General features: G+C 41.6%; 3 protein-coding genes across 6 annotated transcripts; all 3 read left to right on the top strand.

Moving 5' to 3' along the window:
* Window positions 1-2,383: 2,383 nt before the first annotated feature.
* adamts1 (ADAM metallopeptidase with thrombospondin type 1 motif, 1) lies at window positions 2,384-11,461 on the top strand. Its single transcript, XM_048540303.2, has 9 exons — window positions 2,384-3,203; window positions 3,675-4,100; window positions 4,316-4,448; window positions 4,934-5,101; window positions 5,524-5,810; window positions 6,293-6,479; window positions 7,229-7,407; window positions 7,973-8,148; window positions 8,859-11,461. Exons 1-9 carry the CDS (start codon window positions 2,661-2,663, stop codon window positions 9,595-9,597), a joined length of 2,838 nt encoding a protein of 945 aa, XP_048396260.2. The 5' UTR covers window positions 2,384-2,660; the 3' UTR covers window positions 9,598-11,461.
* Window positions 11,462-22,524: 11,063 nt separating this feature from the next.
* On the top strand, window positions 22,525-58,659 carry cyyr1 (cysteine/tyrosine-rich 1). The gene is made up of 4 exons (XM_048541211.1): window positions 22,525-22,897; window positions 24,432-24,534; window positions 41,190-41,347; window positions 58,170-58,659. Exons 1-4 carry the CDS (start codon window positions 22,834-22,836, stop codon window positions 58,304-58,306), a joined length of 462 nt encoding a protein of 153 aa, XP_048397168.1. The 5' UTR covers window positions 22,525-22,833; the 3' UTR covers window positions 58,307-58,659.
* A 33,660-nt stretch (window positions 58,660-92,319) lies between these two features.
* LOC125457121 (amyloid-beta precursor protein-like) lies at window positions 92,320-256,125 on the top strand. 4 transcript variants are annotated; one of them, XM_048540885.2, is made up of 17 exons: window positions 92,321-92,590; window positions 135,021-135,191; window positions 162,822-162,951; window positions 185,369-185,481; window positions 189,000-189,193; window positions 199,194-199,354; window positions 208,228-208,395; window positions 229,494-229,627; window positions 229,910-229,984; window positions 230,305-230,463; window positions 231,426-231,554; window positions 232,875-232,974; window positions 236,921-237,142; window positions 243,230-243,283; window positions 244,055-244,155; window positions 249,692-249,838; window positions 255,013-256,125. In XM_048540885.2, exons 1-17 carry the CDS (start codon window positions 92,507-92,509, stop codon window positions 255,112-255,114), a joined length of 2,244 nt encoding a protein of 747 aa, XP_048396842.1. In that variant the 5' UTR covers window positions 92,321-92,506; the 3' UTR covers window positions 255,115-256,125. The 4 variants fall into 4 exon arrangements, with proteins under 4 accessions (XP_048396843.1, XP_048396842.1, XP_048396845.1 ...); XM_048540886.2 differs by lacking the exon at window positions 243,230-243,283 and having other exon boundaries at window positions 92,320-92,590; XM_048540888.2 differs by lacking the exon at window positions 208,228-208,395.
* Window positions 256,126-257,779: the final 1,654 nt, after the last annotated feature.

Raw genomic sequence — 257,779 nt, 5'->3', positions numbered from 1 at the left:
CTTTTGCAGAATGAAGCTGCCTTCCCGGCGACTTGCCTCAAACCGAGTCCTAGAGACCGCCAGCTAAATTTATCACTGTTACTTTTACCCGCTTTCTCACACCAACTTGTTCCGCCGTCTCTGAGGTAAGATTGGGAATTCAGAAAAAAACATTCTAAGTAATCTTCAACAAACAAAATGCTACATAGATATACGAAATGCCATCATTCATCGTAAGCATGAAGAAAATGTCCAAGTACTCTGATGAGTGTAAGTTAAGCATCCTGAAAGTTGTGCTTGTTTCAGCCTCCAGCGCACATCTCTGTACTAGGTCAATATAGGCACTAAGTGAGAACTCTGGCTCTCCAATGGTAGATAAAAGCACTTGCCAGATTTAACCTGTTTGCTTACACTGGAATCATCAAGTGCTTTGGGTTTCTGGTGATGTATAACCTTTCAGTCATCTAAAACACCTCAGTTTGGCTAAAGACAAAAAAACACGGGTTGATGAGAGTACATGAGCGTTGGGACCCATGTGTGGTTTAAACGCGCCATCTGCTGGAGTAATAAAAGAAAGCACCGCTAGAAATCTGAAACGAGAACAGAAATTGCTGAAGAAATTCAGCAGGTCTGGCAGCATCTGTGCAGAGAAAGCAAAGCTAACGTTTCGGATCCAGTGACACTTCAGACACGAAACGTTTATTCTGCTTTCTTTCGACAGTTGCCGTTGTTTCATTGTTTCATTTCTAATTCTAGAATAGAAAATAACATTAAAATGTGTCTTTACTCTTTCCATCTAACATCTACATAATATTGAAAACACTTGGAAGGATTTTAGAATTAGTTTTCTTTTCAACTCAGGGATTTCTGATCTTGCTCCCTCAGCTGGTTTATGGTGAGGGACAACTGAACGCACGGTGTAACTTTGTTTTAATTTCAACCTGACGGTTGTAACTGCAGAGCAGCGCCCACAAGATCGCCTTCCAAAGCAGTGAGCTCTGACCAGAGGCATGAGGTTATGCTGGGCGGGCCATCCAAGAGCAGGGAAACAGGCCACGCTGCTGAAAGCACACGCAGCTTGAAATAACCTCTGCCCTAAAATCAAAACGGACTGGCAAAGACAGACGACTAATTTGGAGAATCACATGAAGCGCGCTCACATGTCAGTAAATACGGTACCGAGAGGGCGCTCAAACAAGCACCACTGTTGGATTACATCCGACCCAATCCTGCCTGTATTAATTGATTCTTAACAAATGCCTTGACATTTTTTAATTACAATAGGTTAATCTACTTCTGTTAATTTATAGCAACAGCATTAGGAAAGCGAGAGCTCAATTGAATCAGTCCCCAAAAAAACACAAACAGACACTTAATTATGTTTGTTGGGGAAATCAGAGATACACACTGTACATTCATTCGGGCGGTTCAAAGAGTGAAATGCGCGGGCGAATCTATTCTATTAAGGTGGAGAGGAAAGGATATTCTTTGTGCCAGCCGTGGCAAAGTGGGAAATGCCGTCAGCGTTTAGAAACCTATTTACTAGCAGTGATATAAAAGTAAAATTCCGATAGGCAATATCAACCGAAGAAAATCGTTTTCGTTTATGTCATTGGCGATATTTCGTCATATCGGGATCTTAAAAGTTGTATTTACCACATTCTTCAAACACTTTCTTTATTAACGAAACACTTTAAAATGATTTTCAATTTCCTTGTCTAACTTAGCCGTGGCGTCCACCTTAAAAAGTCCGTCGCTTTGGATCCACCCAAAAATTCAAACATAACTTGTCTTTTGAAAAACAAGTTTTATAAAGAGCTTTCTTTGTGATTCGGTGTGGACGTTGCTTATGAACGGTTAATGCCGGTTTGGAGAGGGGGCGGGGGTTTAGGGAAGACATCAAAGAGTTTGATAGGCGATAAGTTTGAGACAAAGAATATATTCTTTCTGAATGAGACGGAAGCAGTTAAGAAATTCCCGTTGAGTTTACCGGGAATTTTACTCTGGGACTAACTGCATTGGAAAGGAGTTGGCTGTTTGAATGAATGAGGGCGCTGTAGAAAAAAAAGGGAGGGATTTACTGTGAATGTGACATTGTAACTGGGTTTGTTTTTGTGTTTCCAAGAAAGGAGCTACCTGGAAACAAAAAAAAAAGCAGGTGCAAAACAAAGGTGGAAAATAGCTGGTTCAGTGATCGTCTCCCGGCGAAACGGGAGTTCTTTTGCTGACTGCCCTTGTGCACAGAGCAGGCTGGGGGCCAGATTGAATTCATCCAAGATTTCACTTACGCACCGAGCCGGGATAGGCTGTCGTGTCTGATCAAGGGAAAAGGAAGGGGCCGGGGTGGGGGGTAGGTGGGAGGCTGAGGAGGGCTGCTGGGGGCTTATAAAAGGAGCGGAGCAACGCGAGTCCAGCTCAAACCAGAGAGGCATCAGCCAGGTTCAAACAGGAGCAAGTAAACTGAACAATTCTGCAGCAAGTACGATAGAGAGAGACTTTCTCCCTGCAAGAGTGAAACTGTGATTTCGCCCCGACCGTTTTAGAACACGATTTCTGATTCAATTTGAGAAGTTGCATTGCCTTTTATTTCCAGTTTGAACTTCGGGATTTTTAGTTTTAGTTTTGCTTTGCAGTTTGACTCTTTTTTTTTGGACTGCTCACTCTCTCAGTCTGTCCGGAAGATGGTTACGGTACTCGGGCTGGTTTGGCTGTCGTTGTGCGGTGTGTTAGGGTCCGGACAGGTTCTGGCCGGCAGCCCGGAGGAGAGTCTCACTTACCCAGTGCGACTGGACCATGAGGGCCGGGAGCTGGAGCTAGGAGCTGGTGCCAGTCTGGAGTTAGAGCCGGGGCAAAGGATCTTCTACCGGCTCCACGCTTTCGGGCAGCAGTTCGTCTTGGAGCTGGAGCCCGATCACAGTTTCCTGGCCCCGGTTGTCACTTTGCAGCGGCTGGGGGGGCCCGATCCCGGTAAAGCCCGGGTGGAGGAGAAAGAGGAGGCAGAGCCCGACCTCCGCCGCTGCTTCTACGGCGGCACCGTCAACTCTCTGCCCGGCTCGCTAGCGGCGGTCAGCCTCTGCCACGGCATCCAAGGCGCTTTCGTGGTGGAAGGAGCCCAGTATCACATCGAGCCTGTCAATCGGACACAGCTAGGGGGCATGCTGCCTCACTTCATCCGCAGGACAAGCCTGGGCTCCTCGCACCGATCAGACAGCACCAAGTGCGGAGTAAGCACCACACTGCCAGCGCTGGCTTCACTTCACTTCTGCTGCATATAACATCGCCACCACCCCCTCCCCCTCACTCCCTGTTCCCTTCCCTATAAACTCCCCTTCCTCGCATTGCAACTTCTCTTTGCAACCTGACATTATTTTTATACTTTTAAAATCGATACTCTTTAATAAAATCGATACTTTTTTTAAAAATAATCTATACTTTTTAAAATGTTCAATCTATCCTTGAACATAAAGCAAATGTTTGAAAGGCACTCGGTCTGCTCAAACGGTCACTTTTTAATCCTGGATTGCCGAGCCTGCAGATAAAAGCCAGCAGCAACTCCGGAGAGTGCAATTCTGGCTGCGGTGTCATGAACCGGCATCTCCCGCTGTAAGCTTGCGATCTGTGTTAGAGAGAAACTTAAGAATTTATTTGATTTTCAGTTAACGTCTAATTTCATTTTTTTTTAAATGTCTCACTAGGTAAGTGATCAAGACATGCCCCAGACAACTGACAGCACTCAAACCCAACAGTCTGGATCCAAGGCCACTCCACCACAACCCACTGGGCACCAAAGAGCCAAGCGGTTTGTCTCCTCGCCTCGCTATGTGGAGACCTTGCTGGTAGCAGACAATTCTATGGCAGAGTTCCATGGCAGTGGGCTCAAGCACTATCTCCTCACTTTAATGTCAGTGGCAGCCAAATTGTATAAGCATCCAAGCATTAAAAACTCCATCAGCTTGGTGGTGGTGAAGATCCTGGTTGTCTATGAGAAGGAGAAAGGACCTGATGTGTCTTCTAATGCAGCTCTGACCTTGAGGAACTTCTGTACTTGGCAGAGGAAGCACAACCCAGTCAGTGACCGTAATCCAGAACACTACGACACTGCTATACTCTTCACCAGAACGGTAAGCCAAGGCTCCTGTCCAAACATATCTATTAGTATGCATGTCCAATCTGTTTAATGTGCTTGCAAAGGGCCTTTCACAAAGCATCTTATGAAAATCACACGGGCTTTTTCAAAAAATATATATTCATGGTAAAGAAGGATGCCAGCTTTTATATTTGACCTTTATTTCCCCGATGATTTCGCTAAATGCTGCCCTTGTTTATCTTTATTAAGGATCTGTGTGGAGCCCAGACTTGTGATACACTGGGGATGGCTGATGTTGGGACGATTTGTGATCCCAGCCGGAGCTGCTCAGTCATTGAGGATGATGGTCTGCAAGCTGCTTTTACTGCAGCTCACGAATTGGGTAAGTAACCCGACCCCACGGATAAATATTTGTTGTGTTAATTTTATAATTGACTTACTGAAGATGGAGTTCCTGCTGCTGTTTGTGTAAATTTTGAAATCTGGCTTAGTTTAATACATAGATTAGATTATATAATTTCTGGAGGTAGTGAGGAAAGATGCATTTTGAGCATTTTTTAAAATCACATCAGCTGTATTAAATATTATTTGTGTAGCTGTACAAAATGTCTAACTTTAAGAAACCACCTGATGTAAATTTAATTTATTGATTTGGGAGAAATTAGGACATATTCATGAATTAATGATATATTTTACACTGTATCAGGGATGGGGCACAGTACATTACAATGTTGTTTGAGGTATCTCTGAAGTTAATATAAGTAGATGGGACTTGCAATGTATGGAATAGTCATTCAACAGTACTTGAAGTAACTTGAAATATTTTCATAAGCTGAGACTTAAGTGATTTTCTTTTCCTCTTTCCAGGCCACGTGTTTAACATGCCCCATGATGACGCACGGCAATGTCTTAATACCATTCCTCAAAATGGGAATTCCCACATGATGGCGTCGACACTCTCCAACTTGGATAGGAACCAGCCTTGGTCTGCATGCAGTGCATACATGATCACTTCCTTCCTGGACAATGGGCATGGTAAGAACCACACCCCTGCCTAAAAATAAAATTCATGTTTCTGGGAGATTTCTCTTTTTTTTTCGACTATGCAACTTTAGCAACTGAATTGATTAAATACAATACAACTATTCTGAATAATGTATCTATTAAATACATTATAATTAATTGTAATTTCAATGAAAAGACAGTTACTATTTTTATTAATAGACTATAAATTGTAATGTTTTAACTGTTATTACTACAATATTTTTAACAATTTCTTCAATTTATAGCCCAAGTGACTTGATAGTATAAACTATAATATAAAATAATATTTTACAATTTTCAGTTTTCACATTTTACCGTGAATTTCCAGTTTACTTCAAAAATTTGCAAATACCTTGCATATTGCTGAGATATTTGCAATAAAGCTAAAGTTCAGTCTACATCTCTGCTTCCAGGAGAATGTCTGTTGGACAAACCCCAGAAGCCACTACAGCTTCCTGGTGAATTGCCAGGGAACACTTACAATGCAGATCGCCAGTGCCAGTTCACCTTTGGGGAAGAGTCAAGGCTTTGTCCTGATGCAGGCAACACCTGTTCATTGCTGTGGTGCACTGGAATGTCTGGTGGGATGCTTATCTGCCAAACCAAGCACTTCCCATGGGCTGATGGTACCAGCTGCGGAGAAGGAAAATGGTGTATGGAAGGAAAGTGTGTTAACCAGACAAGCATGAAGGAATATAACGTAAGTGTTGCACATACATAGTTTACTTTAGTTACTCCTGAGTTGCATACTTGATCCTGATTGTTTCATTTACTATTCTAGTTAATTAGTAACTATTTTCTGTGACAATTTCTTCTAAAATATCCTGGTAATGAAGGGACAAAGACGTTCAACAGACATCCATGTTTATCCACCTTTTAAGATTTGGGTTTACATTTTGTCCGGACTGTATGAAAGTTCGCCCTCAAGTTCCCCGCTGTCACTTGCATCTGGGCTCTTTAACAACCAGCAGAATTGTGTAATCTTTGATATAAACAGTTTTCAAGTAGCTGATGATTTCTCTGGAACTGCATACCAAATGATCTCCCTTAGGCCAAGGGAAAAGACAAGTTAAGAAGGGAGACAAAAATTGCAGAGACAGGTTGAAGAGAACCATTAGCTAACTAACTTTTTCAAAATTATTTGGTGGTTCTTTCTTTAAAATAGTTATCTTTTTTTTACAGACTCCAGTTCATGGGAGCTGGGGCCCCTGGGGACCCTGGGGTGAGTGTTCAAGGACATGCAGCGGAGGAGTACAGTATTCGTTTAGGCACTGCAACAATCCAGTTCCACAGAATGGTGGGAAGTACTGTGAAGGAAAGAGGGTCCAATACAAATCATGCAACACCATGGACTGCCCCGCTAATAATGGTAAGATTTGTACAATAATCTAACATAGTCAACAATACAACGTTGGCTGAGAGGGAGTCATTCCTTTTCCAAACGTATTGACATTTAGGTTTGGGAGGTCATGTTGCAGCTGCACAAGAAATTGGTTCAGCCACTTTTGGAGTACTGCATGCAATTCTGGTCTCCTTCCAATAGGAATGATATTGTGAAACTAGAAAGGGTTCAGAAAATATTTATGAGAATGTTGCCAGGGTTGGAGAGAGAGAGGCTGAATAGGCTGGGGCTATCTTCCCTAGAGTGTCAGAGGGTGAGGGGTGATCTTATGGTGATTTATAAAATCAGAAGGGGCATGGACAGTGTAAATAGTCAAGCTCTTTTCCCTGGGTTGGGGATAGTCCAAAACTAGAGGGCATAAGTTTAAGGTGAGAGGGGAAAGATATAAATGGGGCAACGTTTTCATGCCGAGGGTGATGCATGTATGGAATGAGCTGCCAGAGGAAGTGGTGAAGGCTGGTACAATTACAATATTTGAAAAGCATCTGGATGGGTATATGAATAGAAAGGGTTAATGGGATAAGGACCAATTGCCAGCAAAAGGGACGAGATTTATTTAGTATACCTGGTTGGCCTGGATGAGTTGGACTGAAGGGTCCGTTTCCATATCTCTATGACCCTGAGAAGTTGAATATTGCTTTTCAGATTCTTAGTTTTGACTATGATTATTATTTTTTCAATGTCTTTGATCTTCAGTTTGATGGTTTCTGTTACAGGTAAAACATTCCGTGAAGAGCAATGTGAGATGCACAATGATGTCTCAAAGTCTGCTGCCTTTGGAGGAATGCCCACAGTCGAATGGATCCCAAAATATGCTGGTGTCTCTCCTAAAGATCGATGCAAACTTATTTGCCGAGCAAAAGGCACAGGCTACTACTTTGTGCTCCAACCCAAGGTATGCTTTCCAATATTTCAACAATTCCCTTCAGCTTCTCCCCAGTTAATTTGATGCAAGTCTGCTGAGATCTTGGTTCAAGCTCTAGTGTGTATAAACAAAGGGATGGCAGAAGTCATGTCTGTATTACAACAGTCAAGCCATCAGTACAAAGTACAGAAAATCTTTAAGTCATAAGTATCACAAACACACCTGCCAAGAGCTTTGTACCTGCCAGCTGCATATTTGATCATTCACTCCAGTTGAGCACTGGACAGATGTCTCCACCCATGGACTGTTAGTTTAGTAGCCATAGCAGAAGTAGAAACAGTTATCCTTTATTTTAAAAGAATTGGTAATTTGATGCATTATCAACAATCTCAAAATGTCATGAAATCTACTTTTCTTAAAAAAACAAGAGGAAAAAAAAGTCATTCCCAACAGAATGTCTCCAGTTTATTCTAATACAAGTTGCAAGGCTAGTGTCTGTTAGTGATCCAATACTCTGCAGTGTTTTGTTTTTTTAACCACTGGGATACTGTTCTCATTCAGGATTAGTAAAAAGTATAAACATTTTTCTTCACAGGTTGCTGATGGCACACCATGTAGCCCAGACTCCACGTCCGTATGCGTTCAAGGACAGTGTGTCAAGGCTGGTTGTGACAGGGTCATTGGTTCCAACAAGAAGTTTGACAAATGTGGCGTATGCAGAGGCAAAGGCTTGACTTGCAAGAAAATTGCAGGCTCATTTGACCGTTCAAAGTAAGTAGGAACTCCTCGCTTTCGCTGCTAACATTGCATAAATGTAAAACATCCAATTAAGTTTGCAGAAGCACTCAGTCCTAATGTTTAGACATTTTTGGCCTGATTTTCATAAACAATTTGAATGCCACTTTTCAAGCATTTACAATCAAAATTGGTATCCTTTGTAATTTCAGAAATTTATTTCACATATGATAATTCTCGGTGTACAGCATTAATTGTTGTACTGGAGATTCAGTAACTCTAGCTGATTAATGCTAAGACATTTTTGTTTTCACCTGCTGAGTTTATGGTTGGACTGCTTTAGGAATAATCAGTATCTCAGCTGGTAGAGCATCCACATAGTCAATGACACTGGTGTATCACTAAACAAGGGAAAGGTGAAACAAATAGTCAAGCATCTTGTTGCTGACCATTATTTGGGGGGTGATTATGAAAGTGTTATATTGGTCAAAACTGAAACTAGATACGCCTTTGTGATGAGCTTGTCAAGTCAAAAATGTTTCGGGATTATTGTCACCTGTGAAAATGGATGCCATACAGTTTGCTTTTCTGAAAAGAAAGGCAGAAAAAGAGAAAATTTGGTGTTTTAGTGACAGACACGAAAAAATTGGGGAATATTGTTGTCTGAAGTTCATGCTTCAGTTGGCATTAAAATTGAAATCCAACAAATTATTTTGATCTTTTTCTCTTTCAATCTGTTTCTGTAGACCTGGATACCAAGAGGTTGTAACCATTCCAGCTGGGGCAACAAATATTGACATAAAACAGCGCAGTCTCCACGGTGCAAGACATGATGGCAACTATCTGGCATTGAAAAAAGTTGATGGCACATACCTCCTCAATGGGGAATACACTTTGTCAACGCTGGAACAGGACATTTCATATCAAGGCACAATCTTGAGATACACTGGCTCCTCAGTGTCCCTAGAAAGAATTCGTAGCTTTGGTGCACTCAAGGAACCCTTGATTGTTGAAGTACTCTCAGTGGGAGATTCTTTGCGGCCAAGAATCAAATTTACATTCTTTGCAAAGAAAGATTTACAGCATCAGCCAACTAAACCCAACTCCAAAAAGGAGTCTTTTAATGCCATCAAGGAAACAGTAACGTCTGAGTGGGTAATTGGTGAATGGGGAGAGTGCTCCAAGACATGTGGTCTAGGGTGGCAACGCAGAGCCGTCAAATGTATGGACATCTATGGGAGACCAGCCACTGATTGTGTGAAAGAACTGAAGCCTGATGACCTCCGACTGTGCGCTGACATCCCTTGCCCAAGGTGGTTGTTAGGAGAATGGTCAGCCTGCTCTAAGACATGCGGGAAAGGCTTCAAGAAAAGGTCTTTGAAGTGTGTCATGCGTGATGGCCGGGTGCTGCCACAGGAGAGCTGCAACATTTCAAAAAAACCAAAACATCTGATTGGCCTTTGTACCATCCAAGCTTGTAGCTAAGGAATCAACATACATGAAAGACAGTTCAAATATGTTTTTATTCATCCTAAATGCACTGAAACTAAAGGGTTTCCCAATCCATTTGTCATGTGAAACATGATAACCATATGACCCAATTTCCTTTTGACAATGAATGTTTGTTTGAATTTGTCTACCTACTTATCAGTTATGACTTTTGGAGAGGTGGACTGGGGCTAATTGGGGAATGCAATGCTAGCATTGTTTATCCCTCAAGTTAGTAGTTGTGTCAGTTGCTACGGATGGATTTTTAAAACCATGAACTCTCACTGTTGACAGTGAAATCAGAGGTCTTCCTCATTCTTTGATAAGCATGTTAGACCCTAATTCATGAGTGCTGATGGTGACCACATTCTGTTACAAGTGAAAGAACACTGGGGACTCCTTTTTTTTTCCTGCAACAATATATTCTCTGAGAGGACACAATCCCTGGAAATTGCAAGAAGTTTATGTTTTAAAGATAGCAGAATATTCTAGAAACTAGTTAGCAGGTGGTTAGAATACTTACACCATTGGGTGTTCCCTCTGTGGAATGATATCTATCATTGCCATTGGTACGAAGAGGAATAAGTATCAGTTAATTGTTGTTCCATAAACTGGAAGCTAATGATTCCAGTTTTGCCCGTTACAGTTGATTATACCCTTCATCCTGTGCCCCACCTCCCTTGCAAATCAGGTGAGCCTAAAGCTCTTGGGGAATGTGGATGGGCAATAAATGCTGGCCAGCCAGTGACACCCACGTCCCACAAGTGAATACCAAAAAAAAGTGTAATACTGTGGTCCACACCTGCCAATCTCTCTGTCTATGAACAAGACTTCCATTTTGTTTTGCAGGATCATCATAAGCCCAAATTCAGTTTCTATTTTGCGTACACTAACTTTTCAAAACATTGCAGACTTCTGCCTTAGTCATTGCATGGAACAAGGGTATTTAGCTGGCATTAAATATAACACTAAAAAAAACCAAGGGGTGGGTACAGAACCTTGGAATAAGAGCTTTTTTTAGAAAAAAATGCAAATCTTGGTTCCCTTGTTATTATGTGTTAGATGTTTGAAACTGGGAACCTGTTAAGGCTCCACATTTGCCCTTACATTCTAGGCTGCAGTGGGGTTTTAGGAAAATCATCTAGCATTACCACAAATGGTTATTATTTAATGATATTTGCAGCAACTGCTTGTTGTGGGAACAGGATTAGGCTCAGTGAGATGCCCCTACTGTCAGATGCGTGCCAAAATGTGTGAACCTGGACGAAGAATAAAGAATGGCCACAAAACAAAGTAATGGAAAACTGTCCCACAAGAAGAGCCAGTACTTTGGAAAGCATGGTAAAATTGGTTTGGGAATTGTGGGTGTGAGAGGGGGATTCCTTGTTTTATTATCCTGGCTACAAGGTACTGTCAAATAATATCCTAAGGTCCTGACATGCAGGTTGTTACTGGTTGTAGTTTTACCTGCTGACCAATACAGTCCCCACCTACCTCAGTGATGAAGGGCAAGATTTATCTTATTTAAGAAAAAAAAAGCTTAAACTATGTTATACACAAGCTGCTATTAATGCAAAGCTACAGATTTGAAATCCGCAGAGTTACATGAAGAATGTAAATATTAAACCAGCACCAAGGCCAACAAGGTGTACTTTATAAGTAAAAGTATTAAATCCCTTCTGTGAAGGACTCAGCATTTTGTACAGATTTCAAATAAACTTATTTATTTTTGTAAAGCTTTGTATAATATAATCTTTAAGTTATCGCTTTTTTTTAAAAAGGAACAAAGAACATCTAACAAGAATAGACTATTTATACACTATGTGTCACTAGGAAAGAATAAAAATGATTGAATTCTCAATCTTTGTGTCTGTCTTGTGTTTGTTATGTATGCTTTTTGGAGGTGCAAAGAAGTACTGTAATCTTCAATGGTAAATATTGGCTTTCTAGTTTTAGTAATTTGATTGCTGGATTAAAAATCTTAGTGCACGATTTGAAAAGGAGTGCAGAGATCTCCCAGTATCTTGTCCCAAATTCTTTACACAACCAAAAACAAATTAACTAACCTGTCATCTCATTGCTATATTTGGAATGTTGTTAACATAAGATAATACTGAACTAAACTTTAGTTGATACAGTGAACCTCAAAGTGATTTGTTACATGAGATACGTTTCCCTATCAAAGACAGCTGTTTCATCACAATGTTCCCTCAGTTTTTTTGAAAATCTGTTCTGGTAACAACTTTGCATCATCTCTATTCTTTTGAAATGTTTCCTTTAAAAAAAACATGGTTCCTGTCTTCTGCTTAGTGTTCCCCTTGTAAGTGCTCTGGCACTGGAACTAGTTGTTAACTGCATGGTCTTACCTCATGATTCCCCTGAATAATCACAGCTATCTCTGTCAAAATACTGCTGAAAGCAGGGTGACTAAACATTGAGGGAAATGAGGTAATCTCAGGGAAATATGCCAATAAATATCCAGTACTGACTGCTTCTGTGCCTGCCTTATGGGATAATGTTTGCTTACAGGATGCCACTTTATGCAATTTGATGGATTCAACACTGGAGACATTAACTACAGTTTAAAGGTTTCATTTAGACTTTAGAGGCATTACAGAGCAGAAAAGATGCACAAGAATAGTTTTGGGGATGAGGAAGTTTCAGTTACATTTTGGAAATGTTGGGACTGACTTCCATGGAAAGATGAGAGATTTGATATTCAAAATTACAAGGGGTCAGGACAGAGATAATGGAAACTTTTCCTGTTAGGAAGATCAAGAACAAGACGGCACAGATTTACAGTAATTGACAAAAGAAGCAATTGAATAACTTTTGTTGTGAGTGGTTAGGATCTGGAATGATGGTGCGGTGACATCAGGTTCAACAGTGTTAGTGAAATTTGTGGAAAAAGGCCCTTCAGCCCATCATGATTACACCAGTCATCAATTATTCATCTATTCTAAGTCCATTTTTCAGGATTTAGATCATAGTTTTGAATGATATGATGTTTCAAGTGTTCATTTAAATAGTTCTTAAATGTCTTGAGGTTTTCCACCTCTACTATTTTTTTGACAGAGAGTTCCAGATACCACAACCATCCGGAATCTCCTCGAAATTTCCTGCTCCTTACCTCAAACTGGACTCCCTGGTTATTTACTCCTCTACTAAGGGAAAACATTTCTCCCAATCTATCCTGCCTGTGCCCCTCAGAACTTCGTACACCTCAAACAGATACCCTCTCACACTCGTCTGCTCTCAGGAAAACAACCCCAGCCTGTGTAATCTCTCTTCACAGCTGAGAGGTTTTCAAGAGAGAATTAGATTGTGTTCTCATAAGGAGGAAAGTACAAAGCATTGAGAAGAATATGCAAAGGTGGCACTAAGTGAATGGCTCTTTTGGAGAGCCAACAAGATGTAACAAGCTAACAAGCCTCTCTGAGTTTTAACTCTTCTGTGACACTGATGGTTGGATTGTGTTTGACTGTAACCTTACATAAGAAATAGATCTAACCTTATGTTAAATTGATTTGAACATAACAGATAATCATTTTGTTGACTTTTATCAGTGACTTAGAGTCATAGGTGAAACAGATGCTTCAGTCCAACTAGTCCATGCATAGTCCAACATAATCCCACCTGTCTGCTCCTGGCCCTGAACCATCCAAACATTTCCTATTCATATATCCATCCAAATGTCTTTTAAATATTGTAATTGTACCCGCATCCACAACTTTTTCAAGAAGTTCATTCCACATGTGAACCATAGTTATCTGGCAGAATAACATGACGGATGAGACAGATGACCTATTTAGGGTGCAATCTTCAGTTCTTCATCCAATTATTTTAGATATCATAGATCCCTACTCCATTCCTTTTGATACATAGAACATAGAACATAGAACAGTACAGCACAGAACAGGCCCTTCAGCCCACAATGTTGTGCCGACCATTGATCCTCATGTATGCACCCTCAAATTTCTGTGACCATATACATGTCCAGCAGTCTCTTAAATGACCCCAATGACCTTGCTTCCACAACTGCTGCTGGCAACGCATTCCATGCTCTCACAACTCTCTGCGTAAAGAACCTGCCTCTGACATCCCCTCTATACTTTCCACCAACCAGCTTAAAACTATGACCCCTTGTGCTAGCCATTTCTGCCCTGGGAAATAGTCTCTGGCTATCAACTCTATCTATGCCTCTCATTATCTTGTATGCCTCAATTAGGTCCCCTCTCCTCCTCCTTTTCTCCAATGAAAAGAGACCGAGCTCAGTCAACCTCTCTTCATAAGATAAGCCCTCCAGTCCAGGCAGCATCCTGGTAAACCTCCTCTGAACCCTCTCCAAAGCATCCACATCTTTCCTATAATACGGCGCCCAGAACTGGACGCAGTATTCCAAGTGCGGTCTAACCAAAGTTTTATAGAGCTGCAACAAGATCTCACGACTCTTAAACTCAATCCCCCTGTTAATGAAAGCCAAAACACCATATGCTTTCTTAACAACCCTGTCCACTTGGGTGGCCATTTTAAGGGATCTATGTATCTGCACACCAAGATCCCTCTGTTCCTCCACGCTGCCAAGAATCCTATCCTTAATCCTGTACTCAGCTTTCAAATTCGACCTTCCAAAATGCATCACCTCGCATTTATCCAGGTTGAACTCCGTCTGCCACCTCTCAGCCCATCTCTGCATCCTGTCAATGTCCCGCTGCAGCCTACAACAGCCCTCTACACTGTCAACGACACCTCCGACCTTTGTGTCATCTGCAAACTTGCTGACCCATCCTTCAATTCCCTCGTCCAAGTCATTAATAAAAATTACAAACAGTAGAGGCCCAAGGACAGAGCCCTGTGGAATTCCACTCACCACTGACTTCCAGGCAGAATATTTTCCTTCTACTACCACTCGCTGTCTTCTGTTGGCCAGCCAATTCTGTATCCAAGCAGCTAAGTTCCCCTGTATCCCATTCCTCCTGACCTTCTGCAAAACTAACCCCTCTTAAAGAGAACCAGTATCAAAATGTGGAAAGTTTCACACTAGAAAATAGGGAGCATCAAGTTTTCTCTTATGCTGCACTTCTGAGGACGTATTGGCTTAACCTTTTTGCCAACCGTTTCAGGGAATTTCACACTCCTTGGCCTGGATAACTTATTGATTCCCTGTAGTGCTAGAAGAAGCCCAGATATTACAGTAACAATTCAATTCAAGTACAAGGCCCGTTCCAATCCTGGTCTTCAAGGGTGAGGAGGAATGCTGTAAATCACAACTTTTTTAAATAGACAAGAGATTTTGAATTTTACATCGTGCATAAACGCATATGCAAACTTTAATTCCTTCAGGATGAATGCTTTGCAAAACTGAACAAATGACATCTTCACAAACATACACAAAATGTCTCAGCTGCTGTTATCTGAGTCCCATACTGTGCATCTGCCAGTCATTATGTGCCTTTGTAAACTAACTGATACTACAAAATTTAAACTAAATATATAAAATAAATAAATTAACATGTCGTACTGCCCCAGAGGGGAGAAAGCAGACATGATGGATAGAGTGGTACAATCAGCTGGTCATAGATGTCAGCTCTTATGTGTAACAGTCTGAAATAAATCAGATAATGAAATGGCTGTCACTTTCAATAACAACAACTTGCATTTATATTGTTCTTTTTATATTGTAAAATATCTTGAGGGACTTAATAAGTGGACCGTCAAACAAAGTTATGCCACTGTGTCACACAGACTTGGACTCAAGTCTGCCATTAATTAAAGTTAAGCTTGACCAAGACAAAATTAACTTGGTACTACTACTCAGTATAAAAAGAATTTTTTTAATAAAGATAGTCGGAACTGCAGACGCTGGAAAATCTGAGATAACAAGGTGTAGAGCTGGATTAACACAGCAGGCCGAGCAAGATCAGAGGAAAAGGAAAGCTGACGTTTTGGGCCTAGACCATTCTTAACAAAAATTTTTTTAGAAGTCTATGTTTATTGCAGCCGCAACTGCAGGGTGTATGCTCACCTTCCACGCAGTCACAGTAACTGGGATGGTACTGCCTGCAACACAGCAGCAAATAAAACAGAACAGGAATTTAACAGAATACTAATGTGTTTAAGTTTAAGTTGCCACACTCCTGCACCTATATATTATATATATATGTATATATATATAAGACAAAGTCCATCTTTGTTCAATCCACGGCTCATGGGTTCCCAAGGTCGAGGGAAAGGCAGGAAGCACATTCTCCATCGCTGCAGAAAGCCAATATCGTCGACGCTGAATTTTGGACCATCGGAATCCCGGGGCGGAAGACGGTACATAAGTCGCCTTAAGGAATCCGGGGCCGTTGGAATTCTCAGTGGGGCTCACCATGCCACCAAAGACGCCAAAGCAGACAACCACTCCACAGGACCCACCAGGACACGGCCGCAATATCCACAAGAAATGGACCGCTTTGGTATTGCAGCCCCCTCCCAAACAATCCTTCCTACACTGAAGCCTGCACTATGAGACCGTGTTCTTCATTGTCCTAGCTGCTCGGAACTCTTCACAGTTCCTCTATCGATTTTCTCTGGAGGGAAAACACCAGGAAGTGAAACTTTGCCAAAGTGCAAACATCGTGACAATCGAGCAATAGCCGGAAAACAGCGGAATCACCATCCCTTGAGCTGTCGTGTTCCTCCATCTCACGCAGCCCCAACATACTAATCTGTGACTGCATCAAAGAATAGGAGCAATGAAATGAGTGTTTTGCAAATGTTTCAAATGAATTCCAATGTTGGGATCACAATACATTCATTGCGTCACTCCAAAACACTTGCCCGTCCCATTCCCTATTGTGCTGCCTCGCAATCCGTCACCCCCCCAGAGCAAGGTGATGAGCGGGAGAGAGACAATAGGGGGTCGAGAGTGGAGAAAATAGCATGGCAGTAAATCCAGCTGGTGAAACTCAACAGATCTAACAGCAGCTGCAGAGAGAGAAACAGTTAACATTTTGAGTCAGATCACGAGAATGGTAGCAAATGTGTTAGTGGGAGGGGTGCGAAATCAAGTAGGATGGTGGACGAGGAGAGCAGGGAGTAGGAGAGGTAGATGCCAACTAAAGTAGTTGAGCAGGATGCCAAGCAAAGGTGGGAGGCAGGATCAAGGCATGCAATCTACAAGCATCAGTGGCACATGGGCACACTGGATGCCAGCTTCCAGTTCTTTGTATACATAAGGTGCGGCGCCAACTTCCTCTGCCAATGCATTGGCACTCAATACTCCATTGTTAAAGTCCTGACATGTTACACTCCATAGATTTTTCGACATGAACCATAATGTATGCAATTCAGCAAAATGTTCTGGGACCTGTGTTCAAATCCCACCAGGTTAGATGGTAGAATTTGAATTCAATTTTAAAAAGTTTGGAATTAAATATCTACTGATGACTATGAAACCATTGTCAATTGTCAGAAAAATAATTTTTCTGACTCACTAATTAAGGGAAGGAAATCTGCCATCCTCATCTGGGCTGGCCTATGTGAATCCAGATGCACAGCAATGTTGGTTACTCTAAATTGCCCTCTGAAATGGCTGAGAAAGCCACTCAGTTGTATCAATCATTACAAAGTCATAAAGAAATGAAACTGGACGGACTACCTGGAATCTAGGCACTGGAAATGACCACAATATTTGTCCTTTCAATCCTATAAAATCTTCCTCACTGGGGTGAGGAATCTGGGGACAAGTGCCAAATTTAAGAGAGCTTTCTCACAGTCTAGTGAAGCCACAGCCTGACACAGTCACATTCATACGTTACTGGAATCATAACTTACTGACAATGTCCCAAACACTATAATCACCATCCCTGGACATGTCCTGAGCCAATGGCAGGACAGAGGTGGCAGCACAGTGGTATACAGTCAGGTGGGAGTCACCCTGTGAGTCCTCAACCTTGATTCCAGACCCCATGAAGTCTCATTTCACACTTTCCTCATTATGCTCTTTTTCCCAATTTTTCACCATCTCTCAACTTATCTTGCTATCATCTGCAAATTTAGATATCATGCCTTTATTCCCTGCTTCTAAGTCATTGATATAAATTGCAATAAGTTGCAGCTCCAGCAGAAGCCTTGTAGGATTCTACACATCACATACTGCCGATCAGGCAAAGATCCATTTATACATAGTCTCTATTTTCTCCCAGCTAGCAAGTCTTCCAACTGCATTAATATATTACCCCCACACCATGAACATTTATTTTCCACCTTATCAATTGAAAATCCACGTACAGGGTCCCTTTTATTCATAGTGTGTGTTGTTCCTTCAAAGAACTCCAAAAAACTTGGTTCAACTGATTTCCCTTTCACAAAACTACGCAGACTAGTCCCAAATCCTTTGTATTTTTCAAAGTGTACAGCCATAATTTCTTTTAACGATTTAACACTACTTCCATGGTAAATGTTTCCTGCATCCCACCTTTCTTCAATAAAAGAGTTATATTTGCTACTTTCCAGACCAATTTTATTTTTCTAAATCATGGTCATCTTAGAAAATGAACACCAATGCACCTATTATCTCATCAGCAACATTTTTTAAGATCCTTGGAAAATATATATTTGGACTTGGAGTCTTATCATCCTGCATTTCCATCAGTTGCTTCATATCATTTCCCTCGTGATTGTAATTCACCAAGTTCTTTTCTCTCTTCTGCACCCTGGTTTGCTGCTATTACTGGAATGTTTTATGTTCTCTGCAGTGATGACAGAAGCAAAACATTTTTCATCTCTTTGGCCATTTCCTTATTATCTACTATTGACTTCTCATTCACACTTTCCAGGGGCCCATCACTCATTTCACTTTTCTTCTTTTTAAATACCTGTAGAAACTCTTGCACTCCTTTTCACCCTTCAGCAAGATTCTTCCATAGTTCTTTCTCCTGGTTAATATTTTAGTTATTCTCTGCCATTCTTTATATTCTGAACAACCAGCTGACATACCATTCATCTTTGTGCAATTATGTGTCTTTCACACATGATACTTTCCGTTACTTTAGTTAGCAACTGTTGGTTCCCGTTTTAGCATTTTTCTTTATAGTAAGAATAAACTTATTCTGAGTATTAGTAAAAGCCCCATTACGTGTTTTCCACTGTGAATATACTTATCCACTCCCTTGCCAAGCATCAAATTCATATTAGCTAGCTCAGCATTCCTACCAAAATTGTTCTTATTTAGGTCTAAAACACAAATCATAAATACAATTGTTTGCCTTTCAAACTGGGTGTAAAGTTCAGTCATCCTGTGGATGTTGCTACCCAGTCCAGTCTTAACTCTGAGATCATTAATTAATTCTATCACAATCCACAACTCCATGTCTAACAATCAGTTTTTTGGTTTGCAAAGTACACACTATGAAACTAGCACAAAAGCATTCTACCAACTTTCCATCCAAGATAATACTCCTAATGTGATCTTTTTTTCTAGTTCATTAGTAAATTAAATTCACCCGCGAGTATGGCATCCCTTTTTCACAATCTACTTTGTCCCATGTTGTGATTACTGTTAGGCCCCTGTAAATCACACCCACTAGTGACTTCTTGCCCTTCTATTTCTCAACTACACCCAAAATTATTCTACGTCCTGATCTCTTGTATTGAGGTAATCTCTAACTATTACCCAAATGATTTACAGCATTACCCCTCCACCTTTACCTAGCTGTTCTGAGAAGCATTACTGGAGCCAAAGCATTAACTCTGCTTTCTCTCCCCAGATGCTGCCAGATGTGCTGAATTTTCCATCAATTTCTATTTTTGTTTCTCATTTGCAGCCTCTGCGGGTTTTTTTTCAACCACTGGTCTAGGTCATCGGTGATCATCTGCCTCAATGCCATTTTTCTGCAACAACAAAGTCGTCGACCCTCAGGCTCCTACTCTGGGTAAATATTAGAACATAGAACATAGAACATAGAACAGTACAGCACAGAACAGGCCCTTCAGCCCACAATGTTGTGCCGACCATTGATCCTCATGTATGCACCCTCAAATTTCTGTGACCATATGCATGTCCAGCAGTCTCTTAAATGACCCCAATGACCTTGCTTCCACAACTGCTGCTGGCAACGCATTCCATGCTCTCACAACTCTCTGCGTAAAGAACCTGCCTCTGACATCCCCTCTATACTTTCCACCAACCAGCTTAAAACTATGACCCCTCGTGCTAGCCATTTCTGCCCTGGGAAATAGTCTCTGGCTATCGACTCTATCTATGCCTCTCATTATCTTGTATACCTCAATTAGGTCCCCTCTCCTCCTCCTTTTCTCCAATGAAAAGAGACCGAGCTCAGTCAACCTCTCTTCATAAGATAAGCCCTCCAGTCCAGGCAGCATCCTGGTAAACCTCCTCTGAACCCTCTCCAAAGCATCCACATCTTTCCTATAATAGGGCGCCCAGAACTGGACGCAGTATTCCAAGTGCGGTCTAACCAAAGTTTTATAGAGCTGCAACAAGATCTCACGACTCTTAAACTCAATCCCCCTGATAATGAAAGCCAAAACACCATATGCTTTCTTAACAACCCTGTCCACTTGGGTGGCCATTTTAAGGGATCTATGTATCTGCACACCAAGATCCCTCTGTTCCTCCACGCTGCCAAGAATCCTATCCTTAATCCTGTACTCAGCTTTCAAATTCGACCTTCCAAAATGCATCACCTCGCATTTATCCAGGTTGAACTCCATCTGCCACCTCTCAGCCCATCTCTGCATCCTGTCAATGTCCCGCTGCAGCCTACAACAGCCCTCTACACTGTCAACGACACCTCCGACCTTTGTGTCGTCTGCAAACTTGCTGACCCATCCTTCAATTCCCTCGTCCAAGTCATTAATAAAAATTACAAACAGTAGAGGCCCAAGGACAGAGCCCTGTGGAACCCCACTCACCACTGACTTCCAGGCAGAATATTTTCCTTCTACTACCACTCGCTGTCTTCTGTTGGCCAGCCAATTCTGTATCCAAGCAGCTAAGTTCCCCTGTATCCCATTCCTCCTGACCTTCTGAATGAGCCTTCCATGGGGAACCTTATCAAATGCCTTACTGAAGTCCATATACACCACATCCACAGCTTGACCCTCATCAACCTTACTAGTCACATCCTCAAAAAACTCGATAAGGTTTGTAAGGCATGACCTACCCCTCACAAAGCCGTGTTGACTGTATATTCTTCTGCCACTGCCTCACCACTGCTTTCACTGGACCAACCAACGTCAGAGTTGTATTTCTCTCTGCCGGGATCCTCTCATTAATGTTTCCGTGATGCCCTTCCACTACCACTTTGCTGCTGTCAATGCCAGACCCAACCAACAATAAAGTTCCTGATCCTCAGGGACTATCTTTTGTTGTTGGGCCTACCTTGCCAACATCACCTCTGCCGATGTGGCAGCTGCCGATTCCGGATATAACAGTGTGGAGCTGGAAGAATGAATGTTGACATTTTAGGTCAGGACCCTTCTTCAGAAATGGGAGGGGAGAAGGGAGTTCTGAAATAAATAGACAGGGGCAGTGGGGATGGGGAAGGTATATGGGATGGTGATAGATGAATATAGGTAGGGATTGGTCAGTGAGGTGGGAGGAGTGGACTGGTGGGAGAGAAGACGGACAGGTTATGTCAGGTCAAGGAGGCGGAGATGAGAGGAAGAGTTGGTCATAGGATGAGGCCAGGAGTGGGGAGATTTTGAAACTGGTAAAGCCCATTTTGAGACGATTGGGTTGTAAGCTTCCAAGGCAGGATATGAGGTGCTGCTCCTCCAGTTTCCAGGTGACGTGACTGGAAGAGGCCCAGGATGGACATGTTATCCAGGGAGTGGGAGAGGGAGAGGGAGTTGAAATGGCTTGCGATCGGAAGGTGTTGTCGTTTGTCGCGAACAGAGTGCAGGTGCTCCACAAAGCTGCCTCTGAGCCTCTGGTTGGTGTCAGCAATGTGGAGGAGGCCAGAACCTGTGTTTGCTCTGGAAAAGTATGTCGATACTTACTCTTCTCTTGTACTAGGCCCACTCACGATCCATGTGCTGGGCTCTCATCACCACCAACACCATCCAAGTTCAGGACAAGGTAAGTAAGTCAATAAAAAGGAAGAAATAAAAAGAAAAGTGGTTGGAGTGGACGAGCTGTGGCACAGGAGCCCTTCGAGCTCATCCAGAACTCTGCTGTTTTGTTTTAAAGCTGTATACCTATCAACTTGCTGACCAAGATTGATTCAAGGTCCACAAATGCAGTTTTAAAGTTGTAATCGCTAAGTTCAAAACTCTCTGTGACCTTGCCCCGGTTTGTCTTTGCAACATCCTTCAGTCCTACAGCCCTCCTAGAATTCTGCATCCCTCCAAACCCCAAATCCTTTGCAATCTTAATTTCTTTCCTTGCAGCATTGCTGTCATTTGCTGTAAAATCTCGACTTCCTTCTTAAACCTCCACATCCCTCCACCTTGCTCTCCTCCGTTCGCTCACCCTTTCATACTTGCCTTTTTTTTGAATAGGTTGTTCATCTTTGTTCCATTCCACTCTAATGAAGCATAGCGAGATGATTTAAACGTTCTACAAAATTGCATGTTATTTCTGTAATATAGTTGAACTCAATACTTTTACAGGCGCTGTACATAAATTGTTGAACATTACGTAACGAATCTGGATTAAGATTTGGGCGGGAGAACGATTTAAATAACTTGCTGCGCAGCACACATTATAACTTTTGTTTTATTCTCCACCAGTGATTTGGCTTAAATAAGGGTTTATTGAGCGGCGCCGACACCACCCAGCTTCCTCATGCCACCCACAGGGCTGTAACCTGAGATTGCAGCACAAGCCAGCAGTCAGAAAAGGGCACTGAAACCGCAAAGCTGACAAAGAGCGAAAGGCTTTGGGAATTTAGTTTGCAGAAATTTGAGCTTAATATCAGGAATAAGAAAAATAAATAAGACTAATACTTAAAAATAACGCCAGCAGGCTACCAAGACCGAAAGGTCGGTCATGGAAGTTGGCTACGGAAGGTGACTGTCCAAGCGTTAGGTGAAAAGGAAAATCTTTCGGTTCGTCTTCCCTTTCTCTGTTTAACGTGGTGGATCCTAGATCCGATCGCTGGTCAGAACATCTGCTAGAAACGTGCGCCAAGGAGGCAATAGTTGGCTAACCAGCCCAGATAGCTTCTCATTTGAGAAACTGGGATGTTAAAGGAGAGAACAGTTACGAATTTATCGTGAATGGATATCTTGAGGACTTACGGAAACAGTTACTTTCTTGCGTGTCTACTCAATGTATTGTCAGGTGGGGAAAAAAACACTTTTAAAAAACACTGTTGAGAAATCTTGCTTGCCCGAACCCGAAAAAAGTGTCATTCTTTTGAGGAAAGATCAGTGACGAAATATTCAGAAAGAGAAATTTCAAGGTGAACTCTTTGGCACAAACATTGAATGGTGAATGAATATACCATATGCTTATGCTAAGTAACGCTTTAAATTCTGATCGGAAAATAGAAGTAGTGGAGTTAAATTTAAATTCCTTCCAAACAGTCGAAAAACAGATGAGGAAAAATTTTCCGAGATGTCGCAAACAATGTGCCAAAGGAGGTAGTGTGTAAACAGCAAATCTGTATAAATGGAACCCTATGTTATAATGAAACTATTTTCACTGGAACAAGTAACGGTATGATTTGGAGGTTTGTTTTTGATTTTAGAGGGCATTGATCTGATTATAGCGAAATACTTATTCCTCTAGTTCAGGATCCACTGGTGACAAGTAATCATAGAGTCATGGAGTTATACAGCGCGGAATCAGACCCTTCGGTCCGAAAATGAATCGAGTCCCATTTCGCCCAAGATGACTTTTAAATGATATAATGGTATCCGCCTCCACTACTTCCTCTGGCAGCTCATTCCATGCTCACACCACCTTCTGCTGAAAAAGTTGCCCCTTCCGTCCCTTTCAAATTTTTCCCCTCTCACCTTAAACGTATGCCCCCTGGGTTTGGACTCTCCCACCCAGGAGAAGGGCTATTCTCACTATCCATGCCCCTCATGATTTTGTAAACCTCTATAAGGTTAGCCCTCAGCTTCTGACACTCCAGGGAAAATAGCCCCAGCCTTTTCAGCCTCACCCTATAGCTTAAGCCCTTCATCCCTGGCAACATACTCATAAATCTTTTCTGAACCCTTTTAAGTTTCACAACAGCCTTCCTATAGCATGGAGACCAGAATAGAACACAATATTCCCAAAGTGGCCTAACCAATGTCCTGTGGAGCTGCAACATGACCTCCCAACTCCTATAGTCTATGCACTGACCAATAAAGGCAGGCATACCAAACACCTTCTTCACTACCCTGTCTACCTGGAACTCCACTTCCAAAGAACTATGAAGCTGCACTCCAAGGTTTCTTAGTTCAGCAATGCTCCCCAGGAATTTATCATTAAGTGTACAAGTCCTGCCCTGATTTGCCTTTGCAAAATGCGGCACCTCAAATTTATCTAAATTAAACTCTATATGCCACCCCTCAGCACATTGACCTACCTGATCAAGGTCCCATTGTATTCTGAAAACCTTCTTCACTGTCCCCTACACCATTAATTTTGTTGTTGTCTGTAAACTTACTAATCATAACTCTTACATTCACAAGAGGAGAGGAGTGGGATTAGAATAAATATATTTTAGTGCAATGTATGGAACGGTTAATTATGCCTTAAGAGAAATTAGATGGTTAAATGAACTTCTTTGTTATTTTATTATGTTTCAAACAGTGAGAAACATTCATTTCACTGCCTTCACATGTTATACATATTGAAAATGTGTTATTGAATGATTCAGAGTGTTTCAGTGCACACTGTGAAGACTGCATATCTTCCTACTGCTGCAGAGGTTCACCTCCGTACTGTTGCTCATACTACGCCTACATCGGAAGCATCTTATCGTAAGTTGTCTAAGCTAGTTATTTTGAAAAGCAAATGCAAGCTCAAAAGGATACCATAGCAATTATTACAGTTTTATGGAAATGTCTTGCTTAAAACTTGTTGAAATAAATGACACAAATGTATTAAAGACGGTATGGGGAAGAGGATCAGAATATTTCAAAAGCTTAAGACTTTATGTGTACAATATTGCCAGTCCAGATTGTTTTCACTAGGAATTAGAAAATTGAGGGGGGCGGGTACTGAGTAAAGTCCATAAATTCCTGAGAGCATCAGATGATTTGAACATGAGTAGGTTACCTTTTAAACAGTTACTGGCCTTTCAATTCTACTTTGTGCTTAAGAGTAGCTGAAGTTAATTAATTAAGGAAACCACCTAAACTGTTTTTCTGTACCTGGCCTTGACTAACCTTATTTCAGAAGCATAAAAATAGGGCACCTCACTGTGACTTGAATTGCTGGATGCAATTTTGAACAGAGTGCTGGGAATTTATTGAATAAAGGAGTTAGATGAAGAGGAGAGAGAGGCGCTGTTACTTTGTTTTCTCAGTAATCTTTTCACACTGCAGGAACTGGTTCTTACATTACTACAGGGGAACATGATAGCAGTTTGGTGTGTATCTAGTAAGTGATTAATGTTCATTTTGTTCCTAAAATTTAAAATAGTACCGGAAATGGTGGTAAGGTTCAAGAAATAAATAACTGAATCAAATAACTAAGTCATCAAAATGCATTAAGGTTGATGGGATAGGTGTGTTGTGTTTAGATTGCAGAATGTAGAAGCTCTGAGGTACCAGTGTGATCTGGGGCAAACAAATCTGCAGTATGTGTTTGCAGCTCATGCAACATTGGCTCCGAGTTGATGAACTAGAAGATTATTAGCAGAAACTGCGAAACACAGTTTATTCCAGGAGGCTGTCACACCTATTAGGCCAGGATCTCCTGATGTGGTCATTGGTGAGAAAAAGGAGGGTGTGACCATTTATGACGCAGTTAAGGAGACACGGAGGGTGGAAGTACAGGAGCCTTATCACAATTATCCAACGTTTTTGATGATATTTCAATTTGTTCGGACGAGTTTGATATCTGCAGGGCACATAAGGAAACCAATCAATTTGGGGAGCAAAAAGGAATATCATGGTAGTAGGGAACAGTATAATGAGGGATGTTGACACTATTCTGTGTAGCAAACAGTGAATCTACAGATGAATACGTTGTATATCTGGTGCCAGGGATGACCTTAGCTCAGGAGTGGAGAGGAACTTGTAGCATGAGGAAACGAGTACAATCATCATGACCTGTGCAGCTACCAGTGACATAGGCAGGCCAAGAAAAGATGTTCTGCACAATTAGTAGAGGAGCTAGACACTAAATTAAAAAGCAGAACGTCAAAGGTAATAATTTCTGGACTGCTGAACAAATTCTCACCTGAGTCATGTGTAAATAGGGCAAATAAGATGAATGTGTAGCTCAAGGTATAGTGTGGCAGAAGTGGGTTCCAGTTCATACAACACTGCTAGAAGTACTTGGGAAAGTTTGGTCTGTTCAGACAGTCTACACGTAAACCACTGGCAATGATGCAGCAGTGAGCCATATCCTATCAAAGTAGGGAAGATTTTAAACTAAACAGTGGAGCAAAGGATTCAATTTCAGATGTCATAAATCAATGATTAGGAACAAGGGAGAAAAACATTTTTATGAGAAATGGTAAACATTCCATGACAGAAAGGGATAGTACAAATCTAAGAGTAAGTCAATAGATGAGGCTAGATATTATAGAAACAATAAAGGAACAAATCTAAAGGCACTGTATCTGAATACATCTAGCATCTAAAAGAAAGCAGATGAACAGGTAACTGATTTTTTTGAAAATATCAGTTTGTATCTATTAACTGACAGGACACAAGCTCTGGCTGGGTCAGCATTTAGTGCCCAATCGCTAGTTATCCATGAGAAGGTATAGTGAGTGGTCTTCCTGAATCACTGCTGTCCATGTGATCTAGGTAGGCCCACAATACTTTTAGGGAGATGATTCAGGATTTTGAGCTGGTGAAACTGAAGACACTTGGGCACATTTCCAAGTCAAAGACTCTGCTGGTTGGAGGCAGACCTGGCAGTCAGGAAGATGGTTGAGGTTGTTAAAGGTCAGTCATCTCAGCTCCAGGAGTTCTCCTCAAGAGTTCCTCTTCTCCAACAAGAGAACACCTTAAGTTGCTTCATTAGTGATGTTCCCTCCATCGAAAGGACAAAAGTGAGTGTTTGCCATTGATTGCACAATGCTCAGCACCATTTGCATCTCCTCAGATGGTGATGCAGTCCATGTCTAAACATCAATATCCAGGCCTGGGCTGTAACGTGGTGAGTAACATTCGCACCACACAAATGGCAAGCAGTGACCATCTCCAAAAAGAGAGAGTGACAGACGACAGACAGAGAGACAGATAGACAATCTGACTGCTGCCCACTGACATTCAGAGGAGTTACCATCAATTTGACAGGTCAGTTTTCAAGACTGTAACGTTTTTGACTATATCCTGGTTACCTCTTTTAAAAGAAGTTCTTAGACTGCAAGTAATACTTGCAAGTGCCCTTCAGCTGATCAAAGTAGGTGCCAGACCTTCTTAAAAAGCAATTACTTTACAGATGAGTTAGTTTCAAAACCATGTTAGCAGGCAGGATAGAAACAGATGAAGAGAACGTCAAGTAGTGAAATGGGCAAATGCCATTGTCAATTAAATTCAGTGCAGAAAACAGTGAAGTGATGCATTTAAAAATGGTCACATAAACAAATGGTACAAAGACCCTGCTTTCCTGATGACATTAAAGCTCAGAACTGCAGATGTTGGAGATCTAAAATAAATACAGAAACTGCTTGTGAAACTCAGCAGGTCCATCAGCAACTATGGAGAGAGAAACAGAGCTAACATTTCAAGGCCAATATGACTCTTCTTTGGAACTGAAGCTAATGGAAATATTAGTTATATTTCAATGTCTACAGAAGCTGCCTGCTGAATTTCTCCAGCACTGTTTTAATCTTTACTTTCCTTCACTATTTTCTCTCTCTTTCCTGTGTCACAACAAAATAATGGACTGGTAATCTTTCTATTTATGAGATAAAAAGACTTCAGTTATCTGCCAAACATGGAGGCTTTCATTCTTAAAATCTACATGATACTCCCTTCCAGCCTCGGGTGGGGTGGAAGCAGCCTGTTCCACTTGCGAACGTAATGCATGTAGCAGTTGTCCTTATTGCGAAGGTGTCAGTGGAGAGTTCCGCGACTGCAGCACTGCCAGTGTTGTAGGAACCTGCTGCGTGGATAGGCTTTCAGCAAAAGGAGCCAAGGACACTAATTATTGTATTACCCCTTGAGGCTTGCCACCCTCATCCTCATCAGTAACTGAATTTGTTCTTGGCTGACATTCTCAATGGCTGAAGGAGACAACTGGCTGATACACAGCTACCTTCCCTTCAAACACCAGCACCAGTATAAAGTTAGGAGTTCATCCTGTGTACATTAGTGCTCAGCTCCTGTGTGCATCCCAAGTGCCACAATATTGGCTCCCCATGTGTTTGGTCACTGTCTCAATGGACGAAATCCTATTCTTTTTCATTCATGGGATATGGGCTTCACTGGCTGAGCCAGCATTTATTGTCCATCACTAGCTGCCCTTGAGAAGGCAGTGGTGAGATGCCTTCTTGAACTGATGCAGTCCATTTAGTGTTAATGTCCAGTTAATGGGCTGCTCACAACAAAAGTGGAGCTTGAGACTAAGTTCCCTATTTATTCCAGTTCCCTCTCCCCATCCTCCTCTCTGATGAAGGGTCTAGGCCCGAAATGCCAGCTTTTGTGCTCCTGAGATGCTGCTTGGCCTGCTGTGTTCATCCAGCTCCACACTTTGTTATCTTGGAGCTTGAGACTGCTTTCTATGGGTCAAGATTAGGATCCAGATAGAGCTCTGATGTCAGTTTCCCAACCACAGACAGAAAATTTTGACCTATGACAGCAGATTGTGCAACAATACTCAGACAGCTGTAAGTAAGTATATTTGAACGTAAGCATATTTGTGAAACTACTTTGCTGTGTAACAATTTCTGTCTCTGAGTGGCTATGTTTTGTTGATTGTGCATCTGAGTGATGAAGAGGTTCAGTGTTTTTATTCATTGAACATGCGTGCTTTGAATGACAGTATTGCTTATGTTTAAATATTTCTACATGTTTATGTTTGATACGTTGAGTAACTGTTTAATTGTATTTGTATGAATGTGTGCTTGAGTAGATTGTATTTTTGAGTTTGAGTGACTGTGAACTTTAGTTGTTGTGTCTTAATAGCTGTGTGATTGAATGGTTATGTCTCTCACTATATGTTTGAATAGCCGTTTATTTGAGTTGTACATTTAACTGATTTGATTGTGTATGAAATGCTGTGTTTCAATGGCTAAATATTTGACTGGTCATGTTTGGCTATATGTTTGAATGACTGCATGTGTTGCTGTATTTCTGAGTGAGCATGTGTTCAGATGTGTGTTAACATGATTGTTTACTTCAGTAGTTGCATATTTCAGGAATGTTCGTGATAGCTTTTCTCATTGTGTGTCTGATTTAGTATATATCAGATCATTTAGTGTATACATGGTTGCATAGTACCCCAAGTAGCTGGATCTGCTCAGTTTTGGAAATGGATGATTATTTCTACTTTAAAGCTTCACTGTTTCCAGTAGTATGTGGACATTAAATATACATGGATTTCAGTAAGGCGTTTGATAAGGTTCCCTATGGCAGAAAGTGAAGTCGCATGGGGTCTAGGGTGTGCTAGCTAGATGGATAAAAAACTGGCTGGGCAACAGGAGACAGAGGGTAGTAGTAGAAGGGAGTTTCTCAAATTGGAGACCTGTGACCAGTGGTGTTCCACAGGGATCTGTGCTGGGACCACTGTTGTTTGTGATATATGTAAATGATCTGGAGGAAGGTGTAGGTGGTCTGATCAGCAAGTTTGCAGATGACATTAAGATTGGTGGAGTAGCAGATAGTGAAGGGGACTGTCAGAGATTACAGCAGAATATAGATAGACTGGAGAGTTGGGCAGATAAATGGCAGATGGAGTTCAATCCAGGCAAATGCGAGGTGATGCATTTTGGAAGATCAAATTCAAGGGCGAACTATACAGAAAATGGAAAAGTCCTAGAGAAAATTGATGAACAGAGAGATCTGGGTGTTCAGGTACATAGTTCCCTGAAGGTGACAACACAGGTCAATAGGGTGGTCAAGAAGGCATATGGCATGCTTTCCTTCATTGGGCGGGGTATTGAGTACAAGAGTTGGCAGATCTTGTTGCAGTTGTATAGGACTTTGGTTCGGCCACATTTGGAGTACTGTGTACTGTTCTGGTTGCCACATTACAAAAAGGATGTGGATGCTTTGGAGAGGGTGCAGAGGAGGTTCACCAGGATGTTGCCTGGTATGGAGGGTGCTAGCTATGAAGAGAGGTTGAGTAGATTAGGATTATATTCATTAGAAAGACGGAGATTGAGGGGGGACCTAATTGAGGTCTACAAAATCATGAGGGGTATAGACAGGGTGAATAGCAAAAAGCTTTTTCCCAGAGTGGGGGACTCAATTACTCGGAGTCATGAGTTCAAAGTGAGAGGAGGAAAGTTTAGGGGAGATATGCGTGGCAAGTTCTTTACACAGAGGGTCGTGGGTGCCTGGAATGCGTTGCCAGCAGAGGTGGTAGACGCAGACACATTAGCATCTTTTAAGATATATTTGGACAGGTACTTGGATGGGCAGGGAGCAAATGGACATAGACCGTTAGAAAATAGATGACCGGTTAGACAGAGCATCTTGATCGGCGCAGGCTTGGAGGGCCGAAGGGCCTGTTCCTGTGCTGTAATTCTCTTTGTTCTTTGTTCTTTTGTTATACCATGATACATTTCAAAGAGAACAAGCAGTTCTACCTGAAACTCTGAACAATACTGTAACCTGAACTGCCACTACCTAAAACAAATTCATTCAGTGGTTAGGATATGCTTGTGTCTAAAAATTTTGCCAAGCATTTGTTTATAACAATAAGTTATAATAAGAATAACAAATAGTTTAAAGCATATGAAATATCAGTCGCCTGTGTATATAAAGCAATAGGGGTGGTCTGAATGTAGAAAATAGAAGCAAGATGGAAAACAGCCAATATTAATTATTCTAGTCCTGCACAAACCAACTGGGAATGTTCTCTGATTTCTTGGCCATCAGCATTTCAAAACTTCTGTGCTGTGTCTGCATTGTGCCAACAGCATCACCATGGAGGTACTGTTTTATTACTGATAAATAGGTAGGTTTGTTATTTGTTGCTATAGAAATAATACACAAAGCTTTTGACTGGCACCCATTGACAAGTGAGCTAAAATAGAGGACAAGCTGTAACATAGATGAACAGTTTTTGAATATACTGTTTTCGTATTCTGCTAATTAAATGTTAAATTCATGTGTCACTTACATTCCTGATCTGCATTTTGGAAGTGTGCTGATTTTAAGTACTAAAACAGTAGATCCATTTAAACTCTTTAAGTTATAACTTTGGAGTTGCTGTGTACCAAGGTAAAGAGACAGTAGGATTTTTGGTGAGTCTTCCTTTGAAGATTTTCTCAAGGGGCGTGCTGGTTGGAACGTGGATAATGGATATGACATTTCTTTGCCATTGGAATAGAACACCAGCATGTGAATAAAAATGATTGAATCAATCTTAAAGAAAAGATTTATGTAGTGGAAGATTTTTATAACATCTTTAACCAGTGAGCCATAAATTTAATCATAAATTGTTACACCCTGTCTCAATTAACTTATTCTTCCAGTTACTGTTTATAGTGGTCTTTCTTCGAGCATCCCTGAGAATGGCTATTTATTCTAAGACCTTCCTCTAACAAAAGAAAGAGTTAAACTTTTATAATGCCTTGTTATATCTCTCAGAATATGTGCTCTTTATAAGCAATTAACTTGATCATCTCACTTAACCAATCCATGCCTTTCTAAAGATACTAGGCTATTGTCAATACATCTCTTCTTTGCGATTGTCTTGAGACAACCCTGATAAGCTGTTTAAAAGTTAGTTTTTGTCTTCCTTCTGAAAAATATAAGAAATGCTCCAAAAGCAGTATTAGTTGAAGAGGAAACAGGATGAATCTAGGACTAGCCATTAAACAATACTAAGTCAAAGGGAGAAAATTAATTCAAAGGACATATTGCATTGTTTTTTTAATCATTATAGAACAAGATGTGAAATAAAGTAACAGCATGTTTGACATTTAGATACTTGGAGGATCAAAATAAGAGACTCATTTATTTAATGACCTTATACAAACAACGAAAGTCCCAAATTATTAACGTAAATGGATGTAGGAGGCTGGAGACTGTTTATATTTGCAAGATGCCTGGGGACCACCACTCCCAAATTTCTATCCAAATTAGACACAATTCCAATTTAAATATTATTGCTGTTTCTTCATTGTTAGTGGGTTAAGTTTTCAGAGCCCACAAACGATTAAAATCTAAAATGGACAGAAATCAGAGTTAACATTTCAGGTCTGGTGCCTCTTCCTCAGAATTCTGTCAGAACCCAAACTCTCGCAGAACCCAAAACATTAACCTCTGATTTCTCTCCACAGATGCTGCCAGACCTGCTAGGCTTTTCCAGCAATTTCTGTTTATGTTCCTGATTGCCAGCATCCACATTTCTTTTGGTTTATAAAAATTCTACAATTCTCTACTTAAACAGTTTGAGCTGAGGGAACAGTTTAAAGAAGATGTGCGAGGAAATGGTTTTTCTTGCAGAGGCTGGGTAGGTGCCTGGAACGTGCTGCCAGGGGAGATAGTAGAAGCAGTTGCAATAACAATATTGAAGAGGCATTTAGACAGACACATGAACAGGCAGGGAGTAGATGGATACAGATCATGTGCAGGCAGGTGGGATTAGTTTAGAGTGGCATCATGGTAGGCACAGATATGGTGGGCTGAAAGGCCTGTTCCTGTGGTGTACTGTTCTTTGTCTCTGAAAGCAGTATGGATGTATCTATGTCCCACTGACTGCAGTGTTTTAAGAAAGTGATTCAACATATTCTCATTGGCAATTAATACTGGGCAATGTACGCTGGCTTTGCCAGCTATGTCCATATCCTGTCGATGAAAAGAAATAATTGGACATAGTCCTGTTTTCAACTGACTGCTACAGGTGATATTTTCTAGCAGATATTTATGAATAGTCAGCATTTCTTATAGTTTTCAGAAGGAAAGACAAAAACTAACTTCTAAAACAAAACAAAATACAAAATATAAAACCAACCTAACATTATAGCCTTAGCTCTGGGATTGAATGGCCAATTGTAGCAACTTTCAAGCTGAAGATCTGGAAATGAATTTCATGGGTCAATTAACATTATGAAGCATGCTTACTAATTAAAACATCAGCAAACCATAACAGCTTCACGGATACCAAACAGAGACCTCTACTTTTCTGTTGCCTGGTAAGGCCTATCTCATTTAAAGAACATGGCTACAATCCCAGCTGATGTTAATACTAGACAAGTCAGATCTCGGAGTCAAATATGGCTTCCCAGATCCTAACTGTTTTGTAAAGATGGAGGTTTTATTACTGAACACATTCACAAAGGTCTGCCAGTGTATGTTTAGCACAGAATTATTCAACAAGAAATAACAGGAACTACATTATACTAGACAAAATGGTTAGAAATATTTTAATAGAGACATCAGAACTGCACACTGTTTTATCTGCGACAAGATCCTTGCAAACACCCACCCTTAGCAAACAGTCATCACTATCTCTACACTAATTCTTCTCACACAGACCAGTTTCACTGACCCCATTTTCCTCCAGTGAATTTCTGTGTATGCACTAGATGCTATTTAGCTTCAGCTGATAACTCTTCCTGAGACACCTAAAGCAAACTACAAACTAAACTTAGTCTTATTTTAACTTCAGACCAAACACAAGTTCCATAAATTCAGTTTCCAACACTTCCTGTCAAATTTTGTACAAGGGAGTTTAACACCTCTGCATCCACTCTCTATCATACCCACACACACAGTGACAGATTGACTTTCTGGATTGTTCTTTCTGATCATTTCTTGTCTATTAGAATCTATGTTTTCTTCTCTGTGTCAATGGACAACAACATCATTTTTTAGAGATAATGGGAACTGCAGATGCTGGAGATTCCAAGATAATAAAATGTGAGGCTGGATGAACACAGCAGGCCAAGCAGCATCTCAGGAGCACAAAAGCTGACGTTTCGGGGTCTAGGCCCGAAACGTCAGCTTTTGTGCTCCTGAGATGCTGCTTGGCCTGCTGTGTTCATCCAGCCTCACATTTTAACATCATTTTTTACATCTTTTTAATACACTGAGCTACTCACACCCAGGTCTTCAGTTCAAAAACCTGACTAAGGTAAAATAAATAAACAAGCTTCCAAACCCTTCCATCACCAAGTTCCCGAGGACTCTAAAGCCATGTCTCCACTTCTTAAAACAAAATAAAATACAAAATATAAAACCAACCTAACATTATAAATTGTTTCCAACAATACTTTTTTTCATAAGGTGTCAGTATTTCGCAGAATAATGTTAACTCAGGACCCCTTGTACATTTCCACTGGGGCCACAGTTCCCAGTTTGAAACATACAACTCAATCTGTAACCGTAATTTATTGTGGTTGAACTGTTATTGTGCATTATACAGTATAGCCACAAGAAGGATTGTTAAGTACTTTCTGAGCAAGTCAATTCTTCAAATCTTTTAAGATAAAACTTTTCTTATCAGTCCAAACTGTTTTAATTTGTCAAGATATTGATGCAGTCAGGATTTGCACCTATGAGATGACAGTTGATTCAATATATAGTTGATCATTTCACTACAATACCAAGTAAAATACATACATTGAGCTTAACAAATTTGCTCATCTGTTTTTCTCTTATCTTTGCCCACTGTACAGATGGAAAATATTTAAAGTCCTTTCAAGGAATGTAGGATAAAACTCAAAAATGTGAGGAGCAAAGCCTGAAGCTCTGTTTGTCCACATGACTTTCACATGCCCTCTTAAAAAAATCTTACTTTTCTCTAACCTTTAGCTAATGATAGCTGCTTTGATATGTATTCAACTGGAGCACAAGCAGCTGATAGGGTTATAAGGGATGGGATGGGTATGGCATGAGAAGCATGGAATAGAATGGGTTAGAGATGTAAAGGACTCCTGTTGCAGGAAAGATACTAATTTCAATGTGGATATTTTCCAGATCTTTGTTAAATTTAAGTTACTTTATTAGAGGGGGGCTATTTTCAGTGGATTAAGAATGGCCCAGTCCTGAATAAGTTGGAATCAAAGATTAGAGGAAAAATAATAACAGAATAATGATGCCTTTAAAAAGAATACCAGTCAGTCCTCATTTAATGTCGCAGTTGTGTTCCTGAAAATTGTGACTTTAAGTGAAATTACTTTAAGTGAAGCATAGTTTCCAAGGTTTGGAATCAATGTTAAAGCCAGAGCTAGGTTTCTGTGGGCATTCCTAACCGAGAAGAAAATCATACAGGTTAAAATACTGAACTGTATCTGTTTATTCCTAGTTGAGCTATCTCGCAAAATCAATCCCTAAATATGATGAAATGTTGAAATGATGTATTGTACTAGATGCCTACATTAATAAATAAAGTAACAATGATAAATTTAAAAAATCAAAGAAATTCAATATAAATGCAAGTACAGGTACAGTAAACAAACTGCATGTTAAAATTGCACTCTTACTCTCCTGAATGAGTTTAAATTGACCAGGTTCCATCTAGTGGCAGAAACTGGTTGGTTTGGGCAGAACAGCAGGCTGGAGAATTTGCAAACATTTCAATTTTTTCCAGATGCTGCCAGACCTGCTGAGTTTTCCCAGCCTTTTCTGGTTTTGTTTATCTCAGATTCCGTTTATTTCAGATTTCCAGCATTCACAGCTCTTTGTTTTATTTTGTGCAAACTTTTCACCCTGTTTCAGAAATAGTATTTAGAAAAATCCAGTCACAGCAAACCAATCAATTTAATCTGAAAGACAAAAGGTTTTAGAAATAATAATTTGGTACAAAATTAATTCACTTGCACAATTATGACACTCATGTCATTTAGGGAAGGAAAATGCCAACTTTACCTAATGTGCAATCCATGTGAATCCATACCCCACAGAAATGTGTGATTGACGCTTGAGTGCCCTCTGACGTGGCCTAGCAAGTATCAACACTAGAAAGTCACAAAAAAAATCAAAACTGGATGGGCCACTTGACATCACTAAGCATTGGAAGTGATAACAATGAATAAAGCCTTGTGAACCCCATAAAGTCTTCTTGACTACCATAAATTGGGACAGCTGCCAAGTAATACCCTGACATAGTCACATTCACAGATTCATACCTGACACACATGTCCAAGACAATATCAGCATCTGTGGTTATGTCCTGCCTCAACAGCAGAATAGGCAAAACAGAGGTGGCAGCACACAGGTATAAGTTTGGAAGTTTCTCTCAGAATCCTCAACATTGACTCTGAATCTTCGAAGTCTCATGGCATCAGGTCAAACATGGGCAAAGAAGTCTACTGCTGTCTACCATCTACTTTACCTCCATTTACCAATCTGCCCATAGTTCAGCTGATGAATTAGTACTCCTCCATGTTGAGCACTGTATGGATGAAATTTGAGGGTGAAAAAAGCACGGAATTTACCAGGGTAGGATTCAGTGTCCATCACCAAGAATGCTATATAACCATCAAAGGCACCTACTGCTCAAACCCCCGCCCACACTTTGGAAAATCTAATCACAGCGCTGTGCTCCTCCTTCCAGATAACAAGCAGAAGCTGACTTGGGAGAATCCTTCATGAAAAGAAGTACAGTGCTGGTCCGAGGCAACAGAAGACCATCTCCGGGACTCTTGGAATCAGTGGACTGGACCGAGTGTTCAGTGGAAAACCTAGATGGGTGTGCCACCACATTCATGGACTTCATTAGCAAATGTGTGAAGGACTGTTTACCAAAGAAGTCGATCTGAGTATTCCCCAACCATAAACCGTGGATGAACCAGGAAATCCACTCCCAACTGAAGACCAGGTATGTAGCATTGAATTCGGATGACCCAGGCCAATGCAGAAAATTCCGATATGACCTCCGCAAAGCCATCAGGGAGCCCAAGAGACAGTGCCAGACCATGTTAGAGGCACAGGCCTACCAAACGGCTCCCACCATCTATGGCAAGGCCTAAATGACATTACAGGATACAAAACAAAACAGAGTAAGATGGCAGACAATGACACATACCTCCCTGAGGTGCTCAATATTTTCTATGTTTGGTTTGAGCAAATACCACTCGCATGGGTCGCCTGCCCCAACAGCCCCCACACACCCTTTCTTCTCTCACCGCTTCAGATGTCAGATCGGTTTCCCTGGAGGTCAACCCAAGGAAAGTGATGGGCATGGACAGTGTGCCCGACCGAGCACTTAGATCCTGTGTAGACCAACTGGTGGAGGTATTCATCGACATCTTCAACCTCTCCCTCCTACAAGCCAAAATCCCCACCTGCTTCAAGAAGATTGCCATCGTCTCCGTACCCAAGAAAACACATGCAATGTGCCTGAATAACTACAGCGCAATAGCTCTGACTTCCATAATCAGGAAGTGCTTCAGGAGTGTGGTCAAGGCCCACATCAACTCCAGTCTCCCAGCCCGCCTTGTTCCCCTACAGTTTGCCTACCAACATAACAGGTCCACAAAGGATGCCATTTCCCTAGCCCTGTACTCACCTCTGGATCATCTGGACAACAAAGATAACTACATCAGACTCCTGCTCATTGTCTACAGCTCCACCTTCAACACCATTATCCCCGCCAGACTGATCTCAAAACAGCGTGACCTTGGTCTTGGCTCCACCATCTGCAACTGGATCCTCAGCTTTCTGACCCATAGGCCACAATGAGTGATGACAGGTAACTGCACCCCCCTCCACAATAATACTCAACACTGGAGCCATCCCCAACCTCCCCCCCACCTCAAGAATGCATCCTCAGCCCCCTACTGTACTCCCTGTACACCCATGATAGTGTTGCTAAATTCTGAACAAACACCATCGACAAGCTCACTGATGACACTACCGTAGTGGGACGGATATCTAACAATGACGAGTCAAAATACAGAAGGGAGATAGAGGACTTGGTGACGTGGCACAATGAAAACAATCTGTCACTCAGCGTGATCAAGAGCTATCATCGACTTAGAAAGAAAGGAGGAGAACATGTCCCCATCTACATCAAGAGAATTAAGGTTGAGAGAATGAGGATCATCATGTTACTTGGAGTGACAATAGCTGAGGAACTATCCTGGACTTCCCACGTAAATGCAACAGTCAACAACACCTCTTCTTCTTCAGGTGGCTCAGAAAATCTGGCATGGCCATAAGGCCCCTCACCAACTTCTACAGCTACACCATTGAAAGCATACTGTCTGGATGCTTTGCGGCCTGGTATGGCAACTGCTGTGCCCAGGGCCATAAGAAACTACAGAAGGTGGTGTGCACAGCCCAGATCATCACAAAAGCCAACCTTCCATCCATGGACTCTATTTACATGGCTTCCTGCCATGGAACAGCGGCCAACATCATCAAAGAGCCATCACACCCTGGTAATAACTTCCCACAACCTCTTCTGTCAGGCAGAAGGTACAGAAGCCTGAACATACGCACAAGCAGGTTCAGGAAGAGCTTCTTTTGGGCCGCTATCAGACTGCTAAATGACTCTCGCCTCAAATAATGTAACCTGCATGCCTTTTTGATCCGTATGTCCTTTGCTTGTTGTGATCTGCCTGTACCACTCGTAAACAAAGATTTTCATTATGATAATAAAACCAAATTCAAACAAGCATCATCGATGACTAAGCTAGTCAAGTCCTAGAGGACATAGCTGCTAGATTGGGTTTGTGGTAGGCAGTGAAAGGACCAACTTGAGGGAAAAACACGCTTGACCTCATACACACCAATATTCCGGCAGCAATTGCATCTGTCCATAACAGATCAGTGAAGATAACTTCCACATAGCCCTTGCAGAGACAAAGTCCAGTGTTCATATTAAGAATACCTTCTATCATAGTGCCACACAATATCACCGTGCTAAGTGAGATAGTTTTCAACAGATCTAGCAACTGAAGACTTGGCTTGCACGCTGTGTTGAGAGATATCAGAAACAAAATTGTACTCCGACACAATGTGCAATCACATGCCTGGCATATCACCTACTCTACTGCTACCAACAAACCAGGGAAGCACTCTGGTTCAATGTAGATTGCAGAAGAGCATGTTAAGAGCAGCACCAGGTAAGGCTAACACTGCTATTTCAAGATGGTGAAGAAACAACACAGAACTACTTCTGTGCCAAACAGCATAAGCAGCAAGTGATAGAGATAAACTATTCCCAAACCAAATATCTGCAGTCCTGCCACATCTAAACATGAACGGTAGTGACAATTAAACAACTCGCTGGAGAGGATGTTCCACCAACATCCCCATCCTCAATAATGGGGGAACATCACATCAGTACAAAATAAGGTGAAAGCATTCTTCATCTAGGGGTCTGAGTAGTTAATCCATCGCAGCCTCTTCCAGAAGTCCCAGCATCACGGATGCAAGTCTTTAGCTAATTTGATTCACTCCTTGATATCAATAAACAGTTGGAGGTATGGAATATTGAAAAAGCTACAGCTCTGATGACATTCTGGCTATAGTACTGAAGTGTTCCAAAACTTACCTTGACCCGAGCCAAGCTGTTCCAGTATAGTACAACATTGTGCACAATAGTACATCAAGTACTCAACAATGTTGAAATTTTCCCAGGTATGTTCTGGTACACAAAAAGCAGGACAAATCAAAACTGGCCAATTACTGCCCAACCATATGACTCTTCATCATCAGTAAAGCAATGGAAGATGTCATCAACAGTGCTATCAATAACTTGCTCACTGACATTCAGTTTGAGTTCCACCAGGGTCCTGCAGCTTCTGAGCAGTATAGTTTAAAGATGGAGAGAAAATTCCAGTGGTGAAGTTAGAGTGACTGCCCTTGACATCAAGGCTGTACTTGTCCAAGTATGGCATCAAGGAGCCCTTGCAATACTAGAGTCAATGGGAATCTGGGTGAAAACTCTCTAGTAGTTGGTGTCACACCTCAAATAAAGGAAAATAATTGTGGTTGTTGGAGATTAGTCTTTTCAACTCTGAGACATCATTGCAGGAGTTCCTCAGGGGAGAGTCCTTGGCCCAAACATCTTCAGCTGCTTCATCAATGACCTTCCCTCCATTATAAGATCAGAAATGGGGATTTTCGCTGAAGATTGTACTATTCACAACTCCTCAAATGCTGAAGCAGTCCATGTCCAAATGCAGCAAAACAAAATCTAGGTATCCAATGACTACTACACACAGGTGGCAGTCAATAACCATCTCTAAAAAGAGAATCTAAACATCACCCTTTCACATTCAATTGCATTACCATCACTGAATCCACCACAATCAACATCTGGGGGGTTATCATTGACCAGAAACAGAACTGGTTTAGCCATCTAAGAGTTGTGACTACAACAACATTTCAGAGGCTCACAATTCTGTGTTGAGTAACTCACCTCCTGACAATGCAAAGCTATCCACCAGCTACAAGGCACAAGTCAGGAGTGAAATGGAAGACTCCCACTTGCCTGGATAAGCGCAGCTCCACAATGTTGTAGAAGCTTGAAACTAACTAGGAAAAAAGCAATCCACTTGATTGACACCTCATCCACAAACATTCGCTCCCTCCACCACTGCCACTCAGTAGCAGCAGTGTGTACAACCTACAAGATGCAAAAATTTATCAATATAGCACCTTCCAAATCCATAATCACTACCATCATGAAAGAAAAAGAGGATTGATTAAGGAAAAGCAGCATGCATATGCTTGAAGGCAATTTATGTTTTGTACAACTTGTTAAATTTTTGTTGGACTCATGAAGGTGATTTTTCTGAAGTTACCTGCCTGATGTCAAGACCATGACCTCAACCATTGGCATGGTATGGAGGCAAATCCTGAATCCACACTGGTTGAAATAGGGATTAAGCCCCATTGTCCTGGACCTAATCAGATTAACACTGGCAGTCCAGCTAAATGAGCCAATTGGCTGCTTTTCTTTCTCCCTTACCTCAAGGCATTCAAGTTGCAGTGGTGTTGTACCTGTTTGCTGTCACTCAGCTGTAAGATGATGTCTACTCAGGGCTGCAAATTGTGACTGAACAGGCTTATTCTTGATTCATAGATCCATGAGCACAATGCCCCAGGATTTTGATTGCTTCCTTTTCTTTCCTTCTCTGTTGCCACTCTGCCCCAACATTAATGCATTGGACTGAAAGCCTGATATAACCTGTTGGTCAAATTGCCAGTGGGGAAGAGTAGATAGTTAATGAGGGATGTTTGGTAAAATTTGGACAGCAACCTCACTAAACCCAAGGCAGAAACATTCACAAACAGCTCAATGTAACTCGCCCAACAAAAATAGTTTAAATTTAATTTCTGATTGCATCTCCATCTAGCGGTAACTATTTTTTGTTTTACAGAGGCACAGCAATAGCAGGTGTCGTATTTGGAATTGTCTTTCTCATGGGAGTGGTTGCTGGAATAGCTATTTGTATCTGCATGTGTATCAAAAACAGTGGGAGCACACGTGTGGGTGTGATACAGGCATCTCACATCAATACCGTCAGTCAATTCACTGGTAAGAAACAAAGAATCAGCAAAGCTTGCTTTAACAGTCATGTAACAAACTTGGACATATGTCAATTTCACCATTTATCCATCTTGCCTTGTTGAACCTCCATTTGCTTTAATTTTAATCTCGAAGCATTTATTTTTGTGGAACTTAGTAATTACAAGATGAAAGTAAAATAAATTCTGTGAGGAGATAATGTGAACTGCAGATGCTGGAGAATCCAAGATAACAAAGTGTGGAGCTGGATGAACACAGCAGGCCAAGCTGTGCTCCTGAGATGCTGCTTGTCCTGCTGTGTTCATCCAGCTTCACACTTTGGTTTCTTAAATTCTGTCAAATTTGACTTGTAGAATTCTGATAGTCACATGTCTCAACAGTCATAGAAGTTTGAGTGATCATGATTGAAATTTTTTGTTATAATAATGAGGTTTGTAAGGAGGGAGGTCACTGGGCCTGAAACACTAACTCTGATTTCTTCTCACAGATCCTGCCAGACCTGCTGAGTTTCTCCACTAACATTTGTTTTTATAGGACAGCTATAACTTGGAACAATGTCATTAAGGTAAAATTACAGGAGGGTCAAGTGACCTGACTAAAAGAACTACCTCCACAAAATTGACCCACAGCCAGTTGCTTCTATTTTGAAATCCACATTCATAATAACAATAATATACATTTTACACATTTTATCACAGCCTCCCCTGTTAAACACAGGCTGCTGCCATTGTTTACAAATATAAATGCCTTATGCTTCTTTCCAGTAAAACAATATAAACCTTCTTTCTTTTGCTTTTTTGAGGAAAGTTGAAATCATTGAAAGCTGGCAGAAACTGTGCATCAAAGCAGAATTAAATGTCGAAACTCAACAGGTCTAGCGGCATCTGTGGAGTCAAAGCAGAGTCAATGTTTCAGGTCCAGTACCCTGCTTCAGAATTGATAGTAGCTAGGAATAGTTTGCATATTTGCTGAAGACAGGTTGGAGGAGTGAAGCATGATTTTTTAAAAGCCCTATTATTCTCTACATGGACTGTAACACTTTCTCAATTAGTCTGCAACAGACACAGAATTAACCCACGATGGTGGAATGCCTTAGGAATCAAAGGTTTAAAGTCTAATTTTTCTCCCTACCATAAAATTATTGTCCAATGCCACATCTCAGATTACTCATAAATTGATTCCAAATTGTCTTTGAAAGGAAATTTATCAAATCTGTCTTGTAATGTGTAAATCTCCACTTATCTGGCCATTTCTTATGTTAACTTTGCCTTTATCCATTTTTCTACACTGCCTATGTCTCAATATGTGCTAGAACCACAGAAATAAGAACAAGAGTGGGCCATTTTATCTATTGAGCCTCCTCCACCATTCAGTGTTATGATAGCTAATCCTATATCTCAATGCTAAACTCCCATTCTCTCCTCATGCCCCTTGACGCCTTTATAATCTAGAAATTAATCTACTTCACTCTTAATTTTTTTATCTCTTCTTAAGAGAGAGACAAGAGTGGACATTGGACCACTAGAAAATGAGGCTGGAGAAATAGTAATGGAGAACAAAGAAATGGCAGAGGAACTGAATAAGTACTTTGTATCAGTTTTCACAGTGGAAGACACCAGCAGCATACCAGAACTTCACGAGAGTCAGGGGACAGAGGTGGGTATAGTGGCCATCAATAAGAAGAAGGTGCTAGGGAAACTGAAAGGTCTGAAGGTGGATAAATCACCTGGACTGATGGACTACACCCCAGAGCTCTGAAGGAGATAGTTGAGGACATTGTAGAGGTATTGATAGTGATCTTACAGGAATCACTGGAGACAAGCAGGGCCCCAGAGGACTGGAAAATAGCCAATATAACAAAAGGGATTGAAGTAAAAGAGAGGAAACTGTAGGATGGGTAGCCTGACTTCAGTCATTGGCACATTTTTAGAATCTGTTGTGAAGGATGAGATGTAGAGTACTTGAAAGTGCTTGGTAAGATAGGACAGAGTCAGCACAGCTTCATTCATGGGAGGTCATGCCTGACAAATCGATTAAAATTCTTTGAGGAGGTCATGAGCAAGTTAAACAAAGGAACGCCAGTGGACATGATCCAATCGGATTTCCAGAAGGCCTTCGACAATGTACCACACAGGAGGCTACAAAATAAGTTAAGAGCCCATGGTGTTAGGGCACAAACTACAGGCATAGATAGAGGATTGACTGACTGGCAGAAGGCAGATAGCAGGGATAAAGGGATCTTTTTCAGGATGACAGCCTCTGACTAGTGGAGTTCTACAGGGGTGTGTATTTGGACCATAAGTTGACAATCTGGATGAAGGAACCGAGGGCATTGTTGCTCAGTTTGCAAATGACACAAAGATAGGTGGAGGGACAGATGGTGCTGAAGAAGCAGCGAGCTGCAGAAGGACTTAGACAGACTAGGAGAGTGGACAGAGAAATGGCAAGTAGAATACAATGTGGGAAAAGATGAGGTACATTTCGTAGGAGGAATAGAAGTACTTTCTAATAGGAAATCTGAAGCACAAAGGGACTTGGGAATCCTAGTTCAGTATTCTCTTGGTTCACTTGGCAGTTAGGAAGACAAATGCAGCATTTGCATTCATTTCAGGAGGGCTAGAATACAAGAGCAAAGATGTACTGCTGAGACCTCATAAGGCTCTGGTCAGGCCACATTTGGAATGCTGGAAGTAGTTTTGGGCTATGTATCTAAGGAAAGATGTGCTAGCATTGGTGAGCGCTCAGAGGAGGTTTACAAAAATGATCCCAGGTCTGAAGGCCTTGTCATATGAGAGGCATTTGGGATGCTCTTGCTCTGGAGGTAGTGCAGCAAAGGTTTCAAGACTGATTCCAGGGGCTGACAGGATTGTTTTTGCTGGAGTTCAGACGAATGGGGGGGGATCTCATTGAGGCTTATAAAATTCAAAAAGGACTAAACCATACGGGAAGGATATTCCCGATGGTGGGTGTGGCCAGAACCAGGGGTCACAGACTGAAGATTCAGGGTAGACCATTTAGGATGGAGAGAAGGAGACATTTCTTCACCCAAAGAGTGGTGAGCCTGTGGAATCCATTACCACAGGACACCAAAACATTGAATGGATTCAAGAGGTGACTAGACATAGCACTTGGGGTGAATGGGATCAAAGGTTATGGGGAGGACAGGATTTGGCTGTTGAGTTGGATGATTAGTCATCGTCGTGACGAATGGCACAGCAGGCATGAAGGGCCGAATGACCTCCTTTTCCTCCTATCTTCTACGTTTCCATATATCTGTGATTGAGTGCTGTGGCTCTATGCTTGAAGGTTAGATGGATGATAGGGATATGACTGAAACATCCAGGATACTTAGGAGCCTGGATAGAGTGAAAGTGGAGAAGATGTTTCTATTAGTAGAGACTTGGATCAGAGGACATAGCCTCAGAGTGAAGAACTGAGATAAGTAGGAATTTCTTCAGCCAGAGGGTATTTAATCTGTGGAAATTACTGTCACAGAAGGCTGTAGAGGCCAAATCATCGTGCATATTTAAAACAGAAATTGATAGGTTCTTGATTAGTAAGAGGATCAAAGATTTTGGGGAGAAGGCAAGAGAACGGGGTTGAGAAATGTACCAGCCATGATCAAAAAGCAGAGCATACTCTATGGGTTGCATGGCCTAATTCTGCTTTTATATCTTATGGTCTTATTGTCTTTTTGACATTTTTATTCATTTTTTGTACAATAGCCGTATTTGCTGTTCACTTTGACTTCCTCTGTTGTTTACTTTAGCTTTCTATTTTTCTTGCTTTCATTCCTAATTTTGTTTCTCTTTCCTATGTCTTCTCACTTAGGCTCCCTTCCTGCCCACCCACACCCCATTCTATTTAAACCCTAATATCAGCAAATGAGCCTGGAGGATATTAGGCCCAGTCCTACTTGAATAGAATTCATCCAACTTGTACAGGTTCCATTTTCCCCAGAATCAGACGCAACATGCCAGAAATCTAAATCTTCCTTTCTACAACATCTCTCCAGCTATTAATCTTGTCAGTTCTGTTGTTCCAAACCATGCAAATACTTTGGAGATAGCAAGAACTGCAGATGCTGGAGTTAGAGTCAATACAGTGTGGAGCTGGAGGAACACGGTAGGTCAGGTAGCTTCAGAGGAGCAGGAAAGTCAACGTGATGAAGGGTGTAAACTTGAAATGTCAACTTTCTTGCTCCTCTGATCTTGCTAATACTTTGTACTGGAAGTAATCCTGAGATTACCACCTTTCAGGTCATGCCTTTTATTTCCCAGCTCCCCATTTTCTTTTACCTGTGTCATTGGTACTGATGTTGACCACAAGCCTAGCACCAGGGAGGCAACATAACTGGTGTGACATCTGTAGCCACAGAAACAACTAGCAGTTCCTCTTATGATAGAATCTAGTATCATTATTGCTCTTACACTTTTTTCTCCTTCTCACCCTGTGCAGCTGAGCTACACATGGTGACGCAGACTTGGTTGTTGCCACATTCCCCTGAGAAACCATTTTCCCCAGCAGTATCCATATGGAAAATCTGTAAGACTGGTAGGTGGAGCCCGGGACTCCTGCACTACCTTTCTAGTGCTTTTACTCTGTCTGGTGGTCACCCATTCACTTTGTGCCTTTATTAACTGTGCTGTGAGCACCTCACTGTATAGATAATCGACAAAAATCTCCATCTTGCGGATTCACCATAGTTATTCAAACTCCTGCTCCAGATCCAAAATGTAGATTTCCAGCAACTGCAACTGGAGACAATATCTGCGCATGTAACAGTCACCAATGTTCCATCTAAGCTATACCGCGCTGAGGATCTGCACATGCTGATTAGCATGCTGACAATATTCACTTCACTTCCTCCAGAACTTGCTATACACAGATCTTGGAGATCCATGCAGAGGCGGGATGAATTGGAGAGAATTACGTTGTCATTTAGTGTCCCTAAACCCGCACATGATCAAGCTGCCCTGCTATGTCTTACCCTTAGCACTTTAATTCCTTTAAGTTAAAGAACATTAAATACACACTTGGGACATCAACTCACTTCTTATACCTTAAACACTGCCAAATCTAAACTATTAGGACTAATTTTTTACTTTAAAGACTGTGCCATAAAAACACTCACCCATGTCATGCTGACTGCTTTTCTCAGGGTCTGGTGGTCTCCTGCTACTCAACCAATGAACTTTTACTTTTCTTGTGATGTTACTCTTCGACTTTTTCCAAACTCAGCCTGCTTCTAAGTAGAGGTATCTCCCACAGGTCCAGTTCTCTCTGCTTCCTAAAGGCGAATGAAGGCCCTAGGTCTCGCTGTTTCTTTTATGTGTTCACAAATAGAGCTGTCTCCTGTAAGTCTAGTACTGTCTACAACCCAAAGGAAAGATGATGCAGTTGTTTTCAGGTGCTCCTTTCATCCACTCTTTTAGATGATGGTGACTGTTTCTGCATTCGACCTTTCACTCACTTTTTTCTTCTAACTAAAATGTGACAGAAGCAAACCATAGAATTATAGTCCAGTTATTCTAATATGTGTTTGCCAGGAAGTTAATAGAGCCTAAAATTTAGAAAAGGTTGACTGACAACCCTGAAAAACTTCAGTTGTTCAAAGAGAGCATGTGTGGATTTGTAAAGTGAAGACAGGCTTGACAAAGCTCACTGACTTTTTGAAGGTGCTACAATAGACATGGAATGGCTGCGGATGTTATGTATAGGCAGTTCCAGAAGACGTTTGGTAAAGTCCTATAAGAGATTGTTTGTTGAAGTTGAAGCTCTTGGAATTGAAGACAAATTACTGACCTGGTCAGGAAATTGGCTGAGTGGAAATAGGAAGATTGGGAACAAAAACAGAAGTTGCTGGAAAAGCTCAGCAGGTCTGGCAGCATCTGTGAAGAAAAAAATCAGATTTAATGTTTCGGGTCCAATGACCCTTCCATAGAACGGTCACTGGGCTCGAAACAGTAACTGATTATTTTCTTCACAGATGATTACAGACCTGTTGAGTTTTTCTGGCAACTTCTGTTTTTGTTTCTGATTTACAGCATCCACAATTCTTTTGGTTTTTAGGAAGATTGGGAAAGTACTCAATTTGACAGACTGAGATTAATGGGGAGGAACTTAGTTGAGGCAACAGTGGATCTGCACACTGGCCGCAGAACCAGTGGTAACACCACACTGCCTTTTCCAATGCTACTTAAGCAATCAGTCAGTTACCAGGACAGTGTCAGGTGGTCCACTGAATTAAGGCCTCAGTCAGTTTTAAATCCTGCCCATGACAGCTGCCAGCTAATTAGAGGCTGGCAGCTCTTCAATACTGGTTTCATCACAGAGAGCAGTGATTGTTGAGGTAGCACAGAGAAGGCTTCACCAGGGATTGTTACTGAATCCCTGTTAGAGAAGTGGGAGATGGATGGGAGTAGAAGGAATAGGGTCACCAGCAAATGGGATGTGGAAGAGGAGTCGCATGAAAGGGTGTGGAGCTTGAAACGGTCAGCCCCTTGAAGTAAAAACTGCAGTTAACATTCTGACAGCTGCAATGGACTATTTATCAAAAACATTTATTTTCTGGCTTGATTTAAGAATTCAGGCTTCCCCAGCGCCAGAACCATTCATTGAGAGCTTTATGCCTAATGCATGAGGTAACCTAACTCCACTTCATGAGGTCACAGGCTAAGCCAATATGATTTGCGAGGAGATTTTAGGAATTCACAGCGGACCTGTGTGAGTCCTCTACATTCAATACAAATTCGTAGTGGGCTCAGTGTTAAATGCTATTGAGTGGCTTGTCAATAAGTCCAATTGGCATCCTGCCACTAGTGGCTGTTCCCATTCCCCACTAAATGCTGCAATCAGGAATCAGGTACACGCCCTCATACTTGATTCTCCTGCCACCCACTACTGCTGCAATAAGTTCATTTAACTTCCTTTAAGCATCAGTGTTCAACAATTCATTATACTCCTTAGCAATTCAAATGATGGTCCAGAAAGCAATTTATCTTCTGAAATTTTTTGAGGATGTGATCAGTAGAAGGGAGAGGGAGGAATCAGTAGATGTTGTTTATCTGGGCTTTCAAAAGGCTTTTCACTAGGTTCCACACGAGATTAGTGAGGAAAATTAAAGTTCATGGTATCAGAGGTAATTTATTGTCATGGATTGAGAATTGGTTGGCAGAGAGGAAGCAGATAGTTGGAATAAACAGGTCCTTTTCGGAGTGTCAGGCAGTGACAAGTGGGGTACCACAGCATTCAGTGCTGGGACGTCAGCTGTTCCCAGTATACTGTTAACGATTTGGCTGAAGGAATTGCATGCAATATCTCCAAATTTGCAGGTGACACTAAACTGGGTGGCAGTGAGTGCTGTGAGGAGTATGCTAAGATGCTGCAAGGTGACTTGGACATACTGGCTAAGTGGGAAAATACTTGTCAAATACAATATAATGTGGATAAATGTGAGGTCATCCACTTAGGTGCCAAACTTGGGAAGGCAGATTATTATCTGAATGATGCAACAAGACCTGGGTTTCACAGTGGAAAATCGCTGAAGGTTGACACGCAGGTGCAGCTGGCCTTCATAGCAAGATGAATTGAGTATCGGAATATGGGTGCCTTGCTACAGTTATGCAGGGCGTTGGTGAGGCCACACCTTGAGCATTGTGCACAGTTTTGAGCTCCTAGTCTGAGGAAGGATATTCTTGCTATTGATGGAGTCCAACGAATATTCACAAGACTGATTCCTGGGATGGCAAGGCTGACGTATGAAGAAAGATTGGATCGACTGGGCTTATTTTCACAGGAATTTAGAAGAATTAGAGGGTCTGTCATAGAAACATAAATCCTGATGGGATGTGACAGGGTAGATGCAGGAAGAATGCTTCCGATTGTCGGGGAAGTCCAGAACTAGAGGTAAGCCATTCAGGACTGAGATGAGGAAGAATTTCTTCACTCAGAGAGTTGTGAACCTGTGGAACTCTCTCCCACAGGAAGCTGTTGGGGCCAGTTCATTAGATACATTCTAATGAGGAGTTAGACGTGGCCCTTATGGCTGAAGAGCTTAAAGGGTATAGGGAGAGGGCGGGAATGAGATACTAAGATAGCATAATCTGCAGTGATCATACTGATGGGTGGTGCAGGCTTGAAAGGCTGAATGACCTACTCCTGCACCTATTTTCCATGTTTCTATGTTTATCCAAATTGCTGATGAGGCAAAGATAAGTGACATTTTAAACAATGTAAATGATAGCATAAAATTACAGAGACATTAATAAGATGAAATGAATGAGCAGAACTGTAGCAAGAGGTTCCCTTTTGCAAATTTGAGGTCATCTGATTCGGATCTAGAACAGGGTACTTTCAAAATGGTGAAAAGCTTTAAAAGAAGTAGAGATCCAAGGGGACTTGGTGCTTCAAGTATGAATGAGTGCAGCAAATAATCAAAAAGGCTAACAGAATTCTGGTCTGTATATCCACAAGAATAGAATACAAGGGTATTCAATTCAAGTGATAATGGGAACTGCAGATGCTGGAGAATCCAAGATAACAAAGTGTGAAGCTGGATGAACACAGCAGGCCAAGCAGCATCTCAGGAGCACAAAAGCTGACGTTTCGGGCCTAGACCCTTCATCAGAGAGGGGCTGGGGAGAGGGAACTGGAATAAATAGGGAGAGAGGGGGAGGCGGACTGAAGATGGAGAGAAAACAAGATAGGTAGAGAGGAGAGTATAGATGAGGAGGTAGGGAGGGGATAGGTCAGTCCAGGGAAGGTGGACAGATCAAGTAGGCGGGATGAGGTGGTAGGTAGGAAATGGAGGTGCGGCTTGGGGTGGGAGGAAGGGATGGGTGAGAGGAAGAACAGGTTAGGGAAGCAGAGACAGGCTGGACTGGTTTTGGGATGCAGTGGGGGGAGGGGATGAGCTGGGCTGGTTTTGGGATGCGGTGGGGGAAGGGGAGATTTTGAAGCTGGTGAAGTCCACATTGATACCATTGGGCTGCAGAGTTCCCAAGCGGAATATGAGTTGCTGTTCCTGCAGCCTTCGGGTGGCATCATTGTGGCACTGCAGGAGGTCTGTGATGGACATGTCATATAAAGAATGGGAGGGGGAGTTGAAATGGTTCAAGCCTGGGAGGTGCAGTTGTTTGCTGCGAACCGAGCAGAGGTGTTCTGCAAAGCGGTCCCCAAGCCTCCGCTTGGTTTCCCCAATGTAGAGGAAGCCACACCGGGTGCAATGGATACAATATACCACATTGGCAGATGTGCAGGTGAACATCTGCTTGATATGGAAGGTCATCTTGAGGCCTGGGATGGGGGTGAGGGAGGGCATGTGGGGGCGAGTGTAGCAATTCCTGCGGTTGCAGGGGAAGGTGCCGTGTGTGGTGGGGTTGGAGGGGAGTGTGGAGCGGACAAGGGAGTCGCGGAGAGAGTGGTCTCTCCGGAAGGCAGACAAGGGTGGGGATGGAAAAATAGCTTGGGTGGTGGGGTCGGATTGTAGATGGCGGAACTGTCGTAGGATGATACGTTGTATCTGGAGGTTGGTTGGGTGGTATGTGAGAATGAGGGGGATCCTCTGGGGGCGGTTGTGGCGGGGGCAGGGTGTGAGGGATGTGTTGCGGGAAATGCGGGAGACGCAGTCAAGGGCGTTCTTGACCACTGCTGGGGGAAAGTTGCGGTCCTTGAAGAATGTGGACATCTGGGATGTACGGGAGTGGAATGCCTCATCCTGGGAGCAGATGCGGCGGAGGCGGAGGAATTGGGAATAGAGGATGGAATTTTTTCAGGAGGGTGGGTGGGAGGTGTTGGTAAAGTGGATGAACTATTCGAGCTCCTCTGGGGAGCAAGAGGCGGCGCCGATACAGTCATCAATGTAACGGAGGAAGATGTGGGGTTTGGGGCCTGTGTAGGTGCGGAAGAGGGACTGTTCCATGTAACCTGCAAAGAGGCAGGCATAGCTTGGGCCCATGTTGGTACCCATGGCCACCCCCTTTGTCTGTAGGAAGTGGGAGGAATCAAAAGAGAAGTTGTTGAGGGTGAGGACGAGTTCAGCTAGGCGGATGAGGGTGTCGGTGGAAGGGGATTGGTCAGGCCTGCGGGACAGGAAGAAGCAGAGGGCCTTGAGGCCATCTGCATGAGAAATATAGGTGTATATGGACTCGACGTCCATGGTGAAAATGAGGTGTTAGGGGGCCAGGGAATTGGAAGTCCTGGAGGAGGTGGAGGGCATGGGTGGTGTCACGGACGTAGGTAGGGAGTTCCTTGTCCAAAGGGGAGAAAATGGAGTCCAGATAGGTGGAGATGAGCTCGGTGGGGCAGAGACAGGCTGAGACAATGGGTCGACCGGGGCAGGAAGGTTTGTGGATTTTGGGAAGGAGATAGAAATGGGCCGTGCGATGTTGGGGAACAATGAGGTTGGAGGCTGTGGGTGGGAGGTCTCCTGAGGTGATGAGGTCATGGATGGTGTTGGAGATGTTGGTTTGGTGCTCGGGGGTGGGGTCATGATCAAGGGGGCGGTAGGAGGGGGTGTCGGAGAGTTGGCGTTTGGCCTCAGCGATGTAGAGTTCAGTGCGCCATACTACCACTGCGCCACCCTTGTCTGCAGGATTGATGGTGAGGTTGGGGTTGGAGCGGAGGGCTGCCCGTTCTGCGGAGGAGAGTTTGGAGTGGGTGAGAGGGGTGGAGAGGTTGAGGCGGTTGAACTCGTCCTCACCGTCAACAACTTCTCTTTCGATTCCTCCCACTTCCTACAGACTAAGGGGGTGGCCATGGGTACCCATATGGGCCCAAGCTATGCCTGCCTCTTTGTAGGTTACGTGGAACAGTCCTTCTTCTGCACCTACACAGCTTCCCTAACCTGTTCTTCCTCTCAGCCATCCCTTCCTCCCACCTCAAGCCGCACCTCCATTTCCTACCTACCACCTCATCCCACCTCCTTGACCTGTCTGTCTTCCCTGGACTGACCTATCCCCTCCATACCTCCTCACCTATACTCTCCTCTCTACCTGTCTTGTTTTCTCTCCATCTTCAGTCCGCCTCCCCCTCTCTCCCTATTTATTCCAGTTCTCTCTCCCCATCCTCCTCTCTGATGAAGGGTCGAGGCCTGAAATGTCAGCTTTTGTGTTCCTGAGATGCTGCTTGCCCTGCTGTGTTCATCCAGCTCCACACTTTGTTATCTTGGATTCTCCAGCATCTGCAGTTCCCATTATCACTTTCTCTCTATTAACACTTTCAAGACCGGCCATGGTTTTGAGCTCATTTACTTCATCTCCTCTCAACCTTTTATTCGAGAAGGTGTCATGAAGATGTGTTCAATGGAATGTGAATTTGTGATTTCATTGGCTGGTCATTACAGATATATATATGTATGTGTATGGAACGTCTTGTAAAAAAATAACACATAGGCCAAACAAAGGACTCCATCTTAACAATGGCTGCTAATTTGCATTTATATTCCACCCCATGGAATAACAAAATCCATGGAGACAATGGTACCCCGGGAATATGAACAGCTCTTTTCAATCCCATCAAGATAGAAGATGCAAAAAAAATCAATCATCTCAGCTATCATACAATGGTTAAGAGAAGCTGTACCAGAGACAAGCTGATCAATGTCATTTTTGTTGTCTGTTCTTCAGACACTTCGACCAGTTTATGTATTGAAAACACTTTACCCAAGTCCTCCTGTTGGTGAGGCTGACAAAGGGACAGAGAATTTGGTTTGTTGTTCGATGTGATTTTATTAACAAAATATTCCTTGCTAAAACATATGTAAACATTTCCCAAATTCCCACAATAGTTACTTTCTATCTCGTTCTAGCTGTCTGAGAAAGTACACTAACCTGAATCCAATGTAATCCATATGTTTGAGCTAGGCTGTTAAAATCTCCTTCCTTTCCCACGTAGGCTGGCTCTCTTCTACAAAAGTGTGTCTTACAGGTAAGGGCAGATCTTCTCCTGGGTCTTCCTGGGTTACTGCACAGTCTTTTGCCGTGAATCTTGTTGCTGTGGGTCCTCATTGTGCCTTCATCAAGGGGCTGGCTTCCAGCTGTGTGTGTGTTTTTCTCCTTCCTCACACCAGATCTTTCATAATGTCCTGTGGCCTTTGGTCAATGGGATCGTGAGCTAGTTTAAATCATCCAAAATGTCACATCAACACCTTTCACAGTTGCCATGCTGGGAGGTGTAAAGTGCGCATATTGAGGCAGTCAGTACATAAGCCTAAGGCTGGTTGTAACTGATTCCCATTGGAACTTTTGATTCTCGTTTACACAGTTCTCTGTAGCCAGTAGTTGCTGACTGCTATTCAATTCAATTTGGCAAATTTTCTGTCATGCCTGATTTCTCTAGCTGTGGTTCAATTTAGAATGTCCAATTTTGAGCCTGTGGTTACTTGACCACACCTTTGAACTTCTGTTGTATGATCCGAGCTGATGATAACTTTGGACAGCTGAGGTCCAAAATGAAACCTGTGTTTAATTGTTATAATCGGTTAATGGTTAGTCACTGAAACTGATTCATATAAGCTGCAAGATAATAAAATGTGAGGCTGGATGAACACAGCAGGCCAAGCAGCATCTCAGGAGCACAAAAGCTGACGTTTCGGGCCTAGACCCTTCATCAGAGAGGGGGATGGGGGGAGGGAACTGGAATAAATAGGGAGAGAGGGGGAGGCGGACCGAAGATGGAGAGTAAAGAAGATAGGTGGAGAGGGTGTAGGTGGGGAGGTAGGGAGGGGATAGGTCAGTCCAGGGAAGACGGACAGGTCAAGGAGGTGGGATGAGGTTAGTAGGTAGCTGGGGGTGCGGCTTGGGGTGGGAGGAAGGGATGGGTGAGAGGAAGAACCGGTTAGGGAGGCAGAGACAGGTTGGACTGGTTTTGGGATGCAGTGGGTGGGGGGGAAGAGCTGGGCTGGTTGTGTGGTGCAGTGGGGGGAGGGGATGAACTGGGCTGGTTTAGGGATGCAGTGGGGGAAGGGGAGATTTTGAAACTGGTGAAGTCCACATTGATACCATATGGCTGCAGGGTTCCCAGGCGGAATATGAGTTGCTGTTCCTGCAACCTTCGGGTGGCATCATTGTGGCAGTGCAGGAGGCCCATGATGGACATGTCATCAAGAGAATGGGAGGGGGAGTGGAAATGGTTTGCGACTGGGAGGTGCAGTTGTTTGTTGCGAACTGAGCGGAGGTGTTCTGCAAAGCGGTCCCCAAGCCTCCGCTTGGTTTCCCCAATGTAGAGAAAGCCGCACCGGGTACAGTGGATGCAGTATACCACATTGGCAGATGTGCAGGTGAACCTCTGCTTAATGTGGAATGTCATCTTGGGGCCTGGGATGGGGGTGAGGGAGGAGGTGTGGGGACAAGTGTAGCATTTCCTGCGGTTGCAGGGGAAGGTGCCGGGTGTGGTGGGGTTGGAGGGCAGTGTGGAGCGAACAAGGGAGTCACGGAGAGAGTGGTCTCTCCGGAAAGCAGACAGGGGTGGGGATGGAAAAATGTCTTGGGTGGTGGGGTCGGATTGTAAATGGCGGATTGTAAATTCCTCCGACACTTCCGCCATTTACAATCCGACCCCACCACCCAAGACATTTTTCCATCCCCACCCCTGTCTGCTTTCCGGAGAGACCACTCTCTCCGTGACTCCCTTGTTCGCTCCACACTGCCCTCCAACCCCACCACACCCGGCACCTTCCCCTGCAACCGCAGGAAATGCTACACTTGTCCCCACACCTCCTCCCTCACCCCCATCCCAGGCCCCAAGATGACATTCCACATTAAGCAGAGGTTCACCTGCACATCTGCCAATGTGGTATACTGCATCCACTGTACCCGGTGCGGCTTTCTCTACATTGGGGAAACCAAGCGGAGGCTTGGGGACCGCTTTGCAGAACACCTCCGCTCAGTTCGCAACAAACAACTGCACCTCCCAGTCGCAAACCATTTCCACTCCCCCTCCCATTCTCTTGATGACATGTCCATCATGGGCCTCCTGCACTGCCACAATGATGCCACCCGAAGGTTGCAGGAACAGCAACTCATATTCCGCCTGGGAACCCTGCAGCCATATGGTATCAATGTGGACTTCACCAGTTTCAAAATCTCCCCTTCCCCCACTGCATCCCTAAACCAGCCCAGTTCATCCCCTCCCCCCACTGCACCACACAACCAGCCCAGCTCTTCCCCCCCACCCACTGCATCCCAAAACCAGTCCAACCTGTCTCTGCCTCCCTAACCGGTTCTTCCTCTCACCCATCCCTTCCTCCCACCCCAAGCCGCACCCCCAGCTACCTACTAACCTCATCCCACCTCCTTGACCTGTCCGTCTTCCCTGGACTGACCTATCCCCTCCCTACCTCCCCACCTACACCCTCTCCACCTATCTTCTTTACTCTCCATCTTCGGTCCGCCTCCCCCTCTCTCCCTATTTATTCCAGTTCCCTCCCCCCATCCCCCTCTCTGATGAAGGGTCTAGGCCCGAAACGTCAGCTTTTGTGCTCCTGAGATGCTGCTTGGCCTGCTGTGTTCATCCAGCCTCACATTTTATTATCTTGGAATCTCCAGCATCTGCAGTTCCCATTATCTCTGATACATATAAGCTGCAGATTTTTTTTGCAACAGAATGCAAGTTTATGAGACAAAACAGGCAGAATGAGTGACTTGGTCTGTGGCAAAATGTGTGGCAAAATCAGAGGTGAAGTCCAGCAAGGTTCATATTGACATCGAGTTCATCTCATTTCACCTTTAATGCTTTTCACAAGCAACGTGGTTCGGTTTTCACCACGCAACAGAGAAATGGTATTCAATGGAAATTAATTCTTGTTAAGTGCCACAACCTGCCTCATTAATATTTTACTGAACTCACCCCAAACAAGCACGATGTCAAGAAAACTCGATGAGGAAACCTGAATGAACACCTGGCATTTCAGCTTGCTGTTTGCTCTGAAGGACCTTTGTTGTTGCAAACCAGATAACAACATATCATGACAGGCTCATGGGCTCCAGCCACATGCACCCAAATTCCACAGACATTGATATTCATATGTGCCACCTTCTAAGAACCCTCATGACATATCTCTGATTCACTGACAGGATGATTCTGCATTTCAGTGATTTTGTGATTCATATACCAGTACACCCAGATCCCTCTCTTCCATAGCATTCTGTAAACTTTCTTGATTTAAATCGTATACTGCATTTTCATTCTTATTCCCAAAGTGGAAAACCTCATATTTTCCAACATTATACTTGAAGCTTGCTTTCTTACCTATTTTTAGATGATTATCAAATATGGCTACAATGCAGCTTGCTCTCATTACTAGAGATAACAAGGTGTAGAGCTGGATGAACACAGCAGGCCAAGCAGAATCAGAGGAGCAGGAAGGCTGCCATTTCAGGCCTAGACCCAGGGTTCAGCCCTCCTGCTCCTCTGATATTGCTTGGCCTGCTGCGTTCATCGAGTTCTACACCTTGTTAGCTCAGATTCTCCAGCATCTGCAGTTCCAACTATCTCTGCTCTCATTACTAGTTTGTTTTATAGCTAATGTATTTCGAAGCAATGACATTAACTTCAATGTGTTAAAAGGTTGTAAGTACAGTTTGTTAAACTGTACTCCGAGCTATGTGCTGCGTACTCCCAGGTCCTTCTACAGTTTGTCTACTCTCCTCCAGTGTGAATTTTACTGCTATGCCATGCCACCACCACCACCACCATCACCACCCATCCCCCACCTGCTCAACCACTTGCATATTTGAAAGCGAGCTCTCATCTTGCCCATTATCAACCTGCCCCTACATAAAGGAGGCAGATAGGCTTAGTAGCTCATTATCGTAATTTTTTGTTCTGGAGGGGAAAATGGAAGAAGCCAAACGGACTGGCAGTTTTGACTGCAAGTTGCTATTGAAGCAGGAAGGTGGGATACCTTCTTTGGAGTGCCAATCTGAGGCACCCCCAGCTGTGGGATGATACCACCCTTTGGCTTTTCTAACCCTCTTTCATAACTCTATTCCCACAGCTACTAAAATCCCCAGTTTTTCTTTTGACTGTTTCTAATCCCAGAAGTGGTCACTACTGTACTCCTGTCTTATCAGTCTATAGTCCTGCATGGATCTGTCAACAGACACACATAGGACCATAAGACATCAGAGCAGAATTAGGCACTTCAGCCCATAGGGTCTACTCCACCATTCAATTATGGTTGATATGTTTCTTAAACCCTTTCTTTGCTTACTCCCCATAACCCTTCATACCCTTACCAATTAATTAATCCAGATTGTGAATGTACTACATGAATAGTGTGGTCCAAACACATATCCCTGCAGAAATCCACTAGTCACCGGCTGCCATTGTGAAAAAGACCACTTTATCTCTCCTGTCTGCCTTCTGCCAGTCAGCCAATTCTTTACCCATGCCTTACCCCTGACACCATGGACTCTTATCATGTTAATCAAGTTAGAATGAATAAATATGAATAACTAAATAAAGTATTTATGTGGCAGAAACTCTGATGACGGGATGAGCATCTAAGTAACTTTTCTATAATCCATTCATTTGTTTGTGTTGGATAGCTGTGAAACTACCAGCAACAAAAATGTTTTTAAATCAGGAATGTAAGAAAAAGTAGGTCCCAGTTATTCAATTAGAGTGGATAATTTTATAATTTTGCTGGTTATCATTTGAAAATGCTGTGTGTAGGTGTGTGTTAGCGAATGATTTATTACATCAATTTATTTTTGCCGTAGACAATGTTTCAGAGTAGACTTTTCTTTTAAACATTCCAGTCATCGCTTTGTAAATTCTGTTGGCTGCCACCTCAGTTCATTTGTTTTGTTCTCAATTTTTTTTTCAGTCCCTCCTCCTCCGCCTTACAGTTATGACTATGAGATGGATTATCCGGTGGATCTCCCACCCCCTTACACGCCCACACCTCAAGCTTCCCTGCAGTACACCCCACCCCCACCGTATCCAGGATGTTCAAGAAAATAAATTCTCACTCGACATCACTAAACACACCGCTGGAAGCCGACGGAAACCCATTGCTGTAATAATAAATGAGAGCAGGCTGTGTCCAAGACAGCAAAAGCATAATTGTTATTCTGATTTATTCCAACTTTGTGCTTGTCAGTAATTTCCCCCTCAGCTCTTTCGGCAATTTTCTTTCCTGCAGTGTTATCAAATAGAAAAGTTGATTTTTTAAAATAAGTTATTAGTTTTCATGCTGTAGTTACAGACAAAGTAATTTATGAATCCTGTGATCTCTTTATCCAGACTTTGAACTAAAATATCCTAGCTACCAAAAGGGAGAGTGACTGTTGAGGATTGCTATGTGAAACAAGGTGATGTGCCTCATGTCTACAAATGTAAAGATGAACAGACAATTGGCCTGTAATAAAAAAAAAGACATTTATAAAAGACTCTGAGTAAATTTACTTTATTTTGCAGTATTTATTGTCTCTATCAGCAAAGCCATTAAAAATTAAATGCAAGATATTATGTTGCTTCAACAAAGCTTGTGTACAGAAAAATAAACATGATTCTAAAATAACAAGTGGATCTATATACATAGAAACACAGAAAGTAGGGCTTGTTTACAATTATATCAGGATAGTAACAAATTATACGTAGAAAATAACATGCATAGTGTTTAATGATAAATTGTACATAGAGAAATATAATTAGCTCAGTGGGTGTCTTTCATACAACATACATATATGCCTGTTGCACCAAACATGAATAAGGAGGATTATCAACTAGAATGGCTTCTCTACCTACTTCCATTCTGTTACCTCTGGCATGCCCAATAATCTATCCTTGACCTCCTCATACTTTTCATTTAAATACTTAGTCTTGAGAACATAATCACATGTATGCTAATAACACCCAGTCTAGCTCACACCAAATGCTCTCAACTAAAAACACACAATGTAGAACAGTACAACACAGAAACAGTCAGTCCTGACTAACCTAACCTATACTAACCTAATCCCAAGTGTTTGCATATTGCCCATGTCCCTCTATTCCACGTCTCTTCATGTATCTGTCTAAATGCTTGTTAAAAGTCCATTTCTACCACCTACCCAAGCAATGCGTTTAAGGCACCTAACAGCCTATATGTACAAAACTTCACATATCTCCTTTAAACTTTTCACCTCTTACCTTAAAACCTATGGCCCTAGTATTTGACATTTCCACCTTAGGAAAAAGACTCTGATTAAACACCTTATTCATGCCAGTTATAATTTTATATGCAGCAAACCTTTTATTAGCCAGCATCTATGGGACCAGATTAATCATATCGGTTAATCCAATATTCCAGATAATCAGGAGCTACGGGTAACCACTGTAAACCTGACCAAGCGAGACATCAAAATCCCTCCAAAATATCAATGTATCAACATCAATGCACCTCCTAAAATCAATGTAAAAACACACAGTAAGTAATAGATATATAATGCAGGGGGTATACACATCACTGTTATATTTTAATTACAGCACAAATACTCAGACATTGTAGTAGATTATGTTATTGCAGGCAATCGAGGTAAGATTGTTGTATCTTTCTTCACATAAAGAGGCAGAGATGGCAGTTAGGGCAGTGGTGTGCTCCTCCTGCCAGATGTGAGAGATCAGGGAGCAGTCTAGTGTCCCTGACGACTGTGTCTGCAGGATGTGTGACCAGTTGCAGCTCCTCGCAGACAGTGTTGTTTAGTTGGAGTGCCAGTTGGACACACACTGAGCATCCTGTTGGATGTGGGAGAGTTGGGAGAATTTCCATTTTACTGATGATTCTGTCTGCAGTAAGTGTGTTTGGTTGTGATCGGTTAGAAGCAATGAGGAAGTTATAGAAGTTAAGGGGCGTGATGGATGGCAGTTGTAGAAAGGGAGAAAAACCGCAGGTACAGTCGGTAAAAACCGAAAGAACTGAAGATGCAGTCAATAGATGAGTTACCTCCAGGAATGGTAGGAGAGGGAGGCAGGTCGTGCAAGCGTACCCCATGGCTGTCGCATCTCAAACAAGTATGCTGTTTTGGAAAATGTAGTCGGTGATGGACTCTGAGGGAAATGTAGCATGGACAGCCAGGTTTCTGGTGCCGAGACTGGCTCTAATGTAAAGAGGGGTACGCCCAGTTCCAAGCAATAGATTGTGATTGGGGACTGTCTAGTTGGAGGCACAGACAGACATTTCTGCAGCCGACAGCGGGAAATCAGAATGGTGTGTGGCCTCCCTCATGTCAGGCTCAAAGATATCTCAGACAGGTGCAGAATATTCTCAAAGGGGAGAGGATCAGCAGGAGTTGTTGCACTCATTGGAACTAACAACATAGGAAGTGAAAAGGATGAGATTTTGAGGAGAGAATATAGGAAGTCCAGCAGAAATTTAAAAAGGAGGTCCTTAAGAGTAGTACTATCTGAATTACTGCCATACCACCAGCTAGTGAGAGTATGAATTGGAGGAGAGGCACGTGAATGCATTGCTGAGGAGCTGATGCAGGGAAGAAGGATTCACATTTTTGGAACATTGGAATCTCTTGTGGGGTAGAAGTGACCTGTATAAGCAGGACGAATTGCACCTGCATTGGAAGGAGATTAATATGCTGGCGGGGAGATTAGCTAGAGCTGTTCAGGAAGATTTAAACCAGTAATTGTGAAGGGACATGGGACTCAGGGAGATAGTGAGGAAAGAGGTCAGTCTGAGGCTGGTACAGTTGGGAAAAGGAGTAAGTCAGGGTAGGCAGGAATCAAGCAGAGAATGAGGTAGGACTTGGATAAATTAAACAGCATTTATTTCAATTCAAGAGGCCTAAGGGAGATGAACTCAGGGCATAGTTGGGAACATGGGCCTGGGATATCATAGCAATTACGGAGACATGGCTCAAGAATGGACAGGACTGACAGCTTAATGTTCCAGGGTATAGATGCTATAGGAAGGATAGACTAGGAGGGCAAGAGAGGAGGGGGAGTGGTGTTTTTGATTAGGGATAACTTAACTGCTGTACTTACGTAGGATATACTGGCCAATATGTCCAGGGAAGTTATTTGACGGAACTGAGAAAAAAGAAAGGGATGACTACCTTATTGGGATTGTACTACAGAGCCCCTCTCCCTCCAATAATCAGTGGGAAATTGAGAAACAAATTTGTAAGGAGATCTCAGTTATCTGTAAGATTAATAAATTGGTTATGGTAGGAGATTTTAGTTTTCCAAATATAGTGTCATAGAGTTGAGGGCTTGGATTGAGAGGAAATTGTTAAGTATGTGCAAGAAAATTCTCCAATTCAGTATGTGGATATACCAGTAGAGAAGCTGCTAAACTTGACCTGCTTTTGGGAAATAATGCAGGGCAAGTGACAGGTGTCAAAGGGGGAGCAGTTTGGGCCACCGACCATAATTCTGTTAGTTGTGAAATAGTGATGGGAAAAGATAGACCGGATTGTTAAGTTAAAGTTCTAAATTGGAGGAAGGCCAATTTTAACAGTTTTAGGCAAGAACTTTCGAAAGTTTATCAGTGCTGGATGTTTGCAGGTAAAGGGATGGCTGGGAAGTGGGAAACCTTCAAAAATGAGGATAACAAGAGTCCAGAGATAGTTACTTTTAGGGTGAAGGGCAAGGCTGGAAGGCATAGGGAATGCTGGATGGCTAGAGAAATTGAGGCTTTGGTCAAGAAAAGGAAGGAAGCACACATCAGGTATAGACAGCAGAGGTTGAGTGAATCCTTAGAAGAGTATAAAAGCGATAGGAGTATAATTAAAACGGAAATCAGGAGGGCAAAAGGGGATGTGAGATAACTTTAGCAAATAGGTTTAAGGAGAATCCAAAGGGATTGTACAAATATATTAAGCACAAAGGGTAAATTAGGAGAGAATAGGGCCCCTTAAAGATCAGCAAGGTCACCTACGTGTGCAGCTGCAGCACGTGGGAGAGATACTAAATGAGTATTTTGCATTAATGTTTGCTGAGGAGAAGCATATGGAAGATGCAGGACATGGGGAAATAACTAGCAACGTCTTGAAAAATGTCCATATTACCTAGGAGGAGGTGCTGGATTCTTAAAATGCATAAAGGTGGATAAATCCTTAGGACCCGATCAGGTATGGCCCAAAAGTGGGAAGCTAGGGAAATGATCGCTGGACCCTTTGCTGAGATATTTATATCACTGATAGTCACGGGTAAGGTGCCAGAAGATTGGAGGTTGGCTAACGTGGTGCCACTATTTAAGAAAGATGGTAAAGAAAAGCCAGAGAAGTATAGATAACAAAGTATGGGGCTGGATGAACACAGCAGGCCAAGCAGCATCTTAGGAGCACAAAAGCTGACGTTTCGGGCCTAGACCTTTCATCAGAAAAGGGGGGTGGGGAGAGGATTCTGAAATAAATAGGGAGAGAGCGGGAGGCGGACTGAAGATGGATAGAGGAGAAGATAGGTGCAGAGGAGGGTATGGGTGTGGAGGTAGGGAGGGGATAGGTCAGTCCGGAGAGGACGGACAGGTCAAGGGGGCGGGATGGGTTTAGTAGGTAGGAAATGGAGGTGCGGCTTGAGGTGGGAGGAGGGGATAGGTGAGAGGAAGAAAAGGTTAGGGAGGCGGGGACGAGCTGGGCTGGTTTTGGGATGCAGTGGGGGGAGGGGAGATTTTGAAGCTGGTGAAATCCACATTGATACCATTGGGCTGCAGGGTTCCCAAGCAGAATATGAGTTGCTGTTCCTGCAACCTACGGGTGGCATCATTACGTCACTGCAAGAGGCCCAGAATTAACGTCGTCTGAGGAAATGGGAGGGGGAGTTGAAATGGTTCGCAACTGGGTGGTGCAGTTGTTGACTGCAAACCGAGCGCAGGTGTCCTGCAAAGTGGTCCCCAAGCCTCCACTTGGTCTCCCCAGTGTAGAGGTAGCCACACCGTGTGCAGCGGATGCAGTATATCACATTGGCGGGTGTGCAGGTGAACATCTGCTTGATGTGGGAAGTCATCGTGGGACCTGGGATGGGGGTGAGGGAGGAGGTGTGGGGGCAGGTGTAGCACTTCCTACGGTTGCAGAGGAAAGTGCCAGGTGTGGTGCGGCTGGAGGGGAGTGTGGAGCTGACCGAACTTGTCCTTACCCTCAACAATTTCTCTTTCGATTCCTCCCACTTCCTACAGACAAAGGGGGTGGCCATGGGTACCTGCAAGGGCCCAAGCTATGCCTGCCTCTTTGTAGGTTATGTGGAACGGTCACTCTTTTGCACCTACACTGGCCCAAAACCCCACCTCTTCCGCCCTTACATTGATGACTGTATCGACGCCGCCTCATGCTTCCAAGAGGAGCTCGAACAGTTCATCCATTTCACCAACACCTTCCACCCCAACCTCAAGTTCACCTGGACCATCTCCAATACAATCCTTACCTTCCTGGATCTTTCTGTCTCCATCTCAGGCAACTACCTACAAACTGATGTCCATTTCAAGCCAACCGACTCCCACAGTTATACACCTGGAATACACCTCATCCCACCCAACTTCCTACAAAAATTCCATCCCCATTCCCAATTCCTTCGCCTCCACCGCATCTGCTCCCAGGATGAGGCATTTCACTCCCACTCATCCCAGATGTCCTTGTTCTTCAAGGACCGTAACTTTCCCCCTGCAGTGGTCGAGAACGCCCTCAACCATGTCTCCCACATTTCCTGCACCTCATCCCTCACACCCCGCCCTCGCAATAAGTGCCCAAGAGAATCACCGAGTCCTCACATACCATCCCACCAACCTCCAGATACAATGCATCATCCTCTGACACTTCTGCCATCTACAATCCGACCCAACATTTTTCCCACCCCACCCTTGTCTGCCTTCCAGAAAGACCACTCTCTCCGCGACTTCCTTGTCCGCTCCACAAGGGTCTAGGCCCAAAACGTCAGCTTTTGTGCTCCTAAGATGCTGCTTGGTCTGCTGTGTTCATCCAGCCCCACACTTTGTTATCTTGGACTCTCCTGCATGAATAGGAACCATTTAGAGGGATATGGGCCAAATGCTGGCAAATAGGACTAGATTTATTTAGGATATCTGGTCGGCGTGGATAAGTTGGACCAAGTGGCCTGTTTCCATGCTGCACATCTCTGTACAGAGGGCACAGGGTGTGAAAGACACTAGTTTCAGGGAGGTGGCCACACCACAGGATCAGTCAGGTAGATGGGTAACTGCCAGGAGAGGCAGGCAGGTAGTGCAGGAGTCTCCTGTGGCTCTTCCCTCTCTAACAGGTATAGCATTTTTGAATACTGTTTGGGGAGTCGTCTCTCAGTATGACAGCAGCGGATGCGGCACCATCACTGGCTCTACTGTGGAGCAGGGTCAGGCAGGATCCAAGTGAGCAATACTGGTAGGAGATTCACTAGTTAGGGGCACATGTCAGCATTTCTGTGGCTGTATTTAACACTCCAGGATGGTGCTTCACCTCCCTGGTGCCTGAGTCAAAGACATCTCTGAGCAGTTGCACAAAATTCTTAAGTGGGAGAGTGAACAGCCAGAGGTCATTTTGTACATTGGTACCGACGACAAACATAGAAAGAGGGATGAGGTCCTGCAAGTGAGTACAGGGAATCAGGAAAGAGGGGCCTCGTTGGCAGTATTCTCTGAGTAACTACCAGTTCCGTGTGCTAGTGAGGCGAGGAATAGAAAGATAGGAGAGATGAATGCATGGTTCAGGAGTTGGTGAAGGGGGCAGGGTTTCAGGTTCTTGGATCATTAGGACCTCTCCTGGGGCAGGGATGACCTGTTCAAGAGGGACACATTGCACCTAAACTGGAAGCGAACCATTATCCTTGCAGGGAGGATAACTAGTGCTACTCGGGATGGTTTAAACTAGAGTGGCAGGGGGCTGGGCACCACAGCAATAGGTCAGTAAGTGGAGGGATTGAGGGGAAGTTGCATGTTAAGACCTGTAAATCAAAAAGAAAGGACAAGCTGCGACAGTTAAATGAACGATGGTACAAATGGGCTGAAGTGTATTTATTTCAATGCAAGGAGTACTTTAGGTAAGGCAGATGACCTTAGAGCCTGGATCAGTACACGGGACCAAGATGTTGTGACCATAGCAGAGACGTGGTTGACAGATGGACATGACTGGCTGCTCAACATTCCAGAGTTTCATTGTTTTAGACAAGACAGATCGGAAGGTAAAAGAGGTGGAGGAGTTGCATTACTCATCAGGGAGAATTACACCTGCACTCAGAGAGGACATACTGGAGGGCTCATGCGCTGAGGCAATATGAGTAGAGTTCAAATAAATTGGAAGGACAAAGATGGCAAGATAAGGGACACTTGGATAACGGGAGATTATGAATTTGGGCAAAAGGCAAAAAGAAGCAGATATAGGGTTTGAGAAGCGAAAAGGGGACAGGGCCCATGAGGAATATAAAGAAAGTAAGAAAGAATTCAAACAGGGAATTAGTAGAGCAAGAATGAGCCATGAAATGACCTTGGCAAGTAGGGTTAAAGAGAATCCCAAGGCATTCTATACATACATTAACAACAAAACAATAACTAGGGAGAAAGTAGGACCACTCAAGGATAAAAGGAGGAAACTTGTGCTGGAGGCAGAGGATGTGGGTGAGATCCTAAATGAGTACTTTGCGTCAGTATTCACACAGAAGGAGGATATGGAGGATGGTGGGATTTGTGTGGAGCATGCTAATATGCTCAGGCATTTTGAGATCAGGAAAGTAGTGTTGGATCTTTTGAAGAGCATTAAGGTTGATAAGTCCCTGGGACCTGCTAGTATCTACCCCAGGTTATCGCAAGAGGTAAGAGAAGAGATTGTTGGGGCCTTGACCAAGATCTTTATATCCAAATTAGCCACTGAAGACGTGCCAGAGGACTAGCGAATAGCTAATGTTGTTCCTCTATTCATGAAGGGAAATAGGGACAATCTAAGAAGTGAGTCTCACATCAGTGGTTGGGAAGCTAATGGAGAGAATTTTTAGGGATAGGACTTACGCACATTTGGAAAAGAATCGCCTAATTAAGAACAGTCAGCATGGCTTTGTGCAAGATAGGTCATGTCTTACTAACTTGATTGAATTTTTCAAGGAGATGATGAAGATGATCAATGAGGTTAGAACAGTGGATGTTGTCTACATAGATTTTAGGCTTTCACATGATCCCTCATGGTAGGCTCATCCAGAAGATTAAGATGTATGGATCTTGGTGACTTGGCTATGAGGATTCAGAATCGGCTTGCCCATAGAAGGCAGAGAGTAGTGGCGGGAGATTGTTCTTCAGGCTGGAGGTTAATGACGAATGGTATTCCGCAGAGATCCATTCTGGGACCTCTGCTGTTTGGGATATTAATAATGATTTGGATGAAAATGTAGGTGGGTGGGTTAGTAAGTTTGCAGACGATACAAAGATCGTTGGAGTTGTGGATTGTGTATAAGTATGTCAAAGGATACAGTAGAATATGGATCAGTTGCAGATTTGGGCGAAGAAATGGCAGATGGAGTTTAATCCGTGTAGGTGTGAGGTGCTGCAGTTTGGGAGAATAAATGTTAAGGAAAAGTATACAGGTAATGGCAGGATCCTCAACAGCATTGATGAACAGAGGGATCTTGGAATTCGAGTTCATAGCTCCCTGAAAGTTGCCACGTAAGTAGATAGGGTGATAAAGAAAGCCGTATGGCATGCTTGCCTTTATTCAAGATAATAAAATGTGAGGCTGGATGAACACAGCAGGCCCAGCAGTATCTCAGGAGCACAAAAGCTGACGTTTCGGGCCTAGACCCTTCATCAGAGAGGGGGATAGGGTGAGGGTTCTGGAATAAATAGGGAGAGAGGGGGAGGCGGACCGAAGATGGAGAGAAAAGAAGATAGGTGGAGAGGAGAGTATAGGTGGGGAGTTAGGGAGGGGATAGGTCAGTCCAGGGAAGACGGACAGGTCAAGGAGGTGGGAAGAGGTTAGTAGGTAGGAAATGGAGGTGCGGCTTGAGGTGGGAGGAAGGGATGGGTGAGAGGAAGAACAGGTTAGGGAGGCAGAGACAGTTTGGGCTGGTTGTGTAGTGCAGTGGGGGGAGGGGACGAACCTTGAAAGTTGCCACCCAGGTTGACAGGGCTGTTAAGAAGGCATACAGTGTTTTAGCTTTTATTAGTAGAGGGATCGAGTTCCGGAACCAAGGGGTTATGCTGCAGCTGTACAAAACTCTGGTGTGGCCGCACTTGGGAGTATTGTGTACAGTTCTGGTCACCGCATTATAAGAAGGATGTGGAAGCTTTGGAAAGGGTGCAGAGGAGATTTACTAGGATGTTGCCTGGTATGGAGGGAAGATCTTACGAGGAAAGGCCGAGGAACTTGAGGCTGTTTTCATTAGAGAGAAGAAGGTTGACAGGTGACTTAATTGAAACATATAAAATAATCAGAGGGTTAGATAGGGTGGATAGGGAGATCCTTTTTCCCAGGATGGTGACGGCGAGCATGAGGGGGCATAGCTTTAAATTGAGGGGTGAAAGATATAGGACAGATGTCAGAGGTAGTTTCTTTACTCAGAGAGTAGTAAGGGAATGGAACGCTTTGCCTGCAACGGTAGTAGATTCGCCAACTTTAGGTACATTTAAGTCGTCATTGGATAAGCATTTGGACGTACATGGAATAGTGTAGGTTAGATGGGCTTGAGTTCGGTATGACAGGTCGGCACAACATCGAGAGCCAAAGGGCCTGTGCTGTGCTGTAATATTCTATGTTCTATATAGAACACAGAACAGTACAGCACAATACAGGGCATTCGCACCATGATGTTGTGCCAAACTTTTACCTTAATCCCAAGGTCTATCTAATCTCCAACCCTATCTTATATTGTCATCCATATGCCTATCTAATAGCCATTTAAATGCCCCTAATAAGGCGAACTCCACGAACCTCTCCAGCAATGCATTCCACGCCCTGACCACTCTCTGAGTAAAGAACCTACCTCTGACATGTCCCCTGTACCTACCTCCACTCACTTTAAAACTATGCCCCCTCGTAATAGCTACCTCAACCCTAGGAAAAATTCTCTGGCTGTCGACTCTATCTATACCTCCGATCATTTTGTACACTTCTATCACGTCACCTCTCATCCTTCATCGTTCTAAAGAGAAAAGCTCTAGCTCTCTCAAACTTTCCTCATAAGACCTTCCCTCCATTCCAGGCAGCATCCTGGTAAATTTCCTCTGCATCTTTTCCAACACTTCCACATCATTTCCTGTAATGAGGTGACCAGAACTGGACACAATACTCCAGATGTAGCTGAAACAGGCTTTTGTATAGCTGGAGCATAACTTCATGGCTCTTGAACTCAATCTCTCTATTAATGAAAGCTAACACACCATACGCCTTCTTAACAACTCGATCCACCTGGCTGGTAGCTTTCAGGGAACTGTGGACATGAACCCCAAGATCCCTCTGCTCCTCCACACTGTCAAGGATGTTTCCATTAATGCTGTATTCTGCTTAAAAGTTTGTCCTTCCAAAATGGATCACCTCACACTCTTCAGGGTTAAACTCCATCTGCCACTTCTCAGCTCAGCTCTGCATCCTATCAATGTCCCTTTGTAACCCAGGACAGCTCTCTGCACTGTCCACAACGTGACCCACCTTCATATCGTCCGCAAATTTACTAATCCACCCTTCCACTCCTTCATCCAAATCATTTACAAAAATCACAAACAGAAGAGGACCCAGAACAGATCCTTGTGGTACACCACTCATAACTGAGCACCATGTCGAATATTTTCCATCCACTACCACTGTTTGTCTTCTAAGGGTCAGCCAATTCTGAATCCAATCTGCCACATTTCCCCCATCCCATGCCTTCTTACCTTCTGCATGAGCCTGCCATGGGGAACCCTATCAAACGCCTTACTTAAATCCATGTATACCACATCCACTGGTCTACCTTCATACACGTGTTTGGTCACCTCTTCAAAGAATTCAGTAAGGTTTGTGAGGCATGATCTACTCCTCACAAATCCATGCTGATTATCACGAATCAAACTGTGCCTTTCCAAGTGACCATAAATCCTATCTCTCAGAGCCCTTTCCAATAATTTGACCACCACTGACGTAAGACTAACTGGCCTGTAGTTTCCAGGGTTATCCCTATTCCCTTTCTTGAACAAGGGAATGATATTTGCCTCGCTCCAATCTTCCGGCACTATACCCATGGATAGTAAGGGCGAAAAGATCATCACCAAAGGCCCTGTGATCTCTTCCCTCACTTCCCATATAATCCTTGGATAAATCCCATCAGGCCTGGGGGACTTATCTATCTTCAACTTCCTCAAAATTCCTAGTACATCTTCCTTAGTAACATTGACCTCCTCTAGCCTACCAACATGTTAAACACTCCTCCTCTCCAACTAGGTTGCTCTCAGTTGTGAATACCGAAGTATTCATTAAGAACATCTCCTATCATTTTAGCCTCCGTGCACAAATTCTCTTTACAATCCTTGATCGGCCCTACCCTTTCTCTGGCCACTTCAATGCACCACTCTGCTCACTGGCCAAGATCTCTGTTTCTGGCTTCCTACGATGTTCCAGTGAAGCCCAACGCAAACTGGAGAAACAACACCTCATTTCCACTTGGGGACCCTACAGCCCTCCGGGCTCAGAACTGAGTTCAATTATTTTAAGGCCTAAACTGTCCCATGTAACAGCCCCCTACCCCACAAAACAGGCTTTGTTACCACATAGCCTGCCACTACACACCCCCTGTTGTTAGTCACTAACAGTCCCCATTAACAACTACTCACCCTCCCAGCATGATCATTAGCAACACCTTGTATTGTCCAACTGTCTTTCTCTCTCCTTGGGCTCTATCCTATCGTTTACTCCCTACTCCACTCACCTTCCTTTTTTTTGAAAATAAACTGACATTTTCCCAGGCACCATCAGTTTTGAAGAAGGGTCACTGGACCCGAAACATTAACTCTGTTTTCTCTTTCACAGATGCTGCCAGATCTGCTGAGCTTTTCCAGCAACTTTGTTTTTGTTCTTAGTGGAACAAGCAGCCAAGGAAGCTCAACAGTTAAGCTTAAGCATCAGAACTTTCAAAATGGTGGCTGAGGCAGTTTACAAAATGACACCTAAAAGATGAGCACCAATCAAAACTGTCATCAGTGATGAAAAGCTGGTCATGCAATAGAATGTTGCTGCTATAAAGAAACTATATTTAGAAACTGCTGGAACAAAGGTCACACTGAACGGGCGTATTTGAGAATGATACATGCACAACATACGCTAAAATTAGAGATGGCAAAGAGTAGGAAGAAAATCTAATCAATGCAAAAGTGCATAAGAAAAGCCTAGATTAAAAGTTTGAAGAGAAGCTATTAGTAACCATATTGGCCATTGCTGGCAATACCATGCAATACTGGGTCACTCCATTACTGAATGACAAACCGGTAGGAATGGAGGTGGACACCAGAACGATGGTTTCATTGGTATCTGAAAGTGTGTATCAGAAACAGCTGAGTCACTATGCATTGCAACCCACAAAAATTATACTAACAACCTAGACAAACAAAGTAATGCCTTTATATTATTCATACTAATATGAATGTTCAGTGAGACAGTGAGTCTGAAGATTTGTCCTTACATGTTGTCAAAGAAAATCTTCCAGCTTTATTAGGAAGTACATGGTTGGGAAAAAAAAAACAAACTTAACTGGGCTGAGGTAAATCATTTGTCATATTCTGAGACTGATATATCACAAATTCTAAAGAAGCGAACCATTGTTTTCAATGGGGATCTGGGAAGTATTAATAAGATATTCTTGAATTTGAAAAATCAAGGCTGAAAATCAAAGAAAATGTTACAAGGCTAAATCAGCGCCTTATTCAATCAGACCAAAGGTTGAGGCACAATTAGAAGCTAGCCTAGACTCGGCTGAGGGGGGGGGGGGGTGCGGGGGGAGGTTCCACAAACTCATGAATGGGAGTGTCTGGACCACACTTTTTGTACCAGTCATGAGAAAACATGGATCATTACAAACCTGCAATGATTTTAAGGTCACTATTAATTCTGTACAGTGTGCTGCGCAGTATCCTTTGCCTTTAATTGATTTGCTGGTCTAACTGCAGGTCAGCTTTTCAGTAAAATTGACCTTAGGCAAGCCTATCTCTGGATGAATGAAGATCCTGAGTCACAGAAATACTTGTCATTGTAACATTTCAAGGACTACTCAAATACAAGAGGCTTTCTTTTAGAATCACAACTGCAGCTGCAATATTCCACTTCCATGGATCAGATTTTAAGTGGATTGAGACAATATTTTACTCATGGGTGAAACGACAAACAGCATGTTCACAATTTAGGTGCTATTCTGCGGACACTTGAAGATTATGGCCTAAGAGTGAGGAACATGTAACGCATTTTTTTTAAATCTTGCATCAAATATTTAGGCCATGACATTGCTGCTAAAGGACCTTACAAGTCACCTTCAAAAGTAAAACCCATAACTGAGACACCAGCATCTAAAAATATGAATTAATTATGATAATTTTTGGTCTTGCTAAGTTACTTTAACAGGTTTGCTCCAAATCTTGCAACCATTCTCAAGCCTTTGCAAAATTTATTATGCCAAAACAAGAATTAGAAATAGGGAAATCAACGTCAACAAGCTTTTATACGAGCCAAGGAGACTTTATTAAAGTCAGAAGTCCTGGTCAAGTTACCATTGTGCATCACCATATGGAGTGAAAGCAGTTGTTTCTCACATATTACCCAATGGTGAAGGGAAGCAGATTGCTTTTGCATCAAGATTGCTAAACAAAGCAGAATTGAACTGTGCATAAATAGATAAAAAGAACTCTAGGAATCATTTTTTGCATTAGACAATTCAACTAGTACCTATATGGCCAAGACATTACCCTATGATCAGAGTACAAACTGTTGACCACAATATTTGGGCCTCATACACAGATATCTTCACTAGCAGCAAGCTGGTGCTAGTGAGCTTTGTTGCTATACAGCGAAGTATCAGCAATCTAACCTATGTTTGAATACAGGTGGCCTCTTTAGATTGCCTTTTCCAGTTGAGGTGCTTACAAATAGTCAGAGTCATACAGTAGGGAAACGAACCCTTTGGACCAACCAGTCCATGCTGAACATAATCCCAATGTCAAGTAGTCCCATTGTCTGCTCCTGGACTATATCCCTCCAAACCTTTCCTATTCCTATGCATAGTTAAATGTCTTTTCAACATTGTAATTGTGCCCGCATCCGCCACTTCCTCAGGAGGTTCATGCCATATGTGAACCACCCACTGACTGAAAAATTCGCCCCCATGTCTTTTTTACATCTCTCTGCTCTCAGCTTAAAAACACGCCCGTTAGTCTTGAAACCTCTCATCCTCAGGAAAAGACACCTACTTTTAATCCTACCTTTACACTTAATAATTCCTTCAAACATATAGAGAAAAACTATGGTACTGGCAGGACAAGTTATGAAATACACTAGAAATGATCCAATGCAATCAAAGGTAATGGACATGGTACTTTGTGGCAAAATCAGAGGAACAACCCAAGAAAGTGAAGCTGTAGGTTCATACAGGAGCTAGAACTATTTATACAAAAGGATGTCTTCCATAAGGAATGAATGTTATCATTCCAGCACAGGTAAGGAAAGTGTGTTAAATCAATTGCATGAAAGTTACTGTGGCATTGTCAGAATGAAGGAAATAGCCAGAGGCTATTTTCGGTGGCCAGGGCACGACTCCAAAATTGAGGAGTTGGCAGGAACATGTGCAGCTTGTGCAAGAGTTCGCAACCTACCTCCATTAGCACCATTACTCCCACAGGAATGGTCAGAAAGGCCATGGCAAAGAACCTAAATTGACTATGCCTGACCTTTTGAAGGCTATTGTTTTCTATAGCGGTTGATGCACAAACTAAGTGGCCTAAGTCGCCATCATGAAGATGATTTCTTCAGAGAAGAACTACTGAAAGATTGGGGAATATCTGGAACATCTCACTAGTAACAACTGTTCACAATTTATATCACAAGAGTTTATGGACTATCTTAAGCAGAGTGGAATTCAACATATCCAATCAGCTCGTTATCACACAGCCAAAGATTGTTTGGCACAGAGTCTTGTTCAGTCAATGGAACATTTGTTAAGGGTAACAAGGATCACTAATTAAAACACTAGGCCAATTTTTGTTAACATTGCAGAATCGTAGAACCGTACAGCGTTGCAAGCAGGCCATTCAGACCATCGAATCTGCACCGATCCTCAGAAGAGCATCGCATCTAAACCCAATTCCTACCCTATCCCCATAACCCTGCATTTCCCATGGCTAATCCACCTACCCTACACATCCCTGGACACTATGGGCCATTTAACATGGACATCTTTGGACAATGGGAGGAAACCAGAAAAGCTGGAGGAAACCCACACAGACACGGGGAGAATGTGCAAACTCCACACAGACAGTCATCCAAGGCTGGAATCAAACCTGGGTCCCTGGTGCTATGAGGCAACAGTGCTAACAACAGTGTCACCATGCTATCCAAAATATTGGAACACAACCCACTCAGCAGAACCGAAGTTATCCAGTACTGCTCATGGTGAAGCATCAGTTGCACATGCCATTTAATTTACATATCTCGTCCATAACAAAAGACACTATCAACAGGAAACAAAGAAGAAGTTTTCCAACGGGAGAATAAAGACAAATACCAAATTTTTCAAGAAGTACTGGTGAGGAATTATCCCACTGGCAAGACATGGGTACCAACCATCAACGTGGCACAGACTAAACCGGTCGCTATCCCATACAGACGACAGGCAATGTGGTAGGGAAAAGACATGCAGATCAACTTTTGGCAGCCAGAACAAACATGCCAGAGACAACATCAAAGATCCACAAATAACTGTACCAAATAAGAAACCTAAATTTACCTGAGGATAGAACAGTAAGTGGTCCATTTGGGGAAGACAGTACCTCAGTGGAGAATACCACAACATTTTGTGAATTTACAAATATTTAGTTGTCTCGGAAAAAGACAAATGATAAATTATGTTCTTTGTACATCGAAAACATCAGACGTTAAAGCCAACAAGATACATAAACAGACATATGAGGTGCTCCAACAGCCATACAGGAATCAACATCATCAGAAACGTCTTACCTGATGACTCTGGTTGCCAGTGGTATAATTCCTCACCAATGCTTCTTGTATACGTGATCATAAATACTGTGAATGTTTCATTGTAGAAACCTCTCACGTAAAGGGAGAAGTATGTTGTGCACCTGGTACATCTAGTGGACTGTCTCTTTATGATGTGATATCATAGTGATGTCACATGATATCATAGTGACATCATTGCCACTTCAGGCAGGAAACAGCTCAGTCTAACCTTTCTGTTCACAGAGTGAATAACTCTTTAATAAAGTTCTTGCAATTTAACATTCTTGGAATGTAACAACCACATTGAAGGAACGGTGATTTCCGAGTCAAGATGTTGAACAGCTTGGGGGAGAACTTCCAGGTGTTCCCATGCATCTACTGTGCTTGGCCTTCCAAATGGAAGTGGTCATGGGTTTAATGATCTCTAAATTTCTGCAGCGCATCTTGCAGACCGTCATTGGTGGAAGGAGTAAATGTTTGGGAATGTGTTACCATTTAAGTGGGCCGCTTTGTCCTGGTTGATCGCAAGCTTGTGAGTTGTTGAAGCTGTAATCATCTAGGCAAGTGTGGAATATTCCAACACACTCCTGACTTGTGCCTTGTAGATGGTGAACAGGCTCTGGGGAGTCAGAAGATGAGTTTCTCACTGCAGTACTCCTAGCTTCTGACCTGCTATTGTAGCCATTATATTTAAATGATTAATCAAGTACGGTTTCTGGTTAATGGTAACTACCAGGATACTGATATAATAAGATTCAGTGATGACACCACCATTGAATGTCAAGGGCCAGTGACTGGTTGTCTCTTTTTGGAAATAATTATAGCCTGGCATTTGTGTGATGTGAATGTTACTAACCACTTTTCAGCCCATGTCAAGATATTGTCCAGGTCTTTCTAAATTTGGACATGGACTGCTCTAGTATTTGAACAGACATTCATGGATTGTTGCTGTATTGAAACAGCTTGGCCACAGTAGTTGTAAATTTTGAAGCATGAGTCTTCAGTACTATTGCTGGAATGTTGGCTGGACCTATAGACTTTGTAGTATCCAGTACTGTAATGTAGGAAACAGCAGTTAATTTGCAAAGCACAAGCAGCAAGTAAATAACTGATAAGATCATTGGTTTCAGATATTCACTTTTGAATAATCAATGATTTGAACACCAGGTGAACACTGTGATTCTTCTTTGAATATTGAGGGATATTTTACATACATCTGAATGGCCAGATATGTGCATGCAACTGAAGTACCTAGTTAACATCTCATCCAAATTATGGCACCTCTAACTATGCAGAACACCCACAAGGTTTCAAAGAAATGTTAACATAGATGTTGGCTCAAAACTTGCTGTTCCAATTGGAGTGAACACAAGGGAGGGCCATAAAGGTGCTGCAACCTCTGTAAATCCCATTTAAGCTTAAGATGAACTCCATAGGAACCTAAACAGACCTATCATGCAGGAAATTCAGCTAATTGCCCAGCAATTACACCTGTTTTTACATGGATTTATTTAGAGCTACTCTTAGCCAGCAGAGCTGCTCAGGAACACTGCTTTTTAAATGAACAGCTCCTCTTACCCCTTCACTCCACATCTCCATTTCTCACAGCGTCTGTTTCTGACTAAGTAGCTGGGTTAGGAAGTATCAGATCAGAGGGAAGACTGCAGGCAGCACACACCAGAAAGAGTGAACTGGACAGGAGATGTGAAAGCAAGAAGCATATGCTGAGGTCTTCACCGCTGACTGAATAATTCTGGTCTATTTATTCAAGTTTCTGCATTGTGACTGAGCACAAGCTTCTGATGCAAATGGGAGAATGCTGCCACTGAGCAAGGATTGAGAGTTGTAAATGAAAAATAAAAGTTAAAAAAAAAACACATGGGCCTCTCAGAATATGAGTTCCCTGTTTGGAGCTGTTAACTTGGTTCATTAAGGGAGTCCACTGTGTCAAATATAAACAGGAATGTTAGGGGTTCGGTTCAATCTGGGAGCTGGCTCTGAACTAGCTGGGTCAATGTCATGTTCTATGCACATGTAAATAAAAGTTGACCTGGTAATGGGATACCATCCTTCGTTGAGATATTTCACACCTTTAATGAATCAGTGTAATTTGACTGGTCTGTTGTTACCATGTGTATAATGTGGAGAAATATTTAAACAGCACTGGGAAAACTAGATGACGAGATAAGCTTTATGCCACAAACACTAGAAATTAAGGATTTTTGAATAGAGATTTATTTAAAATTTTCTAGTATGAATTGCATATAAAGATGGTAACTCCTTTTTTGGTATATTGTTACAGAAATGCAAGTGGTTTGCACAATTAGTCTGCTATTAAATATGCCATCACTACTCAAAATACCTTTCTAGCAGTTCTTCTGCTATGGGCAACAATGAAACCTATTACTTTTGACAGAGTAATTTTTCATAAATTCAAGACTGCTGCAACCCTCAGAATCAGACAAGGTGTGAGAACATAGCCAGTGCTATTTCTAATGGTTAGATATCTACTTCATAACCATCAATAATGATTTAATATCATAATGAAAAGTGTTATGGACAGAAGAGATTCATATATCCTTCTTTCCAGCAGAATCGTCAGATGATCTACATAACAAAAAACTATATAAGAAATGTCAAGAAGGGGAGTGGGCAATTTGGCCCCTCAAGTCTGCGCTGGAAATAATAAAATTATGCCTGATCTGCACCAGCTCATTATAGCCCTTGATTCGAAACTGAAAAATCTGCCTACTTCCTCATACTTTCAATGATCTAGCTTCCATAACTCTCTGGGTTAGAGAATCCAGACATTCACCACACACTGGAAGAAATTCCTTTGCATTTCAGTTTTAAGTCAGAGTTGTACAGCATGGAATCAGACTCTTCGGTCCAACGTATCCATGCCGACCAGATATCCTAAATAAATCTAGTCCCATTTGCCATTATTTGACCCATATTCCTCTAAACCTTTCTTATTCATACACCCATCCAGATGCCTTTTAAATGTTTTTATAGTACTGGACTCCACCACTTCCATCAATGCATCATTCCATAAATACACCACCCTCTGCGTGGAAACATTGCCCCTTAGGTCCTTTTTAAATCTTTCCCCTCTCACCTTAAACCTGTGCCCTTTAGTTTTGGAATTCCGCACCCCCAAGGAAAACACCTTGGCTATCCACCCTATCCATGCCTCTCATGATTTTATAACCTAGGGCACACCTTAGCCTCTGAAGCTCCAGGAAATATAGGCCCAGCCTAATTACAGCCTCTCCCTGCAGCTCAAAATCCTTCAATCCTGGAAATATCCTTGTAAATCTTTTGTGAACCCTTTCAGATTTCACAACGTCCTTCCAATATCAGGGATTGCATTCAGTATTCCAAAACTTGCCTCATCAATGTCCTGTACAGCTGCGATATGATCTCCCTACTCCTATACTCAATGCATTGATCCATAAAGGCAAACTTACCAAATGCCTTCTTCACTATCCATTCTACCAGCGACTCCACTTTCAAGGAACTATGAACTTGCATTCCAAGGTTCAGCAACACTCTCCCGGACCTTACCATTAAGTGTGTATGTCTTGCCCTGATTTGCCTTTCCAAAATGCAGCCCCTCACACTTATCTAAATTAAATTCCATCTGCCACTCTTCAGCTCATTGGCCCATCTGACCAAGATCCTGTTGTATGCTGAGGTAACCTTCTTTGCTGTCCACCAAACCTTCAATTTTGGTGTCATCTGCAAATTTACTAACCATACTTCCTATGTTCACATCTAGATCATTTACATGGCACTAATCGTTACAGCATGCAGCTGGTCAAGGGTCTCCAATCTGAAAAACAATCCTTCACACAGTTCTGAGGAAGGGTCACTGGACCCAAAACGTTAACTCTGTTTTTTGATTCACAGATGCTGCCAGGCCTGCTGAGGTTTTCCAGCAACTTTGTTTTTGTTTCCCTCCACCACCATCCTCTGTCTTCTACCTTTGAACTAGTTCTGTATCCAAATGGCTAGTTCCCCCTGTAATCCATGTGATCTAACCTTGCTAACTAGTCTATCACGAGGAACCTTGTCAAGTGCCTTACTAAAGTCCATATAGATCATATTCATTGCTCTGCCTTCATCAATACTCTTTGTCACTTCATCAAAAAACTCAATGAAGCTAGTAAGACATGATTTCCCACGGACAAAACTGTGTTGACTATCATTAATCATTCCTTGTTTGTCCAAATACGTGTAAATCCTGTCCCTCAGGATCGCCCCCACCCCCCCAACAACTTGCCCACCACTGATGCCAGGTTCCCTGGCTTTTCCTTACTACCTTCCTTAAATAGTGGCATCCCATTAGCCAACCTACAGTCTTCCAGCACCTTACCTGTGGCTATTGCTGATACAAATATTTCACCAGGGGCCCAGCAATCACTTCCCTCCCTTCCCATAGAGTTCGAGGGTACACCTAATCAGGTCCCAGAGATTTATCTACCCTTGTGTGTATGAAGACATCCAGCATCCCCTCCTCTGTATTGTAGACATAAATGAGGTGTCTCCTTATTCTTAACTATGTCCCCCATGTTGCAATTGACCCACTAGTGGAAATTTTTTTTAACATCCACCCTGTCAAGGCCAATTTGAATCTTATATGGTTCAATAAAATTGCCCCTTATTCTTCTAATCTCTAATTAACAAGGGCCTAACTTGTTTAGCTGTTCTTGATGAGCCAATCTCATCATTCCAGTGAATCTCTATTGAACTGTCTTCAATGCCAGCGTATCTTTTCTTAAAAATGGGGCCAAAACTGTTATAACAAGACTCTCCTACATTTAAACTCCAAATCACTAGCAATAAAGGGCAAAATCCCACTTGTCTTCTTAATTAGTTGCTGCACTTGCAATCTAACTTTTTATGTTTCATGCACAAGAACACCCAGAATTCTCTGTGCTGCACGTTTTCGGAGTTTATCTCTTTATTTAAATAACAGTTCATCCTTTGATTCTTTCCATCAAAACATGACTTCGCTTTCCTATGTTAAACCCCATGTAGTTGTTTTAGGATCTTAGGTTTTCAGCTGTTTATTGAAACGACCATTTTGACAAATACTGCAGAGAATGCATCAACTTTCACTTGGAGGTCAGTTTTTGATCGAGTGCATGTAAAAGTGTCATCTGCATACTTGGCTGATACTTAAGGGATATATGCAAGCAATCACAACTATCTTGGATTCATTTAATTTGTAATTGATGCTTTTTTGACATTCTTCCACCAAATTAAGATAATATATTCGACTGCTCCAATGTCAAGAAGGAGCAGGATAAACAAGACAACACAAATTGGTACTAACAATATATATATAGTGATAGCAGCAACCAATGTTTTGCCCTATTAATACATACCATGCAGCGATCCTTCTTTGTCCAGCCTAGAGATGTCAAGTTCAAAAAGTTCCCAAAAAATTTTGGAAAGTAGTGGAGAGCTTCAAGTACTTTACCGGCTCACGTTCTTCTTAGGTAACCTCTTGAGACCAATAATGACTCTCTTCTACTTGTGGGTCCTAAGGTGACAAGAAAGACCATTCTGGAGCCTCAAAACATGCTACAGGCCACACAGGTAGTAAGTGGGACTAGCTAATACCACAGAACTAAAATCTATCAGGCTTCAAATGGTCATGAACCAATCAGTACTACAGGATGTCCCAACTGGATGGGACGTCTTCAGTGTTCGCAGATCCATGATCACAGTCACATCAGTCCTTCAAAAATGCAACATAGTAGTACCAACTTTTGCTACATTTGGCAAATTTAAGAAATCTGTAATCCTGACCACAGTTCAGCAAATAGGTTTTTGTGCTAAAAGCAGAAAATAGTGGACATATTCAGCAAGTCAACAACATTATTGGAAGATTCTGTAGTCTGCTGAGTATGACAAGAATTTCTAGAATCTGCATATTTTGTGTATATAAGCAAGCTACTGATCTTCACAAAGCCATTAGGGACACCAACAGACAATATGAAATGAGAGTTCCAGACAAACCACCCAAACACATGCCAACTGTGTTCGAATCCCAACATGGCAGATGGTGGAATTTGAGTTCAATAAAATATCTGGAATTAATAATCTAATGATGACCATGAATTCATTGTTGATTGTCAGAAAATTTCATATGGTTCACTAATCTTCTTAAGGGAGAGAAACTGCCATCCTTTCCTGGTCTGGCCAACCTGTGACTCCAGATCCACAGCAATGTGGTTGACTCTGAACTGCCATCTGGGCAATTAGGGATGGACAATACATGCTGCCCACTCAGTGATGCCTTCATCCCATTAATGAATAAAAAGAACTATAACAAGGCTTATACGATGTAACAGGCTACAAAGCAAAGTCAAGTAGAATCGTTGACAGCTGAGCATCCCTCCACAGTGACTTCAATGCATTCTATGTTCATTTTGAACAAAAGGTCAGTGAAATGATGTCACATGCCCATACAGCCTTGAGTGCACCTGTACCCAAGGACACTGCTGCACACATCAGATTGGCCTACTTGAGAGTGAACCCATGGAAAACGACTGGCCTGGATAGAGTTCCCAACCATGCGCTCAGATCCCATGTGGATCACCTGGCAGGAGTGCTGGCAGACATCTTTAACTTAACTTTACTGCAATGTGAGGTTCCCACATACTTCAAAAAGGCCTCTATCATCCCGGTGCGAAAGAAGAATCAGACAACATGCCTCAATGACTACTACCAGTGGCTCTGACACCCATCATTATGAAGTGCTTCGAGAGGTCAGTAATGGCAGACATCAACTCCAAATTCCTAGATTGTCTTGATCCAGTATAATTCGCCTGTCATAATAGGTCCACAGCAGAAGCCATATCCCTAGCCCTACACTCATCCCTGAAACATTTGGCAACAAGAACGCCTATATCAGATTCCTATTAATTGACTTTAGCTCCACCTTCAGCACCATCATTCCAACAAAACACATCTCCAAACTCTGAAACCTAGGACCCTGCTCCCCCTCCAGAGCTGGATCCTCGACTTACTAACCTGCAGACCCCAATCAGTAATCCTCAACACAGCACAACGGCTCAGTGGTTAGCAATGCTGCCTCACAGCACCAGGGAGCCGGGTTCGTTCCACCCTCGGGCGACTGTATGTGTGGAGTTTGCATGTTCTCGACCTGTCTGCATGGGTTTCCTCCGGTGCTCTGTTTTCCTCCCACAGTCCAAAGATGTGCAGGGTAGGTGGATTAACCATGCTAAATTGCCCACAGTGTTCAGGGATGTGTAGATTAGGGGAGATAAAAGGGGGATGGGTCTGGGTGGGGTGCTCCGAGGGTCGGTGTGAACTTGTTGGACCGAAGGACCTGTAGGGATTTTATGACAAGTACCCTGCAAGGGTGCATCTCAGCTTCTTACTATAATCCTCGTAAACTCACAATTCTGTGGCAAAATTCAGCACTAACTCCATTTACAAATTTGCTAATGGCACCACCGTAGTGGGTCAGATCTCAAAAAAATGAGGAGACAGAGTACAGGAAGGAGATGGAGAGCTTAATGGCATGATGAAAAAATAATAATCTCCCCCGCAATGTCAGTAAAATGAATAAGCTGGTCATTGACTTCAGGAAGCAGAGTGGAGGACATTTTCCTGTTTGTGTCAATGGTGCTGAATGAAGCTGGTCAAGAGCTTCAAGCTCCCAGAGTAAATATCACCAACAATCTATCCTGATCCATCCACGTTGATACTACAGTCAAGAAAAAACACCAACAACTCTCAGCATGTCCATGATGACTCTGACCAATTTTTATAGATGCACCATCGAAAGCATCTTATCCGGATGCATTACAGCTTGGTATGGCAACTGCTCTGCCCAAGACTTCAAGACATTAAAGAGGGTCGTGAATGTAGCCCAGTCCATCATGAAACCAGCCTTCCTGCCATTGACTCTGCTACACTGCTTCAGGAAAGTAGTCAACATAATCAAAGACCCCTCCTACCCCGGTTATACTCTCTTACACCCTCTTCCATTTGGCAGAATATACAAAAGTTTGAAAACATGTACCAACAGATTTAAGAACAGCTTCTTCCCCTCTGATATCACAGATATGAATGGATCTCTCATATATTAGATTTGATCTTTCTCTGCATCTTCTCTGGAGCTGTAAGATGATATTCTGCATTCTGTTGTATTACCCTGACATACTAATGAAAGGAATGATATATCTGATTAGCATGCAAAATAATACTTTTCACTGTATCTCAGTCCATATGGCATTAATAAATCAAATCAAATACTGGGAGGTGGATAGGTCTACAGTTCTATAGTGGTTTATTTACTTGTGCCTTTTATTTGGTCTGTCTCAGCTGAAGACTGATGTTATTCAGTTTAATAACTCTTTCCCTACACATAAACATAAAGAACACAATATTTAATGTGGCTAAAGACAGCACTGGATTCAAAATTTAAGAATCCATTCTGCTTTCCAAATTCTAAAAAGGATAAGATATGGAAGTTAGTTCTCCATTTATTTTCTTACACCTCAAAAGATTGGCAGATCTGGTGTGCAAATATCAAAGCTTACAACTTAGCAGTTTCTGATTCCAAGAATAAAAACAATGGAATAGGTTAACTACTGGTTCATATTCAAACTGGAGATCGTTCAGGATGATGGTTGAAGCATATCAAGCAGGTATAGTCTTAATAATACTGGTGACGTGTGCTACGTAAACAATTGTTATCATGTTCATCAGATTACAAGTAAGAAGTTGCATTATTAGCCACAGAAAGTGTAAACAAACGCATCTAATTAACTCGTCAAGGGCACTGAATGTTTTTCAAACTCTTCACACTGTTTTTACTTAGACGTAATTATGTTAATTTCTATTTTTAATTTGCATTTTCAAATACAGTGAATGCCTACATCAGAGTCCTATTAATTGACTTTAGCTCTACCTTCAGCACCATAATTCTGATATTAACAAATCTAAGTATCATCAGTCCATTCATGTCCTTTAGGGAAGGTAACTGCTATCCAGACCCACAAAAATGTGATTAACTCTTAATTGCCCTCTGGGATGGAAAATAAATGCTGGTTTAGCCAATGATGCCCTCATCCTGTGCATGAACAAATAAACAGACTTGTCATTGTTCCAAACATTTTGGTATGCTCACCTAAGTTGAAGGGTGTGAGATTTTGTACGCATTATTACCGATGTCCTGAATTCTCAATAACTTAACAAACTTATTTATTGTCAAACAACACAGAGATAAAGAAAATTGCTAAGATATCATCTTAATAAGTTGTCACTCAGCACTAATGCTGCATACATCTTTGGTAGATCCATAATTACGTTAAGATATATGACAGCAGTTAGGGAAATTAAGTTTCTTTGCCCTTTACTTCCAGTCTCAGGTTATGGTTGTCAGAAGCAGAGCAAGCTCCCTAGCATGCATTTCATCCTTAAATTAGAAGAGTGCCCGAACTTTATGGCTATTAGACAGCAATAACTAGCTTGATGATTTGAATTTAAATTCACTTAAGCTATATAAAGAGAGAGAGAGATAATGGGAACTGCAGATGCTGGAGAATTCCAAGATAATAAAATGTGTGGCTGGATGAACACAGCAGGCCAAGCAGCATCTCAGGAGCACAAAAGCTGACGTTTCGGGCCTAGACCCTTCATCAGAGAGCTCTCTGATGAAGGGTCTAGGCCCGAAACGTCAGCTTTTGTGCTTCTGAGATGCTGCTTGGCCTGCTGTGTTTATCCAGCCTCACATTTTATTATCTAAGCTATATAAAGCCTAGTCAAAAGTATATGTCATCAAGGATTCTTAAAGCCAATACAGAAATTTTGATCCCACCAATTTGAAACCTATTCAAACTACATTTCAAATTTGTTCCTGAAACATGAAATGAGTAAGGCTGCACTGATTGTCTATTTCTAACTGTCCTAGGAGGTGGTGTTGTATCCTCTGCAGTCCACTGCAATAATTGAAATTATGATTGTTTCAAAATTCTTAGGTATGAAACACCAGGATGCCTTATTGTTTCAATCACTTGAGGGTAATAAACATTTGAATTCTACTCCAGTCTAACACAGTATGTGTTTACAGCCTATTTAAGCAATGCTAGGGTTATTCTTAAGTATATCTCAAGGTTTATTCAAAATGTATGCTTCCTTCTATGTCCTACTTAGAGATAGTAAGAACTGCAGATGCTGGAGTCAGAGATAACACAGAGTGGAGCTGGAGGAACACAGCATGTCAGGCAGCATCAGAGGAGCGGGAAAGTTGACACTTTGGTCAGGGCCCGGGTTTGACCTGGCCTGCTATGTTCCTCCAGCTCACACTGTGTTATATCTTCCTTCTATGACCACCTTCTGGTGTTTATGTGTCCACCCTAATTCTGACATAACACTATTAAATTTCCATATCAATCTTCACCAGTGATCTGCTGCAGTTGTGCATTGCTGTAGGCAATCAGTGCAGTGCCATCTATTGGAAAAAGAAGTCAGCAATTTCTAACCAATGCAACAAAATGTGAGGCTGGATGAACACAGCAGGCCAAGCAGCATCTCAGGAGCACAAAAGCTGACGTTTCGGGCCTAGACCCTTCATCAGAGAGGGGGATGGGGTGACGGTTCTGGAATAAATAGGGAGAGAGGGGGAGGCGGACCGAAGATGGAGGTACATGTGGTATACTGCATCCACTGTACCCGGTGTGGCTTCCTCTACATTGGGGAAACCAAGCGGAGGCTTGGAGACCGCTTTGCAGAACACCTCCGCTCAGTTCGCAACAAACTACTGCACCTCCCAGTCGCAAACCATTTCCACTCCCCCTCCCATTCTTTAGATGACATGTCCATCATGGGCCTCCTGCAGTGCCACAATGATGCCACCCGAAGGTTGCAGGAACAGCAACTCATATTCCGCCTGGGAACCCTGCAGCCTAATGGTACCAATGTGGACTTCACCAGTTTCAAAATCTCCCCTTCCCCAACTGCATCCCTAAACCAGCCCAGTTCGTCCCCTCTCCCCACTGCACCACACAACCAACCCAGCTCCTCCACCCCACCCACTGCATCCCAAAACCAGTCCAACCTGTCTCCGCCTCCCTAACCTGTTCTTCCTCTCACCCATCCCTTCCTCCCACCCCAAGCCGCACCCCCATCTACCTACTAACCTCATCCCACCTCCTTGACCTGTCCGTCTTCCCTGGACTGACCTATCCCCTCCCTACCTATACTCTCTCCACCTATCTTCTTTTCTCTCCATCTTCGGTCCGCCTCCCCCTCTCTCCCTATTTATTCCAGAACCGTCACCCCATCCCCCTCTCTGATGAAGGGTCTAGGCCCGAAACGTCAGCTTTTGTGCTCCTGAGATGCTGCTTGGCCTGCTGTGTTCATCCAGCCTCACATTTTGTTGTCTTGGATTCTCCAGCATCTGCAGTTCCCATTATCTCTCAATTTCTAACCAATGATTTGATTGCCAGACTGTGACCCCTGCCCAGACTGTATTGATACAGAACCCATTACCTTGAATGTCCGAAACAGCTTATTGACTGCATCCAAGTCACTGGACTAATACCCTTGACATACTGTGTAGTACACCTGACTACCAACTTCTGAAGTTCCGAAGATGAGTCATACTGGACTCAAAACGTTAATGCCATCTATCTCCCCCACATTGCTGTCAGAACTGCTGAATTTCTCCAGCATTCTGCAGATTATATTCTAAGAGATATTCTGGAGAAGTGCCATGACGTTGTGATGAGGTTGGTGGCTGAAAATTTGTTGTGCCCTTAACCAGCTGCTTTGATATCGCTATAATAATAATAATCTACCCAACAATGTGGACTCAGCTGGTTGGAGTCGCACCCAAGACAAAGGCAGATGTTTGCAGTTGTCAGTAGTCAGCCATCTCAGGTCTAGGACATCTCTGCAGGAGCTCCTCAGGTACGGCCCAAGCTGTCCTATAAAGCACCCAAATGTCCTCTAAAGGAACAATTCACCTCATCTCAGTTGCATGCTTTTTGTTAATTGGCCTACACATTTGTCCTTTTCTGATAATGATCCAATTCCCTCATAAACGCTTCAATTGAACTTGTCTTTACCATATTCAGGCAGTGCAGTCCAAATCCTAACCATTCATGGCACAACAAGGATATTTCTCGTTGCTTCATTTGCCAAATTACTTTAAATCAGTTCCGTATGCTTCTTGATGTGGGAATAGTCCCTCCATAGTTTGTTTGTTCAGATCCCTCATGATGAGTATCTCTACTCAACCTTCCTTTCTCAAGAATTGTCCCAGTATAATTGAAGTTCCTTCTCCACAGAACTACAGAACTATTCCCACAAATCTTTTCCACACCCCCTATCCAAAGACACTCTATCCTTCCTGTAAAGATGTTAAGTGACCCATGCTTATGAGACAAAACAAGAGATGCTTCCACCGTGGAACCAAGAACAGAGTGTGGACAGGGTTGCTGGTGACCATAAAATATCTGGGCAGGGTTGAGATAGGAAAAGGGTAGGTGACTACTGTTGACCATTACAGCTGGGAAAGGGAGCATTCGTGAGCATGGGAGGATGTGGCACAATTGTCCTTTCTGGTGACATATGAACTGGGGGGGAGGGGGAAGCAGTAAAGCAGACAAGATGTTCAATTTTTCTTTTGGAGTCACAACATTAACAAATCTCCGCTGGTTGATTCACAGATATTGATCCCACGAATTTAAATCTCATTCAAACTACATTCTAAATTTGTTCTTGGTAAATGAGAAATAAATAAGGCTGCATTTATTGTCTATTTCCAACTGTCCTAGGAGGTGGTGGTGTATCCTCCACAGTCCACTGCAGTAATTGAAATTATAATGCTTCCATAATTCTCAGGTATGAAATGCCAGGATGTGTAATAATTTCAAATTTCTTGAGGATGTTAAACATCTGAATTCTACTCCAGACTGGCACAGCAGAAATCCTTGCAATCTATTTAAACAATGCTAAGGTTATTCTTAAGCATATCTCAATATTTATTCAAAATGCATGCTTCCTCCTGTGACCACTTTGTGGTGTTTATGTGTCCATCCCAATTCTAAAATTACATTATTCAATTTCCATATAGCCTTCACCAGTGAGCTGCTGCAGTTGTGCATTGCTGGAGGGAACCAAAGTGCAGTACAATCTAGTGGAAAATGATATTACACCTTCTCAATTCATGCAACTGAGACTTCGAGGCTCAGTTCTGTATTGGCTACCATAGAGATTGGATACATTTTGTTCCCTTCAATTCGGTAAAAATAAGGGGCAATTTGTTAAAAATAGAAGATCATTAGTTTTCCACTCTAAACTATTATATGATTCTAACTCAAGTTGAGAATTTATTATGCAGCACATCATCAGATGACTTCTGGTAACTCACGTACAGTATTAATTTACACTGCTGTTTTCCTCAACTGTTGTAACTAAATTATTGATGTGTAATCTGCCTTTTACGAGTCAATGCTGCATATTATTGCTTAGCTCATTTGAATATATCTTATGATTTTATACAGCACATATAAAAACTCAGTGATGAAAGGAACAAAATATGCAATGCAAATTTCCTTCAATCAGTTTCAGTTTAGAGACACTCTTACAGGCATGAGAATCCATGCACACACAGCACGGTAATCTGTAGAAGATACTGTCTTCTCGGTCAGTGGCACTGTCCAGGCATCCTCCTTGCTAGGTAATAATAAAGACATCCTTCTCTGTGATAGCAACTTTTGGCCATCAAGGGCAGAGTAAGGCACTGCATCACAGAGTTACTATCACTACAGGTGATCTCAGATATTCCTCACCCTAGATGGGTGGTGCTGCAAGCGATTTCAGACATTTTTCACCCTAGTTGGGTGAAGAATGAATCCCATTGACTTGTGACAAAATTAGGAAAGCCGCCCTGCAGACTAATCAACAGCATGACCTAGTCATTCTTACAGAATTGTACCTTATTTGAGAACACATGCAAATCTAGCATGGCAATGTGTAGAAGATACAGTAAGTAACATTGTGCATGCAGAAAAATTAAATAGGGTTTATTGTCACGTATCCTCAAGTTACAAAAGAACAGGAATATGAACAGCACGCAATGTTGCCAACACACGGCATCGTCTTAGGTACAAAGCACCTAGGTACAAATCTTAAGTACAAGCATGAAAAAAGGAAGAAAAAAGTTACATTACATTATAGATACACACTGTATAAGTACAGTTAGAAAAATAAAAAATAAAGCTAAAGAGACAGAGAATACAGTCTTTCCATAAGGGTTTTCACATGGTCTGACCAGGTCCCACTAACTCCCAACCAGTAGCCATCCTGGCTCTGGGCTGCTGGAACAGTTCCTGCTCTGCTTCAAGCCAATGGCTGTTCCCATTCCACTACAAGCACGCTGGTCACCGTCCCCACTCCAGACAACTGGCCATCTCTGCTCTGCTCTGCTCTGGGCCACCCATCCCCACTCCACTGGCCCCACCCAATCTGCTCTGGGCCATTGGTAGAAGAGGTTAACGAGAAAAAAAAATACAAGAACAAGGAAAAAGAAAGAAAAAGGAACGGAGGGAGCTGACGAGTTCCGCTGGAGCATCCTACTCCGCCACCATCTTGGATCCTCCTTCCTGAGTAGTGCTAAAGATACATTTCACTGTGTGATCCTATAAATTACCATCACCATCCCTGGGAATGTCCTGTCTCACTGAAATTTAGTATACAATCAGGAAAGAGTTGCTTTAGGAGTTTTCAACATTGACTCCACATCAGACAAAGTTTAATACCATCAGGTCAACCGAGAACAAGGAAACCTCCGCATATTACCACCTTCTGGTTCCCTCTGTTGTTGAATGAGTACTCACCCATGGTGAACACCCCTTAGAAGAAGCAGTGAGTTAACAAGCACACAAAATGTAAAATAGTTAAGGGAGCTTCAATGTCCATTACCAAGAGTGGCTTGGGAGAACCACAACTAGCTGGTTGACTCCTAAAGGACATTGCAGCTAGACTGGATCTGTGGCAGGCACTGACGGAAGCAACAAGACAGGAGAACATGCTTGACCTTAACCTTACCAATCTACTTGTCAAGGATATGTTTGTCCATTACGTATTGGCGGGAGTAACCACCATACTCTACTTTGGAGACAATGGCTTCACATTGAAGAGATATCATGGACAGATGTCAAAAAAACCTAGCAACTCAATCCTGGTTAAGGGATCATTACAGGAGGGCATACCAGGAGCAACGCCAAGCAAATCTAAACAATGAGTTGTTGCCTTGGAACATCTACAGTACAGAATTGCTTGCAACAAATGGTGCAAACAATCCCTTAAGCATAAGATCATATCTAAGCTCTACACTACTATCATATCAGGAATGATGTTGATCAATTAAGCAAGTCCTGGAGGAGGAAGGTCCACAAATGAACGCATCTTCAATGATAGGAGAGCCCAGCACAATAGTGCAAAAGGCAAGGTCGAAGCATTTGCTTCTATCTTCTGCCAGAAGTACTCAGTGAATGGTCCATCTTGACCCCGCGCTGAAATCCCCAGCATCATAGATTGCCAGGCTTCAACCAATTCCATTCACTCCATATGATATGAATATGCAGTTGAAGGCATGAGGTTCAAAAAAGGCTATGGCCCTGATGACATTCTGGTAATAGTATTGAAGACTCACTCTCCAGAACTCGCCAAATGACGGGAACCAAGTTATTCCGGTATAGATAAAATACTGGCATCTACCCAGTATTGCAAAGGTATGCCCTGTCCACAAAATAGGAGACAAATCCAATCTGCCAAATTACCACAGAATCAGTCCACTCTTGGTGTTCAGCTAAATGATAGAAGTCATCATCAGTAGTACTATCAAGCAGCATTTGCAAAGGAATAACCTGCTTATGGATGCTCAATTTCCACAAATCTCCTGACCTCTTTACAGCATTGATTCAAAAATGAACAAAATGCTGAAGTCAGGAGCAATTATGATAGGCAATAAATGCTGGCCCAGCTGGTGAAAGCTACATCCTATGTACGAAAAGGCATGCTTCCTGGTTGGGTGGTACTGCAGGCAATCCCAGTCACTCCTAGCTTTTGTGCTCCTGAGATGCTGCTGGGCCTGCTGTGTTCATCCAGCCTCACATTTTATTATCAGTCACTCCTCTACCTCTTTGATGGATGTCATTGTGAAGGAGGTGGAGAATGGTGACAAATTTCTGTGGGCAGCTGAATTTGAAGAGGATATTCCACAATTTGTCACCGTTGACCAAGTCGAAGACCCTTGTGAGATCAGAGAAGCCCATGTACAGAGGTTGGTGTTGATTCCTGCACTTTTCTTGGGTTGTTGCACATTGAGAATCATGTCAATTATGCCTCTTGACAGGTGGAAGCCACATTCAGATGCAAGAAGGAGCTCTTCAGCCACTTAGAATAGGCACAGTTGAAGGGGATCTTGCGATAACCTTTCCTGTAGCAGCTAGCAGGGAATCCCTCTAATTTCTTGAAGATGGTCATACTTACGGCCTCACTGAGATTTCCTGGCATGCTGTCTTCCTTCTGCTGAATTTTAGTACTACTGCAGGGATTCCATCTGTGCCCAAGGTCTTGATGTTTTCAGAGTGTTGTCCTTGTGGCAAGTTGAAGGTGTGCTGAAATGGCTATGGGTGAGTGCGTTGCGGGGCGGTGTCGAAAATACTTATGTCAAAGGTGCATTTTTTAAAATTATTCATTTGTGGGATGTGGGCAGTGCTAGCTGATTTATTGCCTGTCCCTGGTTGCCCTTACCAAGGTGGTGGTGAGCTGTCTTCTGGAACTGTTGCAGTCCACCTGTTGTGGGTTGACCCATAATGCCATTTGGGAGGGAATTCCAGGACTTTTACCCAGCCACAGTAAAGGAACAGTGATATTTTTCCAAGTAAGGATGGTGAGTGGCTTGGAGGGAAACTTGAACATGGTGATGTTCCAATGTATCTGCTGCCCTTGTCCTCCTAGATGAGGAGTGATCATGGGTTTAGAAGCTGCTGTCTGAGGATCTTGATTGCAGAGGTCCTCAAAGTCTCCAGCAGGCATGGACTGCCTCAGTCTTTGATGACCAACTCTCCATTTTTGGCTCTCAGTGGAGTAGGTCTAGAGGTATTTGGACTATAGATGATTTGACTGAGCTGAAGAACCTGCGCATGTGGTGGTTGTTGATGAGTTGATAAGAGTCCTGCATTCTTTCCACCCACCATATGCTCTTTGTTGCACCTTAGCTTTCAGTTGTTTGTAAGCTTGTCTCCTCTCACGCAAGTTTTGGCGGAGCTGCAAGTTCAGGAACAGCTTGCATTTACAGTTGAGGAGATCCTGGATTTCCTTGTCAAGAAACCCAAGAGACACAGGTGCTTCCTATGGTGGCTTCTAGGTTGAAACAAGTGCAGTGGCTACTCTGTTACTCTAGCACATTCATTTTCTTGTCTTTGAATCCAACAACATTGATTGACACTGCAGGTGATCACAGAGGCTGCTTCTCTTCGTTGGATAACATTGCAGGCAATTCCCTGTCACTCTTCCTCCTCCAAGCTGGATGGCGCTGCAGGCGATTCCCAGTCACTCCTCCAAGCCGGGTGGCGCTGCAGGCGATTCCCGGTCATTCCTCCAAACCCGGGTGGCGCTGTGGCTGGAGTGCATTGGTCACTCCAGCCAGTCCTGAGAACTGGGGAAAAAGACACTGCAGCGCTTGATGGCAGTGTCGTCTGACGGAAAGCCGGATGGGGCTGGGGCGGGAAGGAGACTTCGCTAGGTGGCGGTGCCGAGCTGGCCTGGAATCTGGGGGAATGGACTGAGGCGGGACCGGCTTGGGATGGATGGGAGGGGGCGGTGCAGGTGTCGCGGCACAACATCAAACCTCGCTCGCACTTTGCTGGAGCCGTCAACTGAGTTAGGAGCTAAGGCAAGGTGTGATTTTCGCTAAGCGGGCAGCCAGAGAAAGAGATTTTAACGTCGTGGAATTTAAAGTCCGATCGAGTATCGCAAACGGAAAAGTGAAGCGACTATGATCCCGCACTTACCTTGTCGACGGAGGATGCTGTTGCTGGTGGCGGTGATCGCCCTACCCTCGCTGTGCCCGGCGCTGGAGGTAAAGGCGCCGGTGTATCCGCTTTCAAACCTGCGGGGAGAAGCAACGGTCACTTATATGAGGGGGATAGGCACGGGGTTTATGGCTTCCTGTTGCAGGGTGTGGAGGCGCGGGGCTTACTACCCATCCCCCCCCCCCCGGGTAGGGGAGGTTGTGGGGTTTACTGTCCCCTGTTGTAGGGGGGAGGGCGCGGGCGCGGGGTTTATTATCCCTGTTGGCAGGGGAGGTTGTGGGGTCTACCGTTCAGTGGCGCGGGGGCGGGGGGCGCGGGGTCTGCCGTTCCCTGGCGCAGGGATGGGGCGCGGGGTTTATTATCCCTGTTGGCAGGTGTGGTTGTGGGGTCTGCCGTTCCCCTGGCGCAGGGAGGGCGGTGGCGCGGGGTCCACCGTTCCCTGGCGCAGGGCTGGGGGGGGCGCGCGGGGTCGGCCGTTCCCTGGCGCGGGGGTGGGGGCGCGCGGGGTCCGCCGTTCCCTGGCGCGGGGCTGGGGGGGGGGGCGCGCGGGGTCCGCCGTTCCCTGGCGCGGGGCTGGGGGGCGGGGTTTATTGTCCCTGTTGGCAGGTAAGGTTGTGGGGTCTGCCGTTCCCCGTCGCAGGGATGGAGGGGGTCGCGGGGTCTGCCGTTCCCTGGCGCAGGGATGGGAGGGGCGCGGGGTTTATTGTCCCCGTTGGCAGGTGAGGCTGTGGGATTTGCCGTTCCCTGGTGCAGGGAGGTGGGGTGCGGGGGTTAGTGTCCCTGGGGGCAGGGTTTATTGCCCAGAAGGTAGTTGGTTGAGGATGGAGGTTCGCTGTCCCCGAGCGGGTTGGGGCTGAGATTCGCTCCCCCCCCCCCCGGGGGTTGTGGTCAGTGCAATCCCACACTTCGGGTTTCCCTAGGTTGGCTAATCCTGGATGTTGACTCTCGATCATTCCTTTCTCGTTCCCCTTTTTATTCACAGTCGGGTTCCTGCATTTTCTTTGTTTAGCTTGTTTCGGGTTCCTCTGTGTTTTCAATATTCTTGAATAGGTAATAGGAATAAATCGCTCCCCCCCCCCACACCAACTCTTTTTTTTCCTGTCTTTTGCTTCTCATCTCCGTGCCATTATTTTTATTATCCCCTTTTAAATTAATGTTTTAAATTTCTCACATCGGAAAGCTGTTGGCTGGATGCCCCCAAGAAGATGGCGCCTCTGCAGTGCGCAAACATCCTTTTGCTTGGGTTGTGCTTCAGTATTTTTTTTTAATTACACAAACGTAAAATCATTTTCAAGAAGATTGATTTGTTTTGCTGTTTGCGTTATTGACCGTTTTTGTTGCTGTAAAAATATATAGGTTGTGACATATCTCTGGGCAACATGTATTTAAAAATGGGAAAAGGCACATATGTTTAAAGGAGGAAAATCTGCCAGCAAAATGGAGTGGGTGACTCGAACCATCTAAATTCTGACTTATCACCTATCTAGGAATTTCCACATATAAGCCTCCTATATCCGTATGCCATTATTTATTCTGTCCCATGTCGTTTGTAAAATTATGCGCTTTTAGCTTTATTTGTGCCCTTTCTTTCACTGACCTTAACTTTGTCAGGTTTTATGTCTGCCCGTTCTGTGTCTCAATTTGGCCATCTGCCTGTATTTTTTAAATTTGGGCTCGAATCTCAGGTTCTTATCCTTGATATTTTGTCCCTTTATTTACCTTTATCCAATTGCCTGTTGCATCGTTGTAATCAGAGAAGCTTTAATTTGACAACCCAACTAAGAATTGGATCTATGGCTTTGTAATTGGGTTGATATTCTATAAACCTTCCAGATTTTCACTGATGTTTATTTTTCGATGATTTCTAAGCTTTGTGCTGTTTTAATGTGGGATCTTCCTTCATTTTAAAATTTGGCTCGGATGTAAATTCAATATAAAGTATTTGTCAAGATGTCAAGTTCTTCCACGTTATGGTAAACCTCAACACAGTATCAAAAGAACCATCAGTATTACCTTATGTCCATGATGAGGGTGACCAAAATTGCTAACCTGTTATAATGGCATTTTTGTGCTGTTTTGATTTGGGGGAAATATGTCTTCAATCATGAAAATTTCTGTTAGAGCTGATTTGTTTATCCTAATTTGCACTGAGGTATAAAAATATGGTGATCTGTCAAAAAAAATCAGCATTGCAAAGCAGATTGGCCATTCTGGTTCATACAGAGCTGTCTCCAGAATTTTGTTATGGAATTTATTACCATTACAACTTAGTAAACATTGCAAAGTAGATTGCATTTTGAAGTGCCCTTGGTATGTTCATAAGCTAATCTTGTTTAGGTCTGCGAGCATCTATTTCAGTATTGGTTGGTTCTCATCTTAGTGACTGTCTTAGATAATACATTGTGACTGTTTGACTAATGAAGAAAGCCACGTAAAAAACTTGTTTTCCGTTTTTTCACAATCTTACAAGGGTTTTTTTCTGAGAGAGTATATATGAAAAGAATGCTGCTTCATAGCTGTACTATTCTGGAGATAGTAGGAACTGCAGATGCTAGAGAATCTGAGATAACACAATGTGGAGTTGGATGAACACAGAAGACCAAGCAGCATCAGAGGAGCAGGAAGGCTGACATTTCGGGCCCAGACCCATCAGAAATGAAGAAGGTTCTTAAATGAAGGTTCTTCAGAAACTATTCTGGACGTTCTGTGCACAAATCAAGCTCAGTGTCTCCCAATTGTTTTTCAAAGGCCCCATGTTTTGTCATAAATCTTGGAACTGGAGTGATTCTAATGGGCTTTCTGCATGCAGTGGATCAGGAAAAGTGGAACACGGAAAACAAGCTGTCATCACGCCATCTATTCGTAGGCAGTAACGTTTTGTCAACTTTTTATGAGCATGAAGTTAGTGAGGTGGGTATGGGCACAGGTGGCAAGAACAGCACTTGTTGCCGTAGAGCTGAGTGGCCTGATATGCCAAGGTACAATTAAAAATGACCAAAAAGAAGTTGCTGGAAAAGCTCAGCAGGTCTGACAGCACGTGTGAAGACGTTTTGGGTCTGGTGACCCTTCCTCAGAACTGATGCAACTTCTGCTTTTGTTCCTGATTGACAGCATCCACGGTTCTTTCAGTTTTTAAATTATGATTCCAGAGTTAGGTAAATCTGACTGGGAACGAATGGCAGGTGGGTTTTTTGAGACCATTGATACATAACAAATCCTTGAATTTACAAAAAGGTGAGAACTATTTTCTGTTTCAAACCGCTTGAGTACATTTTCTAGTGTTCTCTTCCTGAGTCTCTTCAACTCCACAGGCCATCAGGTCAAATCCAAAAATGTAATGCATTCATCTGCAAAAGAATCTGTGTGCATTTCTGCTTTGCATGATTTAAAAGCTCGTTGAAGTGTGTTCTTACTTCATTCTTTAAAGATCAGAGAAGTTTACAAGTGGATTCCCTCGGCTATGCTGAATCCACAGCATTTCAGTCCAAATGCCCTTGGCAATTTCTGCAATCAGTATCAGTTATTAGAAGAAAGCAATCAACAGAGACTTATACTTCTGATAACTATCCAACCGTAGCCCTGTTCTGACCAATATTCATTGGCGGGTAGTTTTCAGTAAAGATTGAATCTTGCTTTCAAAGTCTGAGCTTGTATTTTCCTGTTTCCCTCTCTAACCCCCACCAAAGACATGCTCTCTCACTCTTGGCTCCTTTGTCATTTAAATCTATTAAAACATACATACAACGTCATATTTTGTCATAATTAATGTTTCACACTCAATGATGGTTCGTTGACTAAAAGACCTACTTTACAAATTTCATTGTATACCTATAAGCTTGTGGGCTTAAAAGATGCTGCCGACTATAGGTGTAAAGCAATTGACAGATTAGTATTTGCAAAGTTCTGAAAAGACAGAACAATACAGCGCAGAACAGGCCCTTCGGCCCTCGATGTTGCGCCGACCTGTGAACTAATCTAAGCCCCTCCCCCTACACTATCCCATCATTATCCATATGCTTATCCAAGGAAAACCCCTACACCCCCTCCCCATCCAGTTCTCTGTTTTTATCAAATCTAACCATCCCCACCTTTAATATTCAATGGTGTTACCATCATGGAAACCACAGCCACCCCCCCCCCCCCCCCGCCACGAGAGTTCTTTTTATCTTTTCCTTTTGCTTACAACAGTTAGAATGCACTTGAGACCTCTGCACAAAAATAAATTGAAAATTTTACTACTCAATCTTACTTTTTGTGAACAAAAAAAAAACAAGAAGCAGTATGATTGTGGACTGTATTAACGTTTGGTCCGTTGGCATTGAATTCTATCTTCATAATACTGTTACAAAGTACCAATGTTTGCTGATGGAGATCAAGGCAAAAGATGCCAAAGGTTCTGTTGTTCTCAGCTTTTACCATTTATTGACTAAAATGATTTATGTGCTGGTGCCCTTCTTAGCATGCGATAAGGTTAGAATAGCAACAAAATTCGAATAGCAACAAAACCTTGGATTGGCTCACTGTACTGGAGCATAGCAAGGTGGGGAGCATAAAAGATGAGAGAAATTGCAGAATAATAAACTTTTTAATGTTAAATCATTTTGGATTTTGCGTGAGAAATGCGTATATGCTGCATGACACATTTAAAATTACAGCCAGAAGTGCAGACTAAATCCAGATATAAAAAGCAAGATTTTGTTTGCTGCTGTATAGAACTTAAGAATTTTCAGCAGGATCCCAGTCTGATTATGTGCACAGACAGCAAAAGGCTATTAGTCTTTGAAGTTCAGCTTGAGTGATGTACAAAAGTTCGTACCTATAGAGTAATGTTCTTCGAGAAGACTGCTAATAGGTTTCTTTATTATTGGATTAGAGGTTATGGCAAGAATTTAGCACAGAAGGAATAGAGTGCTACTGCCCAGCTGTGGGAATGCTTTAGAGGAAGTCATCTTATCACCCTATTGAGTGTCATGGAACTGGGGAAAATCCCCTAGTGTTTTGTTTTAGGACAGTTGAGAATGATTACTGGTCGCCATTAGATGAGCTTTTCATTTCAGATATTTTTAATTGAACTCAAACTTTGCCATGGTGGGTTTGAAACACATTCGTAGAGCAGTTGACTGAGGCTCTGGATCATGAGCCCATTGCCACTATCATTGTGCCACAACTGTACCTCCTTTATTTAATAGATATCTACTATGAGTAAATAGTGATATGCAACAAATCAAATGCGATTGGCTTTTAAGAATTTTTTTTAACTAACGCACCATTAAAACAATTTTCTTCTGGTATGTTTCATCATTTTCCTTCGTTGTGTCAGCTAGTTTTCCCCCTTCCCTCATTTTGAAGGTTAAGCTGTTGTTATTCTGGGTTAGTTATTGGCTGTGCATTACTAGTCAAGAAGCCTTTTCCAATACTGTTGCAACTGGCTAGAAGTGGTGAATTGAGGGGTTAAATTGCTCCTATTCCTTTCCGTTCCCTTAGCTCTGTATCTGAATTGACAATTTGGTGCACTGGTGTCAGTTTTGTCTTGAACTGTTTGAAAGATTACTTAAGAATTTTGAAGTTGATTTGAGCAGTAACTCTTGATACCACACTTGGAGAGGTGACTACAAAGGAGCTTCAGTTGTGGCACAATGATAATGTCAAATGACTCAATTCCAGGCTTCAGTCAAGTGTTTGTGGATGTGTTTCAATCTCACTGTGGCAAAATTTAAATTCTGAAATTCAAAAAAATTCTGATATTAAAAGCTAGTCTAATGGTGACCAATGACCATTCTCAATTGTCCTGAAAAAAAAAGCTGGTTCGCTAATGCAGTTAAAAGAAAAAAATTCCCTGTCCTTGGCTGGTATTGTCTACGTGTAACTCCTGATCCATAATATGACATAGCAAGCCACTCAGTTGTATCAAAACTGTTGCAAACCCTAAATCAATGAATGAAGCTGGACAGACCAACAGTCATGAACCAAGGCATCAGACATGACAGTGTCAAACCAAGCCCTATCAATTCTGCATAAACCTCCTAAGTAGCATCAGGGAATTTGTCGAATTATCCTACAGACTAGTCCAGCAAAGGCTAACATTGTAAGTTATGAATTGGTGACAATTCCCATGTCCCATCTCATCCCTGACTGTGTCCAGAGCCATTGACAGGACAGAGCAAGCAAAAGTTGTGCCACAGTGGTATTCAGTCAGGCCGTGAGAGTCGTCGACATTCTTTTATTCTTTATTCATTCACAGGATGTGGGCATCGCTGGCTAGGCAGCATTTATTGCCTATCCCCCTATTTGCCCCAAGGGCAGTTAAGAGTCAACCACATTGTTGTGGGTCTGGACTCAAATGTAGGCTAGATCAGGTAAGGATGGCAGTTTCCTTCCCTAAAGGGCATTAGTGAAGCAAACAGGCTTTTCCGACAATCAAAAATGGATTCATGGTCATCATTAGTTTTGTAATTCCAGATGTCTATTGACTTCAAAATCCAGCATCTGCTGTGGCAGGATTTGAACCCAGCTCCCCAGAACATTGTCCGGGTGTCTGGATAGACAGTCCAGTGATAATACCACTCATTGCCTTCCCCATTGACTCAGTCCCAAGATGTCTCGTGGCATAAAGTCAAACGGGGGCAAGGAAACCTGATTACCACCACTGCTTCATGTTGGCTGATGATTCAGTGTTTCCTTCATGTTAAAGGACACTGGGAGGAAGCATTGGGGGTGACAAGGTCGCAGTGTAAAATGAGAGTTAATTCAATGTCTGCCATCACAAATGGCTTGGTATTGAATGAGGTAGCTGAATCTAAAGAATTCAGCTGCTATATTGTGTATAGGCTAGTGGAGAGGGAGCCAAGAAAAGGGAAGAAATTGAACTCTGTCTCACCAACTTGTTTCAGAAGTGTTATTTGGTCAAGATTCTGGAATTTCCTCCCTAATGACATTGTGGGTCTGCTGATAGCACGTGGACTTCAGTGGTTCAAGGAGGTAGCTCACCACCACTTTCTCAATGACAACTAAGAATAGGAAATAAATGCTGGCCCAGCTGGCAATGTCCACATCACATGAGTGAATAAAAATGCTGGGTTGAATCTGCCCAATTTACCATCCTATTTGTCTACTCATAGTCAGCAGAGTGCTCCAAGGGTTGTTGACTACTATTACTTACCGCTCGCAAAGAGAGAGAACCTGCTCACAAGTTTTAGTTCCACCAGATTGCTTGCCTCCTGCCTCCATTACAGACTTAGTCCAAACACTGAGAAAAGAGCCAAACTTGATTTGAGGTGAAAGTGATTTGTCATAGTCATACAGCACAGAAACAGACCCTTCAGTCCAACTCATCCGTGCCAACCAGTCATCCCAATCTGGCCTTGTCCCATTTGTCGGCAATTGGCCCATAGCCCTCTGAATGCTTTCTATTCATTTCCCAACCAGGTGTCTTGATGTTGCAATTGTGCCTGCCTCCACCAGTTCCTCTGGCAGGTCATTCAATATGTGCACCTCCTTTTGTGTAAAAAAGCTAAGCCTCAGACCCTGCATAAGTCTTTCCCCTTTCACCTTAAACCTATGACCTCCTAGTTTTGGACTCCCCCACCGTCCTAGACATCAAGACAGCATTTGACCAAGTATGGCATCAAGGAACCCAAGCAAAACTGAAATCAGTGCAAATTGGGTTACTGTCCACTGGTTGGAGTTGTGTTATGACCAAAGCTGAAGAATTGCACTGTATCTTTCTTCATTCCCACTATTCCACAGACCATAACCTAAATTTTAAATGATTTGTGTAGTTACCAATAAGCCAATTTTATTTGTATAGTTTCATGTTTGTAATAAATTACAAAATGATTGATTTATTGAGGAATGGAGACTTAATTGGCAAAGATGTAAAGCTAGTTAACACCAATTTGAAATATGCAAGTGTAAATCTCAGCTCCTCCTTTCTGATTATCCCAAAACTGCCCATTCAAACCAGGAAAGGAAAGAATACTGATTTATTTTTGGGATAAAGAAAGATTTTGCCAATGATGGTTAGTTCTCAAAGCAAAAAATGTAAGATACCGAAACCTCAGATGTCTGTTAGCCAGACGCCGGTCTGTACATGCCAGAATGCCATCAAGCATAGGCAGTTGCCTGTGTGATCTTTGTAAATTTAGCTTCCTTAGAACACAGTATCAAGGATTCTTGCAGATGCTGTGCAAAAGAACAATCAGGATTCATGTGGGATTTCATGATGATTCTTCCAGAAACTGGAGAGCTAAACTGAGAATCTCCTTTTCTTCAGGTTGGGCACCAACTATCTCAAACAAAATCTGAAGCACTAACTGAAACATTACAATCATTAACCCAAACAGGTAGTCTGTAGTAAAAAGCAGTTGTCATGAAATGTGGGACACCCAAGGAATTTCTTTTGAGAAAACTGTTCCAATGTTGTTTCAATACTTTTTTCTTTAATCAGAAGGTATATACAATTTCTCAACCAAGTGCCAAGCAATAAGTCAGAGTCTCACCACGCCACTTGAAGTTCAGCGACATTGTCGTCACTGAATCCCCGCCATCAATCTGTTTGGGATTGCCAGAAACTGAACTGGATCAACCATATCAATATTATGGCTACAAGATCAGAGGCTAGGTATTCTGCCGGAAGTAACACTCACCTTTTGTTTTCCCCTTTGCTGGTCTACCAGCTACTAGGCACGTGTCAGGAGTATGATGGAATATTCTCCACTTTCTCAAACAACACTTTAAAGCTTGAAACCACCCAGAACAGGGCAATGTTCTTGTATTCATTTGTGGTATGTGGGTGTCACTGCCTGGCCAGCATTTCCTGTCCATCCTTAGTTGCTGTACATGATAGGCAATGCAGGCACCACCTTCAATGTTCACTTCTTTCACCACCAATTTGGTACCATTAACAAGATGCACTACACTATCTCACTGAGGTTCCTTTAACGTTACCTTCCAAATCTGAGACATCTATCATTTAGAAGGGTAAGGGAAGCAGATTTGTGGGAATGTCACCACCAACAAGATTTTCTCTGAACCATAGACCTCACTAGATCTATATTGCCTTACTATTGCTAGGTCAGATTCATAGAACACTCTTCCTAACAGCACTTTGTGTGGACCTATACCCATTTGACTGTAGTAGTTCAGAAAGGCAGCTCACAACCTTCTCCAAAGTGAGGGGATGGCAGTGATGACTATATTTTATGGGTTTTTTAAAAAACATTGTCTAAATGTACTATCGAAGCATTTTAGAAGTTAACTTCATTAATTTTATCTACATCGCATGGTCATGTACCTGTGAAGTTATTTGGTGAGGTGAATAATCTGTCTAACTATTCACGTGATAAAATGATCTGGAGCTTACTTGATTTATTTCAAAATGGTTTCATTACAAATTTAGAAAAGATACGTAACCATGTCTCGCCCTTGACAGAATCCAAACCTTCCTAAAGGAATTTTTCATTTTGCATGTGAATTCAACACTAATAAACAGCTTGGTGAAGTTTCATACTATTGGCTAAAATCAGTAGCTTATTCTCATATGTCTATATTTTCATGAGCAAATTGATCCATAGAGCTTGTGTGGCATTAAAGCAGGGATGATTCTTTCTGTCATTGTGATGGCTGTTTGTTAATCGCAGTGCATATATCTGTGGCCTCATTTAGTCATACTGCCTTTTCTGGCAGTATAATAGGAACCTTTCTACACCTCTGTCACAAGATCTGTATAAATCTGGCTACTGGCTCCTAATCCGCTGCACTTAAGCATGCATTTTGCAGAGGAAAGCTTTTGTATTGTGTTATGATAATAGTCAACTCAACATTTTGAGTTGTTGCTTCTAATCACCGACGGACATATTTTCCAAACATTTTACTTTATTCTGTCAGGATGCACATTACTCTTTGTATGCAAACTAACTAGTGGTGGGCTTCAGCTGTCGCAGGTTTCTTTCACTATCTAAAACTTGAGGTGGGTGACATTATGACAGTGCAAGCCTTCTAAGTTAGGAATATGATCCTTGTTTGAGGCTTATTGTGCAAGGCCTTGCTGTCCTTATTGGTTTGGGATCAGCTTTTACATCCATGCTTAAGGCTTAGTATTGCATAGGTTTGCAGAATGCTTCATTGAAACAAATATAGATTTAGAGTACATCACTTGCCCAATGACTAATGCTGATAATGATCAACGTCCAGTGGCCACCATTAAGCATTGGTGCTTGCAATTAGGAAATGTAGTGATGGTGCAGTCAGAATGACTTCTGATATGTAATTTGCATGGCTTGGGAACTATGCGGAATCTTTTGTAAATGCTAGCCTATCAGACTCTAAATTATACAATTCACTAGTCACTCGGGCTGCTGAAAATGCAACTCCAGTCATGAGTGTCAATTTTAAATATCTTGTGTTCATCTCTACCCAAGTGTCATTTATATAGCGTTGGAAAAGATAGAGGAGATTTGGCAGGATGTTGCCTGGAATGGAGGGATGGTCTTACGAGGAAAGGTTGACAGAGCTAGGGCTTTTCTCTTTCGCGTAACAAAGGATGAGAGGTGACTTGATAGAGGTATACAAAATGATCAGTGGTATAGATAGAGCGGGCAGCCAAAGACTTTTTCCTAGGGTGGAGGTAGCTATTACGAGGGGGCATAGTATTAAAGTGACTAGAGATAGATATAGGGGAGACGTCAGGTAGATTCGTTACTCACATAGCAGTTGGGGCATGGAATGCATTGCTGGAGACAGTAGTAGAGTCGGCAGATATTAGATAGGCATATGGATGATAGTATAAGGTAGGGGTGGAGGTTAAATAGACCTTAGGATTAGGGTAAAAGTTCGGCACAACATCGTGAGCTGAAGGGCCTATACTGTGCTGTACTCTTCTATGTTCTGTCTAATTCTGATATGTGTGTTAAGAAACTGTCTGCATTTGAGAAATTTTGACATCTTTGGGCAATGCCACAAAGTCCAGATGGCATCCATTAACATAAAACCTTAAAGGTATCATCTTTTTCCTGTCATTCATCTTTTTCACCTTCAAAGCAACAGTGTAATCACTACTGTGATAAATGTCAAATTCTTATGTACATCACCAATATATCAGCAAATCAACTGGCAGGATCGGTATTCCAATATTGGTGCCTGGTCTCAAGCCAGTATCAAGGAATTTGAACGCGCTAAGCAGTAAATCAGAACTTTCTCCAACTTCAGGATAGTAGGGACTGCAGATGCTGGAGAATCTGAGATAACAGGTTGTAGAACTAGATGAACACAGCAGGCCAAACAGCATCAGAGGAAAAGGAAAGCTGACGTTTTGGGCCTAGACCCTACTTCAGAAAAAAATTTTTTAAAGGCTACGTTTATTGCAACCACAGCTGCAGGGTGTATGCTCACCTTCCATGCTGTCACAATAACTGGGATGTTAGTGCCTGCAACATGGCCCGAAACGTCAGCTTTCTTGCTCCTCTGCTGTGTTCATCCAACTCTACACCTTGTTTTCTCCAACTTTAGTTGTGTGATGTTATTTGGTACAGTGATCCTTTTGTATTGGTGACATTGACCTTTCAGTATTCTAGCTGTGAAGATGACAACCTAAAATTAAATACAGGCCTCTTTCAGTGTGTGCGTGTGAAGGGATGTTTTGCAGAGGAGAGGATCAATGTGGAAGGCAGCAGGGTTTTGCATCACTGAGCATAAATGGTGGACAGCCAGTTTATCAAAGGGCTGCTTCCAAGCTTCATTGGATAGTCCACATCATCCACATGCCTAACATGACTTCCAAAACAAGGTCTCAACTCTGACCACCTAACACAGGCCAGAAGGGCAGATGAAATACTTCAAGGTTGACCTCCCAAGGCGGTCTAAAGAAAGATAATATCCACACTAATGTATGGCGCACTCTGCCGATACTGCAGAAGAAACACTTTCAAAGAATCCAACTATCTTGTACAATTCTGACAGGCCCAGAAGTATGCTACACACAAACAGTAGAAAATCATCCAAAAACCCAAGCATCCTACCCACTTGCTGCTTAAAACTCCACCTACCACAACTAGTAGGGTATACAGATCCATCGTTGGATTCAACAATTTGACTGGAAGAACGCCACAGTCATTCTTGAGGGACTGTCTAGGAAGGAAAAGAAGAATTGCTGACTTAATCTTGGCTGTGCAGGCCATGGGAAATGAGCAATTCGATGCTATCTGCTTTGAGGTGCTTTGATCATGAAAGGTTACAACTTCAGAAAATTTATATTTTTATTAGTTACAAAAATGTAATGCGCTGTTTCTTGGCATGTTTAACTTATTTTGTATTCTGTCATCCATAGAATATGTTGACTAAAAGTGTAGAGACTGTATTTGTGTTGGATTGAAGTGGAGCAGTTTGAGACTTGGAAATGGTTCATTTAAAGTGGAATTGTTTTGGTAAATCTTATGGAGAAGATAGAACTGTCAGATTGTATGAAAGAGGAAAGTGTCCTTTGGAAATGCGGTAGTCTGGTAATCTGTAAAATGGATACACTAAGCAAAACATAGGATTTTCTGACAACTAGGCTGGTCCTTAATCAGTCTGTAACTGATGATCATGTTTCAAGCATGATGGATTCTCAGTGCTGCACTTTGTACATTTTAAAAATATTTGGATAGGTTCATGAAAAGGAAATGTTTAGAGGGATATGGGCCAAACACAGGCAAATGGGACGAGTGGACCCAAGGGTCTGTTTCAGTGCAGTATGACTCTATGATTTAAAAAAAAATCTGCCCAAGGCTTTTTTTTTCAGCAGTGCCTGAAAGATTATTTCTCTTTTGTGCATTAGTGGTGTTCCATCTTTCTGATTTGACTTCAGAATATTTAGTTTCGGAATAAATTGAGTCTATCTTGGCTTTGTGAACCTTGTATCTGAAATGGATTAAACTAGGTAAATTATTGCTTTGGATAGTACAGGCAACCATACAGAATAACAACTGAAAGAACTGCGAATGCTGTAGATCAGGAACAAAAACAGGTTGCTGGAAAAACTCAGCAGGTCTGGCAGCGTCTGTGAAGAAAATATCAAGCGTTAATGTTTCAGGTCTGGTGACACTTTTGTTTTAATTAAAACAAATCTTTCCTTTGGATCAAAGGAACAAACAATTTTCCCAAGTTGCCAATCATCCTCTTTCAAATGTATCCTTTTTAGTAAAAGTTAGGAGGCACTTCATATGCATAAATTAACATTAGAAATTAAATAACACATGGGAATAGCTATTAATAAAGGCTGCTGAATTTTCCCTCACCATGCCCAAGCTTTACCCCATTAATAGGGTATAGAATATTTACCTGCTTTATCAAATTGACAGGCCAACGAAAACTGCAGTGACATTAGTTGAGGTTGTGGCCCAGGTTTTTTGCGTGTTTTCCATTTTGCAGTTTGTGCAGTGTACGTGGTGTGTTCCTTTGAACTCAGGATGGGGGAAGTATTGGAGTGTTGCAGGTTTGCTTCAGAAATTGTTCTTCTGTTAATTTTTCATCTTATTACAACTGTTTCCATTTTAAGATTGCTGTGTAAATTCAAGTTAGTTTCTGAAAATTTGTTACTTGAATTCTAAACACAAATGCATCAATTCAGAATATCTTTCAGTATTTTTAGCCCCTACTGCATCAGTGTTTCAGACCGAATTTAGGCTCTGAATGTCAGGATCATATTCTCAACTTTGAGCTAATTTTAAATCCTGTTGAATATAAAAGTACAGCAGACTGATCACAGAATATAAATGGAACACTTTTAAATCCTTTACATGTAAATTCACGATAATAAGGGAGTCCATTTGTGATTATAAATTCGTCTAATCCCTAAAATGTTATCCCTGATACGGTACTAGTATTGTAACTTTATGGATTAGGATAGCTGCATCCATAAGAGCAATTAGATTGTTGTAAAGCATTTTGCCAGATAGCACATATTAATGTTCTAGGCTGTGTTGGAAGGTGTCGCATGACCGAGCACGGATAAGTGAATCTGAAATGTGAGTTGAGATATTTGCTGGGCTTGCATACTTCAGAGTTATTGGATTGTCATAAAGCATTTTGTCAACCCTCGTGTTACCCTCATTTAAGTCCTCATTTAAGATTCATTAATTGTGCAGGATAAAAGCTTTTAAGTATGATAGTCAGCAATAGAGAAATCGAAAAGAGAGAGACTTATCCTTCCATACTTAGAAGCTAATGGATAGATAATTTGTTGGACTGATGCAGGTTTTATGAGAGCCGCCATTTGATACATTAGTTAATTAAGGTTGTCTGTTTTCTGTTCTTGAATGGACCTCTAGGGAAAAGCCATTTGGATTAACGTATTTGTTACTTTCTTCCCAATTTAAACTCTTGAATGATATGGTTGAGGTTTAGATTTGCGTTTCATTAGGGTAAGTATGTCCTGTTGCTCTATAGTTAGGTCAGTAATGAATTGTGCTATCTAGTCCTTTGAAGTTTGTTTCAATCATCTGGTATTTCCATTCCAGCCTTTGGGTATCCATAAACAAAGAATAGGTAGATTTGCTTTGGCTCTTGCCATTTTCATGCAGGAGATGTAGTTTGTACGGGACATTGAGGCCTCTTGTGGAATACTGTGTCCAATTCTGGTTGTCCAATTAGTGGAAGGATATTTGAAGGCTGGAGAGGGCTCAGAAGAGATTTACCAGGATGTTGTCAGGTATGGAATGTTTGAGTTGCAAAAAAGGCTAGGATTTTTTCCTTTGGGGGCGTAGGAGATTGAGAGCCTTTTATAAAATAATAAGGGGTATAGACTGGCTTAATAGGAGTTGTCTTTTCCTGAGGATGTGGGATTTTAAGACTAGTGGGCACATTTTTAAGTTGAGAGGGGAGAAAGGAGACTTTTATTAAGGGTGGTTCATGCGTAGAAGGAACTTCCTGATGAAGTAGTGGATGTGAGTACAATTGCATCACAGAATCATAGAATCTCTACAGTGTGGAAACAGGCCCTTCGGCCCAACAATTCCATACCGACCCTTAGAGCATCCCACCCAGACCCATCCCTGTATAACCCACCTAATCTACACCTTGAAGACTACGGGCAATTTAGCATGGCTAATCCACCTAGCCTGCACATCCTTGGATTGTGAGAGGAATCTGGAGCACCCGGAGGAAACCCACGCAGACACAGGGAGAATATGCAGACTCCACACAGACAGTCGCCTGAGGCTGGAATTGAACCTGGATTCCTGTCACTGTGAGGCTGCAGTGCTAACTACTGAGCCACCGATTTGGATAAGCGAGAGAGTTGGAAAGATTTAGAGGGAATATGGGTCAGGAGGGGCAGATGGGACTAGATGGGATTGTATTCGGCATGGACTGGTTGGACCAAAGGGTCTGTTTCTGTGCTCTATGACTCTATACCATTGTAAACTGGAGACTTCCAAATTGCATTCTCTATGAAAAATGAATAAGAAAATTACCACTGTATGCATTTGTGTGTTTTAGTAGCCATTAAAGAAGTGCAATGCACAAATTTGTTACAAAATGTATGGGAAGAATAGGTTAGCTTAAAAAATAATTTGAAATGTACAGCCTAAAACAGAAAAATTCTGCTTTCATCCTTTATAAATACCACATCATACTTTTCATATAGCAGTAAGCTTTGCTACAAAATTGAATCTGCTTTCATGCAGGATTGTTCATGCATCTTGTAAGAATCAGAATAAATAGACTGAATTTTACATTAGCTTCTTGCCAGTCATTATTTATGCTGAAATGTTGGATGTGAATAGAGTATTCTGTCTTAAAATAAATTGTGCTTTCTCTGTTATGTTTGAATCTTCTTCAATCTAGAGACCTTGATGTATACATAAGTATAGCTAGCATATATGTCCTTAATACTGACCCCTAGCAGAAGATTCTGTAATTGGATTGACTTTGCTAATATCTCTAATTATAAATAGGAATTACTGCTCATCTTAAATTATAGGAATTGAATACAGTCTTATCATTCAGTACATCCTCATAATAAACATTTATTACTTGCATCCTTCAAAAGTTCATATTGATCCTTGGATCACTGCAATAGGTGAGCTTGTTCCTATTTTAAACTAGCTGTTAGCTGGCAGTGAGAACAAAATGTATAATTTTCTCACGCAATTTGTCAGTCTTTGGTTAACCTCCACTCTTTTCATAATTGATATTGTCTGTCAGGGTAAGCCTGGAAACCCTTGTAATCATTGCCTCATTCTAATTGAATTTCTCATCTTTTTGAGAAATGCGATCTTTTGTTTGAAGTGGAGTTGAAAAAAAGTCCTTCATTGTGCGTCCTCTTGCATCAAGATCAGAAACCTGTATTTTGGCAAAGCAGGTATGCAAGGATCTCGTTACCTTGTTTGCCCAGATCTAAATCCCCTCTGAGGAATGGTTGGGCTATCTATTGCAAGATCAAAGATATGTACTGTACAGATTTGGCTGAAACAAATCATTAATTGAATCAGTTATAGAGGCTACACGGCAGGAAATATTTTGAAGTGCACTAACTTCAATCCCAGGGAAAGGTCAGGATTCTATTGGTAAATAAGACCACTATTATTTAAAAGTTCTTCTGTCTATGACTATTTCTTAGCGGGGGTAAAAATGAATGTGAACTTAGCTTGTCGAGTGTTATGGTTTTGGGGGTGGGGCAGACATGCAAGAAAGTGGAGTGGAAGTCACTATCAGATTACCCATGATTTTATGAATTATGTTTCAGCTTCACGGTCTGAACAGCCTACTCATGCCCCTGTTTTTAAGATTTTATGCTGCATCAGCCCTCTTAGTCAAGTGCAAATATTGACAAGCTCTATACACCCTACTTCAGCTATTCTTCCACACTTGAATTGTAATCAACCATTACATTTGTTAAATTGCTGATACCAAGAAGTCACTAAATGGCTGGGATGATAATTTGTTTTTAAAATGGCATGTAACTAATGCTGTTTGCAAAAGGTGCTCAAAGATAGCTAAAGTATAACAAGCATTTACCTGCAGTATTTTAGCTATTCAGACATCATGGAATCAGTATGTACAACAAGTCAGATCTGAAAACTTGTTCTTTGTTTTGAATAAGCAGTGAGATATGCGTATATCATCTTTTAGTGTTGTTTAAAAAAAGCCCACAAATAAATTCAGCACTTTTTTTTGTCTTTAAATTATGATTGTGCTTTTGTTGAAATCTGGAGATAATTGAGTTGGTCAATTTGCTTCTTGTTGAGGTTGAGTGATGGGCATGTGAAATAATAAACTTGCTCAGCGCCTTTGAATACTTTTTTAAGCATTTACATTGATTATATTACCTTATAATGTAACTTCTAATCAATTTCAGTCACTTAACTCTCACATCCATGGAGCTCATTTTGTTTGGAGTTAAGATCCTAGTTTTCGTGTAAATAATGCAGTTGCAGTATAAAATTGATTATATTATGATCGCTGTTCCCCAGAGGCTCTATAACCACAAGGTTATTCGTTAACTCTGAGCAGAGCAAATTAATGTTTATTTGCGTTTATAGTGTTGTGACCAGAATATCTCTCTGAAATGCTGCTGATTCACATCCTTAACATTCTTCTAAAGCTGAAAGTAACACTGCAAAACTTTCTTAAATGATGTTACTTTTAGTTGATTAGACCCTTGATGTATTATGATTTAATTTGTTGCTTTTGAGGTCATCCTTCCCAATCTATCAATTGACAATTTTCAGTCATACATTGCCCCACATTTACTAAGATTATTAGCGTCTTTCTCTTCCTCATTTGAAGGATTAGATTCTGTAAGTAAAGCCCCTTACACATTTCACAAGGTTGCCAAACTGCTTAAGCATAAGTTCACTGTACAATACAATACAATATGCAATATATATTAATACTTTAGAATTAACACATGGTAAATATGAATTAACAGACAAATGACAATATATGCTGAATGCCAATTCTGATGAATCCTGTGGATTTGACAGCAATGCACTGAGGCGCTGATAATCAGAGGATGGAAAAATCTTATTAACAACCTGTCTTCCTCTTGAGGTTTTCAGCTCTTTACATCCAAAAGCCAGCCCCTGAGCATTCCATATAAGGCTTTGGATTGCCCACAAACCTGCTCACCTCCATTGGTTCAGTCTCTTCTGGAGCTGTAATCTCAAGTTCCAAGGTTGTATTCCAGCACTAATTCCCAGGCATACTCCCAGCTCATTTGTCACTATGAGCAGGACATCACTCCTTAAAAGGGTACCTTTGCCCAGCCAGCAGCATGCAGCCAATGACCTTTTGCCTCATCAGCTCCTGATGACTTCTTCTGAGTCTCAACTGCACTTGAGTGTGTCCTGGGCATTTCCTGAGCTCTAATTATGACTCTTGGCTGGATTTGATTGCTCCCAGGACTTCTCTGAGCTTTCACTATCCCAAGCCAGCTAATAGCAGTTTTTATTGGCCTTTGGGCTGAATCCTTCTGGTTTTATGCCAGTAGTCTCTTCTATACCATGGGACTCCCCATCATGGATTCCATGGTTTTACTTTTTGCACCATTCTATCACTCAGATGCGCTGTTTGCTTAAAATGCACAGGCCTTCCACCCATAAATGATAAATCTTGAACAGGTCATGTGGAGTCTGTGATAGTGGTGTGCTCCACATGTGCTCTGGACCACTCAAGAGCAAAGATCTTTCTAGAACCTAAAAAATGATAACCTTGTGTTTCAGAACTAGCTGAATTGTTTCTGGCATTTCTTTTGGCAATTCTCCGTTGCCAAAGTGGGGAGAATTAAAAACTGGTGGTTTGCTGTGTGTTAATAAGGCATGCATGACCTCTCTGTGATCTCGACTCAGTTGTGGTTAATCGAGTGAAATTGGTATTTCTGCCAGGTCAACAACAACCTGCCTTTTATCTCTGATGTAATGACTGCACTTAGTGGTGGAAACAACTCTATTTCACATGCAAAAGGTTAGTTTACTGTGATTGTTCAAGTGGCAGCTTTCACTTGGCTTTCTTACTCGGCCTTCCTAGTGCAGTTAATGAGTAGCAGACACAGAAATGTACTTTGATCTATAATTTTACAGTACTTTTTAAGAATTTATTTAAGGGGTTCCTGTGAGTAAAAAAATTGTTTTAATGCCTGCATGATTGAGCTACTGTGTACATAGAAGCAGTACTTCATCACGTGTCTTATGGGGAACATATTTGATTTTATTTTTTAAGTTTTTTTTATTTATTGTCACATGTATTTTGTTACATAGTGTTGCCACTCTCCAATGACATCTTAAAACACAAAAATAAACATAGAACTTAAAGGAGGAAAAATAAAGCAAAAGTGTTCATCATAGATTCAGCTGATCATTATATTTTCCTTACTCTCTTCTTCAGTCCTTTGTTCTTAACATCGCATTTTGCTGTTTCCGTATGGCTGGTACCAACTTTATTCTGAATTTTCGTATGTTCAGATACAAAGCCTTTAGGGTTTGTTCCATTTATCAAATGTTCCTACTCTGATATGACTCCTTGGTGCAATGTGACATTCGTACATTCTGTCCCTCCCTTTTATCCTCTGGTAACATCACCCTCATCTCTAACCTGACCACCTGCCTTTTCCTTTTAAATTTGATTTTCTAATCTTCTTGCAACTGAGCTGTCCCACTTCAACTATTTAGTTTACAGCCTAATCTACAGCCCAGTAATGCGATTTGTCAGGACCCTGGCCCCAGCATGATTCAGGTGGAGCCCGTCCCATCGGAACAGCTCCCTCCTTCCCTTGTAGTCCCATGAATTTAACCAATTCTCCCTCCATAATCTTTAAGCCGTGCATTTATCTTATTGGCCTTCTGCAAGTTAACTGGTGGCTGAGGTGGTAATCCAGAGGTTATTATACCTTCTTTGGTTCTGCTTTAGAAATTAGCCTTTAGCCGCTCATGTACCCTTGGAAGAACCTTTTCCCTTGTGCTGCCTATATTGTTGGTACCTGTATAGGCCGCGACAAACGGATCTTGTTCCTCTGTAGCCCATGCAGCACTGCCTGAAGAATTTATGGGCAATATCTTTATTTAAACTTTCTTCTCTTGGTCTTAGTAATATGCTTCCAGAATTCTGCTTGTTCTGCATTTTCTGTTGTGATTAGAAGATAAATAACAGCAGCCCAGTAGCGCTCAATATCATCTCGATTTGTTTTTTCCCCCTCCTGCCATGCGTCAAGCAGTTTGGCTTGTGCTTTGCTTCGCCACAAAGCTGACACTTGGAATTTGAGAGAATGGCATCCCTTCATTTTGTGTTTTCTGATTTAACTTGTCAGTACATTGTATCACATGGAAAAGAACAGTTTATTCAGTTACAGGGGAGATCAGGTATGATGCCTGTCCTGAACGCCAATAAAATGAGTTGCACGACTTTTCACCTTTGCTAATGATGAGGGTTAGCCTATAGTCAGAAATTGCTCCTGTCTTGAGCAAGAGCTGGAGAAGGTGATGGCCCACTGGTATTATCACTGGACTGTTCAGAGACCCAGATAACATTCTGAGGACCCGGATTCTGCCGTTGCAGATGACGAAATTTGAATTCAATAAAATATCCGGAATTAAGAATCTTTTGATGACCATGAATCCATTGTTGATTGATTGTCAGGAAAACTCCATCTGGTTAACTGAAATCCTTTAGGGAGGGAAACTGCCAACTACCTGATCTGGCCTCCGTGTGATTCCAGACTCTCAGCCATGTGGTTGACTCTGAACTGCCTTGTGGGCAATTATGGATGGGCAATAAATGCTGCCCAGCCAGAGATGCCCTCGTCCAGTTAATGAATAAAGGAAAGGAATTCATTGATTTGCTTGGGACCCTTGCTGTGCAATTCACAATTCGCATTATTACATCACCATGGACTTCACTAAGATGGAGGTTGGTCTCAGGTTGCTGTTTATACAGTATTTATACCATTTTAATTTAATTTAATTTAATTTAATCTTTGTGTTGTGGACACTAAGACATTCCATTCCCCTTCAGATTCTGGTACACACTTTGGGCCTTCACTTGGGTGGCAGAGGCCCGTTTGCCTTCCAATGAAACCAGCTTTGGGTGCTTATAGAGATGACACCTTCACCTAGAAGTAAAAGCAGAGACTAAAATGCATAGATGATTATATTTAACATGTTGCATATATATCAAGTTTTTTATAATTAAGTAAAAAGTAGCCAATCCACTTGCTGAAAAAAAACAGATTTCCAGTTCTTTATTGCAGAGACCCTGTGTTTGATCTGGAAAAAGAGAATGATGATGATGCAGTAGTTCACCATCCTCTGTCTGAGAGTATTAGAAATTAGGTTAGCATAGTGTTTGTAATGGCATTAATTGAGAGAAAATCACTACTTTTGATCTCTTTACCAGAAGAATCCACTTTCATGGCATACACTTATCTAGCAGGTGATGAATAATTTTCTAAATGCAGTAGCTCATCAGATCTTTGCCACAATAATGAAAGATGCTTTGTAGTGAGATTATGCTGCCCACAGTTGTGCAAGTAGGTATTCTATCCATTTTGATTTCACCTCTGAAAAGGGAGGAGGGAAAAATCAAGCTTAAAATACGTTTGACAATTTCAGTGGAAATCAGAATTTACTGAATCATGGTTGGCAGAAATTGTATGGATTTCAGATGAACGTTAAGCTTGTTTAACTTGTTTTGCATGACTGTTCACTGAACTTTAGTTCTGCCATTCAGGAATGGGATATAAATGCTGACACAGCCAGCAATGTGCATATTCCGTGAACAAATTTTAAAGTATCCAGCTCCATCAGTTCACTTTCATGCTGTTGCTACCTCAGTGCAACCACTGCAACCTTTTAAAGAAAGTAGATGTGATTTTTCTAAACTACATGTAATTTAAAGCAGCCAGTTTCTCGAGTCACTAACCTTTTGCAAAGCCAGGTACTTCCTCCTCTATAAGTTTTTAATCTTGAGCTTCAGGTTGACCTGTGCCTTTGCATCAACAAAACCCGGGCAGTTATGTCCTACCATTAGAACATTCCTTACACAAAGCCAACAAGAAGTAAGGGAGTGAGGAATCTACTGGCTCGTACCTGATGGGTGTCTAATTAGGATTCTGTCAGAACAGCAAGTAGCGATGCAGTCAGTGGGATCAGGCATGACTGAATAACATACAGTAAAAACGCAAAGGCAGAGCAAAGAAAACTATCTCACATGGCAGAACTTCATAATCAAAAATGCAGAAACTTGTCATGTGGTGGAACGTTCTCATCCTAGAGTTGGAAATTGTTGCTCTGTCTTCTTATCACAACTTACTCTCAAGTAATTTACTTAGGCCATTACCTCAGTCCCGATTGTGTTTAAAACAAATCCAAAGAATGTATGTTACAAATAATGTCTTCCAGAATTTGATCATCATTTAACTGGACTCAGTATATTGAGTACAGGAGTTGGAAGTTCATGTGGCTGTATCAGACATTGGTTGGGCCACTTTTGGAGCACTGTGTGCTGTTCTGGTCTCCCTGCAATAAGAAAGATATTGTGAAACTTGATAGAGTTCAGAAGAGATTTACAAAGATGTTGCCTGGGTTTGAACTATAGGGAAAGGCTGGATAGGCTGGGCTGTTTTCCCTGGTGTGTCGGAGGCTGATGGATGACCTTAAAAAGGTTGATAAAATCATGAAGGGCATAGATAGGGTGAATAGACAGGGTATTTTCTCCGGGGTGCGGGAGTCCAAAGCCAGATAGTGCAGATTTAAGGTGAGAGGGGAAAGATTTAAAATGGACCAAAGGGAAAACTTCAATATGGAATGAAGTGTTGGGGGCTGGTACAATTACAGTATTTAAAAGGCATCTGGATGAGTTTATGAATAGGAACAGTTTATAAGAATATTGGCCAAATGCTGGCAAATGGGACTAGATTAATTTAGGCTATCTAGTTGGCATGGACATGTTGAACCAAAGGTTCTGTTTCCATGCTGTACAGCTGTATGACTCTAAGTCAACTAATTTATTCAGAAATGAGCCTAAATGGCTGTCATTTCATCCTTGAAACCCTCCTCTTACAACTTACAGGAAGAGGAAGAGTTTGTAATTAAATATAGCATAGATAATGTATTGATCTGTTAAACTAAAACATTAATTTATGAAATGTAGGTATTAGGAACGCGCTAACACTTGCATAGGAAAATTTAAATTGCTTGCGTGAGCTCATTCTGATCAATTACTTTGTAAACAGCTTTACTGTTTCACTGTTCAAAATTACACAAATACTTGTATTATGGCTCTAATACCTGATTATAGAACATACACCTGAGCATCTGTTCGTGTTGGCTGTTAAGTGAAGGAGGCATTTGCACTTTTAAAAGCTGAAATAAGACAAGTCAGCACAAATTATTTAGTCAGTTTTTGGAAGGAGATTCAACAACAGACTAAGAGGCTCATATAATCAGTTCTTGAAAAGTGGAAGAACAGCTTTTTAGGAAAACTAACAGAATTTTTCATCTTTATAAAAAGAGACATTGACCAAATTCTGGTCATAATTAGCTAATATAAATTCTTAAGTGTACAAAGATCTGAAAATGATGGACATGTAAAAACAGTGCAGTCCAACACAGCTTGGGGCACTTTTTACAGCTTGCATAGCCAAATAATCTGCTGGAACAGGCAAATAACTATGGCCAATTCAGACTGAAAAGCACTTTTTATTTGAAACCACTTCATTCAAAGCAACTCGGCTTGTTAACCATTGCATTGTGTACTTCAGAAGCTCTTTTCTCTTTGTTTAGTTCTGATCAGTATATTGAGTATCTCAAAGTAAATTTTACTTGTAAAAGTTGAATGTTTTTTTTTCCTATAGTTCAATGCTCTCTTGAATCGCTCCATCACACAATTTTTGGAATTATCCAGTGATCATGTAAGCGTCCTGTGTATTTCCGTTGCCTTCCAGCAGATTGAGTGCTCATGTCAAGCAAGGCCGCTTGTAAAACATCAAATTGATTTATTTTATGTGAAATGCGCAACAGAGCAACAAGACTTATGAACATCATTGGCCACAAAAGTCAAAAATAATAAATGATGCAGCATTTTATCTTGGCAGGGGCCTTTCTATGCAAGTCAGCGATGACAGTTGTTGCTGATTTTAGGAGAGTGTGTGACTTCACCTGTCTTGCTGCAGCAGACTCAATTTATTGAGTTTTTAAAACTCCCTTTTATATGTGTATGTATGGAAAGAGAGAGCACCTGAAAATTAGCCACACCTCTCCCCACATGTTTTCACTGGTCAGCTGAGACTGTTCCTTTGCTCAATAGTTGAAACCCGTCCAATATTATATGTACAGATCTCTCTTATGCTAATGAACCCTCTCTGTTGTCTGATATTGACAGCCAAAAATGTACAAATTCTGTTAATTAATTCGACATGCTCCAAGCAATCCAGCCAGTGGTCAGATAACTTGTATGTTGCTGATACTTAACTCTGTCATGAGTTGATTGTAATTTTAGAGCAATACCTTAAAACAAACCAATCTATTCTCCTTTTTGAACTAGATGTGAGTCTTAGTATGTGTGTTCATATGTGTGACTCTGAACAAAGATTATTTCTGGTCATGTTTGTAGCATAATAGCTACACTGGCTGAACACCTTTATACATATGGCTATGTATCCAGAGGTATTCTGAATGGTGATGAAGCTACTGTGCCATTATATGGCATCCTGCGTGGACATCAGCAAAAAGATATGAAGATGTTGGACTGACGACTAGGAGGCAGACCCTGCTGGCTGTGACCTCGTGAAAACTGGCTGTATGGAACGGCATTGAAAGAGGCAATTGTAAATGAAAACTCAGCTAGCCAAAGGAACCAGTCTGAGGAAATGGAGTCTGGTGACACATACACCTTGCCAGCCCCGTTTCTTTATCAAATGCAACAAAGACTGTTGGCCAGCATGAGCTCCTGAGCCATACTAGGTGCTGTTCAACAAAATTGGCCATTATGTGAAAACACCTTTTCGAAATAGAAAGCCGACTCAGGAATGTATTTCCACTGAGCCAAGACATTACTACAGAAGTTCCTTAGGGTAATGGACTGGCCCAGTGATCTTCACCTGCCTCATCAATGACTTTACCTACTTCATTGCTCAGAATTTAGGATGATTGCACAATTTTCAGCGCCATTCTTGACTCTTCCAAAATTGAATTGGTCCATGTCCAAATACAGGAATACGGTAACATTCAGGCTCAGACTGTCAATAGTTGAGTAAGATTTGCACAACACAACTACCAGGCAATGACCATCTCCCACATGAGTGATTCCAGGTACCACTGCACACTAGTGAATGGTATCAACATTGTTGAATCTCCCACTACAATGTTACTCATTTATGTCGACATCTTTAGACCCACGTAAACTTAGTAAATACATCGCTTCTACATGACTGATCTAAGATGGTGAGGTGACCTGATTGAGGTCTACAAGGTAATGAGAGGCATGGATAGAGTCGATAGCCAGAGATTTTTCCCCAGGGCAGGATTGACTGCCACGAGGGGTCATAGTTTTAAGGTGTTAGGAGGAAGGTGTAGAGGAGATGTCAGAGGGAGGTTCTTCACCCAGAGATCTGTGAGCGCATGGAATAGTTTACCAGTGGTAGTCGTGGAAGGGGAGTCATTAGTGACATTTAAGCGACTGCTGGACATGCAAAGAATGACGAAAATAAGATTAGGCCCAATCAAGGATAGTAGTGGTAAGTTATGTGTGGAGTCAGATGAGATAGGGGAAGCGCTAATGAATATTTTTCAACAGTATTCACTCTAGAAAACGACAATGTTGTCGAGGAGAATATTGAGATACAGGCTACTAGGCTATGTGGGATTGAGGTTCACAAGGAAGAGGTATTAGAAATCCTTCAGAGTGTGAAGGTAGATAAGTCCCCTGGGCCGGATGGGATTTTTCCTCGGATCCTCTGGGAAGCCAGGGAGGAGATTACCGAGCCTTTGGCATTGATCTTTAACTCGTCATTGTCTACAGGAATAGTGCCAGATGACTGGAGGATAGCAAATGTGGTTCCCCTGTTCAAGAAGGGGAGTAGAGACAACCCTGGTAATTATAGACCAATGAGCCTTACCTCAGTTGTTGTTAAAGTGTTGGAAAAGGTTATAAGGGATAGGATTTATAATCATCTAGAAAAGAATAAATTGATTAGGGATAGTCAGCACGGTTTTGTGAAAGGAAGGTCATGCCTCACAAACCTTATTGAGTTCTTTGAGAAGGTGACCAAACAGGTAGATGAGAGTAAACCGGTTGATGTGATGTATATGGATTTCAGCAAGGTGTTCGATAAGGTTCCCCACAATAGACTATTGTACAAAATGCGGAGGAATGGAAATGTGGGAGATATAGCAGTTTGGATCGGAAATTGGCTTGCTGAAAGAAGACAGAGGGTGGCAGTTGATGGGAAATGTTCGACCTGGAGACCAGTTACTAGTGGTGTACCGCAAGGGTCGGTGTTGGGTCCACTGCTGTTTGTCATTTTTATAAATGACCTGGATGAAGGCGTAGAAGGATGGGTTAGTAAATTTGCAGACGACACTAAGGTCGGTGGAGTTGTGGATAGTGACGAAGGATGCTGTAGATTGCGGAGAGACATAGATAAGCTGCAGAGCTGGGCTGAGAGGTGGCAAATGGAGTTTAATGCAGACAAGTGTGAGGTGATGCACTTTGGTAGGAGTAACCGGAATGCAAAGTACAGGGCTAATGGTAAGATTCTTAGTAGTGTAGATGAGCAGAGAGATCTCGGTGTCCATGTACACAGATCCTTGAAAGTTGCCACCCAGGTTGACAGGGCTGTTAAGAAGGCATACAGTGTTTTAGCTTTTATGAATAGAGGGATCGAGTTCTGGAACCAAGAGGTTATGCTGCAGCTGTACAAAACTCTGGTGCGGCCGCACTTGGAGTATTGTGTACAGCTCTGGTCACCGCATTATAGGAAGGATGTGGAAGCTTTGGAAAGGGTGCAGAGCGGATTTACTAGGATGTTGCCTGGTATGGAGGGAAGGTCTTACGAGGAAAGGCTGAGGGACTTGAGGCTGTTTTCATTAGAGAGAAGAAGGTTGAGAGGTGACTTAATTGAAACATATAAAATAATCAGAGGGTTGGATAGGGTGGATAGGGAGATCCTTTTTCCTAGGATGGTGACGGCGAGCACGAGGAGGCATAGCTTTAAATTGAAGGGTGAAAGATATAGGACAGATGTCAGAGGTAGTTTCTTTACTCGGAGAGTAGTAAGGGAATGGAACACTTTGCCTGCAACGGTAGTAGATTTGCCAACTTTAGGTACATTTAAGTCGTCATTGGATAAGTATATGGACGTACATGGAATAGTGTAGATTAGATGGGCTTGAGATCGGTATGACAGGTCGGCACAACATCGAGGGCCGAAGGGCCTGTACTGTGCTGTAACGTTCTATGTTCTATTAGTGCATTTTTAGTACTGCATGATCATATGTTGCGTTATTATCTTTTAATGCCTGTATGTACCACCAATTGTGATTTTGTTTATTTAAAAATCAATATATCCAAAAATTTGTTTTTATTTGGAGAACTGCCCGTCATCAAAATTCAAACAATAGAATGCAGTCTAAAGCACTGGTAAGTGTATGTATTCATCAGAAATAACAAAATGTAGAGCTGGATGAACACAGCAGGCCAAGCAGCATCAGAGGAGCAGGAAGGCAGACATTTCGGGCCAAGGCCCTTCTTCAGACCCTTAATAAACAGCTTTTAAAATCGATTTCACTGGCAGTTGCTTCATCATGAGATTTGTTCCTTCTCTTTACAATGGAAAGCTTGTCCAGTAATTCTCATGTGCTTGTATTGACAACCTGTTGAAAACAGCTATTCAGTGAGTCTAACTTAATGAAAGCTTCGGCACTGGTAATGTAGTCTGGTGACTTGTGCACTTTGCCAGCTCCACTGTCTTAGTTTTAAAGAAAATTGCACACCTGAAGCAATTCTGGATTGTTCCCAGCTTTACCAGATCAAGCTCCTTCAGGTTTATTACTTGAAACGAGTCTGCAGTGGTGTGGTCGTAGATTTGCTTGCCCAGCTGACTTGTTTTAAGTTCAGATGTTTCATCACCATGCTAGGTGGTATCATCAGTTAAGCCTCTGTTTGGAATTTATACTGTCCAGTCCGTTATGATGGGTTGTCATTTCGAGTTTTGTTCTGTATGGGTTTGTACGTGGAGGATCAATGTTTGTTGATTGCATTATGGTTGAGAATCACCACTCACCATTACGGACCAGACAGTGTAAATTCCAAGCAGTGTAGAACAACATTGCTTCTTCGGAGGCCTCCCTGGTGATGACACGCCTGATCAAAACAAGCCAGCTCGCCGAGCAGGTCAACAACCTCCCCTGCAACCCGAGCTACAAATCTTTGCTAAAACTTTAATCTGCATTGCTGCCTTTGCTAGATTCCAATCAGGTGACTTTCTTCAGGGAAAACATCTTGTGGTGAAAGCATTTAAAATTTCCCATGACACCTTGGTCCTTTGGCTGAATAATTGAAGTGAATTGGATGAAAGAAAAACTAATCATATGGACTTTACTCCTTGGACAATACAATGGTCAGAGCACTTATCCACAAATATTGGGATCTTTTGTGGTTTAGGAATGGTATACAATGGTTCTGTAGCAGAACCCATGAAGTTAAAATTGTTAACAAACAGATTGCTGGAAAAACTATCCAGATATGCTGAGAAATAGAGTTAACATTTTATGTATGGTATGACTTCAGAGCACTGTATTCACTCTTTGTTTCAAACTTCCAGCATCCAAAGTATTTTGCTTATTTTCAAATAAAAAATTTTGACATTCTCCAGGCCTTTTGATTTTGTTTTGTGGCTGGCTGACTGACAAGTAATTGATATGGTTTAAGCACCTGGCTGTTTTTCTTAATTTGCCAATGAGTAACAAGCCATGTTTTCCAATTCTGGGCATGTTTGCAAAAGTCTTGTGACCCTTGATCTTTTGATTTGCTAACCACCAACTGCAGTTTGGTCCTTGACATATTAAATTTTATCTGGTGTGCCTTTTTAGAAGAGGGCAGTTTCATCTACATCAAAGATATGTTTGGGAATATGTTCTTGATACTTGTAAGTAATTCATCCAGATTTGAAGTGTCTATAAGCAAATCTTTCCCAAATAGCCATTTGTAGATGAGGTTATGTTATGATAAGTAGTCATTGCTATGAGTAAAGTTGTCTGCATTCATTTCCTGTGCACAACTTTCCATTTTCTCCATAAAATTATTTTTTGCATATGCAAAGCCTGCATCATCTTTAACCATATTCTATCAGGTGAAGAGCGCCTGCTCCAATCCTGGATCATTTTGGCGCACCTTTGTAGTTATTCCTCTGTATCTGCAGGTGTTCCATTCCAGAAATGAATAATGGTATACAGTGATATGTGTGTACGGCTACAGTACAAAACAGAAACAAGGCACATCTACATATCACTGCAGTACAAAACCAGAAACAAGACTGCCCACCATAACAGACTGGACCATATAAATTCAGAGCGGGATCAGACAACAGTGCTTCAGTGGAAGCTACACAGCACTGATGATGTAACCTAGAAAGGAGATTAAATGTTTGCATGAAAACCAGTCAGCTCGGTAAACCAACCAACAACTCCCACGGCAACCAGGCAACAAATCTTTGTTAAAACATTAAGTATTTGAGCATCAGGGACGGTTCCTTGGAGTCCTGGCCGCAGCCTGTTCCACACACAGTCCAGTTGCCAGTTTTAGAAAAACTGACTAGGGACTTGTACGTGAAACTCAAGATTTAAAATTTTAAATCATTCTTTAAATTCAACTTGTAAAGTATACCATGTACAGCATAAAGATTTTCAAAATGCTGTTTCATTGTGGATGATCAGCCATGATCATAATGAATGGTGGTGCTGCCTCGAAGGGCCAAATGGCCTACTCCTGCACCAATTGTCTATAGTATATTGTCAATTGATATCCTTATACAGAAAACAGTTATAAAAGGATGTATGGCTTTCATCACTTCAAAGCTCGTTGTCTTAGTATGTTCAACGCTGGCGCCTCAGACCATTTCATTCTTATGGAATGATTTTAATGTAAACATTGCAGGACCACTGTGCAAATGACAAGGATCAATCAACTTGTTATGAACTCAAGCGCTGCTAGCAGCGCGCAATCTCTTTCTTTAAAAAAATGTGGACATGATTATAAAATGAGGAAATGGGTACCTGTCAGCAATTACTTACAGCTGCTGTGACATACTTAATTCCAAACTGCTTGAGTGCTCCGCTCATTGACATTGTTTTATATCTGCCATGACAAGTGACCTACTGAAAATACGATGCAAAATAATGACAGCATTGAAGAAACAAATCATCCACTTTGTCTAAAGTTCTGCTTGCTTCATTGGAAACTTTTTTGTTTCAAATTAAAATTGAAATGCTGAGAATAGGTCAAACAGCATTTAAGGACAACGAAATGGTTAATCTTTCAGGATGATTACAGTTGGAGCTTTCAAGTGTTTCTGTTGAACACTTTAAAACAAGTGCAGAGTCAGTGGAAAGGAACTAATCTTTTTGCTGCTTCTGGTTACATTGCTGAATCCAAGTCAATATAGTAACATTTCTGTTTTATAATTATACTCCGGTGTGTGTGGTTCCTTATGCTGAGTTGCAGAATAACCAACATTGCCAGTTTATCCCTAAAGGCAGCTTGTTTGGTAACCTACTTATAACTGATGTTTTACACATTGCACACTGTGGCAATAATAGCTTTTGGCTTCCAGCCTGTTGCAACTCTGGTGACAGTGTTAGGTCAAGTATTAATCTTGACAAAGAAGAGGCAGACAAAGTGCTTTTTGGTGTGAAAAGGTGGTTCATGATCTTGGTGCAGACTCTATTGTAGCACTAAGCCATTTTGCTTCAGAACAATTTGCCAAAATGCACCTAAGACTGTTTAGTATTTTATCTCTGTGTGGGCTACATTGATGACATTCCAGTCTCAACTCTCCTGGGTTTGGGCAGGAGCAATATTAGCTAGGATTCTTATTTCTGATTGTTTTTGCAAAGCACCTGCTCTGCAATAAGTATAGAGTTGAATTTAATGCCCTAAATAGTCAAATGACAATACTTCAGTCAATCATTCATCTGTGCTTGTGGAGCAGCGCTTCACTTAGATTTTCCGATGATTATCTGAGTCTAAAAGACTACAGAAAATGTGGGTTGAAGAATGGAAAGTTGTACACTAGTGGGTAGTGCTGGTGCTTGCCCATAACTTGTTTGTCATCCTCACCAATGATGAAGTAGTGGGAAGAGCAGGATAACTATATGTTACCTTTGAGCCCTCAGCTGAAGTGTAGGTTCTGCGTGCATGCATCTTACACCTCAAACGTTGTTCATCTCCTTTTCAGTCATATGATTTAAATCATAAACTTATAAGGCACTGATTTATTACTTGCTGAAAATTGCAGTCCACATCTTGGCTGTAGTTGTGCTGTCACTCTGAATATTGCTTTCAAGATGCAGTGCCCTATAATCCCATGTAAGTGGTTCTCTCTTGTAGGTCACTAATCTGATTATATCTAAATAAAAGCAAACTACTACAAATGATGGAGATTTGAAATAAAAAAACGTGCTGGAGAAACTTAGCAGATCTGGCAGCGTTTGTGAAGAGAGAACCAGATTACGATTTCGCGTTCCATATTATGGAAAAGTTAACCTGATTTTATCCATACTCTTAAAGTTTTTTTTGTAAAAACCCAACCTTTTTAAATGCAATCTCACATGCTGTCTCTTGAGTTCCACCAATGCCAACCACTGTCTGATTCGTTAACCGTGTGATTGATTTTAGTGTTATGTGACTATGGTGAGATTCTGATTCTATCAGGTAAACCAAATGCAATATTTTGTTTTGTCTGCAACACCATTTCATTGCAGGGAAAACTGAATAGTGATAATGAGATCAAGAGAGGAAACACTGATTTTTTTTTTTCTCCAGTGTCAACCCTGGCTCAATTTGTAGTGCTTTTCTTCTCTGAATCTCAAGGTTCAAGTTCCAGTCGAGGCATTAAGCAATAAAATTTAGGCTGACGCTCCAATACGGCGCTAATGGAGTACTTTGCTGTAGGGTCCATCATTCACATGAGACATTAAAAGGCCCCAAATGCCTGTCAAATTTAACAAAGCAAAGCCATGCTGGCCCCCACACATAATTATAAAAGATGCCATCACACTGTTTCAAAGTGCAACAGAATTATCTTTTATGTCCTGTTGTTTATATCCTAGGGTGGTACAGTAACACAGTGGTTAGACACTGCAGCCTTGCAGCACCAGGGACCCATGTTTAATTCCAACCTTGCATGACTAACTCTGTGGAGTGTGCGCATTCTCCCTAAATCTGTTTGGGTTTCTGCCAGGTGCTCTTGTTCCTCCCTCAGTCCAAAGATTTGCAGGTTAGGTGTATTGTCTATGCTAAATCTGCCCAGCAATATCTAGTGATGTCCAGGTTAGGTAGATTAGTTATGGTAAGTGTGTGGTAATGGGATACGGTGTGAGGTTGGGCCTGGTTAGGAGGCTCTTTCGAGCGTTGGTACAGACTTGAAGGGCTGAAAAGCGCCTATCGACACATGGGATTCTATGATTCAGTATTCAACCCTCAATGAGTATTAGAAAAATACTGTTTGGTCATTATCTAATATGTGGCAGTTGGCTGAAAGTACATTGATTGCCATGTTACAACAGAGGTTATCTTTAAAACTTCAGATCTTTGACAAAAGAGTTTTGAGATGTTTCATTCTGATAAGTGTCATTTAGGTGCAAGTCGCTTATTGCAGCCCAATGATTGTAATAACACTGAAATAGTTTGATTATCTTGGCTCAGACAAGAAATCCTGTTTTAGCATTAATTAAATTTGCAAGGATAAATCCTTGACTAGCAGTTTTACCTGTTTATTGACTTTGGCTTGTCTGGATGATAGGAAAAATTATTGATCTGTTTGTGCAGAAGATTAATATGAAAAGCTTGTGTGGCGGGTAGCATATTTGGAATGGGGTAGTTGGTTAACTACTGTCATTGTGGAAATATTGGATCACTGCATTTTTTTATCCAAGTCCCTGTTGTAATAAATTGTATCGACATATGATTGCTGATTATTTAGAATGAGCCATCATGATGATCAAAACAAGACAGAATGGTACAGAGGTTCTGTGCCCTTTATTCTCATACATAAATTGGCAAATATGATTTCACCGGAGCACTTTACAGTTTAAGTCCAAATTTTGGCCCTAATGCGCAGTACTTTTTAATTCATGTCAGGAGTGTGGGCATTTCTAGCTGGCCAGCATTTATTGCCCGTCCCTAGCTACCCTTGAGAAGGTGGTGGTAAGCTGCTGCCTTGAACCGCTGCAGTTGACCTGCTGTGGGCTGATCCCCAATACCATTAGGATTTTGACCCAGTGATAGTAACGAAACAGCAGTACATTTCTAAGTCTGGTGGTGGGTGGCTTGGAGTGGAACTTGAAGATGGTGTTCCGGTGTGTCTGCTGCCCTTGTCCTTCTAGATGAAAGCTGTGGTGGGTTTTGAAGGTGCTGTCTGAAGATCTTCCATGAATTTCTGCAGTACATCTAGAGAGTACAGGCTGCTGCTACTAAACATCAGTGTTGGAGGGAGTCTGTTTGTGGATGTAGTTCCAATCAAATGGGCTGGTTGTATAATTGTATAAGTATTATATAATTGGACAGTTTGTTGATTCATGTTCTATGTAGTAATATACATGTTATATAGCTCTGCTATCCACACTGATGGCTGGCCTGTGATATTGGTCTGTTTTATGTGGATCAGTTGATTACTATAGCATTTTAAGCTTGAATCATTTCTGACCCTGGCTAGAGGCACTGGGCCGGATTTTTCCAAGGATTGACAATTTAATACAAATTAGCGCTCTGCCTGTCCCTCCTTTATGAATCAATGATGTCTGCATTTCTGAAGAAGATTCTGTTAGGTAAAAGTAACCACAGCCCCTTTTCACAACAACAAGCTTCCCTGCTTTAAATCTAAAGGTTGCTGCCAAGTAGTAATTACATAAGACAAGGGTAGGGTGCCAAGTGGGCAGGTTACTATGTGAGATAAGAAAGTGTGAAGCTGGATGAACACAGCAGGCCAAGCAGCATCTCAGGAGCACAAAAGCTGATGTTTCGGGCCTAGACCCTTCTCCTGAGATGCTGCTTGGCCTGCTGTGTTCATCCAGCTGCACATTTTGTTATCTTGGATTCTCCAGCATCTGCAGTTCCCATTATCTTGGGTTACTATGTGAGTTGGGTGTCTTTTTGTAGATGCGGCAGCAGGTTGGGTGGAGACGGATTGGGTCCAGAGTGCATGCAAAACAGGGGTTGTCTGGGCTGGAGGTGGGCTGCATTATCTAGTCCGGCAAGCAGAGGGACGGGATGTCTCTTCACAGTCTGGGGGATATAAATGGCCTCTGAGATGTATTTGTCAAGATAAAAGATAAATATTTGGTCAGTTGGATAGTTACTTAGAAGTTGACTATGTATTTAACAATCTAACTTTTCCTGAGTAACTTTATTTATTTAATTTGATTGTAACATTCCAAGTTCTCCATTTTGCAGGGTTCCAATCAAAATTGGATTGTCCAGTAAAATCTTCAGTTTCCCAGACTATTCCTTTGAAGTATACACCAGTGGGGATTCTGTAAGATCCCCGTACACCACTTCATCTACACTGAAATGACAAGTGGTGGGGGCGTTGCTGGAAAATCCTACGTTTGTACATAGACTATAACTGATCTGGGCATTTTCAAAAATCTGCAATACTCATAGGAGTATGCCAATAATGGATTAAGGGAGTGACAATGTGTTAAAAGAAGGATGGATATGACTCACATTTATTCATTTGAGATATTCCAGAAATGACTAAATAAAAACAGTCGGAACAGGTCACAGATTGAAAAGTCACTCCTGTGACTGGATGTATTAAAATTTATCTGCCCTGAAGATATTAAAAAAAGAATAATGATGCAATGGCTAGAGAAAATTCTTCAAGCTTGGGCAAGGAAATCTGATTATCCCCTCCTTCCCACCCCCTCCCTATTGCCTTTCCTTCAATGTCGCTGGATCATAATCCTGAAACTCCCCTCAGTAATGGCATTGCGGGTGCCAAACAGACTGTAGCCGTTCATGAAGCCAGCTCAATCCCAGCACCTTGAGGATAGGGATAGACAATACATGCTTGTTCAGCCAGTGATTTTCACGTCCCATGAATGATTTAAAAATTAGACATAGCAACTCAAGATGGAGCATCCATGAGGCACTGACTGCCGTCAACAGTAGAATTGTATTCCACCCACAATCTGTAACCTTCTGGCTTGGCATATCCATATTTTAGCAGCTTTAATCTGCATTATAAATTGATCAGTTTATTTTACACAGCCGTATTTAAACAGTTATTCATGGTTTAGCAGTTCATAACAATTATTTATTTGGAAAGGAAATTTCTAGATTTTAATGGCATCTTTTATGTTCTCAGGGCACTTTGCACCAATGAGTTGCTTTATTGTAAGAAAACACTCAGCTGACCAATCAGCATCTATGGAGAAAGGGGTAGCATTAGCATTTGAGTTTATTGATCATCAGAGCATTACTGTGCCATGCTAAATTCATCATTGTTCCTGAGGCAATTAATTGTATGCCCATGGAAAAATGAGGACTTGGTGGTTTGGTTTTATCAATATAAACCATTGTCACCCAGAACTAAATTTGAGCTAAACAAGCACCAATGTGAAAAGTAGCTTATTTAGCATTGTCACATTTGGATTGTCAGTGATTCTTTCTTACCCAAAGAATTATCTTTAACACCTCAGTGTTTGATTCTTCTTTGTCTGCGTTTAAGACATTTGGCACTTGGCAAAGTAAATTTAAGTGAAGACCATTATGATTTTAGAACACGCTGGCTGGAAGAGTATAGGAAGCAGATTTAGTGCCAACTCTCCAAAGCTTAAAATGGACAAATTTGTAAAGAAAAACATGCAGAACTACAGAGGAAAAGCAAAATGAAAGCGGTTAATTGGGAAGCTTTTCAAAGAGTTGGTACAGCACTGGTGGAGCAAATGACTCTCTTCTGTACTATGATCATTTGTGTTTCAAGTAAAATTATCGCTGGGGCTATAAAAACTTAATTTGTCAATTCATTTGATGTGCTCCTGGTATCAGAATTAAAATCAGCTTTAATAATTAGAATTGTACCATTCATGTTCTCTTAGAAATTTTTCAGGGCCAATTCTGTAGTAGGAGGAGAACTTTCTCCTTTCAGTGTGAGGGACCATCTTCAATTCAGATGGGCATTCTTACTGCTGTCATTCTACCCTCATTTGTAGTGAAAGCCAGGTAACGTTATTAATTTCCTACAATAGTTACCATGCTTTAAATCAGCTTCATTGGCTGCAAAGTACATCAGGCCATCCTTAGATTGCGAAAAGTGCTATAAAAATGTAAAGTGAGATTTTTCCACCTGTCAAGCTTGTTCAGCCGTTCAGTTCAAACTGTATTGTAACTCCATAAACTCACCTGTAATTCTTAATTTGCTGTTAAATGAAGATATTATCAAACTCAATTTTGAATTTTTTAATGGAACCCGAATTCAATGAATTTTCGGAGCCCAATGTTTCAGATTTCTGGGACTTTGAAGAATTGTTTTGACATTGTACATGAAAACTCTTGCTCATTTGTAAACCTCATCGTTTAGGACTACTTTTAAGGCTTTGTAACCTGTCCTTGCACCTGGGGCTATAAGGATTACCACCTTAATGAAGGGGTAACAAGATGTAGAGCTGGATGAACACAGCAGGCCGAGCAGGAAAGCTGACGTTTCAGGTCTGGACCTTTCTTCATAAATGGGGGAGAGGAAGGGGATTCTGAAATAAATAGCGAGGGAGAGGCGAATGGAAGGTGGATAATGGAGCAGATAGGTGGAGAGGAGATGAACAGGTCAGAGAAGTGGGAATGGAGCCAGTAAAGCTGAGTGTGTGTAGGGAGTCAGGGTGGGGTTTGGTCAGTCCAGGGAAGACTGACAGGTCAAGGAGGCGAGGATGAGGCTGGTATACAGGATGTGGGGTGGGGATTGAGCTGGGGTGGGGGGGAAGAGTGGAAATGTGGGAGAAAGAACGGACAGGTTAAGGAGACGAGGATGAGCTGGGCAGGTTTTGGGATGCGATCGGGGGAGGGGAAATTTTGAAGCTTGTGAAGTCCACTTTGATACCCTTAGGCTGCAGCATTCCCAAGTGGAATATCAGATGCTGTTCCTGCAACCTTTGGGTGGCATCGTTGTGGCACTGGAGGAGGCCCAGGATGGATATGTCATCCAAGGAGTGGAAGGGGGAGTTGAAGCAGTTTGTGACTGGGAGGCACGGTCGTTTATTGCGAATTGAGCGTAGGTGTTCCACAAAGCGGTCTCCAAGCCTCCGCTTGGTTTCCCAGACGTAGAGAAGGCCACATTGGGAACAGTGGATACAGTATATCACATTGGTAGATGTGCAGCTGAACAGCTGTTTATGGAAGGTCTTTTTGGGACCTGGGATGGGGTGTGGGGGGAGGTGTAGCACTTCCTGTGTTTGCAGGGAAAAGTGCCAGGGGTGGTGAGGCTGGTGTGCAGTGTGGAGTGGACAAGGGAGTCATGGAGAGAGTGATCCCTCCAGAATGCAGATAACGGTGGGGAGGGAAAAATGTCTTTGGCAGTGGGGCCAGAGGTTAGTGAAGTTGGTCCCTCAAGGCTGGTATGCCTTTCCTTGGATACTGTGCCCTGAATACAGTACTACAGTACTCCAGATGTTTAACCACAGCTTTATACAGCTGTAGCAAACTTCCAACCCTTTTTATTTTCAGCATTTTTAAGGCTAAAAGTAGAAATTCCATGACTCTTTTTAAATCTTGTAGAAACATGATTTTACAGAATCTTCAGCTTTTCCTTCATAAATTCTCTGTTTCTGCACAGTGACTTCCTGCCATTTAGAAACGGCTCTGTTTTTCTTGAGTTCAATGAGGGTGAGCTCCTATTTCTCCATTTTAAACGCTATCAGCCATGATTTTGCCCACTCTTAACTTTTAAATTTAAATTTAACTCTTTTCTACTTCACAGAGAACAATTCCAGTTCCTCTGTCCGAGAAGTCTTCCTGTAAATCTTTTCCACACAGCCCAAAGTCGTCTTATCTTTTCAACTAGTGGCAATCACAGTTTGACCTAACCCTCCAGTTGAGGTCAGAGGAGTGTTTTATGAAGGCTCATCTTTACTTCCTTGCCTTTATGCTCCATACCTATGGTTCCTTGTTTTGTCCAAGTCTTTTAGAAACAGGGTGAAAAACATGCACTTGGCAAAGTAAATTTAAATTAAATCCATGGCACACCATTTTTGGGAGATCCTATTACAATCCCTTGCTATTGTTTCTTGTGTTGAACCTTTTCTGCCACTCAGTTACCTTCTCCGCTGGATATTTCTGTTCTCTGTTGAATTTTCTTAAATTAACCTAGGCTCATAGCTAAAAAAATTCAAAAAATGCTTTGAATCTGGTAAAGTTGGACATTCTGCCCACTTCCATGTTGTATAAAATGATTTCTTTAAAAACCTATAGTAATAATGCAAATGTACTTCAGTTTCTTAGCCTGCAAAGGAATTAATGTGGCTCAGTAAGGTTACCCTGAAGGATTTTTCCCCGTTCTCTGGAGGCATGGGATCTTCAGGTTAAACCACCACCACATCTGTGTTGAGAGAGCAGCCCTATGTTCTGATAAGACTATGGAAAGTACTTACTTTACAATTGTAGTAATTGGACAATGAATATTTAGCCTTCTTCATTTGACTTCAATATTTGAGACTCTCGTGGATTAAAAATGGTTTTAAAAAGGACATTCCTGACCCAAAATGCTGCTGTAACCCTCTCTCACATCCAGACAATCCACATCTGAAGTTACTACATACATTTGAAGTGTTACATGCACTTGCATAATACCTCCATGTGTTGAGAGGAAAGATAGCAATCCAGCTTGGAAAAATAATAATGCGGACACCAGAATTCTGCAAAGACCATGCTATATGAACAACAGCCTTTGAGTTATGAGGGAGACAAAGCAAAATTAGACTGAAAGCTCTTCTCGCTATCATGCTTTCTTTTGAGGTCTTACTCTTTTTCACAACTGCCGAAAACCTGGTGAAAAGATAACTTTGAAAAATCACTGTTCACTAAGAGATTAAGGCTATCTGGAAGCGTACACTCTTCCTGAGGAATCAGGACAAGACACACAATGGTATACAAGTTTCACTCTCACAATTCAAGGACTCTCTGGAGCTTGAAACTGCAATAGCCTTTTACTTTCCTGTGTATGTTCTGCGCACCACACGCTCCCATTTCTCTCTAAATTTGTTATCGGTTTTTGCATGTGGAATTGTTGCAGTTTTCATTTGTTGGTAACAAGTAATCAATTCCTTCTTTCACTCAAGGAAACTAGGCTTCTTCTAATTTATTACAACATTCTTAATCAGATCAAAATGAAGTGATAGCTACAGCTAAAGAAATTTTTTTAAAAATCAAAAGAACTACAGGTGTTGTAAATTGGAACAAAAACAGAAGTCGCAGGGAGCTTAGCAGGAGTTAACATTTCAGATCCAGTGATCCTTCCTCAGAACTGATGGTAGCTGGGAAAACAAGGGAGGGGGATGGATTAGGGAGTAAACAATTGGATAGAACCTGAAGAGAGAGAAGAGCAGTTGGATAGACGAAGAAGTTAATAATGACCTGATAACGAAGAAGAACAAAAAAAAACTGCAGATTCTGTAAGCTAAGAAACAAAACAGAAGTTGCTGGAAAAGCTCAGCAGGTAGGGCAGCATCTGTGAAGGAAAAAACAGTTAACGTTTCAGGTCTGGTGACTCTTCCTCAGAACTGGAAGAATAACACCTCATTTTTCACATGGGGACCCTGCAGCTCTACAGACTCCGTATCATCATAGAATCCCTACAGTGTGGAAACGGGCCCTTTAGCCCAACGCTGACCCTTAGAGAATCCCACCCAGACCCACCTAATCTATACATCCTTGAACACTTTAGCATGACCAGTCCACCTAACCTGCACATCTTTGGACTGTGGGACGAAACGGAGCACCGGAGGAAACACGCAGAGACACGGAGAGAATGTGCAAACTCCCACAGTTGCCCGAGAGTGAAATTAAACCCAGGCCCCTGGCGCTGTGAGGCTGCAGTGCTAACCACTGAGCCACCGTGCCACCCATATAGTGTTCAATAATTTTAGGGCCTAAGCTCTCTTATGCCCTAGCCCCATATCCCACACAGCAGGCCTTGTTAACACATAGCCTGCCATTACACATGATGTATTGTTAGTCTGTAATAGTCCTATTAACAACTATTCACCCTCCTAGCCACATCGAAGCAGGTCTTCCAGCAACTTCAGCAAAAGAAGTTAAATTGTTGTGACTAACAGAGATGATGTTAAAAAGAAGCAGCCAATCAACCTCTTCAATTGGAGAGAAATCAGAACTGAGGAAGGGCCACATGACCCAAAATGTCAACTCTGATTTCTCGTCACAGATGCTGCTGAACTTTTCCAGCAACTTCTGTTTTTTGTTTGATTTACAGCATATGCAGTTCTTTTGGCTTTTGTAATTATTTATGGGATGAGCGCATTGCTGGCAATGGTCAACATCCATTGTTCACCCTGGACTGTCTTTGAGAAGGTGCTGGTGAGTCATCCTCTTGAACCACTGCAATCTAATCTTGGAGTTTCATTGTCCAATTTAACTCAAGAGGTCATTATGTTTCATAAAGCTGTCTGGATTTGAGAGGTTTTTACATGTCAGTGCAAGCTTTGGCTGACTGGTACCGAGGAATGATGAACTAGAATTCAACTTCCAGAACATCCAGAAAATTGCTAAAAGTTTATTTTCACAGGCTCAAAACTGAAAGCAGTAGTTAGGCAAATACAGGCTGCAAAGCTTGTTAACACAAGGTGGTACAGATTTATACTGCAACATTCAATTTGGAGATTGTCTATCTTGGCGATAATTTATTGTTTTACACTGCAAAAGATTTCCTTCATCAGCTGAACATCCTTGTGGATGCAAATTTGGTTTGTTACAACTGCTTGATAAACCTGCAATAATGAAAGTCTAAGATTCTAGCCTTTATGTAATCAGGCGCGGTTAATCCAAAAAATTTCCTTTCATTGGGTGCCCTATTAAATAAAGCCCAATAAACAGAGGAATCTGATTGCCCAGACAGCATAAAATCATGTCAATGTTTCCTCTCCCTAAAACAGATCACAACAGCGCACACACGGTAAGCATTTTGCCGGCTATTGCAAAACTAGTGAATGGACAATGTTATCTTTCAAGGTAAGGAAGAGTTGCTCCAGTCTCATGTTATTTTCCCTCCTTCCCACTCCTAGTAACTCACATTTCACCCAAGCAATAAATGGGCTTGAGGGCAGAACCTTTACACTTGTGCAAGGTCTCAATGCTGTGACCAATTGAAGATGGTTAAAAATCAAAAGAACTGCAGAAGCTGTAAACCAGAGACAACAGTAGAAATTGATGGAAAAACCTAGAGAATTCAGTTAATGTTTCAGGTCCGATGACCCTACCTCAGAACACTTCAGCTAATGAAGGAGTTGCGCTGTGAAGGTGTGTGATTTTAAATAAACCTGTTGGACTATAACCTGGTGTCATGTGACTTCTGGCTGTGGTCACAGGTTTTGATTTCATTGCTTGAGTATCTCATCAGAAACTTGCTCATTATCTATAGGTAACTGTCAGATTTCCTCTTCCTATGTGTGTGATGCGAAGGAAATGTGTTTTAATGTTAATCCACATGCAGCTCTATTTAAAGTAATGCATTTTTGATGCGTTTTCCTCACTTTAAAATCAAACTTCTTCAAAGCAAGATTAATGTTTCGAGAACTTCAACAAACATGATGTGTAATTTTAGGTGTAATTGACTATAACCTTTGTAATAGATATGTTACCTTGCACACAAGTGCTAGATTAAATCTATCTTAATGTTTGCTTTCACTTTTTTTTTCAATTGTATCAGATTCAAACTGCATTCACAAATGCTAAAAGACTTGATCTAAATGTTTTTAAAACAAGGGCACTTGCCGTTTTCCAGAAACTATTTAAATAATTGATTAAAACTAAATTAGGTTGCTCTTGCATCAACACCTCGTGGAATTCTAAAATGGCAATCCAGTTGCTTCTGTTAATCATAAGCAATGTCTTTGCTTTTTAATATTCCAGTATGAAAGCTTCTGGACAAGACCAAGATATTGAATTTGACCATTGTTTTGCTTAAAGAGCAATGTTGTTTCTGTCTTTATACTACTTATCAAAATCCTTTGACACTCTGCACAATGTATTTCATGCTTTGTTAGTAACTAAGATGATTCTGTCTACCAGGTGCCAACTGATGGAGGTACTGGATTGTTGGCAGCAGAACCCCAAATCGCCATGTTCTGCGGCAAACTAAATATGCACATGAATGTTCAGAGTGGCAAATGGGTGTCTGATCCTTCTGGAACAAACAGCTGCTTTGGAACTAAAGAAGAAATCCTGCAGTATTGTCAAGAGGTAAATACTCAGTTGGAAAATGTTTTTTTGTCTTGGTTGTACTGGTTAAAATGTTTGCTATATATGATCTGGTTAATCAGACGCTAATATCTGTTGTTAAGATAGAATGTGCTAGAGAAGTAACAAATTGATTTGGTAGCAATACAATGATTTTGGCAAATGTTTCTTCTGTTTGGACCAAATTCATTTAATACTTCTATACATTATTCCTTACCAATACAGAAACGAAGCAAATTAATTGTTCTGTGCTTTTTTATTGTAATGTATTCTATTTGGAGAGACAGGGCAACAGTTCATTACAGGTACATATCCTTTAAAAGGTGACAGTGGACCATTTCTTGAATGGTATAGTGGGTATGTATTGAAAATAATCTGAAAATTAGGATTTTGACCTCGTAACAGCAGTCTGTTTCCAAGTTGAGATGGTGTATGAATTAGAGGAGATGGTATTCATTTGCATCTGTTGACCCTCCCTTGGAGCTTGAGGTCCGTGTTTGGTGATTTTTCTGCTGTGTTTTTTATTGATAGTACCCTTCACTGTAAATTAGTGGTAGGAGCATGACTTCCTCATCGGGTTGGCCATCTTTTGTCAGTCATGTTCAAGTTGCCAGTCATTTCAGTATTTCCTGCATGTATCTTTAATCAGTTTATAGTTGTGAATGGGGCACAAATTAAAAATTGGCTGCTTTATCCTGGATGATAGTGTTTCCTCCTTGAACTATTGCGTGCAGAAACAGTTCCCAACTGCTTCAATGTATTTGTTTTTGCATTCTTGCAACTCCCTTAAGGTTTGTAGTCATCTGCTTGTTGTACCTGTGGGATGTTTAAATCCCTCCTAATTTGAGCAATTTGAGTTTCCAAAGCTTTACTTGACAAGTACAGTTCATTGGCTGCCTTACTCACTTTGTGCTATGACTTATCACAATTACTGACTAGATAACAGTGTGGAGCTGGATGAACACAGCAGGCCAAGCAGCATCTCAGGAGCACAAAAGCTGACGTTTCGGGCCTAGACCTCTCTGATGAAGGGTCGAGGCCCGAATCGTCAGCTTTTGTGCTCCTGAGATGCTGCTTGGCCTGCTGTGTTCATCCAGCTCCATACTTCATTATCTTGGATTCTCCAGCATCTGAAGTTCCCATTATCACTGATACAATTACTGACTAATCTTTTTATTGCCTAGTTTTATTCATGCTACTTGAATTGTGTTGTTCTGAGACATCCATAATTTTTAATTGTACAATATAATCACTCTTCTTCAATACATGACTTTCTCATAGGGTTGGGCCATCTTTTGTTACCTGTGTTCAAGTTGCCCATTTCAGTATTTTCTGCATGTATCTTTAATCATACTGCATTGTTCCTTGTGCAGTTTGCATTTGTATAGAAGCTGTTCAACCTCTGCTTCATATGTCATTTCCTTTTATTTGACTGTTACGTTGCCAATTTTCCTCATTTATAGTCTTTGGCTTACTGCTGCTGGCTAACTTTGGCCTGCTGTTCATTTTATCCTCTTGGTAAAGATTATCGGTGTAGCTCAGGTGAAATCCATTGTTCTAAGAAAGATAATTCAGGATTTTGTTATTTGAGAGGATTGCATTGTCTTATAGCATTCTGTAGCTATTGGATATTACTGCTGAACATCCAAATTCCACAAATCCTTTCATTTTGATCATTGATGAGCCCAATTTGTCTTAATGTCCTGTTGCTATGGATCAGACCAAACCCCTTCAAAATATATCAAGCAGAAAGCCTAGACCTTAACTTTTATCTTATTTAAACGTAAGTCTAAGGCCCTGTGATCCAAATGTGATTAGATTGGTCAAACTACTAGGCTTCAAGCAAAACATACTTTATTCTTGCACCACAGTTAAAATACGAATAAGAAGAAAAGCATTGGCATAACTTTATTTCTATTGAAATATTTAGCAAAACAATACATATTATTTAGCTACTAAGTATCAACTTTTCCAATGTAGCAGCATCCCATAAACATACCCTTGGACAAGGCAAATTCAGCAAAGCAGGATTTCATTACACTCTATCTTCTCCACTGCTGGAAGAAGGAACACTGAAATTAAAAAAACTGGCAGTAGAGAAAGAACTCAAACTTTTAGCTGCGACAGAGAGCTGTATCTAGCAGCTTCAATCCCCAACTTTAACTGCAAGCAAAACCTAAAACTCTGTGTCTGCAAGAACCCGAATCCGACCACTCATGCGTCTTTGTCTAATTTTTCAAAAACACTCAGAGCTCAATGATGTTTACGCATTACTTCTGAAGCACCAATGGCAATACTTCTTTGCAAGAGAAACAGCACAGAACAAATTCCTCTTAAAGACACAGTGTCACATGTTAGGGTTGAAGTATTTCTCCATCTGTTGTTCCTTGAGTCTGAAAAGCTGAACTGCCCACTCCTGTTCATAGGCATGCTGGTGACATTACGGGAAAAGGCCAAGGGGCAGCCAGATGAGTGGCTGGGTTATTTTAGACAGTTTCTAATATCGAGTTTTGAGAAGATTTGTAGCTCAGGTTGAGGTTCTGGATGTGAGTTTGCTCACTGAGCTGGAAGGTTAGTTTTCACACGTTTCGTCACCATTCTAGGTAACATCATCAGTGAGCCTCCGACGAAGCGCTGGTGTTATGTCCCGCTTTCTATTTATCTGGTTAGGTTTCCTTGGGTTGGTGATGTCATTTCCTGTTCTTTTTCTCAGGGGATGGTAGATTGGCTCTAATTTCCAGTTTCTAATATGCATTCAGTACAAAACCAACAGCGCACAGTTTTTAAAATGTAAATAAACTTTAAATTTCAGTTTAAATTTGCGCATTTGTCTGCAATTTTAGTCTTTGGAGAGGATGTACGTGAACTCAAGCTGTCATGACATTATTTTATCAGCCCTGTGTCAAACATTTTTAATACTGGATAATTACGATGACTAGTTCAGTGAACTATGCTGTGTTCTTTGCAATGGGGTACTCACTTACAATAAAACTAACAACACTGATTTTTTTATATTAGTTAAACTGGCATTCTGCACTACAGTAGCATGACACTAATAGTTTAGTTAGTCACAGCTACAAAGAACAAAGTTTAGACATCTATAAGTAATGAAATCAGCAGCAGCTTGGTATTTATATAGGCTTCTACATAATAAATTATCCAAAGGAACCACATAAGGCAATATTATGGCTGATCATCAAAGGCTTGTTTGGTAAGTTAGGGTTAAAGTGTCACCTTAAGGAAAGAGATGGTGAGATGTGTAGATATCCCAGGATCTAGGCAAATGAAGGCAAGGCCATCAATGATGTAGCAATTAAAATCAGGGTTGCTCAAGAGGCCAGGCAGAGATGTCTGCAAGTTTCTTGGAGGGCTGAACAATTAGAGGAAGTTACAAAGATAGGTAGTGGTGAGGCCATGAAAAGATTTGAAAATAAGAACTAAAATTTTAAAATCAAGACATTGCTTGACTGGGAGCCTCAAGTCAGTGAACGCATTGGTGTTACTTGCATCATGTAACACCAACAGTTTGAGACCTCAAGATTACAAAGAGTAGAATTTGGGAGGCTAGCATGGAACGCATTAGAATAATCAAGCCAGAGATAACAAAGGCATGTTTCAGCAGCAAGCGAGGTGAGCTGGGACAAAGTGAAATGGTACTACAAGGATGAAATTAGATGGCCTTGGTAGTGGTATGGGGGGTATATGTTCAGGACCTCATCTTCAGGTCAAGTATTGACACCAAATTTGATGACTATCAGGTTTCTCCTCTGTTTTTCAAGCTAGTAGAAAAGTTGTGGGGAGAAACTGAAAAGGAAAGCTAGAACATGAAGATACAGAAATTATGTTAAAACTGGAGAGCAGTCCGGCCAGACTGCATTCAGTTCTGGGCAGTGCACTTTGGATATATTGGATATAGCACAGGTGCCCCCCAGGTTTGTCAGAATGCTGCCAGGACTAAAGTTATTAAATTGAGCATACATTACCAAATGAGCCTTCTATTTCTTCACAATCTTTTATACTCAAAGGAATACAAGTGTTCAGCATAAACAATTAAAGGAGTTAATATAAATGGTTTCTCATTTTTGATGATGAGTGAAACTCAGAACCTTAAAGAATCTAGGCTATCTATTTGGTGATAGAAAATTGTTCACAATGTAACGAAAATCTGAAATTCTTCATACAGGTGAAGGTTATGCCTTAATTAAAGTTACTAATCTGCTCGGCTTTTGTTAAAGATACTAAGGAGTATGGAACCAAGGCAGAGTTTAGTGGTGCAGATCAGACATTATCCAGTTGAATTACTGAGTGGCTTTAAATAGCTGAGTTGCCCACTCATGTTCGTAGGCAAGCCAGAAACATGAAGGGAAAGTCCAAATTGCAGCCACATGAGCAGTTGGGTTTTATTAACTGTGCCTTACTTGCACTCAGTTCAAAGTCAACAATACGAAGTTTTCAAAGTGCAAAAAACATAAAATTTAGTTTTATTGGGCAAACCAAACAGAAGAAAAAGCAAAGAATGATCTTAACTCTGAAAGGCTATTCGTACTGTTGAGTTCATGCCAGTTTTTTTTTCACATCCCATTTCCCACCACCCTTTCTTTTTCCTCTGCAAGTTTTTCCCTAGGAAGTCAGACGAGGTCAGAGTATTTATTTTATCTAAGGAAATAATGGTAACCGCCTTCTTTGTGTATTGATATGTGGATTCAATCTTGCACAGAAGAATTAATATCCCAACAATCATCACCAATCCAGTAACATTAAAGTCACAGCACACAAGGAGAACATTAATTTTATAAACACCACAGTCTTTAAATCGTCAGAGCACAACAGGCATAATTTTATATTTCAATAAAACTGACACATTCCACTTACAAAAAAGCCGTCACCCTAAACACACTTTCTACTGACTGCTAAGATCATAGTTAAGTCATTGCATGCTTTTCTGTGAGAATAACTGTTTCTCATGTAATTCGTAGTGTATAATGCACTGAAATGGGGTAACACAAATTAAACTTCTTTAACATCGAACAGTTTGATTTCATTGTTATGTCAGTGTAACAAACATTGATACTGTTTGTTACAATCGCATTCGCTGCATTTTCCATGTGTTCTAGCTCCTGAACTCATGCAGCTTTGATCAAGACACAATGCATTAGTTTGCAAGAAGCTTATTACATCAGTTTTCCTATTTTTCTATTAGGTGAATATTCCTTTGTTAAGAGTTTAAAATTATTTTTTGTCCTTTGCAGACTCTTTCCCACTACACTCTCAGATCCTCAAATCTCCACACCCCTGCAGCTTCTCTCATTTCCCAAGCATTGATGAACAAAAATAGTCGTCAGCTAGAGCAACTTAGTTGGGAAATTGCTCAATGGCTGGAGTTGCTGCAATTTATATATGCAGGAGAGAGCTACCATGACATCACATTTCTTTATATGGTCACCCTACTGCTTCAGGATAAAGAGTCGAGTATGGTGACACTAAAATGGTGGAGACAATCATGATGAACGAGCCCCGAGTGTAAGATAATAAAATGTGAGGCTGGATGAACACAGCAGGCCCAGCAGCATCTCAGGAGCACAAAAGCTGACGTTTCGGGCCTAGACCCTTCATCAGAGAGGGGGATGGGGTGAGGGTTCTGGAATAAATAGGGAGAGAGGGGGAGGCGGACCGAAGATGGAAGACAGAAGAGCCCCAAATGTATATTGCTGGACAGTTAATTCTGAACACTGTTGTGGCTGATGGCTTCTCTGGAGAATGCAGCCAGAGCCAAGTCTAAGGCACAGCTGGCTCAGCTGTGTGGAAGGGTGTGTGCGCGCGCGTGCATGTGTGTCAGTCTGATTTAGGAAAGTAATCATCATACCTTGCAAAGATAAGGGTACAGATGGGTATATCTGCGACTGCAGATTTGATTTCAGGATAGTGAATTATTACCTCAGTACCAGGATTCAGAATGCTCCTGAGTAGCTGTATTGTACTTTTGGGAGAGGTTTGAACAGCTGTATTGATATGAGCACCGGAAGTAGAAAAAAGATTAGGTTCTGCAGGCAATGATCTATGAAGGAAACCAGTAAGTAGTATTTCAGTGGTAGTAATCTCTAGTTTGCCACTGGTGTTTTGTATAGAAATAGAAGCAAAGGATTGAATGGCTGGAAAGACAATGCGGACAGGAATAGTTTGAAACCCCAAAAATTGAGAACAGTTCTGGGCATGGTGGGTTCTGTAAAAAAAGACAGGTCACCTCTCAATGTAGCTAGGATCAGCATTTCTTTTGGGCAGTTTAGGGGTCGGGATGCACTTTTAACTGATATTCCAAGGCAAAATTAAAAAGAAGAAATAGTATTCAGAGTTTTAGGAGATGTAACATGAAAAAAATAATTAAGGTTTCTGTCAGGGCATGGGAATCTGATCGGTTGTGGTAACTGCAAGTACTAAGGCTTGTTCAGAGAGAAATGCCTCTTACAGAAGAGGTGTTCTCGATTTAGCAGTCCTCAATAGTCAGGAAGAAAGATGAGAATCCTTGTTGTTTAGGAGAAATCTCCAGAGGTTGAAGGCTATTCAGGTGTTAAGGAAGATGTCTACAAATCTTTTGAAGACAAGAGTTTAAGGAACAAATGTCCATTGATTTTGATAATGGGAACTGCAGATGCTGGAGAATCCAAGGCAACAAAGTGTGGAGCTGGATGAACACAGCAGGCCAAGCAGCAGCTTAGGAGCACAAAAGCTGACGTTTTGGGCCTAGACCCTTCATCAGAAAAAGGGGATGGGGAGATGGTTCTGAAATAAGTAGGGAGAGAGGGGGAGGCAGATCGAAGATGGATAGTATGGCAAGTATATTTTTCCTCTTATAAAGATACCAAAGCCCCCACATTAATCTGGATGATTTGATCAAAGCCCTATAGAATTGTAGTAAAACATGTTTGATATTCAACACTTCACCAACACCTTCCACCCCAACCTCAAGTTCACCTGGACTATGTCTAACACCTCTCTCACCTTCCTGGACACCTCTCTCTCCATCTCTGGCAACCACCGAGAAATCAATATCAATTTCAAGCCCACCGATTCCCACGTCTACCAAGAATATACCACCTCCCACCCACCTTCCTGCAAAAATGCCATCCCCTATTCCCAATTCCTTCGCCTCTGCCGCATCTGCCCCCAGGATGAGGCATTCCACTCCCATACCTCGCAGAGATGTCCTCGTTTTTCAAGGACCGCAACTACCACCCCGCAGTGAGAATGCCCTCGACTGTGTCTCCCGCATTTCCCGCAACTCATCCCTGACACCCCGTCCCCACAATAACAACTAAAAAAGAATCCCCCTCGTCCTCACCTACCACCCCACCAACCTCCAGATCCAATGCATCACCCTCCCACACTTCCACCATCTGCAATCCTAACCCACCACCAAAGACATTTTTCCCTTCCCACCCTTGTCTGCTTTCCAGAGGGACCACTCTCTCCGTGACTCCCTTGTCCGCCCCACCACACCCAGCACTTTTCCCTGCAACCGCAGGAAAAGCTACACCTGCCCCCACACCACCTCCCTCACCCCCATCCCAGGCCCCAAGAAGACTTTCCACATCAAGCAGATGTTCACCTGCACATCTGCTAATGTGGTATACTGTATCTGCTGTACCCGTTGTGGTCTACTCTACATCGGGGAAACCAAGCGGAGGCTTGGGGACGGCTTTGCAGAGGACTTACGCTCGGTTCGTAATAAACAACTGCACCTCGCAGTTGCGAACAGCTTCAACTCCCCCCTCCCGTTCCTCAGAGGACACGTTCATCCTGGGCCTCCTGCAGTGCCACAACGATGCCACCCACAGGAACAGCAACTCTTATTCTGCTTGGGAGTCCTGAGGCCTAATGGTATCAATGTGGATTTCACAAGCTTCAAAGTCTCCCCTTCCCCTACCACATCCCAAAACCGGCCCAGCTCGTTCCCCCCCCCCCCCCCCCCCCGCCTCCCTAACCTGTTCTTGGTCTCACCTATCCCCTCCTCCCACCTCAAGCCACATTCCCATTTCCTTCCTACTAACCTCATCCTGCCCCCTTGACCTGTCCGTCCTTCCTGGACTGACCTATCTCCTCCCTACCTCCCCACCTACTCTCACCTGTACTGGCTCCATCCTCGCCTCTTTAACTTGTCTGTCTCCTCTCCACCTATCTTCTCCTCTGTCCATCTTTGATCCACCTCCCCCTCTCTCCCTATTTATCTCCGTACCCCACTTCCCTACCCCATTTCTGATGAAGGGCCTAGGCCCAAAACGTCAACTTTCCTGCTTCTAAGACGCTGCTTGGCCAGCTGTGTTGATCCAGCTCTACCCCTTGTTATCTTTGATATTCAATATCTTATAAAGGCCATAATACCGTTTGCCTCCTGAATTATTTGATAAATCTCTATGCTAACTTTGTGACTCAAAAACAAGAATGACCATTTCTCTTTTGTAGTTTTGCAAGCATGGGCTGGTTAAGCATGCTTTGCCGAACATTGAGGTGTGCACTCTATATGCCTGGCATCACACCAGCACTGAAACACACGCCACGCCTCAAGTTTGTGGTCCATAGATGTCTTTTTGGCTTGATGACACCATCTTGTTAATGGGGAGTATCATTTTTGTGTGAGATGATCAATAGGCATATATCTTCCATGCTTGGCCCTGTTCTTCTACTGCAAAAGGAAGGTGTCTCCAAAATATGAACAGTTGCAGCCAGCTGTCTGATGCTGACCATGTAAATTATACGGTATAGGAGTTTCCGTGCCAGTGTGATGAGAGATGTACATCTCAATAACTGGTGGACTATAGCAAAGAATGCGTCATTTGACTGTCTCCAACAGGCTGTGTAGTAACCATACTCAACCACCCAATCTTACAAAACTTAGAAACACATGCTGAACAGCATTAACTAAATAATCCAGTCTGTACTGAGAATTACTCCGAATGTTATTTTAAAATATCGTTTGAGCTTGCCGTATGTTTCATTTGCATGAGTTTCAGCTCATAGGACCCTGTTCTATGTCAGCATGTGATTTGTGTACACATTATACCTTTTCCATTGAGAAACTGTGAATTCCTGTTGTGTACAATGGTAACACCCTGATCTGTCAGAGTCTATCTGTTGGTCTGAAATTAATCAGTGAATGACAATCGACAGTTAGCAAATCTGCATGCTATCAATGGTCTAATGAATGAGCACTTGTTTCTCATACTGTATCAATTGGCATTCTCTTTCAAAGCTTGGTTCTCTACGCCTTAGTTCTGTTGAGGGAAAGATGAAAAGGTTTGACTTTGTGTCTCTCTCTTTAACAATGGAACATTGGAAATACTGCATTTAATTCCTGCATCTAAGTCATTAATATTGAAACTGAATACTGGAGCCCACATTGATCCTTACAGTAATCTAATGGTTACAAGCCTGCCAACCTGCAAATGATCTGTGTGTTCCTACTCAGTTTTCTGACTATTAGCCAGTTCTCAAACTATGCCAGTATATTCCATCCAATTCTACAAACTCTATTTCTGTTTACTTAACTATGTGTTTTATACTGGAGCAGTGGGTAAGAGGTGTGATATTTAACAGTAGAATCGACTTGTTATCAAAATAAATAGTCCCTCAGTACTGCCATTTAATAATGAGTATTGTGGACATGTGCATCCATAATCTTGTCTGCACAGACAACCTGTGACGTTATAATAGTTTCAGTTCTATGTTTGCTTACAGAAGCATTTCACCTCAACTCTACGGTAATGAAAATAGCATGCGTAAAAGATAGGCCATTATGCTTGGTCTTTGGGAGTGATCCAGTTTGAAATATCACTTTGGGTTTCAGATGTATCATCTTGATTTAGCTAGTTGACCATTGCTGATATTAAGTTAATAATTAACTAGTGTGAAAGTTTTTCTAGACCGGCACTTGTGATTAAAGTGTTCTGAACCTGCCAATGTAGTCTTTCATGACCATGTTATGTGTACAGGAAATCTTTTACTAGTTGTGTTGAGAGAAATACAGCAAATAGAAGCAAAGTGCACTGATAGCTTCAAAATGTCCTTTTGGTAGGGCGTGCTATTGCTTTTCATTACTAACCTTACTGGAAATGATGCAACACTTTCCAATGCTAATTCCTTGGTGACCTGACGATCTTCCCCATTTTTAAGAATTCAGCCTTTGCACTTAGCATGGCTCCTTCCAGTACATCAACATCAGGCAAATTGTTGATCACTCAAGTGCAGTGAATTACCGTGATAACCTTGAGAAACCTTTGTGAATCCCCATGGATCTATATGACAATTTGGAACATCATAGGCTTCTGTTGTCATTTGACAAAATTAGTAATGATCTTCACCGTCTAAAGCTGTTTCTGAATTCTTTTATTCATGGAGTATAAATGAGTCTTTTGCTTGAGAAGGTAGCCTTGAGCTGATGACTTGAATTCCCTATAGCCTGTTTACTGTAGGTATACCCAATTTGCTGTTTGGAATGGAGTTTCAGAATTTTGATCTAGTGACTAAAGGAACAGTGCTTTTAGTTCCAAGTCAGCATAGAGTGGAGCTATTAATGTTCTGATGTGTTTGCTGCCCTCATTTGTGGCTGGTGGAGGCTGAGTTTCACAGATGCTATACAAGGAAGCATGATGAGTGGCTGCAGTGCAGCTTGCAGATGTATGTAATTAAGTGGCAGTAGTGAATGCACGAGGTGGTGGGTGCATTGTCAGTGATTTTGGACTGCCTTGTCCTTTTGGTGTTGAACCTCAAATGCTTCTGAGGCTGCATGCATTCCAGCAAGTGGAAAGGACTTAACGAGTTAAGTTATGAAGGGAGATTATACAAATTAAGCCTGTTTTCTCTAGAATTTAGAAGACTTAAGGTTATCTAGTCAAAGTCTTAAAGGCATTAACAGGAAAGGAAGGGGTAGATAGGGCCAGATCATTCAGGAGAGATGTTGAGAAGCATTGCTACACACCAAAGGGTGTGCCGTGGTGGGATTTAAACCTTGAACATTAGCCTGGAGTTCTAGATTGCTGATCTATTGTTAGTTCACCACCACCTCCCCAGTTCTGCAACTCAAGTCTTCGGTACCATTTCTGTTGTCAGGGTCCATAGCTTTCCAACATCCAGTGCTTTCAGTCTTGTCTTGATATTGTATGAAATGAATTGGTTGAGTACTGGTATCTGTGATCCTGGAGACCTCAGTAGGAGGCCAGCTAGGGAAGGGCAATAAATGCTAGCAAGCCAGCGATGCGTACATCCCACTTGTGAATTCTTTTTAAAAATTATGTAAAGATATGCCGGCTGTGATTCTGTCAGGCACCCCTGCAGTCTTCGTTGAACCAGGGCTGATCCTTCAACTTATTATTGAGACTTGGTTGAGGGAAGGGCATGACTGGCAACTAGTCCCAGGATATCGATGCTTCAGGTGGGATAGAGAGGGAGATAAAAGGGGTGGAGAAGTTGCAGTAATGGCCAAAGACAATATCACAGCCGCACGGAAGGAGGGCCACATGGAGGACTCAAACAGTGAGGCAATATGGGTAGAACTCAGAAATAGGAAGGATGCAGTAACAATGCTGGGGCTGTACTACAGGCCTCCCAACAGCAAGTGAGAGATAGAGGTACAAATATGTAAACATAATGGAAAGGTGTAGGAGAAACAGGGTGGTGCTGATGGGAGATTTTAATTTTCCCAACATTGACTGGGATTCACTCAGTGTTAGGGGTCAAGACGGAGCAGAATTTCTAAGGTGTGTCCAGGAGGGTTTTCTAGAGCAGTATGTATGTAGTCCAACTTGGGAAAGGGCCAGACTGGATCTGGTGCTGGGGAATGAACCTGGCCAGGTGGTTGATATTACAGTAGGGGACTACTTTGGAAATAGCGACCACAATTCCATTAGTTTTACAATACTCATGGACAAGGATAGGAGTGGTCCTAAAGGAAGAGTACTAAACTGGGGGAAGGCCAACTATACCAAGATTGGGCAGGATCTGAGGAATGTAGATTGAGAGAAACTGTTTGAAGGTAAATCCACATTTGATATGTGGGAGGCTTTTAAGGAGAGGTTGATTAGCATGCAGGAAAGACATTTTCCTGTGAAAATGAGGAATAGAAAAGGCAAGATTAGGGAGCCATGGATGACAGGTGAAGTTGTGAGACTAGCCAAGAGAAAAAAGGAAGCATACATGAGGTCTAGGTGACTGAAGACAGACGAAGCTTTGCAAGAATATCGGGAATGTAGAGCGAATCTGGAAAAAGGGATTAAGAGGGCTAAGACAGGACATGCGATATTGCTGGCAAACATGGTTAAGGAAAATCCCAAAGCCTTTTATTCATTATATAACGAGCAAGAGGGTAACTAGAGAAAGGATTGGCCCACTTAAGGACAAAGAAGGAAAGTTATGCGCTCAGTCAGAGAAAATGGGTGACATTCTTAACGAGTACTTTGCATTGGTATTCACCAAGGGGAGGGATGTGACGGATGCTGAGGTTAGGGATAGATGTTTGCTTAGTCTAGGTCAAGTTGACGTAAGGAAGGAGGAAGTGTTAGGTATCCTAAAAGACATTAAGGTGGACAAGTCCCCAGGTCCAGATGGGATCTATCCCAGGTTTCTGAGGGAAGCGAGAGAGGAAATAGCCGGGGCCCTAACAGATCTCTTTGCAGTGTCCTTAGACACTGGTGAGGTCCCGGAGGACTGGAGATTTGCTAATGTTGTCCCCTTGTTTAAAAAGGGCAGCAAGGATGATCCAGGTAATTATCAACCGGTGAGCCTCACGTCAGTGGTAGGGAAGCTACTGGAGAAGATACTGAGGGATAGGATCTATTCCCATTTGGAAGAAAATGGGCTTATCAGTGATAGGCAACATGGTTTTGTACAGGGAAGGTCATGTCTTACCAACTTAATAGAATTCTTTGAGGACGTGACAAAGTTGATTGAGGGAACGGCTGTCGCTGTCATATACATGGACTTCAGTAAGGCATTTGATAAGGTTCCCCATGGCAGGCTGATGGAGAAAGTGAAGTCGCATGGGGTCCAGGGTGTGCTAGCTCGATGGATAAAAAACTGGCTGGGCGACAGGAGACAGAGGGTAGCAGTAGAAGGGAGTTTCTCAAATTGGAGACCTGTAACCAGTGGTGTTCCACAAGGATCTGTGCTGGGACCACTGTTGTTTGTGATATATGTAAATGATCTGGAGGAAGGTGTAGGTGGTCTGATCAAGTTTGCTGATGACACTAAGATTGGTGGAGTAGCTGATAGTGAAGGGGACTGTCAGAAATTACAGCAGAATATAGATAGACTGGAGAGTTGGGCAGATAAATGGCAGATGGAGTTCAATCCGGGCTAATGCGAGGTGATGCATTTTGGAAGATCACATTCAAGGGCGAACTATACCATAAATGGAAAAGTCCTCGGGGGGAAAATTGAACAGAGAGATCTGGATGTTCAAGTCCATTGTTCCCTGAAGGTGACAACGCAGGTCAATAAGGTGGTCAAGAAGGCATATGGCATGCTTTCCTTCATTGGGCAGGGTATTGAGTACAAGAGTTGGCAGGTCATGTTGCACTTGTATAGGACTTTGGTTCGGCCACATTTGGAGTACTGTGTACAGTTCTGGTTGCCACATTACCAAAAGGATGTGGATGCTTTGGAGAGGGTGCAGAGGAGGTTCACCAGGATGTTGCCTGGTATGGAAGGTGCTAGCTATGAAGAGAGGTTGAATAGATTAGGATTATTTTCATTAGAAAGACGGAGATTGAGGGGGGACCTGATTGAGGTCTACAAAATCATGAGGGGTATAGACAGGGTGGATAGCAAAAAGCTTTTTCCCCAGAGTGGGGGACTCAATTATTAGGGGTCATGAGTTCAAAGTGAGAGGAGGAAAGTTTAAGGGCGATATGCGTGGAAAGTTCTTTACACAGAGGGTGGTGGGCGCCTGGAACACGTTGCCAGCGGAGGTGGTAGACGCAGACACGTTAGTGTCTTTTAAGATATATTTGGACAGGTACATGGATGGGCAGGGAGCAAATGGACACAGACCGTTAGAAAATAGATGACAGGTTAGACAGAGGATCTCAATTGGCGCAGGCTTGGCGGGCCGAAGGGCCTGTTCCTGTGCTGTAGGTTTCTTTGTTTCTTTGATATTTGGTAGTGAGATTTACAAGCCATGAATTTATAAATTATGATTGAATGCAATTCTGTTGCGACTGATGAGCCATATTGCCTTGTGCATGTCCAGTTTTGAGCTGAGAGATGTGTCCAGAATCGCTACAGTCATAGTGAACAGATGCCTCTGTGAGAAGTAGATTAGGAACGATTTTCTCTCCTCTGTGTTCCCGCTATCTGCTACAGGCTCAATGTGTAAATATGTTGGTCAGGGCTGTCCAGACTTGGTCAGTAGTCATGTTACTAATTGAAGTCCCTCACCTGATGTACATTTTGAGGCCTTGCTATCTTCAGTAGCTCTTTCAAATGCTCAGCGTGAATGTGTACTGATTTATCAGTTTGGGGAGTATGATGGATTGAGAATTCGTGGAATCAGGATTTAATGCTGAAGATTCCAGGGATTTCTTTCCAGACTGCATATTACTTTGCTGCCACCTCTGGTGTGTCCTACCTCACCATGTGCTGATGGACAAGTCTGATTTCAGGTTTGATTTGTTGGTGTGACTGTTAAGTTGCTTCTTGCCTGGTCTGTTACAGCCCTTCCAATTTGGCATGTGTTACTGAGGAGGATTTTGCAGTGTGTGCCTATGCTAATGCCAGATGGTCAAGCTTTGCTGTATCAGTTTTATACACTTGCACAATGGCCCAGTGGTTAGTATTGCTGCTGCATAGCACCAGGGACCCAGGTTCGATTCCGCCTTTGGGTACCTGTGTAGAGTTTGCACGTTCTCCCAGTGTCTGAGTAGCTTTCCTCCCACAGTCCAATGATATGCGGGTTAGTTGGATTAGCCATGAGAAAGACAGGGTTACAGGAATAGGGTAGGAGGGGTGAGTCTGGATGGTTTGCTATTTGGAAGGTTGGTGTGGATTCATTGGGCTGAATGGCCTGCTTCTACACAGTAGGAATTCTGTGAATTGAATGACTGTTTAAGAGGGATGTGGAACACATGTAGGCCAGGCTTTGGTAGGAATGACAGATTGCCTTTTCCCTAAAGAACAGAAGTATGATTCTACCAATCCAATTGCTACCATTGCTCGCTTCTTGCAGATTACTTAAATTAATCTAAATTCTGCTGATTCTTTTTTATATTAAATTTGAGCCTGTCTCTGGAGCATTTGTCCTGTTCACTAATTTACTCATGCAGTGACATTACCACTATGTCACGAATAACATTGACAAGAGAAATGTTTTAGAGGCTTTACCAGCTACCTGTGAAACCATAAAATGTATTTTTATTGCATCAAAGTCCAAAATTAGTTTTATATTAAAAGAGAAAATTAATTTGCTTGTATTAGATTGTGCTGATTTTACTACTGTTTATTTTACTAATTCACATGATTACGTTTTCCTCCACCTGGCAGCCGGCAACTTCCCAGACCTATAGTTCCAAGAGCATAGAGCGCTGTAGTCAATGTATGTAACTGTGCTTCATAGATTCAGAAACTCAGATAACAAGGTGCAGAGCTGGATGAACACAACAGGCCAAGCAGCATCAGGAGCAGGAAAGCTGACGTTTCGGGCCTCCACCCTTCTTCAGGGTCATTTCTGAAGAAGGGTCTAGGCCCGAAACATCGCTTTTCCTGCTCCTTGACCTGCTGTGTTCACCCAGCTCAGCACCTTGTTATCAAAGATTCTCCAGCATCTGCGGTTCCTATTGTCTCTGATTCTGAAACTCGATTGTTTTGCAAAACAAATGCTGTCCTTAGCACTTAGAAGTTTGAAATAAAGAAAAACTATCTGAGCGCTGTAACTGGATTTAAATATTCGGGTCTCCCACCCCTCTCTCCTCTGTCCCCCGCACCAGCCCCCACCAGTGTCTCCCTTAGCCCTGCCTCCCCATACCCACCTCCCTCTACACTTCCCTCACACCCTCCCTCTTGCCCTCCCCACCATTCTGTCTCACCCGACATGCTGTCGTTACCTATCCCTTGCTCCCTGCCCTCCCCTCTCTTCACCCATTCTCTCTGTGCGCGCGCGCCCCCTCGCCCTCTTCCCATTCTGTCTCATGCTGTCTATTCCCCCTCCCTCGTTCTCACCCTCGCACGCCAATCACATGTGCCAGAACACTAAACACTGCATTATTTCTATGCTTTTCTTGGGTGTAACAAGGCGGTGCATAATGATCATCAGTTTCATCATCCTTAGACAGGCATCTGCAATCATGGTAGAGCCTTGCACTGTTATCACAAGCCCACAACTGCAGTATATTTGATACTAGTAATTTAAAAACTTCAGTTAAAACTATCCTGAAGCAAGTGCTGATATGATTATCAAACCAATTTATTTCAGGGGAGCACAATTGCCAACAGTGTGAATTATTTCCTTTTAAGTTGCACTGGCTTTTCACTGAGCCTTTTTAACAAGATTTGTATTTGAATTATTTAAAATTTTATGCTGAGTACTAAGAACTGCTTAGAATTTGACTTAAGCTTCTCAGGCTCGTGTTTTTTTTCAGAATCTTGGCAATTTGAGTAATTGTGCTTTCATCCATCACTGTGCCAGATTCCTATCCCAGCCCCAGAAGCAGAAAGAGAATATTGCATCCTTGTGAAAAACACAGTTGGAGATTTGGAGTAATGTATTCTAAATGCTAATAACTGGCATTTTTAATTGGTGTTTTTCAGATTGCCATAATGGTCGTGTTAAGACTTTACTGAATTTCTGTTGCTTATTCTTGCAGTTTGAGAAGGAAATTAAGTATGTCAGGGTGACGAGCAACAATTTATCACTAAAGGATACTGGATGGATGGAACAGTGTCTCAAGTCTCAATGTTCCGAACTTCTAGGAAGTTCTCTGAATAGGAAGTAGTCATAGACATCTCTGTTTGAGTAATTTTAGGCCCTGCATCTTCATTGAGAGAAGTGCAAACAAACCATCAGTGAATGTCGAGCACCTGCCCTCAACACAGGTGGAATAAGTGTGAGGTGCAGTGTGGAAGATGGTAATATACTTAGAGGCTGGTGGAATGAGTGAGCATGACATAATGAAAAGGAGGTTGGCTTTTCAAGGGAGAATAGAGAGCAGCAATAGATGGTAAATTGTGCAGTTTTGAAGCTGTCAGAACAGATTTTTGTGCACAAATCATTGAAAGTGGCATAACAAGTCAACAAAGTAATAAATAATGTCTGGATTAACACTAGTTGGACTGTCATACCCAATTCTGGGCACCATACATTAAGAAGAATGTGAAGGCTTTGGCAGAAGTACAAAAAATATGTACCAGAATGACTGACTTTAGTTTTGAGGATAAAATGGAGAAGTTTGGGAATGTTCTCATTACAGCAGAGAAGTCAGAGATTTGCTAGAGTCTATTAGGATACAGTAAGAACAAAAAAGAAAAGAGAATCCATTTCCAGTGGGTCGAGGGTTGATAATCCAATGTAAGAGTGCAGAAGAAGTGAACCCAGCACAAGGATAATGAGAACTGCAGATGCTGGAGAATCCAAGATAACAAAGTGTGGGGCTGAATGAACACAGCAGGCCAAGCAGCATCTTGGGAGCGTAAAAGTTGACATTTCAGGCCTAGACCCCCCCCCCTTCAGAAAAGGGGGATGGGGAGAGGATTCTGAAATAAGTAGGGAGAGAGGGGGAGGTGGACTGAAGCTGGTTAGAGAAGATACAGTTCTTTTCTCATTTTTCTGTAAAGGTAGAGAAAAACAAAAAGATACCTATGATAAAAAAAATCACTATGGTTCTGCAAATAATCTCAAAGGACCAACCTTTTGGCAAATAATTCAAGAAGCAGAAACCATGCATTTTCAAGTGAGAATTGGATAAATATCTGAAATGCTATGGGGTGTGAACTGGAAACTGAGATTATTATTGGCAAAGAGTCAACACAACTATTATGAATTGTAGTACGGTTTCAGGACACAAGACAGCCACAATCTGACAAAGCCGTAGAATCATAGAATAGATGGCAAACAGTCAGTCCATCATGCCTGTCTTGGCTCCTTTTAGTCTTATGTTTGCCCCTCACCCTGGCATTTTATCATAGTCCCAAATGATTTTCCTTTACATTTTTATGTAAATTTCTTTTTGTAAAGTTCTTACTAAATATGTCTACCAGCCTATCAGGCAGTACATTCCAAATTCCAACCAAATGTATTTCCTTTTGCTGGGATAATGAAGTGTGGGGCTGGACCTATGCCCTCCCTACCTCCTCACCCATACTCTCCTCTCCACCTATCTTCTCCTCTACCCATCTTCAGTCGGCCTCTCTTTCCCCCCCCCCCCCCTATTTATTTCAGAATCCTCTCCCTATCCCCCTTTTTCTGATGAGGGTCTAGGCCCGAAACGTCAGCATTTGTGCTCCTAAGATGCTGCTTGGCTTGCTGTGTTCATCCAGCCCCACGCTTTGTTATCCCAGCACAAGGAAATGCATTTGTTTGGAATTTGGAATGTCCTGCCTGATAGGCTGGTAGACACATTTAGTAAGAACTTTACAAAATAAATTTACATAAAAATGTAAAAGAAAGTCATTTGGGACTATGATAAAATGCCAGGGTGAGGGGCAAACATAAGACTAAAAGGAGCCAGCATAGGCATGATGGGCTGACTGTTTGCCATCTATTCTATAATTCTACGGCTTTGTCAGATTGTGGCTGTTTTGTGTCCTGAAACCGCCTTGCTGATATGTATGGTCACTGCTTTCCTTCCCGGCTGCCCCTCTGGTCCTTGTCACTTCCTCCGCTGCTCCCGCTCCTTCTGTGCAAGAGAAAAACACCGCTGCCCGCTACCGGTAAGTAATTGTAAAAAACTGCCTTACCTTAGCTGCAGTCTTCCGGGTTCGTCTTACCTCCGCTGCTGCTCGCACTCAAAATTTTAAGTCCTACTTGTTACAATCAAAGTTAAAAATAACTTAATTTTCCTGACCATTTGCATAAAAACAACTGGACCACTGCATTTAATATTGATGTTGCAGTTTATTCACTTCCTAAAATAATTGACAAGATACTGTGAATAAGCTTATTGGGCAAAAATCTCAGAGGCAAAGGGTAAACTACAGCAATTGACTACTCTTAAACAAGATAGATGGTACTGCATGATAGCTTCAGTTAAACATTATGCACCCAGATTTTAAGAAAATACTAGATTTTTTCAGTTCTCTCCCCCTCTACAGGCTCAAGTGTCCTCACCAACAACATATGCTCAAGTGGTCATTCATTAAATATAGGCATTATTAATAGTTAGCATCAGCCAGACGTGGGATATACCACAGCCATATAAATCATATTTACAAATAAACTTATTTGAATTTCTTGCATGAGCAATGTTGTATTTTTTTCCCTACCATTCCAGAAAACTCAACATGGGGTTCAGAGAGATCACCTAACTTACTATAGGTCAAGCAATGCATTGATAAATATAGAATCTTAATTTGGGAAGAGATCTGGAATTGCACATAACATGATGTATGTATTACTCGTCTTGACGGGAAAAAGAAAAAGCAGAGGAATACCTGCTGCACAGATTCAGTGCTCTCTCACTGAACAGAACATCCAACCTGTTGTTCAAGTTCATTGCTCTCTCATTGAACAGAATATAAAATGCAGAAGGTGACCATTTGATGCTTTAAACTGGTGCCAGCACACCACAACAGGAGCTCAAATAGCTTTCTGAAATTGCTGGAAAAGCTCAATAGGTCTGGCAGCATCTGTGGATTCAAATCAGTTAACATTTCAGGTCCAGTGACCCTTCCTCAGAACTGATGGTAGCTGGGAAAGCAGTTGGTTTTTATGCAGAAGATAGAATGGGGGAGAGGGGTAAGGAGTAAACAATAGGTGGAAAGAGAGAGGACAGTTGGAGAGAAAAAGGAGTGGATAGTGATCAAAGATAATGGGAACTGCAGATGCTGGAGAATCCAAGACAACAAAATGTGAGGCTGGATGAACACAGCAGGCCAAGCAGCATCTCAGGAGCACAAAAGCTGACGTTTCGGGCCTAGACCCTTCATCAGAGAGGGGGATGGGGTGACGGTTCTGGAATAAATAGGGAGAGAGGGGGAAGCGGACCGAAGATGGGGAGAAAAGAAGATAGGTGGAGAGGAGAGTATAGGTGGGGAGGGGATAGGTCAGTCCAGGGAAGACTGACAGGTCAAGGAGGTGGGATGAGGTTAGTAGGTAGATGGGGGTGCGGCTTGGGGTGGGAGGAAGGGACGGGTGAGAGGAAGATGGGGGTGCCACAATGATGCCACCCGAAGGTTGCAGGAACAGCAACTCATATTCCGCCTGGGAACCCTGCAGCCTAATGGTATCAATGTGGACTTCACCAGTTTCAAAATCTCCCCTTCCCCAACTGCATCCCTAAACCAGCCCAGTTCGTCCTCTTCCCCCCACTCCACCACATAACCAGCCCAGCTCTTCCCCTCCACCCACTGCATCCCAAAACCAGTCCAACCTGTCTCCGCCTCCCTAACCTGTTCTTCCTCTCACCCATCCCTTCCTCCCACCCCAAGCCGCACCCCCATCTACCTCTAACCTCATCCCACCTCCTTGACCTGTCCGTCTTCCCTGGACTGACCTATCCCCTCCCTACCTCCCCACCTCCCCACCTATACTCTCCTCTCCACCTATCTTCTTTTCTCCCCATCTTCGGTCCGCCTCCCCCTCTCTCCCTATTTACTCCAGAACCCTCACCCCATCCCCCTCTCTGATGAAGGGTCTAGGCCCGAAACATCAGCTTTTGTGCTCCTGAGATGCTGCTTGGCCTGCTGTGTTCATCCAGCCTCACATTTTGTTGTCTTGGATAATGATCAATCCAGGAGAACAAATAGCTACCAATCAGGGCAATTATTGGCTAGCAATTGGTTGTGTGTAATAGCAGACCATGTAATAACTAGGCCTGGTGTGAGAGAGTTGGAGTAATGACAGGGGAGAAGGTGCCTCAAACCATAAAATTGTCGAACTCCGTATTGCATCCTAAAGGTTATAGAGGTCCCAAGAAAAAAATGAGGTGCTATTCTTCCTTGCTTATGCTGAGCTATGCTGCAGCAAGCCCAAGACACAGATGATGCCCAGTGAACATGGTGGTGTATTAAAACAGTAAAACTTTGTTGAAAAGGATATGATGTGGAATATCCAGATGGTTGTCAGTCTGGTTTTCTGGCTTGTGCAGATGGTGTCACAAAACATGGTCACGTGTTTCTGGGACTGCTGCCAATGCAGCTTGCTTGGCAAACACAACTTTGAGGATTCTACTGAACTGTCTTCAAGACGACAGTCAGGATTCAGCCCGGACTGGGGCTGCAGACACCACACTGGACCTATAAAGGTTTTCAGAAGCAGGAACACTCACCTGTGAAGTTCTTTACCTTCAAGAGACAGGCCACGAATTTAAAAAATCTAAAAGATAGCCAAGACAGAAATGGTAGTATTTGGTGTTCAGAAAAAGTCATATTTTTACTCAAGACACAGTAGGAACTGCCGATGCTAGAGACAATGAGATAACAAGGTGTAGAGCTGGATGAACAGCAGGCCGAGCAGGAAAGCTGACTTTTCGGGTCTGCACCCTCCTTCAGAAATAGGGGAGGGGAAGGGGATTCTGAAATAAACAGAAGGGGGGAGGCGGATGGAAGGTGGATAAAGGAGCAGATAGGTGGAGAGGAGATAGGTCAAGGAGATGGGGATGGAGCTAGTAAAACTGAGTGTAGTGGGGAGTTAGGGTAGGGATTGGTCAGTCAAGGGAAGACGGAGGTCAAGGAGGCAGGGGTGAGGCAGGTAGGTAGAAGATGGGGGTGCGGGTTGAGATGGGAGGAATGGATAGCTGGGAGACAGGACGGACAGGTTAGGGAGGCGAAGACAAGTTGGACTGGTTTTGGGATGCGGCCGGGGGAAAAGGAGATTTTGAAGCTAGTGAAATCCATATTGATACCATTGGGCTGCAGGGTTCCCAATTGAAATAGGAGGTGCTATTCCTGCAACCTTTAGGTGGCATCGTTGTGGCATTGGAGGAGGCCCAGGATAGGCATGTCGTCCAAGGATTGGGTGGGGGAGTTGAAGTGGTTTGAGAATGGGAGGTGCAGTCTTTTGCTGCGAATCTAGCGTAGGTATTCCACAAAGCGGTCTCCAAGCCTCCGCTTGGTTTTCCCAATGTAGAGGAGGCTACATCAGGAACAGTGGATGCAGTATACACATTAGCAGATGTGCAGGTGAACATTGGTTTGATGTGGAAGGTTACTTGGGGCCTGGGATGTGGGTGTGGGGGGAGGTGTAGGAACAGGTATAGCACTTTCTGCGGTTCCAGGGAAAAGTGATGGGGGTGGTGGGACTCGTGGGGAGTGTGGAGCGGACAAGAGAGTCATGGAGAGATTGGTCCCTCCGAAAGGCAGGTAAGGGCGGAGAGGGAAAAACATCCTTGGTAGTGGGTTCAGATTGCAAGTGGCAGAAGTGATGGAGGATAATGCATTGGATCCACAGGTTGGTGGGGTGGTACATGAGGACAAGGGGGAATTCTGCTTTTGGTGTTATTGCGGGGAGGGGGTGTGAGGGATGAGTTTCAGGAAACGCGAGAGATGCAGTCGAGGGTGTTTTCAACCACTGTGGATGGGAAGTTGTGGTCCTTTGAAAAAGAAGAACACCAGAGATATCGGGAGTGGAATGCCTCATTTTGGGAGCAGATGTGGCGGAGGCAAAGGAACTAGGAATAAGGGATAGCATTTCACACCCACCTTGCTGCAAAAATGCCATCCCCTATTCCCGATTCCTTTGCCTCTGCCGCATCTGCTCCTGAGATGAGGCATTCCACTCCCGGGCCTGTTCCTGTGTTGTACGGTTCTTTGTCCAATGGAAGCATGATAGGATACGATCTGGAGTGGTTTAAAACCAAAGTGGATAAAGCCTACAGATATTTAATCTGGAGACAACGATTATTTCAAAAAACCTCAGATGTGCCATCCTTCTTTATTTACTATCTGTAAAAATGTTTATCATACGTGGGATTGAATAACTGGAGTTTCAGTATTCAGCAGCTTTGGAACTTGCATTATTTAATGAAGTTAGTTATGACAAGAAATTATTCCCTCAGGCCATTAACTTTAAGCAACTGAAAACTGGGTCTTCAAAGAACTGAATGCACAATGGACCATTTTGTTTTGCCACCTGAAATGCTTATTCATACAGCATTGAAGTTGCATACTGTTCTATCCACAATGCCAAGTGCGCAGAAAAAACAACAATCCAACCCCACCCTTTCTCAAACCATTTAACCAATGCAGTTGAAGCACCCTTTCTGGGGGAAAAAAAACCCAGATGAAACAGAATCAACACTGGATAATGTGGATGGGAGGCAATCATCTGCAGTTTTTTTTGCCTCGAACAATAGTTCTCTATTTGTTTTATGCTTGTTTATACATTATAAGTTCAACCAATGCCACATGGGTATCAGTCTTCGCTCATGGCAATGCAGAAGCAAAATCTGTTCAGTATCCACTTAACAGGCCTTTCAGCCCTCCAAGCCTGTGCCAACACATTTTGTCCTTCCATATGAAAACTGATTTCACTTACTGGATCCATATTCCTCCATTCCCTTCCTATTCATGTATTTGCCCAAGTGCTTCTTGAATGCTGCTATTATGTCTGCTTCCACCACCTCCAGACACTTTTCACCCTTTCTGTGAAAAATTTGCCCCCCACATCTCTATTAAACTCCCCCATCGCACCTTGAACTTGTGTCCCCTCGTAATTGACCTTTCCACCCTGGGGGAAAAAGCCTCCTACTTTCCACTCTGTCCATGCCTTTCATATTCTTTTAAACTTCTATCAGATCGCCTCTCAACCTCCTGCATTCCACTGAAAACAAACCTAGTCTAGCCAACCTTTTTTCATAATTAAAATTCCCCCTACCAGGAAACATCCTGTTAAACCTTTTCTGTGCTCTCTCTTCAAAGCATCCACTTCCTTCTGGTAGTGTGGCAACCAGAACTGTACGCAATATTCCAACTAAAGCTCCATAAAGCTGCAGCATAACTTGTCTGTTCTTATACTCAGTGGCACTTGCAATGAAGATAAGTATGCGTTTAGCCTTTTTTTTTAAACTCTTATCTACCCTCCTTCTGACTTCAGTGATCAGTGGATCTGCACACCCAGGTCCCTCTGAATATCAGTACTCCTAAGGGTTTTGCCATTCAGTGCATAATTTCCATCTGTGCTTGATCTTCCAAAATGCTCCATGTCGCATTTGTCCAGATTAAACTCCATGTGCCATTTTTCTGCCCATGCCTTCAACTGATCTATGTCCTCCTGTATCTTTGATTAATTCTCCTCATTATCCGCAACTCCGCCAATCTTTTTATTATCCTCAAACTTGCCAGTTAGACCGGCTGTGTTTTCCTCCAAATCATTTATGTTGCAAATAGCAGAGGCCCCAGCACTGATTCCCATAAGACACGACTAGCCTCACCCCTCCATCCTGAAAAGCATCCTTCCACCGCTACCCTCTTTCTCCTATGATTAAACCCATTCCATACACATCTTTCCAGCTCACCCCGATACCATGTGCCTTCACCTTTTGTACCGGTCTGCCTTGAGGTACCTTGTCAAAACATGAGAGACTAGTCTCAAATAAGGTCACTTCACTGTATTTTGGACAAGGTGAGAGTGCTTAGCAGCCCCTTATTAAATTGTACTGCACTTCAAAAGGAGTCATTACAAGTCATACATAACTGAAGTACTAGAAGAAGGGTGACTAAAATTCAGTCGCAGTGAGCAGTCACCATTCTATCGATCCTGCAAACTCTTCTACCCAGGATTGGGCATTAGTGCAACAAGAGAGACACGATAGCATAACAGTTGAATTACTGGCCCACTAATCAAGAGACCTGGTCTACTGACTGAGTCATGAGTTGAAATGTTGCTGTTGTAATGGAGGATGTAAATTGAAATAATGTAGTAAAATATGGTACAGAAGCTTTTCACAATAAAGGGTCCACTGTTTCCTTTTTGGGAAGGAAATCTGCTTTCCTTATCCAGTCTGGCCTGCATACGACTCCATACCCATAGCGATGTAATTAGCCCTTGCATGGCTTCTGAAAGGGCCTAGCAAGCCATTCAGTTGGTGGCTCACCATTTTATCAAAAGGCATTCACTGGTGGACAAAAATATCGTTGGTTGTGTTAGCCACGTTCTAATGTATTTTTAAAAATTTAAACCATGCCAACATGGTCTTGTTACTCATCGTTGAATTTTTTTTACATCAATACAGTTTCATTGGTATTTATTTTGTGGGGCTGGTCATGTTGATTCAGTCTTGTTCACTTTTAGTTCATGTTCTACAGTAAAATGGTGGTCATTGTTTAACATCTGGAAAATTGTTACATGTATTGACCTTATCATCTTAAGGACTCCATTGTGCTCCTCTAACAGAGAACAACAGAAAATTGTACTGTGCGACACTGAAGTTCCTCTGTAGGGTGTGTTTAGCTCATGATGATTAACTGCATGGGACCTGGATAGTGACATTTTAAGCATTTGATCTTTTTACTTTCACAGTCACGTTTGACATTGATATTGAAAGTAACAGGATGAAGATGTGATTTCGGTTTTCCTGAGGATTTCAGTACAGAACTCACCCATTTGTTTTGAAAAAAGTAGTTCAGTAATCAGCCAAAACAAACTTTATAACTGGAAAAGTATAATGAAAATATTTTTTCAAATTTTGAATGCATGTTTGATGATTGACTTTCCAAGAAATATTCATACAAAGATAGTAATAGGTTTATGTAAAATTAACAGCAAGGAACGTTTCATTCTGTTCCTTTGATTAAAAATGCTCGTAGTCAGGACTTAATGGAATTTTGAGAACATTTTTGTCCCTCCACCTCTAGTAACTGAGCTGTGATACAACCTGAACTAGCAGAACAAAATCTATCTATCTATAGTTGTAAGTACTCAATTTGACATGTCAATTTCAGCCTGGTTCTGGAATACATTTGCCCATATCTCAAAGCAAACTGAATGAGCTGTCATTCAGAGCCAAAGTAGGAAAGCCAGTGATAGACTTAAATATGCTTTCATATGTTTGTCACCAAACCTTTTTCTGCAAATAATAAATGAATCTTCACTTTGTCTAGATCATGCTTACAGCTCATAACCCTTGATGTCACATTAAGTGTCAAATAAATAAGTCAATGGAAAGGAATCTGTTAAACCGATAGAGATGGTTGCTAGCCATGATATAAAGTTAAGTAAAGTTTTGGATCTTAAATAATGGAATTGAGAGTCTGAGATCCAAGGATTCTTAAGTATATGCACAGACCTGCTGGAAATTGAGGGGAGAATATTGAAATTTAGGTTAAATATTACAAATTTTGATTATTGAAAACTATTGAAGGGTTTGGCCATAGCATAGAAAAATGAAACATGGTATTTTGAAAATAATTGGGAAAGGAAGTAACAACTTCAAAGATAAACTTGTAGTTGGCGTAGAAGATTCGATGTAGTTCGTCAAGTTGGCAGTGGAAGCTGGATGTTGTACAGAGTCCTGTCATGTACACAAGTCTAGAGCATAGAATTAATATTGAATTTGGAGTATTCTGCGCAGCTTTGGTTATGCCATTACGAGGAAATAATAATGGTTTAAATTCAGAGTGTAGATTGCTCAAATGTTATCACAGATGAAATATATTATTAACAAGAACAAGAGGTTAAAGTGGCAGGGGGAGGGGGTGTTGACCAATTTGAAGTCTTGCAGGATCAAATGTTATGATGAGACAAATAGTCCCTTTCACTGACTAGCAAGGTGATAATGATGTTAAAAGTTCAATGCTAAAATCAACATTAAAAATCTCACATAGAGAAATGTATATGTGAAACACTGCCACGAACTTTATCTCTAATACGCATGGTTTTAAAAGGAAGTTCAATAATTGCATTTAAATTGGAACATGAGTGGGCGAATGAGATTAGCGTAAGTTGTAGACGATAAACCAGTGAACACTTGTGTAGTTTCTCTCAATTGGAAATTTTTTGGCTATAACTAACTCTATTTAATGAATACTGTAGTATAATTCTATTTGCACAAGCTATGGCGCTTAAGATAGAGGTTTATTTATACACTAAACATTTTCCATTTTAAGTTCAATTTAAAATTTCTTTCTTAAGTGACCTGAAACCTCATTCTAGTTATGACATTATTGAACTTAAATGCATTTTATTTTCAGCCAATTAGCCTGAATGCATATTTCTTTCCTCTAAGCCCCAGAATATAGAGTATTGTTTAGTTCTGTTGATCCTTGAAAATACATAGCCGACCAAATCAGTTTTACGAGGAAAGGTTATCCCTGATGAATTGTCTTTCAAGGGCAAAGTTGTTTCCTGTCATGCAAAAGCCTGTGTCCGAAAAAATCAGTGACGATGAAAATCGCATATTCAGCAATTCAGAAATACGACAATCAGGACTTGATTCAAGGTTACGGAGCTCGATGCTATTACTTTTGAGATTGTGTTTGTAAATTGATTTTCGTCTCTCCTAGGTTTATCCTGATTTACAGATAACAAATGTTGTTGAGGCCAACCAACCTGTCACAATCCAGAACTGGTGTAAAAAGGGCCGTAAGCAGTGTAAAGGGCACCCCCACATCGTGGTTCCTTATAGATGCTTGGGTATGTGGTGTTGCTTTTTTCTTTATTTAAAGTTATTCTTGTAATTGTTTGTAAACATACATGTCTAAAATGCTCCACATTGTCTATTAGATGTTTTCTGAAAATTAATTTATTTTCAACATTCTTGATACTAAGAGCTCCTCGCATAATACCCACATAGTATGCAGCCATAATGGAAGCAGAAGAGAAAATGGTACACCATTCTTTTGTTAAAATCGAGATAAAGTTCACTAGTTCTGAACTAAAATAATTGTATGAAACCTTGAATATCGTGCTTTGTATAATATTCTAACATTTTTGTCAAACGTTTCCATTGCATTTAATTGTCAGGTTTGAATTTTTCCCTGTTATATTGATGAGGGACTATCTTCTCCGCAGTGAGTGGCATTGCTGCCTCTGAACTAGAGCTCTGGGTTTGACTCCTGCTCTAGAACTTAAAAACCAAGAAATGTGAGTTCATAATGTGGTCACACAGATTGAGTATCAACCGATATATTTTTCAACACACTAATAGCGGGTTATAAGAGCAGTAGAGTCTCCTTGTTAGCAATATTAACGTGGAGTGGTACCATTCAAACTTCAGTTTTTGCAACAGGCTAGTGACCTGTTTCAGGAATAATTAGCCATGGAAGCAGACAAGAATCAGAAGCATGTTCCTTGTCCACCTTCACAGGAAACGTTGATATCTATATTAATGAGAATCCTCCAAATCTGCTATCCTAGCTTACAGTTCTTTCTTGACTCTTCAAAGTGTGCCGGTCTGTTCCCGGTTCAATTCCAGAGTGGTTGTGTTGCATTTTTTGGTTGCATAACAGCTTTCCTTTTTCTCAATCGTTCCACTGAGTGCCTTATTTTAGTTACATAAAGTGATTAGTGCAGTTAATACAATGAAGCTAGTCTACAATTTATAAAGTTGGTCAGTACAACAAATCCTGAACAAGGCCTGTTTTTGACCAATGATTTTTACTACAGGTAAGTTCGAAATTACCTAAGGCTCGTCAGCAGTAAGATTGGAGAAGAAGTTGAGAACTTTCTCCTTTCTCCACTTCTCATCAATGTCCCTGACAAGCAGCCCATTTGCCATAAGAAGCAGATAGCTCTGCTCCTGTCTCTACACCAGCTAGACTTGAAGGAATCTCCATGTGCAGGATCCCCTCCAAATAGGCATGGCTTGAAACTATTGCTTTGTTCCTTCATCACCATTGGTCACTTGAGAATGCTGGAACTCCCAAACCACACTATGAATAACCTTAATCACAATGACTGCTGCGGTTCACCGCTGTGGTTTACCAATCTCCTTAAGAGCATTTGGGGATGGACAATAAGTTTTCAGCCCACGAATGAATTAAAAATGTACAAACTCTAATAAGCATCTTGAGAGTTAAAAAATTTATAGTTATACTAGACTAGCATTATTCCAGAGTGAAACCAACCACTGCAATTTTTCTGAAGAAGGGCCCAGACCCAAAACATCAGCTTTCCTGCTCTTCTGATCCTGCTTGGCCTGCTGTGCTCATCCAGCTCTACCCCTTTGTTATCTCGGACTCCAGCATCGATAGTTCCTATGATCACTGCCATATCTAACAGGTTACTCTCATTACTAATTTGAAGTGTTTCAATATTACATACAGACTGTTGTCAGCCTCCCAAAAACTTGCAGCTGTTGCATAGTTGAAAAATCTAACATTCAATCTTGTGTTTCAAATTTTTTTTAAACAATCTACATCCTAAAAGCAAAATGAGCATTCCTCCAGCTGCTGTGCATTCAATCAGCCAGGGATATAAGGTCTTGAAATCCTTTTACCCAATTAGGCGTGCACAATTTCTAATTAATTTTTCAACATATCAGAACTAAATACAAGTACCTTCCCAATGTGACCTATATCCTACCATGAACTATCTAGTTAGGTTGATAAATGATATACTTGGGATAAGTATTTTGGACAGAGAAATGTGTAAATGGAAAATAGGGGAATGGGATGAACTACCTTCAATTCAATAAACAACAGATGACATTGAGTAAATTTAGAATAGAGTATACACAGTATCTCACACATTTGCACAAAATCTCATAAATTCAGCTCAGAAAACAGCTGCATGCTAACAAGTAAGTACAGTGTTGAGCAATGCATCAACTTGGGCTGACCTCCCCAAAGTGAAACTTATGTGGGCTCTTTAATAAGCCAAATTCAGTAAAATATTTCCCGTTGCTGATGTTGAAAGATCAATCCTATTGAAATAATGATTTCTACAACCTCAGAAGTAGAGACGGCCTGGGGATAGTTTTCTCTCTTTCAACAGAAATTAGCATTATGCCACAAGTTGCACTAGCTGTGAGGTGGGGGTTTACCCAAGTTTACTTATCACTGAATGTGAAATTTGCTACAAACCAGTCCACTCAGTTTGAATCATAACGTTTAAAATATTTTTGCTTTGAATAGCATTCCTTGATTTGCTTTTGGTGATTTGGTACAGCTTAATAGAGCTGAATGTGATCATCTCAAAAAAAAGTGAAGCATTTTAATCAGTATACTTATTGACGAGACGCCAAACTTTAAATAACTGAGAACGATTATGTATATAAAACTATTTTCTAGTTTGCTAATATTAACATTGTGTTTTAATTAAAACACAATTATACTCAAATTTGTTATTAATGTTCCTTTCAATCATCTTGTGTCAAAATAACTGGCGTGAATTTAAGAGGAAACATTTGCAGAACTTTACAATGGTGGTTCATTCAGTTTTAGGATGTGGCCAGTGTTGTGACTGGACTGGCTTCCAACATAACATTATGAACTGTGATGATATCAGCAAAAGATTTCATGAGGGCAGAGTCAGGAGGAGAGGGTGGGACACTGTAGGACTGTTCAGAGCCAACAGTTGCTCAAGAAAGCAGCTTGCAACTACCTCCACCAGGGTAATTGGGGCAGGCAATAAATGCTGGCCCAGCCAGCAATGCCCACATCCCAAGAACAAATTAAACAGAAAGAAATGAAAATTTAATGCAGAAACATGGGAAGTGATTTGTTCTTTGTTTTGTTTTATTTATTCACATTTTTCACAAATCCTTGAGGTGTGCAGGAGCAGAAGAGATTGGAGTATATCTGCAGAAATAAAAGTTTGGCAGGCCAGATGTGAAGATGATTATTAAAGCAAATATAATCTTAGGATTTATAAACAATAGGGAAATCATGATGAACTTTGATAATTCAGGAGTTTGGCCTGAAATGCTAGTCTGTCCAATGCGCTTTGCAGTGAAGTCGCCATAATCGTACCAGACCATAGGGTTGCTTCCTCATTAGAGAGAAACAGCTGGTGGTGGTTTAACCTGAGGTTTGCCATGTCTCATAGCTCAAGGTTGAGAAGGATAGTCCTTGGTGGTAAACTCAGGCAGTGTGGGCATTGAATCCACGCTAATGGTATTAATCTGTGTCGCAAACCAGCCATCCATCCAACTGTGCTTGCCTTAGGGAGCGTTAGAGAGGAAGCTGTAAATATTAACAACAATGCTGTTCACCCCCTGAATGGAGTTACAGCGCTAGAATGGATAAATTTCTGTGGTATTCCTTTAAAGCACAAAGTGATTGGATTTTGAAAGGAATTACCTGACAGTGTGGTGAAAGCAGATTCAATCATGGCTTTAAAAGGGCATTGGAAAATTTGCACGTTCATGGGTAGAAGTTGCCGAGTCACCTAGCTGAAATTGTCTGTTACTGGGTCTTGATGAGTGAAAATTGCCTATTTCTGTTGTATAACCGTTGTCTGACACTTTTTTAAATTTGTCAAAACATCATGAAATTTGATATTTCTTTTGGATAGAATTGTATTTAAACATTGTGCAATTTTCTGCATTAAAAAAATGTACAACTGAGTGGAAACTCCTAATCAAGATTTATAGGTTAATAGAAATGAGAGCAATGTCACTAACTCCTGATGTATGTCCTTTTGTTAATGATAAAAATCATTCTGCATTGCCTTATTTCCAAAACTAAAATTCTTTGGAATGAATATTTGATTTAAGTTTCTGTCAGAGAAGTCACTTGTAGTTGTGGGGATAGCAAGAACTGCAAATGCTGGTGTAAGAGTCAATACAATATGGAGCTGGAGGAACACAGCAGGTCAGGCAGCATTAGAGGGGCAGAAGAGACAATGCTTCAGGTCCGGACCCTTCAGGACTGGGGACGGGGAAGGGAGCTGGGGGAAGGTAAGTGGCACAGTGATAGGTGAATGCAGGTAGGGGTGGTGTGGATTGGCCAATGGAAAGGGGGATGCAGATAGGTAGGAAAGATGATGTTGAAGTTGTCAGGTTAAGAAGTCGGGGAGTACAGGAGGGTTGGACATGAGATGGGGCTGGGTGTGGGGAGATGTTGAAATTGATGAATTCTATGATCAGGCCATTAGGCTGTAGGCTTCCGAGATGGAATATGAGGTGTTGTTCCTCCAGTTTGTGTGTGGCATCATTGTGGCACTGTAGGAGACCCAGGATGGACATGTCATATGGGAGTGAGAGAGGAAGTTAAAATGGTTGGCAACAGGAAGGTGGTGTTGGTTATAGTGTACAGAGTGCAGATGCTCTGCGAATCCGTCGCCACGCTTGGTTTCACCCATTATAGAGGAGGCCACATCAGGAGCAAAGGATACAGTGGACCAAGTGAAAACAGGAAGATCTGCAGATGCTGTAAACCAGGAATAAAAATAGAAGTTGCTGAGAAAGCTCAGCAGGTCGGGCAGCATCTGTGAAGAAAAAGTCAAAGTTATCATTTCGAGTCTGGTGACTCTTCCACAGAACAGACGATCAGGTTGGAGAATGTACAGGTGAACCCCTGTCGAATGTGGAAAGTTTATCTTGGGCCCGAGATGAAGGTGAGAGGGGATGTGTAGGGGCAGGTGTAGCACCTGTAAAAAGGCAGATAGAGGTGGGGAGGGAAATATCTCTTTAGTGGTAGGCTTGGATTGCAGGTGGCGGAAGACAATGCGCTCGAGGTTGGTGGAATTGTATGTGAGGACTGGGGGACTCTGTCCTTCTTTTGGGGTATGTGGGGGTTTGAGGGCAGAAGCATGGGAAATGCAGGAGAAGAAGTTGAGGGCATTTTCAATCAACAGAGTGGGAAAGTTGCAGTCCTTGAAGTAGGAGGATATCTGGAATGCCTGGGAGTGGAATGCTCTATCTTGGGAGCAGATGTGGTGGAGACAAAGGAATTGGGTGTAAGGGATCACATTCTTGCAGGAGCATGGGTGAGAGGAGGTGATTTCACTTAGTTTTGTAGATACAATACATTCCACTTCTACCTTGGCAAGCTAAAGTCTTCGCTAACTTGGTAACAGCGATTTGTAATGTTTACTTATGCAGCTTCAGTCTTAAATGTTGACAAAAGGTGTGACTCTCAATTGTGTCACAGAAAGAAATGCTTGCAGTGGGAATGTCACATGCCCCATGTTATGAAAAGATTGACCTGATTCTGCCTGCTCCACAACTGTCATTTCTCAGCCTGCCTGTACTCTTGACCCCTGACACATAGTTATTATTAGGGCTGCTGGGGTTGTGAAATGCCTTCAAATTAAAGCTGAGTTGCTGGTCATATGAGATTGGGGGAGAAACACAGGCAGAGACAGTTCTTCGTCAAAAATGTCATTCAAATAATTGTTTCACCCAGGTTAGACATTGGGAAGTAGAAGGATATTATTATGCTTCGATGACAAGTTGAAATTAATTCTCGTATAGTGCTTGCTTGCTCCACACCTACTCCCCCTGTCGTCAACTCCCCAAAAAAATTTATCCAGTAGACTTCAGTACTCCCATTGTAGTGCACAAGTGTAAGTGAAACAGGGGTACAAGAAACTCAGTAGTAATACTTTGGGACTGGAAGATTGTCCTCCAGCATCTGTAGGTATTTTGTTTTGCGTGCACTGTAGTCCCAGCCCTTCAAAAGATGTCTCTCCGTTAATTCCACAGAACCATCACAGCACAGGAGGCCATTTGACCATCAAGACTGTGTTGACTGTCTGTGGGGCAGACAAAGTTGTCACCTTACAATCCCCTCCACCATATGCAGTGGAAATTGAAAATTTATGGCTAGTCAGTCTGTCTCCACTTCCTTTAGAAACGTCCAGTGCAAGCTCTCTGAACACGCGTAACTTATGAGCTCTGTTTATAGGAGTGATGTATCGGAAAGACTGACGATTAATTTTCATACTATCTGTTTGCCATTTCCACTACTTGTCATATTCTGTCAACATTCACTTCCTTAGTGTAAACTAATACAAAGCAATGTAAATATTCTAGCCTTGCCCTGCATCTCTAAGTATACACCAATTTCTTTGTCTCTAAGAGGACCGACTTCAACTTTTACTGCCTGATTGCAATTTGTTTTGGTAGAAGATTTTTGATTTCCTTTTAATGTTAACTGCCATTCTGCTTGCAGACAGTCTCTTTGCGTCTCATTTCCTTTCTCAAATATTGCATTTGGTATGATTCTTGATTATTCTATTATTTATTCGTCTGTTGTCATACCATCAGTAAAACTAGCTTTTAATGTCCATCCTTTGCCTTTGAGGAAGTGCTGTGAACAACAATGATGATCCTTATGCCTTGAGAAAAGCCTTGCCTTTTTTGCAAGATGTTACTTGACTGGACAGCTTCATGTGGCTGAATGGCTTCTTCCTATCCCTGTATATTTTCTAATAAATAGAAGAGTCATGCTGGACTCAAAACGTTAACTGTTTTTTTTTCCACAGATACTGCCAGACTTGTTGAGCTACTCGAGCAATTTATTTTTGCTTCTGGTCTTAGAAATTTGTTTTAAGTTAAACTCTGGTTTTAGTTTTTGTAGAGTTGAAAACTAATTGGGATGGTGTCCGGTTCCAGCCTGTTCTACCATTGTCCTGCTGCTGCAGAACACAGAATAAACATGAGGGGAGGCATGTCAAATTTATGTACAAGCAGACTAGTTTTTTGATTTGGCAGTAAGGAGAGAAAAACAGCCCTGAAACGTTTGATGAAGCAAGCACAATAAAAAGGACTTAATCCTGAAAATGGAACAAATAGCCTAGGCATGTGAATAAGCTGCGTTTATACCAGAGGATCAAACTTTGAACAAGATATGTTAGTTGGTCAGTTGAGAAGGAACATGGAAAGCTATATTATCAGGATTGTTGTAATCAACGTGTGTGTGTGTGTGTGTGTGTGTATGTGTTCATAGATGTGGGTCTGGTTGCTGCTAACTGTACATGGAGATGTTTAATTAGGCTGTATTATTGGATTATAAACCAATTCAATGGGTTCAATATAATTGAACACAGACCATAACTTCTGGTGACTATGACTGAATAGAATTAAATTATTTAAGTGCCCAAGCAGTTGTCAGGAGATTTGAACTGTATTTCTGGTTAATTAATGGATTACTCGTCCAATGATGTAACTTTTCCCCTACTGTACCTAAGTGAAATTTGGCCACCACCACAAACAATGGACCAAAACTCACCAGTTATTGTTTGCAAGGTATAGCACAGTGGTTATAAAACCCCTATCTGCCTTTCATGGGGACTGCTCTCTCCATGACTGCCCTGTCCACTCCACCCTCCCATTAGCCTCACCACCCCCAGCACCTTTTCATGCAACCACAAAAAGTGCTACACCTGCCCTGACACCTCCCCCCTCAACTCCATTCAAGGCACCAGCAAACCTTCCACATTAGGGAGAGCCTCACACCCGTCAACGTAGTCTGTTGAATCCAGTGCTCCCAATGTGGCCTCGTCGACATCAGTGAGACCACACAGAGGCTCGGAGACAACTTTATAGAGCACGTGCACTCCATTCGCGACAAACGACAATACCTTCCCAACCACAAACCATTTCAATTCCCCCTCCCACTACCTGTGTGACAAGCCAATCCTTGGCCGCCTGCAGTGTCACAATGACGCCACTGCAAACTGGAGGAGCAGAACCTCATTCCTCCTGGGGAGCCTACAGCCCAATGGCCTAAATGTGGATTTTACCAGTTTGAAAATTTCCCCACCCCAGCCTCTTCCCATGACCAACCCTCCCTCTCATCTTCCCCCCCCCCCCTCACCTTGACCTAACACAACCTGCCCATCTTCTCTGTCTTTCACTGACCAATCCCCACCACTGCCTACCTGCATTCACCTATCATCATCCCACCTACCTTCCCCAGCCCCACCCTTCCTCTCCATTTATTTACTTATTTATTCATTCATTCATTTCTGAGCTTCCTTCCACCCTGCCATTACTGAAGAAGAGTCCTGACCTGAGACGCCACCTTTTTCTGCTCCTCTGATGCTGCCTGGCCTGCTGTATTCATCCAGCTCCAAACTGTGTTGTCTCTGACTCCAGCATCAGCTGTTCTTACTAATTCTCAATTATTGTTTGAGATGTTTTTGCATTCCTGGAATCTGGTGCTGTGGATCAGGTGGCATTCTGACAAATGCCCTACAACTTATTTTTGGATCTGAAGCTGACAATCTAGCCACCTTTCTGCCGTCTTACCGTGTGGAATCTGTGAAATTGCCTAAAAATCTAGCTTTGTCAGGAGAAACTTGATGATCATCACTTGACTAGCTAAACATTGTTTCAAGCCCTTATATTTTCCTTCATTGAAGGTGAGGGTGTCCTCTGTTTATTTAAATGTCTGACCATTTAGAACATAGAAAAGTACACCACAGTACAAGCCCTTCGGCCCATGATGTTGTGCCGTGGATTAATCCTAATCCAAAAATGAAATAACCTACTCTACATTCCCCTCAATTCACTGCTGTCCATGTGCATGTCCAGCAGTCGCTTAAATGTCACTAATGACTCCGCTTCCACGACTACCACTGGCAAACTATTCCATGCGCTCTCAACTCTCTGGGTGAAGAACCTCCCTCTGACATCTCCTCTATACCTTCCTCCTAACACCTTAAATCTATGACCCCTCTTGGCAGCCAATCCTGCCCTGGGGAAAAGTCTCTGGCTATCGACTCTATCCATACCTCGCTCAGGTCACCTCTCTTCCTCCTTCTCTCCAGAGAGAAAAGTCTGAGCTCAGTCAACCTCTGCTCATAAGACAAGCCCTCCAGTCCAGGCAGCATCCTGGTAAACCTCCTTTGCACCCTCTCCAAAGCCTCCACATCTTTCCTATAATAGGGCGACCAGAACTGGACACAATATTCCAATTGTGGTCTCACCAGGGTTTTGTAGAGCTGCAGCATAACCTCGCGGCTCTTAAACTCGATCCCCTGTTAATGAAAGCCAAAACACCATATGCTTTCTTAACAACCTTATCCGTCTGGGTGGCAACTTTGAGGGAGCGATGCACTTGAACACCAAGATCCCGCTGTTCCTCCACACTGTCGAGAATCCTGCCTTTAATCCTATATTCAGCGTTTAAGTTTGACCTTCCAAAATGCATCACTTCGCATTTATCCAGGTTGAACTCCATCTGCCATTTCTCAGCCCAGCTCTGCGTTCTACCAATGTCTCGCTGAAGCCTGCAATAGCCCTCGATACTATCAATGGCACCTCCAACCTTTGTGTCATCAGCAAACATACTAACCCACCCCCTCATCCTCCTCATCCAAGTCATTTATAAAAACTACAAAGAGCAAAGGCCCAAGAACAGAGCCCTGCAGGACACCACTCAGCACTGACCTCCAGGCAGAATACTTACAATCTACAACCATTCTCTGCCTCCTGTCAGCCAACCAATTCTGAATCCAGACAGCCAAATCACCCTGTATCCCATACCTCCCGACTTTATGAATGAACCTGCTGTGGGGATCCTTATCAAATGCCTTGCTGAAGTCCATGTACACCACATCCACTGCTCGACTCTTGTCAACCTGTCTCGTGACTTCCTCAAAGAACTCAATAAGATTTGTAAGGCATGACCTGCCCCCCTCAAAGCCATGCTGACTCCCTTTAATCACACTATGCTTTTCCAAATAGTCATAAATCCTATCCCTCAGAATTCTTTCCAAAACCTTGCTGACCACAGACGTAAGACTGAATGGTCTATAATTTCCAGGGATTTCTCTATTCCCTTTCTTGAAAAGCAGAACAACACTTGCCTCCCTCCAATCTTCCGGTACAACTCCCGTGGAGAGTGAGGAAGCAAAGATCTTCGCCAGCGGCTTAGCAACCTCCTTTCTCGCTTCCTGGAGCAACCTAGGATAAATCTAGTCTGGCCCTGGGGACTTAACAATCTCAATGTTTGCCAAAATTTCCAGCACATCAACTTCCTCAGTCTTGATCTGTTCAAGCCTGTTTTCGTGCTCCTCAAAGTTCTCATTCATAACAAGGTCCCTTTCCTTAGTGAAAACCAAAGCAAAAAACTCATTTAGGGCTTCCCCTATCTGCTCAGACTCCACGCACAAGTTCCCTACGCTATCCCTGATCGGCCCTACCTTCTCCCTGATCATTCTCTTATTCCTCACGTATGAGTAAAATGCCTTCGGGTTCTCCCTAATCCTTCCTCCCAAGCCTTTTTCGTGCCCCCTCCTGGCCCCCCTCAGTCCACTTTTGAGCTCCTTCTGAGCAAGCCTGTAATCCTTTAAAGCTGTGCTAGACCCTTGCTTCCTCCACCTTACGTACGCTGCCTTTTTCTTTTCGACAAGAAGCACCTCTGTACCTGTCATCCAAGGCTCCTTGCTCTTACCCCTTCTTAACTGTCTCAGAGGAACAAATTTATATATCACTCGCAACAACTGCTCCTTAAACAGCCTCCACATGTCTGCTGCGCCCTTTCTGTGGAACAAGTGCTCCCAATCTGTACTTCCCAACTCCTGTCTGATAGCGTCATAGTTTCCTTTACCCCAGTTAAATATCTTCCCCTGGTAACTGTTCCTTTCCCTTTCCATGGCTATGGTAAATGTGAGGCTTCTGTGGTCGCTGTCGCCAAAGTGTTCTGCCACCACGAGATTTGACACCTGTCCTGGCTCATTGCCGAGCACCAAATCCAAAATGGCTTCTCCCCTCGTCGGCCTGTCCACATACTGAGTAAGGAAACCCTCCTGAACACACCTGACAAAAACGGCTCCATCCAAACCATCTGCACTAAGGAGGTTCCAATCAATATTGGGAAAGTTGAAGTCACCCATAACAACAACCCTGCTACGTTTGCACTTTTCAACAATCTGCCAGCCTATGAGTTCTTTGATCTCCCTACTGTTATTTGGAGGTCTGTAGAAAACCCTCAGTGAGGTGACTGCTCCCTTGCTGTTCCTAACTTCTACCCATACTGACTCAGTCGATAAACCTTCCTCGGCAACCTCAGCCCATACCACCTCAGTAGACGAGTCCTCATCAAAGGCTCTTTCAGCCACTGTTTTCTGAATTTTCCCAATTAGTTTAAAATTGAATTTAATTTAAAAAAAACTGTTGCAGTCTGGTTACTTGTTTCCGGCTGGGAATGAATTTCAGTGCAGTGGATACTACTTTTTGACACATTCAACCTCATGTCTTTCATACTCTCAAATTGCGATTCTGTAGCAAGTGGTAACAGACCATTAGTTTTACTAATTGGATGCTGTACCTGTGTACTAACTTTTTGTTTAGATTAACAAAAGCAGAAACTCCAAGTGCATGGTATTATAAAGGATCTTTAAATTTAAAAGTCACTAAATTACAAATTTTATGAAATTGTACAAACATCTTTAACAGATGAAAGTGTAGAAAATGTTGTCCTTTCTACTTTGAAACTCAAATCCGATTACACATCAGAGCCTGCTCATTTATCATCCCTATTATTACTGAGCAACAATGGGTCCTAATCCCTGAGTACCTCCAGTTTAAACCGGTCATCTTTTCGTGATCTCGTGCCTTCATCTTTTGGCTATCACCTTGCCACTTCTTCATTCTAAATCTGACTCCTTTATCGATGCTTTGCTCATTCTCTGACTTTTGCACATTTCCGTCACCCATCCCCACAATAAGCATTAGCTAGCATATCTTTGAACATCCAGATACAGTCATAGAATTGTATAGAACACAAACAGATCCTTCAGTCCAACTCATCCACGCTGACCAGAAGATATTCGACGATAATCTAGTCCCATTGGCCAGCATTGGGCCCATATCCCTTAAAACCCTTGCTATTCAGGTACCCATGCCCCTCATTATTTTCTAAACTTCTGTAAGTTCCCCCCTCATTCTTTGGCACTCTAGGGAAATTAGCCCCAACCTACTCAACCTCTCCCTATAGCTCAAACCTTCCAACCCTGGCAACTATCTTGTAAATCTTTTCTGAACCCTTTCAAGTTTTGTAATATCCTTCCAAGAGAAGGGACATCTAAACTGAATGCAGTATTCCAAAAGTGGCCTAACCAATGTCCTGTACAGCCGCAACATGACCTCCCTACTTGTATACTTGGTGCACTGACCAACAAAGGCAAGAGTATGAATTGCCTTCTGCACTAATCTATCTATCCACAACTTCACTTGTTACCTAGAACTCCTTTCCTAAACGCCTCCACTATTTGTCTCCATGCAATCGATGGCCACTTGATTGAGCTGCCATGGAGTTGCAATGCTTACAGAACCAGCTTTCCCCACCCCCTTATGTGAATTGACTGTCTTTGATTGAACGTTACATCCATTTTACACGATACAAGTATATGTCTGCAACTAAATTCGAACCACTGTACAGAATTTTTGGCTTCATTGCTGTCTCGTTGTTAAAGAAGGCCATTTGAGTGAGAACAACAAGGCTTCCTTTATATCCAGGAGATGATTCAAAGAAAGCAGAAGCTACAGGAAATCCTAATTGAACTGATTGTTCCCATGGGAACAATGTGATATGTAGTACTGCACAGAACCCATGTATCATTTCTGGTATGCCCTTTATTTGTGTTTACTTTGCTTATTTTTGGCGGTGCTTAAGATTATTCTTGTCTTCCAATTTCCTGACATCTCATTCTATTTTTAAGTTTAACCTTCTATCTGTTCCTTTGGCAATGCTATCAGTTATTGAGGTCCATTTACTATTTAAATCTACTCGCCTAGAGATGCACATGTAGGAAATAGCACCAGCTCAAGAAATTTGAGTTCAGGTTTTGCAATTCAAGTGACAGCTGAAGTCACTGTGCTTCGGAAAGCTACAAGTATAGTATGTTTAGAGAAGTGATCATGCTGCCGATTTAGGAGCAGGCAGCCAGTAAGGAAATAAATGCCAAACAGCACAAGATATCTTGTAGGTAGTGCAGCCATCCCTTGATGCTGTCTTATTCCTACTGTTGAGAGTGATATTCATCAGAGAATGCTACCCACTGAGGGAAAAGATCCTGTCCATATCTGCCCTGTCATGTCCTGTAAGAAGTGTGTAAGTTTTAATAAGATCACTTCACCTTGTTTAAAACTGTCAAGAATACAGGCCTGACCTTTTTTAAGATATTTGTGTTGATACAGAGATTTGTCTTTTGAGCCTCCACTGACTTCGTAGGTACATCCTAGGCAATTGGAAAATTGAGTGAATTAATAGAATAATGTCTTGGGGGAAAGGCTTTCGATTTCTGGTGCAGGTGGAACCTGTACAAGTTGACTGGTTATACAATAGCGGGACTGGGATTAATATCCTTGTAGTTATATTTACTGGTGTTCTCGGGTAGGGTCTAAATTGCCATGAGGGGAATGAGGTCCTTCAGATAGGGGAAAAGCAGCTGGTTATGGGAAGTGGCAAAGTTGTAAATTCATATGAAAATCCCAACATCAAAGAGAGACAAAACATGGAATGACATTATGAACGCAGAATTGAAGGCTTTCTAACTAAATGCACATAGCATAGACAAGTTATGTGACTTGATTGCACAAGTAGAAGAAAATGGTTACAATGGTTGCCATTGCAGAGATGTGGCTGCACATGGACAAAGGCTGAGAACTGAATGTTCAAGGATATTTGATACTTGATAAAGATTGACTAAAAGAAGAAGAGGGCGTGGTAAGGCTGATAAGTGATGGTGTCACTACATTAGAGAGAGGACCTTCAATCAAAAAAAGTTAAATGTTAAGTTGAAGTTAAGGAACACCATAGGAAGCCACTAAGAATTGTTTATAGGCCATCAAATGTAAGAACTAGGAGCGGGAATAGGCCATCCGGCCCCTTGAGCCTACCCGCCATTCAATAAGATTATGGCTGATCTTTTTGAGACTCAGTTCCACTTACCCACTGGCAAACCATAACCTCTAATTTCTTGATAACAAGATGTAGATCTGGATGAACACAGCAGGCCAAGCAGCATCTCAGGAGCAGGAAAGCTGACGTTTTGGACCTAGACCCCGAAATGTCAGCTTTCCTGCTCCTTAAGATGCTGCTTGGCCTGCTGTGTTCATCCAGCTTGACACCTTGTTATCTCAGATTCTCCAGCATCTGCAGATCCTATTACCTCTCTTACCCCTAATTCAATTACTGTTCAAAAATGTATCTAGCCTTGCCTTAAACACGTTCAACGAGATAGCTTCAACCGCTTCAATGGGCAGGGAATTCCACAGATTCACAATCCTTTGGGTAAAGAAGCTCCTCTTGACCTCAGTCCTACATCTGTTTCCCTTTATTTTGAGCCTACGCCCCCGAAATCAACCAAGTGAATCTCCTCTCCGCCCCCTCCAGTACTATATATCCTTTCTCAAGTAAGGAGACCAAAACTGCACATGGTACTCAATGTGTGGTCCCACCAGAACCCTATACAGCTGCAGGATATCCTCCCTGTTTTTAAACTCCACCCCTCTAGCAATGACAGACAAAATTCCATTTGCCTTTTTAATTACCTGCTGCACCTGCAATCCTACTTTTAGCGATTTCATGCACAAGGACACCCAAGTCACTCTGCACAGCAGTGTGCTACAATTTTTTTTACCATTGAAAACATAGTCCATTTTGCTGTGGATGGATGGTCATCCACCGAAATGGATGACCTCACTCTTATCAACATTGTACACCATCTGCCAGACCTTTGCCCTCTCAATTATACTATCTGTGTCCCTCTGTAGACTTCCGGTGTCTTTTGCACACTTTGCTCTGCCACTCATCTTAGCGTCATCTGCAAATTTTGACACACCGCAGTTAGTCTCCAACTCTAAATCATCTATGTAAATTGTAAACAGTTGTGGTCCCAACACTGATCCCTGAGGCACACCACTAGCCACTGATAGCCAACGAGAAAAACACCCATTTACCCCTACTCTTTGCTTTCTACTAGTCAACAAATCCGCCATCCATGCCAATACACTACCTATAATACCGTGCAACTTTATCTTATTGTAGCAGCCCTTGGTGTGGCACTTTGTCAAAGCCTTCTGGAAATTCAGATACACCACACCCACGGGTTCCCTATTGTCCACCATGCAAGTAATGTCCTCAAAGAATTTCACCAAATCAGTTAAACATGACCTACCTTCATGATCCCATGCTGGGTTTTCCCAGTGGGAGAATTTATATCTAAATGTCTTGCTATTTCTTCCCTAATGATAGATTCAAGCATTGTCCCTACTACCGAAGTTAAGCTAACTGACCCATAGTTACCTGCGTTTTTTCTACTTCCTTTTTTGTTTAGAAACAGTGACATCACGTTGGCTATTTTCCGATCTGTGGGAACCACCCCAGAGTCCAGTGAATTTTGGTACATAATTACTAGTGCATTTGCTATTTTCCCCATCACCTCTTTTAGTACCCTGGGATGCATTTCATCAGGACAAGGAGACTTGTCTACCTTTAGCCCCATTAGCTTGCCTAGCACTGCCTCCTCATGATAATGATAGTTTCTAGATCCTCACCTGCTATAACCTTCTTGCCATCAGTTTTCGGTGTGTTATTTGTGTCTTTCACTGTGAAGGCCGACACAAAATAACTGTTTAATACCTCAGCTATTTCCTCATTCCCAGCTATTAAATTGGCCTTCTCATCCTCTAAAGGACCAGTGTTAACCTTCTCCACACGTTTGCAATTTACAGAAACTTTTGCTGCCTGTTTTTATATTTTGAGCTAGTTTACTCTCCTAATATATCTTTCTTTTCTTTAACTTTTTTTGTTGTTTTCTGTTGGTCTTTAAAGATTTCCCAGTCTACTTGTTTCCCACTAATCTTTGCATTTTTTTTGTATTTTTTTAACATCTGATACTGTCGTTTATTTTCTTAGACATCCATGAGTGACGACTTTTTTTCCTACGGTTCTTCCTTATCACTGGAATGTACTTCTGCTGAGCACTGTGAAAAATCGTTTTGAAAGTCCTCCACTGTTCCTCAATTGACCCACCATAAAATTTTTGCTCCCATTTTACCTTACCTAACTCCTCCCTCATCCCATCATAGTCTTCTTTGTTTAAACACAGGACATTGGTGCTGGATTTTACCTTCTCATGCTCCATCTGTATTTTAAATTCAACCATACTGTGATCGTTCCTTCCGAGAGGATCCCTAACTGTGAGATCATTAATTATTCCTGTATCATTACACAGGATTAGATCTAGGATAGCTTGCTGTCTTGTAGGCTCCATCACATTTCATTCAAGGAAATTAATACAGACGCATTCTATGAACCCTTCCTCAAGGCTGCCATGACTGACCTGGTTTGACCAATCAATATGTAGATTAAAATCCCCTATGATAATTGCTGTGCCATTTTTACATGCAGTAACATTACCACTACTTTCTTTTTATTTAACCATTAATGTTGGATATGGGAAATCCGATGCAAGTAACAAGTATAACATCATTATAAGTGACTTCAATGTACATTTGAGCTGGATAAATCTAATACACTACAATTTTGTGGAGGACAAGATCCTTACTTGTGTGCGAGATGGTTTTTTTAGCGCATTACATTGAGGAACAAACCAAGGAGCAGACTATTTTACATAATTATGCAATAGGAAACAGTTAATTAATTTTGTTGCAGACATTTTAGGTAAGAATGACTGTAGTATGATGGAATTTTCCATCAAGTTTGCAAATGATGCCGTTTAACCCTAAATTCGTCAGTTGCAAGCATAGACAGGAGAATTTATAACTGGAAAGTGAAAGAGAAACAAATTTTATTCCAGCCTTCATGGAGGAAGATAGTGAAAATATCCAGAAAAAGAGATCCAAGGAATTTGTGGTAATGATGGACAAAAAGAAATTAGTTTAATTTTTCCAATGTTTTATTTGGTGGGAATAAAAATTGACAGAATCCCTGTACTTATAATCCACGTCCCGCAGTGTTGAAAGGAATGGTCACGAAGGTTATGGATAGATTGATCATCTTTCAAATTTAGTAGATTTTGGAATGGTTCCTACAGCTTGAGAATTGAAAAGATAGCCTCATTTGTGGCAGCACGGTGGCTCAGTGGCTAGCACTGCTGCCTCACAGCACCCGGGATCTGGGTTTAATTCCACCCTCGGGTGACTGTCTGTGTAGAGTTTGTACATTCTCCCAGTGCCTGCGTGGGTGTCCTCCGCATGCTCCAGTTTCCTGCAGGCTAGGTGGATTGGCCGTAGAAAGTTGCCCATAGTAATGAGGTATGTGCAGACTAGGTGGGATACAGGGGATGGGTCTGGGTGGGAAGCGCTGAAGGTCGGTGTGGACTTGTTGGGCCGAAGGGCCTGTTTGCACACCGTAGGGATTCTATGGTGATGATGATCTATGATTATTTAAGAAAACGCAGAGAACAAAATTTAAGAACTTGTCATATCAGTGTGATGTCAGTAGTAGGGAACATACAAGGATCTATTATTAAAACAAAATTAATACTTGGTCACTTATAATGCAATGATCTGATTGGGCAGAATCAACATGTATTAACGAAAGGGAAATTTTGAGACACATTGAGTCGTTTTTTTAAGGATGTTACTAGAATAGCAATGAAGAACAAGTGATGTGAAGCATTTGAATTTTCAGAAGGCATTTGATAAGATCCCAGATATGTTAGTAAACAAAGTTCAAACACAGCACATGGAGGTAATCTACTGGCATGGATTGAGGATTAGTTGATGAAAAGCGAACAAAGTAAGAATAACTGGGTCATTTTCAGGTTAGTAGGCTGAATAGTGGTGTAGCACAAGGATCAGTGCTTCAGCCCAACTGTTGATAATCTACACAAGTGGTTTTGATGTTGTTACCAAATGTAATATTTCCAAGTTTGCAGATGACATAAAACCAGGTGGAAATATATGTTGTGAGAAGAATGTAGAGAAAATTTAAAAGCTTGTTCATAGGCATGTCATGTCTTGTCTGACTCTTTACCTGGCTGTATAGGACTTTGGTTAGGCCACATTTGGAATACTACATTCAATCCTGGTCTCCCTGGGAGAGGAAAAATACTGTTAAACTTGAAAGGGTGCAAAAAAGATTTCCAACGGTTTGAGCAATAGGGAGAGGCTGAATAGGCTGGGTCTGTTTTCCCAAGTGTCTGAGGCTATGGGGTGACCTTACAGGTTTATAAAATCTTAAGGGGCATGGATAGGGTGAATAGCAAAGGTCTTTTCCCCATGGTAGGGGAGTCTAAAACGAGAGGGCATAGTTTTAAGATTTTAAAAGGCACCTAAGGAACACCTTTCTCGTGCAGACGCTAGTGTCTATATGGAATGAGATGCCAGTGGAAATGGTGGAGGCTGGTACAATTACAACTTCTAAAAAGCATCTGGACATGCAAATGAATAGCAAGTTTTTAAAAGGATATGAGCCAAATGCTGACAAATGGGACTAGATTAGTTTAGGTTATCTGGTCAGCATGTATGAGTTGGACTAAAGAGTCTGTTTCTGTGCTGTACATCTCAAAGTCTATGTGATTAGATGTCAATGCACAGAACAGGTGACCAGACCAACTCTTGCTATGCACGCCTAGGCAAGTTTAATTGAAATGGTCTCCTGCAAATTTAGAAAAGTGAATTTTTTTTTATGTTACATCTGTCTTTCAACATCTTCCTGATAGCATGAGAGATTTGTAGATACCATAAAACTAAGTGGCACGTCTTCGCATCTTATCACTCTGTCAACTCATGGAAGATGGTCTCTCATTTGGAAGGAGGCAAGGGGGCTACTGTTTCTCAATCACCAAAGATTTCCAAGTAATTACTTTTTGTCTACGACTGTATCCATTGCCCATTTGAAATACAAAACCTTTGTTCAATATCTTTTATTTGGACCCACCGTTTGCCAAAGAAAAATATATTGATGGCAGGGGTTTCTTGCTCCCACAAAAAAAACTTGGTAGATCACTTCTAATGCTGGCTGATTATTGGGACTATTGTTTTATTCTGCTATAATGCAACGTTATAGACCAGACCAACGCCTCACAAAATATTAAGAATTTAGCACAGACACCAACTTTTTCTTATGTTTAAAGGCAAGTATCAGGTGCTATGTTCCAGATGTGATTCACTTGGTCAGACTACCAGCCTTGAAGGAAAACACACTTTATTCTTACATTATAGTTAAAATCCAAAAAGAAGAAAGATGAATTAGAATAACTTAACTCTAGTGGAAAACGTACAGAATAATATATTATCTAATGACCAAACAGCAACTGCACCAATATAGTAACATCCTGTAAACACACGCTTGGTAAAGGCAAAGTCAGTAAAATAAATTATCTCATCTGCAATTCTGCAGTCCAGGAGAAAGGAACATCAATAGAAAACTGTATACGAGAGAGAGAGAATTCAAGCATCCTTCTATAGCAGGGAGTGACTTTTGCAGCTTCCAAACCCTAGCAGTTACTAGAAGTTAAATTCTGGTTCTGTGGGAGCTTGACTCCACCACTTCATGCTGCTTCTGTTGTTCTAACTTTTTTTAAAAAAACCGTAGGCCTCAAACTATTTACATTTTGGGCTTGGGGTAAACCGTCTGTTACCTCTGTCTCAACCTCTCCATTAAAAAAAAATGGACAAATATACCTGCTAAAGCCATAGTATTGTGACAGCATACAATCTTCAAATAATTTTCTATAATTCCCTATTACTTAATTGTCAGAGTAATGATAAGCGGAAATAAAGGTCAAGAAGTATTTTTTCAGTATATTCCCAGCATATTATTAGGATAAGTCAAAGCTACAGTTGAGAATTAATCATGAGCTAAATTGTACTTTGTGGAATCGGAGATTTAAGGCACAGAAGGAAGCAATTCAGTCAATAAAATCTATGCAAATGGAAAAGAGTAATCACACCCAATCTCATCTTTTTGCTTCTCAAGTTGCAATAGTTTACAGGGCTGTGGATCACATGTATAATTTACAAAATTATTTATTGAATGGGATTTGGGTTTCTGCCCTTACCAACTTTCTAAAACCTCTGGGTAAAAAGGAATACTCTTCAACTTCCTTCTAATCTTTCTCCAATTAATTTAAATCTATAGTTTGCACATGTGAATCCTACCAGAATCTTATTTAAATACTGTTATGTCTGTTCTGAAAAATGAAACTTGACAAATCAAGCCGTTTTATCCTGTCTTGAAAGACTTGCATAAACATTGTACATAAATCTGACAGCTGCTTTAAGTCATGCTTAACTGCATTAATGTTATTTTGATTTTTTTTGATGACAAGTGTATGTTATTCCTCCAGCTGACAATTGAATTCCATACCACCCAACAACCAATCGTGACCTAAAAATGCCCCTATATTGCTTTGGTGCAAATTCATGTAGCTTTTTCTGGTTGGACTAAGAGAACAAAGCAGCAAGTCATTAGTTTTAGGGTTTTTTTTTAAAAGTATACTTCCAGCCTTGTTTTTGTGACTTTCTATGGTTTTCAAAGTTTTCACCCAACCTTTTGGTCTATAGTTAGTGGTCATTTGACTACAACGCATGTACAAATTTGAGCAGATTAGTTGTCACAGTTCACAGAGCAGGTTTGCTGGTGCTTCCCTTTTTAAATGGATATTTTCTACTTCCAATGGATATTACTCGTTATGGACAATTACACAGGTACTCAAACCCTGTTTTGCCCATGTAGTCTTTATCACAGTTTTTCTGACGACAGTGTCCTCGTTGGTGTTTCAAGAGGTATCGCTGTCCGGTCTGATTTTTGACATCTTGCCATTCCAGGTTTGTTTTTCTAGCAATGATCACTAATAGTCAACGGACATGGTAACTGATCCCTCTCTTTTTTTTATTCTCCCCCCTACTTAAAATAGTCATAGCTCCTCAATCCACTCTTCTGTTTTCCTTGGGTATCTCTTTTAAAAGGGTGGGATGTACTTAACCCAGCATGAGATTCATTACACTGCAGAAACATAAACTATCAACATTCAATAAAAGAAACAAAGCCATCTCAAATCTGCCTTGGGGTGTTCCTAACAATCCCTGTATTTTAACCCATTGAGATGATGTTAATGATGTCTTGAAATAATCAGCTTCAGCTTAGGGCAGCACACTGGCTCACAGTGCCAGGGACCCAGGTTCGATTCCATCCTCCGGCGACTGTCTGTGTGGAGCATGCACGTTCTCCCCGTGTCTGCGAGGGTTTCCTCTGGGTGTCTGGTTTCCTCCCAGTGTCTGCTTTCCTCCCACAGTCCAAAGATCTGCAGGCTAGGTGGTTAGCCATGCTAAATTGCCCATACTGTTCAGGGATGTGTAGTTTAGGTGCGTTTATAGGGGAATGGATCTGGGTGGGATGCTCTGAGGGTCGGTGTGGACTTGTTGGGCCGAAGGGTCCGTTTCCACACTGAAGGGATTCAGTGATGTATGCCTTACTATTTTTTCTGTGTACACTAAATGTTCAAGTATGAAATGGAATATAAATTTGAAACAAATTTTTCACCAACTTCAGATCTGAGCAATGAAGTGAGATTATTTGGAGTGTTGTTATCTTCCCGAAACAATTGAAAGGACATTTCAGTTCTCGAGAATAAATAGCCAATTATGATCAAATTTATTATTGCCAGAATTTGAATACCAGTTTAATAAGAAGGTTGCGTAGATTTTTCTGAGGTGCCTGACTAGCAACTTCATTGATCAGGTCAATATTTTAATTGCTAGCCTAAGCTTATGTTTGTACCTGCTGTCAGGAACCACATCGTTTATCTGGACTTGGTCAATGTTCCAGCATCAATACCCGCAGTTGAATATTTTGAAAAAAGATGCTGGAGAGAACAAACAGATGTGTGGCTAATCACTCTTTAGAAGATTCTAACTTCTTTGTATTTTGACTAGTTCACTGTTGAACCTACTTTCAAACTTCAAATTGTGACTCTCAATCTTTCAACGCATGATCTTAGTAGGCACAAATTGGACTAATACATATTCTTATGTAATAGAATTAACTTATTCTGTGTAAGCTGTAGCTATATTTCACTTACGCACATTTTGGAGCTTGAAAGCTAGATTTGTGATTACAGTTTGGTACGTTGTTGTTTGATATTGAGCTTCTAAGTTGTATGGCACAATGCTAGGCTAATTTGGAAGACATGTGTTCTGATCTGTTGTTCTGATACTGAAGCTTTTCTCCCAACACAGTTGGTGAATTTGTCAGTGATGCCCTCCTTGTCCCAGATAAATGCAAGTTTCTACATCGGGAGAAGATGGACACCTGTGAGAGCCATCTGTATTGGCACACTGTGGCAAAAGAGGTACAGTATTTTGCTGGAAGTGACTAAGCAAATAGTTCTGTGCAAACTAGTGGTTTGAAGTTCCTTGTCCTTTCGTTAGCTGATCATTCAGGATATAGTTTCTCACCTACAATGCATGTATTTGTGATGGGTATGATATTTTGGCAGAGCAATCAGGTCGACGGTGCCGAAATACTTGGCATTGTTTTTCTATTCTTATTGAGGAAAGAATCTTTCTCCATTCCCTTGGCTTCTGTCATTGCTTGATAAACTGCTTTTAATGCTCAGTTTATTTGTGGGAACTAATAATAAGCAAAGGTAAGGAAAAAGAACTCTTGTATTTCTTGATGATAACTTTAAAATTAGGGTATCATCATTGCTTTGACCTAATTCTTCTTTGTCCCTATAATCTTCTCCAGTTCTACAACTTTCAGAGCTATCTGATCTAATTCTGGCCTCCTGGAAATTTATTTCCTGCACCATCAGCTTCACAAGCATTTTTTTTGAGGTTACAGTCCAACAGGATTTATTCTGAAATCTCACAATCTTTCAGTGTGCAGCTCTTTCGTCAGGTGGGAGAGAGGGAGCAGAGCACACTGATCCAGAATTTATAGGTAGAGAGATCTATAGATGCTGGAAATCACAAAGAAAATGTCAGGTCTGGTAGCATCTGTGGAGAGAAAGCCGAGTTAATGTTTCGGTTCCAGTGACCCCCCCCCCCCACCCCCCTTCAGAAGATAGGCAATTATCCTCTCAAAACAGGACAGTAAAGAAGATTTTACAGATACAGAACAGCATGGTGAGGTCACCTGTAGCATGACATGAACCCAAGGTGGCTCAGTGGTTAGCACTGCTGTCTCCCAGCGCCAGGGACCTAGGTGCGATTCCACCATTGGGCGACTGTCTGTTTAGAGTTTGCACGTTTTTCCCGTGTCTGCATGGCCTCTGGGTGCTCAGTTTCCTCCCACAATCCAAGGATGTGCAGACTAGGTGGATTGGCCATGCTAAATTGCCCGTAGGGTTCAGGGATGTGTCAATTAGGTTATGGGGGAATGGGTCAGTGTGGGATGCTCTGAGGGTCAGTATGGACTGTTTTTCCACACTGTGGGGATCCCATGATTACAGATGAGGCCATCTTCATGGGTATGGAATGTGGCTATCAGTCTCACCTTTTTTTGATAAATTGTTATGACCTTAATTAGTTTTGAATTTGGCGGGTGATTCCGTCATTTAGTTTGCCTCCAGATCCACCTTCTTTTTAATTCTTTCGTAATTCTCTATCTGCCTCACTTAATCAGATTATAGGCCATCCCTTCACTGATTATTCAGCTGTTAACACAGGAAGCACCATCTAACAATCTCTTTCTCACCTGCAGAGATTTACCATTTGACACTCCACTCACGCCAGTTGTATGATCTTTTGATCTCTCTACCTATAAATTCTGGATCAGTGTGCTCTGCTCCCTCTCTCCCACCTGACGAAAGAGCTGCACACTGAAAGATTGTGTGATTTCAGAAAAAATCCTGTTGGACTGTAACCTGCTGCAGTGTGACTTCTGACTTTGTCCACCCCAGTCCAACACTAGCACCTCCACATCATTCTTAAGAACAGCTAGGGATGGGCAATATATACTGACCCAGCCAGCAATGTCCACATCCCAGGAATAAATTTTCAAAGAAATGTATTTCACTAGAATTAGTTTGGATGATCCATCCAGGACTGCCAAGGAAGTCTCCAAGATCTCTCATGTCAGACTTCAACTGATTTGATTCAATTTATGTAATAGTTTAAAACCGATGGAGGCAATGATACAGCAAAGGTGTGTTGAGGCCTGATGGCATTCCAGCAGGAGTATAAAAGACTTCTGCATCAGGCACACTGTTCCAGTACATTTACCCAACTATGTCTTATTTATCCACAAAGCAGGGAAATTCCAATGGTTGACATTTAATCCAGAAGTTACTGAATTCAGATTTCCTCACCTGCCATGATGGGGTTTAAACTTATGACCCAAGAATGTAGACTGGATGTAGATGTTACTCTTCACGGTTTTTACCTGACTCGCCCAAATAAAGTAGATGCGACAAGAATTCTGCCAACTGATTACTTGATACAGATGACCTTATCTTCCCCCTCACCAGTCTGTAGAACTGGATGAGGTCAGAGGAAGTAAGAGTAACAGGCACCAAGTTCTCTTGTTCTTTGCACTTTAACGTCAGTCCTTCGAGCGCTTGAATGGCATCTATCAGAATTTAGCTTTGGACGCACAATGTTGACTTCTGATAGACCCAGCTTCTGCTTTGGTGGTATAGAATAAAAACAGTGTTAGTGGAATTTAGCATGTCTGGCATCAGCCATTGAAAAGAGACCAGCTGCCAGACCCGAGTTTCTCTAAGATTTCATAGTTATCTCACATCTCCACATCCAAAGTATTTTGCTTTTGTTATGTAATACATAACTGCTGTGTATGAACAAGATTGATAGTTATGTTCTCCTCTCTTCTCCACATCCCTCCCCATAAAAGCTGCCTGCAACTATTAATATGTGACCAAGCACTTAGGGCTTTATTTTCTGTTTGATCAGTAGAGCACATTCAGGCCAAATACAAAAATATTTGAGTAAACTATGTTAATATTTCGAAAGTATATCTTGATTAACTTTTGTATTTTGTTTTAATACAAGTTAAGACAGAACAAATGGACCTTACTAAGTTTTTCAGTTCACCTAGTCACTTCACCAGTCTCTCAAAGGTTCCACCAAAACATCAAGTTTAGTTACGTACAATAAAAATAGAAAGTGCTGAGTATTTCTAGCGTTTTCTATTTTTGTTTCAGATTTCAAGCACTCACTGTAATTTGAATTTATTTATAACATTTCCTGGCGGGAGGGAAAGCTAAATGGAAACAAGATAATGAAGAGAAATTGGGATTAAAGTAAAGCAAATTTTAAGTTGAACTGTTATCTCATGTGGTTGTTCAGTAGTCTGGCTTGTCACTTAGAGTTTTCAGTTGCTGGAATAATTCCCCTTAATATTTTATCAGTGCAAGTGATTGGAGCATAATGTTTCTTTCACTCTGCCATCTCCAACATTTTGACTGATTTTGGTAGTCAGTCCGCTTCATTGTGAGCTCTGGTAATCTTTGCGGATTAAATTTTCCTTATTCCACTCTCCACCCACCTTATTAATCTTTTCAAACCTCACTCTCTGTCCCACAAACATGTCTCTCTATTTTCAAGTGATTCACTTAAACTCATATGCATTTAAAAATTTCTTTTCATGGTGTGTGTGTGTGTGTGTGTGTGTATGCAAACATTCTTTACTTGCTCATTTTTGGGAACATCTAGCAAAGGCTTTCTACCAAGGTCCATTCATAAAACATGCATGCGTTCAGGAAAAGGAAATGAAAATCTGATACTTTCTCTAGAGACATCAATTAAAGTCATTCAAAGCTTAACCAGAGAAAATGTCGAATGTAAGGAAAAGAAATCTTAATTGAAATAAGAACTGAGACACTTTTTTTTTAATACACTTCTTCAGACCTGTGGTGATAAGATAATGAACCTGCATGACTTTGGGATGTTGCTGCCTTGCGGTATTGATGAGTTTCGTGGAGTGGAATTTGTTTGCTGCCCCATTCCAGAAGAAAACGATAAGATTGATGACTCTGACATGGATGACGAGGACTCAGATGTGTGGTGGGGAGGCGATGATGATGACTATGCAGATGGCAGGTGAGGATTATTTTATTGTATTTTAATTTCCTAACAACCCTTGTTCATGGACAGCTTATATGAGACAAGTATTAAGGACATCAAATAACAAATGTAGTTGATACACTTTAAATTACATTTCAATCATAGAACAACATTTTACCAGTGTGCATTGAGAATAGGAAAATGTTTGATCTTTTTGTGAAAATATATACAATATAAATGATTTTAGTTTATATTTTGGAAGATCCAGATGTCTAGGATCATTTGGCAATACTATGTTAATGTCAAAAGACACTTCTATCTATTCAAGTATTAGTCTATCCATTTCCAAGGAGGCAATGACCTAGTGGTATTAGTGCTAGATTCTTAATCCAGAGACCCTGGTAGTGATTTGGGGACCTAAATTCAAATCATGTCATGGCAGATGTTGGAATTTGGATTCAGTTTTTTTAAACTTCTGGAATTAATCTAGTGATGACCATGAAACTGGTGTTGATTGTTGATAAAACCTATCTGGTACACTGATATCCTTCAGAGAAGAAAATCTGCCATCCTTACCTGATCTGGCCTACCTTTGATTCCGGATCCACAGCAATGTGATTGACTCTTAACTACTTTCTGGGCTTTGGGGATAGCAATAAATGCTGGCCTAGCCAGCAATGCCCACGTCTGAACAAGTAATAAGACAACCTAAGATTTTCTTAAATAGACATAATTGCTGTTAATGACTATCATGACCTCCGTGAATATTCTTCAGACCTCAATATAGTTATAATTTATGGCATCTGATCCATTTGGGTGATATTTTTATCTGTAAACTGTTGCTGATTTCTAAGGTCCAAATGCTCAGCAGGGATTCAATTGTTTTTAAATCTAATATTTCTTTCTGAAATTCAAGTGTGTTAGAACCAAACATCTGTGAACAAAATCATTGGAAATTGACTGTGCTATGATGAACAAAGTGCTGAAACTTTGTTCCGTAGCACTTACAAATTTAACTGGATTTCACAGTTTTGCCTCTGTTCAATCCAGAGGCATTCTCGGCTGGAGTACCTTGAAAGAATATATTACACCATGTAAGAGACTCAGGCATCAAAGTGTTACAGCTCACTTAATTGAGTCGCTATCCAGGCAAGACTAGAGAGATTAAAACCTGCTCTGACACTTGTGTAACTATAAAATTAAGCAGTCTAGTATACTACTGACCTCCCACTGACCATTACCCAGCCATGTACCACTCTACACCTGACTTGCCTACCTGCCCCCCTACCCTTCACTTCCCTGCCTGTTCCCCTCACCTCTCTGCTGTCTGTTGCCCTCTCCGCTGCCGCCTTGCCCTCTTATTCCACAGTTACCTTAAGTACTTAAACTGTCTTGTATAGTTTGTGAAAATATCTTTACCACCTTTAAACTCCATTTTAACATGGTTATTGCTGTACAAGGAAAGTGTGACTGGCCTCCAACTGAGGTCTTTGACTTTGTGGAAGACACTCTAGTAAAGTAAGCTGCGTGTTTCTCAAACAGCCTGATTCAGAGGTCCAGGTGAGAAATTCAGAACGCTTCAGAAAAGGAGCGGAGTGGCAATCTGATATTGGTTACCACTCCTTAGATCATATTGCTCAAGCTTTCAATCCATTGACATTAGCTCATTGTACACGCCTGGGCTAAGTAGGTGGTGAGTAAGTTGTGGTGATTTCCCCTTCCGCTTAAACATCCTAACTCACCATGTCAGATTTTACATGTAAATGGTTACTTGTGTGAGTTATCTAACCCATCAAGAAGGGATGTGAGTTGGCCAAAAGGCAAACAAAAAGCAAAATGTTCTGAAGGCTTCCTGATTCTTTATTATTTGTCAAATTAAAAATAAAATTACTACTGTACGTAAACTGCTTTGAGTTCTGCTTTAATTGGATGCAACCTGTTTTTGTCTTAACCAGGTGGTGGTGGTGGTGGCCAGAAAAGATTTAAAATTGCCACTGAATACTATTAGCATTAAAAATCAAACTCCTTTTGAAATAAATAAAACATAACTTTAATTTTTACATTAGTGTGAGCATGCTGTTCTTGGCAAGAAGTTATGAAATAATGAGCCATTGTAAGATCATTGCAATGTAATTATATGTGAGGCTAATTGAATTTTCATTGTGCAATTTGTCATTGATTTAATGTCCCTTTCGACCTTGCGTTTCATCTAGTCAGTCCTTTTGTATTTAGGCATTAGTTTTGAAAGAATTTGAGAGTTTAGTTCATTTAGTTCTGGCTCAATTTTCGCACTTCACAGTGAGATGGTGTCTGCTCAAGTTTACCTCCAGAGGATTGAACACACAATCTCAGCCTCTGGTCTGGTGCTGCACTTTTGGAAGTGCCGTCTTCAAATGGAACATTGAATTTTAGGCCCTATATGCCCCCTCAGATAGAAATAAAAGAACCTGTGGTGCTGTTTTGGAGAAAAGCAGGAGGTAACTTGTGTTTGAGTAAATACTTATCCCTTAACCGTCACCTGAAACTGATCACAGGATCATGATCAATTGGAGGTTCTCATGTGGAACCTAGTGTTCTCTTTCCTACATTGTAACAATGGCTGAACTTCAAACATACCTCGTTAGCTGTAAAATGCTATATGAATACAAGTCCTTCCTCCTTGTAGTTTTACATATGCTTGTTTCTGAAGTAAATTACATTCCTCAGTAAACATTCAGCAAAAGCAAAATACTGCAGATGGTGAAATTTTAAATTAGAAGTAGAAAATGCTGGATAAACTTAGAACTCTAGGAACATCTGAGAAGAGTCAAATAGTTGATACTTCAGAAGAAGAATCATATTCAACTCTGTGATTCAACTTGATTTCAAAAAATTCTGAATTGCTTGGGATGCTGAGTTTTAAACCATTTTCATCACTTGTGAATAGGTACATTAATAGATTTTGCACTAATATATTAATAAGCAAATAGGATGAGTTTGCATCAAATCACTGGCATCTTGAACGATTGCAGTTCTGAGTGTTGATTCTTACAGTAAACCTGCATATTTTTGTCAATGTAGAAGCACACAAGCTTCCAATAAATGAAAGATTTTGCATGAAATACTGGAAAATGATCGCACCCATTGGAATTGCACCATTAGGTTAAACTAGGAATAATAAAAAAGTTAGGATTGTGGGGGGAGGCGGCAAAATATTTTGTCTTTTAGGGTTTCTCTTTCTGAAAAGGCACAGTGTTTAGAATGTCTAAGCCTACATCTTAGATTTATAAAAACTGGAATTAATTTCTAATCAATAAATGAATCAAAAGCAGGAAAGTGGACTTGAGGATTATCATATCAGCTGTAATCTCATTGAAATGCTGAGCAGACTTGAAGGATCAAATGCCCTATTTCTATTCCTACATCTTACGTTTACATCTTGCCTGAGTGTAGTACTAATTATGATGGGTAAAGTTGCACGTAGGAAGAACCATTTATGATCTCGGAATGTTCCAAAGCCCATCACTTCAACAGTACTTCTTTGGATTTGTGGTTCTTATTACAATGTAGAAAAGCATTCCAGATCATATGAACTCTCTCACTAAACATTTTTTCTTCATGACTCAAACTCTCTTAGTCTCAAAGTCTGAACACTGTGATTGCTAACCCTTTTTTAAAATTCATTAATGGGATGAGGGGGTCACTGGCTAGGCAGCATTTATTGCCCATCCCTAATTGCCCAGAGGGCAGTTCAGAGTCAGCCACATTGCTATGGGTCTGGAGTTACATTTAGGCCAGCCCAGGAAAGGATGGTAGTTTGTGCCCCTAAAGTTTATCAGTGAACCAGATGGGTTTTTCCAACATTAGATTCTTATTTCCACATATTTTGAATTCAGATTCCACCATCTGCCATGGGTGGATTTGAACCTGAGTCCCTAGAATATTATCTGAGTTTTAGGATTAACAGTCCAGCAATCATACCACTAGGCCATCATCTCCCCTTTGAGCTAATGACCAAATTATATATTTGAGTAAAATATACTGAAGGATAAATATTGTCCTGATGACTGAAGTGAACTGCCCTGCTGATCCTCAAAACAGTACATTGAGATTTTTTTCAGTTACTCATAGGTTGTGGCCATTACTGACAAAACGTTTATTTAATGCCCACTTCTAATTACTAATTATCTTCAGATATTGGTGGTGAGCTTCTGCTTTGAGCCACTGCACTCCGTGGTGCAAGTATACATACCATGCTGTCAGGGAAGGAATGTCAGCATTTTGAAATTATAATACAGAAGATATAGCCATATATTTCCAAATGAAGTTGTATATGATTCGGAGAGAATCCTACATTGCTGCTCCCATGCTCTTGCTGCCCTTGTCTTTGAGTGGTGGAGGTCAAGAAGTTAGACCAGTTCGACCATATTAGGTAAAACTTCCTAATTAAGAGCTTGCCATTGTTCTTTCGTATTTGGAGTTTAATCATTTCAACATTGTCCCTCAATGTGTATAAAAATGTTAATTAGTGCTGCAGCAGAGTAAATAGCAAGCTTGTGACAAATAATAGGATGGTAATGTGTACAGCCCAGGCACCTGGAAACTGACCTTGTAAAAGATTGCTCTTGTATAGCATTATGTTCCAAAGTAAGTTTGCTGTGAGCACTTAAGTACACAAAAAAAATTCATACATAGAGGATAATGCGTACTATTTGTCCTTCATAACTTATACCCAGAAAAAAACAAGTTAATATTTGCAATTATCTAAGATTCGCGATTTCCTTAAACTCAAAGGCTTTTTATCAAAGTACTGCAATTTATAACATTTTTTTCTAACATACTTATGTGCTAATTCAAGACACCAGAAGGCAGCACCATAGTGGTGGCATGACTGAGCTCGAAATCGAGAGCCCCAGGTTAATATTCTGATGGTGCCTACTATGTTCATCAAGTTGGGGGTGGGGAGGTGCCACGGTGTGGTGGAGTGCATGGAGATAATGCTGAGAGAAAAGGAACAAGCAGACAAAGATGTCTGATGATAAGCTGAGAGAAAATTGCTAGAAGGATGCTAACGCCAAGTCTAAATTGTTGAACATGGCTTGGCTGTGCTCAGTACTTCAGGACCTAGTGGTTTGGGAGAAGATAACAAATGACGATGAGGATATTCATGATTTGAAATAGTTGAACTCAATGTTGTAGTCCTGAAGGCTGTAAGGTACCTTAGTGGAAAATAAGATGTCGTTCATCCAGCTCGCATTTAGCCTCGCTGGAGCACTGCAGTAAGAGACCGAAATTTTGGTGTATTGAAGTGGCAGGTAGCTGGAAGCTTAACATCATTTTAATAGTCCGAGAATACATGTTCTCCAAAGTGGTTTCCCAGTCTCAACTACCACCACCAACTCACCCCCACCCCCTGCCGTCCCCAACTGTGTATCCAGTTAATCAGCGAGAGTTGGCATGAAATTTTTCAAGGTGATCAGTTACCTGATCATCAATGATAGACTCCGATAATGTCCCCACCATAGTTGTTATGCAAAGTGCTCTGTAACTCCCTGTATCCGTTCTCACTCTTAAAGAGTGGAGTAATATAAGCAAATTTCCAATTCTAAGGTACAACTCCTGAATCCAAGGAATTCTGAAAGATTACGTTTGGTGTATCAGCAAATGTGCTCTCCTACCTCCTTTAGAATCTGTGAATGGAAACCGTTACATCCTGGGGGTTTATCACTCTTCAGATACCTATTATTGCTGACTTACTTAAGCTAATTTTATTTAGACCTTGTTCTTGATCCTTTGATCATTTCTTTGGGACTTCTGGCAAGCTATTCTTTTTTCCTGTGAATACTGAAGCAAGATAATCATTCAACATATTTGTCATTTCCCCATACTCATGGACTGTATCCCTGATTTCAGCCTTCAGTGGGCCAGCAGCATCTTAACTAATTGCTTTCCCTTTATATAACTATAAAAATGCCTTTTTATTGTATAGAAGATTTTTAAAATTCATTAAACTACATTAAGTCTGTAAGGTAATTCTGTATTTTGAGTGAGATCAAGGCAGCTCAATCTCATGTTTAATTAATGATTTATCATGTAAACAAATTACAGAACTCTACTTCCTACTCAGTGCACCTAGGGATGAACATTTGAACTTTATAGAGGGGAAGAACAGAGGAATGTCATTGAAGTTGAGCATGTTATGTCTTCTTCATATCTTGACATGATTGGATATTTTAAAACTGAGATAAGTCAGAACTTCACCGTTTGACTTGAGACTTAATCACAGGAGAGGAATGAGTAAAGGAACTGCAATCCATATCGATCACCTAATTTAAGTCTGTGTTAAAGATATTAACAAAATTTTCCTTTTGACTTTTGTAATACTTTTCTGAAGTGACAAGTAAGAACATGAGAAATAGAGCAGCAGCGGTTAGTCACTCAAGCCTGCATCACCATTCAGCAATATCATATCTGATCTGCCCCTGATGCCATGCCTCCTCCTCCTCCTTTTGTGCCAGCTCCTCAAAGCTATCAAATCCTCAGTTTCAAAATTCTAGCTACCCCCTCTTTAAATACTTAGTTATCTAGTCTCCACAGAATTTTGGGATGGAAAATTCCAGATATTGACTACCCTTTTGGTAATACTTTGTATCACAGTTTTTTCGTTTAAAACTCCCCCACTAGTGGAAGCGCATATTTTCAACATCTAACTAGTCACCCACTCTGAATCTCGTATGTTTCAACAAGATAATCCCTCATTATTCTGAACTCTAATGAATAAAGGCCTAATTTGTTTAACCATTCTTGAGAAGTCAACCCCTTCATCCCAGGAATCAGCCTTATAAATCTCTTTACAGTTGCTTGCAATTCCAGTATGACTTTAAGTACAGTGATCAAAACTGTATATCATGTTCCAGGTGTAACTCATCAACCATGCATGGTTGTAACAAGACTCCCATATTTTTAAACTCCATCCCTGAGCAATAAAAATCAAAATTCCATTTACTGCCTTATTTACTCGCTGGTCCAGCATGACAAATTTCATTTTCAAAGTGTTCCACGTGCAGGAACACCCAAATCCCTCTGCACTACCTGTTCTTGGAGTCTCCTTTTATTTCAACGATAGTCTGTCTTTTGATTCTTTCTACCAGAGCATATCCTCATATTTTCTTAGATTAAACTCCATCTGCCAAGTTTTAATGCATTACACTCTAACCTCTCCTCTAAATCATAAACATAGATAGCGTACAATTGAGGCAACAATTGAAATCCTGGTGCTACTCTCCTAGTTATTTTCCAACCTGAGAAAGAGCCATTGACCATGACTCTGTCACCTGTGTATTGCTGAACCCTAGTTAATGCATAATCCTCAATACCATCTTGTGTAAGTGGCATCTTGTCAAGTGCCTTCTGGAATGTGAAATATTCACATCTGCCAGTTCCCCTTTGTCAACTCTGCAAAAGAACTCTTCTGTGATTCATCAAACCTCATTTCTCTTCCATAAAACCATGTTGATTCTGTTTAATAGTATTAAGTTTTTCTAATATTCTATAGTTTCTTTCATGGTAATGGAATCCAGCATTTTCGCAATGGCAGATGTGAGGCTGACTGGCCAACAGTTTTCTACTTTGTCTCCATCCCTTTCTGAACAAGTGTCCCATTTGGAGTTTTCTAAAGAAGATCCGTCCCAGAATCCAGTGAGTTACAAAATATTTTAGCCAATGCCTCCACAATGTCTGCAGCCACTACCTTGAGTGCTTGCCATCTGGTCCTGGTGGCATGTCTGCCTTCAGTTCCATTACCTTGTAAAATACCTTGTCCCTTGTGATAGCGACTATTACAAGATCTTTCCTCCTATTAGCAACTTCCTTATTTGTTGTTTTTTGGATTTTTGCAGTGCCTTCCAATGTTGAGATGATACCAAATTTTAGTTTGGATTATCTGCCATTCCCTGTTTTCTGTCGTTAATTCCACATTTGTATCCTCCAAGGGTCCCACTGTTATTTTGACTAGTCTTTCATAGACTCACAAAAGCATCTGTTAATATTTCTTGCCAGTTTGCTTTTGTAATTAGCCTACCCCTCAGTATTAGCTTTCTCATCATCTGCTTCCTAAAAAAGAAAATTCCATTTCTCTGGTTGGCCACTAGTTTTTGCTGCTACTTTGTGTGCCTTAGCTTTTGATTGGATACTCTTTTTGAAGGGCTTTCTTAACTATTTATTGTTCATCCTTCACATTGAGTCCTTTTTGACCTGAATAAATTTTCTGAAGAAGGGTCTAGCCCGAAATGTCAGCTTTCCTGCTCCTCTGATGCTGCTTGGCCTGCGGTGTTCATCCAGCTCTACACTTTGTTATCTTAAATTTTTGCTGAGCGTAAATGAAATGATTAAATGTCTGTCATTGTCAATTTGTCTATTTTCACAACTTGCTTTAGGCAAGTCTTTCTTCATAACCTCTGTAATTTCCCTTTTTATTTAAAGTTGAGGACTCTAGTTTGAGACCTGATTTGCTCTCTTTCAAATTGAATTTAAATTTGAAATTCTACTATGTTGTGATGGTTAACTACACAATTTCTTAACCATTCTGATTCATTACAACTGACTACACCTAAAATAGCCTATTCTAGGGTAGAATCCACAATGTGCTGGTTCAAGAAATAATCTCTGATGCATTCTCTAAATTAGTTTTCCATGTCACCATTGTCCATCTGGTTTGTCCAGTAAATGTGTATATTAAAATCGACCATGACAATAGTAGTGCTTTTGTTACATGCCTGCATTATTTGCCAGTTCGTACTTTGTCCTGTGCTGAGAATTTTTTGGGGTCTGCAGATTAAATCCCTCCTTTGTTCTTTATTTGTACCCAAACTGAGTCCACATGTTATAACACAAATATCATGACTCACTTTTTATTATCAAAGCTACCCCATCTCTTTCTCCTTCTTGCCTGTTCCTCCAGAACATCAAATATCCTTGAATGTTAGGTTCCCAGTCTTGTTATAAATGCTGTGTGCAGTCATATAAAGCGCCTTAAGCTTCGAGTTTTTGCCATTGTTAATTACTGTGGCAAATAACTTACTCTCTCATTTCTGCTGTGCACTCCTTGTATTTTCTCCCCCTTCCTGTTGCACTTTCATTAATGTTTGCCTCTACATTAATCTGCACCCTCAGTTCTCTCTTTTTTTTTCTATTTTTTTCAAATTCCCTTCTGTAGAATTGGCTGGGGCTCCTCCAAAACTCAATTCTGCATCCCCATGCCTCATTTACAGTCACACTTTCCTATCCCTAACCACTTGCTCATTTGATGTAGTTAATCTAGAGGGTGTGACTGCCTCTTGAAACAGTGTCCAGGCACGCCTCCCCCTCCTGATGTCTGCAGCTTGGATTACAGCTCATCAATTCTGAGCAGAATTTTTAAAAGCAGACAAAGCTTTCTGCAGACTTTGTATGGATGACGAGCTCTCTCTGTGCTGCTGTCATACATTGCCTGCCCAGCCATCTCTACTACTTAATTTGGTTGCTGAATGTTTGAAAAGTGAATTTTTTAAAATTAAATTCTTCAACTGTAATAACATCTCCTCCCAATTGCAAACATTTGGCCAATAAATAAAGACATGGAAGAAATATCCACCCATCATCTACCTATTTTCCTGTGACATCATATTTTTGACTCTGATTAGTAGAAACAGGTTGAAGGGGCTCTGAGCAGCGATTTTTATTTAATAAATCTGCTGCCCTTCTCATGGAGGTCAACTCTCATAAAGTTACTACTTCCATTCTTTCTCTTGCTTTTATGAAGCAGTCACCACTCTCCATATTTACATCCTAACTTTTACCTTTGTCTACCTTTTATTGTGCAAAGTGGTATTCTGTTTGACCACAAAAATATAAACTGTTGGAGAAACTCAGCAGGTCTGGCAGTATCTATGGAGAGAACACATTGGCTTTCAGTCACTTTTACAAGGCAGTTTGCTTCTTTAAACTTCCTTTCTTACAGATTGTTGAGGTGTTCTTGAATTCCACGTTCAAAAACTATTCTATATTTTATTCATTTCAGTGATAAAATTGTTGAAGAGCAACCAATAGAGGATGAAAGTGAAATTGATGATGACGATGAACTGGATGGTGAAGAGTCTGATGACCAGTATGAGGATCCCACTGAACATACAACTAGTAGCACTACTACCACTACAGAGGCCATTGAAGAAGTTGTGAGAGGTAATATAAAGAAAAAGTTATAGAAATCTTTATCATAACAAAGTTTTATCTGGGAGTGAATCAGTTAGTATCTGTATTTTTCCCCTTCCAAATGCACAGAATTGTTGTTTAACAGCATTTTTTTCTTACTAAAATAAAAACCAGAAATACTTAACAGGTTTGGGAACATCTGTGGAGAAAGAAACTTCATTAAAACTGCCAAGTCTGTTTGCACTGGAAGCTCTTCAGAATGGTTGGGGGGGTATGTTTTGTTCCAATAAAATGGCCTATTTATTTAAATTTATACTGCACACCATACCAATATGGACTAATAGGGAAAATTTTCTCACCCAAGTTGATGTTTGAGAGTTTGAAAAGACAAAGGGGTTGGAAGTGACTTTTTGACACCGTTTCAGGTGATTGTGAATTTTTAAAGTCCAGTTAACATTAGCTATTTTTCCTCTCCAGGTGCTATGCTATCTATAAATGTGATGCTTGCACTAATCTTATGAGTACTTAAGTAAAAATTAGCCTACACAAGTACTCTATTAGAATACATTCTTCAATTTCAGTTGAAGAATCAAAGTGACATATTTGCTACAGCTTCACAAGTGTGAAGTACAGTATTTAAATATTGTCCATTTGTACCTTATTGGTGATTGAATTTAAGGATAACTGATATATGAACTCCGCTTCCACCTCTGGCTCTGCCTCCGCCGCCGCCGCCGCCTCCTCCCTTCCCCCAGAGGATGGCCGACGAAACATCCTAACAGCTACCATCTACTGCTGCACAATTGTTCCCCACGTTTGCCACACGTTTTGTCGCAGAATGTTTACGTCTGGGGTCCACCTATGATTTTGGTTCTAGCCTCATAACATTGGGCTAGAACATCACCCACGTCGTCTCACCATCAGAGAATATTGGGGGTGATTTAGGGTAAACAGTAGTCACAGCGGGGACCACAATTTTAAATATGGCTAAGAGTGTCCCTTCTGGCTTCATGTTATGTTGTATTTAGGAAAACAACATTGGAAATCAGATTATTAATCCTTTGTTCTATCAGATAGAATTTACCAAAGCAACAATAATAGGAATTCTAGCTTCAAAGTTTGTTTTTGAAGTATAAGCTGAGTTAGATCACAGTGGTAAATAAAATTTGATTTTTAAAATGTACGTGTAGGAGGTGATTTATATATTTTTAAAATCCCCTTATGCCTGCTTCAACGTTTACTAATTTATGATCGGAAATTCCATTGATTATAAAATCGAGTGCACTGATCAATGTAAAAATAGCTCATACCATGTAAGAACAACGTAAGTTCCAGCACAGCTGCCTATTTAAAGGGTTTAGGTTGGTGTTGAATTTGTTGTGCTGTTATCAGCCTCTGCACCCAGGATGGTTGACAAGCTGATGAAGCCTTCTACTCCTGGTTTGATCAGCATTCACTTCTGTCCAGTGCATATTTTAGTATATTCTCTAGTCCTGTTATCTAGGTGTGCATGTATAGAGAGTTTAGACAGAGAAAAGGAGAAATGAAGTGGTTGAACTTATTAGTGATAATAGTTGTAGGGAAAAGTATTATTAGCCATCAGAGAGAAAGAAAGCAAATTAATGTGCACAAAGGTGATCGATAAACAAGAATCAATCACATGAATGATGGTCACCTATATATAATGAATAAGGGGAAAAAAGGGCAGAAGAAATATATAAATAAATTTGGGAAAAATGTAACCAACACAGGTTATTTCATCTCAAATTGGAAAGAAGAGATACATAAAGCCGATAAGGAAATATGTCTCCTTTTTCTTTCTAATGTGTATTAAACCTGTAATGGATATTCCAAGATTCAAGGGGGAAACACACAGCTGGTTAAAGTCATATCTAGGACAAAGAAAGATGGCTTTGGATACCAGTGGTCAATAATCTTGGCCATGGTGCATCACTGCAGACATTCTTCAGGCTAGATGTTTTATAATTATCCTGCTTAGAGATCTTATGACACACATCAACTTGAACAGAGGTCTTCTGGCTCAAATGTAGGGGTACTAATGCATGACTACAGCCCTGCCATTCTTCAGGCAAGCTGCTTCATCGATGACCTTCCAGCAAAAGTGGAAATGTTCACCAATAGAATCATAAAATCCCTACAGTACAGAAAGAGGCTTCTCGGCCCATTGAATCTGCACCAGTACACCAAAGGGCATTCCACCCAAATCTCTCTCCCTACCCTATCCGTAACCCCACATTTACCATGGCTAATCACCTAGTCTATGACACTAAGATTGGTGGAGTAGCAGATAGTGAAGGGGACTGTCAGAGATTACAGCAGAATATAGATAGACTGGAGAGTTGGGCAGATAAATGGCAGATGGAGTTCAATCCAGGCAAATGCGAGGTGATGCATTTTGGAAGATCAAATTCAAGGGCGAACTGTACAGAAAATGGAAACGTCCTAGGGAAAATTGATGAGCAGAGAGATCTGGATGTTCAGGTACATTGTTCCCTGAAGGTGACAACACAGGTCAATAGGGTGGTCAAGAAGGCATATGGCATGCTTTCCTTCATTGGGCGGGGTATTGAGTACAAGAGTTGGCAGGTCATGTTGCAGTTGTATAAGACTTTGGTTCGGCTACATTTAGAGTACTGTGTACAGTTCTGGTCGCCACATTACAAAAAGGATGTGGACGCTTTGGAGAGGGTGCAGAGGAGGTTCACCAGGATGTTGCCTGGTATGGAGGGTGCTAGCTATGAACAGAAGTTGAGTAGATTAGGATTATTTTCATTAGAAAGACGGAGATTGAGGGGGGACCTGATTGAGGTCTACAAAATCATGAGGGGTATAGACAGGGTGGATAGCAAAAAGCTTTTTCCCAGAGTGGGGGACTCAATTACTAGGGGTCATGAGTTCAAAGTGAGAGTAGAAATGTTTAAGGGAGATATGCGTGGAAAGTTCTTTACGCAGAGGGTGGTGGGTGCCTGGAACGCGTTGCCAGCGGAAATGGTAGACACAGACACGTTAGCGTCTTTTAAGATATATTTGGACAGGTACGTGGATGGGCGGGAAGCAAATGGACACAGACCCTTGGAAAATAGATGACAGGTTAGACAGAGGATCTCGATCGGCGCAGGCTTGGAGGGCCTAAGGGTCTGTTCCTGTGCTGTAATTTTCTTTGTTATTTGTACACCTCTCTGGACACTATGGTCAATTGAGCATGGTCAATCCACCTAATCGGCACATCTTCGGTCTATGGGAGGAAACCTACACAGGTATGGACGATCCCAAACTCCAAACAATCAATCACCTGAGGCTGGAGTTGAACCTGAGTGCCTGGTACTGTGAGGCAACAGTGCTAACCACTGAGCCACTGTACCATCCATTGATGATTGCAACTCCCCAGATACATGCCCAAGAGCAGCAAGATTTGGACAGCATTTGTGTTTGAATTGACAAGTGGCAACTATCGTTCACACCGTACATGTGCCAGGGAATGACAGCCTCTGACAGGAAATAGCCCAGCTGTCGGCATTTGACATTTAATGGCAATACTATTACTGAATCTCCCACTGTCAACATTCTGGTGTTTACCACCTGCCAGAAACTGAAATGGATCAGCCATATATCTGTTGTGGCTACAAGAACACGTCAAAGGCTAGTCATCCTCAAACAAATAACTCATTCCCTGACTCCCCAAATATGCCCACCAAAGACATGAGTCAGGAATGTGATGGAATACACCTCAGCTGCCTGGATAAGTGATCTGGGATATAAACCACTAAAAATACTGATGAAATAAGACCATAACAACTCAAAGTACTAGGTCTATTTAAAGAAGGGTGGTATTGAATAGTCTAGAATGAATCATAAACTTGAATTTGAGCCTTGTTTATACCACATTTGGATGAAGTACTTCATACAATACTGGTTGCTGTATTATGACTGGAGTGTAATGATATAGATGAGGTGGAGGTAAAAATTTTCAAGCATGATGCCAGAACTGAGAGATTGTCTGGAAAGATGAGCTGGGTCTTTTTTCTTTTGAATTACCTCGTAACTCAACTTGATGGAAATGTTCAAAATAACTGAAGTTTTGAATAGCATGCAAAGAGCGTGTCCCAGTTGTACAATAGCTCAAAGGTAGAGATCATCAATGTAAAATAGTCACCAAGAATTATAATGGAAATTCATAAGAAATTTATTTAGTGTGGTGAAAACTGAAAGTTTACTGCCGCAGAGAGTGATGGAGGGGAAAAAATAGAGCATTTAAGGAAGAAGGCTGTGGAAGGTTATCATGAAGTGAAATGAGGATGAATGGGAGGAGACTCAAATGGAGCATAAATTTTCCTGAATGGTGTCTTCAGTGTTATATATTCTATGTAATTAAACCCTTATGCTTTTTTTAAAAATATGCGGATTGCTTTTCTATAGAACCGATGACTTCAGTACATCCCTAAGCACTTGAGAAACAATTCTGGAGTGTTGTCTCAATGGCCTCCATGTATGGGGCCAGTGTAAGTATTCAGTGACAGAAAATTGTGGGAAAAATATTAAATTGATTAAAAATGTCCAATTTCCATAAACCTCCATCAAAGTGATTTTATGAATGATTAGAAATTAATGTGAGTTCAGCTGATTCATTTTTGTTGCGTTGAAAGGACTCGTGAAGGAATTGTGGAAGAATCATCTTGATGTGCTGGCAGGCTTGAACCTTTTTGAACAAGTTTTTTTCAAAACATTGCCTACATGCTTTTCCCTATGCCTGCCTAAGCCATCTATTCAGTTACAGGTGGCACTGATGTGACTTTGGACAAAAGGCAAACTTTATCTGATTGGAAGGGAACAGTGTTCTTGCTGTAATATTTCAGCAAAGCTCATCAAATTGGCTTGTTGGCTGAGACAATCAGAGCGTTGAGCTCTGAAACTAGCACCAACGAGAAGCTCCCATTGCTCTGCTAGATTGTAGATAGTAGTAGACTTTAGGGACTTTGTGAAATCAAATAAACATCCTCAAACTAATATAATAAAATGTGAGGCTGGATGAACACAGCAGGCCAAGCAGCATCTCAGGAGCACAAAAGCTGACGTTTCGGGCCTAGACCCTTCATCAGACCTCTTCATCAGACATCATGCTCTCTGATGAAGGGTCTAGGCCTGAAACGTCAGCTTTTGTGCTCCTGAGATGCTGCTTGGCCTGCTGTGTTCATCCAGCCTCACATTTTATTATCTTGGAATTCTCCAGCATCTGCAGTTCCCATTATCTCTGAAACATCCTCAAACTGTTACTTTTAAATAACATAGAACAATAAAGCGCAGAACAACCTTTCGGCCCTCGATGTTGCGTCGACCTGTGAACTAATCTAAGCACATCCCCCTACACTATCCCATCATCACCCATCTGCTTATCCAAGGACTGTTTAAATGCCCCGAAAATAACCTACAACTTCTAATTCATCAACCCATAAAGGATGAGAATTAAATTGTTATTAATTTGAACAAATTGCCAGTAAGTTCCAAGATGTGTTTGCCTGTAACTTCAAAAACTCTGGAGAAACTGTTGGAAATAAGAACTGTCCATGACCAAAAAAAAATGAATATTATTTTTCATGGTTTTGATGATTGGTCCCAAAGGCCTTAGGAGTGAAAGAGCCACTTGGTCTAAAACTAAGCAAACGGGTGAACGGACTTTAGGTTTGATTCTTGGTGAGGATCAAGCTGATCTTAACTGGGAAATACTTGGTGTACTGTATTTGCCCTTCATATTTTTGCTATGGAAAGTGAGATTACAATCAGTCTTATTTTCAAGTTTCTGTAAAATACATACCAGACAAAACTGAGATCTCGCTCTGGTTTGAAACCATCCACTGTTGAAACACTTTTGGCACTAACTATCTGGGCTTATGTTGAGGGGTGGCCTTCTTGCCAAATCAGTGAATGACTAATGAAACACATGCATTCCCATCTCCAGGTGTTTCAAAGTTACAGGATAGCCCACCATGGAACTTGCATTTAGCTTCAATAGATTCCATTATGATTCTCATTCTTTCTGGGTTGACTAATCAGATGGTGTAACTGAATGCACAGACTTGAAGATAAGTTTCTGTAGGATGTTTATTTGTCTTTATGAAGTCCCTAGAATCTGTTATGCTAATGGTTTTTGGCAGGCAAGTGCAGGTTACTTGCTGATACTGCTTTCAGAACTGAATGCTCCATATGCCTTGACAAACAAGCTGTTAGGTTTGCGTGACATGAGAAAGAGTCCAGAGAAGATTCATTGATATAGAGAAGAAAAATTAACTTAAAGGATGTTCACCTTGCAAACATGGTTTTGTATGAAATTATTTATCTACTTTTGTGATGCCTTTGCAGTGTTCGGAAACGTCTGCAAAGTAGGCATATTTTAGTTTGCACAACAATTTGATACAGGCAGGCAGCAAGCTATCTGTATTTTGAGATGTTGGAAAATGTTACCCAGGAGACTAGAAATTAATATTTACAGTTGAAATATCTGTGCAATGCACCCTGAAACACCCTGAAAGTATCTGAATAAGAGTAGCAATCTGGACAAACACTGCCTTGCTTGGGTAGATGGAGCACGGAATTTCATTTGGGTAAAGTAGAATACAGTAATGACTGAATATGGTGCCTCTGGCATTCTAATGTGGCAGAAGAGAAATATTACAATGCATGGTTTGATGCCTATGTAATTATATCGTAGCTGTTTTCTCCCCCCCTGCCCATATACTTGTCACTGCGATCAATGATATCAATTTTTTCTGTTGTCCTTGTGTGATATGTTAGAGTTGTTTACAGAATTTACTATATTCTGTCTGCACCCGGTTTTCACTTCATGATTCCTACACTGATTTGTGTGATCAGGTTGCTTCTCCTACTGTTTCCGTACCAAACATCAGAAACAGCATATGATAGAAAACCAATCAATTTGGATCAAAACTAAGTTCTGCAGACCTGGCACATTTGGCATTGAGTGGTGATGGACAATTAAACGACCAACAGGAGGAAGCTTTACAAATGTTTCTATCCTTAATGATGGGGAGACCAGCATATTAGTACAAACGACACGGCTGAAGCAATTACAACCATCTTTCGCCAGACAAGCTGAGTGGATGATCCATTTTGCCTGCTCCTGAGGTCCCAGTATCTCAAATGCAAATCTTGAACCAATTTGATTAACGCCACGTAATATTAAGAAACAGCTGAAGGCACTAGATAATGCAGTGTTTATGGTTTTGATAATGTTATAGTACTAAAGATTTGTATGCCAGAATTGGCTGTGCTATCGTCAATCTTTTCTAGAACAGCTATAATATTTACACTACACAAAAATGCAGAAAAAGGCCCAAGTATGGCCTGTACAGGAAAAGTTGAACTTATCCAACGGGTCTATAGCACAGTATCAGTCTACACTCCATCATCAACAAATGATGAAAAGAGCCATTGACTGTGCTACGAAGCAACTCTCTTATAAAAGAATAATTGATGCTCAGTTTGTGTTCCAGCAGAGCCATTCAGCTCCTAACTTCCGTTCATCCTTGGTCCATCCATCACAATGTAAGATGATTGTGGTGTTTGGAGGTCAGTCACTTCAGTCTGGGGTATGACTGTGGGAATTCCTCAGAATAATGCCCTAAGTCCAACTATTTTCATCTGCCTCATCAGTAACTTTCCTTCAGGTCAGAAGTGGGGATGTTTGCTGGTGATTGAAGAATCACGAATATTATGCAGATATCAAGGTAATCCATGTCTGCACACAGCACAACCCAGACAATATCAAATGCTTGAGCTGACAAGTAGCAAGTAATAATTGTGCCACATGTCAGGAAATGGCATTCACCGGCTAGAGAAAATCTGACCATTTCCTCATGGTGGTCAATGTCATTAATATCACTGAATCCTTCACAATCAACATCCTGGCACTTACGCTCATGAAAAGAACGAACAGGACCAACCACATAAGTGCTGTGGGTACAAGAGCAGGTCAGAGGTCTAGGAATTCTGTAGCAGGTTTCTCAACTTATAATTCCTCAAAGTCTGCCCATCATCTGCCTGGCACAAATCAGAAATGTGATAGAAGTTCAACTTGCTTGGATACAACAACGCTGAGGATCTCAAGAATGCTCAGGACAGTGCAGCACACTTGACTGACATACAAACAACATACACACTGCTGCCATGCTGGAGAAAGTGATTATCTACAAGATGCACTACACTAAACCACACAAGCTGCTTTGACACAACTTTGCAAACCTCTAGCATCTAGAAAGACTGTAGAAAGCAAATATATGGGAGCACCATCTGCAATTTCCTTTCCAAGCCATATACCGTCTAGACTTCAACCTATACTGTGTTGTAATTTCTTTGCTCTCGCTTGGTCCATATTGTAGAAGACCCTTCCTCATGGGACTCTGGGTAAACCTATCAGCAGTTTTAGACACAGCTCACTACCTGTATCCAAAGAGCAATTTGCAATGGGCCTAAGCTGCTAGCCTCTGGTTCACTAGCTGTTATCAGAAACTGAAATTCCCATAGCTGGAGATCTCGGTTGTGGGGAAGGCCTACCGGGGGTGAATAAACTGTCTGAAGAGCGCCTGAGCTGCCCTCCATGGGATTGCTGGGAGTTCCCAGCTAATCCTCCACAGCGCTCGGCAAGATTAGATTAGTTTCCCTACAGTGTGATGTTAGGCCATATTTTATAAATGATTCAATCAGTTATTGAAAAGCTCACAGCAATTCAATTTCCCACACATGTTTTTGTAACAAGGTATCTAAATCAAAATCACCTGAATTACTAATGTAGTGAGGCATTCAAAGGATAGTTTTTATTAGTTGTAAATTTGTTTTTCTCCCCGACTGAAACCCTTGCATCTCTCATTCAGAGGTTTGCTCTGAGCAAGCAGAAACCGGGCCTTGTCAAGCTATGTTACCTCGATGGTACTTTGACATCAGTGAAGGAAAATGTGCACAGTTCATTTATGGAGGCTGTGGAGGGAACAGAAACAACTTTGCCTCCGAAGAGTACTGTTTGGCCGTCTGTAACAGCGTCAGTAAGTGAACCCTCCAGCTGGTTGCACCCTCTGTGTGTCACTCTGCACTGAAAACCTCACCTAGTTTTTCTGCTGTCTTCCCGTAGGGCAAGTGCTACAGTTTTCCAGCTTAACTCCTGTAGTAATGCTCTTTAACTGTTTTCTCCTTTTTCCCCTTGAATAGCTGTAGCTTTACACTAACTGCTCTGTGTAATCCTAACATGGTTTTTGAACTGTAACTATGCTTGTTGCTTCTTTGGACATCCTTCAGACTTGGACTTTGCCTTGTGATCTTTTGATATTTATTCTAGCTTACTAGAAATGTGTCTTCTCCTCAAAGCAATGCATTATGTGATTTTGAAATATCAGAGTTGAGGTAATGTATGTTCTGTGCACTATCTACAAGATGAACTGCATTAACTTATCAGGCCTTCTTCAACAGCATTTTCCAAGCTAGAGTGTTTATCACTGAAAAGACGAGGGCAACAGATCCATTGGTACATCACCATATACAACTAGAATGCGGTGTCACTCGTAGTGCTGACTTAGAACCACATCACCATTCACTGGATCAAGAATCTGGAACTCCCAGTAGCCCACAGATGTACCTACACCCCGTGGATTTGATTTTATTACTGACATGTACTGCAATGCAGTGAAAAATGTTGTCTTGCATGTTATCCAGGCAAATCATACCTTACATAAGTACATCAGAGTAATAGAACAGAATGCACAATAGTGTTCCGCTTACACAGAGGCTCAGAGAAAAACCTGAAAGTAAATTTAAGACAATATTGTTAGTAACTCTGACAGACTTATAATTGAGATTTAAAAGATCTGAGGAGCTGATCTGGAGACAGCTAGCAAAGAGTCACCAGACTGCAGCAAATTGGGAATAGACAATAACTGCTGACGCAGGCAGCAATGTTTATATCCCAAGAACAAGTTCTTTTCCACAATGTGAATTGTAGTATTTGTAGTTGGAGTATTTGACTCTGATTGATCGAAGAACAAAATTTGGTTGGTGTGGCTAGCTTTGACTAGATGGCCTACCTACTATTTACAGAATGCAGGAAGAGTGCTAAAATTAACAAAATTGTGTTGTGAGCTAGGGTTCCTGTCGAAATGGCAGGGTTAAATTTCTGACAGAGCACAAACTGATACAAATTTCCATTTTAAAAAAATTGGTTCTTACCAGTCTAACATTTGTATTGGATTCACTGTGCATGAAACTAGGTCATTACAACAAGCAGCAAGGAACAAAGAGGATGTGTGCACCCTTCATGGGGGTGTAATCAAAGTATTACAGCCTGCAGCTTTGCAATGTGTTGAAGCCAATAGAGACATTTTCTTTGTGCCAATAATATACTTAAGTTTCTTATCAGCATACCTATTCAGTGCTATTATTATTTAACAAAATATAGTAGGTAATGATGTAGACACTCATGGTCTCCTAACCAGTTGAAATGGTCTGTGCCTAGTATATCAGGCATCCTTCAGATCATGTATGTCTCAGCGAGGTTTACATATTTTTCTGACCTCAAAAGAATATAGGCCCAATTTACTCAAGCTCTTTTCATAGGTCATCCCCCTCATCTCAGGGGCCACTTAATTGAATCTTCATCGTACTACTTCCGGTCAGATATAACCTTTCACTGATGTGGAAACCAAAACTGCATATCGTACCACAGATGTGGTCAGGTTTATCAAGATTTCTTTATTTAACAAAGTTTGGACTACAGAAATAATGGCCAACATGTTATTCGTTTTTCTAATTGCTTGCTGCCTGCTGACTTTTTACATTCTTATACCAGCATCTCCAAGTCTCTCAATATATATCAGTTACTACCTTCTCACCTTTTTAAAATAAAATTCTGCTTTCTGTTCTGAGAACCAAAGTGAGCAGTTCCTTGCATTATAATTCATCTGCCATCCTGTGCCCACATTTTAACCTAGATTTTCCAATGGCAAAACCGACATTTACTCAGCAGACTGGACTTGCATATTGGGGCCATTCAGAATCCCAGATGCAGCAGACTGCATATGAATTGTTTAGGAAATTGAAAATTTAGATGGTCAGTTTCGTAGCGTCTTTTGAAACTCTCCGCCAACCTCTAATATTGGTGACTTCAGAGAGTTCGTCTTTTATTTAGTTAGGTAAGCCAGGAAAACAATTCAGTTAAACAATTAAAAACCTAATCTAACTCCTGAGTTGCTATCAAACTGATTTTGCTCCTTCGTGCGCTGTCGCCCACCGCCCCCCACCTCGCTCTGATGCCCACAATCATCAAGCATACCCCACACACCCCAACCGTAGCCTCCTGATTCCCTTGGTGACATGTTAAACCCTTCCTTCTCATCAGTTAATGTTAAAATTCCGCCCAACGGCAACTACAGCTGTGACACCCATTTCCACCTACTCTGGCACTCTGCACTCAACTTACATGCTTATCCTTTAACAGCAGCTGTCAAAGCATTTGGCTGTGCTGCTGGACAACTAAATATTATGACACAGTACACTGACTACTGCAAAAGGAGGCATCACCTAACTTCCTCTAACTGTCCTGCAGTATGGGTAGCATGTATTTGCTGCAATTCAGAAGAGTTAAGAGGTGACTTGATTGAAGTATTTATATTTCCTGACAGGTCAGGTCTGGAGAGAATATTTTCTATTACAGGAAAATCTAGAACTAAGGTCACTATCTAAAAATCAGGGGTCACCCATTAAAAATTGACATTAGATGATTTTTTTTAAAAATTAGTGTTATGAGTCCTTGGAGCTCTGTCCCTGAAATAGTGATGGAAGCAGACTCCTGAATATTTTTAAGGCAGAAGTGGGTAGATTCTTGTTAAACAAGTGGATGAAAGGTCATCACATAACTTCAAATTCACATTCCCAGCTATGATCAGACAAGCCATAATTGTGTTGAATGGTAGAGCAAGTTTGAGGGTCTGAATGGGCAATTCCTGCTCCTGATTCCTATGTTTGTTTGTTAGCAGAGAGAAGTTGAAGGTGTAGTAGGCTTTACCCAAGTCAAAGTGAAGTCCAGAAAAACAGCAGATCTGTGGCCAAGTGGAAGGCAACTCCGATTAAACGACAAGTGATTTTGCAGTTTATAAGAAACTAAAGGAAGTAGGGTTTTAAGAAGTACGAAAACACAGGAGCTGTCTAGGTGAGATGTGTATGATGGAATAGCAGCTATATGCTAGAATAATAAGAAAGAAACAAGACGTGACAAAATAATCTTGGGAAAAGAAAGAATATTGGGTTGTGGTTATGCTCTGAAATTATTCGACTCACTGCTGAATAGCAGCCTTCTGGACTCCTGTTTATAGGTAAATAGCCACATGAAATCTTCAGTGTGACTGCTCCAAGGCAAAATTTAAGCACACTGTACATAATTGCAAATCTCTCTCATAATCAAAATGAGGAAACTGCAAACTTCTCATGAGGACACTTCAGTGGTTGGCCTGTGTATGCACCTCTAACTCTTTCATAACGTTTTTTCCAATTAGTCGGGAAATTAGGTGGAGTGAATTGACACACAGTACAGTTTGGGAGCCCTGTCAAAATCTGTCAGTATGAGATTAGTTGACTATATTTCTTTTTCAGCACGATTAATTTCTTGAATCCTGAATGGCATTATTTCTAGTTTGTGAAGATGTGGGCTAGAATTTGGTAGATTAGGATATTGCAAGTTTACTGGTTCAGAAATGAAGCTGTCTTACTGTTGTAGTGAAAAGTAGTAGAGGATAAACTGCATTTTTGAGAGTGAGCAGACAGCAGTGAAAACTTTCCAAAATGGGTAGCATTATATTTCTCCCCACTAGCATCCTCATCATTGGAGACATTTTCTTTGGGAAGAAGTTCTATTTGTGAAGTTTTCAGTGGTATAAAATAATTTATTGAGTTTTAAATGTACTGTGTATGTGTCTGGGTGGTTTAATTATAAAATTCTGACTTTAAGTAACTTAATGCTGTCTGCTGCATTCCAAGTGAATAGGGTAATCATTTCATGCAAGGACAGGGTGTAACCAAAAATATCTAATCTACATATGCAGACTTCTTAGCTGACCTTCTCATACACTAATATTGGAAGGCTATTCCCTGTTTCATTTCAGAAAGTGGTAATCGATATTGATACTGAAATAGTAATGTTTTGAAATACAAACGTACCAAATTATTTTCTAACCATGTGCATAGTTTTCCTGCAGCACCCGTTTTTCTTGGGGTCACCACATTTGAAGGTCGACCACATCTGTAATGTTCCATCTATTGTCTTGCAATCCTGTTGCACTTATCTATCTGACCACCGATTTCTTTCCATCTGGTCTTAATCTTCTCCCTGCCAGTTCCATCTCGACCATTAACTTCACCTTATTTTCTCCATCTCACCTGATAAACGAAATTGCATAAGCACAGTCATCCCTAAGTTACTTTCTTTGATACTGTCGCAGTCTTCAGTGACACCCTGAGATACTGGTTCCTGATATTACTTTTTCTCAGGACTCCACACATCCATCTCAACATTGACATCTCATTTTTCTCCAGTTGTCGTCATTCTTTTTGATGCTGTCCTGGTTTTCCGCACAAAATAATGAGACCAGTGTCTGAACTATCTTGTACATTCTTCCTTTCAATTTCAACTATATTTTTCTGCCTCATAGCCCTGCACTGCACTTCTTCCAATCCTCCACCCAGAGCTAATATGTGACTTAGATTCCATTCCAGTACTTCCAGTGTCTGCCACTGCTGACAGGTGCTTGAAATGACTCCAGGTATTCATCCATAATTTCAATACTTCACTCAGATCGTGTTTCCTGGGTATAAGCTGACATTCTATAAATTGGGTCTTTGGTCTACTGCTGTTCATACCCTTGTTTTCCATGTCTTACCATCATCCCTGCTGTCACCATCTGCATACATCATAGGCCGTGGCACTTCTTGTCCTACATGCTCAGTTAGAATACCCATGAAAATCAGAAAGAGGAGTTCGGTGCTAGTCTTTGATGTAAACGTTTTTGCTGGTTGTTTAATATCCAGACTTCCATATATTTCTGAGATAACAAAGTGTGGAGCTGGATGAACACAGCAGGCAAAGCAGCATCTTAAGAACACAAAAGCTGACGTTTCAGGCCTAGACCCTTCATCAGAAAAGTGGGAGGGTGATAGGGATCTGAAATAAAGAGGGAGAGGGGGAGGCGGGTCTAAGACGGATCAAGGAGATGATAGGTGGAGAGGAGACAGACAAGTTAAAGGGACGGGGATGGAGGCAGTAGTGGGGAGGTAGTAAGGGAATAGGTCAGTCCGGGGAGGATGGGCAGGTGAAAGGGGCAGGATGAGGTTAATAGGTAGGAAATGGAGGTGTGGCTTGAGGTGGGAGAAGGGGATAGGTGAGAAGAAGAACAGGTCAGGGAGGTGGGGATGAGCTGGGCTGGTTTTGGGATGCAGTGGGGGGAGGGGAGATTTTGAAGCTGGTGAAATCCACATTGATACCTTTGGGCTGCAGGGTTCCCAAGCGGAATATGAGTTGCTGTTCCTGCAGCCTTCAGGTGGCATCATTGTGGCACTGCAGGAGGCCCAGGATGGACATGTCGCCTGAGGAATGGGAGGGGGAGTTGAAATGGTTGGCGACTGGGAGGCACATTTGTTTATTGCGAACTGAGCTTCATCGTTGTGGCACTGCAGAAGGCCCAGGATGGACATGTCGTCTAAGGCAGATTATACAACATGTCCATCCCGGGCCTCCCTGTTTCCAGCAATCGTCTTTTTCCCTTTTTGTACTGTTATTAATACACTTTGAGCCCTAACATTTTCCATCTCTTTAACAGATTTATTTTTTTCTCCTACTGCGTTCTTTCTTTTTGCCAGGAAGTTTTATTTTCATAACCTTGATCTTTCTTTATGATCTTATTCACCCAGATTTCCTCCAAATCTGCCATTAAGTTCTACCATCTTCCATAGTGTTAAATACGGCAACTTCTGTTTCACTTCTGTCTCTGCAGCTTTTTTCTGATTTCCCCCATCACTTGTGGGATTTTTCACCTCCTGCCATCTGATATTCTGTTTCCTCTTTCCCACTCCCCACTAATTTTTCTTTTTTTGCCATCTCTGCTATCAACACTTGACATGCAATCTCTATGTTTGGTGGTTAGTATCTTAATTAGAAATTTATTGCGGTTCTCTGCTTTCCTTGCATGTTCTTTTCTCACCATGATATGGTCCAGCGGTGTCTCCGTACTTCTGCAGATTGAAGTCATTTCTGCATTTATTTTGAGTTTAACTTGGTATCCCATTGCTTGGTGTTCTTTGAATTGTTGTCCGTCTGTTCCTGAATTGCAGTGGTCTGCAAGTGCTTGCTGTTGTATAACAGCTTTGTTCCATACTTTACCCCTTGTTTTTACCTTAACTTTGATTCTGTTACTGATTCTGTCCAGTGCCGGCCAGTGTACTTCATTTCCTTGCTTGTCACAGGTGGATGAGAGTAAACCGGTTGATGTTGTGTATATGGATTGTACAAAATGCGGAGGAATGGAATTGTGGGAGATATAGCAGTTTGGATCGGAAATTGGCTTGCTGAAAGAAGACAGAGGGTGGTAGTTGATGGGAAATGTTCATCCTGGAGACCAGTTACTAATGGTGTACCACAAGGGTTGGTGTTGGGTTCACTGCTGTTTGTCATTTTTATAAATGACATGGATGAGGGCGTAGAAGGATGGGTTAGTAAATTTGCAGATGACACTAAGGTCGGTGGAGTTGTGGACAGTGATGAAGGATGCTGTAGATTGCGGAGAGACATAGATAAGCTGCAGAGCTGGGCTGAGAGGTGGCAAATGGAGTTTAATGCAGACAAGTGTGAGGTGATGCACTTTGGTAGGAGTAGCCAGACGGCAAAGTACAGGGCTAATGGTAAGATTCTTAGTAGTGTAGATGAGCAGAAAGATCTCAGTGTCCATGTACACAGATCCTTGAAAGTTGTCACGCAGGTTGACAGGGCTGTTAAGAAGGCATACAGTGTTTTAGCTTTTATTAATAGAGGGATCAAGTTCCGGAACCAGGAGGTTATGGTGAAGCTGTACAAAACTCCGGTGCGGCTGCACTTGGAGTATTGTGTACAGTTCTGGTCACCGCATTCTAGGAAGGATGTGGAAGCTTTGGAAAGGGTGCAGAGGAGATTTACTAGGATGTTGTCTGGTATGGAGGGAAGGTCTTACAAGGAAAGGCTGAGGGACTTGAGGCTGTTTTCATTAGAGAGAAGAAGATCGAGAGGTGACTTAATTGAAACATATAAAATAATCAGAGGGTAAGATAGGGTGGATAGGGAGACCCTTTTTCCTAGGATGGTGACGGCAAGCACGAGGGGGCATAGCTTTAAATTGAGGGGTGAAAGATATAGGACAGATGTCAGAGGTAGTTTCTTTACTCAGGGTAGTAAGGGATTGGAACGCTTTGCCTGCAACGATAGTAGATTTGCCAACTTTAGGTACATTTAAGTCGTCATTGGATAAACATATGGACGTCCATGGAATAGTGTAGGTTAGATGGGCTTGAGATCGGTATGACAGGTCGGCACAACATTGAGGGCTGAAGGGCCTGTACTGTGCTGTAATGTTCTATGTATGTTCTATTCCAGCACCAATTCTTCTTTCATCCTATACATGATATCAAGTTCATATTTACCATCAGTGTTTTTTTATTAGTTTTCATTTCTCCGCTTCCTAGATCAAAAATCACACTACACCAGGTTATAGTCCAACAGGTTTATTTGAAGATACAAGCTTTGAGTCTCGCTCCTTCAGTTGCAGAAGGAGCAAGACTCTGAAAGATTGTGTCTTCAAATGAATCAGTCGGACTGTAACCTGGTGTCACACGATTTTTAACCTAATCCACCCCAGTTCAACACCGTCGCCTCCACATCACTTTCCTAGATACCCAAGATTTGCAGGACTTTTCCCACTATCTTCAGGTACTATCATTCAGATTTCATTTTGAGATTGCTCATCTTTGACCTCTACTGCAGATTTGTTTCTGTTACTATCCTTATCCATTTAATTAAAAACTTTGTGCATTCCTTTCAGGATTTGGGCAGGGACCCCCATATATCATACAGGGTGGGCCCTAACTTGCTTGCCATTTCCATTCACATCAACTATCATTTGAAGTTTGGTTTAGAAGCAAACTGCCCTTCCTGCTGCTAAACTTTTCTGCATGAGCTTGGGATTGCTCTTGCTACACACTTGACTTGCTACTTTCAGTTCTGAGGAAGAGTCACCGGACCTGAAATGTTGACTCTGATTTCTCTCCACAGATGCTGCCAGACCTGCTGAGCTTTTCCTGCAATTTCTGTTTGTTTTTCCCTGATTTACAGCATCCGCACTTTCAGTTTTGACTTGCTACACTGTCTGGTTACTGTTTAAAATTTCATGTGAGAGTCCCAAATAGATTAATCTAATTGTAGTTACTTCTTTTTGCTCAGCATGGTGAAAAAAATTTGACTTAGAAAGATAATGCACTGTACTTTAGCCTAATTTTCTTTATTGTTGTATTAACAACTGGAGGCTAAATTCAGATGCTAATTTTGGATCTCTTCAATTATTCTACACCATTTAGTTTAATTATTTGGAAATAGTAAAAGAGCACGGAGCTCATCTAGGACGTTTTTGTTATTTTTTTTTCTATTCAAAAGTGATATGACTTTTCTTGATTTTTGCCTAATCAAAATTATGGTGTTTTTCTGACATAACATGGAAAGATATTCTTTTCCAAACTTAGAAATGACGTAGGGATGGCCAATAAATGCTGGTCTTGCTACTTTTCACGTGAGGAAATTAATCCTTTTGTCATATTCTGCTCATTGTTTATTTACTTTCTAATTTTGTCCTTTAATGACACCGATTCCGAATATTCTGCATTCCCAGTTTGAAGACTTGACTTGGTGTTCTATAAACTCACATTACAACCCTCTCTAAGTTGTTATCTCAACATGCAGAATGATGGCATGGTACATTTCTTCTTCCATTGATTGTAACAGCTTTTGAATTTAAAAAACATATGTTTTCCAAATCATTGTAAGCTCATCTATTTATGTTCAGATGGTAAAGAACTAGCCAGACAGAATTTCTTGAGTTGGGTGGCACGGTGGCTCAGTGGTTAGCACTGCAGCCTCACAAAGCCAGGGACCCAGGTTCGATTCCAGCCTTGGGTAACTGTCTGTGCGGAGTTTGCACATTCTCCCTGTGTCTGCTTGGGTTTCCTCCGGGTGCTCCGGTTTCCTCCCACAGTCCAAAGATGTGCAGGCTGAGTGGATCGGCCATGCTCAGTTGCCCGTAGTGTTCGGGGGTGTGTGGGTTATAGGGGGTTGGGTCTGAGTGGGATGCTCCAAGGGGAGGTGTGGACTTGTTGGGCCGAAGGGCCTGTTTCCACACTGGAGGGAATCTCATCTAATCTAAACAAACACACTCAGCTCATGAATGAATAGAAAAAAAATCTGTGCAACATTTGATACTTTGTAATCTTTTTTCCAATGGCATGTCCTATTGTCCAGAGTTGTGGGACTGGCCTAGTTTGGTTCCATTCTTACCTATTCCTATTTCAGCTAGATTATGCCCACACCAACATCTGAAGAGCATCCCATCCAGACTTGCACATTCTCCCTGTGTCTGCTTGGGTCTCTCGCGCTCTGTCTCTCTCGCGCTCTGTCTCTCTCTCTCGCGCTCTGTCTCTCTCTCTCGCGCTCTGTCTCTCTCTCTCGCGCTCTGTCTCTCTCTCTCGCGCTCTGTCTCTCTCTCTCGCGCTCTGTCTCTCTCTCTCGCGCTCTGTCTCTCTCTCTCGCGCTCTGTCTCTCTCTCTCGCGCTCTGTCTCTCTCTCTCGCGCTCTGTCTCTCTCTCTCGCGCTCTGTCTCTCTCTCTCGCGCTCTCTGTCTCTCGCGCTCTCTGTCTCTCGCGCTCTCTGTCTCTCGCGCTCTCTGTCTCTCGCGCTCTCTGTCTCTCGCGCTCTCTGTCTCTCGCGCTCTCTGTCTCTCGCGCTCTCTGTCTCTCGCGCTCTCTGTCTCTCGCGCTCTCTGTCTCTCGCGCTCTCTGTCTCTCGCGCTCTCTGTCTCTCGCGCTCTCTGTCTCTCGCGCTCTCTGTCTCTCGCGCTCTCTGTCTCTCGCGCTCTCTGTCTCTCGCGCTCTCTGTCTCTCGCGCTCTCTGTCTCTCGCGCTCTCTGTCTCTCGCGCTCTCTGTCTCTCGCGCTCTCTGTCTCTCGCGCTCTCTGTCTCTCGCGCTCTCTGTCTCTCGCGCTCTCTGTCTCTCGCGCTCTCTGTCTCTCGCGCTCTCTGTCTCTCGCGCTCTCTGTCTCTCGCGCTCTCTGTCTCTCGCGCTCTCTGTCTCTCGCGCTCTCTGTCTCTCGCGCTCTCTGTCTCTCGCGCTCTCTGTCTCTCGCGCTCTCTGTCTCTCGCGCTCTCTGTCTCTCGCGCTCTCTGTCTCTCGCGCTCTCTGTCTCTCGCGCTCTCTGTCTCTCGCGCTCTCTGTCTCTCGCGCTCTCTGTCTCTCGCGCTCTCTGTCTCTCGCGCTCTCTGTCTCTCGCGCTCTCTGTCTCTCGCGCTCTCTGTCTCTCGCGCTCTCTGTCTCTCGCGCTCTCTGTCTCTCGCGCTCTCTGTCTCTCGCGCTCTCTGTCTCTCGCGCTCTCTGTCTCTCGCGCTCTCTGTCTCTCGCGCTCTCTGTCTCTCGCGCTCTCTGTCTCTCGCGCTCTCTGTCTCTCGCGCTCTCTGTCTCTCGCGCTCTCTGTCTCTCGCGCTCTCTGTCTCTCGCGCTCTCTGTCTCTCGCGCTCTCTGTCTCTCGCGCTCTCTGTCTCTCGCGCTCTCTGTCTCTCGCGCTCTCTGTCTCTCGCGCTCTCTGTCTCTCGCGCTCTCTGTCTCTCGCGCTCTCTGTCTCTCGCGCTCTCTGTCTCTCGCGCTCTCTGTCTCTCGCGCTCTCTGTCTCTCGCGCTCTCTGTCTCTCGCGCTCTCTGTCTCTCGCGCTCTCTGTCTCTCGCGCTCTCTGTCTCTCGCGCTCTCTGTCTCTCGCGCTCTCTGTCTCTCGCGCTCTCTGTCTCTCGCGCTCTCTGTCTCTCGCGCTCTCTGTCTCTCGCGCTCTCTGTCTCTCGCGCTCTCTGTCTCTCGCGCTCTCTGTCTCTCGCGCTCTCTGTCTCTCGCGCTCTCTGTCTCTCGCGCTCTCTGTCTCTCGCGCTCTCTGTCTCTCGCGCTCTCTGTCTCTCGCGCTCTCTGTCTCTCGCGCTCTCTGTCTCTCGCGCTCTCTGTCTCTCGCGCTCTCTGTCTCTCGCGCTCTCTGTCTCTCGCGCTCTCTGTCTCTCGCGCTCTCTGTCTCTCGCGCTCTCTGTCTCTCGCGCTCTCTGTCTCTCGCGCTCTCTGTCTCTCGCGCTCTCTGTCTCTCGCGCTCTCTGTCTCTCGCGCTCTCTGTCTCTCGCGCTCTCTGTCTCTCGCGCTCTCTGTCTCTCGCGCTCTCTGTCTCTCGCGCTCTCTGTCTCTCGCGCTCTCTGTCTCTCGCGCTCTCTGTCTCTCGCGCTCTCTGTCTCTCGCGCTCTCTGTCTCTCGCGCTCTCTGTCTCTCGCGCTCTCTGTCTCTCGCGCTCTCTGTCTCTCGCGCTCTCTGTCTCTCGCGCTCTCTGTCTCTCGCGCTCTCTGTCTCTCGCGCTCTCTGTCTCTCGCGCTCTCTGTCTCTCGCGCTCTCTGTCTCTCGCGCTCTCTGTCTCTCGCGCTCTCTGTCTCGCGCGCTCTCTGTCTCGCGCGCTCTCTGTCTCGCGCGCTCTCTGTCTCGCGCGCTCTCTGTCTCGCGCGCTCTCTGTCTCGCGCGCTCTCTGTCTCGCGCGCTCTCTGTCTCGCGCGCTCTCTGTCTCGCGCGCTCTCTGTCTCGCGCGCTCTCTGTCTCGCGCGCTCTCTGTCTCGCGCGCTCTCTGTCTCGCGCGCTCTCTGTCTCGCGCGCTCTCTGTCTCGCGCGCTCTCTGTCTCGCGCGCTCTCTGTCTCGCGCGCTCTCTGTCTCGCGCGCTCTCTGTCTCGCGCGCTCTCTGTCTCGCGCGCTCTCTGTCTCGCGCGCTCTCTGTCTCGCGCGCTCTCTGTCTCGCGCGCTCTCTGTCTCGCGCGCTCTCTGTCTCGCGCGCTCTCTGTCTCTCGCGCTCTCTGTCTCTCGCGCTCTCTGTCTCTCGCGCTCTCTGTCTCTCGCGCTCTCTGTCTCGCGCGCTCTCTGTCTCGCGCGCTCTCTGTCTCGCGCGCTCTCTCGCTCACACACACACATCCCCATGCACCCACACCCATTCAGTTCCTGTAACCCTGCATTTACCATGGCTAAACCACCTCTGATGATGTCCCTGGATACTATGGACAAATTAGTATGGCCAGTCCACCTAACCTGCACATCCTTGGAGGAAACCAGATATTGGGAGAATGTGCAGACTGCACACAAACAGTCCCCTGAGGGTGTAATCGACCCTGGATTCCTGGCGCTGTAAGGTAACAGTGCTATCCACTGAGCTCCCATTCTGACAGTTACCAGCAGTTTCCGACAGTTAATGCATTTTGCACAACTGTTGAAGGGAAGCAAGGCATGCCCTCTTTTCACAGTAGTCAGCAGGCATACTCTGAAATGTAAAAGTCTTGACAGCCATTTTCACAGCTGCTGTCAAACTGTAAGTGCATAAGGGAAGTGTAATACTAGGTTGCGAGAAATTTGGTGGGTAGCAGGGAAACAGGGTACCAGGAAGATAAGTTGTGAAGATGCCAGGTTAGCCTTCTGTTAAATTGGGAAGGATGCTAACAGTGGAGATGTTAGAGTCCCAGGGTACGATGTCAGAAATAAAAGGCTACTTTTTAGGGAAATTAGGGACCGACAAAAATGCTGGTGCAGTCCACACACTCCATTTTTCTTTAAATTGCATTCAGGCTGTTCTATATTTGAATCCTTAAAATGGAAAATTGGCATTTCTTTATGAAGCAGAGCAACGTAAAATACCTGTGCCAGCTATCAAAAACAAAGAGCAGCACTGTGGCTCAGTGGTTAGCACAGCTGCCTCACAGTGCCAGGGACCCAGGTTTCATCCCATCCTTGGCCAACTGTGTGGAGTTAGCACAATCTCCCCCTGCCTGCAACGGTTTTTACTGGGTGCTGTGGTTTCTCCTGTCAATCCAAAGATGTGTAGGCTAGGTGAAATGGCCATGTGAAATGCAGGGTTACAGGGATAGGGTAGGGGAGTTGGTCTAGGAGAGTGCTTGATGGGCTGAATGGCCTGTTTCCATATTATAGGCACACCATTGTTCTATTCTATGGCCAGCAACAACTTCTGCATAGTGAGTACTACAATTGTGTCAATGATCTATCTTAAAAAATAACTCAGAACCAGCTCCTGAGTAGAGATATTGCTCTAATATTTACAATCTCAGTTCTCTGTGAGGTCTTCATGAGTCACATTTAATTTAAAACATTAGCTTAGTTTCTCTGTCCACAGCTGCTGCCATACCTGTTGCGTTTTCCCCACAGTCTGTTCTTCTTTCTGACATTGTTTGCCACGTAGTTCTATTTAGCATTACCATAGGCCTCTGCAAGTGCAGTCTTTTTTTAGCAGAAAATTGCAGGGCAAAAGTCTCCTTTCCCCAAATCAGTAACAGTTGACAACATTAATGTTCCTCTGCAATGCAGACATCAAATTCTATAACAAAAGCTATTCAGCCCATTAAATCTGCATCCGTGTTTCTTCACATGCAGGGAAAGTTCAGATTCTAAATTTGCATTGTCTTTGAGTGTCTATATAATACACCTTTTGCATAGCAAATAAAGAATATATAATAGACATCACCTCTGCAAAGTGGTGAGAATTGTATTAAAATCTGGGAGTGTAGAATTGATTCCAAATGAGAAAAATCTGACAACTTGAAAATGAAAACTTCAGATGAATCACAAAGTTATTACAAATGTATTTCAGTTGGTAAAGCTTAGGCCCATTTTCCTTGGCAGCTTAAATGAAACTAAAGCTCTCCAAATAAATTACTCCATTCTATTGTCTGCACTCTAGACAATGTAAGTGCCTTGGGCCGTTCAGAACAGAAATCCCAATACTGTGAAAGTGATTAAATTTATGTAAAGCCTTTTATTTTGGCTACCCACTACTAATCTTTTAGTATTTGGCTTCTCTGCTCGCGCAGTTTAGGAACATATGACTTGGAAGTCGACCATTTGGCTTTTCAAAGCTGCAGTGCTTTTCAGTGAAGTCATGGCTGATCTGTTTGTTATCAGAGTTCAACTTTCCAGTCTACCCCTCATAAACCCTCATCTCCCTTGTCTAGCAACAATCTATCTAGCTCAACCTTGCATAAATTCAATGACATAACATCCACTAGTGAAGAGAATCCATACACTAATGATCCTTGGAAATAATTTCTCATTTCTGACCTAAAAGGGAGACCTCTTATTCTGTTCCCTAGCTCAGAGAAAATATCTTTTTCTATGCATCCTATTTAGTGCACTCTGTACATTATGTTTCAATAGATTAACAAGACACGATTTGTTTTTCACAACACCATGTTGATTCTGCCTGATAATGTTCTGACTTTCTAAGTATAGCAAAACCACCTCTACAGTGCATTCCACAAATTTCCCTATGACTGATCTTGGGCTAACTACTTTTTGTCTCCCTTCTTTTTTGGACTAAGGTATTACATTGGAAAGTAGCTAAATCTGCTGGAACCCCTCCAAAGCCTAATACTGGAAGACTATGACCAATGTATCTACTATCTTGCCACCACTACCTTGATGATGCTAGGATGCAGACCACTTTGTCTTGTGGATTTATTAGCCTTTAGGTCAAATAATTTTCCCAGCATGTTTTTTTTCCCTGCTGATGGCTATTTTTAAGTTATCTCCTGTTCCTGCTTCAGGTATCTTTGGGAAGTTTTTTTGAGTCTTCTACAGCAAAGATACACAAAATACTTGTTAAACACACCCACTATTGCCTTGTTTTCATTACCTTTAGAAGACCAGCACAAGCTTCAGCTACCCTTTTCCTAATTAAGTTCTTGTAGAAAGATTTGACTGTGCTTTTTCTCTTACTTGCTAGCTTTTACTCATACTCTATATTCTCCTTTTTTAGTTCTTCATTACTGATTCTTAAAGTCCAACCAATCCACTGATGTTCCACTCTTTGCAGAATTGATAACATTTCTTTCAATTTAAATCTCTCCCTAATTTCCTTATTCAGCCACAGATAATGCATTCATCTATCTTTCCCACTGGGATAAATCTTGGTTAAGTGTTGCTAAAAATATTCTTAAGTCTGCCACTATATCTTCTACTGTTCTACCTTTTAACCTAGCTTCCCAGTTCAGTTTAGTTTGCTGTCTTTATACCCTTATGATTACCTTTTATTCAGGCTAAAAACATAGATACACACTTCTCCCTATCAAGCATTATGTTTGCTATCATTTTAGAAATTTTAGAAATGAGGCTATTGATTAATCCTAACTCATTGCTTATTGCCAAGTCTGGAATAGCTTGCTTCATTATGAGCTCCAGAATATTCTGTTCTAGTAAATTGTCCTGAATACATCCAAACATTCAATCTACAAGTAGATTAAAATGTCCCAAGGCTATTACAGTACCTTCTTTCAATGTCCCATTTATTTCTTCGAGTGTACTCTGTCCTATGGTGTAACTCCTTTTAGGGGACCTATAAACCATTTCTTCAAGTGCCTCTTTCCTATTTCTTATTTTTACCCAAACCGATTCGACTACATCCTTTTTTATGCCATCTCTCACTAATATATTAATGACATTCTTATTTAAAAGAGCTACTCCACCACCTGTTCCAAGCTCCCTATCTTTTCAAAATGTCAAATACTTTTCAATATTTAGTACCCATCCTTGGTTTTGCTCAAACCATATATCTATAATGAATATCGTCTTTATTTCTACTGTGCTAACAATTTATCCATTTTGTCATGACTATTGCACACATTTAGGGGCAGAGCCTTTTAACTCTGACTTTTCACCAGTTTTGTAATATCTGCCTTTATCTACTGTTGCACTCAAGTTAGAAGTCTCTGTACCTCCCATCCCTCTGGTTATTGTTATCCAAATTACTACTCTGCCCTATTACCTCATTGTTTCTCTTTTGGTTCACTATATCTCTCATGATTCATTTCTCCTCCTTTTCCTCTTCCATGTTCTCTTCCTCTGTCTCTCTTTTCCTGGTTTACCCCTCCCCACCCAAATTAATTTGTAGGCCAGCCTACCAGCTTAGGTGTATGACTTATAAAACCATTCGCCCCAACACTGTTCATGTGAAGCCTGTGCTATCATAAAACTTTGTCTCTCCCCTATATTGCTGCTAGTTTTCCCCTGCCCACCCCAAATCAAAACCTCGCTCTCCCACCAACCCTTGATTCACATAACCATCTGTCTAAACAAGTTTAACCTACACCAATTTGTGGCTCAAGTGTTAACCCAGAGATTACCACCTTTGTAGTTTTGCTTTGTAATATAGCCCCTGACTACTAATAATCCTTAAACGCAGCTGCTTTTCTTGAACTTTTTGTTGATATTCACATGAATCCCACTGCAAGAAACTCTCTGGCACAGAGCTCATTTCCTGACATCAAGAACAGCGGATGCCGAAATCAGAAATAAAAATGGGAATTACTGGAGAAACTCAGCATCTGTGGAGCAATAGCCGAGTTAATCTTTCAGCGACCCTTCAGACTTATTGACTTATTCCAGCAATTGCTGATTTCTCAAGTCTGGCACTCAATAGACTGCACAGCCTTCTGAATTCACTCCCAGCTACAGAAATTGAGTTTGTCCTGATTTGTTAACATTGTATGTTCCAAATGAACAACTAGGTAGTGTTTGTACCTCCTCCATTTTTATGGACCTGGAATTGACAAGGCACAGCAGATTTGAAAGTTTTCCCTCCTTGCCATCATCTACCCACCCTGATCTGCAAACAAAAAAGTTCACTTCGTGTTTCGTTTGGTGAATAGTCAATTTCCTTATCTTACAATTTGTAACAACTGAAACAATATCTGAGCTTAGCTCCATATATCCCATTCATTTGTAATTGTTTCAGTAAGTTATCTTTTCTGAGGAGAATTGGCTGTGCTTTTCAGGGTTGAATTGGATTGGCCTTGAGACTGTAATGAAATGGGGTCAATGAACAGGAATATATGCAACTAATAAAGCCATTTTGTTTCAATACTTTATACTTCATTTCCCAAAATAAGTTTTCGTTAACATTCAGATACCTTGCTTAATAAGTTATATGCCTCACCTCTGATTAAAAAAAAATAGCAACTGAGTGAAAGTTGAGGCATGCCACATAGGGATAGGGTAGTTCACAAGGAATAGGAGTCAACAATCTGAGCATATTCCATGTTATTCTAATCCTGATTGTGTGCCTCGGTCTTATTAATCCACCTTATTTTCCATACCTTGATATTCTTGAAACACTTTGAATGTGCTTACCTGATCTTCTGTCGATATGATAATGCAGAGGTCATGATAGTCAAAAAAACACAAAGGTGAAAGCGCTAATTCCATCATGTCAAGATTTGACATGAACATAGAAAAATCTGGTTATTCATGAGGTGTACCTGTAGCTGGGTTCAGTGGTTCAAGAAGATAGGCAGCACGTCATCCATCTTGAGGCCAATTAAGAATGGATTTCAATTGCTGGCCTTACCTGAGACTTCTATGTCCCACGCAAAATATTTTTAAAATGCTGTTTTTGTAACAACATTATAGCGACAAATAGATTTTTTTTGGGTATTCTACAAAAGCAAACTCTCCACAAAATAGTGACCGTTTGGACTATACTTCTATGTGTAAACCAAAATTAGCTTAAGTGTGACCAATAGATCTCCCCTGTCAGACCTGGTTTTCAACTATTAAGGGAGAGCAGCAGACCAACATTGTGCAAAGCAGTTCGAGAGATGATGGAAATTGGAGCTTGCGTGCTGCTGAAGTGTCTTTTCTGGGACATTCAAAATGAATGACTTTGTGTGATAATACTTGTAAGTGCCGAGCATGCCGTCATTTGCTTAGCCATTCACTTGAAACTAAGTGACGTGACGCAGTTTTGTTTGTGGGCTGCACTGAATGCATATTGCACAAAGTCTGTTTCTTTAAGGTGAAATTTGACTTCCTGTTCCTATTCTGGAAAGGAAAGAGACCTTCCAGACTGATGTTTGGAACAATTGATGTGTTTAATCTCCCAGTTCTGACTTCGGACATACGCGCAAGTTTATGACTGGCATCTCACCTGAAATGAGTTCCCGATTACAAATTCAAACATTTTTCAGCTTCAAAAACTTCAACATACATTGTTCATAATAGGCTTATTAATCTACACTTTGGGAATGTGATATCATTCTAAAATTTTGCCTTGTTTGGTGCTACCATTTTAAAAATTGCCAACATCTGGTTTTTCAATGTTTCAGCATTTTATTTGATGCCATCTGCTGCTTATTTAGATCCATTACTTTTCCTACCTTTTACAGGCTGCTCAGAAAACTGGATATTATGGTCATATCCTTTGAATGTTATTTGTCTATAAATTATTCTTAAAAAATCTTTACTTATCGAATTGCTCACATTTTTAATGGTCCTTTCCAAGTAACAGAATTGGCACTCCCTTTTCTGTAATCTTAAAATGCTGCTAAGTATTTATCCTCATTCTTGTAGGGTTTCTAAGCTGCCAATTTTTGTTTAAACAGCCAGCACTATTACCTCTTTCCTTGCTGCTAAAGTAAATACCTGGTTTCTACTGAGTACATTCCAGGAGTTGCTTAGGGACTAAGTACATGAGAAGCATAGATATTTTTCATTTCCCACCCATACTCCACTGAGCCATCCATTGCAGTTAATGGTTGCTTTGCTGTGTGATCAGCTCTTTCAGCTAAAATTGGTATTTTTAATAATCTTGTCCATGTTGAAAGCCATTTAGGATTTCATAACTTGTTAGCCAGGCTTAGTTGCAATTTTCTGTTGAAAAACAATGCTCCAGTGGTTTTGATTTAAAATTCTTGTGTGCCCAGTACTCCTTCATAGTAATAAAGGATAAAATATGGTGTTGAGTTCCAAACCTACTATCCATAGTGGATTACAACTGCGACAGGTCCAGAGAATGCAAAGACTTCTGTCAGAGTTTACATAACATTTATTTGATGATTTGGAATCTTGAATTAACTATGCTGCACTTGCAGCAAAGGTAACAACATTCACTTGACTGTTTCCTCTACCATCTGTCCAGGGTACTTAGTGTTTACGTATAATTTCCTTTGGGTCTTTTAAACAATCTGCCCCTCTCACTGATAATATTTAAGCTTGACTGTGTTGCTTCTGGTCAAGTGAACAACTTGAGTTTTGAACTGTTTTCTACAACTTGCCCCAGTCTTCAAATTTATTTTTCCATCAGCAACAAGCAGCAAGAAACAAAAAAATATTTTTATGCCTTTTATAGCCACTGCCTGAAGCACTGCAGCTTTAGAAGACATTTGTTCGGCCACACTTGGAGTACTGTGTTTAATTCTGGCTGCCACCTTACAGGAAGGAAGTGGAGGCTTAGGAGAAGTTGCAGAAGAGGTTTACTAGAATGTTGCCTGAATTAGAGGGTATGAACTAAAAGAAGAGGCTAGAAAAACTCTGGTTGTTTTCTGTGGAGTGGCGGAGGATGAAGGGAGACTTGATAGAAGTCTATAAAACTATGGGATCCGTATATAGGGTTGGTGGTCTGAATCTTTTTCCCCAAGCGTTGGCTAAAATTAGGAGCATGCATTTAAGGTGAGAGCTGGAAAGTTCAAAGGAGGTTTGAGAGGGAAGTTTTGTTACATGGGATGATTTGAGTGTGGAACGCACGGCCAGCGGTAGTTGTCAAGACAGATCCAATAGGGGTGTTTAAGAGACTTTAGATAAGGACGTGAATATGCAAGGAATGGAGGGATATGGACCAAGGGCAGGCAGAAGTGATTAGTTTAATTTGTTATCATGTTTGGCATAACATCGTGGGCCAAAGGGCCTGTTCCTGTGCTGTACAGTTCTATGATCTATGTTCACTTTTCTGGTACTAAACTGTAGCAGAGAGCTCTAAATTCCATGACGATAGGCAGAAAATATTTCTACCAAGATGAAATCTTCCTGTTTAGTTCAAGATAGACATTGAGTTAATTATAGCATGTAGTAAATTATTATTCTGTTATGGTTTTACCAGTTTTACATATTTAGATGTGCTGAAAGAGATGTGAGGAAAGACTGCTTTGGTCATTGACTTCTTATCAAGGAGGAATCTGATTTTCATAATGTCCAATTGACAAACGAGCAATACCTTTTTTTAAAAAAGAAAACAGACACGAGTATCTATAATGAATTATATTCTGAGGACAAGTATCTGTATATGAAGAATTTTACAAGAAACTGAATGTGTGGATTTAGGAGGGGAACTTGGTTTTCCAAATGTTGGGGCATCCATTGCAGATAGGTAGGGTGTGGCAGTCTTGCACATTGGTTTCAAGAAGTTTTCAGAAGGTTTTTGACAAAGTTTCACATGAAAGACTTCTGATTTGGAAAAGCCACAAGAATCCACAATAAATTGAGCAAATAAAAACTATAGTTCGGAAATCATGAACAATAAGCATGTAATGGAGTTTAAATAGGCACACAATTCAGAAGGGACCAGAAATTAGTGGCAGACACTACTTGCAGAGCATATGGTAAATTAATTTTAAGAAGTGAATAAAGTGCTAAGATGTTTATCAGCATAATTGCTGGAAGTCTTTTAATACTAAGACTTGAACCAGGAGTAGTATGTTTGATTTTTGGCTACTACATTTACAAAGAGAACATCTCAATCAAGCATCTACCATCGCCAAATTGATGAAACAGAGGAGTCTGAAAATGCATTAGAAAAGGAGCTTGGAAACCAGAGGCATGGCAAAAAGCATTAACCAAGCATTTTCATGCAACTTGTCTTGGATGATGAGGTGTACAATAACTTCCTAAATTTGTACCAAAACTAAAGGCTTCAAGGAGTTGGGCCTTTCTAAAATTGTCTTGGAATGTTACTTTTTGGTTAAGAACTCTTCTGTTGTTTTCACTTTTAGTCCCTACCACAGCTGCCAGCACACCAGATGCTGTTGACAAGTACCTTGAAACACCTGGCGATGAGAATGAGCATGCTTATTTCCAGAAGGCAAAGGAGAGGTTGGAAGCCAAGCACAGAGAGCGTATGTCAAAGGTTAGTTTATTTTGTCTTGTCCTGTTCTGTTTCAATTTTTTTCATCTGTAGTTTGGATTAATAACAGTTTTACTGGCCCTGTACCATATCATTTCATCTGTCTCATCAGTGTTGCTGCTGATCTTACTACCAATGTACTGTTCAACCTGAAGTAAATCAATCACAATGCTAGTCCAATTTGCTTATGTGGTTGTAATTGAAGCCACTTCTCTGAAAATAGAAAGAAAATTCCCAGAAATATAAATTATGTACTGGGGTTTTAATTTACTAATCTGTGTTTAGATAATGCGAGAATGGGAAGAAGCTGAGCGTCAAGCAAAAAATCTGCCGAAAGCTGACAAAAAGGCAGTCATTCAGGTAAAGTGATGTTTTCGGGAGCTTAAGTATTGATCCTTTGTTTTTATTCTGAGCACAGCATTGTTTTTAGCATCATTGCTGTTTTGGAAAGGGAAGGAAATGCATGACCAGTTTTAGTACTTCACATTATTAAAATTTATTCTACATCTCTTTCTTCCAGCTTTTTACATTTGCATAGCAGTGTTATTCTTCCGTACACTTGAACTTGTCTGAGCTGTTAACATAAATCACTAAATGCAGTTTACAGATATCCTCGCTTTAATTAAAAATTGGAAGTTAATACCAACTATTTTAATGGTGAAAAATTTTTGATCCTTAAGCGTTTCCAAGAGATGGTGGAATCACTAGAGCAGGAAGCAGCAAGTGAAAGACAGCAGCTGGTAGAGACCCACATGGCAAGGGTGGAGGCCATGCTAAATGATAGACGCCGTATTGCATTGGAAAATTACCTTGCTGCGCTCCAGGCCGATCCACCCCGGGTAAGCGCAAGGCTTGATCAAATATTAAAAAACTGCCCATTTAGAATTGGCACATTGCTTAGTGAAAACAATACCGAGCATTGTTAATTCACATTAAAGTTTGGCTCTTAATTTGTGTTTCATTTTGGAGTTTTTAATATCAAAAAAGTGTAACTTTATGCTACAAAAACGTTTTCTTGTTGACATGAGCTATCTTATTTTCTGTTAGATGGTTTGCTGTGTTTAAGATACTGTTGCTATTGAGTTGCATGTTCACAGATCTGTGGGCTACTCCCTATAGTTTGCTGTTCTCTTGGCCTGATTCCAGTTGTCCTGTGAGAAGTTGCCAAACAGAGTCTAGGCGTTATGCCCAAAGGAAGGAGGAGGTCCAGTTACCTTGGGCCTTGTTCATTGGTTTCCTATTTGGCAATGCATCGTGTAATTTCTTGATGCTGCAGATAAGGTCTCCTACTGATTCATCCAGTTAAAGATACTAAGGTACTCACAGAATAGGGTAGGAATCAGTCCTTTTTAGTTTTTGCAAAAGGTAACTTTATTCCTGCTTTGTTTTTTCGTTGTTTCAGAAATTCAATGCCTGAGTGTTCTCTCAGCTGCCAATGGCTCATTGGACCTGTATGTCTGTCCCTTGGGCAAAGGATAGAATTTGCATGCTCAACAATGTGAAATGTGCATTCCTGAAGCTTTGACCTGCTTCAGAACAAGGGATGGCAAGAGTGAAATAGATCTTCAGCACCAGCTATGTGCCTGGTAAACTAATTGTAGGGCGCTGAAGTTTAAGAAGCATTCTAAAATCTACTTCATGGTCTAAATTAATAGAAAGTAAAATATGTGGATTAAGCAGAATTATGATTTTATTGATAAGCTCCAAATATGCAAGGAATTGTACAAATCAGTGGGATTTTTAGCTTCAATTCATACTCAAACAGCAATGGTACCAAAATAATTTGGTTGTTTCTTTCTAGCCCCGACATGTCCTCAATGCACTCAAGAAGTATATTCGTGCTGAACAGAAGGACAGACAGCACACACTGAAACATTTTGAGCATGTCCGCATGGTTGACCCCAAGAAGGCGGCTCAGATCAAATCACAAGTAAGACCGTGATCAAAATGAACACAGCTCACGTTGCACCCCCATTTCACATTCTGTTTTTGATCGAATTCAAGTTCAAACTGGAATGGAGACATTTGTGCCCAAGTTAATTTCTCAATTTTTAGAGCCAAAAGCAGTTACTGCCACGGAATATGACATTCCAATCAGACTCTAATTACAAAGATTTATTCAGTTAACATTTTAAATCTTTATTCAAATATAGTTTGCTCTTTGAATCCCTTCATCTCATCCCTCTAGCTGTTCAATCTGCTGAAAACCTTGTGCTATGAAAAAGAGCATATACTGTGTCCGGCAATCTACTCTACCTCTTTCAGTTCTCTTGTTCATGGATCAGGGATGGTGACATCTGCGCTGGAACAGCAACTTGAGGCATATCCACACCTGACTGTATGCAAGTTCAGTAAAAAACTTAATAATTCATCGTAACATGAACACAAAGTTGCAACGAACTTTGGATTTTCTGTCTGTACTTTGAGACAGCTTGGCAAAACACACTTCCATATGTTAACAGCAAGCCTTGAAAATGTGTCATTTCTTGTTTTTTCAAGATTTTGCCTCTTTGTATCAGCAATAATTATTAAACCTATTAGAATAAGTCCTGGCAACTTCTGAATGTTTCAGAAGCACAGACAGTGAAAGGCCCCAATGCGAATATTAACGTAGGAAAGAGTAAAACCATGGAAGGATTTGAAAACAAGGATCAGCATTTTTAAAAATAGAGATGTTGCTTGACAGGAGGCCAGTATAGATCAACAGGCACAGGAACTTGGTGCAAGTAATAATAGACTGGGTAGCTTTAGGGCTGCAGGTAATTGCGGAGATGAAATTGTAAAAACATTTGAAAACAAGCATTTTTAAAATCAAGACTGCTTAACCAGAAGCCTGGATAAATCAGAAAGAGATGACTGAATGGGACTGGTAGCAAGTTAGGACGCAAGCAGCAGAGTTTTACATGGCATAAGAATAAAACAAAGAATTTCAGTTGCTGGAAATATGTAACAGAAACAAAATTGACTGGGAGAAACTCAGCAGAACTGGAAGTATCTATAGAGAGAAAGCAGAGGTAACACTTCGAACCCAGTGACCTTTCAGAATAAGTTTTAAATTACCGTGGAAGGACTCTCTGTGTCAGCACAGTGGGTATACAGCTAGTTTGTAAACATTTTGCAAACATAAGGAAATTACAAATGCTTTTGTCAGTTTCCCAGTAGCAGCAGCCCATACTAATGAGAGCAAGTATCTCCAAGCATCCACAATGTATAGATTTACTTAAAATTTACGCCTTTTGCCTTTTTTCAGGTAATGACTCATCTACGTGTGATTGATGAGCGTATGAACCAGAGCCTGTCTCTGCTTTACAAGGTTCCTTCAGTTGCAGAAGAGATCCAGGACGAAGTTGGTATGTCCCTATAAATATATTCATTTTTGTATTTATTGTTCTTTTTAACCATGCCGCAAGTAAAGCCAAAGGGACATTGGAGTAGGCCATTTGGACCTCAACTCTGGTAGGTAAAGCTCCATTTTTATATTTAATTGACCCTGAAACCTTGCTGTATAGAGAGAAAAGTCAATCTAAAATGCTTACTGTAGTGATTGGAATGAGGTCAGCCACATGAACCTCATAAAATGAGTTCCCTGATTGGACAAGAATAACAGCCCCAATCTGGCTGACAGATATAAACAGGAGTGTCAGAAGTTCTGTTTATTCTGAGAGATGGATGTGGATCAGTGTCAAGGACTTACCAGTGTAAATAAGGGGTGATTTAGCAACAAGGTACCAGCCTCTCTGGAGTTATTTCAGTGGTGATGAGAGCAAATCATGTTCCTGCTTAAGTTTGCTTGCAGTAATTGTTTTAAAGTTGGGGTAAGCGTTTCTAGCATCATGCCATTATTAAGAATCTTGACCTGTTCCATCTTGCTGTTGAAGATTGCGCTCAGTATGCAGAAAAAATGTTATATTTTTCCAGACAAATGACGTTGGGGCAGACGAAAAGTAACGAGTAAAAGATAGCTTGTGGACCCGCAGTTTGTTTTTTTCAGCTATTCCAAGCTTACCTTTCCCTGAGGCACCAGGTACCAAAACCATTCCAGAGTTGATAGATTTAGTTAAGGAGTACTATGACCCACATCACCTCTAATTCTGAAACACAATTGTTTTTTTTTCCCCCTCAGCAACTCAAAAGCCAAGGGAATCTGAATCAGGGTTTTTGGCTAGGTTAAGGTAACTGGCGGAGGAATGTGAATTTGGTTTAATCCTTAATGCAATGCAGAGAGACCGATTTGTACTTGGGATTAATGATGTAACCATACAAAAGCTCCTACTAGCTGAACGCAACTGGACTTCAAACAGGCACTATGACTGACTTTATATGCTCCACTTGCTGCATTTTCCAATGATGAGTTAAGAGATGTTCTGTCAGGGGTGGATACTCCCAACAGTCCAGCTGAGCTTGGGGAATACCACTTGTGAAGGAAATTGCACAGCCTCAGCCAGGACTTATCCCAAACCGAGAAACTCTCAATCAACCCACAGCAAAACCCCAAAACAAAGCCAAGACTCGGCCAAATGCTTAGAATTTTCTTCAGGATCTAGGCCAGTAAGTCATTGTACTTGCTGGCATGAGGACAGTGAAAGAGAGACACTAGACTTAAATTGGCCATCCCTAGATGCCCTTCAGACGTTCTGAAGTACCTCTTGGATTGCAGCAGTCCACATTCTGTAGGTTGACCCACATAGCCTCAGGGAGAAAATTCCATGATTTTGACCCAGTTGCATTGAAGCAATGGTGATATATATTTCCAAATCAGGATGATGAGTGACATGGAGGGGAGCGTGCAGGTAGTGGTGTTCCTATATATCTCTTGCCCTTGCCCTTCGAGATGGAAGTGGCGGTGGCTTTGGTGAATTTCTGCAGTGTATCTTGTGGATAGTACACACCACTGCTACTGAGCATCGGTGGTGGAGAAACCACAAATGCTTGGGGATGCGGTGCCAGTCAAGTGGACTATTTCTTCTACATGATGTCAAGCTTCGTGAGAGTTGTTGAGCTGCACTTAACGAGGCAATTGGGGACCATTCTGTCACAGTCCTGACTTGTGCCTTGTAGATGACAACTAGGGCAGGCAAGAAATGCTGACTGGCCGGCCAGCCAGCGATGACTGCAACCCTCAAGTGAATCGAGAAAAAGTGTGGCAGGACTGCGGAGCTTGGATCCAATCCATTGGTTGTAGGATCACCTTTGACTGTTGTCACTTGCTGCTTATTCAATTTGGCATGCAGGTAGTCTTGTTTTGTACATTCACCAGGTTGGCATCTTATTTGTAGGTATTCCTGGTGGTGCTTCTGATGCCCAGTTACACTCTTCATTGAGCCTTCATTTATTCTCAGAAGGTGAAGTTGCTGAGTGCTTTGCATTCTGTGTTGAAATTGCAAAGCTTACTTTCTGGCTTAGAATTTTGAAAGATCTGCTCATAATTGTGTTTGTGACTTTGAATTTTTTTATGCATTCATGCATGTAGGCATCATTGGTTAGACCATTATTTATTGCCCATCCTTAATTGCCCAGATGGCATTAGTGGGTCTGGAGTCACATGTAGGCCAGACCTGGTAAGGATGGCATATTTCCTTCCCTAGAGGATATTAGTGAATCAGATGGGTTTTCCTAGACAGTTAGCAAGGGTTTCATGGTAATCAGTAGACTATTATTTCCAGGTTATAATTGAATCCAAGTTCCACCATCTGCTATGGCAGAATTCAAACCTGGATGCCCAGAACAACACCTGGGTCTTTGGATTAATAGTCTAACAATGAGGCCATCTCCTATCCCTGAAACTGACTAACCGAAATAACATTGTGTCTAGATACCTACGGCAGAAATGTTAGAACAAAAATCTGCTTTTAATTTGGAGTACTGCAGTCTGAAGAAGAAGCTCAATAGTAATTTCTATTGAGTTAGATTTCCCTTTCGATACTGCAGTGTATTATTTCTGTTCTTCAGGTGTCTCATTTCAGAAAAAAAATGCATTCCATTTACAATTGAAAGAACAAACTTTAAGATTACTTTTATTAACTTAACATGTTAAATAGAGTCCTGCTAGAATGCTTTCTTAAAGGAAAAAAAAATCAGCTTTCGAATGGCGGAGAAATTTAATCACGTTTTGCAAGTCATTTAGAGATCTGTCAAACCTAAATTCCGATCACTTCAACATTTCTCTACCTGGCAAAAATCTGTTTTTAAGTCAAATGTTTTAAGGATGTTAGAGTTTTTTGTAAAAAACACTAGTTCAGCCTCAACTGGAGGAAAGTGCTTACTTCTGAGTGTTGAATGCGAAGAAAGATGTAAAGGTTTTCGAGAGGATGAAACATTTTTACAAGAATTGCTATCAACAAGGGATTTGATTTATGTGGATAGCTTGCAAAAGCTGTGACGTTCTCCTTGACAGAAAATCTGATAGAATTGGTAAAAATCATGATTGATTTGGAAAGCATAGATAGGGAAAACCTTCACATGGGTGTAAGGAATGAGAACAAGACAGTGCAGACTGAAGGTAATCAGCAAACAAATCAATAGTTACCTGAGGAAACTCCTTTTCTCCCAGCAAACAGTTATCCATGCATAGTTTTCAGACCCTATAGGTAAAAGGTAGGAAAGTGGAGCTCAGCAAATTGCTCCTTCGGTGAGTCAACACAGCAAACCAATGATATTCTTCCGTCCTTTGATCTGAAGAATGGGTTTCCACACAGGAAGTAAATGCCTGTCTCTCTCTTTTCCTTTGTGCTACCCTCATCCCCCAAAAAATCTTTGTACATTTCTGTTCATTCTGTGGAGCATTCATTAAGTGTCTTGTGCAAAAATATAATGGAAGTCTTTTGTACTTCTAAGTAAAATTACTTTCTCTGTTTACAATATTGTAGACAAACTGTATTATAATAATTTAACGACTGAGGATTGAGATAAAAATTTGAGAATCTGGGTTGCATTGAGTGATCTTCCTATTAACAGAAAGGATGTAATGCTGCCACCCTGCTGTTGCCCCCTCACATTCAAACTGATAATGTTTGGAATAAAAACCAAAAAAACTGCGGATGCTGTAAATCAGGAACAAAAACAAAAGCAGAGTTAACGTTTCAAGTCCAGTTCTGAGGAAGGGTCACCAGACCCGAAAATGCCGCCAGTCCTGCTGAGCTTTTCCAGCAACTTTGTTTTTGAAGTGATAATGTTTAGACACTTGATATTTAGAATTTTTTTGAATGGAACTTGAGTTGTACGTGACAGTTCTAATATTACACTTCATTACCTGTGCACCATTCCAAAACATTTGACTCAACCATTGTGTTAACACAGATGAACTGCTGCAGAAGGAGCAAAGCTACATTGATGACTTGGTAGCAAACTCTGTCAGTGACACGCGAGTTAGTTATGGAAACGATGCACTGGTCCCATCTCTCTCTGAGACGAAAACAACAATAGAACTTCTACCAGATGACGGAGAGTTTAATCTTGATGATTTCCAACCTCTGCATCCATTTGAGGTTGACTCCATCCCTGCTAACACAGAGAATGAAGGTAACAGTGGAATGGGGAAGATTTGAAAAGTGGAGAACATATGGGCAGAATAAGTAGAATACATAGCATCTCAGCTAACATATGGAATTATTTAATATTGAGCCCTGCTGAGGGTAAGGATAGCTTGTAATTGAAATGTTTTCCATTTAAAAATTACATTTGCCATCAATGGAAATGAAAATTTGGTACCTTAATTAAACAAATGAATAATGGAGAGGACAGTCATTTATTTTTTGTCAATCACTCTGCTCATCTCCTACAAACTGGGCAGAAGCAAAGTAAAATTTTGTGCTAACGGGAAATTACTAATCCCTTTCAGAAAAACATAATGTATAATACACATCTTCTAATCATAAAAAAACTCATCATTCAAAGGATTATCTGAGCATGACAGATGTGTTTTCAAAAAGTTGATTCATTTTATTTAAAAGAAACATTTTCTCAATAACCTGCAGCAAGCACCGTCTTTTCTATTAACAGCCCCAAATCTATTTTTCACACATTTTCTTGTCCTCCTTCACACTTTCACATCCACATGAATGTGCGCTGTTCCAGTGTTAGAACTGCTTTGATCAACACCTGATGGACAGCATTTTTCAAACCTATAACCCTTTCCACCCAGAAGGGCCAGGGACAGAAGATGTACAAGAGCGTCATAACCTGTGTGTGCCTCAAGCCGCAGACCGTCCTGATATCGAACTATATCATTGTTCGTTCACTGTTGCTGGATGGAAATGTTGGAACTCCTTTCCAAGCAGCATTATGAGTGTTCTTAACCCATATAACTGCCCTTGAATCATTGCACCCTAGGGATGGGCAAAAGATGCTGTCTTAGCTAGATCCTACAAAATGAATTCAATCGTGTTGGCACAGTTTCAAAATTTGCAGGTGGTGCAAAACATAGAAGTATTGTGAACTGTGAAGAGGATAGTGATACATTTCAAGGGAATGTAGAAGGCTAGTTGAATGGACAATGTTATGATGCCAGTTGATGTTATTAATGAATAGGTCACATCCCAGACTGAAATTTGGTTTAATAAATTACGTTTTGATTTGTTTAGTTTTATCAACATGGTCTGTTGCTGAAACATAAACATAAAATGCTGCAGATTTTGCTATAACCATAAAACAAAAGCTATTAACACACAAAAGATAACATAGAACAAGCAATACCGTCTGCTTATAACTTGAAATGTTTCTAAATACAATAAAACTACTGTCCCATTAGCCTGAAAACACTCCTTCGTAAATTAGAAAGAAACATTAGTTTTACTATAGGACTGATTCATTTGCATGAAACTCATACCAGAGTCCCTGAATCTAACAACTTAATAGGTTTAAGTCACTTGAGACTTCAACTTTTAGACTGGAACAGAGGATAGCTTCTCCCTGGAGCTATCATGCACCTGAACTTCAACGTACTCAGCTTTCAGTAACTGCAACAGGGCTTTAACCCAAAACTTCTGGTCTAGAGCTAATACTAACTGTTTATTCTAGGCAGTCTAGTTCACTGTATTCTTCTCAGTAGCACTGAGAACAATTATTTATTTTGAGGATTTCACGGGACTGCCCAAAGTACAAAGTGAAATTGAAACCAAAAGTCTTGCTCTCCAAGCTGTGAATGTTTCCCTTAAGTTTAAAACGAGTTCCAGAAGCCCTTAGCAACCTAGAGGCCGCTTTATGTATCTGCTGACTCGCAAACCAATCTACGATAAACTTGAAAATCCATTTGTGGTGCCTAATTCTAAAGCCATGCCACAAAAACTATAAACAATCACAATGGAAACAGAAATAAGCACAAATTAATTGTTAACTTCAGACACAAAAGAGTCATAGAATGCCAAAAACACACATATATCCCCATATGCATAAAAGTCCCACAATCTCGACCTCTTCCAAAGAAGAATGAAAATCTACTGGTGCTGCTTCATCCACAGTGTTGTGTTCAGTTCTGGGCACCATTACTTATGAACACTGGCGAGGATACAGAGGAGTTCTAAAATGTTTCCACACTTGAAAAATGTCAGTTACATGGATAGATTGAGAGGAAAGATGTGTTTAAAATCATGAGAGGTTTTTCTCGAAAGGAGTATGTTCTTCCAGTAGTGAAAAAGTTAAGAAACAGAGGACATCATTTTAAGGTAAGTGGCTAAAAGAAGCACCTTCTTTATGCAGTGAGTGATGAGGATCTGAAATTCATTGTCTGAGTGCATGGTGGGGAAGATTTGCCCATGGCTTTAAAAGAGGATTCAATAATTTATCTGAGGGGAAATTAATTTTGTAGAAATAACAGCAGAGTGACACCATCTGAGTTCTTGCAGAGAGCAAGTAGAGAACATGATGCACTGAATGGCCTCCTATGTTATAACTATTCTTGATTCTGTGTTGCAATCCCAATCTTTCCAATTTATTAGGAAGAGAGTGCTCAACATATGTCAAAAGATTCTGCAAGATGAAAATCTACCCTACCTAAGTCCACATGGTGCAGATTCTCCCATAGTCCTGTAGGTAGGACATTCCAGGATTTGTCATCAACAGCATTAAAGTAATAGCAATTATATTTCCAAATCAGAAGTGTGAAAGAGACTTGGTGGTGAATTTACAGACTGTGGTGATTCAAAGTGTCTGCTGTCCTAGTCTTTTTAAGCAACGGTGGTCATAAATTTAGAAAGTACTTTGAAGGAACCATAGCAAGTTGTTGCAGTGCATCCTGGTAGACACTGCATCCATGTGGTCGTGCATCAGTGACAGGTGGGGTGCCACGTTAGTGTTGCACCCAACTCAGCAAGTGGAAACATTTACCATAATGTCAGACTTCCAACTTGCACATAGTGAAATGGCTTTCAGGAGTTAGTCATTACGGAAGGCCCAGGCTTCAATGTGCTTTTGTGTCCACCGTATTTCTTTGGCTAGGACAAGCCTGTACAAAGCCAAGTCAATTCAAAGAGGCCTCAGCGAATGCTAAAACCCTATCTCCCACAGAAATATTTCATGATTTAGAGAGAGAGAAATGGAAGGAATTGTAGTAAATGCTCTCATTGGAGTGAAATTCAGTTTTTTTTTAAATTGGATATAATGCTTTTCCTTCCCTCACTGATTATGTGGTTCTCTTTTATCTGTTAGCTAAACTGAAATGGTGTTCTGGTTTGCAAGATATAATTGGTTAAAATAAATTGAATAGATCTAATCTACCTGTGTCACTCACAGCAACAACCAAAGTGAAAGGAAGAGACACAGTTAGGGGGAGAAGGAACTTGCAGCAAAAAAAACTTAAAACTTGAATCTCTTCACTGTTATTAGTGTGATGAGTAAAATGAAGTTCTGATAATTTTATAATTGTCTGCCAAATAGTTCATTTTTTGTAATTTCCAGCATGTTCAGTTATCTACACTGTCCCTAAGTGAAATTGAGAAAATTTTACAAGGGGCAGGGGAAAGAAATTGAAAGCCAAATGGGAAACCAGTACAATGACTGGGACCCTAGCCCCTCACATCTGAACCCTGGAAACAAGCACAATCAAGACAGATAGGGTGGAAGTCCCCCTGTCTATTCATTAGTGAATTGATTTTACCACCAGATTCCTAGAAATCTGGGTCCATAGACTGCCTCCAGTCTGCCTCTGATTAATGCATTCATTCAGACAACATATGACTGATGACAAAGTGGAAACGATGCCTCACTCATGCAGTAAAACCCCATAACATTAGGGATGGAGTACATTATGGCAACAGATTAATAGGAGTTTTCCTGACTGGGGTAGTGCCTAATGTTGAAATAAGACCATAAGAAAGACTAACAGAAGTAGGCCTGCTTTGCCACTCAGTAGGATCATGGCTGCTCCTCACATCCACTTTCCTATCCTTTCCCCATAACCCTTGATACCTCAACTGATCAAGGATCTGCCTATCTCAGCCTTAAATATATGCTAGGACTCTTCCCCCCCACCCCCGACTGCTCTTTGTGGCAAGGGGTTCCAAAGGCACTCCACCTTCTGAAAGAAGAAATTCCTCCCCATCTCAGCCTTAAGTTGATGCCCCTTAATTCTGAGTTTATGCCCTCTGGTCCTAGATTCTCCCATGAGGGCAAACATTCAACATTTATATTGTCAAACCCCTTAAGATCCTGACATGTTTCAATGGCATCACCTCTCATTCTTCTAAATATCAATGAGTAGAGTCTTTAACCTTAACTTATAAGACAGTCTGTCCATACCAGTGACCAACCTAGTGAAACTTCTCTGAACTGCCCTGAATGAAATAATATTTTTTCCTTAAAAAAGGGGACCAAAACTGCTCTCAATACTCCAGAATACTAGCACCATGCACAGATATAGTGATTGATACGGATTGAGCTTTATTCCATGGCAATTTCCTTTATCTTAACATCAATAGTGATAAATTAGTTAAAATGAAGTTTTGTTCTCACTTCCATTGTGTAAAGTGGGAACGTAGGTGAGCCTTTGCCAAAGTCATTTGGCAGAGTTTTTAAGCAACAGTCAGTGAAAGCCAGGTTTCATTGTGTGAAGTACAAAGTGGATCGAAGGCTATGTTGCAACCTAAATCAGAGGAGATAGCTTTGCCTGAATTTGCATCCAAACAGATTTCTTCTTAAACTTTTTTTTAAACAAGAATCTTGTCTCACCTTGCTCATAGTAGATTCAAATGCTGTGCCCTTTCATCCTTCCGCCAGCTCATCTGAATGTTTTGCACTTGTCCTGATGAGCCAACTTCCCACTCTCACTTGAACAGATTGTTCAACAATAATTCAGTCCTGCGGTATGAAAGGATTGGCAGCTGGCCTTGTTAATGGAAAATGATTGTGTGATGCCGTGCCAACACCCTACAAACACTTGGGAGGCCTACCAAATGTTGATACTGTTAGCTGGATTCATAACAGATTTCTATTTTATAACAAACATGACTCAACTCAGAATGAGCTTTAAAAATGAATTTGCCTGGCTCTGTTTTAGTGAAATTTTAAGTTGTGAAAGCAGGTAAAAGATAATTTTCATGGAGTCTGGATTTCTTATCAGATTTGAGACATTCAGACAGCATAGCATTTTTCGTGTAATAAAAAGTGAAAAGTGTATGTTCGTTAATGTACTAATTACAGGATGTGGGTGGTTTGTACATGCTTCCAAACTCTACACTGTGTTTCTTCTCAGATGTCTTTCTGAGACCATATATGAAAATTAGATAGTTTACTTCAACCTTTCTTGATTACTTAGACTTTACTGAGATCAAAATTCTGCAAAGAGCAACTTTGAAAATTAATTTTTAAAGTTTGGCAACAGTTAAGGATTTTTTTAATATAGCATAGCCAGTGTGTTATAAAGCAAGCAAAGTAATTTATTCTTGATTAGGTGTGCATTCAAATTCAACCTAGATTTTTGTGCCCTACCTTCTGTTCTATTTATTTTTATTTTGCTACCCCCACCCTCTGACCCTCAATCTATTCCATTTTTCCTTTCATAAATAGACTCAGTTTTTATGTCTGTGCCAGTGTTGAATTTAGTGCTTTATTCCACACTTCTCCCCAAACTCTAAAAATTTGTTATCTTCAACTAAATGTCTACTTGCCTTTCAAAAGTCCCTCTGCAATCAGATTTCAATGCATTTCCACTGCAGCAGCTTTAATTTACAGTCTATCAAATGAAACTTCACTGGCTTATTTTTTAGTCCCTTGCTTTTATGCACTAATCTAAAAATCCCATTTCTGGGCATGTTTGCTGGTTCACTGTTTTAAACAAAAGAGCAAATACCAACTGACTTTTTTTAACATGGGTGCAAATTTCTAGTTTCAAGTGTGCGATTATGGTATTGGCCATTGGATTTTGCAGAAGTAGGGCATGGGGAAAGAGTGGTTTTATTAGACAATAATACAGAAAGTTAAGGTTCCAGTTTGGTGGTGTCATTAAGGCTAGCTATTTATTTGCAATGCTGGCAATTAGCAATTATCCTGTGTGGCTGATGCAGGGGCCTACACAAGCTGCTTATGCTCCCTTTAGTTGCTTTTAATTTTGTTTCCCTCACCACTTGCTGATTTTTACTTACTCTTTTGTTTCTACTTCTCAATGTATGTGCCCAGTTGAACCAGTTGATGCGCGGCCAGCACCAGACCGAGGACTAACCACTCGACCAGGTATTCGTTTGCTTGGCTTTTGCTGAATGCTGATTTTAATATGGTTCAAAATAATACCTTTTTTGTTTTAGTTTTACTCTTGTATTGCATCTCCTGTTTAATTTGCTCAAATATAATGCCCAATGAGGGAGATCAAAAGGAACAGAGTTAACTCTTGGACAGAACATTTCAGATTTTGCAGAGGATCATATGAGGCATGTTTTGTGGAAATTGACCATTTCTTCTCTTATCCTGTCTTACTCCCTTTCTCCTTCCCCCTCCTCATTGCTTATCCTTTATTTCCTTTCCCTTTTTCTCTGTGTTCCTTCCTCACCCCACCCTACATTTTTACAAGAGCTTGCTGCATAGAAAAGCATTTTTTTGTTGATACTTTATGGGGATTGAAGAGTATGAGAGCAGAGAGACAGCAGAGCATTCATTTATTCTCGTCTGAAGGCACAGTGTTACGAAACTCCAGCTGCAACAATACCCCTGCCCCAAGGTCTCAACAAGTGCAATTCTTGTTTGAATCCAGAGTGAGCTTTTCCTTTCTCATTCTTAGCATTTATATCTCCTCCTCCCCCTTGTTAGGATCCCTGATTACAATCTAAATCGACAAATATTTTCCTCATCCTTGCCCTGGAATGCAAACTCAACTATAGCGTTCCTACAATTCCGTTAGCTGAGACTAATTAACTTGGTTCAGAGGGTGGTCTTGAACATTGTATTTGGGAGGGTGCACATTCTCATCATCAAGTTAAGAAAGTTCTCAATGGTTTTGTACATACGCAGGCTCTGGACTCACTGGCATTAAGACAGAGGAGATAGCTGAAGTAAAGATGGAGACGGAATTCCGGCAAGATTCTGGGTATGAGGTCCATCATCAAAAGCTGGTGAGTACTTTTGTATATTATAGACAGTGAAAAACTATTTGGAAGGTATTTCCAACCTTGTGGGTGCAGATTTGGAAAATGGGGCTCTTACCAGTTATGCCGTTTTAATTGATGAGTGCTAAATCAAAGTTAAGTCAGTTAATGATAATAAAATGTGAGGCTGGATGAACACAGCAGACCCAGCAGCAGCTCAGGAGCACAAAAGCTGATGTTTCGGGCCTAGACCCTTCATCAGAGAGGGGGATGGGGTGAGGGTTCTGGAATAAATAGGGAGAGAGGGGGAGGCGGACCGAAGATGGAGAGAAAAGAAGTTAGGTGGAGAGGAGAGTATAGGTGAGGAGGTAGGGAGGGGATAGGTCAGTCCAGGGAAGACGGACAGGTCAAGGAGGTGGAATGAGGTTAGTAGGTAGGAGATGGAGGTGCGGCTTGGGGTGGGAGGAAGGGATGGGTGAGAGGAAGAACAGGTTAGGGAGGCAGAGACAGGCTGGACTGGTTTTGGGATGCAGTGTGGGGAGGGGACGAACTGGGCTGGTTTTGGGATGCGGTGGGGGAAGGGGAGATTTTAAAGCTGGTGAAGTCCACATTGATACCATTGGGCTGCAGAGTTCCCAGGCGGAATATGAGTTGCTGTTCCTGCAACCTTCGGGTGGCATCATTGTGGCACTGCAGGAGGCCCACGATGGACATGTCATCTAAAGAATGTGAGGGGGAGTTGAAATGGTTCGCGACTGGGAGTGCAGTTGTTTATTGCGAACCGAGCGGAGGTGTTCTGCAAAGCGGGTCCCCAAGCCTCCGCTTGGTTTCCCCAATGTAGAGGAAGCCACACCGGGTACAATGGATACAGTATACCACATTGGCAGATGTGCAGGTGAACCTCTGCTTAATATGGAAAGTCATCTTGGGGCCTTGGATAGGGATGAGGGAGGAGGTGTGGGGGCAAGTGTAGCATTTCCTGCAGTTGCAGGGGAAGGTGTCGGGTGTGGTGGGGTTGGAGGGCAGTGTGGAGCGAACAAGGGAGTCACGGAGAGAGTGGTCTCTCCGGAAAGCAGACAAGGTTGGGGATGGAAAAATGTCTTGGGTGGTGGGGTCGGATTGTAGATGACGGAAGTGTCGGAGGATGATGCGTTGTATCCAGAGGTTGGTGGGGTGGTGTGTGAGAACGAGGGGGATCCTCTTTGGGCGGTTGTGGCAGGGGTGGGGTGTGAGGGATGTGTTGCGGGAAATGCGGGGGATGCAGTCAAGGGCGTTCTCGTCAGTTAATGATGTTTTACATTGACAGAAATGTACTGTAACCATTGGCTCAGGAATGTGATCAAATCTGTATCGTGTTCCAGCATGAGGACAAGTGTAAAATACTCAAAGTTCGACACATTTTGCAGCGAAATGGTTTGCTTGATTAGTACACTGCCAGTGTACTTGATGTCTGCCTTCTCATACAAATGTACTGATTAGGAGCGAGAGTAGGTAATTGGGCCCCTCAAGTCTTCTCCACCATTCTGAGGTTATGACTGATCAAATATGGTCTCTACTCAAGAACCCATCCTAGCCCTCAACCCTTGACTCCCTTAATGGCCAAGAATCTATCTACCTTCACCTTAAAAGTATTCAATGGCCCTCCTTTGTTTGCTGTCTGACAAAGTGTGTTTCAAAGTCCTGAACCTATCAGAAGGAAATTCTCCTCAACACTGTCCTGAAAGGGTGATTGCACTGTGGCTGCTGCATGTACGATATGCAGTTTGCAATGCCACAACTCAAGACAGCATCAGTAGCACATTCCTGTATTGCAACATCCTTTACTGAGACGGAAACATCACTAAATCTCTCACTACCCTTATTTAATCATCTCTTGACATTTCTTCCCCATTAGATGAAGAAGCTGAATATAATGTATCCATAGTTGCTGGAGATAAAAAAGTAGAAGGCAGTGTGAACCATGAGGTAGATGAAAAGAGTTAGCAGCTAGGAAGATTAATGCGGGTTAGTGTGAAACTATCTAATTTGATATGAAGAATGGAAAAGAAGATTTTATTTTTAAAAAGTGAGAAACAAGCAAACATTGGTATTCAGAGGCATTGGGGGGATCTTTGTATACAAACAGAATTGGTATTCAATACAGCAAACAATTATGAAGGTATGTTAGCTTTAGTTGCAAGAGGGCTTTAACAATATAGGGGCAGCTTTCTGCTGGCTAGATGGGCATTGTGCCATCTAATTAGGAGCTGTGCATGGGGTGCCGGCAGAATTCCCATTGCAACACCCTCCAAAGAAATTGTCTGGGGAATTCCTCTATGCCAGGACCCCTCCAAAGGTCAGAAATTAAATCTAAGACTTTGGATAGTTCTGATAAATTATGTTAGTCAGGAAAAATTAGACTGTTAAATACATCTGCTAACTCCTGAGAATTAAACAGATTCCATATTTGCTTCTCACACACCCTAAAAAACACCTCTCCCAGACCCTTTGCAGTTCCCAGGACCAGCACCCCAGAGCTAGTTTCTCAAATCCACCCTGACCTGTGCTAAACACTGCTTCTGTTGAAGTGTTGAAGAATGATGTGGTCTTTTCGAAAGATAGAAAAAATCAAAATCGTGGGGTCAATGCTGAGAAACTGATACTGCAGGCTGAAAAGCCTTAATTAAGGGGTTGGAATTCAAATGGAAAACAGCACTTAGTGGTGAGAATTTCTAGAATTCTGTACCTCAGCAGAATTGATAAATAGGTTGAGATTAATAAATTTTGGGACATGGAGGGTCAAGGACAGGAAAGTGGCATAGTGTAACTACAATTTTATTCAATAGCAGAATAGGTTCAAATGTTCTACCTTTGACATAAAGTCAGTATCCTATAGTTCCCCACTTAACACTATTCTTGGAACAACTTAAACTGTGAAGACTGTAGTCAGTTCAAATGGTATTCAGCACCATCTTGGGTAACTTGCCTGTATGCAATAAAATGTGGGCTGTGTCTGCTGACTTCCAAGACATGTAAAAAAAATAGTGGTAAGCTAGTAGGCACATAAAAATGAAAAGATTTGAATGAAGGAATGTATTGGTAAATATAAAATTGGTGTTAGATTTTTAAAGAAAAATGTAAATATTGGCTTGCTAATTGAGTATATGCAAGTGCAGAATGAGAAAAATCAAAGGTAAGCATATGCTTACCAGCATTTACTGGTGAGTTGTTGATACCAGCGAACACTTAAATGTGAGTGTTGTGGATTGGTAGAATGTATAGAAGTGACCTAAATAATTAAAAATGTGGCTTGGACACCCCTGGTGTATGGATAAAGAACCTGTAAAAGAATTTTGGTAGCTTAAGTGAGTTGGCAGTAATTTGCATTTAAAATTGTGGGAAAAATGTGAGATTCTTTATTTCATCTTTTAAGTATAAAATCACAAAGCTATTTAACTGGATAAACACTATAGAATGCAGGGAGATCTTAGACGTCAAAAAAGTTTATGGAGGGTCAAATGTTGGAGCTTAGTTGCCATTCAGTTGTAATAGTCAAATAGAGAGACAACAGAATTTTAAGCTGCTTCTATCTCTAACTCATAGCCAGTCCCCTTCGCTTCTGTGCTCACTGACCAACATTGACAGCCAATTCAGTTACGTCTCAATTTTTTAAAATTACTTTCCTGTTTTTAAATTTTTCCAGAGCCTTACCTTTCCCTTTCTCTGTAATCTCCTCTAGCCCTTTCTCAACCTACTCCAAATCTAATTTCTTGAACATCCCTGAAGTTCATTGATCTGCCTTTTGGGCAGATGTTCTTTCAGCTGTCAAGCCTGTCAGTTTTGCAATTCCCTCCCTCCCACTCTATTTCAGTTCTTTTTTAAAATGCTCCAAAAATTCTTTAAGAAATCTTTTGATCATCCGTTGTAATATTTCCATCTGTGGCATGGTTTCAGTTTTTTTCCTGCTATTCTCCTAAAAATGTTTGGCTATATTAAAGACATTCTATAAATGAGAGTTTTGGTAATGACATTGGATATTTTTTAAAAATCTTTCATTCTGGATGTTACTGGATGGGCCAGACTATATTGACCTAAAATTGGTGAACTAACTTCTTGAACTGCTGGAGTACATTTACTTTAGGGAAGGAGTTAGAAGACAGTTCCAACACAAGATGCTTTTACCTCATTTGTGTCAGTGCTGTTTTGTTTTCAAAAACTGGATAAAAATTGAAGATTTTATCACTTAAATTGACAATGTTATTGCTTCCTAGATCAATGCTCAACCGCAACCATTCTAATTTGGAGCACTAGGTGTTTTTTTAAGCTGTTTAAGGAACCAGATGCAGCCATATGTCTGAAATGGACACTTCAGTGTTAATTTTGATAATTAAACAATTCGTTAGACTCCGCACTGAATCCAGAATAGGCATGATCACATGTCTTTTATTTTAAGAACCATTTTTCTCACTGCTTTGTCACAATTGGGAATAATTGTAGTTTGGTGTGTGTGGTTTTGCAAATGTCCTTTTGAAGATTACCCTAATTTAGCAACCAGTCAGTGCAGAGTTGTACTCAAGGGAGGCCATGCTGAATGTTAATGAGAATCCTTTCCATTTTAAAAATACACCTTGGCTTGTCTGTACAGAAGTTGAATTCTTAGGCAGTGTGTTAAACATTCAGAATCTGCAGATGCATGATACTTTCCAAATAAACACAAGCTGCAGTCTTAGATAACAAAGCGTGGAGCTGGATGAACACAGCAGGCCAAGAGGCATCTTAGGAGCACAAAAGCTGATGATTCGGGCCTAGACCCTTCCTTCAGAAAAGGGGGATGGGGAGAGTATCCTGAAATAAATAGGGAGAGAGGGGGAGGTGGACTGAAGATGGATAGAGGAGACTACAAGAGAGTTGCAGTGGGAGAGAGATCCCCTGAGGTTGGTCCGGAGGGAGGAGGGTCACTTCTTCAGGTTCAGCATCCTGGAAGAGGCTTCGCAGTGAGGTTAAAATTGTGATCAGAGATAATGGGAACTGCAGATGCTGGAGAATCCAAGATAATCCACGATCTCCCACTGCAACACTCTTGTGGTCTCCTCTATCCATCTTCAGTCCGCCTCCCCCTCTCTCCCTATTTATTTCAGAATCCTCTACCCATCCCCCTTTTCCTATGAAGGGTCTAGGCCTGAAACGTCAGCTTTTTGTGCTCCTAAGATGCTGCTTGGCCTGCTGTGTTCATCCAGCTCCACACTTTGTTATCTTGGATTCTCCAGCATCTGTAGTTCCCATTATCTCTGATCACGAGCTTCAGTCTTGTGGTTTTATGAAATATTACAACAGGTCTCAAATGTCTTTAGATGTTTGAGACTCAATACAGCATAGATAAGACCAGATGTTTTTGCCAATGATACAAGTGACTGCATTTATAACGTATAAATGACATGAAATTTTAAAAATATCTGTTCCTGTAATAAATTGAAACATACCGCTTTCCTGGAGTACAAAAATCTAATACAGGGTGCTGCCTCATGAATGTTGTACTGGAACTGTTGAGTTTGGGTTAAATCTAATGTGTAATTCTTCTTTGTAGGTGTTTTTCCCAGAGGATGTTGGATCAAATAAAGGAGCTATCATTGGTCTCATGGTTGGTGGAGTTGTCATAGCGACAGTGATTGTCATCACCCTGGTGATGCTGAAAAAGAAGCAGTATACATCTATTCATCATGGTGTTGTTGAGGTAGGTAATTATTTACCAACTATTGAAACCGACGTAACCAGTGATAGATACCATTTCATTCTGTTGATTTTAAATGCTGCTGTCTTTGTTTTGAATCTTTTTTCTCTCAACCAGTGTTCTCCCTTGCTTTACTGAAGATTTTGATTTATTGCTGTTTTAACCAAGTAACCATTATTCATGTGCAAATGATTGGTTCTGGCAAGCAAATTCTCATTACTCAGACGAGCTCGATAACTAGCATTGTCATTCCCTCCGGGGTTTTAATGTAAAACTGAAGTCTGAGGGTAATAAATAATGCTGATGGTGGTAAGTGTAGAATTAGTTGCAGGATGGCACACTCCCTGTCAAGTGGCCCATTCAAGGTTGAGCCTTGACATCAGGTTGTGAAGGCAATATGAATTTGTCTCAACAGTTTACTTAAACATTTGTGCCTGAAAGTAAATGAACAACTGGATTTGTAGATCTTTTGGTTTTCTTAATTTGCATTCTCCTGATATCTTGCTGCAATATAGTTTCATGTGCTATAAATCATCTAGTTCTTTACAGCATCTCCATTGTCAGCCTAAACTGTACATGAGCAAGCTATCTAATTTCACACAGCCTGTCATACTCCTGTCATCATGTTACTTTGCATTCACAGCATAGTGGCAGACCATTCGCCCCCAAATGGTTTATGCTCTCTGCAGATCACCTCTTTCTCAACTGCACCACTGAGGGGTGTTGCAAGAGCCCTTTCAAAGCTTAGCAATCAGCTTTCTGCTTTGACTACCCCGTGTCTAGAATCTTGAAACCAGTTATAGTTCCACCTCATCCCTCTGTTTTTCTCTCTTAACCATCCCCATTCCCATCCCCAACTCCCAAAACTACTGTGGCCCCAACTGAGATGAATCGTCTATATTCAGAGCATGGATTGGATGTAGAATCTTGCTATTTGGCAACATGCTACATCTGGCAATACATTGCCTGTTAATAATATGATAGTGTTGGGGACAGTGTAGGAAGCATGAATAAATGAATACAGATGAGGTGGATCAGTTAGAAAGTTCAGTACTAGGTTTTTTCAAATAATATCGAACCCTCTGATAACTGCAGTGCAGTGAAATCTCATGGAGAATGATTGCAGAACAGTGCAGCGGATTCCTACAGTGGCATTGTTTTAGCACATTTTATATTGCATTTGGATCTTCTAAGAGAATTTCAATTACTTGTTTTTTTTGAAATTCATGTTGATTCCCAGAAAAAATCACCAACAATATCTTGCACAATTTATGCTTTTTAATCTACCAAGCACTGAAATGTTTTTTCCATATTTGTCAGTCTTCCTTGTCTTTGCTTTAATGTTTCTTAGAACTTATCATCAAGCAAACAGATGCCTCCATGAGGACTGCTTGTTATTAAGGCATGCTGAAGTAATTGGGAAGACATAATGTTGACATTCTTTTACTAGGTAGACCATATGAAGCACAAAGTTTCCCTTAAAGCTTGAATATAACTCCATAAACACTTGCATTCAGTGTTCAAGTCTTGATTTTAAAATAGACTATGGTGTGGTAGTGAGGTCACTAGACTAGCAATTCAGACTCCAGGCGATTATTCTGAGGACATGAGTTCAAATCCTACCCACCAGCTATTCACAATATATATTAATGATTTAACTGAGGGAACAAAATGTAACATCTCCAAGTTTGCAAATGATAACACGTTAGGTAGGAGGGTGAACTATGATGAAGATGGTGAGGTCCTTCAGCATGATATGGACAGGTTGGGAGAGTGGGCACACCAGTGGCAGGTGCAGTATAATTTGGATAAATGTGAGGTTATTCACCTCAGAAGCAAAAACAAGAAGGCAGATGACTACCTAAATGGCTGTAAGTTGGGAGAGGGGAGCGTGCAGCAGAACCTTGGGTTTCTTTGCACACCAGTCACTGAAGGTAAGCATACAGGCAGTAAAGAAAGCAAATGGTATGTTGGCCTTCGTTGCGAGAGGTTTCAAGCACAGGAGCAGGGATGTGTTGTATTTATACAGGGCCTTGGTGAGACCATGCCTAGAATATTGAGTGTGGTTTTGGTCTCCTTTTCTGGGGAGGGATACTCTTGCTCTCGTGGGAGCACAGCAAGGGTATACCAGGTTGATTCTGGGGATGGCGGGACTGACATATGAGGAGAGACTGGGATTGTTTTCACGGGAGTTCAGGCCAAATGAGAGGGTTGGGGGATGGTCTCATAGAGACATGTAAAATTCTAACAGAACTGGACAGGATAGGTGCAAGGATGATGTTCCTGATGGTGTGTGTCGAGATCCAGGGATCACAATATGAGGATTCGGGGTAGACCATTTAGGACAGAGATGAGACATTTCTTCACCCAAAGAATGATGAGCCTGTGGAATTCATTACCGCAGGAAGTAGTTGATGCCAAAACATTGAATGTGTTCAAGAGGTGACTAGGTATAGTGCTTGGGACAGATGGGATCAAAGATTATGGGGAGAAAGCAGGATTAGGCTGTTGAGTTGGACCAGCAGCCATAATTGTGATGAATGGCAGAGTGGGCTCAAATGGCTGCCTGCTGCTCCTATCTTCTATGTTTTTATGACAGATGATGAAACTTAAATTCAGTAAAAAATGTGTCTAACGGCAACCATGTAACCATTGTCAGTTGTCGTAAAAACTTGTTTGGTTAACCGATTTCCACTAGGAAAGGAAAGCTGCCCTTTTTACCTGGTCTGGCTTACGTATGGCTCAGACCCTTGGGATTTAAGGGATAGGCAATAAATGCCAGCAACGCCCACATCCTGTTCCCAAATTTTAAAAAATGACATGAATCATCAGCTTTCCAGTTAAATATTTATCCATTATCAAGTATGTCTTGATGAGTAGCATAATACTATCCTCTGAGTCAGAAGTATGAGCGCTTTAATCTTGATCCAGAGACTTAAACACAATGCACACTGATACTCCAAGTGCAATACTGAGGGAGCAGCACAGCATCTGACATGCTGCCTTTTAGATGACTCCTTATTGTGAATCCCCCAGGGGATTGTGGAAGATCCATGGCACTACTTTGAAAAGGTGTAGGGGAGTTTTTCCTGGTATCCTGGCTCATACTTTCCCTCAACCCACAACTAAAAACATCCTATTTCAGCATCACATTGTTGCTTCTGGGATTTATTGTGTGAAAATTTGCATTTGCCACATTTCAACAGTGATTTCATATACTTCATATGCTTCGTGGGGTGTAAAACATCTTGTGGAATTGAAAAGTGCTTTATAAATGCTAGCCTTTTTTCATCTTGTTATTGTAATCATCACATCCTTGACTTTCATGACTTTGTGTGGCGGGTTTTAACTGTCTTCAGTAATACCCTTTGAAAGTAGAAAATTCCAATTAGAACACAGACTGCAACTGCTCTTGGTGACCCAGTTTCCTTAAAAAAAAGATTGGGTTTACTTCCTGATGGTTGCTAACAATTTAGGCTCAGGCTGTGCCTCTGCACCAGTGGGGAGGGAATGGCCTAGTGGTATTATCACTGCAATGTGAATCCAGAGACCCAAATAATGTTCTGGGGATAATAAAATGTGAGGCTGGATGAACACAGCAGGCCAAGCAGCACCTCAGGAGCACAAAAGCTGACGTTTCGGGCCTAGACCCTTCATCAGAGAGGGGGATGGGGGGAGGGAACTGGAATAAATAGGGAGAGAGGGGGAGGCGGACCGAAGATGGAGAGTAAAGAAGATAGGTGGAGAGAGTATAGGTGGGGAGGTAGGGAGGGGATAGGTCAGTCCCGGGAAGACGGACAGGTCAAGGAGGTGGGATGAGGTTAGTAGGTAGCTGGGGGTGCGGCTTGGGGTGGGAGGAAGGGATGAGCGAGAGGAAGAACCGGTTAGGGAGGCAGAGACAGGTTGGACTGGTTTTGGGATGCAGTGGGTGGGGGGGGGAAGAGCTGGGCTGGTTGTGTGGTGCAGTGGGGGGAGGGGATGAACTGGGCTGGTTTAGGGATGCAGTGGGGGAAGGGGAGATTTTGAAACTGGTGAAGTCCACATTGATACCATATGGCTGCAGGGTTCCCAGGCGGAATATGAGTTGCTGTTCCTGCAACCTTCGGGTGGCATAATTGTGGCAGTGCAGGAGGCCCATGATGGACATGTCATCAAGAGAATGGGCCTCCTGCACTGCCACAATGATGCCACCCGAAGGTTGCAGGAACAGCAACTCGTATTCCGCCTGGGAACCCTGCAGCCATATGGTATCAATGTGGACTTCACCAGTTTCAAAATCTCCCCTTCCCCCACTGCATCCCTAAACCAGCCCAGTTCATCCCCTCCCCCCACTGCACCACACAACCAGCCCAGCTCTTACCCCCCCCACCCACTGCATCCCAAAACCAGTCCAACCTGTCTCTGCCTCCCTAACCGGTTCTTCCTCTCACCCATCCCTTCCTCCCACCCCAAACCACACCCCCAGATACCTACTAACCTCATCCCACCTCCTTGACCTGTCCGTCTTCCCGGGACTGACCTATCCCCTCCCTACCTCCCCACCTATACTCTCTCCACCTATCTTCTTTACTCTCCATCTTCGGTCCGCCTCCCCCTCTCTCCCTATTTATTCCAGTACCCTCCCCCCATCCCCCTCTCTGAAGGGTCTAGGCCCGAAACGTCAGCTTTTGTGCTCCTGAGATGCTGCTTGGCCTGCTGTGTTCATCCAGCCTCACATTTTATTATCTTGGAATCTCCAGCATCTGCAGTTCCCATTATCTCTAATGTTCTGGGGACTCAGGTTCAAGTCCTGCCGTGGCAGATGGTAGAATTTGAATTCGGTAAAATTAAGAATCTGCTGATGACCATGAATCCATTATCGGTTGTTGGAAAAACACATCTGGTTCACTAATGCCATTTAGGGAAGGAAACTGCTCTCCCTACCTGGTCTGGCCTATGTGAGAGTCCAGACTCTCAGCAATGTGGTCGCCTCTGAAATACCCTCTGGGCAATATGGGGATGGGCAATAAATGCTGACAAGCCAGCAACACCCTCATCCCATTGATGAATAAATAAAAAACATGCTGCCCCAAAAGGACTTTCAGGCAGTGCAATCCTTCAAAGGGAGTGTGCTGCATGATATAATATTTTTAAACATGAACAAAATTATACAAGTCTTACTTACCTCTTGCCAACAGGTTGATGCTGCTGTCACTCCAGAGGAACGCCACCTCTCAAAGATGCAGCAAAATGGATATGAGAATCCAACGTACAAATTCTTTGAACAGATGCAAAACTAAAAAAAAATGCTGACACGTCCGTTCTAAACAGTAGTATAATCTCCCAAGCTGGACAGCATATGATAGCTTCTACCGTGTGGTGTTCAGTTTGCCCAAGGCACTCCGTGTACCATTATTCTGCTCATTCTCGCCTTTTTTGAACAGCTGTGCTGTAACACAAGTAGATGCCTGAACTGGAAGAAGTGAAAATTGAGAAACGAAACACAAATGTATTCTTGATGAGCATTTTAACTGTTTCACTACATGATTATTAATGAATGTTTTTTTGTGAATTGTTAGGATTTCTCTGTACTTAGTGCATGATGATATTTGTCTCCTACCCAATTGCTATTTATCATGTAGTTTGTTAGCAGGTTGTACTGTAATCTTGTGATTTTGTGCAGATTATGAAGTCCTCCTTAAATTGCGACATGCTTTAAAATATTCGTGCTACAGTCGGTGGGGAGGGGTTATGTGGGTGCTTTTGTCTTGGTCAGTTTTAAACTGCTTTGCAGGTGAGCGGATACCATGCTGGTTTGGTATTTTTTTTGAGGTGGGTGGGTGGGAGGGATGGAATAGGGCAGAGAGATGAGAAAAAGCAGGCTTACTATGCAGTAAAAGTGTAGTGTAGTGTTGATTATTTCAGGTAACACAACAGGACATTTTTTTTTCTTTGCAAGGGAGCTGCTGTTAAACTGAATCTTCGATGCTGTACAGTGTCTGTGAGCTGCAGAATAAAGGAAATGTCTGATTTCTTGTGCCTGTGTTTTGTGTACCAATTCCAGTGTCATATACTTTGAATCTTTTACTCATGTTAATCTTTGATTCTTTTTCTGAATGTAACTGTATTAGATGTGTCCCTGTGACCTGCATACCCCCATGACAGAGTAAGCAACTTCATGGGGACATGCTCGAAGCAGATGTATATACTGAGATATGCTCTCAGTGATAAGATGGATTGTACAGATGTAGCTTTAAGAATGGCTTTCTACAATGTATTACATAAATAAATTTAACACGATTCTTAATGAACTGTGGCTTGAATACTGTAGTTTTGTTTCTTTAAAACACCTTCAATTTGTGTGTAGTGAGGAATATTTGTTGTCCTTAGAAAATGTGATGATGATCTGCCATCTTGATCCAGCACTGCAATCCGAGAGATGTACATACACCCACAAGAAGGCAGTTCCAGGATATTGACCCAGTGACTATGAATGAGTGGCAACAAGTTTCAAGTCAGAATGATGCATAACTTGGAAGGAACTTGACTGGAGTAATGTTCTTGTGCATCAGCTGCCCTTGTTCTCCTTGATGTTAAGAGTTTGCTGATTTAGAGTGTTCTATCAAAGGAGCCTTGGTCATTTACTGCAGTGAATCTTGTAGATAGTACACACTGCTGCCGAGTGTTTCAAGGTTTCTGGGAGAGACAATTTAAGGTGGTGTGTGGAAATCCAATCGAGCAAACTGTTGTGTCCTGGTTGGTGTCCAGCTTTTTGTTCCAGTGTTGCTCATCCAGGGAAGTAGAGGCTATTCCATAAATAATCCCATCATAAATGATGGAAAAACCAACAAAAGGTAAGGCTGAAGCATTTACAGTAATCTTCAGCCAGAAGTGCCAAATGGATAATCCATCTCTGCCTCATCCGTTCATCCCCAGCATCTCAGATACCAGTCTTTAGCCGATTTGAGTCTCTTCATGTGATATCGAGAAATGGTTGGAAGTACTAGATATCACAAAAGCTATAGGCCCTGACAATGCCCAGGTATGTCCTGTACATATATGCCCTCGATCAGCATAGTGATGGAAGGTGTCATCAACAGTGCTATCGAGCAGAACCTGCTCAGCGACATCCACTTTGAGTTCCATCAAGGCTGGATTTGACCAAGTATGGCATCAAGGAGCCCTAGCTAAACTGGATTCAGAGGCAAATTGTCTGCTGGTTGAAGTCATACCTAATACATTGGAACGCGGATATGGCTATTGGTCAGTCATCTCAGCATTGCGCCACCTCTGCATGAGTTCCTCAGAGTCCTAGGCCCAATCATTTCAGCTGCTTCATCATATGGTTAGAAGTGGAGGTGTCTACCAATGATTGTATAATGTTCAGCACCACTCACGATTCCTCCAATACTGAAGCAGCGCGTGTTCACATGCAGCCTGATCCAGACAATGTCCAGACTTGAGTTGGCAAATGGCAAGTAACAGCCATGCTGCATAATGACCATCTTCAATCTAACCACCATTCATTGACATCCAACAGTGTTACTATCACTGAATCCCCCACCATCAACAGCCTGGGGGTTACCATTGACCAGTAACTAAACTGGGCTCATTATGTGAATACACTGACTGCAAGAGAAGGTCAGAAGCTAAGAAATTGTGGTGAGTAACTCACCACCTGACTCCCCAGAACCTGTCCACCATCTACAAGGTACTAGCTAGGAGTGTGATGGAATACTCCCACTTGCCTGGAAGAGAGCAACTCCAGCTTGACAACATCCAGGGCAAATCAACTCATTTGATTGACACCACATTCACAAGCGTTCACTTCCTTCATCAGCGATGCTGCATACCACGTAGTATGTACTATATACAAGATGCACTGCAGAAATTCACCAATGATCCTTCCAAACTCACAATCACAAGGGCAACAGATACATGGGAGTACCACCTCCAAGTTCCCAT

The sequence above is a fragment of the Stegostoma tigrinum genome, chromosome 12 (genome assembly GCF_030684315.1).
Source record: "Stegostoma tigrinum isolate sSteTig4 chromosome 12, sSteTig4.hap1, whole genome shotgun sequence".
Lineage (NCBI taxonomy): Eukaryota > Metazoa > Chordata > Chondrichthyes > Orectolobiformes > Stegostomatidae > Stegostoma > Stegostoma tigrinum.
This window is presented reverse-complemented; position numbering and strand designations above follow the sequence as displayed.

Bases quoted from the DNA above. Each gene is read 5' to 3' on its own strand.
- cyyr1 (XM_048541211.1), top strand. From the start codon at position 22,834: ATGGATATCTTGAGGACTTACGGAAACAGTTACTTTCTTGCGTGTCTA. The intron at 24,535-41,189 runs GTAAGTTGTCTA...TTTGTTTTACAG, and splicing joins TACATCGGAAGCATCTTATC to AGGCACAGCAATAGCAGGTG. The intron at 41,348-58,169 runs GTAAGAAACAAA...TTTTTTTTTCAG, and splicing joins TACCGTCAGTCAATTCACTG to TCCCTCCTCCTCCGCCTTAC.
- adamts1 (XM_048540303.2), top strand. From the start codon at position 2,661: ATGGTTACGGTACTCGGGCTGGTTTGGCTGTCGTTGTGCGGTGTGTTA. The intron at 5,102-5,523 runs GTAAGAACCACA...CTCTGCTTCCAG, and splicing joins CTTCCTGGACAATGGGCATG to GAGAATGTCTGTTGGACAAA. The intron at 8,149-8,858 runs GTAAGTAGGAAC...CTGTTTCTGTAG, and splicing joins GGCTCATTTGACCGTTCAAA to ACCTGGATACCAAGAGGTTG.
- LOC125457121 (XM_048540885.2), top strand. From the start codon at position 92,507: ATGATCCCGCACTTACCTTGTCGACGGAGGATGCTGTTGCTGGTGGCG. The intron at 231,555-232,874 runs GTAAGACCGTGA...GCCTTTTTTCAG, and splicing joins CGGCTCAGATCAAATCACAA to GTAATGACTCATCTACGTGT. The intron at 244,156-249,691 runs GTGAGTACTTTT...TCTTCTTTGTAG, and splicing joins AGGTCCATCATCAAAAGCTG to GTGTTTTTCCCAGAGGATGT.